We start from the raw sequence: 288,358 nt of genomic DNA, 5'->3' as shown, positions 1-288,358 counted from the left end.
AAGTTATATACCTTCCCTGCCCATGTTTGCTAGACCACGTGTCTGTGGTCAGATGTATCTTGGCACCGACACTGTATGCCAGAGATACATTCACTTGCCGCTGAACATGACCATATAGCTCTGGGATGCCCTTCTGTGAAAAATACTTCCTTCCTGGGACCTTCCATTGTGGTGTTCCAATGGCCACAAATTTTCGAAAAGGCCTCCGAGTCCACCAGTTTATATGGCAGTAGTTGGCGGGTATCAGTTCTGACAAGCCAGCCGTCAACTGTTGGGCAAGAGGGTTATCCGGCGTCATAATTTTTTTACGCTCGAACATTTGGCCCACGGAAACCTGCCTTTTTCCAGAAAAACGTGAGGATGGCATGATGGAAGGTGGAGAGGTGGGCAATTCTGAGGAGAAGGAAAGTAGAAAAGTAGAGGCTGGATGGTGAGAGCCTGGAGTGTGGCTTTGTGGGTTCCGTTGCTCCCACTGGGCTCGGTGATGGCAGCTCATGTGCCTTCTTAAGGCAGTCGTCCCTAGGTGACTGTTGGGCTTACCGCGACTTATGTGTTGACTGCAAAGATTGCAGATGGCAACACTATTTTCAGCAACAGACACATTAAAAAAAGCCAACACTGTGGAGCCATGTGCCGGCGTCCTGGGAGCGCCAGATGTGACCGTACATGGTTGATGCCTCGCTCCTGATACATTAGCAGTCTGCTTTGTCCCTCCTGTGCAATCTAAGTTCCGCCTGCTTCTCCTCCCTATCTGCTGGTCCATATCTCCCTCTGAACTCCCCTTTGTAGTGATATATTATTATTCATATATCGTGGGTAGATGATTAATTTGTTATTATAAGTACTCTTCCGCAGCAACCCAATTCTTCCAGAGAGATGCACTTTATTGACTTCCAATACAGAACAAAGTCTTGCAACAGATGACACAATCCAACAGAGTATAATCTGACAATCCAATATTTTTCCTAGACCTGTGGGGGGGGGGGGGGGTCTGCTAGGTCAACCAAATGTTTCCCATGAATACCTCCCTCCAATCAAATTACCATCAATAAATACTTCTTCTATGGTCCTACATCTTCCTTAAGTTATAAAATGTTCATTTAGCTTAACAGGCCATACCTCACACACCTAGGCATCCTCAGCTGCAGAATAGAGGTCAGGAGTTGGCCAGGGGGTGGGAGGGGGGGAGGTTGGGGGGGGGTGGGGAGGTTTCTTGCAGAGCCAACCAAGGTAATACGTACCACGTTTCACTTCCTACTGGAAAACGATAGATGATAGAAGTAAATTTCTTGTCATACAATGTTAAGGGTCTGAACTCTTTGGCTAAGAGGTATAAATTGTTAAAGGAATTACAGCAGTATAGAGCAGAGGTGGTATTTTTGCAGGAGACCCACTTGTCTCAGGATACAAATATTAAACTATACTCGGTTAATTACCCAAACTGGCTATATGGGGATTCGCCGATAAAGAGGGCTAAGGGAGTGGCAATAGGGTTCGAGAAATGTATAAAGTTCACATTGATGGATAGGAAGACAGACCCTGAAGGCTGATACCTGTTTGTAAAGGGAAAATTAGGGGATAAGATTCTCACCCTAGCAAACGTTTATTGCCCCAACAAAAACCCTATAAGATATCTGAAAACAGTATTGGGGAAGTTAGAGGATTTTAAGGTGGGGGATGTTGTCCTCGCAGGAGACTTCAACTTTTGTATGGAACCATCTTGGGATAGTACGTCCCGGGCTAGGGGGTTGAATATGAATGCACTGAAGATGATTAAACTTTGGATGAAACAACATCAAATGATGGATGTATGGAGGCTGCAGCATCCCCTGTGCATGGGACGTACTTCAGGTTGGATCATATACTGGTTGACCATAGGCTGTTGGATCTAGTGACGGAAACCAAGATAGGAATAGTTACACTGTCAGATCATGCCCCGGTGTCAATGAGGATGAGGATACTCGGAATGCAAAGGCTACCGTTCACGTGGCGCTTGAACGAGAATCTCTTGCAGGACGAGAAAATTGCGGAGGCAGTATTAAAGGAAATCAAATTTTATTTTTCCATTAATGATACAGAGGAAATTTCCGGTGCCACTTTGTGGGAGGCACATAAAGTATATATTAGGGGTATCCTCATCTCCATGGGCACAAGGAAAAAAAAAGAAAGACTAGAAAAAATAGAAAATCTAAAAGAAGAGGTTTATAAACTAGAACAGGCCCATAAAAAATTAAGGGGGCAACAGCAGAAATATCTCCATCTATTGGTGACTAAGAGGGATGAACTTAAAGATATGATGGAACAGGAATCAAAGAGGACATTGGACAGGAGAACTAGAGAGAGATATTACCTGGGAAATAAAATAAGTAGACATCTAGCCAGACAGCTGAAAAGGAAGAGTGGGAATAATTTTATCGATAAAATACAAGACAAGAACGGGAAGATGACCCATACATCCAGGGAGATATCGGAGGTGTTCAAAGCAATATTACGAAGCTCTGTATAACTTAGGACAGAAAGGGGCAAAAGATTTAGGGAAAATAGACAAAATTAAAGAATTCTTGAATAAAGTGAAATTACCGAGTTTAGCTGAGAGCGATAGATGTAACTTAGACAGACCCATTACTGAAGAAGAGATCTATAAGGCTATGAAAGATACCGCCTCCGGTAAAAGCCCGGGACCAGACGGATTTACGATTTCGTATCTGAAAAAATACAAAGAGATCTTAGTCCCCAAGCTTTGCAAGTATATGAATGGCTTAGGTAGAGAATTCGGGATGGGAGGAGAGGCCCTGCGGGCCTCAATTACGGTGTTGCTAAAGGAGGGGAAGGACAGTACGCTTTGCTCTAGTTACAGGCCAATCGCCTTACTAAACGCTGACACCAAATTATTTGCCAAGGTCTTAGCATCTAGGCTGAAGGACAGGATGACCGACCTGGTGCATCCGGACCAGGTCGGATTCATCCCTGAGAGGGAAGGTAGGGACAATGGAGTGCGTTCGTTGCTCCTACTACAGGCCTTAAAAACGAATGGGTCCCCAGGACTACTCCTGTCGATAGATGCAGAGAAAGCATTCGACAGGGTAGACTGGGGACTCATGTTTGAAACACTGAAAGTGCTGGGTCTTGGACCAAGAATGATCCAATGGATCAAAGTGCTATATAATCACCCTCAGGTGTCGGTAAAAGTGAATGGGATGTCTTCCTCCCAATTTCAAATGGAGAACGGCACCAGACAGGGGTGCCCTTTGTCCCCACTTTTGTTTGTCCTGTCCTTGGAACCGTTACTGGCCTCCATCCGAGAGAACCCAGACATAAAAGGGATTAAGGTTGGAGAAGAAGAGCACAAACTCGCAGCATATGCGGATGATGTGTTGTTCTATATCTCCAACCCAAGGATCACGATTCCGAACTTGCTGAGGTTATTGGAAAAATATGGGGAAATCTCGAATTTAAAAATAAACCTCAATAAGTCCGAAGTCCTAAATATTAATATTAAGGGACAGGAAAAGGTAAGACTCCGTGAGGAATTTCGGTTTCCTTGGCGAAAGGAGATCAAATATCTAGGAGTCTACCTCTCCGATACTATCAAGAAAATCTATGTTAACAACTATATTCCATTATTAGAGGAAATTAAGAGAGAAATAAAAAAAATCTCAATAAGTCACCTCTCCTGGTTAGGTCGGATCAATGCGGTCAAAATGGTTTTGACCCCAAAGATTCTATATAAGTTCCAAATGTTACCCATATGTCTCCCCCTAGTTCTCTTCAGGACATTAAAGGGGTTAATCTCAAGGTATATCTGGCAACATAAAAAACCAAGAATTGCTTTCGCGGTACTGAGCAGGGGAAAAAAAAAGGGGGGCCTTGCAATCCCGGATTTAAAAAAATATTATAACACGGTGGTACTTACACGAGTGGTGGAATGGGGAAAAGAGGCAAATAATAAAAGGTGGGTAAATGTGGAAAAGGCAATGAGTCAAGCACAGTTAGGACGAATAATTTGGAACCCTCCTCAGTATAGGTCAGTAGGTTTAAACACACACGAAATAACACGTATCGCACTTAAATTATGGGATCTAACACATGCACAAAATAAATGGAGTTATAATTCACCTTTGATTTTTTTAAAAGACAATGATTTTTTTATTCCGGGGAAACAGGAGGTGGGGGGAAACTGGATAATAAAAAAGAATGCACAAGTAAAAGATATTATTTACAGAGGTAAAATAAACACGTTTCAAGCACTGAGGTTGGACACGGAACTCATGCGGATAGATACCTGGAGGTACCTTCAGTTAAGACACTTTATTACAAAATTGCCCCATCCAATTCGACGAAGATTATAGGCCTTTCGAGCGGCTCTGTCTTAGAGATAAATCAAAAAATAACATAGGTCGAATTTATAAAATTCTATCAGAGGGGGAAGGACGGGATGGCCCGCCCTATATTAAAAAATGGGAAAGAGAGCTGGTGACTCAATGTAGTTTACAGACAATGGAGAAAATAATGAAATTAACGCATAGTGCGATGGTAGACCATAAGATGATTGAGTTAAATTATAAGTGCCTCGCAAGGTGGTATGCGACCCCAGACAAAGTGGGTAGATTTGTAATCGCGCAATCCCCAGAGTGTTGGCGGGGGTGTAAGATAATAGGAACCATGGCTCACATCTGGTGGGATTGCCCGATTATTAAAAAGTATTGGAAGGAGGTGTTGGATCTAATAAAAGTTGTAACAAATAAACACATAGCAGAGGATCCCTGGACTGTATTGTTTCACGGGACCGGAAGCTCTGTGAGGGAATATATGTCCTCTTTAATCCCCATACTGCTCAGTGCCGCTAAAAGTTTAATCCCAAAAAAATGGCGGGAGATGGACAGTCCCAAAATACGGGACTGGATACTCCGGGTAAATGAAATACAGAATATGGAATGCCCAGAGGAAGAGGGGGAAGAATTGGTATCTAGAGAGGGGTTTAGGGATAAATGGGTATCATGGATAGAATTAAAAAAATCATGGAGGTATGTAGAAGAAATGGTAAAATAAAATCGGGTATGATATACATAGTGTTGGCAAGGGTGGATACAACCCCGAACCCATTGCAAGAAGGGGAGGGGGGGGGGGGGTGGAGGAGGGATAGGAAATGTTTGTTCGACTGTAAAAGATATTAAGAAAAGATTGAGTTTGTGATTGAATGTATTTTCTTTTTGTCTTTTTTCTTATTCTATTTGTAAGAGAAAAAAAAACGAAATAAAGAATAAAAAAAAAAAAAGATGATTAATTTGTTATTATAAGTACTCTTCCGCAGCAACCCAATTCTTCCAGAGAGATGCACTTTATTGACTTCCAATACAGAACAAAGTCTTGCAACAGATGACACAATCCAACAGAGTATAATCTGACAATCCAATATTTTTCCTAGACCTGTGGGGGGGGGGGGAGGGGGGGGGGTCTGCTAGGTCAACCAAATGTTTCCCATGAATACCTCCCTCCAATCAAATTACCATCAATAAATACTTCTTCTATGGTCCTACATCTTCCTTAAGTTATAAAATGTTCATTTAGCTTAACGGGCCATACCTCACACACCTAGGCAGACTTGCATAAGATTAACACATCAAAGGGTCTTCAGCTGTCCCTTTGATATGTTAAAATGCAGTTGGCTTGGACAGCTCAACTGAATTTCTGGTCATTATGGTACTTTAATACAATATCCTACATGAATTGGCCAACATATTACAACACCCTCCTCTTCCTCTCTTGTGGGCACCCATGTGACATCACTAGACACGTCATAATCGACGTCACCTTCCCCACCGCTATAATTAGAGATCTCGGAGTAGGCAGCAACACCGGGGACCACCCTCCCTCTTGGGCTGATCTGGGTACTGTCGTCAGACTGCTGAATGGCGGTTGTTGTTACCTCCTCTTCCTGATCCAATGCCAAGAGTGGCTGCGCATCGGCAATGTCTTGTGATGGATCGGAAAATAATTCCTGTGACTCAAGCGGAGGGTATATGGTGGTGGTGTTGGTGGTAGTGTCTTTGGGGGTGCACACAGCAGAGAGTGAAGAAGAGGGTGCAGATCGAGAGGATGAGGAGGGTGCAGAAGAGTAAGCCCCTGTACACACGGTCGGACATTCTGCCAACCAAATCCGTCGGATTTTGTCCGATGGATTGTGTCCGACGGATTGTGTCCGAAACTGTTGCATACACACAGTCGGACCAAGTTGTCGGAAAATCCGATCATTCAGAACGTGATGACGTTATTTAGTTACGATGGGACTACGTTCAGGCTAGTAGCCAATAGCTTTGGTCTAGGAATTTGATCTGAGCATGCGTGGCACTTGGTCCGATCTGAATTCTCTACACATGATCGGAGTATGTCCGATCGGACCAGTTGGTCGGAAAATATTTCCAACATGTTGGAAAATTGGGTCTGACGGATATTCCGACGGAATCAGTCCGATGCATAACACACACAGTAGGATTATCCGACAACACGGTCCGATAGGACACAATCCGACGGATTCTCCGACCGTGTGTACAAGGGCTAAGGCTGAGTGAACCATTCAACCAAGTCTGGTGCTTCCTTTGACGTAATCGCACACACCTTCTGCAATTTGCCACTTTGGCTCAAGCCTGTTGCTCCTGCCCTACCCCTACCACCCCAGTGGACCCTGTGACAAAAGTCTCTAGAGAAGTGCAGTATGTATGTGGAAGAAGGTATATAACACCCCGCTTCAATTAGTCGTTTTGGGGGGCCACTGGTCTATCACACCAGTTATAATACTTTTTTTTTAATTGCATTTGTCACTTTTTGTAGTATCGCTGCAGAACCGCTCAGCAGTCACAATGCTGCACAGTGGAAATGCACTATACTATGCTTTCTATATTTGCAAGTATTTTATATGTGTATTACAACCCTATATACTGCACATCAAATAGTAAACCTATACCAGTCCTTAAAAGGACCTCTGTGGACCTAATAGTAGCTAGCTAGTAGCTAGTGAATTGCAGACTGTCCCTGCTCCAAACATCAAATTGTCCCTCCCTACTCTGAGAAACGACAGCTGCAGACTCGGTCAGCAGCACAGCAGTGCAGTGCACTATAATATGCTTTCTATATTTGAAAGAAAGTATATTATACGTGTACAACTCTATATACTGTACACCTATACCAGTCCTTAAAAGGACCTTTGTGGACCTAGTAGCTAGTGATTTGCAGACTGTCCCTGCTCCAAAACACCAAACTGTCCCTCAGTCCCTACACTGATAAAAGACAGCTGCAGGATCGGTCAGCACTCAGCAGCACAGCAGTCAGCAGTGCACCATAATATCCTTTGTATATTTGAAAGAAAGTATATTATACGTGTAAAACCCTATATACTGTACACCTATACCAGTCCTTAAAAGGACCTTTGTGGACCTAGTAGCTAGTGATTTTCAGATTGTCCCTGATCCAAAACACCAAACTGTCCCTCAGTCCCTACACTGATAAAAGACAGCTGCAGGATCGGTCAGCGCTCAGCAGCACAGCAGTCAGCAGTGCACCATAATATACTTTGTATATTTGAAAGAAAGTATATTATATGTGTAAAACCCTATATACTGTACACCTATACCAGTCCTTAAAAGGACCTTTGTGGACCTAATAGTAATAGCTAATGATTAAACTGACTGTCCCTGCTCCACACAGCGTCCTTTCCCTACACTGATAAAATACAGCTGCAGAATCGGGCAGCACTCAGCACAGCAGTCAGCAGTGCACCATAATATACTTTGTATATTTGAAAGAAAGTATATTATAGGTGTATTACAACCCTATATACTGTACACCTATACCAGTCCTTAAAAGGACTTTTGTGGACCTAATAGTAATAGCTAGTGATTAAACTGACTGTCCCTGCTCCACACAGCGTCCTTTCCCTACACTGAAAAAAGACAGAATGTAAAATGGCCGCCAGATCAGGTCTATTTATAAGGTAGGGGGAATGTACAATTGCCCATGTGCTGAAATGTCTCAATTGGCTGTCCTGTACCCCATGATGGATGATGTGTCAAAGTTCTTCACAATGTAAACGCATATGTCCGCCGCGCGAACAGTGCCAGAAGTCTGCAGGTTTGTCGAATCGCGAACGACCAAAATTTGCCACAAACCGACTGCCGGGCCACTTATTGTGGATTGTCCATTTGCCATGTCACCTGCCACCAATTGCGGATTGTCCACTTGCTACGTCACCTGCCATCCATTGCGTATTGTCCACTTGGCCACCCACCCACCAGCCTCCCAGCTGGCAGTTTCCCCGCCGCCACCGAGTCACACAGCTACGTCTGCTTGTACAGTCAGCGCCGAGTGGACGAGTAGCTCGGCGGCTCACCCGCCGCCTGCTCACGGGGCCCTCCTTGGCTGCGGGCCCCATAATGACTGCACAGGTCGCTATGGCGGCGGGCAGGATTCTCTCCCGTTCTGGGATGACGTCATACTGATTAGTTGCTAGAGGTTACAGCACATGATTTCTGCTTGTTGATTGGTTGCTAGAGGTTACAGCATTTCATCTCCTCACTGCCTGCACACCATGGACTGGGGAGGTGAGGGGACCCATTAATAGACAGAAAACTCCTGGGGATCCTAGGACTCCTGGGATCAGTGGCAGTGCTAGGGGAAGGGGAGGGTTTGATCAATGGAAACGCTGATTTTGTTTTTTTTACCGAAGATTTTCAAAACTGCCCACCAATGTAATAGGGGTTTACACTGACCACTAATTTAATAGAAGCATTCACAGTAACCCCCAATGTAAACAGGGATTTACACTGACCACCAATGTGGGGGGTGCATCAGTGCCATGTCGCCCGGCCACTAGTGTGAATGAAATGATTCTACACCAGCCCCCAATGTAATGTGAAGATTTACACTGACCACCAACGTAACTGAGACATTTAGCCTGCGTTCACATTTGTGTGCGTTGAGAATGCATGCAATATCACTTTCCTGACACCACAGAAACGTGCACTCACCTTCCTTACCTCCATACATCCCCTCCTTGCTCACCTGTGCACCCCAAACTGTAATTCATTCTCTTCCTACCTCTGCACACCCCATACTACCCTCCCCCCACTGATTTGCTTACCTTTGCAGAACAGGCTGATTTTAGGCTTAATGATCACAGTTGCAGGCAGGACTTTCAAACATGCCCCTTTATCTGTCCAGTGGGCAGCATTCAGTATAGGTGATGGTGGATATGACCTCAGGGGAGCATGCTATACATATCAATACTGACTATTTACATATGAATGCTGTCGGTTTGACGCTATATACATATAAATGCAGCCACTATTTACATATCAATACCGGTATTTAGATGTAAACACAGGGTCTGCAGGTAAGTCATCTGTACACAACAAAAGGGCAGAGCTGCGCAGCATTAGTAACTTTACACTGAGATTACAGGACACAGCACAGGACTAAAACATCAAGGGAGAAAATTTAAATTTTGATAGTTGGCAATTATGAGGCTGCTGCTTTGAGCCCCACAACAATGACAGGGCCCAGGGCAACTGTCCCTTTTGCCCTGCCTTAAAGACGGCCCTACTTGGGACACCAACCCCTTGCAACCCCAATCTAGGAAGGAGCCGATGATGGGGCTCTTTACCCATGTAATCAGCTGTGTCCAATCACAGCTGATCACATGTAGACAATGGGCACAAGTAAATGCGTTTATCCGCGCTTCTCGCCTCACAGTTATACAGAGTTATGCCCTGTACACACGGTCGGACATTCCAACAACAAAATCTATTGGATTTTTTCAGACGGATTTTGTGCCAAAGTTGTCTTGCATACACATGGTCAGACAAAGTTGTTGGAAAATCCGATCGTGACGTACAACACGTACGTTGTACGTTGGGACTATAAACGGGCCAGAAGCCAATAGCTATGGTCCCGTAATTTATTCTGAGCATGCGTGCCACTTTGTCCGTCAGAATTGTCTACACACGATCGGAATTTAAACCATTGGATTTTGTTGTCGGAAAATTTAAATCCATATCTCAAACTTTGTGTGTCGGAAATTCCGATGGAAAAAGTCAGATGGAGCCCACATACGATCAGATTTTCCGACAACACGATCCAATCGCACATTTTCTGTCGAAAATTTCAACCATGTGTACAGGGCATAAGAGGAGAGGATCAGAGAAAATCAGCGGCATCTCCTCACAGGGCAAACCTGTACAGATAATCAGTGCCCTGATTATCAGTGCAGCCCCAACAGTGCCCATTGGTGATGCCAATCTGTGCCCATCAGTGATGCCCATTTGTGCCCATCAGTGATGTCAGTCTGTGCCCATCATCAATGCCAGTCAGTGCTGTCTTTCGGTACCTGCTCATCAGTGCCGCCTATCCGTGCCACCTATCATTGCCCATAAGTGCTGCCTATCATTGCTCATCAGTGCTGCATATCAGTGCTGCCTATCAGTGTCGTCTCATTAGTGCCCGCCAGTGCAGTCTATCAGTGCCCATCACTAATGCCTCATCAGTGCACATTAGCAAAAGATAAAAATTACTTATTTACAAAATTTTCTGACAGAAACTAAGAAAAAAAAAATGTTCCCCCATATTTCTCAGTCTTTTTTCATTTATTTTTTTTCACCAAAAGAAAGCTCTATTCGTGTGAAAAAATAAAAATTGTAAATCGCACTGATCTGTGGCTTTGAAGTAGTGCTACTTTAGCGCGATTTCAAAGCTATACCAGTGTGAACCAGGGCTAAAGGGACACGATGATGTGGGGGAAGTGCGTGATTTTACACACATTCCTGACAAGCACAACTTGTAAACCTACCCTGAAGGAACTGACATTCACATTTAAACATTCAGTTTTCTCGAATGTTCATAAACCGCATGAGAACCTTGTGCTGCGTTTGTGGTGCCATTCATTATTAACCACTTCCCGCCCGCATTATAGCTGAAAGACGGATTACAGCATGGGTTTTCTTTGCCAGGAGAGCACCCATGGATGCACACTCCATAAAGAAGGCATAAGGTAGGATGTCACTGATGGCGACGTGGCTGCGACTGACCAGTTTGGTGATCTCATCAAAAAAAAAAAACCCTACCCATTCACCTGGTGAAAAAAAATGTAAAAAAAAACACCACACCCTTCGGGGGTCTTGTCCCCCTCTTTGGTTCTTTTTGCTGGGCCTCCGCTTTCTTCTTCTAGCTCTTTTACTAGAGGTGGCCCGGTGTCCTATCATATAAGGTCCTCCATCCGATAGTGTCCGCTGCGTACTGCGCATGTGCAGTACACAGCAACACAGATTCCGAAAATTGCAGAGGATGAACGGCGCCTGCGCCGTGAGTCCAGGTTCTATCCCCACTATCCAAGTGGACATAGAGTAGGAATTTAAAAGAGCCGAGCCCAAAGCGTGGCGAGCAAAGGTCGCTCCCGCGAGGGGCCCTCTAATATTCACATCCCTATGTCCGCTTGGATGGTGGGGCTACCACCTCCACTCACCGCGCAGGCACCGTTCAGCTTTGGAGATTTTCCGAAGCTTCGTCTGCTCTGTACTGCGCATGCGCAGTACGGGGCGGACACTATATGATGGCCGGACACTATATGGCAGAACACCGGTCTTCTGTCGTCCCAGAGGATGCTGGGACTGTAACATCATAAGAGGCGGGGACATCACCCGGTGACTCCGCCCATTGTCCCTATATAAGTCGCCGCGCAGCGCGTCCCTGTCATTGCGGCCAGAGAGAGCGTCGAGTCAACATCTCAAGGAAGAAGAAGAAAAGATAAAAGAGAAGCCGACGACGTCAGAAGACCGAGCCACCGCTAGTAAAAGAGCTGGAAGAATGAGCGGAGACCCGGCAAGAAGAACTGAAGAGGGGGACAAGACCCCCCAAAGTCGGAAGAAGAGGCGGCGGCGACAGAAGACCGGGCCACCACTAGTAAAAGAGCTGGAAGAAGAAAGCGGAGGCCCGGCAAGAAGAACCGAAGAGGGGGACAAGACCCCCAAAGTCGGAAGAAGACCCCTGGGCAGCGACGAAGAAGAAAGAGGAGGAGCCCATCCGCTAGTAAAAGAGCTAGCAGAAGATAGCGGAGGAGTCCTGCGAGAAGACCCCCAAGACGGAAGAAGACCCCCGGAGCTGTGCAATAAATTATTTTAAACCCTTGTGTGGTGGGGGTTTTTTTTACATTTTTTCACCAGGTGAATGGGTAGGGGTTCATTTGTACCCCATACTCATTGACAGGGTGGGGTGCTTGTATCTGGGGGCCCCCTTATTAAAGGGGGCTCCCGGATTCCGATAAACCCCCGCCCGCAGACCCCGACAACCAACGGCCAGGGTTGTCGGGAAGAGGCCCATGGGGACCCCCCTTCCCCAAAGCACCCACCCATGTTGAGGGCACACGGCCTGGTACCGCTCAGGAGGGGGGGTGCTTGCTCATCCCCACCCCCTTTCCTAACCGGCCGGGGTTGCGTGCTTGGATAAGGGTCTTATATGGACCTGGGGGGGCCCACTCCGTTTTTTCGGGGGGGGGAAAGTCCGCCGGAGCCCACACACGGGCGAATTGTCCTAGTTTGATCGTGTGTACACAGCATTTGTGTGAAAAAATGATAAAAATGTCAAATGAAAATATGCAATGTTGCATGACCGTGCAATTGTAATTCAAAGTGTAACAGTGCTAAAAGCTGAAAATTAGCCTGGGCAGGAAGGGGGTAAAGAGGCCAATAAGTAAGTTGTTAATGAAGTTTTGAAAGCGCTACACCAGCCTGTACAGATTTTTACAAATATTTACTTTTTGTAACAGCTAATGTGTTTCGGGGGCTCAGTACCCCTCCTCAAACTCCCATCATCAGGGCTAAAAACAGGATGATGCAGACACTTGGATTGGAAAGGCCAATCAGAGACTTCAACAAAGTGCTCTTGGGGTCCAGCAAGTCCCCAAAGTACATGCTTTGAGCAGCTTCTAAGACCACAACGGTCCTACATCACAAACATTAATTATTAATGACACACTCTAATGCGGCCAGCGCTTTTCTGCACATGTCCAAATGCTCAACAACCAGAAAGTTGCAGGAGCTACTTTTGTGAGTTTTTCACAAGTATGGCAACCCATTGAAATGAGTAGGCTGCCTTATGCATATAGTGTGAAAAAAAACATGCAAAAAATTTACATTCAGGTAGCACTTATATAAATGCAGCTTTAACTGGAGTGGTTTAGTATGCAGGCAGCTACCTATTTTGGGCTGCAATGACGTGCGGCAGGGGGCAAAGTGTATGCGTTTTACCGCATTACACAGTTCCAGTTTCTTCCTTTTTCTTTTTTGTGGCAACTTTGAAGTTCACAAAGTGACACCTCATTCATGCCACTACACTGCAGAGCATTTTTATCACAGCTGCACCACGCCTCCAGGCCACATTGCTGTATGAATAGGGCATATGGGAAACACTAGTTTTCTAGGTGCCCTTGCCGTAACTTTCATTCTTCCAGTGCAGAAAAATGATGGACACCATCACACTAGCATAACTTCCAACTTTTGAACTTCAGAATGAGGGACACTTGAGGGAGGAAGGGACTTGCAACTTGGGTGTGGCCAAACTCTTAACTGTGGGAGGGGCTTAGGGGGCATGGTAAACTAGCCTACATGGGTGCCCCCATTGCAAGCCACTTGCTGTGGGGGCACTTGGCAGGAGGAAGGTGCCAAGAGCGCCGGTAAGGGGCAACAGAAGAGGAGGATGTGGGCTACTCTGTGCAAAACCACTGCACTGAAAAGGTGAGAATAACATTTGTTATTTAAAAAAGAAAAAAGAATACGGGAAGCCTTTAATATTACTTTTCCTACTCTGTACAGTGGTTTTGCACAGAGCAGCCCCCATCCTCCTCTTCTTCACCCCCCAAATGATACTCCTAACCCACTCCTCCTGCTAAGTGCTAAGTCCTAACAGGTTCTGATCCCGAGCCGCTGTTCTGTTTGTGCAATCACACATAGAGTGTGGCTTGGCCCTGTCCTGCCAATGGCTCCCGCTGCTGTCTTAGCCAATGAGGAGGGAGCTTCTCCGGAGAGCTGCTGCTCTCATGCACATCACTGGATCAAGATGGAGTTCAGGTAAGTATTAGGGGGCGGGGGGGGAGCTGCACACTGAAGGTTTTTTTACCTTCATGCATAAAATCCACGGAGGTAAAAAAAATTGAGTCTTTACAACCACAAGGTCATTCACAGAGAGATTTTTAAGAACCGCCTCCCTATAAATAGTCTATTCTTCGCCCTAGGGTGGTATTGGGTATCATTTCTGCAGCTGCATATAAATCCATGGCATATTAGTGCTTTTCAGCATTGCCTATCTATCATCCTGCAGAGATATGTCTATGGTCCAGGCACACAGTATCAGGCTGCTCTCTGCATATAACAGCATCAAGCCCAATTTGGGACAATTAAAATATTTTACGAACCTAGAAAGAGAGAAGATCAGGCTCTGCGTCTGCCCTGATTTATTATGTAACTGCAACGCCAGCTCTGAGCCACCTGGAGCTCCACCCGAATCCCTAAAACTCATTATTCACTGTTATTCCTGTTATTCCTGTGTAATAGGATTCTGCTGAGCTCTGTAAAACCCAACCTGACTGTGAAGCTGGGACAATAATATTTTGATATTACATAAGATTATTACAGCTTCCTGATTATGATAATGGCATTTGTTGTGGTAATTATGAGTGTCACACCCTTAAACCATAGTGTTCTTTAAAAAAAATTGTAAAGTAATAAAAAAATAAATAACAAACATGATATATTTACCTCTCCTGTGCAATGGATTTCCACAGAGTGGCCCGAACCTCCTCTTCTCATGTCCCCCATGCTCCTGGCTCCACCTCTCCTGCGAGTGCCTCCATAGCAAGCTATTTGATATGGGGGGGGGCACTCATGTGGGCTCTTGCCCGAGTTCATAGACATATACAGCGCAGCTCGGCCCCGCCCCCTCCTCCCTCCTCACTGAATTTGGCTGACAGCAGCAGGAGCCAATGGCTTCCACTGCTGCCTATCAGACCCTGTGTGAAGAGGGGAGGGAAGACTGCAGCCGAGCACAACGCTGAATGAGTGAGGCGTGGGGGGTGAGGGGGCGATTCTGATACCTAAATATTTTTTACCATAATGCAAGGAATGCATTAATGTAAAAAAAAGTTTAGGTTTTAGATACATGGAGGCAGAGAACACCAGCATATTGTGAATTGGGTCAGTGGACCAATATGACCGCAACTCACTCTTTTTGGTTATGCCCACGAGGAGGGATAGGCCCAGGTAGGTCTTAAATTCGGAAACCGTAATTGGTTTCCAATCTCTGGCAAGGGGAAAAAGGAGATGAGTGGCAATGTATTGTTTAGGTTTTGCTGAGAGGTATGGTGAGTATTTTGCAGAGCTCGCTTTTTGTCACAAATTTTTGAAAATTGAAAAAAGAAAAAAAAAATTCTTTACTTTCTTAATTTTCAGAAACAAATGAGAGCTGCAAAATACTCACCATGCTTCTCAGCAAATAGCTTAGAAGTCTACTTTCCAAAACGGGGTCATGGGGGGGGGGGGGGGGGGGGTTGTGCCATTTTGGCATTTTATGGCCTTCAAAACTGATCGGTAGTGAGGAGTGAAATCAAAAATGTATGCCCTTAGAAGTCCTGAAGGCGGTGCTTGGTTTTCGGGGCCCTATATGCAGCTCCCCAAAAGTCCCACACATGTGGTACCCCTGTACTCCGGAGATGCAGCAGAATGTATTTTGGGGTGTAATTCCACATATGCCCATGGCATTTGCGCAATATATCTTTAGTGACGACTTTGTGCAAAAAAAATAAAATAAAAAGTTTGTAATTTTCCCGCAACTTGTGACAAAATATAAAATATTCCATGGACTCAACATGCCACCTTGTGCCACCTTGCATTTTATGGCCTTCAAAACTGTGATAGGCAGTGAGGAATGAAATCAAAAATGTACGCCCTTAGAAATCCTGAAGGCGGTGATTGGTTTTCAGGGGCCCCGTACGTGGCTAGGCTGCCAAAAAGTCCCACACATGTGGTATCCCCGTACTCAGGAGAAGCAGCAAAATGTATTTTGGGTTGCAATTACGCATATAACTATGGCATGTGTGAACAATATATCATTTAGATAACTTTTTGTAAAAATGTCCTTTTTTTTGTCATTATTCAATCACTTGGGACAAAAATATTATATTGGCTCAGCATGCCTCTCAGCAATTTCCTTGGGGTGTCTAGCTGTGTAGATTCCAGAAAATGTACCCTAGTTTATAAACGCTATAACTTTTGCGCAAACCAATAAATATACGCTTATTTACATTTTTTACCAAAGACATGTGGCTGAATACATTTTGGCCTAAATGTATGACTAAAATTGAGTTTTTCAAAAAGTAGAAAATATTTTTTTTTTTTACATTTTTGGTCGTTTTCCATTTATATCGCAAAATTATAAAAATCTCAGAGACAATCAAATACCATCAAAAGAAAGCTCTATTTGTGGGAGAAAAAGGACGCAAATTTCGTTTAGGTACAACATTGCATGACCGCGCAATTACCAGTTAAAACAGCACAGTGCCAAATTGTAAAAAGTAATCCGGTCATTGAGCTGCCAAATCATCCGGGGCTGAAGTGGTTAAATCAATGCTATAGTCATTAATTTAAGCATCACACCTCTCGTACCATAAACTCCCCAGCTGAAAGAGGAGTTACAGCCGTTTCTGTGTTTATTAAAAGTCAGCAGCTACAAACAGTGTACCTGCTGACTTTTAATAAACACACACTCACCTGTCCCATGGTCCAGCGATGCAGCCACCCGAAGTCTCGTATCTCTCCCTTTCCACGGTGCCGACATCATTAGTGTGGGCACCCGGCTGTGACAGCTTGCAGCTTCACAGTCCAATTGCACAATGCGCATGCGAGTCGCGGTGCGCGTCCTGAGTGGCCGAGAAATCTTCTAGGACCTGTGACGCGCCCCAGAAGATTGCCGGGAGGGGGAGAGGAGACCTTCCACTCGGGGGCCTAAATATTAATGCTGTGTCTAATTCAGCTCACATGGCAATATGATAATAATCAAATCCTTCCATATTAGCCCACATGACACGGGCTCAGTATCTTTTGTTTTCAACACTGATGTCTAATGCCGCGTACACACGACCGGACTCACCGGCAGACTAGGTCCGTCGGTCTTCCCGACTGACTTTTGGCAGAGTTTCCAATGGACTTTCCGAACGAACGGACTTGGCCACACACCAAGGGACGAAGTCCGTTCAAAAGTCCGTTCGTTTTGAACGTGATGAAGTAAACAGGACTAAACAAGGAAGTTCAATAGCCAGTAGCCAATAGCTGCCCTTGCGTATTTGGTCCGTCGGACCAGCACACAGATGAATGGTTTTCCCGATTTTTAGTCCGTTGGAATTGAAAAATGATCAGACTAGCCCACACACGATCGGATTGTCTGACGGACTGATCCCATCCGACCTAATCTGCCGCAAAGTCCGGTCATGTGTACGCGGCATAAAAGTGTATTTCTTGTCACTTCTTGCACATTGCAAGAGTATTTTGTTTTGCGAAGCTATGAAAAGATTGACAGCCCATGTCAAAATAGATTTTCATCTGAAGTTCAGATTTTATTAGATCAATGCTGCATCTATTCTTTGTGTCAGACCAGCACATTCCCATCATTCTGAAGACCCTTTCAGCTGCTGCATTTGAGCATTGGATGCTAATGACAAATGAAACCACTTTCAAGATATTTGGCAGTTTTTCAGGTCCAGTCTTCATGAATATTGTCGACCGTTTAAGATCAGTGTTGAGATCATCATCCACTTCAGTGGAGGGAGAGATTGTGCCTTTATTGTGGCCAGGCAGGTCACTTTTTGAAGTCTTGTCCTAACCATCCAGTGAACACCCGAACCTTGAGGTCCTGTCACGGACAGACCTTAGGTGGCGTTGTTTCATCCCCAGTTATCTAGAAGGATAAGTTTTGGTTTTGGTTATCCTTTCTTGGGCTGATTCGTCCATCGAGATGCAGGCCTGTTCATTGATGTTGACTTTGTATCGAAGCACTCGATTCCACTGCAGCTGCGTGACACTCCACTTGCCATTGAGTCTCTTGACGGGAGACCTCTACAGCCTGCCCATGTGACTCATGAGAAGGTTCCGTTGTCATCCACAAATCCTCATCTACTGCTGGTGCTGGTTTCATCTTTGTGAAGAAAAAGAGTGGTAAACTGAGACCTTGTATTGATTACAAGGGACTTAATCGTTTCACGATTAACCACTTCCCGCCCGGCCGGGCGGTGGTTCCGTTACCCTCACTGGGCATCATATGCTGTCCTTCCGGATAACAGCCTGTGGGGGCACACATCCCAGCGAACGGTGGTGCGGTGTGTCAGTCTGGCACCTTCCGACGGAGGCTCTTTACCAAGTGATCAGCCGTGTCCAATCACTGCTGATCACGATGTCAACAGGAAAAGCCATTGATCGGCTTTTCCTCACTCGCATCTGCCGATCGGCGGCTCTCCTGACTAATGCTACACTGGACCACCAGGGAAGCCACCAGGACCACCAGGGAAGCCCCCAACATGTGGATGGCCAGGTACATCCCCCATGGCCATCCACATGTGCCCAGTCTGTGCCTAATCGGTGCCCACAAATGGGCACTGACTGGCACCTCTAAGTAACATAAACACATGATTTGAGTAATGCCAATCAATGCCAATCATCAGTGCCACCCATCAGTGTCCATCAGTGCCACCCATAAGTACCCATCAGTGCCACCTATGAGTGCCCATCAGTGCCGCATACTAGTGCCGCCTATCAGTGCCCATCTGTGCCACCTATTAATGCCCATTGGTGCTGCCTATCAGTCCCCATCATCAGTGCCACCTCATCGGTGCCACCTCATTGGTTGAAGAAAAAAAAGGTAATTCAAATTGCGACAGCACTGAAAGCTAAAAATTGGCTTGGGCGGGAAGGCGTCTAAGTGCCTGGTATTGAAATGGTTAAGAATGCCTATCCGACTCCATTTATTACGGAGTTATTTGACCGCCTCAAGGGAGCAATGGTTTTCACAAAACTTGATTTGAGAAGGGCATACAATCTCATGAGAATTAAGGAGGGTGACGAGTGGAAAACTGCATTTAATACCAGAACAGGCCATTATGAGTACCTGATAATGCCTTTTGGCCTTTGTAACGGTAGTTTTACAGGACTTTATTACCGATGTCCTCCGAGATTTGTTTTGCGGTTATGTGTGGTGGTTTATCTCAATGATCTCCTCATATTTTCAAAGTCCCTGGAGAGCCACCACACAGATGTCTGTCGTGTGCTTAAGAAACTAAGAGAGAACAATTTCTATTATAAACTGGAGAAATACGAGTTCCATTGTGAACAGGTTAAATTCCTGGACTATGTCATTTCCACTGCTGGTTTTTCGATGGACCCAGAGAAACTTTCAGCTGTCCTACAGTGGCTCCCGACCCGTGGGTTTACGTCCTCTGCAGCATTTCCTGGGCTTTGCCAAGTATTATCAGAAGTTTTTTCATAACTTCTCGTCTCTGGTCAAGCCTCTGACTGATATGACCAGAAAGAACAGTAACCCACAGAGTTGGTCTCCGGAGTCCATTAAAGCCTTTGAGAGTCTCAAGGCTGCCTTTGTTTCTGCTCCTGTGTTGGCACATCCTGATCCTACGTTACCTTTTATCCTTTAGGTTGATGCTTCTGAGACTGGTGTTGGTGCACTTCTGTCTCAACATCCTACCTCTGAGAGCGCTATGCATCCTTGTGGCTACTTTTCCAAGAAATTGTCATCTGCGGAGTGCAATTACGAGATTGGTGGCAGAGAGATGTTGTCGATCATTTCAGCCCTGAAAGAATGGAGACATGTCCTCGAAGGTACCACTGTACTGGTTCTCATTCTTACTGACCATAAGAATCTCACATTCTTGTCTGAGGCTAAACACCTTTCTCCCAGAAGGGAGCGATGGGCTATTTTCTTGTCAAGTTTCAATTACATTGTCTCATTCTTACGGTACTAAGAATGTAAGAGCTGATGCCTTGTCACGACAATGTTCTTCCACTTCCAAACTGGAGTCGGTTCCGGTTCCTGTGATTCCTTCTGAAAGTATTCTGGTTATGGTTCGCACCAGTCTCACTTCTCCTTTGGGTGACAAAATTCTTGCTGCTCAGGTTCATGCTCTGCCTGAGAAACCTTGTGACCGCTTCTTTGTCCCAGAGAGTCTCCGTACTGCTGTGCTCCAGAGTTACCATTCTCCCAAGGCTGCTAGCCACCCTGTGAGGAATCAACTTGTTTGGGCCATTTGCGTACAATTCTGGTGGCCTAATCTACGTGCTGATGTAATTGCCTTTGTAGCTGCCTGTTCCGTGTGTGCTCAGAGTAAGACTCCACAACACCTTCCAGTGGGCCTCCTACAACCCATACCCAATGGAGAGAGGCCCTGGATCCACCTGTATATGGATTTCATTGTGAAGTTACCCAACTCCCAGGGCAACACAGTTATCCTTATGGTGGTTGACCGGTTCTCAAAGATGTGTCATTGTATTCCACTAAAGAAGTTGCCCACTTCTAAGGAACTGGCTTCCATTTTTGCTCAGGAGATCTTTCGCTTACATGGGCTACCCAAGGTAATTGTCTTGGACAGGGGTAGTCAGTTTGTGTCCCGGTTCTGACGAGTCTTTTGTGCACAGTTGGGAATTCAGCTTGCTTCCGCCTCTGTGTATCACCGCAGTTTAATGGGTACCGCAGAACGAGCCAATCAGTCCTTGGAGCAATTCCTATGTTGCTATATTTCGACCATCATAACAACTCTTACCATGGGCAGAGTTTGCTCACAACAGTGCCTTGAATTCTGCTTCCCAATTGTCCCCGTTTATGGCGAATTATGGTTTCCAACCTTCCATGTTGCTTGACGCTTGACTCGTTTGTTCTTGCATTAGGGGAGCATCTCCGTGGTCTTCGTTCCACTTGGGAACAACTCAATGCTGACCGCAGACGCCTGCCTGTGCCTTCCTACTAGGTTTGGGACAGGGTCTGGCTGTCATCTCACAACCTCCGACTTTGTGTTCCCTCACTGAAGTTTGCACCTCGGCCTTTCCATATTCTTCGCAGGATTAACCCAGTGGCTTACGCATTAGACCTTCCTTCTAATATGCGTATTTCGAATATATTTCATGTCTCCTTATTAAAGCCTTTGGTCTGCAACCGCTTTACCACCTTGGTGCCGCATCCTCACCCTGTAAATGTTAAGAACCATGAGGAGTATGAAGTACAGTCCATTGTTGATTCCCGTAGGCGCATACAGTACCTGGTGCATTGGAAGGGGTACGGTCCGGAGGAACGCTCTTGGGTCTCATCCTCGCAGTACATGCCCTGTCCTCCTCCATGATTTCCATAGACGTTTTCCCCTCAAGCCTGGTGGTCCTCAGTCGTTGAGGAGGGGGTACTGTCAGGGCTGGGCTCAGCTCTTCCTTCTCTGAGCTGGCCGCTCAGCTGTCGGCTAATTGCCAGCTCCCATCTCTCTCCACAGTTACTCAGCTGTTGTTCATATCCTGCTTGTCAGTCCTGCCTACTTAAGCCGTCCAGTCCAGAGAGTCTCTGCCTTCAACTTGGTCAACATCACAAGAAACATCTTCGGCGTTCCTGTTTAACCACTTCAGCCCCGGACCAATTTTCAGCCTAAAGACCAGAGGTCTTTTTACAATTTTGCACTGCACTGCTTTAACTGGTAATTGCGCGGTCATGCAATGTTGTACCCAAACAAAATTTGCGTCCTTTTCTTCCCACAAATAGAGCTTTCTTTTGATGGTATTTGATTGCCTCTGCGATTTTTATTTTTTGTGATATAAATGGAAAAAGACCAAAAATTTTGAGAAAAAAAGATATTTTCTACTTTTTGTTAAAAGAAAAATCGAATAAACTCAATTTTAGTCATACATTTAGGGCAAAATTTATTCAGCCACATGTCTTTAGTAAAAAAAAAATGTCAATAAGCGTATATTTATTGGTTTGCGCAAAAGTTATAGCGTCTACAAACTAGAGTACATTTTCTGGAATTTACACAGCTTTTAATTTATGACTGCCTATCTCATTTCTTCAGGTGCTAAAATGGCAGGGCAGTACAAACCCCCCCCCCCAAATGACCCCATTTTGGAAAGTAGACCCCCTAAGGAAATTGCTGAGGGGCATGATGAACCCATTGAATCTTTTTTTTTTGTCCCAAGTGATTGAATAATGACACAAAAAAAAAAAGTTTACCAAAAGTTGTCACTAAATGATATATTGCTCACACGTGCCATAGTTATATGTGGAATTGCACCCCAAAATATATTCTGCTGCTTCTCCTGAGTATGGGGATACCACATATGTGGGACTTTTTGGGAGTCTAGCTGCGTACGGCACCCCGAAAATCAATCACTGCCTTCAGGATTTCTAAGGGTGCAAATTTTTAATATCACTCCTCACTACCTATCACAGTTTCGAAGGCCATAAAATGCCAAAATAGCACAAAACCCCCCCAAATGACCCCATTTTGGAAAGTAGACACCCCAAGCTATTTACTGAGAGGCATGTTGAGTCCATGAAATATTTTATATTTTGCCACAAGTTGCAGGAATATTAAAAAAAAATTTTTTTGCACAAAGTTGTCACTAAATGATATATTGGTCACACGTGCTATGGGCATAAGTCAAATTACACCCCAAAATAAATTCTGCTGCTTCTCCCGAGTACGGGGATACCACATGTGGGGGACTTTTTGGGAGCCTAGCCACGTACGGGACCCCGAAAACCAAGCACTGCCTTCCGGATTTAAATATAAAACGCTACCAAAAAAAACTGTTAGCGATCGAAGGGATCAGGCCTGACTCTGCGATCGCTGCAGTTATGTGTTTAGTGTTTTGTAAGTGACAGTGATCGATCGATACTGCACTTGGGTGGGCTGGGCGGAGGGGCAAAACGCAGATGCTAGCAGGTATCTGGGCTGACAATGCGTTTTTTTGGAACCCTAAACTGCTGGGGACGCTAGTATAGATCTGATCAGCTCAGATATTGATCTGTTCAGATTCTATACCACTACGGGAGGTTTATGCTTTGCGCGTGGGTGTTAGCAGTACTGGCACTAACCTAGCGCTGCCTGGGGCGACGCAGACCCTGACCCTAAAACCTAATTGATATCACCCGCCGGGTGATCAGGGGGTTAAACCTTTATTGGGTAATAAATGGTGGGTGCCCTGATGCTATAAAAAGCAAACTAACCACAGTCACCCGTAACACTTATAGGGTGATCACTGGTGAAAGGGTTAACTAGGGGCAATCAGGGGGGTTCAAATTTTTATTAGGTAGTATATGGGGGTCCCTGGCGCTATATGAAAAACCTGACGGGGAACCTAAATAACTAACTGGCTAACCAGCGTCACCAGTGACACTTATACTGTGATCGCTGGTGAAAGGGTTAACTAGAGGCAATGAGGGGGTTAAAACCATTATTGGGTAGTATATCGGGGTACCTAGGCGGTGAACCTAAAAAAATAACTATCTACTTAGCGGCACCAGTGACACTAATGCAGCGATCAGAAAAACGATCACTTAGTGACACTGGCAAAAGGGGTGAAAGGGTTAACTAGGGGCAATCAGGGGGTTAAAACCATTATTGGGTAGTATATCGGGGTACCTAGCGCTATAAAAACCTGGCGGTGAACCTAAAAAAAAACTAGCTACCTAGTGACACTAATGCAGCGATCAGAAAAATGATCGCTTAGTGACACTGGCAAAAGGGGGTGAAAGGGTTAACTAGGGGCAATCAGGGGGTTAAAACCATTATTGGGTAGTATATCAGGGTACCTAGCGATATAAAAACCTGGCGGTGAACCTAAAAAAATAACTAGCTACCTAGCGACACTAATGCAGCGATCAGAAAAACGATTGCATAGTGACACTGGCAAAAGGGGGTGAAAGGGTTAACTCTAGGGGCAATCAGGGGGTTAAACCTTATTGGGGGGTGGTAGGGGGCTACCCTGGACCTATCACTAACTGCCCTGACACTTTTTACTGTCACAACTGACACTGAATGCAGTGATCAGTAAATAAATGATCACTGCAATCAGTGACACTGTGACTGGGAGGGGGCAGGGGGCGATCGGGGGGGGTGATGGGGGGGGGGGGTTTGTGTGCCTATGTGTGCCTACATGTTAGTGTAGTGTTTGGTGCACTTACTTTCAGTGTTCTCCTCGTAGTCCGGTCAAAAAGACCGCCCCGAGGAGAATGACTGAATGAGAATCACTTCCTCCCTGCCTGTGTTTACTATACACAGCGGGAGGAAGCTTCCCATTTGCCAGGAGCGATCGAGAGGGGGTGGCCGGAAACCAACGGCCATCCCCTCATCCCATATCGCTCCTGAAGTGAAACGGACCGCCGCATCCAGTGGGAGGGGGTCCGATCGGACCCCCCACCCGCTGAAAGGCAAGCACGTACATGTACGTGCTTGTGCCTGTACATGCCATTCTGATGACGTACATTGGCATGCGGCGGTCCTTAAGTGGTTAAAGACTGGCTTTGCTGACATCCCTTCTGGCCCCAGATCCTACTTGCTGTTCCACTACTTTGATACCTGACTTTTGGCTTGGCTGACTAGCCGTACCGGTTACTTAACTCTGGCCATGTTTTGACTATGTTTGTTCTTTTTACTTTTATTATTAAACAAGTGAGATTTAACTGTACTTCTGTCTCAGTCTGGTTTCATGGTTTCTGACATATCCTCGGTTCCGACTTGCTGTGAAACATTGAGGAAAATCGGCCAATCGTTTTTCCGATTTTCTCATAGTGTGTACAGGGCTTAATAAGCCAGGACTGTACAAATACCCCCCAAATGACTACTTTTTGGGAAGCAGACATTCCAAGGTATTTAGTAAGAGGCAGGGTGTTTAACTGCCAATTACCTGTACTGACCTGTAGATAAGCAGATAACACATTAGAGCTGCCACGACGCGTCGACGTAATCAACTACGTCGACTAAGAAAATACGTCGACGTGCGTGCAGGGCGTCGATGCGTCACAGTGGGGGCAGTGCTTAGCATTTACTGCTCCCCTCCGTGCCGCCGTCCCCCTCTCTTCTCCCCCTCCGTGCCGCCGTCCCCCTCTCTTCTCCCCCTCCGTGCCGCCGTCCCTAGGGGTGCAACGGATCATCACCGATCCGTGCGCACATGCCGCGATCCGCGGAGCGCTCCGCGGTCTCGGCCTTAGGAGAGGCCGCGGCTTCGGCCTAGCTCCGAAGCGGTGGCCATCTTTCTACACCCAGGCGTTTACAATGTGATCGCTCCGATGGAGCGATCACTTGTAAACAAACCGGCATTTCTCTCTCCCCTCTCTGTACTGATCTGTGCAGTGGAGGGGAGAGGTTGGATGGATGCAGCCATCCCTCCATACCCTGCCAATGCAATACTCTGCCCTGCAATACTATACTATACTCTGCTCTGCCCTGCAATGCTCTGCCCACCAATGCTCTGCCCTGCAATGCCCGCCAATGCCCTGCAATGCAATGCCCGCCAATACTCTGCCCTGCCCTGCAATGCCCGCCAATGCCCTGCAATGCAATGCCCGCCAATGCCCTGCAATGCCCGCCAATACTCTGCCCTGCCCTGCAATGCCCGCCAATGCCCTGCAATGCAATGCCATACAATACTCTGCCCTGCCCTGCAATGCCCGCCAATGCCCTGCAATGCAATGCCATACAATACTCTGCCCTGCCCTGCAATGCCCGCCAATGCCCTGCAATGCAATGCCATACAATACTCTGCCCTGCCTTGCAATGCCCGCCAATGCCCTGCAATGCCATACAATACTCTGCCCTGCCCTGCAATGCCCGCCAATGCCATACAATACTCTGCCCTGCCCTGCAATGCCCGCCAATGCCCTGCAATGCAATGCCATACAATACTCTGCCCTGCCCTGCAATGCCCGCCAATGCCATACAATGCAATGCCATACAATACTCTGCCATACAATACTCTGCCATACAATACTCTGCCATACAATACTCTCAAGGTTATCCAAAGGATTAATTAGCTAATCAAGCTGGTAAGATCTTCTGGAGAGACATACATGAAGAGAGAGAAATCCAGAAGGTGCTCAGTCTTTTATAAAATTGTCATGAGAGAAACACATAGTCTGCCATTGCTGACCTCTCCTCTTGAAAATGTTGTCAGTCTATCATGCTGATCCTCTGGCCTTAATACATTCAGGTACTGACCTGGAACAAGTATGCAACAAATGAAGCAAGCATTTTTATCTGCGTATATGTTTTGTGTCAGTGATTTAGTTTAAGCATCAAGCTTAACATGACAGCCAGGTTACAAGCACTTTCAAAAGGAGGTCAACATTAGCAGGTTTGGTATTTGAATCTGAATTTAAAGCGGAAGTAAACCCATCCATAAAACAGTTTCATATCTGGCACATCCCAGAAATGTAACACTCCCATTGGTTGTGCTCTCAACCAAACTGTCAAACCATCCAATGGCTGGTGCATAACTGATCATGGCAAGTGTAGATTAAACAGAGGCAAACATGGCAGCTTTCTTGGCTGAAAACGATAGGAGGGTTTACTTACACTTTAAATTGACTTGATATAAATCAAATTCACCTTTTAGTGTCCCCAGAGGCTTAGTATCTAGTGAAAATGGCACCTATGGCAAGCACTGAAACTGCGCCCCTGTCAAAATATTTGAAACCCATCTTTCAGATAACCTTAACAAAAAAACACAAGTCAAATTCCTTAATCTTCCAATTAACAAATTATGGATTGGCACTACATAAAAATTACAACTGCACTTCCCTTGCTTTCACTGATGCAAACTGGTCTATGATGGGCTCAAAGTCAATTTTTTCTGTTTCTACACTCAACAGAGCAAGATCAGAGTCTGTCTTGACCCATGGAGGCTCTCAAATACAAAAGTATTCGTTTTAACTTGCTAAATGATCTCTCAAAGCTGGCGATAGAAACTGTGCAATAGTTATCATTATCTGAATAGCAATGCGAAGATTGGAGTAGACAATCTCAAATCCATATCGAACAATATATTCGAAAAGCTCTTTAGGTCTTGATATTTTCATGTTGGTCCAACTTAATAGCAAGATTCTGCAATCCAAAATTTCTTCATATGGCTGTCCATCAACATCAGAGCTGTAGAATTCGCCCAAATGTTCATACTTCTTCTTTAGGTCGTTATTATAGGAGCCGTAACATAGTCCCTCGACATCGAGAAGGAACCCAAACTCTGCGTCAGTGTCATGCAAATGGGAGAACCTTTCATCCATCTCTCTGTGAAGTGTTCCCTTCATGACTCTTTCCATCTCCTCCTTGGCTTATAACCCAGCATCTCTTGAGTTCTCACCAGACATTTGTTTCTTTCTTCTCTGATGTCTTTCAACTTCAATATTCCAGTCTTGACAGAGACTGAATCCTATTTTGAGTGACTTACTGACTTACACTTCTCTGTCATCATCAAAATGATCTCAGAAAGCTTTCAAATCTTCATGGAAGTTCATGCTAGGTATTATAACTCCGATTATTGTGAAGCAATTTATCCCTTGTGAGACCTTTATGCTTGGCCCGTATAAGATATAATCACAGAGGACAGTCCTCATCAGATTTGAACTCACCATTCCATCCACAAAGGTGCTTTTATTCTGAACATCAGGTTACAGCAGATGACAGAATACAAACAGATGAATAGATTGTAGTATTTATGCGGTCAAAAGATGAGATCGTCTGTAGCTTACTATGCAGAATTCATGTGCACTGCTACATGTGGCTTGTAGCTGCATCCATAATACAGGAAGTACAATCACAGGAAGAAGGGTGGAGCATTACATACAAAGGAAGTGTGTCATAACATAAGGGAAAAAGAACATAAGAAACAAGTGCATTACCACAAAACGTCACTAGATGGTAGCATGTGAACTAAATAGGAAAGTCCATAGAAAATGGTTAAGGAACAAGCTATATAAATTCTATGCCCCATTGGAGCAGCACACTCCCCGTCTGGTATGGTAAATGTCACTATATACATCAGAACAGTAGTTATGCAACTGCAAATAACAGTGTAATTTGCTAGATGTCTTTAAGGCCTGAAAGACATAAATGAACATGCATATAATACAATAAGAATAACTCTTAATTCAAGGCTTCAAGTTATGTCAACTAAAGTTCAAGACACTTTCTTCTTGAAGTCACAGGTAGGATCCAGCAGTGTAGGCAACCAAGTTCATTCCCCAAAGGGCAAGAGCAGAATAAGTTCCGTGATAGGTCTGATGAAAGTCTTTACAGTCCCTTGTCTTGAAACCTCCACCTTAAGTACCTTACCATCATCACTAGGAACGCTCTTTACAATAAGTCCCATGGACCATTCGATTCTTTCAGCTTGCTGGTCCTTAAGCAGAACAAGATCTCCAACTTGTATGTTAGGGATCAGCCGTTGCCATTTCCTGCGTCCTTGCAGAATAGAAAGATACTCCATCTTCCAACGATTCCAGAAGCAGTTGGCGAGGTGTTGTACTCGTTTCCACTGGTCATAGCACAGATTTCCTGCTTTAAAGTTTCTAGGTGGAACAGGAACAGACCCAAGTTTCTGGGTAAGAAGATTAGCTGGAGTAAGGATAGTTGGGGTCTTTAGATCCTTGGACACTGGAACAAGTGGTCTTGAATTAATTATGGCAGATGCCTCTGCCAGGAAGGTGGTAAGAATCTCGTGGGTAAGTCTTGTGGAATTAAAGTCCATAAGCATAGAGTCCAATATTTTACGTGTGATGCCTATCATTCTCTCCCATGAGCCACCCATGTGGGAAGAATGAGGAGGATTGAAAATGCATGTATAGCCTTTTTCAGTTAAAAAGTCTTGGATTGGCCTAGAGTTGAGCTGTAACTCTCTACATGCTCCAATGAAATTAGTTCCACAGTCAGATCTTGACTGGTCCTCTGATGGCTAGGAATCATCTCACTGAGCAGGCCGCAGATCACTGCGATATGCCGCTCGTGTCGGCTCCCGTGCGCATGCGCGGGAGTGACGTAATCGCGGCTCCCCCGAATCACAGCGCCGAAACAGCGAGACCCGGAAGTCACTCCGGGATACATGGCAACGGCGAATATGAAGACGGAGGACCACTTCGGGGGCTTCATTCTCAGGTAAGTTATTCATAAAGAACTAGTATGCTATGCATACTAGCTCATTATGCCTTTGCCTTGCAGGTTGCTTTTTTTTTTTTTTATTGCCTTTACTTCCTCTTTAATCTACTAATGGCCAGTCCTTGCTCCGCTCCATCTTGTAAAAACTCCAAGACGGCTGGACTGTCTGCAGCCACCTTTTTTGGTGTCTAGCCATGAACAGAAAACTTTCCAAAATGTAATAAAAATTGCTAGGGTTACTTTATATCTACTGGAAAGAATTGTATTTACCACCCTGTATGAGAGCCCTTTAGACCTCAGGATGCTTTCCTCAGACACCAAGCTGACATTTTCAGGTTATGTATTTTTGGCAAAAGGACTGGGTCCTGGGACAGCAGATCCTTCCTCTCTGGGAGGCTCTTCAGCCCGGTGCAGCAGTGTGGAAAACCGAGGCCTTTTTAGCCAATAAGGGACCACCAGGATCATTGTGGTGCTGTAAGGTAAACAGGACCTCCACCACTAAAAGGCCAGTGCGGATACTTGCTCATGCTCGTACACATTGCACACATGCCTGAAATACCAGTTCATCACGCACGGATATGTGCACGTGTGCACATTGGTGCGCAAACGAGTGTGCATGTGCGCATGTGTGCGTAAGAGCGCGCGTACACACAACAATTAGCACTTGATGCCCAGTGGCCTATTTAAACTGCTCTGTCACTGTAAGCAAGTGCTGGATGATCTTCAGCTCCTTCCTGACGCACCAAGTCCTGATCAGTTGCTCCTGTTTGTCCATGTATGACCCGGCTTGCCTTTGGACTTCCCCTCTGCTTGTTCCTTTACTCTGTTACCTGGTATCCTGACTCCCAGATTGCTTGTAACTCCCTCCAGTTGGCTGATCTTTGGGACTGTGTCTTCTTCCTTCTTGGGCTACTCTTGACCCCAAGTGGGCCCCTAGCCCCAGGAATTGGCATCCACGGTAATATGGGCGGACATCGGAAGAGACCATAGTAGACCCCGCACAAGGTTCTCTTCGTTCCTCCACCACCACAAAGATCTCTGGGTCTTTGGAGATAGGTGGAAGGTTGCGTCCAATTTCTCCTGCACCCCATCAGAGCTGCTCAGGATATTGGCCTGGAATCTCCTGAAATGGGCCCTTGCCCAGGGTACTGCTGGGATTGTTTCTGCAAGAAGGCCTAGACCCGACATGGACGAATGGATGGACACTACCAGATTTTATGAAAAAAGGCTCCCGTTGCCTTTACGTTTTTCACTTTCTCCTTTTTAAGATGGATCCTCTGCATTACCGAGTTCACCAAAAACCCTAGGTATTGCAAAGTCTGGGTGATAGGTTTGATTTCTCCCTGTTTATCAACCACCCCAGATCTTCCAAAAAGGAAATGGCCACTCGCAGATCCCCTTGTAATTGAAGAGCGGACGGTGTAAAAAATAAAAGGCTGTCCACAAGGTCTAGGAGTGTGTCTATGGGAATGTTTGACCATTCTTCCAGAAGCCCATTTGTGAGGTCAGGCATTGATGTTGGACGAGTGTCAGAAACCATGAAACAGACTGAGACAGAAGTACAATCAAATCACACTTGTTTATTAATAAAAATAAAAAGGTAAATAGGAAAAAGCATAGTCAAGCATAGCCAGAGTCCAGTAGCCAGATCGGGTAGTCAGTCAGTCCAAAGTTCATAAACCAGATCGGGTAATCAGCCAGGCTGGAAGTCAGGGATCCAAGGAGAGCAATCGCAAGCAGGATAAGAAGCCAGGAGGGATGTCAGCAAGCCAGTCTTGAAACAAACAGTAGGAGATGGTTCCTAGTGATGTGACCAACACGAAGGCAAAGGAAAAAGTGAGCTGGAAGGCTTTAAATAGGCAGGTCAGATGAGCATCATTGGGAACAGCTGGTAACTTAAAAGTAAAGTAACATTTTTTTTTCTTTTGCTTTTAAAGGTAAAGGAGAGATTTGGAGTCCTTTTGATCCCTGATCTCTCAATAAAGAGGACCCGTCATGCTTATATCTATTACAAGGGACGTTTAAATTCCTTGTAATAGAAATAAAAGTGATAAAAAAAATATATAAATAGTGTAAAAATAAAAAATAACATGTAAAATAAATAAGAAAAAAAATTGAAAGCGCCAGATATGCCTCCAAGCTTGTGCGCAGAAGTGAATGCATACGTAAGTCACACCTGAATATGTGAATGGTGTTCAAATCACACATGGTATCGCCACGATCGTTAGAGTGAGAGCAAAAATTCTAGCATAAGATCTCCTCTGTAACTCTTAACAGGTAACCTGTAAAAAAATTTTAAGCGTCACCTATGGAGATTTTTAAGTACTGAAGTTTATTACCATTCCACGAGCGTGTGCAATTTTAAAGCGTGACATGTTAGGTATCTATTTACTCGGCTTAACATCATTTTTCACATTACACAAAAAAACGGGGGTAACTATTGTGTTTTGTTTTTTCAAATTCATAAAGTGTATTTTTTCCCCCAAAAAAATTGCGTTTGAAAGACCGCTGCGCAAATACTGAGTGTCTCTCTAAGGTCTCTGCTAAAAAATATATATACGATGTAAAGTAATTTTCTAGCAACAAAATACTCATTTAAACTTGTAAACAAAAAGTCCCAGAATAGGCCTGGTCAGCAAGTGATAAGTTTGCTGCACTAGGATCCCATGCGCTCTCTCTCTCTCTCTCTCTATTTTGTCTAAATACAGGTGCGATTTGGACATGAATCGAACTGCATTCCTGCTCAAATCATATGCGATTCTTTGCAGTGCGATTTGAGCCCATTCATTTTGTATAGGCGCAAATCGCACCACAAAGTATCGGTACTCATTATCAGTTTGTACTTGACCGAAAGTATCATTACTCATACTCACCGATAATAAAAGGGTATCGGTGCAGCCCTAGTTTTAGAAGATGTATAAAAATGTGAATGCAGAGCTGCACCTGTGTTTGTTTTTTGGTCTTTAATGTTTGCTGTGATATTGTATAAATAAATACTGTGTGTTTGTTTTAAGATTGTATAAAAAAAAAGATGTTTGTTTTTATATCAGAACCTGGATATTTGAATACACCTAAGGGCTCTAGACGTGCAAAGAAATCTGAGTGCCCATTAAAGCGGAGGTCCACCCTAAAGTGGACCTTCCGCTCATTGGAATCCTCCCCCCCTCCGGCGCCACAATTGGCACCTTTCAGGGGGGAGGGGGGTGCAGGTACCTGTACAGTACAGGTATCTGCACCCACTTCTGGGATAGCTCTCTGCGGAAAGGGGCGTAGATTACGCCCCTTTCCGAAAGTCCCCCGCTGCCTGCTGGGAAACACACAGATCCCAGAGGCAGCAGGTCCATCCTTATTGCGCAGCGCGACTCGCGCATGCACAGTAGGGAACCGGGAAATGAAGCAGAAAGGCTCCACTTCCTGATTCCCATACCCAAGATGGCGGCGGCAGCACTCGAGAGACGATCGAGAGATCGGCTTCGGGTGCCGACATCGCGGGCGCGCTGGACAGGTAAGTGTCACTATTTTAAAAGTCAGCAGCTGCAGTATTTGTAGCTGCTGGCTTTTTAAAAAAAAAAAAAACGCGGACTCCCTCTTTAAGGCAGCTAATGCTTTAACGACGCTTATTTAATAGGGTTTCACTGATGTTTTTGTTGGCGAGTACCGATACTTTGTGTCGTGATTTGTGTCAATACAAAATAAATAGGTGCAATTCGCTCTGCAAAGAATCGCATGCAATTTGAACAGGAATTTGGTGCGATTCCTGTCTGAATTGTTGAAGTCAATTTCCCCCACTGCAACTGTGTGTGTGTATAGAAAGTGAAAAGCGCCATCTAGTGGGCAGTTTATTAAAAATACACTTAAATCTCCAAAAATACAGATTTAGCCGCACTAATCAATTGTCTATATATATAATTATTTTCTGTGCAAAAATAAGGTTTCAACCAGTGTAGTCCATATACCATATAAATGAACGGGAAATCAGTCTAATTAATCAATCTAGTCTGTAAAAACAAGGTAATATATGCAGTTCATATATCTTAATGAGAAGAGATATTATCACAGAAACCACATATAAGAAGAAAGCTCCTTTTCTTTATGAAAAACCAGGAATATAGTGAGACAAAAACACAGAGATGTCACCTCCACGCGTGCAGAAGATATAACCAGGGGGGTATGTGAAAGCCCCCCCCCCCCGGTAATGCTCTTACTGGGATCTTCCAGTTAAACAGGCATATCAGTACTCCAGCTTTGGTGTGAGTCCTCACTGCTTTCTCCACCCATAAACTTGTATCATCTCAGTAAAAACATATAAATACAAACGGTCATAGTGTAATCTCATAAAACACTGATTTATTTAATAATAGTCCTAAAAAAACATCAGGTTATGCACTCACAAAAGATACAAAGAAAGTTCACATATCATCACTTCACTTGTTACCGTCACAGTGCCCGATATGTGCAGACTTCTCCTAATGCTCACTGCAGCTTGTCACGGCTGACTGCAACCAATGGGAGACCCGTACGCCTATCTAGGAACACTGCCGTTGTTCAGCTCGTCGTGTGGCTCCAGCTGACGCGTTTCGTCATTCTGACATCATCTGAGGGTGGGGCCACACGGCGCTCACTCTCCTTTATGTCTCTGGAGTCAACAATTAACATATTAACCCCTTCTTCATGTATGGCTTATGCATCGGTCATTACACCGGCAACATCCAGCCGTAACAATCTGCAGATGCGGCGGCTTATACAAGTAGGGCGCAACATAGCACTCCCATACATTTAGCAATATTAATCGGCCATGAATCGTTTACAGATAAAGTTAACCAGTAATATATATAAAAGAAAATTATTTTACATACACGCATTACTAAAAACACTCTTCTACTTATAATATGTCCATGTTCTAATCTAGCAGCCTTAATTAAACAAATAGTTTATTAATCGATTAATTTCAACTCAGTCAGTCCTATAAAATAAACTATGCATATTACGGGAGCAGAGAGGATCTCTCCGACATTACCGCGCTCACCCGTAGTTTGCTAAAGACTGAGTGTTTGCTATTCCACTGACATAATATCAATCAGAATGATATACAGGAACCTAAACCTCATTAAAAATCCTACACCCGCTATTATTCATGAATAAATACCTATATACATTTCATTATGATTCCTAAAAAAAATTTTTTTTCAAAGTATTTTTAAAATACATTAGAATTCATATCATATAAATACTCAATTAATGGATCAAATCACTATATAGCATAACATTAAATTAATCTCTTTAATTTTAAATAAAAATTAAATACATAAAGATAGATACAAATATATTAATTAGTGTACTCATAATGTTTTTTGTTTAAAACTCGTATCAATTCTACCACTCAACTCATTTCATTAATTATCTATATACTACCCAAATCCATTAGCTGAACATAGCAGCTATCAGGTCAATAAAACAATCCTTTTTTTTTTTTACCATACAGGGTACATTGTATTTCACTGTGCATTATAAGGTATTAGCATAATGAATAAAAAAAAAATAACAAAATTAAAAAATAAAAATTAACCATAACCACCAGCGCCATATGAATACCCCGCTAACTCTGGTGAACTGCTACCAATACTCTAACCACAAAATTAAAGCATCATGTTGATGCTTCAACCAACCTATTATTACTTTTATACCTACACCATATGATTATAGTTTTAATGTAACCGAAATATCCTTCAATAATCACTAATAAAGGAGTTCACGTCCAACTCAACGTTTAACCCACTTGGAGTAAGAGTATTCATTAAATATATCCAGCGAGATTCTCTTTTTGATATCTCGTGCACCATATTTGAACCACACCAATTTGGGTGTATCAAAACCCCAAAATTTCAACAAAGACGGGTCTTGGTCGTGATATTTCTTAAAATGCAATGAAACCCCATGGTCTTTAAAACCAACCTCTATATTGTGGTTATGTTCCGAGATACGTTTCTTTAAAGTCCTTTTAGTTCGTCCCACATACATCAAAATACATGGACATTGTAAAAAATACACTACGTGCGTGGAATTACAGGTAATAAATTCCTTAATTTCAATTCTATTATTATTGCCTTTTGAGACAAACTCAGTAAGGCCTCTGATGGGTTGCTTCACTTTTGCACAGGTTTGACATCTGCATGCAAAGAAAAACCCCTGATCCCAAAAAGTCATTGGTTTCTTTCTGGTGGATCTAAAACTTTTTTTTACCACCATTTTGCCAAAACTCTGGGCCTTTCTGTATATGAATAATGGATTGTTTGGAAGTGATTGACTCAGGCACTTATCCATACGCAATATATGCCAGGGTTGTCTAAAAATGTTCTCCACTTCCTTGTACTGAACATGGAAGTTGGAGATAAAACCCCATTCATGATTAGAATTGGCTTCCCTTGGTTTGTCCTCAAGGCACTTATCTCTCGGAATCTTTCCCACAGATGTAACAATTTTATCTAAAACAACTTCGTTATAACCTTTTTCAAAAAAACATTTCTTTATAACTTCAGATTGAATATGGAAGTCACTGTCTAATGTACAATTTCTTCTAATGCGCATGACCTGACCTTTCGGAATATTGCTCAGCCAATGTGGATGATGTCCACTAGTCAAAGGGAGGTAGCTGTTTCTATCAGTGGGTTTGAAATACACTTTGGTGATCAAACCATCTCCCTGTCTGATGATATCTACATCAAGAAAATGAATCTGATCCTTACTATATTCATAATCTAAGACAATATTATTTCTATAAGAATTTAAAGCGGAGGTCCACCCTAAAATGGACCTCCGCTCATCGGATTCCCCCCCCCCTCCGGCGCCACAATCGGCACCTTTTAGGGGGGAGGGGGGTGCAGTTACCTGGATAATCCAGGTAACTGCACCCACTTCCGGGCTAGCTCTCTGCGGAACGAGCGTAGGTTACGCCCCCGTTCCGCAAGCGCCCGCCCCCTTCAGCAAGTGCCCCGCTGCCTGCTGGGAAACACACAGCTCCCAGAGGCAGCGGGGACCGTCCGGATTGCGCCGCGCGGCTCGCGCATGCGCAGTAGGGAACCGGGAAATGAAGCCGAAAGGCTCCATTTCCTGATTCCCATACCCAAGATGGCGGCGGGACCCGGCAGCCGAGCGAGCGATCGGCTTCGGGTGCCGACATCGCGGGCGCGCTGGACAGGTAAGTGTCACTATTTAAAAGTCAGCAGCTGCAGTATTTGTAGCTGCTGGCTTTTAAAAAAAAAAAAAAAAAACGCGGAGTCCCGGTGGACTCCCGCTTTAATTGTACCATGAACTCCTGCAAAGAGTCCTCAGTGCCCTCCCAAATAAACAGGAGGTCATCAATATACCTTCTGTAAAATAATAAAGGCTTCCTCTGTTGTGCAAAGACTGATTTGTCTTCCCACTCATAAATAAATTTGCTAAACTGGGAGAAAATTTTGCCCCCATAGCAACGTCCCGTTTTTGTGAATAAAACTGGTGATTGTACCAAAAGTAGTTGTGAGACAAGCAAAAATCCAGAGCCTGCCTCAAAAAATACTTTCTGCTCATAAGGTATGTCATCTCTTTGACATAGTGCCCAATTGAGTGCTAACAGTGTGTCGTCATGTTGTATTATACTATACAATGATGACACATTGGCCGTTACCAGGCAAACTTCTGCTTTATCTGTTAAATCTGACTAATAATCTGTAACAAGTTTTTCGTATCTTTTAAGTATGCCTTCATTCTTAAAACACTGGCCTGCAAGAAAGTGTCTAGGTATTGTCCCAATCTTGCGGTAGCTGAACCGATGCTATTTACAATTGGGCATGCTGGAGGAATTACCGGGTTTTTATGTACCTTAGGTAATGTATAAATTGTTGGTATTCTACAATAACTAGGTACCAATATGTAGCCTCCTTCTTATTCAGCACTCTACTTTTTGTTCCTAAAGATACATTAAAAATGTTAGCACTCACATTAAAGTGGACTTCCTCTAAAAAAAAATAAGGACACTCACCTGTCCAGGGAGCCCGGATGTCCTCACCCGAAGCCGACCCGTCCCTCGGCTCCCATGAAGGGGCCGGAATCTTCAGTAAGGGAATCAGGAAATGAAGCCTTGCGGCTTTACAACTTGGTTCCCTACTGCGCATGCGCAAGTCTCGCTGCACATCCTGACTGGTCCCTGCTGTCTTCTGGGACCTGTGTGGGCAGACAGCGTGGGAGGAGGGGTTGGACATGGCGTAGATCGCCACAGATTCTGCGGTGATCTATCGCTGGAAGTGGTTGCAAATGCCTGGATTAGACGGGTATCTGTTCCCCCCTGAAAGGTGCCAAATGTGAAAGGAACTGGATAAGCGGAAGTTCCATTTTTGGGCAGAACACGCTTTAAGACTCCTTTCACACTGGAGGCGTTTTTTTAAATAGCGCCAGTAAATAGTGCCAGTAAAACGCCAGAAAAATGCCTCATCTGCAATCACAGTGTGAAAGGTCGAGTGCCTTCACACTGGGGCGTTGCACTGGCAAGACGTTAAAAAAAGTCCTGCAAGCCGCATCTTTGGGGTGCTTTAGGAGTGCTATATAATCGCTCCTAAATCGCCCCTGCCCATTTATTAAAAGTATTGTGTCCACATACTTCACACACTGCTCTTTGACTGATTAAAGCGGGAGTCCACCGGGACTCCGCGTTTTTTTTTTTTTTTTTTAAAAGCCAGCAGCTACAAATACTGCAGCTGCTGACTTTTAAATAGTGACACTTACCTGTCCAGCGCGCCCGCGATGTCGGCACCCGAAGCCGATCGCTCGCTCGTCTATCGGGTCCTGCCGCCGCCATCTTTGGTATGGGAATCAGGAAATGGAGCCTTTCGGCTCCATTTCCCGGTTCCCTACTGCGCATGCGCGAGCCGCGCGGCGCAATCCGGACGGTCCCCGCTGCCTCTGGGAGCTGTGTGTTTCCCAGCAGGCAGCGGGGCACTTGCTGAAGGGGGCGGGCGCTTGCGGAAAGGGGCGTAACGTACCCCCCTTTCCGCAGAGAGCTAGCCCGGAAGTGGGTGCAGTTACCTGGATTATCCAGGTAACTGCACCCCCCTCCCCCCTGAAAGGTGCCGATTGTGGCGCCGGAGGGGGGGGGGATTCCGATGAGCGGAGGTCCATTTTAGGGTGGACCTCCGCTTTAAATAAAGTGCAACAGTCTTATCTGGAAGGTCTAGTTTACAGGAGGACCACACCCAGGACTGATGACATCATAATGTGTACAGTAGACACCTGTATACTATAGATTAGGTCTGCACACACAGCACATTAGGAGTGTTCATGTATTGCAGAATCCTATAATGATTAACAGCAGAAACAAATTAAATACAACTTAATTAAAGATAAAGTTTAATCTGCTTATAATTGCCTTCCCCAGTTCCTCCTCTCTAGCCTCATCAACATGCTAATTAAAACTTTAACCACTTCACCTCTGGTGAAGTGGTTAAAGTTTTAGATTAGCACGTTGATTTACCCCCCTTCCCCTTACCCCCCTTCCTAACAGGCCATTTTTTGTGATACAGCAATTGTGTGGTCATACAACGATGTACCCAAATATAGCCTTCTGTTGGTGGTATTTGATCACCACTAAGTTTTTATTTTTTATTTTTTGCGCTATAAACAAAACAAAAAATAAAAAATAAAATATTTTTTATTTTATGCTATAAAACATATCCAATAAAAAAATGTAAAACATCTAATTTCTTCATAAATTTAGGCCAATATGTATTCTGCTACATGTTTTTGGTTAAAAAAATCCAAATAAGTGTATATTGATTGGTTTACGCAAACATTATAGCATCTACAAACTACTGTATATATTTATGGATTTTTTTTATGCCAGTAATGGCGGCGATAAACGACTTATAGCAGGACTGCGATATTGCGGATGACATTCTGACACTAACTGACACTTTGTAGGAACCAGTGACACAAATACTGTGATCAGTACTAAATAAAATGCGCTGTCACTATACTAATGATACTGGCTGGGAAGGGGTTAAACATCAGGGGAGATCAATGTGTTAAATGTGTGCCTAGCCAGTGTTTATGTGTACTGTATGTGCTGCTTTTACTAGGGGAAGAGATGGATTCTAGTCCACATAATCCATCCCTTCCCCCTGTCATAATGGAACTCTGCCTTGTTTACATAAGCAGTAGACGTGTGCAATTCGTTTTGTTCCAAATGAATTTTTTGCCAAAATTCGACAAATTTGTTTATTCAGAACTATTAGAATTTAACGAAAACCCGTTTAACTAATTTTCCCGAAAACGAAAATTCGTCAATTCAAAAACTCGTAAATTCGAAAGTTGAAAGTCTGAAAATTTGGAAATTTGAAATTCAAAAATTTGAAATTTAAAATTCGAAAATTTGGAAATTCAAAAACCATAAATTTGAAAACCTGAAAATCCGAAATAATAACTAATAAAAACTATTAATGACTAATACATTATAGGTACTGGAGTTTCCTTTCAAATTTGGCTTCTTTTCAAATTAATAATAATTAATAATAAAAACGTTTTATTTATTATTATTCATTTGTTACGTTCCATTCGTTTAGATGCAGCATTCATTATTTCAGAAAAATTCATAACCTCGGATAAATTCATATTCGTTACGTTCCCTAATGCCGCATATACGCGATCGGAAATTCCGCCAGCAAAAGACCGATAAGAGACTTTTGCTGGTGGAATTCCAGCCAGCAAAAGATTGAGAGCAGGTTCTCAATTTTTCGGTTGGGAAAAGTTCAGATCGGAAATTGCGATTGTCTGTACCAATTCCGACGCATTAAAATTCCTACGCATGCTTGGAAACAATTTGGCGCATGCTCGGAAGCATTGAACTTCATTTTCTCAGCTCATCGTAGTGTTGTGCGCCACCTCGTTCTTGACGGTTGAAAGTTCAGCGAACTTTTGTGTAACCGTGTGTATGCAAGCTAAGCTTGAGCGGAATCATCGATCATAACAGCGCCTAGAGGCGATTCAGTTCGCATTGTGCGCTATATAAGTATTTCATTCATTCATTCATTCATAATGAATGACCCGAAAAAAAGGAAAAAAAAAACGGAATAAAACGAAAACGAACAGATTTTTCTGCAGTGCACATCTAATAAGCAGATATGTGTTATTTACCAAAGAATGGTGGTGCCAGAGGACATTGAGTGCCCGGCAACCGTAGACCGGGTTCTGCTGTGAAGAATCACGCAGGAAGGGGCCCACCGTGCGCCCCCTGCAGGCGGAAGTGTGTGATCACATTTATATACATGATCCTGTGCAGAGCTGCTGCCCTGTAGTGGTAAAACTGCTATAGGGCAGTCAGCAATGATTAAATAAAACCTTCTAGTTTTTATTACATACCTATGTTAGACCCAGTGGCATCATGACTTGGTGTCTGTACTTCTCTATGTAATGCATGCAGATCGGGGCTGCTGAGAGGGGACAGCAGGGTGCTGTACATAGCAAGGCCTGCCACTCATGTGAGCCCTACGAAGCTTGCAGATCCAAGCCGCAGCCGCAGTACACATGATTGTGGTGTGTCCCCACTCACTGCAATAGTTGGCATTTGGCTGGCATCCTGCATTCCAAACAGGACTCATGGAATCATTTTAGCCATGCTGCACCGCGATGGCAGCACGCCACGTGGTAGTTGGAGGCAGCAACACTGCTGCCCAATTGTCTATTATGACCACCTTTTGCGTAATTAAGGCCAAATGCTCCATTCGCATTTTGCGTTTTGTAAATGTGCACAAACTTCGCTCTGCATGTTTGTGTGCGTTTTTTGCACCATACTCGTAGGGCAGCCCTACGCATGACAAATGCGACAACAGCGCATTAAAATTATACATTATTATTATACAGGATTTATATAGTGCATAGAGATGAATGGATAAACTTTGCTTGGTTTTTACCCTAGGCTCACACTTCTTTGTGTGTCTGCAGAAATCGCAGAGATGCCCAAACCTGCAACCACCCGCAGTAAAAACGCACTACTCTGTGTAAACGCACGGGGCTGCCATTCATTCTGATGGACACTGATAAGCAGCAGTGATGGGCACTGATAGGCAGCAGTGATGGGCGCTGATAGACTGCACTGATGGGCACTGATAGACTGCACTGATGCGCAGCAGTGATGGGCACTGATAGGCAACAGTGATGAGCACTGATAGGCAGCACTAATGGGCACTGATAGGCAGCAGTGATGGGCACTGATGGCTCTCTCCTCTCCTCATGCTGTGACAGCGTGGGGAACGGAATGCCGATAACCAGCAAGTGGGTTTACATTGTGATCAGCTGTGATTGGACACAGCTGATTACGTAGTAAAAAGCTGCTATGATTAGCTCCTTACCCCGATCACAGAGTGTGCTGGGTGAACGATCACACCACATGAAGCCCTCCCAGAACTGACGAACGCACTGTAGCCTTCATTTTGCTATAAAAAATAAATAAATAAATCCCGTAGTTTGTAGACACTACAACCTTTGTGTAAATCAATCACTACACACGTATTGGGATTTTTTATTTACCAAAAACATGTAGTAGAATATATATTGGTCTAAATGTATCAAAAAATTAAATTTTTTCATTTTTTTTTAAACTGGATATGTTTTATAGCAGAAAGTAAAAAATAATGTTTTTTTTTCCACAATTGTCGCTCTTTTTTTGTTTATAGCGCAAAAAATAAAAACCGCAGCGGTGATAGAATACCACCAAAAGAAAGCTATATTTGTGGGGAAAAAAAGGACATAAATTGCTTGGGTACAACGTCACACGACCGCGCAATTGTCAGTTATGCAGTACCGTATCGTAAAAAATGCCATGGTAAATCTTCCAGCGTTCAAGTGGTTAAATGGACTGTGGTGCGTTTGTGCAAATCTGCCAAATAGACATGTGCACTGCTGAAAAATGTATTCTTTTTTGTTTCATTCGTTTGTTTGTTTTTTTCAGATTTTTTGGGTCATTCGTTATGATTAGAATTCGATAATATGGAAATTTGAAATCTGAAAATTAAAAAATGCGAAAATTTGAAAATCTAAAATTAAAAAAAATCGGAAAATAGGGAAATTCGAGAATTTGTAAATTCGAAAAATTCTAAATCTGAAAATTTGAAAATCCGAAAATTCTAAAATCCAAAATAATAACTAACGCTGGCCATACACAGTTAGTTTTTTTATTTCTAATAAAGGAATTTTTCAAAAGTGTGTTTGTCTTATTTAACTATTTTTTACACTTTCTTTGTGAAATGGTAGGGGTATTTTTTTACCCCCTTACCATTTCAAACAGGGGGGGGTGCCGGGATCTGGGGGTCCCCTTGTTAAAGGGGGCTTCCAGATTCTGATAAGTCCCCCGCCCGCAGACCCCCACAACCACCGGTCACGGTTGTGGGGATGAGGCCCTTGTCCTCATCAACATGGGGACAAGGTGCTTTGAGGGGTCACAGACCCTCAAAGCATCCTCCCAATGTTGAGGGCATGTGGCCTGGTATGGTTCAGGAGGGAGGGGGGGGCCGCTCTCTCATCCCCCCCTCTTTTCCTGCGGCCTGCCAGGTTGCATGCTTGGATAAAGGGTCTGATATGGATTTTTAGGGGGACCCCCATGTCAATTTTTTTTTACATTTGATGCGGGGTTCCCCTTAATATCCATACCAGAACTGAAGGGTCTGGTATGGATATTTAGGGGGAACCCCACGTCAATTTTTTTTTTTAATTTGACGCAGGGTTCCCCTTAATATCCATACCAGACCTGAAGGGCCTGGTAATTGAATTTGGGGGACTCCCACGCTTTTTATTTTTTATTTTTTTTTATCAATGACTTTTAATGAGTGTTCTCTGTATAACGGAGCTGACAGTTCATAATAGCTGCGAGTGATTTTAAAGGACTTTTTTTCCTGCATAAATGACACTTTGTGCAGGGACAGTTCTAAGCACCAGAAACATGCGCCCCTTCACAGGCACACTATAGACAACCCCCCCCCTACGAAATTTAAAGGAATATTACACTTTTATTGTTTCACTTTAATCATTATTAAAATCACTGCTCCCGAAAAAACAGCCCTTTTTAAAACTTTTTTTGCATTGATACATGTCCCCTGGGGCAGGAGCCGGGTCCCCAAACACTTTTTAGGACAGTAACTTGCAGAATCTTTTCTCTCTGTCAAATCTTTTTTCTCTGTTGAATATTTTCTCTATATAATCTTGGACTAATAGAGGTAAGGTTAGGCACATTCGACCACAGGTTCTATAGACACAGATTGTTATTGTCAGAGTCACATCGAATCTCCTATTCTATATCAAACTGTTGTAACAATGAAAACGAAAATAAAGCATTTATTTATGTCGGATCTTTCATTTTTCGGATTCTGTGCTTTCGTTATCGTTTGTCAAAACGAAAACGAAAATAGCTGAAATTCGGACGAAAATGCATTCGGGCGAAAACGAATGCACATGTCTAATGTCTAGTGGATACAGTGATGGCGTTATTGCATGCACGTTCTACAGATTATTATTTTTTTTATTATTATTTCCGACCGTTTTTGACAAGCCATTTTCTATCCATGTATGGCCAGCATTACTAACTAATAATAACTGACTATTAAATTATAGGTAGTGGAATTTCCTTTCAAATTTGGCTGTTGGTGAAAGTAACCAATGCGAATTTATCCAAAGTTACGAATAATCCAAAATAACAAATGCCGCATCTAAACAAATGGAATGTAACAAATTAATAATAATAATAATAATAATAAAAAGTTTTCATTATTATTTATTATTATTAATTTGTTACATTCCACTCGCTTAGATGCGGTATTCGTTATTTCGGATACATTCGTATTCGCTACGTTCACGGACAGACAAATTTGAAAGGAAATTCCAATACCTAGTTAGTAATAGTTGTTAGTTATTAGTTTGGATTTTCACATTTTCGGTTTTCGAATTTTCACATTTTTGAATTAACGAATTTGTCGAATTTAGAAGAAAACGATTTTGGAATAAAATTAATTGCACGTCTACTGCAAATAGCAGAAAAAGACAGATGTGAACCGAGCCTTGATGTGTAATGTTTTCATACAAGAGAAATGGTAGGAGGAAAACTGCACATGAAACTAATTACGGAAGAACATGCAATGAAAAAAAACTTTGTAATCATGAAAGATTAAGGGGGCGGTTCACACCAGATGCAGTACTGTACAGTGCATTTTTATTCTCCATCAAAAACGCATGGATGGTAGATTATATGAGTTCCAATGGCCTAGTTAACAGCAGTGCAGTCCATACTGTATTTTTTGAATGCACAGAACTGTATTGGGACACGGCAAAATGCATCAAAAATGCACGAGAAAACATCTTAATGCATCAAAAAAAGCATTACAGTAAAAAAAAAAAATGCAGGACACTTTGGGAAAAATGGAGGGGAAATAAAACCACACTGAGAGCCGAATCACACTACAAAAACACACTCTAGATCCGCTCTGGATGTGTTTCTGCATGCGTGTTTCTAACCACTTTTGATGTGTTCCGGTATGTTTTTGTTGCATTTGTGATGCGTTTTCAGATGCATTTTTATGTGTTTTTGTTATGCTTTGCAGGGCATTTTTGATGCGTTTCATTGCGTTCCTGTTCATTCCAGTGCAGGAAAAATGCAACCTGTTCTACTTTTTTTTCTGGAACTGGAACTGACCGGACTGGTGTGAACTATGCCATTGGAAACCATATAACCTACTTTCCATGTGTTTGGATGCAGAAAAATGCAGTATGAACCGGTCCTGAAAAAGCATTGAAAACACACCAGAATGTAGCAAAAACGCATTAAAAACACGCACGCAAAAAGGCATGTGTACTGCATTTCTGCGTTGTGAACCGGCCCTAAGGCTAGGTTCTAACCTATGCGTTTTGCGGTGCATTTTTAGTTTTGCAGAAACATACTACAGCCCTTTTAACATGGTTACCTATTCACAACTGTGCTTTTTCAAGCGGTGCGTTTTCTGGAAAGGGTCAGGGCCTTGGGCTTGGTTCACACCTATGCAGTTTGCTTTTGATCCGTTTCTGCTGTGCTTTTTGCGGTGCATTTTGACACACTTTTTGCATGCTTTTTGATGCATTTTGCATTTTTTATGCTTTTTTTTTTCTTTAGCCAATTTGTTGTTGGGTGGATTAAAAATCCAAAACGTGGCAAAATCGCAACAAAAACGCTCTACTTGCTTTTCTGCAGCTACTCCGTTGAAGCCTATTAAACCAAAAATCCACCTAGTTTCACACTGGTACATGGAAAACACTGCATGTGATTTGCACAGAAATCGCATCTCTTCCTGTGCACAGCGCATGTGATGTTGTGTGGTGCGATTTGAGCCATACAGTTTGTATGACTGAAATTACATCTGCATCAAAATGGTGCAGGACTCTTTTTTTTCCCCCGGCCCTGAATTGCAGCGCAATGCGATTCTGTCAATTGTACTACATTTTGTGATCTGTTTCAGGGCATCGTTAATCTAACATTGACACACATAGAAGATCACATGGATGCCATGCGATTACCAGGCAGTGCCTTACATCAGTGTGAACCAGGGCGGATGCAATGCAGGAAACACACAAGATTCACTGCGTTTCCCCGCATCACTTGGCAATCGCACTGCGTTCCTGTGATCTGCTACGGATGTCAGTGAGCCATACAAAATGTACATTACATGTGATGTGCGCAGGAATGCGGTGCGATTCCTTTGTGAATCACATGAGGTGTTTTCCATGCAACCTGTATGAACCTAGGCTGACCCTTTCCAAAAACGCAGCGGCAAAAAAAAAAAGGCATAGATGTGAACGCGTCCCATATGAGTGCACTGCAGTGCGTTTCTGCATTACAAAACGCATAGGTGTGAACTGAGCCAACAGGTTGTGTTTTGGTTCCATAGACTTCAATGAAAACGCAGCAGAAACACTTTGAGAAATGCATTGCTTGAGTTTTGGATGCATTTTTGCTGTGTTTTTGCTGGTTTCTCCCACGTGACAACAGACACCTCTCCAAAACGCATCAAAAATGTGTGTGAAAGAATAGTAAAACGCATCAACCATACCCTGCGTAGGTGTGAACCTGGCCTTATTGTATCATTGTATGTAAAGTCTTTGAGAATTTTCATACCATTAGCCCCCCGTTCACATTGGAGCGATTTGTCATGCGATGTGACTCCGACTTTGTGGTGTTGTGTTTATTTGAAAAAGTAGTACATGAACTACGATTTGGGGTGCGACGTCAATAGACATCTGTGCATGTGATGTCTTCAAAGTCGCACCCAAAGTTGCACTGAGACGTGGCTTTTGAAATCATGCGATTTAAAGCGAAGTTGCACAATTTCAAAGCTCACACTCAATGTGAACTGGGGCTAAGTAGCATTCTGGGGTTAACAATCGAGGGATAATGAATGATCGTTTGTCTGATTTTCTTATAGTATGTACCAGCCCCCCGTTCACATTGGGCAGGTCAAATCGCATGACAAGTCGCAACCTATTGCTGACAATCACACAGTTCAAACCGATGCGATTTTGCAGTGCCGTACTGATTTGAAAAAATTGTTCCTCCACTACTTTTGGAGATTTCCGGGTGTGACTTGAATAGACATCTGTGCATGAAACCACACAGATGTCTTTAAAGTCGCACCTGTAATCGCACTGCAACGTGGCTTTGAAATCTTGCAATTTCAGGTGACATCTCACGATTTTAAAGCCGCAGTGAATGTGAACGGGGGCTTAGTACCATTCTGAGGTTCAGTGTGGAAAGAACAATGGAGGAAAAATGCACAATTGTTTTTTCTGATTTTCTTATAGTATGTACTAGCTTAAGCCTCTGTTCACATTGGAGCGACTTGACAGGTCAAATCGCATGACAAGTCGCATCCTATTGCCAGCAATCACGTTCAAAATGATGCGACTTTGTGGCGCTGCACCGACTTGAAAAAAATAGTCCCTTCACTACTTCTGCCGATTTCTGGTGCGACTTGAATAGACATCTGTGCATGAACCTGCGAAGATGTCTTGAAAGTCGCACCCGAGATGCGGCTTTGAAATTGTGTGATTTCGGATGAAGTCGCACAATTTCAAAGCCGCAGTCCATGTGAATGGTGAACAGGGGGGTACAACTTTTTTTTTTGTTGGGACGCCCTCCATCTATAGGGAGATTTCCTGGGACTTCCTGTCCTGATTGATGATTGGCTGACATGCGATACATAGCAGAGGTGTGATGATCATTGTTCTGGCAGACAATGGCGCAGTGTGTCAGTCGCAGGGAATTTATTGGCCAGAATGTGAGTGTCGCCGCGGTGACCATTGTTCCCGGCTCTCTGGGTCTATTCTGGTTTCCCCGGTAACCCTTGTTGTTGTTGTTACACAAAGTTCCCAAAGAGTTTGCAGTGAATGAGAGGAGCGGGCAGTGAGTGCGACTGATTCATGGCGGGGATGGGAGATCGCAGCCCACGGGGGGCCCCTTCATTGCTGCCAGATATCCGCCATCCGGTCCTCCTCCTGGGGGATCCCGACACCCTTTCTGTGCGGGGACACTCCCGAGCGGGGGGTAAAGAGGACCTGTCTGCTTCCTCCACCCGGAGGGCGACTCTGCGTGACAACCTGAGAAAGAGTCGGACCGTTCACCTGGACACCTGGAGGAGCCTGGATCACTGGGCCAACGCCGGTAAATGTGCTCTTCATCCCTCATAGACAAATGTCGGATTTTTGGAAGAGCTAGAACCACTGTAAGGTTTTTTTTTCCTGCTGATTGTGACCCCATTGTGGAAATTTCCCTCACTTCCTGTCTTGGTGACACCAACACAAGAAATGGGGAGGAGCTGGGACAGGACGGCACAGACAGAAAATGAAAACTTTATCAGAAGTCCTAGCCTTTCCCCAGTCTACTGACGATGTGTCCCCATTGGAGAGATTTCTCATCACTTCCTGTCTTGAGAAAATCTCATCAATATCACCATGGCAATAAAAATACTTTTTATTAGATGAGGGGTTAAAGGGGGGTGGGGGGGGGGCTTTGTTAGATTTTTATTGGTGTCTGTGACCCCATCCTGGAAATTTTCACTCACTTCTTGTCCTGGTGACACCAGCACAAGAAATGGGGAGGAGCTGGGACAGGAAGGCACCAACAGAAAATTAAAACTTTATCAGAAGTTCTAACCTTTCCCCAGTCTACTGACGATGTGTTTTAGTCTGTGTCCCCATTGGAGCGATTTCTCATCACTTCCTGTCTTGAGGAAATCTCTTTATCAAAATCACCATGGCAACAAAACACTTTTTATTAGATGAGGGGGTTAAGGGGGGGGATTTGTTAGCTTTTTATTGGTGTCTCCTGGTGACACCAGCACAAGAAATGGGAGGAGATGGGACAGGAAGGCACAGACAGAAAATTAAAACTTTATTAGTTCTAGCCTTTCCCCAGTCTAATGATGATGTGTCTGTGTCCCCATTGGAGAGATTTCTCATCATTTCTTTTCCTGACAGGAAGTGAAGAGGGAATATCTTAATCAAAATTATCATGGCAAGAAAAATACTTCTTATTAGATGGGGAAAGGCTGTTAGCTTTTTATGGCTGTCTGTGTCCCCATTCCAAAGTTTTTCACTCACTTCCTGTTCAGGTGACACCAGCACAAAAAATGCAAGGCACAGTTGACATTGGGATGGGAAGGCACAAACTATAAATGCAAACTCCACACTACTAAAGGAGTGTTTCTGTCTGTGGCTCCAATGGTGAGATTTCTCATCACTTCCTGTATTGACAGAAAGTGAAGAGGAAATCACTTTATCAACATCATCATGGCAATCAAACTAGTTTTTATTAGATGGGGAGGATCTGTTCATTTTTTAGAGCTGTCTGTGTCCCCATTCTGGAAATTTTCACTCACTTCCTGTCTTGGTGACACCAGGAGAGGAAATTGGAGAAGCAGTTGTCACTGAGACAGGAAGACACAGACTGAAATTTCCTACTTTTTAGCCTCTCTCCCCAGTCTACTTACGACATGTTTTCGCCGGTGTCCCTATTGGGAAGATTTTTTATCACTTCCTGTCCTGACAGTAAGTGAAGAGGAAATCTCTTTATCAAAATCCTGATGACAGTCAAATGTTTTTATTAGATGGGGAGGGTCTGTTAGATTTTAATGGGGTTAAAGGGCGGGAGGGGGGTGGGGGGTCGGGATGTGTTAGGTTCTTATTGGTGTCTGTGTCCCCATTGTGGAAATTTGCACTCACTTCCTGTCTTGGTGACACCAGCACAAGAAATAGAAAATGCGGATGACACCAGGATAGGAAGGCACAGACAGAGCTTGAAAATGCAAGCTCCTCCCTAAAGGCATGTTTTAGTCTGTGACACCAAGGGAGAGATTTCTCATCACTTCCTGGCCTGATATGAAATAAATTGGAAATTACTTTATCCAGATCATCATGGCAAGCAAAACATTTTTTATTAGATGCAGAGGATCTGTTTTTTCAATCTGTCTGTGTCCCCATTCTGCAAATTTTCACTCACTTCCTGTCTTGGTGACATCAGTGCAAGGAATGGGAGCAGTGGTTGTCACTGAAACAGGAAGACACTGACAGGAAATGAAAACAGAAGTTCCTGTTTCAATCTGTGTACCATTGGAGAGATTTTGGCTTAAGATTTTAAAGCTGAACTTCAGAAAGGTACAAAAGGTTGCAGTCCCTGTACAGCAGAGCTCAGACTGGGCAAGGGAGAAACAGCACAAAGAGTCATTCAGTTAATGTGCTGACAAGGAACATGCTGATTGGAGGAGAGAGCAGAGCGACAGAGAGATGAACACACAACTATGCCTGCTGTGCTGCATCTCCTTTCATTGTCCAATCACAGGCTGAGGGAGGGTCAAGGATGACCTGGGCTCAGGGGAAATGGGTTGAATGATGGCCACCAGACAGAGGACACCACGGAGTAAAAAAAAGTGCTGTGAATCATTGGCCAGCAGCTGTGTCCAGTGGATTTGTTGGATCTGGGTGTGTCTACATGTGGCTCGCATTACACAGCCTGTAATGCCTAGTGTGGAGCAGGCTCACTCCCGAGCTGCTGCTCTGTGTGTCCATTCACACACGGCGCCGCCCCTGCTCTCTTTTCATTGGCTGTGATTGACAGTAGGGGGAACCAATGGCTCCCGCTGCTGTCTCACCAATGAGAAGGAAGGAACCCAGGAGAGCCGCTGCTCTCGTGCACATTGCTGGATCGTGATGGGGCTCAAGTAAGTATTAGGGGGAAGCCTTTACAAGCACTTCAATTATTTTTTTTTGCCCTCATTCACACAGAAGGAGTGTAGGTCCACTTTCACCGGGCACATTGTTGTTTTTTGTAAATAGATCCCAATGTGTATGGTCAGCTTCAGGGGTATAAGGGGACCTATCAGCAGTAGTGATGGAGAGATCTGCCTGGGTTTGATTAGCCAAGGATTCTGGGAATATAGTTCAACATTGGAGGAGCCCAAATGTAGAGGCCAATCCTGTTAAAGTCTATAGAGGGGAGGTGAATCTTGTTCAATTCTGAAAAGGGAGCTGGGCACTGCTGTGCCCGGCATGTATCAATGGAAAAATTGCCATTTAGTGGGGAAGGGTCTTTTCATGCATCTTCCAGGGCAACATTGAAAAGATACAAGTCTTTCAAATAACATGCTTCAGGGATGTCACTTAACCCACCAGTGGCGGATGGTGCTCAAATTTTTTTTTTTGGGGGGGGCTGAGGGGCGCAAACAAACTGAAAGAGAAAACATCAATTGCAGCCACTGTGCCATCAAACACTTCTACTGTCTCCATCAAATGCTGCCACTGGGCCATCAAACGCAGCCACTGTGCCCATCGATTGTCGCCACTGTACCCATCAAACGCAGCCACTGTGACCATCGATTGTCGCCACTGTGCCCATCAAACGCAGCCACTGTGCCATCAAATGCTGCCACTGTGCCATCAAATGCAGCTACTGTGCCTATGAAATGCAGCCACTGTGCCCATGAAACGCAGCCACTGTGCCCATCAAATGCTGTCACTGTGACATCAAACGCAGCTACTTTGCCCATCAAACGCAGCCACTGTGCCCATCAAATGTTGCCACTGTGCCATCAAACAAAGTCACTGTGCCCATCAAACGCAGCCACTGTGCCCATCAACTGCAGCTACTGTACCCATCAATTGCTGCCAGTGTGCCCATCAATTGTCACTGCTGTGCCTCATCAATTGCTTCCAGTGTGCCCATTAATTGCCGCTACTGCCAGTGTGCCCATCAATTGCCGCTACTGTGCCCCATCAAATGCTGCCAGTGTGCATCGCCCGACACCTGTCTTGCTCAATGTCTTCTTCCATCCTCTCTATCAGGCGTCCAATCAGGCAGCCAAATGGGTGACAGGAAACAGACCCGAGCACCTGATTGGCTGAGAGGCGGTTCCTTCGCTTTGCTAACACACAGCTGAGTGAACAGCAAATGCACAGCATTGTGCCCACTGTTCACCTTTTCGGGTGCCTATTAGAGTCTATGGCCCTAATCAGGTGCTTCCAAAAAGCACCCCCACCTCTGTAATTCAGGTGCCCGACACCCGAAAAGGGGTCGGACACCTGAATAGGGGGTGTCAGCGGCGACCATAGATAGATTCATGCAATGCATGAATCTATCTATGGTGATAGAGCGGTGCCAGGAGAGAGGAGGGGGCTTCGCTCCTGCGTCCTTTATGGATGCACCCCCATCATAAAAAACTCGGAATAAATGATGTATTACATGCTGTTCATATTCACTATAAGATTTGTTTTCTGTTTTCTGCAAAAAAACCTGGTTGGTCCTGCAGCTCTCCATCTCCCCCTTCTGTCCATGTCCTCAATTCAGCTAGAGATTTGACAGCTGTGGTGGCAACTCTGCACATGCTCAGTTTTCAGAGAGTTTCTATGCCAAGCATTTCCTCCCTATCACAGCCTGCATGACAATCATGGCTTAATGGAGAAATTAGTATAGGCATGCAAGGACAGGAAGTGTGTTCTTCACAGGTGAAACAAAGCCTGGAAAACGAATGCAGCCACCTCATCTAAAGACTGGTGGGCCACAATATAGCATTTTTTGTTTTTGGGTTCAGATATGCTGCCACCAACATATGGAATATTTTGACAGTGGGGGGAGTCTTCCATCTGACAAGGCAGGTGGAATCAATCAGATGCTGCCCAATTGCTCACCACACCCTTGGTACACTCCTACCCCCCCCCCCCATGTACCTTTTGATGGAGACAAGGGCCCTGGCCGGTGGTTGTGGAGGTATGCGGGCAATGGGCTTATCGGAATCTGGAAGCCCCCTTTAAGAAAGGAGGCCCCCGGAACCCCCCCCCCCCACCCGATGAGTATGGGGTACATTCTAGCCCTATTTATACACCCCCAAAAAACTACAACAACTTTATTAAAAAATTACTAATGTCCCCTGATACTTTGACGGAAAATGCGACTGTGTGTATGCTCCATCGGAATTTTGCTGGCCGAATTTCCGCCAGCAAAAGATTGAGAGCAGGTTCTCAATTTTTATCCGACGGAAAAAGTTTTGATCGGAAATCCCGATCGTCTGTAGCAATTCCGATGCGCAAAATTCCTACACATGCTCGGAAACAATTCGACGCATGCTCGGAAGCATTGAAACTAATTTTCTCGGCTCATCGTAGTGTTGTACGTCACCGCGTTCTTGCCGGTGGAAAGTTCAGCGAACTTTTGTGCGACTGTGTATATGCAAGCCAAGCTTGAGCGGAATTCCAAAAACCATCATAGCTTTTTCCAACGAGAATTCTGATCGTGTGTACGCGGCATAGGGGTTCATTTTTATTTATTTTTTTAAATAAAAAAACATATCATACTTACCTCCACTGTGCAGCTTGTTTTGCACAGACTGGCTCCTATCCTCCTCTTCTGGGGTCCCCCGGCGGCTCTCGCAGCTCCTCCCCACATCATATAACCCCCTAGGAGAAGCAATCTCCCGAGGGGGTTACCTTTGGGCCTACTCCTGAGTCCAGCATTTGGCGGCCATAGCTGCCAAATGTATGACTCGGCTCCGCCCCCCAGCGCTCGCGTCATTGGATTTGATTGACAGCAGTGGAATTCAATGGCTGCGCTGCTATCAATCTATCCAATCAAGAGCTGAGAACCCTGGGCAGAGAGACAGCGTCCCCGCCGGGTCAAGTTCCAGGGTTCAGGTAAGTAAAACGGGGAGGGGGGCTGAGGGGGCCGGTCATTGGCAGGTGTTTTTTCATAGGATACATTAAGGTGAATAAACAGGAAGGTTTACAAGCCCTTTAAATCCACAGAGTTAGACAATAAAGAATACATATAAGGAAGGGGATCCGCTGGGATTTGGTTTATCTAGATCCGCGCCCATGTTGGAGGAATGGACAGATATCGGTTTCAGGGCCCGGCACTGGGTTTCACATCTTATCGTTCCTTTCCGTCATCACCTTCCTCAGAGCGCTCTGTGGATTGTCATTGAAATGGAAATGATTTGGAGAATTCAGACATCCGTTGTCCACCTGATCGAATACGGACTATCTGAAGAATTAATCTGATAGGGCGGCTGTCTCATGTGACCCATCCGGTCTCCCAAAGAGAGGAATTCTTTTATTTTAGCGGAGTAATTCAACGCCAACTATTCAGTCGCATAAACTCTGTGGTAAAATATCTGGGTCACTACATTTGTCTTACAGCTGAACTCCAAGCAAACAGCTGAATGCACAGATAATATACATATATGGGAGCTGATTCGCATGTATTGCTGTACATCCAGTCCTGAGATTTGCACAGCTCTGCCATATAGCATAGCACTGTCTGTCAGTGTGGGAGACCTGATTTTTCTGTGCTGCAGTGACTGCCTGGTCCCCTCCTTGCCCACTGCTTTTAACCTCTTGTCATCAACGTATCGCATATATGCAATGGCAAATTGTCCATGGATGGCAGAGGTTTCTGTGCTGACAGTGTGCTCACTGTGTGCTCCCAGCACAGTGACTGAGCTGTCATAGACAGCTCTTGACCTCTTGACTGGCTCCCGATCATGTGATCACTCAAACGCAGACAGTGTGCACGCACCCGCACGGCTGCGTCTTGACCAACAGATGAGTCCCAATAGAAATCAATGAGACTGCCTGCACGTGGATGCATAAAACACCTGTGTGTGGCAAACGCGGCCCTTTGCTTAACCACTTGCGGACCACGCTATAGCCGAATGATGGCTACAGTGCGTCCGATTAGTTCTGGGAGGCCGTCATATGATGGGCGGCACGCTCTGTAATCAGTGTATGGAGAACACTGCTGATCACAGATTGAGGTAAAGAGCCAATCAGTGGCTCTTTACCACGTGATCAACTGTGTCCAATCACAGCTGATCACATATGTAAATAGAAGCTGGTTATCGGCACTCCTTTCCTCACACTGACAGCATCAGGAGAAGAGAGCCAATAACCGGCTTCTCTAAAAGGGACATGTGCACTGATAATTAGGGCACTGATTATCAATACAGTCCCAACAGTGCTCACCAGTTCTGCCAGTCAATGCCCATCAGTTGCGCCTTTCAGTACCCATCAGTGCCTCCTATCAGTTCCGCCTATCAGTGACCATCAGTGTCACCTACCCTGTTTCCCCTAAAATAAGACCTAGTGTGATTGTCGGAGATAGCTGCAATAAAAGCCCTACCCCCCAAATAAACCCTAGTTAAAGTCCTTGTAAGTCTTTTTTTTGAGGAAACAGAGTAGGGCTTATTTGGGTGGTAGGGCTTATATTACAGCCAACACCGACAATCACGCTAGGTCTTATTTTAGGGGAAACAGGGTACCAATGACCATCAGTGCAGCCTATCGGTGCCCATCAGTGCTGCCTATAAGTGCCCATCAGTGCCGCCTCATCAGCGCACATCAGTGAAGGAGACCTGTCTGTTAAAAACGAGGTACTGCACTTACATTTACAAAGAATATTGCATGCATATAAAAGAAATGGCGGCTGGCACAAACACACGGAGCCCGTCCTCCTAGTACAATCACATGTTGACATCACTACATGCCTTCCTCCAGACACGTTTTGTCATTAGTAGACATTGTCAATGGGGAACGTTCTTCTTAAATGTAAGTGCATTACCTCATTTTCAATAAATATGATTTAGGCAGCATTACACTATGGCTAGTCTTTTTTTCTTTTGGGGCATCCATCTGAGCAAAAACAGACACCATAGTTGGAGAGAGGGAGCGATCTGCGCAATCCAGTCTACCGTTATCAGTGTTGACATCTGCAAAGCTAAAGGCCATGGCTGTGTTATAGTCACCTGCCCTTTATGCTTGCTATCTGGTAAGTAGGTCTAAATTACGGTGGTTGGGCACTCTCCTGTCTGTGTTTACACACTGTGGTGACATCAAGAACTTCAAGTGTTTTATATGGACTTTTTTATATATATAATTTTTTATGTTTCATATAGTTTTGATTGGATATACTGATTGACACTTTTTGGTAGCACAGCTTCTTCATTTCTAGTTATTTCTTGTGTGTATCCCACTGTATGCTGCTTCTAGTTTAGATATAACACTGTGTGCCTAGCTAATGTTTCAGTGTAGTCGGGGAGATACTTTTACTAGGGAAAGGCTGCTTTGTAGGAACACAGGATCCATGCCTTCCCTACAGACAGAACGGTGATCTGCCTTGTTTACAAAGGGAGATCAGTGTTCTGGCTCTCTGCCTAAAGATCAGTAGGTGCCAGTGGACATCGAGTATGTAGTACCCCAGGTAAGCTCCTGCTGATCGCCAGCGGCGTGCATGTGCATCCCAGACCCGGAAGTAGGTGCGTGATCCTGCACAAGCAGAGCCTCCATGCCGCCATATATATGTAAGTTAACCGCTTGCCGACCAGCTGCCTTCATTATACGCTCGCTTGATCGGGATAGCAAATGTGCGTACGTGCTGCCGGAGGCATGCTCACACATGCCCGCTGCCTGCGGGGGTGCTGATGTTCATGGCCGACAGTTGCGATGACCGGCGGGCAACGAGCGGCAGAACAGGGACAGCTGTTTGCGTAAACACACAAATCCCTGTTCTGTGAGGAGAGACAGATTGTGAGTTCCTAATAGCTAGGAACCCTGATCTGTAATTTCCTCTAGTCAGTCCCCTCCCCCTACAGTTAGAAACACACACAGGGAATGCAGTTAACCCCTTAATCGCCCACCTAGTGTTAACCCCTTCACTGCCAGTGACATTTTTACAGTAATCAGTGCGTTTTTATAGCACTGATCGCTGTAGAAATGAGAATGATTCCAAAAATGTTTAAAAATTGTCCAATGTGTCCGCCATAATGTCGCAGTCCCGATAAAAATCGCAGATCACCACCATTACTAGTAAAAATGATAATAATAATGAAAATTCTATAAATCTATCCCCTATTTTGTAGACGCTATAATTTTTGTGCAAACGAATCAATATACGCTTATTGCAATTTTTTTTACCAAGAATTTGTAGAAGAATACACGTCGGCCTAAACTGAGAAAAAAAATTAGCTTTTTTTTAAAAAAATAGGGAAATTTATTATAGCAAAAAGTACACAATATTGCGTTTTTTTCAAAATTGGCGCTCTTTTTTTGTTTGAATCGCAAAAGATAAAAAACGCAGGTGATCAAATACCACCAAAAGAAAGCTCTATTTGTGGGAAAAAAAGGACGTCAGCTTTGTTTGGGTACAATGTCGCATGACCGCGCAATTGTCAGTTAGACCCCTTTCACACTGAGGGCGTTTTGCAGGCGCTATAGTGTTAAAAATAGTGCAAACCGCCCTAAAACAGCTGCTCCATTCAGTCCAGTGTAAAAGCCTGAGGGCTTTCACACTGGAGCGGTGAAGGAGTTGTGAACTCACCGCTCCTCCATGTCTCCTCCATGTCTCCATCCCATTGAAATCAATGGGGCAGCGCCGTCATACCGCTGGCAAAACGCCGATGCGGAGGCAGATTTAACCCCTTTTCGGCCTCTAGCAGACAAATAGCGCCGCTAAAATGACGGTAAAGTGGTGCCTGTGGCAGCACAGTGTGAAAGGGATCTTAAAGCGACGCAGTGCCGAATCGCAAAAAATGGCCCGGTCATTCAGCGGCCAAATCTTCCGGGGTTGAAGTGGTTAAACAGTCAGCAAGAGGCTAATCAGTACAGTTGTTGTTTGAATATGCAATACATGACATCACTTCCAAATTTTTATTCTGTCGTAAGAGAATTTTCGCAACCTTAGTAAGCTCTTCATTTTCGACATGGAGACTAGCAAGCAAAAAAAAAAAACAGACGATCATTCGTATGATAATCTCATCATGTGTACCAGGCATAAGAGTTGCACAACTACTTGCAATCTGAACCCGGGCAGCTCTGCTCATCATGTTAGCAAATAACAATGTCTTTTCTCCCCAGACAGAAAACTCTCCTCGGAGAGGCACCCAAGTGAGAAGAAGGAGGAGATCGGAGCTCATAACAAGTCTCAGCTGGACAGCCAAACAGAAGAGGTAATTAACGGCTCGACTAAAACACCCAACGACTTGTCAGATGACTTAGCTGCCTGAGAAGTAGCGTCCCGTTCTGTACAATGGAACCGTTCTAATAGGAGCGACTCAAGTCGCTCCAACTTAGAAAAAGGTTCCTGTACGACTTTTGGCGACTAGCATTGACTTCTATAAAGAAGTCGTTTTGCAAGTCGCCGCAGCGGCCATGTCCAGGTCGCCTGAGGTAGTAGCGCTGCAAGTCGTGCTGCCTCAGTGTGAACCGGACCTTAGTGCACCCCCCCCTATGATTTATGAGCATTATGTATCAGAAAACATCCCCCCACAAGCATACAAGCATACATTCCCCCTCCTTCCAGTACAAATCCACTTCCCTAAGTCTTGCCCCCCTCCCCCATAAAAAAATAATAATTCACCCTTCCTAGCACAAATTGTCTACCCCTAAAATTTCTCCTCCTAGCATACATCTTATCCCTCCCACTTCAGATTCCCCCTCCTAGCACAAATGTTCTCCTCCCCCATACCCCCCTCCCAAAGTAAAAATTCTCCTAATTCACCACTCCTAGCACAAATGTCCCCCCCCCCCCCTCCCCCACCATCCCCCTCCATCCCCCTCCCAAAATCCCAAAGCAAATCCTCCTAAATCCCCCCTCCTAGTACAAATGTTGGCCTCCCCCCACCCCCCCTCCCAAAACAAATTCCCCTAAGGCTAGGTTTGCACTAGTGCGACTTTTCATGCAATTTGGGACCGAAAAGTCGCATGACAAGTCGTACCCCATGATTTCCAATGAGTACCGTTCATATCTGTGCGACTCCAAGATGCAGCGACTTCAAAGTAGTCTAACTTATTTTTTTATTACAGTGTTCTGTCACCAAGGGGACACAGTGCATGTAGTACTGTGTGCCAACGTCCTGCATGCCGTGGAAGGCTAGCTACATGTTCAGTCCAATAACACAGCTAGCAAGGAGACAGCTGCATCAGTAGCTGCCACTTGTCTCCGGCTCCAAGCACTTTCATAAGACAAGTGGCAGGAAGAGGAGTGTGGTGTGGAAGGGGGTCATCTATCTACATTCCTCTTCCCACCTCTTCCCTTCAGAAAGGGCTTGGAGCCAGAGACTAAACATGTGCGGTCCGTTTTGTTCCGAATCGAAATTCTGACAAATTTTTTGTTATTCGGAAATTCAGATGTATCCGAATTACTGAATTACAATAGTAACTAATTTAAATGAATCCAAAATAATGAACCGAAATTTGGACTAAATTACATTCTAATTCAAAAACAAATTAGAATCTAATGTGTAAATAAATACGGATGGAAATCAAATTAAAAAATATTAGAAATTGATTTTCTAAAAGAATAATACAATAAAATAGAATATAAAATAATAACGCAATAGCATAAAAATGAAAGAATAGAATAGAATTTAATAGAATAGGATCAAATAGAATATCACCATCTTCCTAAATTTGAATAGAATAAATTTGAATTCTAATAGATTAGAATGGAATACAAAACAATGGAATCCAAAATAATAGAAAATAATAGAATAGAAAATAAGAGAATAGAATAGAAACACAATAGAATAAAATATAAAGAATATAACCATCTTCAGAAATTTGAATTTCGAAATAGAATGAATTTGAATAAAAAAGATTAGAATACAAAATAATAGAAAAGAATAGAATATAAAAGAGGATAGAATAGAATTTAATTGAAAACAATGAATATAGAATAGCAAGAACATAACCATAATTTTTTTTTTATTCTATTGATTTTTTATTTTATTCTCTTATTTTCTATTCTAGTCTTTTTTACTATTTTCTATTCAATTCTAATATTTTCTATTCGAATTCTAATTCATTCTATTTGAATTTCAGAAGATGGTTATATATTTTTTCTATTTTGTTCTAATCATCAAACCGTCAAACAGTTCGTATTAATAGCCTACTGCAACAGCTGCATTTAAATGGAAAAAATGTGAATGCGTTTTCAATTTTGAATACTGAATCAATCATTTTTTTTATACATTTTTTCTAATTCGACTACGAAACTAACGAAATGAATTCCGAAAATGAATGAAGCGAATGTCACGAATTTAACAAAACTCATTTATTTAAATAACGAATCAAAAGGAAACAAAAGCAATTTTTTTCTTCCTGCACATGTCCACCAGGGATAAGTGCCAGCTACCGATGCAGCTGTCTCCTTGCTAGCTGTGTTGTTGAACAATCATGCCAACCACCACCAAAACCCTCCTAATTCCTGATTGTGAGATTCATAACAGACATCCAAGGCGTGAGAAAAGCAGCAACTACAGAAGGTCCAGTTGATTTCTATTTGCTAAAGTCAGAGTCACAGGAGTGGCCAACACATTTCAAGGGCTCACCAGTCCCCTTGCACCGGTCTTGTACAATAAAAGACTTGATGGCACACTAGACCTTAATCACTTCCGGACCGCTGCATGCCGATGTACATCCCTAATTTTGGAATGGATATCATTGTTGTGGCAGCAGCTAGTTGCCATAACCCTGGTATCCCTGCGTTCGGCCAGATTCACCACAAGATCACCTTTATCTATGGCGGGAGAGGGCCCCCCCGCCGCGATCCGGTGCCCTCCGCCGCTGAAAGCAGCGGAGGCGATCGCGTCTGTCCCTGGGCTGACATGGAGACGAGTGATTGGAAGATGGCCCCTACCCATCTCCATGACACTGCAGGGCAGAAGCAACGTGATAACGTTGCTTCGGCCGATAGCTCTTAGCCCTTGTACACACGGTCGGACATTCTGATGGACAATGTCCGATAGGACCGTGTTGTCGGATAATCCGACAGTGTGTGGGCTCCATCGGACTGTTTCCGTCTGAGTATCCGACGGACCAAGTTTTCCAGCTGGGCTATAAAATTTTCCGACAACATGATCCGATCGGACTTTGTCCGATCATGTGTATAGAATTCCGATCGTACAAAGTGCCACGCATGCTCAGATCAAATTCCTAGACCAAAGCTATTAGCTACTAGCCTGAACGTAGTCCCGTTCTAACGTCATCACGTTACGTACGATCGGATTTTCTGACAACTTTGTCCGACTGTGTGTATGCAACAGTTTCGGACAAAATCCGACCGTGTGTACAAGGGCTTAAGGCTGGGTTCACACCATAGAGATGCGGGGACGCCACGAATCCGTGGCGTTTTCCCGCATTGCATGCCTCCCGCCGGCAGTTCACACTGCCCTATGCGGACTGCTGGGAGTGTCAATAAAATCTTAATGACACCCCCAGACCAGTCCGCATATCGCAGTGCGATCTGCAAACTCGGACAGGAATCGGATCGCATGGTGTGAACACCCATGCGATCCGATTCTGCTGCGGACCAAAAAAAGGGTCCTGTGTGAGTTTGCGGCGGGTGTGATGCGAATTCAGCCATACTATCTGTATGGCTGAACTCGCATCGCACAGACAGATCGGATGTGATTTGCACTGCAGTGCGGTGCGAATCACATCCGGATCTCTCACCCGCAGCGGTGTGAACCCAGCCTAAAGGGGCATTTTATTTTTTGTATTTTTTTAAATGACAAAATGTTATTTATTGCATTTTAGTGTAAATATGAGATCTGAGATCTTTTTGACCCCAGATCTCATATTTAACAAGTCCTGTCAAGGGACAGATTTTTTAAATTTTTTTAAACAGTGTAAAAATAAAAAGTAAAAGGTAAAATAAATAATAAAAATAATTTTTTTTAACCGTGCCCCATCCCACTGAGCTCCCATGCAGAAGCGAACGCAAACATGAGTAGCGCCCGCATATGAAAACGGTATTCAAACCACACATGTGAGGTATCGCTGTGATCGGTAGAGTGAGATATTAGTGAGCAATAATTCTAGCCCTGGACTTCCTCTGTAGCGCAAGACATGCAACTGGTAGAATTTTTAAAATGTTGCCTATGGAGATTTTTAAGGGTAAAAGTTTGTCGCCATTCCACGAGCGGGCGCAATTTTGACGCGCGACATGTTAGGTATCAATTTACTTTGTGTAACATTATCTTTCACAATATAAAAAAATTGGGCTAACTTTACTGTTTATTTTTTAATTCAAAAAAGTTTATTTTTCAAAAAACTGCGCAAATACGGTGTGACAGAATGTATTGCAACGACCGCCATTTTATTCTCTAGGATGTTAGAAAGAAAACGATGTATAGTATAATGTTTGTGGGTTCTAATTAATTTTCTAGCAAAAAAAATGTTTTCAACTTGTAAGCAACAAATTTAAAAAAGAGGCCCGGTCTTATAGTGGTTAACGACTTCCCGCAAACCATTATACGTCGGCAGAATACCGGGTTTATGGCAGCAGATAGCTGCCATAACCCTGGTATTTTCTTCAACGGCGTGCGGTCCGCTTTCAGATAAAAGTGGTCTCCCTGGTGGATTCACCACAGGATCGCTTTTATTGGTGACGGGAGAGGTGCCCCTCTCCCTCCCAATGCCCTCCGATCGTCTCTGCTGCTTACCAGACCCGTGGGTAGCGGCGGAGGCCATTGGATTCTATCCCTTCAGTAGCATGCAGCCGAGAGAGGAAAAGTTGGCCCCCAATGGTCTTAAAGGGGATTTTTTTTTTTTTAAAGACATTTATTTTATTGCATTTTAGTGTAAATGTGAGATCTGAGGTATTTTGACCCCAGATCTCACATTAAAGAGGTCCTGTCATGCTTTTTTTCTATTACAAGGGATGTTTACATTCCTTGTAATAGAAATAAAAGTGACCCCATTTTTTTTTTTAAAAGGACAGTGTAAAAATTAAAAGTATAAAGTAAAAAAAAAATCTGATTTTTTTTTTTTCTTTTTAAAGAGCCCCGCCCCGTCGTGCTCGCTCGCAGAAGCGAATGCATACGTAAGTCACACCCACATATGAAAACGGTGCTCAAACCACACATGTGAGGTATTGCTGCGATCGTTCTAGCAAAAGAACTCTGTAACTCAAAACTGGTAACCTGTAGAAATTTTTAAATGTTGCTTATGGAGATTTTTAAGGGTCACAGTTTGTCGCCATTCCACGAGTGGGCGCAATTTTGAAGTGTGACATGTGGGGTATCAATTTACTCTCCGTAACATTATCTTTCACAATATAAAAAAAAATTGGGCTAACTTGTCTTTTTTTAATTCAAAAAAGTGTATCTTTTCCAAAATAATTGTGCTTGGAAGACCGCTGCGCAAATACAGTGTAACATAAAGTATTGCAATGACCGCCATTTTAGGGTGTCTGAAAAAAAAAATATCTGAAAAATATATATATAATATTTGGGTGTTCTCAGTCATTTTCTAGCAAAAAAAAATGATTTTAACTTGTAAGTTTGAAAAATAGGCCCGGTCCTTAAGTGGAGAAGAAGTCTTATTTCATGCTGTGAAAGGCTCGATCCGGTTGCTGTGCGTTTTGTAAAGTAGTGCATGCGTTACTTTTGGTGTAATTCAGCTTATTCAAAATGAATGGGCTGAAATGACACTGCATGTGATTCACACAGGAACGCACAGCTCATTCTTGTGCGATTTCTGGTGTAAAGCAGCCCTTCTTATGCTTGAATTTTCAGCCCTCTCTTGGCAGAAAGCTCCAGCGTAGATAGTATTGTATTAGACCCGGGTACATGAAACCAAGCGCTTCTCTGTTTCTTATAAGGCCCCGTTCACATATGGGCGATTTGTAATCACGGGCAGAATTTCTGCAATTCTGCCCCTCATTCCAAATCTTGGCTAAATGCGTGAAGCTTGTTTGGTTGCCATTTATCTTGAATGGCACCTCAAACGTGACAGGATTTTGCCACGATTGTCCAGCAACAAAATGTGTGAGAATCGCGGCAAAACGCAACTGCAAAAATTGCTCCTGGCCAGAAGATGGTTCCTGAGCTTCTTTGGAGCGACGCATAATGCCCTATGCACCAAAACGCAAAATCGTGAGCGGGAATTGCGTGCCCGCTATGCGTAGTGTGAATGAGGCCTTGCAAGATAAGGGGATTGTTATGCGGCTGTTACAGAAACAATTCCGGTCGGAGTTCTTTAATAACTGAACCAGCACAGCCTCTGGCGGCATCGAGTAAATCGAAAAGCTGCAATTAAAAACGAATAAGACCCTGACACAAAGAAAACAATTAGCATTTATGGGCAATCCTGCTGCAGCGCTGACCTAGCAGATCAATAGTGAAGCAGAAGGAGCGAGTGTACCAATCAGTTCAAGAAAGAAGTCCGCTGAGCTCTGATTATCATTGCGGCATCACACCAATAAATAATTCAAATGTGAACGCAATCACTGGCGACTTTTGCAAGGCAATTTGGAGGCGACTTCAGTGTGACTTTGAGCAACTTACAACGCGACCTAAAGTGGCCTCCAGGACAGGCGACTTTGGCTGTGGCCAATCACAGAATAATCAGCCCTGTGGGAGGGAGGGGGTTGCCTGGGTAAATTCCTTTCTTTTTCCTGTAAAGTCGCTTCAACATAGATGGAGATCCGACTTGGAGGCGACTTCCATTGAAATCTATGGGTAAAAGTCGCCTAGAAGTAGTACAGGAACCTTTTCTGAAGTCGGAGCGACTTCAGTAGTGTACATTAAGGCGGCTCTCATTCACTTCTATGGCATTTCTTATGTCCAGCAACTTGGGGCAACTTGAGGACTTACAAGTCGGATCCCAAGTCGCTGTAGTTTGAACCGGCACATAGGGGTGTTGGGGGTGTATTTGTACAAAAAAAATGTTAGGTGTTATTCACCTTGTAAAACTAAATTTACATTTGTTCTGTGTGAATGAGGGCAAAAAAAAAAAGGAAACAGTAACCGCTTCAGCCTCGGAAGATTTTACCCCCTTCCTGACCAGAGCACTTTTAGCAATTCGGCACTGCGTCATTTTTAACTGAAAATTGCACGGTCGTGCGACGTTGCACCCAAACAAAAATGATGTCCTTTTTCCCCACAAATAGAGCTTTCTTTTGGTGGTATCTGATCACCTCTGCGTTTTTTTTTTTTTTTCTCACTATAAACAAAAAAGAGCGATAATTTTGAAAAAAAACAATATTTTTTACTTTTTGCTATAATCAATATCCCCCAAAAATATATAAAAAAAAACTATTTTTTTCCTCAGTTTAATTCGATATGTATTCTTCTACATATTTTTGGTAAAAAATCGCAATAAGCGTATTTTGATTGGTTTGCGCAAAAGTTATAGCGTCTACAAAATAGAGGATAGTTTTTTGTCATTTTTAGTATTAATTTTTTTTTTTTTATTAATGGCGGTGATCTGCGATTTTTATTTAGACATTATGGCGGACACATCGGACACTTTTGACACTATTTTGGGACCATTGTCATTTATACAGTGATCAGTGCTGTAAAAATGCACTGATTACTGTATAAATTACACTGGCAGGGAAGGGGTTAAACACTAGGGGCAATCAAGGGGTTAAGTGTGTCCTAGGGAGTGATTCTAACTGTGGGGGATGGGCTACCACTGACATGACAGCGATCACTGCTTCCAATGACAGGAAGCAGTAATCTGTCATGTCACAAGGCAGAACGGGGAAATGCACTCCCCTGTTCTGCGGCTCTGTGACACGAATGTCCGGACACGGTCATGCTGTACGCGCCACCAAATTAAAGGGAACGCCCATTTGCCCACCGCTGCCATTGTGCCGACATATATCAGCGTGCGGTGATCGGCAAGTGGTTAAGCTATTTTTTGAGCTGGACAAATGTTTTCCATTGATTTTAAACTGTAATAGCGCATTTGACCACTAGATGGTGCTAAGTATTATGGGTAATTTCTATGACACTTAGCGCCATCTAAAGGGCAAATGTATTTTCCATTTTAGATTAACATTCGACCAGCACAGTAAAGAGCTTGATAACTTTTTTTTGCCCTCATTCACACAGAGCAAATATATGTGCAGTTTCACTGAGCAAATTGCTATTTATTTTTTAATAAATAGACCCTAAAGAGTATATTCAGCTTTAGGGATAAAGGCGGGTCTATTAATACTAGTGATGGAGGGAACTGCCTGGGTTTGGTTAGCCAAGGGTTTAGCGAATCCTGTTCTCAGGCTATTTTCACTCCACGTCAAATGTATTCATTCATAGAATTCAGGTAACTAGTCCACTAGATGGAGCTGATGACCATAGGAAATAGACTCTCTATTTGTCCTGGGTAGATAGAGCCTGCCTCATTTCTTGGCTGGAGGATGTCCATCATCATCTAGCTCTATTCTTCCCAACCTTACTGCCCCCGGCCCACACCTTTCATTCGTTGGATTTATTGTCTTTCTGTCATGGCCGTTCAGCATCACATGTGGGTGTCTACATAGGAACGCTCAATATGTTAGAGTAGCCACCAGCCTTCAAGGCATTTTGATATTTGTATAACTCCTCCTAAGAGTCAGCCCACTGCTTGTATCAGGACTGAGGCTGCATTCATACCTGAGTGTAGCGTCTTTGAGCGTTTATATGTGTGACTTTGGCATGTTTTTATGCAGCATTTTTTAGCTTTGGCATTTTATTTATTAGCCAATAGAGAAAACTATCATCTGTTGCATCATTGCTAGGTTTTTCCCCCCCAACAATGTCTGTCCCCCACATCTCCCTTCTCCCCGCATTCACTTTTCAGCTTTTTTAGCTTTTCCATCAGCTTTTATTTATTTTATTATTATTATTATTATTATTATTATTTATTTATTTATTTATTATTATTATTATTCATTCATCTTTTTTTTTTTTTTTTTTGGAGGGGGTACGGGTAAGAGTTAAGGTTAGGGTAATGCCCCGTACACACGAATTTCTGTCTGAAAAATCTTGACTCCACTCAAGCTTGCATACACGCGGTCACACAAAAGGTCTCTGAGCTTTTGACCATCAAGAATGTGGTGACATACAACACTACGACGAGGAGAGAAAATGAAGTTCAATGCTTCCGAGCATGCGTTGAATTGTTTCCGAGCATGCGTAGGAATTTTGCACATCGGAATTGCTACAGATGATCGAAATTTACGATCAGAACTTTTTCCGTCAGAAAAATAGAGAACCTGCTCTCAATCTTTTGCTGGCAGAAAGTCCGATGGAGCATACAAACGGTCGGAATTTCCGACCAAAAGCTCACATCGGACTTTTGCTGGCGGAATTTTCGATCCTGTGTACGGGACATTGGGATATTTTTTTTTTTTTTTTTTTAGGGTTATGGTGTTAATACTACTACTACTAATAATAATAATACATGAATAAATAAATGTAAAATAAATACACAAATCAAAAAAAAAAAATCATAAATAACGAATACATAAATACAATGGGGTTGATTTACTAAAGGCAAATCCACTTTGCACTACAAGTGCACTTGGAAGTGCAGTTGCTGTAGATCTGAGGGGAAGATCTGAAATGAAGGGAAGCTCTGCTGATTTGATCATCCAATCATGTACAAACAAAAATGCTGTTTTTTTTTTCCTTGCATGTCCCCCTCGGATCTACAGTGACTTTACTTCCAAATGGATTTGCCTTTAGTAAATAACCCCCCACCCCATGTAGTATGTAATAATACATAAATAATAAATAACCCCTAATACTTAAAAAAATACATATTAATAATGGTAATAATAATAATAATATCATAATAAATAAATACACACCCTAACACAAAATAAAATGCAGGATGGACTTGGATTTTTTATATAATTGTATTATATTCGACTTTTTAATTAATATCATCAATTTAAATTAACATGAATTTATTGTCAGCCATTACTGGCACCTTTAGCGCAAAACAAATGTATCCCTTTAAATTCTAAAGTCTTCACACTGGTCCGTTGCACTTCCATTTTTTGATAAGTCACATGACCTATGATAAACACAGCATAAGCACAGTAATCATGGTAAAATCAGCCCAAAAAATCGGCGTGAATTCATACTAAAATCAGGGAAAAAACACGGTGCGTTTTCAGTGCCATTATCAGCACCTTTTCTCTTTTTTTTAAGGTTAGGGGTTAATTACTGTTTATTATTACATATTATTAATTTATCGTATTTTTTTTTTTTTTTTTTATAAATATTTTAAATTATTTGTATATTTATTTATATATTATCCTTTTTTTTTTGGGCAGAAAATGGTGGAAAAACACATGGCAAAGCGCACAAATGCACACATGGGGATAAAAGCGCACCAAAAACACTCAGATCTGCTCCAGTTTGAGCTCCAAAAAAAAGCTCCAGAACTTGTTTGAGCTTTGGGCGACTTTGAACGGAGATGTGAACCAACTCCATAGCGAATAATTGATTTTTCTTTTCTCCTCCAGCGTTTTGGAGCTTCAAGCTCCAAAACGCTGAAGGGCGAATGGGGCCTGAGGGCTCTTGAGAGGAGTACTGGGGCCGGGTGCTGCAATGTTTTCAGAATCTATGCATCCGCCTGGCTCCCACAAGCCATGATCTGTCTGCATGGCATAGAGAAGCACAGGGACCCAGTGATGGGTCTACAAAAAGGTATGGAATGAAAATGGGAAGATTTTATTTGAACTTTGAATTTTATTACCATCTTGACTGGGTGGGGGGGGGGGGGGGGACCAGGACAGCAGATTAGACCTCATAAAGGTATGAATAGAATGTTGTTACATTGTTTCCTTGGATCTGCTTCCAGATTGAGTTCCAGCTGCTGGAGAAGATAAACTCAGGAGGGTTTTATGACCTGAAAAGATTGTTCTTGTCCCATGATCCAGAAGGCCGGGGGAGAGTCACCAGGTATTTATAGTCCTTGTATATAAGTCTCGCCATCTGGAAAATCCTGACAACGCAGCACGCTCCCAACCCACATCTGTGACCTATTGTGTCTGTAAGGACAGCGTGATACAAAAGAGGAAATGTGGAAATAAGTGGACAGAAGAGCTTACGATTTACAGCCATTTTCAACCTTCTACAACCTCAAAGGCTTGTTTGGGACACCAACATGTCTATGTAAAAATGCTACTAGATTCAGTTTTCATGTTAACCATTTAAATACCAGATACTTCCACCGCCTTCCTGCCCAGGCCCGATTTCAGCTTTCAGCGCTGTCACACTTTGAATGACAATTGCGTGGCAATGCTGTACCCATATGATATTTTTATCATTTTGTTTTGAGACAGATAGAGTTTTCTTTTGGTATTATTTAATCACCACAGAGTTTTTATTTTTTTTTGCTAAACAAATGAAAAAAGACTGAAAATTTTGAAAAAAATAAAAGTTTTTCTTTGTTTCTGTTATAAAATTTTGTAAATAAGTAATTTATCTCCTTCACTAATGGGAGGCACTGATAGCCAGCACTGATGGGCCCTGATAGGCAGCGCTGATGGGCCCTGATAGGCAGCACTGATGGGCCCTGATAGGCAGCGCTGATGGGCCCTGATAGGCAGCGCTGATGGGCCCTGATAGGCAGCGCTGATGGGCCCTGATAGGCAGCGCTGATGGGCCCTGATAGGCAGCGCTGATGGGCCCTGATAGGCAGCGCTGATGGGCACTGATAGGCAGCGCTGATGGGCCCTGATAGGCAGCGCTGATGGGCCCTGATAGGCAGCGCTGATGGGCCCTGATAGGCAGCGCTGATGGGCCCTGATAGGCAGCGCTGATGGGCCCTGATAGGCAGCGCTGATGGGCCCTGATAGGCAGCGCTGATGGGCACTGATAGGCAGCGCTGATGGGCACTGATAGGCAGCACTGATGGGCCCTGATAGGCAGCACTGATGATCCCTGATAGACAGCACTGATGGGTGCTAATAGGCGGCAATGATGGTCACTGATGGGCAGCCTTTATGGGCACTAATAGGTGGCAATGATGGGCATTGATGTGTACTGATAGATGCCACTGATGGGCACTGATGAGGAGGCACTCATATGCAGCCCGCATCCAATTTGCATAGCAGAAGAATATGACTGCCTCTCTATGGAGCCGGTTCACATGTCTCCAGGGCGGCTGCGGAGCGCACTGCACGTGCGTCTTTGCCTCGGTTTTAGGGCCGAATTCAGGTAAAGATTCTGCCCTGATTCTTCATTGAAACGGAGAACGGGGACAGACTGCGTTGCTGTGCAATCCGCAGCCGGTTTAGGTGTGAACCGAACCTAAATCCTGTGGCCTCCATGGATCGGACTTGTTTTTTCCAGCACATCCCACAGGTGCTCGATTGGCTTAAGATTTGGAGAATGCGAAGGCCAAGCCAACACCTCAAACTCATTGTTGTGTTCCTCAAACCATTTTTGAACCATTTCTGCAGTGTGGCAGGGTGCATTATCCTACTGAAAGAGGCCACTGCCATCAGGGAATACCATTTACATGAAGGGGTGTCAGGATCATGGGCGTCCGCAGAACTTTTTTCAGGGAGGGGCATCATTTTAAGGTTACCCATTCTCTGACCCTTTTTCGACAATGACATTATCACAGTCATAGACTGCAGACGTAGTACAGGTGATGGTTAGAGACTGCGGACATGGCCCAAGAGACTGTCAGAGACTGCAGACATGGCACAAGAAACTGTCAGAGATGGCATACATGGCTTAAGAGACTGTAAGAGACTGCATACATGTGGGGGGTGACAGAGAGAGACAGGGGTGACAGAGAGAGGGGGGGTGACAGAAAGAGACAGAGGGGGTGACAGAGAGGAGTGTGACAGAGAGAGGGGGGGTGAAAAAGACAGAGGGGTGAGAGAGAGAGAGAGGGGGTGACAGAGAGGGGTGATGAGGGTCATCGCTCCTGGTCTGATCCCTGATTCCAGGGGGGGGGCACTTGCCCCCCCCCCCTTGCCCCTACCTGCGGACGCCCATGGTCAGGATCAATGTTTAGATGGTATGTGTCATGTAACATCCACATGAATGGCAGGACCCAAGGTTTCCCAGCAGAATATTGCCCAAAGCATCACACTGCCTCCATCATCTTGCCTACATATTGCATCCTGGTGCCATCTACTCCCCAAGAAAGTGACGCACCCACACCTTGCCATCCACATGATGTAAAATAAAAAGTGATTATTCAGACCAGGCCACCTTCTTCCATCGCTCCTTGGTTCATTTCTGATGCTCACGTGCTTATTGAAGGCATTTTTGGCTGTGGACACGGGTCACCATGGCCAGCCTGGCCAGTCTGAGGCTACGCAGCCCCATACACAACAAACTGCAATGCCCATTTTTTTTCTGCTTTTAACACATCAACTTCAGGGACAACATGCTCACTTGCTGCCCAATATATCCCACCCACTTTCAGATGCTATTGTAACAAGATAATCATTGTTATTCACTGAACCTGTCAGTGGTCATCATGGTATGGCTGATTGGTGTACATCTGATGCTAGGTCTGCTTTAACAAAGTAATTCAAATAGCCCTGATAATGTATAACTGCTGTGTTGGCTATATAGGTTTCTGCACACTTCTTATAACCTTATTATATAAACTGCTTATATCAGTGGTGGGAAGGGTATGACTTTGTCTCTCTCTCTCTAAGGGATGCTCTGCTGGTGATCCTGGCAATATTCCTTGGCCGATTTATTAGTAGAATTCAGTTTCAACATCTCCTAAGCAGGTGAGCATCATAATACGGCAATTTTGTGACAAAAAGTTTTTGTTTAACCCCTCCGGCCTGTAATCTTTATATATATATATTCACCTTTCCAAACTTTGTACCTCTTGGCCCAGATTTAAATAAGTGTCCCTTCACTTAAAAGTGAGAGTATCGCTAATCTGCCACTCCGCCCCCTTCTCTAACATTTTTGAAAGTTATCGACTTGTGTACAACCAGCCTGCCCATACATGGCACGTGCCAGAAATGTAACACTACCATTGGTTGTGCTCTCGATCAAACTGTCAATCCTTCCAATGGCTGGTGTCTAAACTGATCACATGTGCAGCATCATGGCAATTGTAAATTAAACAGAGCAAAGATGGCAGCTTCCTTGGCTGAAAACGATAGCGGGGTTTACTTACACTTTAACTATTTCACATGTTCACAAAGAATCACCCACTTTAAAATAATCACATTTTGTTGCTATGCAGCCTGAAATGAAGATGGACACAGTTTTTGTTTTATCCAACTGTATCTACTCAGTGCAACTTATAATATCCAACCAAAAGATATAACACCAATATGTCAGAAAAAAAATTAAGAAAATTTGAAAACAGAATCACTGGAAAGTTGGAAAAAGGATCCCCCCCTTTATGTCAGTATTTTGTTGAACCACCTTTTGCTTTAATTCCAGCCTTTAGTCTGTTGGGATAAGTCTCTACTAACTTTGCACATCTAGACTTTGCATTATTTGCCCGCTCTTCTTTGCAGAACTGCTCAAGTTCAGTTAAATTTAATGGGGACTGTTTGTGGACTGCAGTCTTCAAGTCATTCCACAGGTTTTCAATGGGTTTTAAAGCTGGATAAACACTATATAATTTTCTGTAGATTTACCAAAATCATGTAATACGAAGTCAAACCTTAGGAGTTTCAATTTCTATGCAATCAGGCATGCCCTTGCACTACATGGTTTTGGTAAATCTGAAGAAAAAAATCTGCAGAAAATTGTATAGTGTGTATGGGGTTTAAGTCTCTCTGACTCGGCCATGCAAGGACATTCACCTTTTTCTCCTTCAACCACTGTGTGGTCAATTTTGCTGTGTGCATTGGGTCGTTGTCATGTTGGAAGGTAAACCTTCTTCCTATTGACAACTTTCTAGCAGAGGGCAGCAGATTTTTCCCAAGAATTTGATGGTATTTTGCCCTATCCATATTTCCTTCTATCCTGACAAGTGCTCCAGTCCCTGCTGCAGAGAAACAACTCCATAACAGGATATTACCACCCCCATGCCTTACTGTAGGAGTGATGTTATTTGGATTGTGAGGTCTCATCTGACCATGTCACATTTTTCCATGTGGCCTCAGAGTCTTCAAGGTGTGTTTTGGCAAAGCTCAGTGGTGACTTCATGTGGCCTTTCTTGAGGAGTGACTTTTTTCTTGCAACCCTCCCACATTTGTGGAGATTTTGTGATATTGTTGTCTCATGCACACAATGACCACTCTGTCATAAATTCCTCCTGCTTCAGAGTTGTAGGCCTCTTGGTATCCTCTCTGTCCAGTTTCCTCCTGGCTCTTTCATCCCGTTTGGAGTGACTTCCTGATTCAGGGAGGGTCTATGTTGTACCAAATACCTTCCACTTCTCAATAATAGATTTCACTGTACTTCTAGGCATTGATAAAGCCTTTGAAATGTTTTTGTATCCATCTCCTGACTTGTGCCTGTCCCCAATTTTAACCCGGAAATCTTTTGACAGTGCCTTAAAGCACATAGTTGATTGCTTGCTATAGTTGCACCTTCAGGAACTGAAATGCTTCAGGAAAGCTCTTTTCATGCTGAGCTAATCAAAATGACCACAGCTGATCACAGTTGAAAGTCAAATGGCTTTGTGTGCCATTGAGAAGATGATAAGCCACACCTGATTGTGTTTACAAGTGATTTTTAGGAGGGGGTGATCCTTTTTCCAACTCAGTGATTCTGTTTTTGAAATTTTTTTTTTTTTTTTCTACCATGTTGGTGTTTTATCATTCAATTGGATGTTATAAGTTGCACTGAGTAAATACAGCTGGTTATAACAAAAACTGTGTCTGTCTTCATTTCAGGATGCAAAGCAGCAAACTGTGATTATTTTAAAGAGGGTGATTCTTTTCTATACTCTCTGTATGTATACCTTAATGTTACACTTTGCTGCTCTGTAAAACGTTGCTCTTTCCTGGGTATGTTTTTCTACAGATTACTTCTGGATGAAAAACCTATCATCACATTTGATGTGTTTTATGATCATTTCAAACTGGAAGAAAATAAAAGCCCTCCAGACTGGCTGGATCCCATGAAGAGGAAACATAAAGCAGCTGCAAAGACCGCCCACGAGGTTCACCTGGAGCTCAAGGACATGGCTAATAACAGGTGAGAAGGAGGATCTCACCTATACATGTAACCAATCAGATTTTTTATTTTTTTTATTTCATCCACACCCTGGTAAGGAGATGCTAAGGTTCGGGCTAAACTGCATCTGCGAAGTTCCCAGCCCCACAACGGCAGGGGACAGAGGGGCAGTGATGCTGGTGACATCACTGGCCTAATATAGCCACATGGCCATATTTGGTTAATTGTCCAAATACAGCCATGCTTGGAGCTCATACGGAGTATTAGCACAAGCCGCAGCTCCCAGTCCCAGTTCACTGGGCCCCATAAGTTCAGCAGGTGGGCACAGGGCAGAAAGGGGACTTTTTTTTTCTTTTTTTTTCTTTTTTTTTTGGGAGCAGGCAAAGTAATATTAACCACTTCCAGTTGGGGCTAATTCTGACATTTATCTCCCACATGTAAAAAACATAATTTTTTTTCTAGAAAACTACTTATAACCCCCAAATATTATATATTTTTTAAGCAGAGGCTCTAGAGAATAAAATGGTGGGTGTTGCATATTTTTAATGTTACACAATATTTGCACAGCTGTTTTTAAAACACAATTTTTTTTGAAAAATTAATTTTAATGCACAAAAACACAATATAATTCCCAATTATTTGGTAAAATATAAACAATGATGTTATGCTGAGGAAATAGGTACAAAACATGTTATGCTTTAAAATCACGTACGACTGTGGAACAGTGCCAAACTACGGTACATAAAAGTCTTCATAAAAAGCATTACAGGTTACCCAATGGGGACAACAAACCATAAGCAGGCATGGTCCACTGCTGTCACCATCAGGAAATCGCCCTGAGAAATATTATGTAGACATTGATGGAGTGCATATAGATGGGAATTGTTTATTACACTCAGTGCTTACAAATGAAATGTTATTTATATAGGGATTTGATCTATTTTAATTTAAATTATTTTATCCAATAAGTTTTGTTTTTTTAAATCATACAAATGATAGAAACAGCAACCTTCCCTGGAGTGTCTGTTCATCTCTCCCGCATCCTTGGATCACATCTGATATGGATAGACTGGAATGGATTAATAAACTCCACTGAGAGGGAGTGATGGCATTATTTTGGCACCCAGCACACAGAGCTCATTATTGTCAGTGAGGGCTCTATGGACAGTTGACTAGAATCTTAATTACCCGCAAGATAAGAGTGAGAGATTTTCAAGGTCTGATTGCTTGCTATTGCTATCTACTGATTCTTGGCAAGCTTTATACCTTTAAAGGGGCCCCGTCACCCCACCATTCATTTCAACCACAATCTTCCCATCACTTTACAGTGTATCTGCATTTATTGCACCTTACGCATATTAGTTATCTGTGAAATCTTCCCTTGTGTAGACATCAGAAGACTACAGGGGGGCTTTGATGACCTTGTTCAGATCCGTATTATTATAAGGTGACAACCCTCTATCCCTGTCTTCCAAATGCGTTCTTACATTTTCATGCAGTGACTTCCAATATAGACTACACATGGCTGTTTTAATACATTAAAAAGACAATTCTTAATGATACACAGGGCACAATTAGGGTTTAAATCTACTTTAAGACATATTAACCCCTTGGAGCCAGCGCCACCTGGCTCTTTAATGGGTTTAGGATGCCGGGAGGCGGGGTAGGGTTTTTGATCATGTGTCCGCCATGATTGGCTGTCACGGCAGTCACATGATAGGAAAGCTTCTGATCACAAGTAGCGATCAGGAGCTTTCTGTCAGCCGCCAGTAACTGTGCTGGGAGCACGCAGGGCCCGCACTCTTGGCACAGCTGTATTTGCACTAATGCATGCAAATATGCGGCTGATTGATGCCAAGGCCCACCCACCGAGAGGTTGCATATTTGCATGCGGCCCGACATGAAGAGGTTAAAGTATATGTTAACCCTCACCTTGTAAAACGACCCATTCCGTTTAAAATAGAAATGAAAGGCAAAACATTTTGTGTGTGTATGCATATGTGCAGGGCTGGACTTACCATTGGACTTGACTGGGCTCAAGCCCATGGGCCCCACCCAATAGGGGGCCCCGCCGAGATAAATAGCCGAGTGTACTCGGCTCGGCTCCACTCGCAGTCACGCCCTATGATGGACATAACACAGGGACTGGGCTCGACTGTAGCTGAGCCGAGTACACTCGGTTACTCTCGGCTCCGCTTGGGACTGCGAGAGGACCCAAGAGCCACCGAGAGGACCCGAGAACCGCCGAGATACACAGGACTCTGTATCTCGGTGCCGCCATTTTTAAACTTCAAGACTGCAATGACAAGGCTGCAGATGGATGGGCAAGGCTGCAGATGGACACTGATAAGGCTGCATTGATGGGCATTTAAATGTAAGTTTTTTTGCTTAAACTTCCCTCCTAAAAGTTTATTTTCCTTAAAATTCCCTCCTAAACTTGGGGTGCGTGTTATATGCCTGACGCCGATAAATACGGTAATGTATAGAAGGTAGGGCCCGAAAGTGACTCAAGCCCAGGGGCCCCCACCAACCCAAGTCCTGCCCTGCATATGTGTATATATATATATATATATGTATATATATATATGTATATATGTATGTATGTGTGTGTTGTGTGTATATATAAGCTCTAACGAGCAGGGCCCTCTGATCCCTCCTGTATTGATTTGTATTGTAAGTGTACTGTCTGCCCTCATGTTGTAAAGCACTGCGCAAACTGTTGGCGCTATATAAATTCTGAATAATAATAATAATTATATATATATATATATATATATATATATATATACTGTGTATATATATATATATATATATATATATATATATATATATATATATATATACACAGTATCTCACAAAAGTGAGTACAACCCTCACATGTTTGTAAATATTTTATTATATCTTTTCATGTGACAACACTGAAGAAATGACACTTTGCTACAATATAAAGTAGTGAGTGTACAGCTTGTAAATTTGCTGTCCCCTCAAAATAACTCAATACACAGCCATTAATGTATAAACTGCTGGCAACAAAAGTGAGTACACCCCTAAGTGAAAATGTCCACATTGGGTCCAAAGTGTCAATAGTTTGTGGGGCCACCATTATTTTCCAGCACTGCCTTAACCCTCTTGGGCATGGAGTTCACCAGAGCTTCACAGGTTGCCACTGGAGTCCTCTTCCACTCATCCATGACGACATCACGGAGCTGGTGGATGTTAGAGACCTTGCGCTCCTCCACCGTCCGTTTGAGGATGCCCCACAGATGCTCAATAGGGTTTAGGTCTGGAGACATGCTTGGCCTGTCCATCACCTTTACTCTCAGCTTCTTTAGCAAGGCAGGAGGTGTGTTTGGGGTCGTTATCATCGTAGAAAAAGATAGGGGGTCATGCTCTGCTTTAGTATGTCACAGTCAGTGTTGGTCATCTTACTTTAAAAAAGTAATTAGTTAAGTTACAAATTACTTCTCCCAAAAAGTAATTGTGTTAGTAACTCAGTTACTACATTGGAAAAGTAATTAGTTACTCAGCAAAGTAACTGTGACTTTTTTTTAAATATTCTAAGGGGCGGGTCTAGTATTACTGTAAGCAAGGGGCGCATTCCCCCTGCACATCTATTTCCCCTCTGTACCCCCCTGCACGTCTGTTCCCCCCCCCACACACATATCTGTTCCCCCTCTGTACCCCGCTACACGTCTTTCATCCCCCCCACAAACATATATCTGTTTGCTCTCTGTACATCTGTCCCCCCCAAACTCACGGATCGGATCGTTCCTCGGATCAGAGTCACGGATCGGATCATTTTTCGGATCAGCAGATAATAATTGAATTTGCAAAAACCTGTGAAAATTCCACAACCATATAGTCCCCACTGTAATATCCACAATCTTCCCACTGTATTATACATCTCCCCCACTGTAATATCCACATCATCTCCCCCACTGTAATATTGGCTGAGTATGGCTGGGTACGTCTGAGCATGGCTGGGTGCGGCTGGGTATCACTGAGTATGGCTGGGTATTACCGAGTATTGCAGAGTATGGCTGGGTATTACTGAGTATTGCAGAGTATGGCAGAGTATGGCTGGGTATTACTGAGTATGGCTGGGTATTACTGAGTATGGCTGGGTATTACTGAGTATGGCAATGTATTGGCTGGGTATGGCAGAGTATTGGCATGGTATGGCAGAGTATTGGCAGAGAATTGCAGAGTATTGGCAGGGTATGGAGGGATGGCTGTGACTGAAATTGTCACAGAGCAGCGCTGTGGGCACTAAAGATCCAGCCCACAGTGCTGCTGCCATCTGATTTCTCCCCTCCACTGTACAGATCTGTACACAGAGGGGAGAGAGGAACTGGCGTCATCATGACGCTGGTTTGTTTACAAGTGATCGCTCCGTCATTTGACGGAGCAATCACATTGTAAACGGCCGACGGGTGCACCAAGATGGCCAACGCTCCAGAGCTAGGCCGAAGCCGTGGCCTTTCCTAAGGCCGGCCGAGGCTGCAGAGCACTCCGAATTGCAGCGCGTGACGATCTATTGCGCCCCCCGTGGTGGTAGATGTAATTGCGGTAACACCGCCCAAGTAATGGAAACTGTGTTACCATGAGGGGAAGAGTAATCAGTTAGATTACTTGTTACCCTCTAAAGTAACGGCGTTAAGTAACGCCATTTACTTTAACTCTGTTACTTACATCACTGGTCACAGTACATGTTGGCATTCATGGCTCCCTCAATGAACTGTAGCACCCCAGTGGCGGCAGCACTCATGCAGCCCCAGACCATGACACTCCCAACCCCATACTTGACTGTAGGTAAGACACACTTTTCTTTGTACTCCTCACCTGGTTTTCACCACATACTCTTGACACCATCTGAACTAAATAAGTTTAATTTGGTCTCATCAGACCATAGGACATGGTTCCACTAATCCATGTCCTTAGTCTGCTTGTCTTCAGCAAACTTTGCGGGCTTTCTTGTGCATCATCTTTAGAAGAGGCTTCCTTCTGGGACGACAGCCATGCAGACCAATTTGATGCAGTGTGCGGCGTATGGTCTGAGCACTGACAGGCTGACCCCCCACCCCTTCAACCTCAGCAATGCTGGCAGCACTCATACGTCTATTTCCCAAAGGCAACCTCTGGATATGATGCTGAGCACGTACACTCATCATCTATGGTCCACCATAGCGAGGCCTGTTCTGAGAGGAACCGGTTCTGTTAAGCCTCTGTATGGTCTTGATCACCGTGCTGCAGCTCTGTTTCAGGGTCTTGGCAATCTTCTTATAGCCTAGGCCATCTTTATGTAGAGCAACAATTCTTTTTTTCAGATCCCCTGAGAGTTTTTTGCCATGAGGTGCCATGTTGAACTTCCAGTGACCAGTATGAGAGAGTGAGAGCGATAACACCAACTCCCCATTCACATCTGAGACCTTGTAACACTAACTAGTCACATGACACTGGGGAGGGAAAATGGATAATTGGGTCCAATTTTCACTTAGGGGTGTACTCACTTTTGTTGCCAGCAGTTTAGACATTAATGGCTGTGTGTTGAGTTATTTTGAGGGGACAGCAAATTTACACTGTTATACAAACTGTACACTCACTACTTTACATACTATGTAGCAAAGTGTAATTTCTTCAGTGTTGTCACATGAAAAGATATAATAAAATATATACAAACATGTGAGGGGTGTACTTGCTATTGTGAGATACTGTGTGTGTGTGTGTGTGTTTATATATATATATATATATATATATATATATATATATATATATATATATATATATATATATATATATATATATACACATATAGACTGTATGTGTGTGTGTATGTGTGTGTGTGTGTGTGTGTGTATGTATATATATATATATATATATATATATTTATATATATATATATATATATATATATATATATATATATATATATATATAAATTGTCTTTTTTTTTTTTTTTACTATATTTGATCATCATTTCTCAAAATGTTGCAGATATTTTGAACTTCTGAAGCTTTTCCCAAAGGATTTCCTGACCTCACCTGAGTTCCACAGCTCCTTGTCCAAGCTGGGTGTAAGGATGACTGAGGAAGAGTTCAAGAAATTGTGGCACCGGTAAGACAACCTGTATACGCACATTCCTGGCTGTGCTTCAGCATTGTCATTTAATAAATATTGGTATTAATTAAAGTGTATTTCTAATCAAATTTGTTGTTCATTTTTTTGTTTTTGTTTTGTATAGAATAGACAAGGATCCAAACCCCTATAAGGCTTTTATTGTTGTCCCTCGAAATAAAAGTTTTATATGCTTACATTTTGTCTTCCCTGGTTCTTCCTTTCCCCTCCTCTTTAACATGCTAAAAAAATTGGAAGACCTTTCCATTTTCATCCCATATCTTATTTTAGATTCAGTGATGTTATTACTAGGTCTCCGTGGCTCTCTATTCAACAAAGGCAGATCATGGCTGGTGGGAGAGGCCAGCAGGGTGCTGCACTTAGCTTTCTGAAAACATCACAGTGCTCTGCCTCTCCAACATCTTCAACCCTCATGCAAGCAGTGGGTTGGCTCTTGGAGGAGTTATGCAAATATTAAAATATCTTGATAGATAGATGTCATTCCCAGGCAAGTTGAGCCTCCGTGATTCACCTTCCCATTTTGTACTGGTAACCATAAAAGTAACAGGGAATTCTCAGTTTTAGTTAGATTTGTTTGTGACGGACCTCCTGGCACCCCACTTGGGTGGTTCTGCCAAGATACAGCTTCCTCCAGTCAAGAACCAGGAACCAGTTATTATAGCTGAATATTCCACCCAAGGACTAGACGACTGTAGCTTAGGTGCAAACTAGAACTGACTTTATTATAAACTCACCCAGAATATATACCACACAAAATCAGGTAAGAGCTCGATCACATTATCCAAAACAATGCAAACTGTAAAACAGTAAGGTCAGTACACCTAATGAACAGCCAACATAAACAGTCATCTAATTAATACTAGTCACCTAGACAAGCCTAAGTGACTCAGGTCAGTGCCCATCCAGACAGTTCGGCACCTATATTCAAGAAGACCCATGGCTGTCCAAATCTCATTAACCAGCTTTCTTTTCACATCCATTGTCTCACTGAGTTTCAAGTTGTCAGAGACCATCATGGCTTCCCTAGACCTTCAGTCATTTTCTCAACTTTCCATCTATTAAATCTTCTGCCCTTGTTGTTTTAACGTTGGATAGTAAAACTTTTTTTTCTGCCAGTAAATACCTTATACAGCCCACTTCCTGTTTCTTGTCTGGTCATTAGCCTAGGCTTATGACATCATGCACAGCTCTCTCTCTCACTCTTGTGAGAGTTTGACAGGAAGGGAGGGGGGGGGGGGTGAGTCATACAAGGGTCAATGAGAGCTGCAGAGCTGGAGGTGTGCCTCTTTGTTTCTGTGTAAATCCAGCAAGTGAACAGGCAGCAGCTTAAGCTGCCCACAGTTAAAATGGTTACAGCCAGACGCAGTGGAGGGAGATTTCTGCAGCATATTTTAGCAAGTGCAGAATCACAGTAAATATAAAATAATAAGCAAAGTGGTTGGAGGGAAGCTTCAGAATGGCAATGTTTTTATTACAAATTATGTGAGCAGAATGCAGTTCCTCTTTAAGTACTAAATCCCCTCCAAAAGCCTCAGTCCAGGTTCAGCCTGTCACGCGGTTTAAGTCCAGAATTATTATCACTGACGAGACTTTATTTCTTTGAAGATATGTCAGAGGAGACAGTGGTACTCTGGGGATTGAGGACCTGCGTTGTCACCTAGGAGCAAAGAGAGCCCAGGATTTATATGAAGAACGCAGCACGCTGCTCTCTGGACTGCAGAAAGTGTCTCAAAGCCACGTAGACCAAAGTAAGAGGAGAAATATATTAAGAATGTATCTGAAAGGGTTCCCATGTGACTAGCTCATGCTATAGCTTGTAGTAGTTGGTACCATTTAACTGGACAGAACACTCTGAAGGTGTAAAATACAGACATGAAAATATGGAACAGCAAATATGTAAAAATCTAAATGTTAAAGCAATGACTTAAAAAAACCTGAAAATACGTTAGTTTCCCTTTAAGTTCTGCTCCACGTGCCCTATATGTCCTGGGGGTAGAAGAATGCCAAACCAAACGCACACTCAAACTAAGGATGGGAACATAGTTGTGTGTACTCTCTTGTTTGTTTGATTGCCAAACTCTTTTAGTCTAATGTTTTAATATGTTCTTAGACCTAGAGTAATCTACACACAATCACCTGCCGACTACATTTTTTAGGGCACATTTTAAATTGAAGAGTAGAATTCTGCCCCGTACACACGATAAGATTTTCCGACAACAAAACCCATGGATATTTTTCCAAAGGATGTTGGCTCAAACTTGTCTTGCATACACACGGTCACACAAATGTCGGAAATTCCGAACGTCAAGAACGCGGTGATGTACAACACGTACGACGAGCCAAGAAAAATTAAGTTCGATAGACAGTGCGGCTCTTCTGCTTGATTCCGAGCATGCGTGGACTTTTGTGCGTCAGAATTGTGTACACACGCTTGGAATTTCCAACAAGTTTTGGTGTCGGAAAATTTGAGGGCCTCCTCTCAAACATTTCAACATATATATCAAACGTGAGTTGCGGTAACTATTTAATTTTTTTACGTTATTTAACAAACCCCACAAAGTGCCGTGCATATATAAACCTCCCTAAAAAATTTTTTTATTAAATCTTACAAAAATGCTATATGTCAATATAAATCAAACATACAAAATATTGGCACCACTGCAGAGCTACCCACTTGGCCCGTGTTGGGGACTCGCCACCCCTGCCGTGGTGTCAAATAATCAAAGTGCAATACTTCACCTCAAACGACAAAAAAATTATATATTATAGGTCAAAACAGTAAAAAAAATATAAATTACAGGGTACTATGAATATCCCAAGTGAGTAATCACTCAAATATTAAACAGTTAATCCAAGTGCACAAGGTATGTTGCATCATCAGCTTCCTGATGACGCAACATACCTTGCGAAACGCGTAGAGGCTTCTGGGATCTCTGTTTACTATTTCTGGTGCACGAGGGAGAAGTCTGGAACGCACTCAATTACCATGGAACGCACATTGCTTTTCAGAGGGAACCGGGAGTACAGGGACAGATTTTAAACCATATCCCCACGAACACGGCTGGACATGCTTGGTGCCGGCTTAGGCACAAGCACATGTGAGTGTAAATCTTGTCATTGTTAAACTTTTACATAAATTTGTTTGATATACTGCACCATGATGGTCCCTTATATATTTTTGTGAGAAAAATTAGCACGAGAGGTTTCTATTTCCTGTTTGGAGAGGCAGTTGGTGGAACCCCTAAAAGGAGTAGTTATCCTAAATGAACTAAGGCCGGGTTCACACTGCTGCGGGGGGAGATCCGGATGTGATTCGCACCGCAAATCACATCCGATCTCCGTAGCGATGCGAGTACAACCATACAGATAGTATGGCTGAATTCGCATCGCTCCCGCAGCAAACTCGCACGGGACCCTTTTTTTGGTCCGCAACAGAATCAGATCGCATGGGGGTTCACACCATGCGATCCGATTCCTGTGCGAGTCGGCAGATCGCACTGCGATATGCGGACGGATCTGGGGGTGTCATTAACATATCATTGACACTCCCAGCCATTCGCATAGGGCAGTGTGAACTGCCGGCGGGAGTCATGCGATGCGGGAAAACGCCGCGGATTCGCGCCGTTCCCGCATCGCAGCGGTGTGAACCCGGCCTAAAGGAGCATACACAGATTTGATCTGGTGAGTGGCCATTTCAACTGGTGGTGGTGGAATCACTTGGTGGTGAATACAAGAAGCACTTTATACATAAGAAGCACTTTAATCTAGGAGGAGTTGAACAGTACTGGCAGTGATTGCACATTTAGAATATGCAGTGTGCACTTGGATTAACTGTTTAATATTTGAGTGATCACGCACTTGGGATATTCATAATACCCTGTAATTTATATTTTTTTGACTGTTTTGACCTATAATATATCATTTTTTGTCGTTTGAGGTGTTGTATTGCACTTTGATTATTTGACACCACGGCAGGGGTGGCGAGTGCCCAACACGGGTCAAGTGGGTAGCTCTGCAGTGGTGCAAATATTTTGTATATGTTTTATTTATTTTGACATATAGCGATATGAGTTTTATATATGCACGGCACTTTGTGGGGTTTGTTAAATAACGTAAAACAGTGTGAAATTGAAATAGTTAGCGCAACTCAGGTTTGATATATATGTTGTAATTAAAATTGTTCACAGAGTGCCATTTTTCTACCAGGTTGCAGCAAACTAACATAGATTGGAATTTCCTTTTTGCACCGGTAGTTCATTTTTTTTTATCCTCTCAAACATTTGTTGGCGGAAATTCCGACAACAAATGTTCTATGGAGCATACACACGGTCGGAATTCCTGACAACAAGCACACATCGAACATTTCCGTCGGAAAATCCGACCGTACGTACGAGGCATTAAAGTAACTCCAGAACACCCTCATTGTCACACACAATGCTTTTTGTATTTCCAGAAATGAGCACAAAGGTTGGATCACGGACAAGAAATGAGAGGAAGTTGTCGCTCAGCATTGAGAAGTGGTTGAAGGAGAGATTCAGAGAGGGGGTTCGAGCCATGATGGCCGAATTCCTGGTGTGTGATCCAGATAGGACACACAAGGTGAGTTGGTGTCTCCTCTTTAATCAGTCATCCAAGCCATGGAGAGACATAAAGAACAATGTTATCAAAATCATGTGAGAGTGCGTTCTTTGCGTTCATTTAAAATAATGCCCAAGACAAGATAGGGCAGCTGTAGGATGCCCAGAGTGTTTGATCTCATTGGTGGCTGGTGAGAACCAAACTCAATTTCTTTTCTTGTCAAAATTATTACTTTTCTGGCTTCTAGGCTAATTACCCTTTGTTATGATTTTCCAAACCAAGTTGAATAGCCAACATTAGAGTCAAACAAGCAAAGTCATGCCATTTTACCAGACATGCCAAGGCTGGGTGCAGAGAGGCTGATGTTGATCTGGTACCCTTGATACCCTAGTACCCTGGTACCAACTACTCACGATCTCCCAACAAGTGCCCCAGCTCTTTTACCAATTTCTCCAGGTCTTCTAATGAGTGTCCCAGGTCTTCTACCAAGTGCCCCAAATCTTCTGATGGGTTCCGTAGGTTTTCTAATGAGTGTTCCCTAGGTCTCCTAATGAGTTCCCTCAGGCCGCGTACACACGGGCGGACTGTTCGCCCAACTTTGTCCGCTGAACAGTGTTTCAGCGGACAGTCCGCTCGTGTGTGGGCTTCAGCGGACTGTTTCAGCGGACAGTCTGAAGAGCAAAGTTTTTCGGAATTTCCGTAAGACTGTCCGCCCAAACTTGGTTTCAGCGGACAGTCCGCTCGTGTGTAGGCTCGTTCGACAGACTAAGTTTCGCGCATGCTCAGAAAGGATTTACACGGCGAAGGTTGCATTGCAGTGTATTGGACGTCGAATTTCTCGTCCCGTCGTACGTGCCGTACACGTCATCGCGCACGCTTTCAGCGGACTGTCTGCTCATCGTGTGTGGTCAAGTCCGTCCATGCAAATTTTAAAGCAGACTGTTTGTCGGATTGTCTGACGAACTAAGTTGGGCGAACAGTCCGCCCGTGTGTACGCGGCCTAAGTCTTCTACCAAGTGCCACAATTCTCCTAATAAATGGGCCAGGTCTTTTGCCAAGTTTTTCAGGTCTCCTACTAAGTGCCTGAGGTCTTTTACTGAGTACCCCATGTCTTTTGCAAGTTGTCCCATGCCTTCTACCAAGTGTTCCAGGTCTTCTATCAGGTTTTTCAGGTACTCAACAAATTCAGCCAGCACTTCTACCAAGTGTCCAAGGTCTTCTACCAAGTGTGTCCCAGGTCTTCTACTAAGTGTCCCAGGACTTCTATTGAATGTAAAGCATAGACTGATACAATCTCCAAACTGCCCAATACCAGATATATCAATGAACCCTATATACAGAATATAAGGCTTTATTGCCCCCCAAACCACCCTTCAGGCCCACATGCACACCTTTGTTATAAAGTAATAAAGTAAAACCTATAAGAAGTAAAGTATAAAGTACTCTGATAGCTAGACTTGTATGCTCTCATATATGCACTCACTCTACCTATTACTTTCATGATCCAAGCCACTCTCTCTTCTCTGGTCGTGTATTCAATTTAATGTCCTTTGGTAATCCAGGAAGCCCTCTGGTGGACAAAGAAAATGGCTTCTCCTCATGCAATATAAAAACAACTTTATTTTTTAAAAGCAAATGTTATATTCACAAAGGATGGCCCAAAACTGCATGGTCAAATGATGGGTCCATGGTCCTTTCTGTGTTTGGAAAGGGGTTCATGATGCACGATTTCACCATCAATCATCCAAAGATAGTACAACAAACCATGCTAGCTTTACAGAAAACTGGTCCTGGTAAGAACACTATATAACATTAGTTCATCATTATTTATTTATTTTTTTTTTAATGAAGACACATTTAACTATCTGGTACAAATTTCCAAATTGCAAATAATTTATGCTGCTCTAAGTCTTCATTTATACTTCTGTATTAAAAATAAATCTCACTTGCTGGATCTTTGGGGCAGCTTCCATCAACGAGCACCTTTTCTTAGGGATGCATGGTAACACATGTAAAACAACCTAAAATGCATCTGAAAATTGCACAATATGGGTTTATTTTTAATATTTATCAATCAATTGTCTTGTTTTCACCACTTTATACTTCATCCACCATTGTGACTACAACTCTCAAGCTCCATGTACTTATCTTATCATAAAGCCTTCACCTATTGTACTAACAACCAAGATCTTGTCTGTATTTTGCATGTTTTTCCTATGACTCTTTATTTCAAAACTGCCATACATTATAGGGCCAAGAGTATGTGGAAACTCTCCAAATGACTGAGATCAGATTTCCAATGGAGAGTATTGTTAATAATACAGCATACAAAAACATTGTAGAGAATTGCACTATTCAACCTTGTGGTAATAATTTTGGTAAAGGCCTTTTCTGTTCCTGGAATGACTGTTGACCTGTTCACAAAACCAGCTCCATAAAGACATGGTTTGACTAGTTTGGTGTGGAGAAAAACCGAGTGTCCTGCACAGAGCCCTTACCTCAACTCTACTGAATACCTTTGGGATGAATTGGAATTCCAGTTGTGGGCCTGGTCTTCTCATCCAACATAGGTACCTGTGCTCGCAAATAGGCACAAGTTCCCACAGACACCCTCCAAAATCCTGTGGAAAGCCTTCCTGGAAGAGTGGAGGATATTATAGCCACAAAGAGTGGCAACTCCATATTAATGGCCATGGTTTTGGAATTGGGTGTCCAGCCAACTCGTATAAGTCTGATGATTAGGCTTCCACAAATTTTTGGCCATATAGGGTATCATGAAGTCAATGAAATCTATTTCTTTCCTTAAGCATTGAGTTTTACCTTGATTCAGTCTCTTGGCATTGGTGTTGGGATAAATAGAGTTTTTCAGCTGAAATAATCTTATTTTCCAACAGGTCTCAAGAGAAGATTTCCTTAAGGTTTTGGATAAGTTTCAGCTTCATCTCACTGGGGACCAGTTGTGCCATTTCCTCGCTCGTTGTGGTTTAAACGAGAATTCTTCAGATGTTGACTATGTGGACTTTCTACAGCGTCTCCAGACAAGAAGGAATAGCGGAAGAGCACACAAGATCCTGAGCAAGGAAAACAGGTGGAGTCACAATTAGTAGAAATATTTCAGTGGTGTGAACGGAGTATTGATGGGATATGTGACGTGGATCTGAATTAAATTGCAAAAGGTTCTGTAGTAGATAGATGGTTTATATCAATATTCAAGGAGTTATCTTCTAACAATATCTGGTTGGTAGAGTCAGCCCCTGGTTTCCTATATGTCTTGGATACTCTAACCGAGTAATTCCAGCCATAATATTCAACACTGTACTTGACCAGCTGGGAGTTTTGAGTGTTCCAGGTCCTCCTGTTACATTCTCTATGGTTTAAATCAGGGGTCTCCAAACATTTTAAACAAAGGGCCAGTTTACTGTCCTTCAGACTTTAGGGGCTCCCGACTGTGGTCAACAGGAGTAGAAACCTTACATAGCACCTGTGTCAGTAAAAGGAGGACCTTTGCCCCATAATGGGTATTAGTGATAGGAATAATGTCTTATTGTTGGTGTCAGTGGGAGGAATAGTGTCCCATTATTGGTGTCAGTGGGAGGAAAAACATGTCACATCATTGGTGTCAGTGGAAGGAATATTGCACCATTATCTGTACTAGTATGAGGAATAGTGCTTCATATCTGTGGGAGGAATCCCCAAGGGCTGGATAAAAGCATTCAAAAGACTGCATCTGGGCCGCAGCCCACAGTGTGAAAGCCACTGGTTTAAAATAAAGATGAATCCAGCAAGGATGGTGGGAGCCACTCATAATGGGCATAGCAGGTGTTCAGGCCAATGAATTAAGTGCAGGGGTGGTGGGAGCCCCTCATAATGTGCCCAGCAGATCTGGGACCACATCACATGGATGGTGGGAACCCCTTATAATGGGCACAGCAGGTGGGCAGACCCAGGAACTAAGTGCAGGACTGTGGGAGCCCCTCATAATGGGGTTAATTTTTTGAAGCAGTTCTTGTCAAATATTTTAGTAAATGGATTTTAAGCTGATTAAACTATTCTGATATACTCAGGTTAGTGCACAGGCGGTCTGTAGACTCCGCGTCCATTACCGGGGCCCTAGAGGAGAAACTCTAGCAGGTGTGCAGAGCCAGGAACACAGCATAGGGATGGTAGGAGCCCCTCATAATGGGCTCAGCAGGTGTGCAGGCCTAGGAACTAAGTGCATGGATGGTGAGAACCCCTCATAATGGGCTCAGCAGATCTGGGACATTGCACAGGGATGATGGGAACCTCTCATAATGAGCACAGCAGGTGTGCAGACCCAGGAACTAAGTGCAGGAATGGTAGGAGCCCCACATAATGGGCCCAGCTGATCTGGGACCACAGCACAGGGCTGGTGGGAACCCCTCATAATGGGCACAGCAGGTGTGCAGACCGAGGAACTAAGTGCAGGAATGGTAGGAACCCCACATAATGGGCCCAGCAGATCTGGGACCACAGCACAGGGATGGTGGGAACCTCTCATAATGAGCACAGCATGTGTGCAGACCCAGGAACTAAGTGCAGGAGTTGTAGGAGCCCCTCATAATGGGCCCAGTAGATCCTGGACCACAGCACAGGGATGGTGGTAACCCCGCATAATGGGCACAGCAGGTGTGCAGACCCAGGAACTAAGTGCAGGAATGGTAGGAGCCCCACATAATGGGCCCAGCTGATCTGGGACCACAGCACAGGGCTGGTGGGAACCCCTCATAATGGGCACAGCAGGTGTGCAGACCCAGGAACTAAGTGCAGGAATGGTAGGAACCCCACATAATGGGCCCAGCAGATCTGGGACCACAGCACAGGGATGGTGGGAACCCCTCATAATGGGCACAGCAGGTGTGCAGACCCAGGAACTAAGTGCAGGAGTGGTAGGGGCCCCTCATAATGGGCCCAGCAGATCTGGGACCACAGCACAGGGATGGTGGTAACCCCTCATAATGGGCACAGCAGGTGTGCAGACCCAGGAACTAAGTGCAGGAATGGTAGGAGCCCCACATAATGGGCCCAGCTGATCTGGGACCACAGCACAGGGATGGTGGGAACCCCTCATAATGGGCACAGCAGGTGTGCAGACCCAGGAACTAAGTGCAGGAGTGGTAGGGGCCCCTCATAATGGGCCCAGCAGATCTGGGACCACAGCACAGGGATGGTGGGAACCCCTCATAATGGGCACAGCAGGTGTGCAGTCCCAGGAACTAAGTGCAGGAGTGGTAGGAGCCCCTTATAATGGGCCCAGCTGATCTGGGACCACAGCATAGGGATGATGGGAACCCCTCATAATGGGCACAGCAGGTGTGCAGACCCAGGAACTAAGTGCAGGGGTGGTGGTTGCCCTTTATAATGGGCCCAGCTGATTTGGGACCACAGCACAGGGATGGTGGGAACCCCTCATAATGGGCACAGCAGGTGTGCAGACCCAGGAACTAAGTGCAGGGGTGGTGGCTGCCCCTCATAATGGGCCCAGCAGAGGGATGGTGGAAGCCAGTTTTTGCATTGAATAAGGGGTAAAGATTTCATTTTTTGAAGCAGTTCTTTTCATTTTCACTCCACAATCAGAATGAAATTATGAAATATTTTAGTAAATGGATTCTAAACTGATGAAGCTGTTCTGATATGCTCAGGTCGGTGCACAGGCGGTCTGTAAACTCGGTATCTACTACCGGGGCCCTAAAGGAGAAACTGCTGCAATATTTCCACGCTGACTTCAGCGCCCTCCTTGAAGAGTTCAGGTGAGTGTGTGAGATGTCCGGCTTCTCAAAAATCTGAATAACAAATGAAAAGACATCTTTATGTAATGGGTGGGTGATATCTGTGTGTTCTTATCAGCCCCTCCTAACATTTATGAACAAGTGAAGCTGAATCATCTCTCTAGTAGGAGTGAGTCTTCTGACATTTAGCACAATGCTCGGTTTTCATGAATACCTGTCCAGTATGAAAGAATCACACATCTCACAAATCACAGTTGTCTAAATTGTTTCTAATTGTTTTCCAATACAGAGCTATGCAAAAATATGCAGAATTAAAAAATTGCTGACTTGGCAATTCTGACTCCATCATCCCTCTTCTCCAATCTCCTGCATTGGATTTGTAAAGCTGAACTCCAGACAGATGTAAAAGACAGATTATTATAGCTCTGTGATCATTAACACGATTGGGAAAGGATCAAATATTTTTTTATATACTTACCTGCTCTGTGAAATAGTTTTGCACAGAGCAGATCCGATCCACCTCCTCTCTGGTCCCACAAAGGTGCTCTGGGCTCCTTCCCCTGACATGTCTCCCCATATCGATATATGGGGGCACTTGTAGAGGCTCACTCCCAAGCCACGCTCTGTGTGTCTATTGACATGCAGAGTGCGGCTTGGCCCCACTCCTCTCTCCCTCCTCACTGGCTGTGATTGACAGCAGTGGGAGCCAATGGCCAATGAGGTGGGAGAGAGCCAAGAGAGCTTCTGCTCTTGGGCACTTCACTGGATCGAGACCGGGCCCAGATAAGTAAAGAGGGGAGGGGGGGGTGTTTACCTAAAAGTGGTTCAAAAAGGTTGAACGTATTTTAAAATGCATAGAATTACAAAAAATGTATGAAGGTAAAAAATCTTCTGTGTGCAGCATCCCCTCAACCCCCCCCCCCCCCCCCATTACTTACATGAGCCCCCTCTTGATCCAGCGATGTGCACAAGAGCATTGGCTCTCCGATTACTCTCACTCCTCATTGGCTGAGAAAGCGGCGGGAGTGAGAACGGTGGGGCCAAATGCAGCCCTGTGTCTGAATGGACATGTAGAGCAGCAGCTTAGGAGCATGCCTGCTTGGGTGCCCCCATTGCAAGCTGCCTGCTGTGGGGCACTCGACAGAAGGGAGGGGCCAGGAGTTCCGGCAGGGGACCCGAGAAGAGGAGGAACAGGGCTGCTCTGTGCAAAAAAAGTATATAACATGTTTGTTTGGGTTTTTTTTTTTGTTTTTGTTTTTTTAATATAATATAATATATAATATAATATAATATAATATAATATCACTTTAAGACATAGAATGCAAAACTTTATCCTTTAGAATAATTTTAACACATCATTACATGTATTTTTAAATACAAGCAGTGTAAGTACCTGAATGTGACCTGGTATCAACCTCTTGTAACCCCTCTACACTGGAGTTGGTGTGTAAGAGGAAGAAGCAGTACAAGCAGCCAGTCGGTTCATGTGCTGACAAGAAGCATGCTGATAGGAGGAGAGAGCTGAGTGACAGAGAGATGAGTTCATCACCGTCCAGTCATGGGCTGGGGGACAGTCAAGGATGACCCGGGCTCAGAGGACGTAGGTTGAATGATGTTGGCTATCAGTCTGAGGACACCTAGTAGCAGAAAATGAGTACTGCAGGAACATCTCTGCATTGAAGATGAATATTGTAACCAAAGCTGCATTGTTATTTCATCTTTCAAGAATTCAATTATTTTGAAATTTCATTTTTTACTTTTTTTGTTGTTTTTGGCTGGTGTTCTGCTTGAGGCTGGGTTTACACTATCGCCACGTGTGGCTCACAGCAGGGGTCCAGTGCATCCCTGTTCAAGTACGATTTCAGACAGAATGTTTTGCTGAATTTGGACCTGAAACAGACCAAAAGACGCACAGGACTCCTGTGCAAGTTCGTACCAGAGTGGCAGCAGAGAAATATGAACCGTCTCCATAGAGACCCTGTCAAAATCTCCCGCTATTGCGAATTGGATGCGGTAAATCCCCATCCAGTTCGCATAGGTGTGAACCCAGCCTCAAATTAAATGTAAACCCTAACTGTACAGTTCTACCTAAATAAATAAATAAATGCAATATGTAAAAAATATATATATATATACAATGTGTTAAGTGAACACCTCCATATACGAAATCATAATGCAAAAATAAATCAATGAATAAATTATGCCAAATCAACTGTGTCCGCTACAATGTGGATTCCCTTGAGAAAGTCACGTGTCCTGTGACGCAACGCGTTGGGAGGAGGAGCCAGTGACGTCACCCCAGGGTTTGGAACGGCATGGAGATGAAGTGAGGAGGAGTAAGCCTGTGAGCCTACGCGCCTGACTGTTAACATACGCTTGGTTGAAGCTGGGTACATATAAGTGGATCAATTGAGCTTACATAACAGTTTGTTTTATTCAGTGTTGCGCAATGAGTTTTGTTCCCTTTCTTCTCTTTTGAGATTGGTATCCTTGGCAATAGTACCAGCTACTAGATACTGAGGAGAGAGAAAAGACACCTTAGAATTTGAAAGCGGTGTGTTTTTTTACCACTTTTTCCACTGATTGAAGTAAATTGATCGGTATGTGTATGTGAACTTTATAGAGATTTCTTGTGCCGAGTTTCTTTGGAAGTGTCTATCAAGATCAAAGGAATGTTTCCTTATTCATTGATTTATTTATATATAGAGGTGTTCACTTAACACATTGTATTTATTTTTTTACATATTGTACTCATTTATTTATTTAGGTAGAACTGTGCATTTAATTAAGGTTGATAGTAGCGCACTAATTGTTCACAATTAATTATTTACATTGATCACTTATTTTACAGTGTGAGAGCACTTGTACATTAGTTGCAGCTGTCATCATTTATGTATCTTTTTTTAAGTGTATTTGTCCAGAGTTTAAATCATATTAGCACTTTAGTATTAATTATTTTAAACCCTAACTGAATGACATTTAATGTGCATGGGATTTCCAGAGCGGATTTCCTGATGGTGACAACAGAGGACCATGCCGGAGTAATATACCTTGAAATGACCATATGTAGTCTCTGGACATTCATGTGACGCGGTGACAATGCCAGAGCCCAATTGGAAGATCATGTGTTGCCATTGCCATGCATTGCATTGTCTTAGTGTGTTAGGAAGCCATTCAGAATGATGGCTATAATGGTGTTTTCCTGACTAGGCCAGGCTGATACAATTGACCCAATTGTGTTCACTGTTAGAAGATTGATCTCTCAATGCAATGTGTTTTGCTTTCCCTAGGAAGGCCGATACCAACAAAATGAATGTAATCAGTCAGCAAGACCTCAGAGGAATCCTGGAGAGGAGGTAATGTATATGGTGAAATGTATTTATATCAAATTATAGTTATATTAAGCCTTCAGTAGTTTAAACACTTTCAGCAGCAAAGTGATTTAAAAGGCTTCCTTTAAAAAACAAAATAACAAACATGTTAAACTTACCTGCTCTGTGTAATTTTTTTGCACAGAGCAGCCCCGATCCTCCTCGTCTTGGGTCCCTTGCCGGCACTCTTGGCCCCTCCCTCATGCCCCCAGAGCAAGCAGCTTGCAATGGGGGCACCCAAGCAGGCTCACTCCCGAGCCACGACTCTGAGTGTCCTTTCACACAGAGTTCCCAGGGAGACACAAGCACCCATGAGGATATCGCACACCTGTTGGGTGTATGGCAGAAGGGCTCCAGGCGATCTTTCGCCACTTTGTTTTGAACTTCTTCCCCTTTGTTTTCTCTGTGGATTGTTTATACATCTTTTGCTCTAATTGGAGATACTATTCCCTATTGCTGAGAAATACTCTTGAACCCTTGCCTCTGTACTCTGTATGGATGAAGTTTAACTTGGGTGTTCCCTGGAGTGGTTGCCCAGCCTATTTCATCTTGATAGTTTGATGTTTCTATCTCTGGGTTTTTCCTATACAGTATGTCTTCCTGTAGCCCAAACGGATATGATGGGCTCATAAGGTACTTGATCATATGATGAGAAATGAAAGCCTTGAAGAAGCGCCTGTGACTGCGAAACACGTTGGAAAACGCTACAAATAATCTGACTGTTATATTGGAGTTTCTATAATGTCTATTTGACCTTTGTGTATTAAAGATTTCACATTTTAACCACTTCATCCCCGGCGTATTGTCAAATGATGTCCGCAGATGGGATCTCCCATCCTGGACGGGCATCATACGACATCCTCCGCTTCCCGCCGGTATAAGGAGTGCGCACGTTACTGAGGAGCTTATACGAGTTCCCGGCGGCCGCGATGTCTGCCGGGCACCTGCGATCGTTCCTGACAGTGCAAGAATGTGGATCTGTGTGTGTAAACACACAATCCACGTTCTGTCAAGTGAGAGGAGACAGATCGTGTGTTCCTAGTATATAGGAATACCGATCGGTCTCCTTCCCCAGTCAGCCCCACAGTTAGAACATACAGTGAGGGAACACATTTAACCCCTTGATCGCTCCCTAGTGTTAACTCCTTCCCTGCCAGTGACATTTATACAGTAACCAGTGACTATTTATAGCACTGATCGCTGTATAAATTTCAATGGTTTTAAAAAAGTATCGATCTGTCTGCCGCAATGTCGCAGTTCCGATAAAAATCGCAGAACGCTGCCAATACTAGTAAGAAAAGAAAGGGGGGGGGGGAATTGCCCAGTATTGAAGTGGTTAAATGACTTGTAAATTCAATGTAATTTGATATATCAAAAGGCCTTTGTTCAATGCTCAATTCCTTCTTGCCCCCTTTTTGTTTTGACTACTTTGTCTGGGTTGATGAACTCTTAATATAAAGCTTAGTTTAGTTGTTTTAGAACACAACCCTCTCTTTACATACTATTCCACCATTTATGTTATAATTAATTAATAATTAATTAATAACATTTTGTTGTGCTCCCAATGTGATAAGCTAAAAATTGCAGAGGGTTAATACTACTTTAAGGGAACCTGCCATATAATGGCAATGTTAGACTTCCAATTGATGATGTGTGCCCAATAATTAAAAATAAAATAATCAATACAACTAATTAACCTTAATTATTTAAATATAATTATAGTATATTATTATAATATATTAATAATTTTATCATTTAAATTGCTAAATAAATTATAATTATTATAGTGATTATTTTTTATAAGTATAATGAGTTCATTCATAAAGAAATAATACAAATCATAATAATAATATATACACATTATTATACTTTATGTTATTATATTATTATTTTATTATAATTATTTAATTAAAAATAATTAATAATAAAAATGTATGTCCAATACTTATTTAGATAAAACATTACTCATTGCCATTGCTGCCTATATGAACAAGCCAACAGAGCTTAGTGGTAAAACAAGACCTCTGACTATGTGGATTCGTTTACACCTAGTGCATCAACCTGCTATGATCTGCATTGATTAATGCAGGCAAAATGCATGGACACAGTAAATACTATTGCTATCTAAGTGTTGGGCATTGCATTCAAAGCGCCAATAAAAAAAATGTAGGTGCACTGCAGTTTATTGCAACAAACACAAATGCTTTAGTACTGGTTCACACTACAGCAACTTGGGATCCGACTTGTCAGACCTCAAGTCGCCCTAAGTCGCTGGACATAAGAAATTCCATTGAAGTGAATGAGAGCTGTCTTAATGTACACTACTGAAGTCGCTCCGACTTCAGAAAAGGTTTCTGTACTACTTCAAGGCCACTTCTAGCCGAAATGTACCCATAGATTTCAATGGAAGTTGCCTTCAAGTTGGATCCTTATATTAATTGATGTGATTTGGATCCAACATTACAGGAAGATTACCCAGGAATTCCCTGAAGTTGCTTCAAAGTTGCCTTGAAGTTGCCTTGAAGTTGCCTCCAAGTTGCTTCCAAGTTGCCTGTCAAAGTGTGCCGACTTGTGAACCGGCACTTAGAATGCGCATTGAAAGCACTACAATGTGTTACATTGCACCCTGGCATGTATGTTTTGCTACTTAGTATACCCACATTTTTCCAAAGTCTTTAGGCTGGTCACATGAACAACGTGGTCCTCTTCCTCCTTGGCCTTCTTCTGGCCCCATGAGGTCCTCAATTACAGAGAAAGCTGAGCTGATGCATGTAGTGTGGAAGGGTTAGAACCCCTGTCAGAGATTACTGTCTGTGCCCAACCTTCACTTTCAGTCCCAATAAGAAACAGTAAAGAAAAAAAGTGATGGAAACTCTTTCCAAATAGGTAACAGTGAAAAGGGGACCATGGCTCTACTCCTTCCCAGCTGTGGCTAGAGTTCCACTTTAAGCACTGCTGTTACTTGGAGAATGTATACCTCTAGGACAAGTTCACTTCAGGCAGATCACAGCTCTAATCCAGAAGACCTCATGCTCTGCGTCTTCATCCCCCAGGTTCTGTATCAAGGTGACAGATGAAGAATTTTCCTACTTACTGGAGAGAATTCCGGTCGATCATCATGGAGCCATCAGATACCTGGACTTCATGGCCAAGTTCGATAGCGGGTAAAGAATGACATGGCAAACCATCTCTGAGAGATAAGAGATCACTGTCAGCAGATGAGGCTTTTGATTGGCGGGTGAAAAATATTTTATCTACAGGATTTATATTTATGGAGATTGATACAAAGCATCTATTACAGTATTGTGTGTTTAGGCGCTAGAGAATGGTGAGACACTGCCCTCCCCTGGTCATATTCAAGCATGACAGTCCATTTTTTACTGTGTAGAATTTCAAAAGACCCATTTCTGAAATACTGATCTGACTGTCTGCAATAGACAACTTCAGGGCTGTCATCTTCATCCCAGCTTCACTACTCACTGAATCTCTGACCAAGATAAAGCGCACATACTTTTCACTGGTTGCATCATCATGCTTTGTGCCATAACACTATATAGAAAACACAGGATCTGTATCGCAGCCCCACAGCCTAGGCCTTTAAATTAGATGTAAAGATTACAAAATTCTCAGGTAAGCTTCAACACCTTAAAGTGTTACTAAACCCACAACAGTAAAAACTGTCTGTATATGCAGTACAGCATTCTTGTTATACTCACTGTGGAACCTGAGGGGTTAATCCTCTGCATTGTGTAAAAAAAGCTGTTTGATCCTGTCTTCTCTGATCCTCCCCTTCTTCTACAGTCCCCAATCCATCTCCTGATAGAACAGAGCCTTGGGGGCACTCTCATAGCTCCCAACTGTCCCTGATTTCGAGGGACTGTCCCTCATTTGGAGCAATGCCCTTCTTTCCCCCTCATTTGTCCCTCATTTTGGTCTGATCCATATAGTTGTACATAAAATGCACTTTTTATCTTTTAAAAAGTGTTTCCCAGTGCTAAACCTTTCATCCAATTTCTAAATTGCTCAATTTGTACATTTTAAAAGCCAATATAAAGGAATAGTAGTGGTAAAAAAAGCCCTTCTGGATTTTCTGTGGTGTGACAGGGGGTGTGTCCTATGCCTATATACGTTTGTTAGTAGGTGTCCCTCATTCCCATCTCAAAATGTTGGGAGGTATGCACTCTGTACATGCTCAGATTGGAGTGTATTGCTAAAGATTTTTTATTTTTTTGCTAGAGAGTGTATGTGATCAGCACAGGGCCAATCAGCACTGTGCAGACAGAGGGTCAGGAGTCATGTAGCCTCAAAGGATAATCAGGGGAGAATTAAAACTCTTCCTACAAGCTTTAACCAGACACTGAGGCCGAGTTCACACTAAGAGCGCATGCGACTCACAGCAGGGGTCCGGTGTGTCCCTGTTCTCTGTTTCAGGGACAAATCTGGCCCAAATTTTTGCCTCAATTCGGACCTGAAACAGAGCCAAAGACGCACATGACTTTGCTACAATCTGCTCCGCAGCCGCAACTGAGCTGCGTGAAGTGGCTCCATAGAGAGATGGTCACAGTCTCCTGTGATGCGGAGAAATACGCATCCAATTCCCACTATTGTGAACCCAGCCTCATAGAAATCATAAGACTGCTATATACTGCTGATGAGAAAAGGTATTTAGCAGTTTATATTTACTAAAATAATTGCATTTCCATGTCCTGTGTACTGTGAGAGACCAGATATAGTGAATGCAGGGTCCTGGGTTTAGTAACAATTTAATGTAAATTTGAAAAGTCATTTCCAAACCCGCTTGGAAGGTATACATGGCCAGGGGCGGACTGACAACTCATGGGGCCCCCGGGCAATAGGAGAAGATTATGGGGCCCCCGGGCAATAGGAGATTATGGGGCCCCCAGGCAATAGGAGATTATGGTGCCCCCAGGCAATAGGAGATCATGGGGCCCCCAGGCAATAGATTATGGGGCCACACAGTGTACACACACACATACAGTATACACACACAGACACACAATATATATATACACACAGTATACACACATAAAATACAGATACACACACTGAAAAGTAGCTATAATCTTGGGATTTTTTTTTTTTTAAAACACAGATTTTTACATACTGTCCCCAGTTTTATTAAGGCTGGCAACCCTGATGGGGTCCCTCAGTAGCATGGGGCCCTCGGGCAGTGCCCGAGTGCCCAAATGGTCAGTCCGCCCCTGTACATGGCTGTCCTGCCATTTCAGTGGTTATACTGGGATGATGTCTGCACCCACAGGCATCAACCTGGTATTCTTCTTTTCAGCTTGCGATTTTCTGCACCGTAAAAACAATCATATCGGCAGTTCAGCCGCTTGATTGTTCTTACAGGCAGCTGGAGGGGACACCCCACCCCACCCTCCGGGGTTTCTACTGACTCGCCCGTGCTATCAGCGAGCCGGAGAATTTACCTGCGCCAGAAGTTGACCATAGAGATTTCCAAGGAACAGATGGTCCCTGGTCATCTCTATGACTCTCGGAGGCCCGGGAGTGATGTAATGACATCACAAAAGTTGTAAATACTGCTGTGTACTCAGCTGAAAAGCCACGATGGTTCTGTTTTTTATTTTTTTTATTTCAGGCTTTCCAGCCTGGAGGAAAGATGTGGGGTCATATTGATTAAGTAGAGAATCATTTATGTGTGATCAGAAAATGTGTCTGCATTCAAACACAGAAATAACCACAAACAGAAATAAAGTAACTTTTCCGTAAATACAGGGATGAGAATTTGAGTGTGTGGAGTGGAAACAAAACAATTCTGACCAACTGCAGCCAAAAACCCCAAAAAATCAATAAAGTCAGCGATAAAGGGAAGAGCGACAAACCGCAAGGGAAGAGTGTGGAGCAGGTAAATAAAGATGATAACTATTTTTATGTAAAGTATATATGGAGAAAAAATATATGTATACACACACACACAATGGGTAAAATAAGTAACAACCCATGCAATCCATACATACAAAGAAACCAAAGCAAATAAGTTCAGAAATGAAGTTATGCGTAATAAATTGGAATGGCACAGGGAAAAGTATTGAACACGCTAACTGAAATGTATTTAATACTTCGTACAAAATCCTTTGTTGGTAATGACAGCTTCAAGACACCTCCTGTATGGAGAAACTAGTCTCATGCATTGCTCAGGTGGGATCTCGGCCCATTCTTCCACACAAACTGTCTTCAAATCTTGAAAGTTTTGTGGGCCTCTTCTATGAACTCTGATCTGATCTTCAGCTCGGCAGGTGCCCCTTTGAACTGATAGGGCCCAGGCCTGGTGCAGGAGGACCAGCTGTACTGCCTTATCAGCGGCCCTGACTGTCCTTATAAGGTGGCACTTTATTCCCTTATTAGAATATACTTTTCCTTACTAGCAAAGTCTGTGTCATTGGGAGGCCATAGGGTGCAATACCTCCCCAAAATTCATAACCTGCCCCTCTTTGTGTCATACATGGGACACCATACAGAATCCTATTATTTCTTCCATGGTAAATGTTCCTACCAAAAGAAGGACTTTCAGCTGGAACGTAGGAGAACGCAGTTCCGGCACCTCCAGCACTGGCAAGGGGTGCTGAGGTGTGCTGGAGGGCGTATTTATGCTGGCTGCTGGGGGATCTATTGTTGCTGGAGGGGTTCTAGCTTTACGTGGGGGTCTAATGTTGCTTGGAGGTCAATTGTTGCTGGAAGAGATCTACTGTTGAGGGAGGGGGTCTATTTTTACTAGCTGCTGAAGAGTCTATTGATGCTGGCTGCTGGGAGATCTTTTGTTGCTGCCTAAGGTAGTATTTTGTTGTGGGGGTCCATTGTTGCTGGGTGGTCTAATGTTTTGGGCAAATCTATTGTTGCTGGCTGTGGCGGATCTACTTTATTACTTTTCTTGTTATTAACAAGTTTCATACAAATTATTTAGCCCCACAAATAGATACTTGGCTCTGTATTCTCTAAAAGGGGCGCTGCTGGGTGGTGGATAGGGGGTGGAACCAAGGAACGGCGCTCGGAGGTGGGTAGGGGATGGAGACAAGAAGTGACTCAGAAGGGGGAAGTCCCTGCATCTATTCCTCTCAAGACCTTCTACTTTTTAGCTCCCTCGTCACCTCCTCCCATGCTCACCTCCAGGACTTTTCCAAAGCCTCTCCAATCCTATGGAATGCCCTACCCCAATCTGTCCACTTATCTCCTACTCTATTAGCGTTTAGACGATCCCTGAAAACCCTTCTCTTCAGAGAAGCCTACCCTACCCACACCTAACAACTGTATTTTCATTTTCTCCATCAGCTCACCCCCCCAGAGTTATTACCTTTTGTTCCAACTGACCCTCCTTTCTAGATTGTAAACTCTAACGAGCAGCGCCCTCTGATCCCTCCTGTACTGATTTGTATTGTAAGCGTATTGTCTGCCCTCATGTTTTAAAGCACTGCGCAAACTTTGGTGCTATATAAATCCTGTATAATAATAATAATAATAATATTAATAATGTTTGGTGTCAATTGTTCTTACTACATCAATAACATCACAGGGAGTGGAGAGTCTTGATCAATGCTGCCCCTGCCGATAAGAGGAAAAACACGCATTTAATAGTTTTTTGCATTCAAACCTGAAAAGCATGGCAACCGTGATCAGAGGATTGGGGGTACAAGTCACAGGCTCCTGAAGGCTCATCCTCCAGCCCTAGGTTTGTACGGAGGAACAAACCTTCAGTTATGGAGTTTCAGGAGGTATCAATGGACTACAAGTACAGTGGCATCATGGTACTTGCGCTCCGTTAAGAACTACAGTGTCAGATAGGACTTGTAGTCTCTCCATTAACCAATCTCTATTAATAGATGACATGGCTATGTTGTGAAAAGTGGACTGTGCCTTTAAGTAGGATCTCCATTGAATCCTATACCTGACCAGACATAACATAAGAGGGAGAACCCAGAATTCACTATAGGGGACCTCTGAAACTACCAGTTCATCTATAAACTGGTGGAGCGAATAATAGACTCCACTCTGTCCGATCACCAGTGGGATAGATTATCCTTTCCTCGCTCAGTTCTTTTGTTGTGTAGCCATGGTAAAAAATCATCATTGTAGAAATGGCACAACTCAAAAATTTTGAAGATCGAACAAATTATAACAGTAAAGTTGCAACTTCAGCATAAAACATTATCATTTTTCAGCTTACTGGAGTCATCAAACATCTCGTTAAGAATAATTATGAATTTCTGGAAAGGAATTTCAATGAGATGGATCCCATGAATACCAGAAGGATGACAGCAGAGAGCCTGTACCAGCTGCTGAAAAGGTAAATCCACCATGCAGTCAGTATCCAGTAGAAATTCTTATGGTGATACAGATTGCCTGTCGATCCTTCTAGTAGATCCCTTATTTTTCCACTTCTTGTAAGAGGCCACTCTGTCCAGGAATAGCGAGAGTTGCTTGGAATGATTTGAAGCATAAAATGCTGCCGGGGTGCTTACAATGGTTATCTTCTATTCATATGGTTTGAACTTTTTTTTCCAAAAGAATAAATAAAATGTTGCTGTAACTCAGGGGTGCCCTACCTTTTGAAGAGCGAGGGCCACCTAAGCGACTTGGTAAACGGTCGCGGGCCACAATAAGCATGGCAGTACACTATAGAGCCCACTCTACTTCTTTTTTTTTTTGCGGATCAGAATGGAGGTAGGTGTTTGTAAACGGACACAAGTCCCTTTACATCTGCTACTTTTTGGAAGTGAATGGAGGGTCCAACCGGGTCGGACTGACCATGTGAAAGGGGCCTATGACTCTGTACAGGTAACCCTCAGGTACACTGCTCTGCACCTGCGGATCAGTTTGAAAGCAGCCCAGTAAACATTGCAGAACAGATATGTCCATATATACACTGTGATTGTAGTAATAAACTTACTATTAATAACAGTATTCTATTCTATTCCATCACAAAGCATAAGGTCGCGGGCCACATCAGAGGGCTCCGCGGGCCACATGTGGCCCCCGGGCCACTGGTTGGGCACCCCTGCTGTAACTGTTTAAAAATCTTACCTGACGTTGGGCTTTAATTTGTATGCCTTTTACTTAAAGTTCATTAAAAATGTTGTGCCTATATAATACTAATAAGACTGTCCTGTCCATAGTGACAAAGGAGATGACTGGATTCACTGCTCTGTGAGGGACATGGTATTAAAAAATACCTGCCATGGGGATAGTAGTACAGACATATACTTGCCATGGCTGGGGGACATAGTATTAAAAAATGCCAGCCATGAGGGACATGTTATTTAAAAAATACCTTCCCAAGGGATCATGGTATTTAAAAATACCTACCGTGGTGTACATGGTATTAAAATATCTGCCATGGGTAACATGTTATTAAAAAATACCAGCCCTGGGGATCAAGGCAATAAAAAATACCTACCAAGGGGATATAAGGCAATAAAAAATACCTACCAAAGGGATCAAGGTAATAAAAAATACCTACCAAGGAGATCAAGGTAATAAAAGATACATACCATAAAAGGGATCATGGTATTAACAAATATCTGCCATGAGGATCGCTGTATAAAAAAATACATGCTAAGGGAATAACAGCGTGAAAAAATATTTGCCCTCAGGATCACTGTATGAAAAAAAATACCTGGCATGGGAATCACTGGATTAAGAAATCCCTGCCCTCAGTATCCTGGTATTAAAAAATATTTTTCATATATACAGAAAGTGTTCAGACCCCCTTAAATGTTTCACTCTTTGTTATATTGCAGCCATTTGCTAAAATCATTTAGGCTCCTTTCACACTGGGGCGGTGCTGGCGTCGGCCGTAAAGCAGCGCTATTTTTAGTGCCGCTTTACCGCCATTTTTAAAACCGCCTTGCTAGTGGCCGAAAAAGGGTTAAAACCACCCGCTAAGCGCCACTGCAGCGACACTTTGCCGGCGGTATATCCAAACTGCCCCATTGAATACACCGCTCCTTCACCGCTCCAAAGATGTGGCTAGCGGGACTTTTTTCACCGTCCTGCCAGCGCACCGCTCCAGCATGAAAGCCCTCCGGCTTTCACACTGGAGTGAAAGGGGCCATTTTATTTCAAGAGCTACACAGAAGCTTTTTTTAGCGCTGTATCTCCTGAAAACCATCTCGGTGTGAAAGGGGCCTTAAGTTCATTTTTTTCCGTTTTGGGATGACCAGAACCCTTCCTAGAGCTGGCCGCCTGGCCAAACTGAGCTAGTATCGGGGGAGAAGAGCCTTGGTGAGAGAAGTAAAGAAGAACCCAAATATCACTGTAGCTGAGCTCCAGAGATGCACTCGGGAGATGGGAGAAAGTTGTAGAAAGTCGACCATCACTGCAGCCCTCCACCAGTCGGGGCTTTATGGCAGAGTGGCCCAACGGAAGCCTCTCCTCAGTGTAAGACACATGAAAGCCCACATGGAGTTTGCTAAAAAACACCTGAAGGACTCCAAGATGGTGACAAATAAGATTCTCTGGTCTGATGAGACCAAAATAGAACTTTTTGGCCTTAATTCTAAGCGGTATGTGTGGAGAAAACCAGGCACTGCTCATCACCTGTCCAATACAGTCCCAACAGTGAAGCATGGTGGCGGCAGCATCATGCTGTGGGGGTGTTTGTCAGCTTCAGGGACAGGACGACTGGTTGTAATCGAGGGAAAGACGAATACGGCCAAGTACAGGGATATCCTGGATGAAAACCTTCTCCAAAGTGCTCAGGACCTCAGACTGGGCTGAAGCTTTACCTTTCAACAAGACAATGACCATAAGCACACAGCTAAAATAATGGAGTGGCTTCACAACAATCCTGTGACTGTTCTTGAATGGCCCAGTCAGAGCCCTGACTTAAACCCAATTGAGCATCTCTGGAGAGACCTAAAAATGGCTGTCCACCAATGTTTACCATCCAACCGGACAGAACTGGAGAGGATCTGCAGGGAGGAATGGCAGAGGATCCCCAAATCCAGGTGTGAAAAACTTGTTGCATCTTTCCCAAAAAGACTCATAGCTGTATTAGATCAAAAGGGTGCTTCTACTAAATACTGAGCAAAGGGTCTGAATACTTAGGACCGTATGATATTTCAGTTTTTCTTTTTAAATAAATCTGCAAAAATGTCAACAATTCTGTGTTTTTCTGTCAATATGGGGTGCTGTGTGTACATTAATGAGGAAAAAATTAACTTAAATGATTTTAGCAAATGGCTGCAATATAACAAAGAGTGAAAAATTTAAGGGGATCTGAATACTTTCCATTCCCACTGTATAACATGGTAATTAAAAATACTTGCCATGATGGGGATCATGGTATTAAAAAATACCTGCCATGGGGATGATGGTATGAAAAAACAACATATAACATATAAGCAGCACAGTGAGAAAACTTGTCCTAATGTCGCATGCATCATGGAAGATGCATAGCCTGGTCAGGGCTGACGTAGTGGCACTGATTCCCCCCCACCTATTTATTTCTTGTGAGGTATGAAAAAAAATACCTGCCCTCGAGCATCAGGAATGGATATTAAAAAATGCTAGCCACAGGGGACCTGGTATTCAAAAATATACTTCAGTGGGGAAAGGGTCTTTTTATGTGGCTTAGGCTCGATTCACATCTATGCATGTTGCTTTTGAGCATTTTTGCAGTGCTTGCTGCGTTTTGGACACGCGTTTTTACCACGGTTTTGCGTTTTTTTTCTTGTTTTTTTTACACGGTGGTTGCTTAGCAACCAGCTATATACAGTAAAAAAATGAAGAAAAAAAACGCAAAACGCAAATCGCTGCAAAATTGGTACTTGCATTTTTGATGCAGGTCCATTGACTTCTATTACATGCAAAACGCTGCATTTTGCATGAAAAAAAGTCCCTGACCCTTTTCAAAAACGCAGAGGCACAAAAATGCATTGATGTGAACATCTTCCCTAGGAACCCATGTTAAAAAATGTCCTTGCATTTCTGGAAAATGCATCAAAAAACGCGCTAGTGTGAATCGAGCCTTACAGGGAACATTGAAACTACATAAATCCTTTGACTTGCTTTAGGCATGGCCTAAAGCTACCTGGGATGTGTCAGGGAAGTACGATGTAGTCCTTCAAAAAAAAATTTAGAGGGTCCAAACTGCCACGTTAATTTGAAGGCTCTGCAAACCAAGAAAGTTCTGGGTTTATTTCAAACCCACGTCTGACCCAAAATAAAATCTTATCCCCATTAACTAGCTGGTACCAAGATTATACGACAAAACACCTGTATGTAATTCCCGTTCTAGATGTGGTATTCACCCAGAAATGTCCAGAGAAGAGGTTGGAAAAGTCTGGAAAACTTTGATGCAAAACCAGGACCAGACGGTGGATTACTTCCAGTTCGTCAGACACTTTGGCTTTTCCATTAAGTCCTCCTGTTTTCCCAATGCTAAAATATCTCCACCAGTCAGAGGTGACTGTGATTGCCTAATCCGCTCTCTGAAACTGAATTCCGACACCAAGATCATCGCCAATTTCCTGCAGACCAAGGTAGGAGAAGCAAGCCCAGCATCCGCGCTCTCAGCACAATTGTTTCTGGACTTTCTGTTGAACACTTACCACTGAACCATGGCCACTGTGTTCAGTCAGTGGTAAGTGTTCATGTTTTATCCCCCATGTTTTCCAGGGGTGATCCAATATTCTTAAGTATGTATTGTTTGATTTGTGATTTTGATCATTTTAACTTTACCTTACAGACACCCTGTGAGCAACACCAAACTCCTGACGACGAACCAGAAAAAACAAAAAATAAGCAGATTAAACTTCAGCTGTTTTAAAAGAATTTCACTTAATTTAAAAGTTTTCCTCTAACTTCCTGTTGCATCTCTGGGCCAAGAAGTGAAGGGAAATCTCTACAATTACAGTGGCACCTCGGATTGCGAGTAACATGTTTTACTAGCGTTTCGCAATACAAGCTTTTTTTTTTTTTTCAAAATTCCAACTCGCATTTGGCCAGAGGTGTGGGGGCGCTGGTGACACTAGGAGCCGCTGGGAGACACTCGGAAACACTCCGTTCCCGAGTGTCTCCGGGCGTCTCCAAGTGTTTCCGAGTGTCTCCAGCACTCCCGCACCTTTGGCCACATGCGGAACTGCATAGACAAGCAGTGGCTGTGGAACAGATTATCTGAGTTTCCATTATTTCCTATGGGGAAACTCACTTTGATATACGAGTGCTTTGGATTACAAGCATTCTTCTGGAACAAATTATGCTCGTAATTCAAGGTTTTACTGTAAACGTATATAGCAAAAAATATTTTTATTACTTCCCTACTCCATTTAAAATGAACAAAAAGTTTTGGCAATACGTACACTTTAATTTTGTGTCCTGTACAGATGCTTATTTCCAGTCATCTAATCCATTGGTCACCAAACTGCGGCTTCTCCCCATATGCTTATGTTTCCTTTTTAATTTTTTGTGCCTGGGCTGTATCCTCTTTTCAGAGAGAATAGTGAATGAAGAGACTACAGCCATCACATCTAAGAATTGGTAAGCTGCAATATTAGAAATGTTTTTAAAAATCATCTTACCTAGGGGAATGCAGCATCTGCCCCCCCCCCCCCCCAGCTCTAAGACTGAGAACCAAGCGATCAAACACTGCTGATTGTTCAGTTCTCAGAGCTCCCTGAACAGAGAGCTGCAGGCTGTCAGTCACAGCTCTCTGCTCTCCCCCCCTTCCGTGCTCACTGGAGCGCTGGGCTGTGGAGGGGGCGGGAGCAGCTGGCTCAGCCTCTCAGTGGCTCTCTGAGAGGCTAAGCTGGGTACTGGTCCAGGCATGTGGGCAGCTCCTGACTATTTGGTCGCAATCTTTCCCGAGCCTAGACCGGCTCTGTGCAGAAAACAAGTCACAGGAGTGCTGTTCATTCAGCTGTACTTCGCCTTTAATATAAATGCCTTTACCAGCAGTGGATCTAAATCAGGTTCCCTGTCTGTACTTGTGACAGAGCTGTATAAATCACAAGACTGCATGGACAAAAATATAAATCTTTGGAGCTCAGATTTAAAAGTCAGTTTCAATGTATTTCTCTGCAATATCGCTAACCATAAATTCCACATTTATTGAGAAATAAATCCTCCAGCTCTCCGTTCTTTTTTCCCCGAGCACTAAATCAGTCCTATGTAAGGCAAATATACAATATTACCTGTCCTTGTCCATAGACTGCCAGCGTTCCCAAGATAAAGGGACAGCCCATCCATAAATTGATAGAAACATTGTATCTTCCGAGACACTGTTCCCATTTCATCCACAATTAGTCTGCTCCAAAGAAAGAGGACATAGGAGGACAATGGGCCCAGTGTGCGAGGAAGACATTGACGGGCCGGCTAATGGAGCGGAGAATAAAGAGCCCCGATCCTAATCGGGGAGAGCTTTTATTTGTCTGTACGGGTTAAGGTGGGAAATCGGAGAAGGAGATGTTATAGACCCCAATGTTATATAATGAGCGTCAGGACTCAATGGAGCGGACTGCGGGGCTAATCATGTTTGTAAGTGGGCCGCTGCGGCGCTTTTGTCCTGTAAATGCGGGATCGCTGAGAGATATGTTAACTCTCAAACTCCCAGTCACTTCCAATATAATTGTTTAGACTTGAAATCCGCTGGAACTTACATCCAAAATTTTGAGAGCTAAAAATATATAAAGCTGACATTTAATCTGCTTATATTTTGACTTCTCTGGTTCCTCCTCCTCATCAACATGCTAATGAAATGTTTAAATAAAACTTTTCCATTTCATTGATACCTTATGTTTTGTTCATTGATGTCATCACTGGCTCTCTGTGCTTCTCTATGTAATGCAGATCACGGCTAGTGGGCGGGTGCTGTACATAGCTTTCTGAAAACATCACAGCATCCTGCCTTAGTACTCCTCTTAAGAGCCTCAGCTCTGAAGCAGTGGGTGGCCACTTGTATCTGTGGTGCGCTATGTCCGGCGCGCAGGGTTCAGGATTACGCTACATACAGAGTTAAGTGCGTTATGAACAGAGTGCAGAGTTCAGGAGTGTGCTACCTACAGACCGCAGGGTTCAGGATTACAGAGTGCATAGTTCAGGAGTGTGCCATGTACAGAGTGCAGGGTTCAGGATTATACTATGTACAGAGTGCAGGGTTCAGGATTATGCTATGTACAGAGTGCAGGGTTTAGGAGTGGACTATCTACACAGTGCAGCGTTCAGGAGTGTGCTGCATACAGAGTGCAGGGTTCAGGATTACGCTATGTACAGAGTCCAGGAGTATGCTACATATAGAATGCAGAAGTGTGTTATGTACAGAGTGCAGGGTTCAGGATTACGCTACGTACAGAGTGTAGGGTTAAGGGGTGCCCTATGCACATACTGCAGAGTTCAGGAGTACACTGTGTATAGAGCACAGAGTTCAGGAGTATTCAACATGCAGAGCTCAGGAGTGCGTTATGTACAGAGTGCAGGGCTCAGGGGTGCCTTATGCGCAGAGTGCAGGGTAAAGGAGTGTGCTACATACAGAGTGCGGATTTTAGGGGTACGCTATGTGTGCTATAAAAGGCTTCTGTGTTTGCAAATGATAGCGGGGAACGGGAGTGGAGTGTGAGAGCCGGAGGTGGTAGACTAGAATTCCTCCATGTTCCTCTGGCTCCAAAACCAGGTGGGAGGGCCACATGACAAGGCCTGGTGGGTTGCATTTGGCCCATGGGCCTTGTGTTTGACATATGTGGACTAGATAACGCTTGATGTCCTCCAACCAGAAAATTAGTTAGGCTTTACCTGACTGCACACTGGCGAGATTCACCCTCTTTATTCGTCCTGGTGACAATAGAAAGTGATTAGAGCGCAATTTTGCAAAAGGGTCAGGGACTTTCTTGCGCATAGGGTAGTAAATGAACACAAATGGGCTACCCTATACATTATTTGAAGGAATTCCCAGGGGTTTTCTCTCACTCCCTGTTTTGGCTATTGGAAAGGAAGTGGAGGGAAATCTCTCCAATGTGACACAGATGGTAAAAAACTTGAGTTGTTATAACTCTCCCTTACTCTATCCAAAATGAAAAAAACATGTTGCTTATAGTTCTGCTTTCAGTGTCTGGTGTGCTTAATAAGCATTTTTAATGTCTTCTTATTCCCAGCTCTGGCTGGAAATCATAAAATATCTATATATGTCTATATATAGATATATATCTTTATATATGTTCTAAAATACAGGTTACTGTCCTGCTTCCTCACCAGGGAGGTACAGCGGGTACTAACGGCATAGGACGTCTGAATTTATTTCTGTGTTTTAGGTCAAGCTCCTCCTGCCTGACCTCAGTCGACAGTTTCGGGAATTGGACCCCCAGAATTTGGGATGTGTCACCAAAGAAGAATTTCTTGACATCTTGCAGGAGCTGAGCCCAGACCTCACTAAGCACCAGTGTGACACCCTAGCTACCAAATTCGGACACGGGCCAGACAAGTAAGCAGACACTGTCATGTGATTGGTGGTATATTGACTCAATCATCTACAAATTCTTCATTCTGTCACTGTAGAATTTCCTATGTGAAGTTCCTTCAGCCCTACCAGACCGAAACCTCCACAATCAGACAGAATGGAGTAAAAGTCAAACCGGTGACCCCTATGAGAGGGCCGTTGGATCACAGTCTAAATGTCATCTCCACCAAACTACGACAGAAGGTAACAAATACGTTTCTGAATGATAGGATATAATAGGTTAAAATGATATAATAAATTCCAACATATAATAGTGCTATAATATAAAATGTATACAGTATCTCACAAAAGTGAGTACACCCCTCACATTTTTGTAAATATTTTATTATATCCTTTCATGTGATAACACTGGAGAAATGACACTTTGCTACAATGTAAAGTAGTGAGTGTACAGCTTGTATAACAGTGTAAATTTGCTGTTCCCTCAAAATAACTCAACACACAGCCATTAATGTCTAAACTGCTGGCAACAAAAGTGAGTACACCCCTAAGTGAAAATGTCCAAATTGGGCCAAAAGTGTCAATATTTTGTGTGGCCGCCATTATTTTCTAACACTGCCTTAACCCTCTTGGGCATGGAGTTCACCAGAGCTTTACAGATTGTCACTGGAGTCCTCTTCCACTCCTCCATGACGACATCACAGAGCTGGTGGATGTTAGAGACCTTGTGCTACTCCACCTCCCGTTTTAGGATGCCCCACAGATGCTCAATAGGGTTTAGATCTGGAGACATGCTTGGCCAGTCCATCACCTTTGCCCTCAGCTTCTTTAGCAAGGCAGTGGGTGACTTGCAGGTGTGTTTGGGGTCGTTATGTTGGAATACTGCCCTGGGGGGATCATGCTCTGCTTCAGTATGTCACAGCACATGTTAGCATTCATGGTTCCCTCAATGAACTGTAGCTCCCCAGTTCCGGCAGCGCTCATGCAGCCCCAGACCATGACACTCCCACCACCATGCTTGACTGTAGGCAAGACACACCTGTCTTTGTACTCCTCACCTGGTTGCCACCACACACGCTTGACACCATCTGAACCAAATAAGTTTATCTTGGTCTCATCAGACCACAGGACATGGTTCTAGTAATCCATGTCCTTAGTCTGCTTATCTTCAGAAAACTGTTTCCAGGCTTTCTTGTGCATCATCTTTAGAAGAGGCTTCCTTCTGGGACGACAGCCATGTAGACCAATTTGATGCAGTGTGTAGTGTATGGTCTGAGCACTGACAGGCTGACCCCCCACCCCTTTAACCTCTGCAGCAATGCTGGTAGCACTCATACATCTATTTCCTAAAGACAACCTCTGGATATGACGCTAAGCACGTACACTAAACTTCTTTGTTCAACTATGGTGAGGCCTGTTCTGAGTGGAACCTGTTCTGTTAAACCGCTGTATGGTCTTGGTCACCATGCTGCAGCTCAGTTTCAGGGCCTTGGCAATCTTCTTATAGCCTAGGCCATCTTTATGTAGAGAAACAATTTTTTTTTCAGATCCTCAGAGAACTGAGGATGAGAACTGTGCCATGAGGTTACAACTTGAACTTCCAGTGACCAGTATGAGAGAGTGAAAGCGATAACACCACATTTAACACACCTGCTCTCCATTCACACCCGAGACCTTGTAACACTAACGAGTCACATAACACTGGGGAGGAAAAATGGCTAATTTGGCACAATTTGGACATTTTCACTTAGGGGTGTACTCACTTTTGTTGCCAGCGGTTTAGACATTAATGGCTGTGTGTTGAGTTATTTTGAGGGAACAGCAAACTTACACTGTTATACAAGCTGTACACTCACTACTTTATATTGTAGCAAAGTGTCATTTCTTCAGTGTTGTCACATGAAAAGATATAATAAAAAAAATTACAAAAATGTGAAGGATGTACTCACTTTTGTGAGATACTGTAGGATTATATAGAATATAATATTTGTAGGATATCATAGTGTTATAATAATATAATTATTAGATATAATATGGTGTGTATATATATATATATATATAGGATATAATAATATCACATATATAGGATATAATAATAAAATGTAACCACTTGCCTCCCACCATATAGCAGAATGACGGCGGCAAAGTGGTTTCAAAATCCTGACCGGGCGTCATATGACGTCCTCAGGATATTGAGCCGCTGCACGCCTCTGGGGGCGCGCATAGCGGCGATCGTTGTTGCGGTATGTCAGTCTGACACCCCGCAAGTACGATCTCGGTAAAGAGTCTCCGACGGAGACTCGTTACCACGTGATCAGCCGTGTCCAATCACTGCTGATCACAGTGTAAATAGGAAGAGCCATTGATCGGCTTTTCCTCACTCGCGTCTGTCAGACGCGAGTAGAGGAGAGCCGATCAGCTGCTCCTCTGACAGGGGGGGTCTGTGCTCTTTGATTATCAGTGCAGCCCCCCCGAGGATGCCCACACTGGACCACCAGGGACACCACCATACCACCAGGGATGCACAGCACCAGGTATGCCACCCTAGACCACCAGGGATGCCAATCAGTGCCCACAATGGATGCCAATCATTGCCCACAATGGGCATCACTGGCATGCATTATTGTTTGGCACTGATTGGCATCCATTAGTACAATACAATACAATGCCGCCTATCAGTGCCACCTATCAGTGCCCATCCGTGCCGCCTCTAGCAATGCCCATACATGCCCATCCATGCCATCTATACATGCCCATCTGTGCCACCTAGCCATGCCCATCCATGCCGCCTATCCATGCCAATCCATGCCACCCCACCTATTAGTGCCAATTTGTGCCACCTATCAGTGCCAATCCGTGTCGCCCATAAGTGCCGCCTATCAGTGCCCATCAATGCCACCTCATCAGTGCCACTTCATTGGTGCCACCTCATCGGTCCCCATCAGTGCTGCCTTATCAGTGCCCGTCAGTGCAGCCCGATCAGTGCGCATCAGTGAAGGAGAAAACGTACTTATTAACAAAGTTTTAAAACTGAAAAAAAAAACTTTTTCAAAATTTTCGGTCTTTTTTTTATTTGTTTAGCAAAAAATTTAAAAACGTAGAGGTGATCAAATACCACCAAAAGAAAGCTCTATTTCTGGGAACAAAATGATAAAAATTTAGTTTGGGTACAGTGTAGCATGACTGCACAATTGTCATTCAAAGTGCTACAGCGCTGAAAGCTGAAAATTGGTCTGGCCAGGAAGGTGTTCAAGTGCCCTGTATTGAAGTGGTTAACAATGTCATAATAATAGGATATCATAGTGTTATCATAATTACAGGATATAATAGGTTATAATATAATAATACTAGGATATCACGGTGTTATAATAATATCACAACTATGTGATAAAATAGGATTTATAATATTATAATAATAGGATATAATGATGTTAAAATAATATAACTACAGGGTACCATAGATTATTCTAATTATAGGATTATTATGAGATATAATAAAAAAATAAAATAATAATTATACAATATAATAATATAATGGTTATAAGATATAATAGTGTTACAATGTAATAATTATAGGATTATAATATTATAATATTATAATGGTTATATGCTATAATAATTAATTATAAGCTATAATATAATAATTATAGGATATAATAATATAATAATTATATGATATAATAGCATATAATAATATAATTATAGGATATACTGGATACAATAATATAATAATTATAAGTTATAATATTGTAACATGTCAAAGAATGTCAAAAAATCAACAAATGTTAGTGGTCAATATTCACATGTTAAAATGGTAAAGTATAACAGTATATCTGCTGTACAGGCTTAGGCTGCATTCACACCTGAGCATTTTCAGCTCGTAAAACGCTCATAAAATGCCAGAAAACGCCCAACAAGCAAAATCCCATTAATTTCAATGGCACCTATTCACATCTGAGCATTTTGTCACCTGAAGCAAAACGCCTGAAGCTCATAAAAAGTACATGAGCTTCTTTTTATGTAGATTACAGGCGTTTTTCTGCTTTTTAAATTGGTGAGCTTTTGACCTGTACAAAATCTCGGCAAAAATCGTGGTAAAAACGTGCATCTTTCTGCCTGAAAAAAATACGCTCGGGTGTAAATGCAGCCTTATTGCGGACTCTTGTGGATTCCACTGCAGCACTGCTGGCTTCTTCTCCTCCCCTTTGTGTTTACTATACTTCAGTTAGTGAATGAACAGGGCACTTCCTATTCACATTCAGTACAGCTAAGGCCGCGTACACACGGGCGGACTGTTCGCTCAACTTTGTTCGTCAAACAGTTTGACAAACAGTCCGCTCAAAATTAGCATGAGCGGACTTGACCACACACGATGAACGAACAGTCCGCTGAAACCGTGCGCGATGACGTGAACGGCACGTACGACGGGACTAGAAAAACTACGTCCTATACACTGCAATGCAACCTTCGGCGTGTAAATTTTTTCTGAGCATGCACGAGACTTAGTTTGACGAACAAGCCTACACACGAGCGGACTGTCCGCTCAAACCAAGTTTCAGCGGACAGTTTTACGGAAATTCCGAAAAACTTTGTTCGTCAGACTGTCCGCTGAAACTGTCCGCTGAAGCCCACACACGAGCGGACTGTCCGCTGAAACACTGTTCAGCGGACAAAGTTGAGCGAACAGTCCGCCCGTGTGTACGCGGCCTAAGGCTGCAGGGAAAGGGACTGATGAATCTGTGTCCTCAGTCATTTTCTTAGTCTCAAATGTGAGGAGGTAGGGTCTGATATTTCAACAAAGCCCCCAACAGGACAGTTAATAATGTAAAAAAAAAAATGGAGGTATAATATTTCTGCCATGGCTGTGAAGCACAGCATCGTGGCTGTGGCATTTTAGCGAAAATATATAATTTGATATTTTCGGAGTGGAGGCCTGTCAGGTAGGCTGTATGGGGCCCAGTAATTTATAACAGCAACCCTGATGCCCATTATGAGGAGTTCCCACCATGTTTGTGCTGCATTGCTGGGTCTGCACACCTGCTGTGCCCATTATCAGGGTTTCCCACCATCTCCATGCTGGTTGTCCAGTCTATAAATCTGCTGTGCCCATTATGAGGATTTCCCACCATCTCCATGCTGGATTATCTAGTCTACAAACCTGCTGTGCCCAATATGAGAGGTTTAACACTTTCTTGTGCGAATTACAAGGGGTTGTGATTATCTCTGTGCTGAGTTCCCGGGTGTGCACACCTGTAGTGCCCATTACAAAGGTCTCCCACCATCTTTGTGCTGAGAGGCTTAACCTACAACTATAATACCACATTTAGATGGACTGATCCTGTAATGTTGATCTTCTATAATCAATATTCTATTTGATGATCATGAAGATGGTTAGCAATCACAGGTTATCTTTTTCCTGTTCCCTCCAGCTGTCCTCGGTAGATTGGAGGAACCTTCTACAAACTTGCCAGAAACTGGACTCAAACAGTTGGGGTTATCTCCTACTCCCAGAGTTCCGATCGGTGGTGAAGCTCTGCAACATCATCCTGGATGAGGATGACATTTATCATATCATGTCTCACTATGATAAGGATCTAGCAGGGAAGATCGACTACTCCAGACTCGTTTCCGATCACAAGAGGAGGGAAGGATAAAAGAAAAAAAACACTGCAGGCGATATTAAAGCAATATGAAACACTGCTAGAAAAAAAATTATTAATAAATGTATCTGTGCACCTGATGTCACCATTGTTTCCTCTTCCCAGTCTTGTGCAGTATTTACAGCATTACCAGCCTTTGATAGTTTCCATCTACAGGGTGTCTCCTTTGTTTCCCTGGCGGCACCCTGATCTGCATGCTCCCACCTCACGCACAGTAGGGGCACTGCCTTTCAGTGCCCCGGTACTGTGCCGTAATGGCAGCTGGCATTGTCTGCCCAGTGCATGCGCAGCAGGGACCCCTGTCTTTCTGAAATCTGGTGTTGTGCCTGGGCAGTATATGCCCAGTAGCAGCAACATGTGCTGTCTTGCTAGTGCATGTGCAGTAGGAGGCTCCTGTCTTTCTGAGATATGGTGCTGTATCTGGCTAGTGCATGCGCTGACTGGACATAGCATTAAACGGTCCTTATTGTGCATTCTGCATGCCAGGCACAGTGCAAGAGTTCAAAAACAAGCCCCTACTGAACATGAGCTGGCCAGACAGCAGCAGTGGCCTTGATTGTGCATAAATTGGACAGGCAAAGAACCAGCTACCTTAATGCTGCACACAGGGTGTGCAGTGCGTTGCTTGATTTCATAGCGTAGTACTGCACATTCACCAGCCAGGCATATCAATAAAGTAAGAAATTATTCTCCTTCCACACTCCACTGTTGTTAGCGCTGGATCAATTCTATATTGCAGTGGTCATCAACCCTGTCCTCAGGGGCCACTAACAGGCCAGGTTTTGTGTATTACCTTGGGTAGAGAAAGACTAGAATACTGTAATCACTGAGCAGCAAATGACATCACCTGTGATGTATATCAGTTATCTTGCTAACCTGGCCTGTTGGTGGGCCCTGAGGATGGGGTTGATGGCCACTGCTATATTGATTAATAAAGGTACCCTTTGAGGACCAAGTAACCTACTTACAGATGGTCTCAGCTGAGACCTTAGATCAGTGGTTGGTGGAAGGGCTGTGTCCATTTTTTAGGTGGAAAGCCGAACTTACCTTTTAGTAGGAAATGGAGTAGCAGTCTAGCAGCAGACTACTTTGTCCAGAAACAAAATGTCAATGAGGAGTAGAAAGCCAACTCATGGAGCTCAGATGTATCTAGCAGACATGGTTGCTACAAGGAAGACTGCTTTAAGAATCAGGTTCAATAAACAACAGACCTGAGCTGGAGGAAAAGGTGCTGACGATAGGACTGATGGAACTAATGATAGGCCCCATTGTGGAAAGGCTGGTTTCCTGGGAGGATGCATCTTCAAACACACCCTGAGAAACTGAACTACAAAGGAATTTTTGGACCAGCTAGTGCCAGTTATGGCAGATGTGGTAAAGACAAGAAATTCCAGCATGTTCCAAATTAGTCCTTTTTTTTCAGACCCCCAGCACATTATTTATGTTCAGGAGGGGTCGAATGACCTTAAAAAAGGTTGATTCCACAAATGTTTCCATGCCTTGTTGGTAGAGTGTTTTCTTGCCTTCATTAAGGTACGGTAGATATCACAGTCTGGGAGTAGCCTCCAGCTCCACCTCCATGTCATTAGGTTGAGTTTACTCAGAGATGGATGTAGATATGAACCATGGCTCAGAAGGTCTGGCCATGTTGGGAGTTTCAATGGAGGTTCTTAATTTAGGTGAAAAAGTGTGGGGACCCATGGCCTTTGTAGCCAACCCAGAATTCTTGCAATCACCATGCCCTGAGAGCATGCCACTCTCTGTAGCACCCTTGAAATTGGAGGCTGCGGGGTCCAAAAAATGTTGATATCTTGCCATGGCAAGGACAGAAAAATACCCATGGGGGGAGAGAGAAGCAAACTTATAGATATCTTGATCTATGAGCTAGGGGGCTGTAGCATTAACCCGCTGCATGCTGCCATGATTTCCCAGGGAAAATAGATATGTAGCCAGGTGTTGGGCTACAGTAATACAGAGAAGGAGACATTGCCTTTGATACTTCTCTCCCTCTACTGATGTTATTCTGCACTATTCTCCAGCCAGCAGGGGGAGATCTAAAGCCAAGCAAGCCCATAGATTCTGATAAAGAGCACAGAGAATCCTGGGAGTCGTAGTTTGAGATTGCAGCCATATAATGGGACAAATGTATTCCTTACACCACAAATCCCAATAGCACTGTGTAGTCAGAGGAGTGGAGAGATGATGTTTATTAAACTGCTCAGGAAAGCTCTTCCTCTTGGTACTGAGGGAGTTAAAAAGAGAGCACCTCTGTCTGGATATTCTTCTGCCAGCAAAATACCATACCAGTGGAGACCCAGGCCTGAGACTGGGAGTGAAGTCACCCGGGTACACAGCAGCACTGTCCACATCACAGCACCTGTACCGCTGCCACAGGGAGACTGGAGCATCCATTCACCCTCTGCTTCCCATCACTGATCACCGGAGGCTTTTGGGAAGAGATGAAGAGGCCCCCTTCTACTGCAAGAGGTCACTGCAGCATCCCATGGACCGGTGAGAGGGCCGATTGCCCTTTACTACTTGGTTTGGGCCTGTTTTCTTTGATATATCACTTATGTTGGGAATTAAGTATTACTTTCAGTTATTTCCTGTGATATTGTATGTTTGTACACTCAACCTAGTGTGTCAGAGGGGCTGAGTGTCACACTTACCCCTAACATAGGTGACCAGACACTATAGCTGGCTACTGTGCCCTTTACCTATAGCAGCCCCCTTTCCCATAGGGCAAGCAGGCCTACTGGTACTTAGTTGCTCCCAGGACTTACACACAATGCTTTAGTGCCTGGCTACCACACCAGGCCAGGTGCAAACTGAGCAATGCAAACAGGTACTTGTGGTTGGCTGACAGAGTGGTTTAATGACAGTCCAGGTAAAAAGCAGGCAAGGTTCAGAGAACCGATATCTGATAAGAGGTCATACACAGGGAAACCCAATCTAGCAGAGCAGGGCAGACAAAGAGGCAGCTTGATCAAGTATTTACACACACTATCAAAAGCATGAGACAGCAGGTTTGGCTAGATTAAAAGAGAAGTAAAGAATTTTTTTTTCAGGTTCATACCTACCCGAGAGGCTGAGCTGGGTGTCAGTCCAGGCACTTGGTGGATCCAGACTTTATTGTTGTGATAATGCGGTGCTTGGACTAAAATCTGTGACGTCAGCAGAGAGCAGAATTCAGCCTGCTCTCTGCTGCAAATGAGTCACAGGAGTGCAAAACAAATTGCACTCCTGTGACCCTTAGGAGAAGTACAGCCTGACAAGCTTTGGCTGGACTTATCTTTTAACTCAGATTTGGTCTCCACCCAGAGACTGGCTACAATCAATCACCTTGCAGGTGGACAGACAAGGAGAATGCCACAGCCAAAACCAGGATTTTGGAACCAGCAGCTACGATGGAGCACACGCTCCTGACACTGAGGTTCTTGAAGAAGGTTGAGTCAAAGAAGACAGGACCCATCCTATCCAGCAGCTCCCACGGGGGTAGCACGATAGATAGATAGATAGATAGATAGATAGATAGATATATGTGCACAATTGTATCCCTCATCCATTCCTTCTGTGGTTGGAAGTGGCTGTCTGATTACTGATCTTAAGGCGACTTGGAGTGGAGATGTGAACCATCTCCATTAAGAATAATGTATTTTTTCCCCTCCAGCGTTTTGTAGCTTCAGGTGTCAAGCTACAAAACGCTCAGGTGTGAATGGGGTCTTAAGATCAAAGATACAACTATGTTGTTGTCCCTTGTCAATTTTACAATGTATTTTTTAAACTGCCTACTCCCAAACTGTCATTAGAAGTAAAACACATAGCCAAGTATTATTCTACACAATTTTTTTTATTGTTCATTAAAAAAAGGAAACAAATAAAATTAGACATGCTACCTGCCAGTAGAACTTAACCAAAACATGCATTCTATGCATCCAAAAATATATAAAATATACCAAATCAAATCATTATTCAACCAAACAAATGTTAAAGCAATAACTCCAAGGCCAATAATAAATAACATGTTACGTCCGTCGATGCCGCAATATGTCTGGTTGACGAACAGCTGTTCAGAAACGAACTGAAAAGCACGAAATGAAAAACGAGAACTGAAGAGTGTGAAATGAAAAGCACTAAATGAAAAGCGTGAATCAACACTCACCAAACGTCTACTAACACGAAATTAGCAGAAGGAGCCCAAAGGGTGGCGCTAAAGAGCTGAAAAAACACGTAGTACGTCTAGTACGTCACTACGTTCGTAATTGTTGGCCAACAATTGTGTGGCTGTGTGTATGCAAGACAAGTTTGGGCCAACGCCTTTAGGACAAAATTCCACGGTTTTGTTGGCGAACAATCCGATCATGTGTACGAGACATAAGAGTATTGATGATACCATCACTGAAACGTGCAGATCTTCTTCCATTTTTTGCTAAGTCATGTTGGATCTTTCACATCTTGTGCTATATCTTTGTGAAGAGTTTCTGAGAATCTTTTCTAAGCCCCATATCACAACTCTACTGAGTTCAAACTTGTCATCACCACTGGAGCCCTACTCATTTATAATTGATTCCAGGAGGCAGGAACTGTCCAAAACTTCACAGGCTGCATTGTTATTGCTGCTGGTGTTGTTGTCTGTCATCACTTTAGTCTTTGTCAGTGTCAGACACGATCCATTTCCATCACTTTTTTTTTGCTTTTGGCAGTAGGGAAATCAATTCTTCTTTATTGGTACACATGACTCCAATAAGTATGGAATCTTATTTGTTTTGAAGGTAACATTTGGAAGTTGGGCTCTGCAGACTGAGTTAGGTTTAATACATTTTACACAGTATTTTACACCATTCTGGTTTTCATCCAATTGTTGCTTTTGAGCTGGTAAAATTACAACTAAAATTATGATTGAATCAGTAAATAATCATAAACTCAGTACTATTGTCCCAGCTGCATCCAGCTCTGTCTACTCTACAGAAGATTTCAGAATTAAAGTGAATCTATTACTATCTTATAAGTCCACATATATAAATTCTGGACATGTCATAATACACAACAGTACCATTTTTCATAAAAGCTCCATATTTTGTCATTAAAAAAAATTCTTGCGTTCCAGTCACTGACTTTGCCTTTGCCAAGTTGATGCCAGTGAGACCAGACCGGAACAGGAGCTTTTGGAGGGGACTGCAGAGTAGCCTATTGACTATGGGCCCTGGCTTTTGACAGGGCTCTATTCTTTGTAAGGGGTGTGCCTGGGGGTCCTTTGGAGTGGTTTTGCCTTGAATTCAGGTCAATGTCTCCCAGAAATACAGACTCTGGGAACCTAGGACCTGGATACAGTCTTTGGGTCCTTGTGCCCAAACCAGCAATAACTGCTCCCCCCCCCCCGCCCCCGACTCAGAGACTCAGAATAGATGTTAATATAATCAGCTTAAAACAACCGGATGCTGGGGTCTCCTACTATAATCTGTTTCTTAGGATGTCTTTCTCTCGTGTGAATTCCCATTGTTAACCACTTGCCGACCAGCTGCCATCAATATACTGCAGCCGGTTGGCACAATCCTGCGACACGTCGTAGCTGTACATCATCCCTTTAAGTGGCACCCCTGCTGTGCAGCAATGACCGCCGGCCACGAGTGATCGCGGGCACAAGGGACAGAACAGGGACGTGTGTGTGAACACAAATTCCTGTTCTGTTTGCTGAGCAGAGAGATAGCATGAGTTCCTATGAGCTGTCAATCGACCCAAATATGTGTCAAAAGTGTCCGATGCGTCCACCATAATGTCGCAGTCTCAATAAAAATTGCAGATCGCCGCCATTACTAGTAAAAAAAATATAATAATAAAAATGTCATAAATCTATCCCCTATTTTGTAGATGCTATAACTTTTGCGCAAACCAATCAATATGTACTTTTTGTGATTTTTATTACCGAAAATATGTAGAAGAATACATTTCGGCCTAAACTGAGGAAAAAAATAGCTTTTTTTAAAAATAAGTGGGGCTATTCATTACAGCAAAAAGTACAATATATCGTGTTTTTTTCAAAATTGACGCTCTTTTTTTTGTTTATAGCTCAAAAAATAAAAACCGCAGAGATGATCAAATACCACCAAAAGAAAGCTCTATTGGTAGGAAAAAATGGACATAGATTTTGTTTGGGTACAGTATCTCACGACCGTGCAACTGTCAGTTAAAACAGCACAGTGCCATATCTTAAAAAATGGCCTGATCATTGAACAGCCACTTCTTGCGGGGCTAACGTGGTTAATTGCGTCACCTATTGTTTCTGTCTGTCTGCTAGTATTGTTTCCACTTCACCTCATTACTAAACTATTGTGGCATGTTATATGTGTTAATTAGATTACTGTTATGTTAACTGTTCTTTAGATGTATTGATATTACTGTTTACACGTTCCTGGCCCAATCCCTGGCATTCATGGAGTACCCACTTTCCCAGCACAAATTTGGCACCCTATTGCCGGAACAAGCAACCCTATCCCTGGCACATGTCTAATGCCCACATTACTCGCACACCTCCATCCCTGGGCTAAAAAAAAAAAAAAAAGATTTTTTTCTCCTCTTCTGGCTAATTTCTATCAAATTGTCAGATATAGTTGTATAAAAATTGGCCAGTGACAGGACACTTTTTTTTCTTTATTGTCCCCTAGTGATTTTGCCAATAAAACATTTGCTGTTTTAAAATGAGAACATTCACCCTCTGTAATGTATTTAAGGAGGAGAAGCATTGTCATCCTAGGACTGACCTATAGAAGGTATATATTGACCAGAGCAACTTCATAAAGAGGCAAAACTGTTGGAAAAACTGTTGGAATCAATATTTTTGTAGGGAGTGCAACAAGACAGAAATGTAAATGGTTAAAGCATACCTAATCCAAAGAACAAAAATGTAATATGTTGAAGCTTGCCAGTTATTAGTTGTGGCAGCTGCATTTGCTTTCTTTTTTCCCAGGTTTTTTTTTAGCTTTATTATCACCTAGTGATCCTGACAGTACTACTGGTCCTGGCAGCACTACAGAACAACTCCCCCTCTCCTCTTCCGGCTAATTCCTATGAAATTGTCAGAAATTGGTGTGTAAAAACTGACCAGTGGCAGGACATTTTATTTTTCACCTTGTGATCCTGACAGTACATAGATATGGAGGAGCAGTGTCACCCTAGAGCAGGACTAAAGAACACCTCCCTCTCTTTTCTTCTGGCTAATTTCTATTAAATTGTCAGATGTTGGTGTGTAAAAACTGGCCAGTGGTAGGACAGTTTTTTTTTCATCTCGTGATCCTCACAATACATATATATGGAGAAGCACTGGTGTCGCCTTAGAGCAGGACCAAAGAACACCTCACCTTCTCCTCTTTTGGCTAATTTCTATCAAATTGTCAGATATAGGTCAGATATAGGTGTATAAAAACTGCCCAGTGGCAGGGCACTTTTTTTTGTTTACTGTCACCTGGTGATTCTGCCAATGAAACATTTCCTGTTCTAGGATGACAACACTCACTGAAATGTAGGCACCTGAAAAATCCCCCCCCAAAAAAAACATCTCTGTATCTACTCACTGTAATGTATTTATGTAGGAGAAACATCGTCACCCTAGGACATACCTACAGAACACCCTCCTTCTCTTCTCAATAACATAGAGAGTAGAGGTTCTGTAGTCCTCAGAAATAAATAACAACAATGTAACTGACAAAGAACGCAGCACAGGAATGTATTAGCTCACGTGATTTCTGGCAGGATCAACAGATTTTTTTTTCAGTAATTAAACTATTTATATATTTAAAAAAAAAAAACCTAAAGGTAGCAAATAACAGAAGTTCATTGTTAGAGTTTACATACACTTTAATTAATTGTCTGTACAATGGCTGGATTTAGCATGTGAGACACACAGCGCTGTTATCAGGGCCAGTATCTCTCACTGTTGTGACTGAGTTGATTCTATTCGTCCGTAATTCTGATGCAGATTACACATATAGACAGACAGCTGTGTAATATAAACTGCTGTCCGCTCCCCGGAATGCTGCCACTGCCCTGATTAGGCTGCGCCTTTTGTGCGTGCGCTTTGAATAGCAAGATCAGCTTTCGGGCCACAGTGAGACGCTGAATCTTTCAATGAGATCATCTCAGGAGATTGCACATATTTACTCCATACAAACATCCAGGTTTCTTCTAGCCAGGAGCTTTACGTCTTTTCAAGTGATGCATATTGGGCAATTAAAATGTTAAAGGGGAAGAGCTGGTTATATCATGTTTCTACGTACAACACAAGTATTCTGGCTTGTGTTGTTATCTGCAGCCGTGGAAGCCAACATAGCCAGCTCTACTCCCCTTGACCCACTCTATACAAATTAGATGATTGACTGCAGGGGTGTCAAAATAATTTTCATTGCAGGCTGCATCAGCATTATGGTTGCCCTTAATGGGCTGGTTGTATCTGTAAGATTATAGGTGTAGCACGCTGATGTCTAGGCAGGGTTGCTCCTAAATACACCTGCCAGGTATCGTTGCCTTGGCCAATTGTAAGGGATCAATTGAGTTCACCCTAAGTATGGAATTTTTGCACTTCTCTCTTCTGTCACTAGATGGCCTGGTATCTGGTGACATTAGATAAGACCAGGGCATTACAAGGACAGATTAGGAATAGAAAGGGTATCTCAGCCAATGGACAGGGATCTTCTTGGATCCCTTGGTCTGCTGGGAGAGCCTATTTATTTGGGTGAGGTCAGGTGATCGGGGTTCTGTGCCACCTGGACGGCTGTCTGGGTGAACGTGTGTTGTTTTGTTGTGCGCACTGTTAGGCTGGAGTTTGGGCCTATCCCGGGCACATCTGGCTTCTAGGCTGTCTGAGAGCCTATCCAGAAGCAAGAGAGCAGCATAGGGTTGGGATTGCAGCTTGCAGTCCAACCAGAAGTGACGTTTCTGTCGGCCAGAGAACCTGTCCTGGTCAGAGGTAGAGGGGCAGCTGTCACCACTAAGGGACCAATCACCTTGTTACCAGGGACCACCGTGAGTAGCTGAAGCAAGTACTGGAGCAGTATTCTCACCAACCGGGGACGATGAAGAATCAGGAAACTTCAGCAGGTTCCAAGCCAGGGATCCAGCCAGTGGAGTGACGCTTGAGGAGTATCTGGAGTGCCAAGTCAGGGACCCAGCAGGGAGGGGGGGGGGGGGGGGGTAATTCTTGAGGAAGATACTAAAGTAAGAAGATTAGAAGAGCTCACAGGATTTAGTGGCAGTGAATCAGCAAGTCTAGTGAGAGAGACTGGGAGCTCAGTGGGCTGAGAATCTACAAGAAGTGACTGTATAAAAGTAAAGGATTTTATTACAATTTGTGTTAGGAACTGTTCTAAGACTGTTGTCATAGAAGACACTGCTCCTACACATGCAGATGTGGTGTCTTGCTGGATGTCTTTCCCTGCATGGCTGTCTACCTGTAGAAGTCTAGGAGTCTGCTAATTGACATTGCAACTACCTAAGGGTGCCCTGGCCCTAAACCCTCTCTCCCACTGTTCTGTTCAAGAGAAAATAAATCCCTTTGCATTCAAGAAGTGTCTGGTGTCCATGAATCTACCTTACATTACACTCACTATGCCTTGCAACCCACTCCATACAGAAGGTTTTCAGCTGTCTCTGGCTCTGGAGATTCTCATTAGACCAATAGAGGCCTGGGACCTTGCTACATTTGGTGTCCAACGTGGGGCAAAGTTCTTATCCTCGCAGCAGTCGCTCATAGCAAGAGGCTACAGCTCCATCTGGATTTCGTCTGGCTCTGTGGAAAGGTGGCAAGTACCATCTGTACTTCTCATAGACTGTGTTATTGTGCGTTCTAACAATGTGGAGGAGAACCAGCAAGTCAGAGCTGTGGGGGTTAAAACAGACTCCATTACAGACTCCATTACAGTTTTGGCACACTGCAGCATGAAAAAGGCAGGTGTGAAAGTTTCCAGAAAGTATCTGCACCAATCTGTTGGCAGGGAGAGGAACTCTCACTCTGCAGAGGAGGATAAGGAAGTGCTACCACATGTGTCTGGTTGTGGGTTGAAGAGAAAGATGGTGCAGTTTGGAAGTGAGATGGCGGATTGGAGAAAGTATGCTCCGGGTGTTGGTTTTGGCCTCAGTGAGTCTAAACCTGTTCTAACTGACACCAGAGTGCCGTACATACCGAAGGGTAATCTTGCCCTGTAAACGGCTGGAGGCTATGAGGCCTTGGGACTGATCTGCAGGAAGCATCCAGTCTGGCCACGCATCTGAGGCCTTGGATCGTCTGTGGATGTTGCAGTAAACACCTACTCGAGGTAGTCGCACCAGCCCAACCTCTGCAGATACTACAGGCCGATTGGAACAAAAATGTCACTATCCCGACTGGGAGTGATATCACAAACCCACCTGCCATCACCCGAGTCATGCAGAAGGCTGCTCCCCCTGTCTCGGCGGCTGCCCCAGGACCCAGTATTCCGGTTGCTCCTCAAGGCTGCAGTTGGGCCCACCTGCTCGCTTTAATCGCTGAGCCACCGGGAAAAGAGTACCGGAGTTGGGTAAGCCTGCAATGGGTGAAAACAGTGCCTGTAAGGGGAGGTGATGCCTGTGGCCATTATGGGGGATAACACAGTTGTACCAGTTAAAGCAAGTTCCAAGTGCAACTATATCCCGGCCGAAGAGTGCTCCACCATAACCAATTCATACATCCCATTTGATGGATTATCTGAACTGTTCTTGGACACTCTATCTTGGACAGGGAAGTGGAGGGAGTGATGAGGAGCAGATGTGTGAAGTAGAGGAGGATGAAGTTCCCATTGCTACGGCCACTAGTGTGAAAATTGAGCTGTCTGCTAATACAGCCCCGCTGATAAATTACCAAATCTTTGAGGAGGATCGTTGGGTTTGATGGGTCCCCAAAGTTCGCCCTACCAAGCCAATGCCTGTAACCAAGCCTGGCTATAAGCCAGATGTTTTTGCTGGGTGCTCTGTTCAGCGTGCTCCAGACGTACAGGTTCTGCTCGGTTACGGAAACCCTAGAATTCTGCCATTTATACTATTTCATTACTGTGTATATATTTATATATATATATTAAGTAGTTAGGATGTAAGGCTATTGTTTATATTTACTTTTAATTATCTAAATGGTATGCTGCATTTGAAATTGTCTGCTAATTGACATTGCAACTACCTAAGGGTGTCCTGGCCCTAAACCCTCTCTCCCACCATTCTGTTCAAGAGAAAATAAATCTCTTTGCATTCAAGAAGTGTCTGGCACCCATGAATCTATCTTACATTACACCCACTATACCTTGCAACCAGTAATGTAAGTAACTCAGTTAAAATAAATGGAGTTACTTAACGCAGTTACTTTAGAGGGTAACGAGTAATCTAACTGATTACTCTTCCCCTCATGCTAACACCGTTCCCATTACTTGGGCGGCGTTACCGCAATTATATTCTGTGTGGACCTTCTGAAATGAACAGACTTGCCCACACACAGAGTAAAGTCCGTTCATTTTGAACGTGACTCCAGGTAGACGGGACTAACGAAGGAAGTGAATGTCGCCGCCTCCATCCACGTGTTGTACGGCGACTAATATAGGCATAAGGGGTGGGGTCACAGGGTGACCCCACCCTTTGTGATGTCACAGTCCCAGCATCCCCCAGGACTGTGACATCATAGGGGGTGGGGCCACCATGTGACATCACCCGGAGACCCCACCCCTTGTGCCTATATAAGTTGCCACGCAACGTGTCCCTGCCATTATGGCCGGAGAGAGCGTTGTGTCAACATCAGAAGGAAGAAGAAGAAAAGAAGAAGAGGGAGAAGAAGGCGGCGGCGACAAAAAAAGAAAAAATACTGGGCCAGCGCTAGTAAAAGAGCTGTAAGAAGATAGCGGAGGCCCGGCAGAAGAAGTGAAAAGTAGGACACAACCCCGAATTCGGAAGAAGACCCCGAAGTCGGAATAAGACCCCCGGACAGCGGCGGCGATGAAGGAGAAAGCCGGGCTCCTCCGCTAGTAAAAGATCTAGCGGTAAAAGAGCAGAAGATAGCAGAGGAGCCTGGCGAGAAGACCCCCGAAGTCGGAAGAAGACCCCGGAGCTGTCTAAAAAAGTAATTTAAAAACTTGTGTTGTGTTTTTTTTTATTAACACTTTTCCCCAGGTGAATGGGTAGGGGTACATGGTACCCCATACTCATTCACATAGGGTAGGGGGCTGGAATCTGGGGGCCCCCTTATTAAATACATTTTTAAAGTAAGATGACCAACACTGCTTGCAACCCACCCTACAGAAGGATGTCAGCTGTCCCCGGCTCTGGAGGTTCTCATTAGAATAAAGGAGGCCTGGGACCTTGCTACATATAAATGCAACTTCTTTTCATCATATTAAATAATTACCGCTGCATTCGATTATTACTGGTAGACAACTTAAGACAAGCTGTGAAGGGCGGGTGCAGACCAGCGAAGAGCCCACTCACACTCCTGTAGCAGATGATGCAAATCTGAAAAGGAGGGTCGCACACCGCTGGTATCCTCAAGAAACTTTATTGGAGACTGCTCAGGCAGAACATGGTTCTGCCATGGTGTTCCGTCTGAGCAGCCCCCAGTAAAGTTTCTTGTGGATGATACCAGCGGTGCGTGACCCTCATTTTTAGACTTGCATCATCTGCTTCAGGAGTGTGAGTGGGAGAGTTTCAGCAGCACCATTAGTTCTGCCAATCAGTGCCGGGACAAGATCATCTAGAGCTGGGGAGGAACATGCTAAATTGCGCACCCACCCAGATGTATGAGCATTACGTGTCAGCAAAAATCCCCCCACCCCCAAAAAATTGAGCACTAATGTTCATGCTTACCCCCTAAGCATATATTCACCATCAGTGCAGCCTATCAGCGCACATCAGTGAACATCAGTGAAGGTGAAAAATGACCTGTTTGCAAAATTTTATAACAAGCTATGAAAATGTTTTTTTTTTTTAAATGTTTGTTCTTTTTTTATTTATTAGGCAAAAAATAAAAACCTCATTGGATATTAAATACTAATAAAAGAAAGCTCTATCTGTTAGAAAAAAAATTATAATTTCATATGGGTACAGTCAGTGTTGCATGACCACGCAATTGTCATTTAAATTGTGACAGCTCTGAAAGCTGAAAATTGGCCTGGGCCAGAAGGGGGTACAAGTGCCCGGTAGGCAAGCGGTTGACTGCTTGTTAAGAATTATGTAAATATTTGAACATTCAAAGCTCTACACTAAAAGCCTATGGGCTAGTTTAGATCAAATTGAGCCCAAACCGTGGTCATTTCCTTTTAAGCACATACATTCATACATGAAACCAGCGGACAATATTTCCAATGTGAATGCTCATTATGTAAATGTATTGCCGAGCCACAGACAGCTCCTGAGCATTGCCAGGTCATGGAGAATGTCTTCAGTGTCAGACTGAACACTGCTCCTCTATTGGCAGCTGACACTTATCTCTGGATCACTACTCTTTAGCCTCTAGACTATAAAAGGGAAGATACCTGTATGGTACAACTCAGATGGTTCACACTGGGGGAAAAAATACTTATATACACACATATAAGACTGACAAGTCATGACTGTCCAAATTGCCAAACCTTGAATATAGCAGGTAAGCGGAAGTTACTTTTTATCTTAAAAAAAAATAAATACACAATTATTTTACTATATATATTATATATATTTACTGTAAATTTATTATGCAATAGTAATTGCATTAGACATTATTGGGAGCACACAGTTTTAGATTTTCTAACTGAAATATTTATTACATCCATTTCATAATGTTACTCTTTATTTTATTTTTAACCAGTAGAACTTGTGCAGTTTCAGTGTGATGTATTTTACATGCTTCACAATTCATGGGTAGTGTGCTTTGAAGGAAACTGCACCAAAGATGCAACAAACATTTTTTTTTTTTTTTTTACATTTTACAAATGTTTTAAAAAAATAAATAAAAGGAAGGGTAACAATGACACAATGGAGCAGACACATTAAATTAAAGAAATATATAAATTGTAACTATGTGATAAAAGAATAATAAATTATAGACCCTCAGAAAATAAAATAATGGCAAACAATATATATATATATATATATATATATATATATATATATATATATATATATAAATGAGGAAAACAAATGTAGGGGATTTGTTTACACACCCAACATTTAGCATGCAGGACTTTTCTTTAATGCTTCATAACATGGTAAACTGTTATCATTAAAATAATAGCTTTCCTTGTCAATCCATTTTCCTTGGAAAATATAGAACAATGTATTCAAATTGAATGATCTCTAATATATATAAGATTGGATGCTTAAAAAATAATTAACTTATTTAATTTATATATTTTTTTATTTTTTGATAAATTGTAACATATTTTAATGCTTAGTTTTGTCCACTTATATTTGCTATATGAGTAATGAATAAATAATGTATATTTAAATAAGTAAATATAAATTATAAATATTTTGGCAACTGCAAGTGTTTCTACAGATGATTTATAATGTCCAGTATGAATGTATGTTTAAATATTAGTAATATTTGTGATTTTGAAGATCAATATTTAACACAGAAATAATAATGCACATTTTTTATTCTTTATTATTCATTTTTCTAGGCACAGAACATGGAGGCAATGAAGGTGACAATCCTGGATCTCTGAGACGTTGGGCTTTTCTAGATATTGAGTGGTGATTGCTTTACTGAATTTTTTTTATGTTTTAGTTTGCTTTGAAGAAATGGTGCTTTTTACCTTCATTGTGCTCATTGTTTTGATAGCAAGCACTGCAGGAAAGTGTATCCCAAATAAACAAGGTGAGGAATACAGACAAAAATAAATTTTATTCTTGTGTGCATCTCTTATAACTATAAGTATTTCCACAGTTTGCAACTGATGCAACAGATTAAAATGCAGCTTGTGATAAACAGATAGAAAGATTCAAATAATTTTTGGATGCAGCAAAAACGTTGCTCAGATTAAACAAAAAAACTCCATATATATATATTTATTTATATATAAATATACAATAATAATAATAATACAGTTGTGCTCATAAGTTTACATACCCTGGCAGAATTTATTATTTCTTGGCCATTTTTCAGAGAATAAGATTAATAACACAAAAACATTTCTTTCACTCATGGTTAGTGTTTGGCTGAAGCCATGTATTATTAATCAACTGTGTTTACGGTACTCTTTTTAAATCATAATGGCAACAGAAACTACCCAAATGACCCTGATCAAAAGTTTACATATCCCAGTTCTTAATACCATGTATTGCCCCCTTTAACATCAATGACAGCTTGCAGTCTTTTGTGGTATTTGTGGATGAGGCTCTTTATCTTCTCAGATGGTAAAGCTGCCTATTCCTTTTGGCAAAAAGCCTCCAGATCCTGTCATTTCTTGGGCTGTTTTGCATGAACTGCACGTTTGAGATCTCCCCAGAGTGGCTCAATGATATTGAGGTCAGGAGACTGAGATGGCCACTCCAGAACCTTCACTTTATTCTGCTGCAGCCAATGACAGGTCGACTTGGCCTTGTGTTTTGGATCATTGTCATGTTGGAATGTCCAAGTACGTCCCATGCACAGCTTCCTGGATGATGAATGCAAATGTTCCTCTAATATTTTTTGATAACATGTTGCATACATCTTTCCATCAATTTTGACCAAATTTCCTGTGTAGATCACACATCCCCAAAACATCAGCAATCCACCTCCGTGTTTCACAGTAGAAATGATGTACTTTTCATCATAGGCCTTGTTGACTCCTCTCCAAATGTAGCTTTTATGGTTGGGGCCAAAAAGCTAAATTTTGGTCTCATCACTCCAAATTACTTTGTACCAGAAGGTTTGAGGCTTGTCTCTGTGCTGTTTGGCGTATTGTAAGAGGGTGGCATTTGCGTAGTAATGGCTTTCTTCTGGCGACTCAACCACACAGCCCATCTTTCTTCAAGTGCTTCCGTATTGAGCATCTGGAAACAGCCACACCACATGTTTTCAGATAGTCCTGTATTTCACCTGAAGTTATTTGTGGGTTTTTCTTTGTATCCTTAACTATTTTCCTGGCAGTTGCGGCTGAAATTTTAGTTGGTCTACCTGACCGTGGTTTGGTTTCAACAGAACCCCTCATTTTCCACTTCTTGATTAGAGTTTGAACACTGCTGATTGGCATTCTAAATTCCTTGGATATCTTTTTATATCCCTTTCATGTTTTATACAGTTCACCTACCTTTTCCCGCAGATCCTTTGACAATTCTTTTCCTTTCCCCATGACTCTGAATCCAGAAACGTCAGCGCAGCACTGGATGAAACATGCAAGGGTCTGTTAGGAGTCCAGAAACTCATTGAACTTTTATACACACACACTAATTACTTGCAAACAGATCACAGGTGAGGATGGTTACCTTTAATAGCCATTCAAACCCCTTTGTGTCAACTGGTGTGCATGTTATAAGGTCAAAATCACCAGGGTATGTAAACTTTTGATCAGGGTCATTTGTGTAGTTTCTGTTGTCATTATGATTTAAAAAGAGTAAACACAGTTGATTGATAATAAATGGCTTCAGCCAAACACTAACCATGAGTGAAAGAAATGTTTTTGTGTCATCATTCATAGTCTCTGAAAAATGGCCAAGAAATTATAACTTCTGCCAGGGTATGTAAACTTATGAGCACAATTATAAAAACAAAATATATATATATAAATTATATATATAAATTATATATATATATATATATATATATATATATATATATATATATATATATATAAATAATTTTTTTATTTGTTTTCATGATGGAATGATTTGATACAGTCTGGGAAAAAAGACAAATCATGTCATTGCAGTGCAAGCAGTCACAGCCTTGATTGGCATCCTGGGAATCAAAACTGGCCATAAATCTGAATTTGTGGGTTACAAAATCTCTACCTGTTTATGACCCCAGAAAAATGTATCCTTTCAAGGAAAATATGGTGCATATCATCTATTTTTTGTAAAAACAATACTAAAGATAACTAAAAAAAAAAAAAAAAAGTTGCAGCTAAGGTTAAACGTTATGCCTTTTTCATGATGTGGCTGACGGTACCTATTAATATCCTTTGACATAGTGCCATCATGCGGGGGGGGAGTACCTACAAATCAAGGGACCCATATCACTATATTGATGGGACTCCCCCCCCCCCCCCTTGACTCAGCTAACACTGTCTGTAGCAGTGGGCACTGTGACAATACACATCATTGATCATGACATAGTACACCTAAATCAAGCACAGACAGCATGGGAGCTGTCGTCATCATAGTTAGTACACTACATAGGAGCAGTGCTTTGGATAAATGTTATATTGGTAGTAGCAATAGTAATAGTCATGGGGGCGTAGCATCAGGGGTTGCAATTGTGACCCCCACCCCTAGCTCCAGGGGGCCTTCAGCTCTGCTCCCTGCTGTCATTGTCCTATTACATTTGATTTCCTCCACAAAATCCCAGAGCTGGATTCCAGCTCTGATCCACCTAGTATCCCCCAGGGCCCAAGCCAAGTTTTATAATCCAGTAATCCGCTTCCAGTTGTTTGCCTTCTCCCTAGTCCATACACTTCCTCTGCTCTCATTGGCTGGGGTCATGTCATTACTAGTATGGGGGGTGGAGATGAGGCCATGTCATTACTAGGATGGGGGAGGGAGGTGAGGTCATGTCATTAATGGGATAGAGGGCGAGGAAGGGACAAGGTCATGTCATTACTAGGATGGGGGGGCGAGGTCATGTCATTACTAGAATGGGGGAAGGGGGTGAGGTCATGTCATTACTAGGATGGGGGGCGAGGTCATGTCATTACTAGGATGGGGGGGGGCGAAGTCATGTCATTACTAGAATGGGGGAAGGGGGTGAGGTCATGTCATTACTGTGATGGGGGACGAGGTCATGTCATTACTAGGATGGGGGACGAGGTCATGTCATTACTGTGATGGGGGACAAGGTCATGTCATTACTAGAATGGGGGAAGGGGGCGAGGTCATGTCATTACTAGGATGGTTTCTACAAAATATTTAGAATTACCCTCTCAATATGTAAATAAATCTCTGAAACAACTCTTAAGCCACTTGTAGTATCTTGGTGCATAATGGGAGTATCTTGGTGTGAAGTGGAAGGGGCAGGTAGTAGTGAGGGGCCCCAGGACAACTTTTGCATTGGGACCCACAAACTTCTCGTTCAAATTTTTTTATTTTATGTTAAAATAAATTACATGTACAGAATATAAGACAAATTATGTGATACCAGAAATAAAAAGTAGACATATTGAAGTACGAATGATACAAAGCAAAGAAGAATTTCAAGATATTCTCGTGGGAATGACAATAAATGGCCTTATATATTTTAGAATTTGAAAACATTCTTATAGCTGAGTTTCAAACATTTTAATCCCAAGAAAATATAAATATGTCTAAAAGAAAATATATGATTTTAAAGTTTTGATCATAACTTCTAAAGTATGTTTATAGTAAGTATTATATAGTAAGGGAAGAACATAAAAGGTATATAGGAGGGGAAGGGGAGGGAATAATTCTCCGGAGGAGGTTTTATATATCATCTAATGTTGTAATTCTTTAAAAAAATCTTAATCACCATAACAATAAAACTCGGTTGTCAAAATTATCTGACGTATAATATTTAATCCAGGGTTTCCACATGATATCAAACTTTGTCATCTGGTTTTTATCTATAGCGTCCATTTTAGCATGGATGAAAGATTGATTCATTCTATGTTTGGTTTCTGCAATATTCACCACATCTGTTTTCCACGCATTGGCTATAGTCTGCTTTGCGGCTATCAGGAGTGTAAGAACTAATTTGAATTGTTTCTGATTCAGAAAGGCTGGTTTTAAATTAAGGAGAGCTATAATTGGGTCTGGAAAAATTGGACGATCAAAAAATTTTGTAATTATCAGAAAGATCTTTTTCCAAAATGATTGTACAATTGAGCAATGCCACCAGGTATGTATATAGGTACCTTTTTCTGGACAGCCACGAAAGCAGAGGCCAGTGTTGTCTGTTGAGAATTTGGCGATTCTCGCAGGAACCAAATACCAGCGTGTGAGAACTTTATATGATGATTCAGACGCCAATATATTTATAGAGGAAGATTTTGCGAAAGACCATATGTTGGACCAAGACCTAGAATCGATCATACAATCCAAATATTTTTCCCACTTGGCCATATATTTAGGTATAACAGTATAAGAATTAGATATCAGTTGTGTATACAATGATGTAATACGACCTTTAGCATGTGGTTCCTTGAGACAAAATCTTTCAAATTGAGAAATATTATGTAAGTTTACATTTAAATTGAGAAGAGGAGTATAAAAATCTTTGATTTGGAGATATCTGAATATTTCTGATTGTGGAAGCTTATATAATTCACATAGATCTGTAAAAGATTTTATTGATGTAGTTGAAGTTAAATTATATAGACAAGTGATACCAGCCTTAGACCAAGCTTTAAAGGTTTTGGGATATTTCCAGGCTGGGTAAAAAGTCGGATTCTTGTGGAAAGATAATAGCGGATTTTGTGGAGATTGCAGACCATGTGAATTTCTATACCTATCCCATATAGATAGAGAGTGCTTAGAAATGGGGTTATTTATAGACTTACGATCCGCAGGTTGTAACCATAATATATTGTTTATAGGAAGAGGATCACAGACTACAGCTTCAATGAGGACCCATAAAGGAATCTCTGTAGAAGAGTGATATTTTGTTAATTGAGATACCGTATTTGCCGGTGTATAAGGCGACCCGGCATATAAGACGACCCCCTAATCTTACAGGACAAAAATGCTTTTAAATCTGTACTTACCGTATGAGACGACCCGGCTTTCGAGGCTTCATATTTCTTCCTTCTTCCTGCATTTGCTGGAGCCAATCACGGCGAGCGATGTATTCTATTAATGAATACAAAGCCTGCTTGGATTGGCAGAGGCTGTAACATCATCAGCCCGCGCCGCTCTGACTCTCCAAGCCAATCAGAGCAGGCTACAGAGTAGCCTGCTCGGATTGGCAGAGGTCGTTACTCCAATCCGAGCAGGCTTTGTATTCATTTGAATACACCGCTCACCAGGATTGGCTCAGCGGTATATACTGTATGTAGCCGAAGCTACATACAGTATTACCGAACACCCAGCCGGCATCCGAGGAGCTGACCCGGCGTATAAGACGACCCCTGCTTTTTGGCCAATTTTTTTACGTGTAAAAGGTCGTCTTATACGCCGGAAAATACGGTAATTGAGCTGCCTTATAATATATGTTAAAGTCTGGGAATCCCAAACCACCCAAAGCTTTGGGGAGAACAAGTGTTTTTTTGTGAAGTCTGCGTTTTATTTTCCCCCAAGTAAATTTTGTTACTTTTTGTTGAATCAGCCTAAGAAAATATGCAGGAATATGAATCGGGAGAGTTCTGAATAAATATAAAAATTTCGGAAGAACAGACATTTTTATGATATTGATTTTCCCAAACCATGATATCGGCATTGATGACCAATTAGATAACGACCTTGTAATATTTTTTAATAGAGCTGGGTAATTAGCTGCAAATAAATCGGAGGGCTTAGGAGTAAACTGCACACCCAGATATGGGAGGCTATGATCTACCCACTTAAAGGGTAGTGAATTTTGGGGACTCACAAACTTCAAGCTACGCCTCTGGTAATAATAATGATGATTGTAATGATAATAAACATAATGATAGTTTATATTATAACAAATAATAATGCTCTTGCACACATTTGTGGCAACGTGCACTAAAATGCACATATTAATGCAAAATGCTACAAGACATGGTAATGCACCTGTTCTATGTGGGGTGCCTTGCATTTCCTCCCATTGTCAATGGCACCTCAACATATTGTACAGTATAGTATAACACACTGCAGCACACCATAACAAATATACCATCTGTTGTGGTGCTCTGTGTTGTTGGAAAAGGGTCATGTACTTTTTTCATGCATTAAATGGGATCTTACAATTTGATCCTTTTCTATTTACTGTCATAGAACTTAGTTCCATTGAGTCTCCGCTGGAAAAAGGGGGGTTGAACCTCCGTATATGGAAAGACTTCTTTTCAGTCAGAGTTGTGAAAATGTTGACCAGACTTCCACAGGAGCTAGTTCTAACTAACTCTGTAGACTGTTTAAAAATAAAGGAAAAAGGCTGGATATGTTTTTTTAATGCAAAAAAAAAATTCTTTAAAACAACTAACTTTATAGAAAAATTATTATACATGCAAAAATTATACTAATTCATAATTAGTATGAATTAGTACTAACATGGTAGGCTGTTGACCCCCAAATTGATCAAGAAGGATTTTTTTCCCTTTTGGAGCAAATTGGACCATGCTTTACAATGACTTTTGCCTACCTTTGGATCAACTGCCTGCTTACGGTTCTGAGGAAGCAGGTTTTCAGTGTATTTATTTTTCTATTGATGTACTCGGTGGAGGTGTGTTGTTTTACAGCCAATGTACCAGTTTTAAATATGTCTGATTGTTCCATATATTTTATATCATATTTTTTTTAAGTCTGAAAGATAAAACCAACATCTGGAACCATGAACCAGCTTTAAATAATCAAAATATGTTCTTTTGCACAATATTTTAGGCTTCCAACAGATTTCTCTGTTAAGTCACAGTTGTTTTCCTATTGTCCTTGGGTAGGACTTTGCTGTGTTCTATCATCTCCACGTCTCTACTCTACTTTATTCTCCTCTACTCCATTCCACTCCACCCTACTCTGCTCTACATGACTCTGATATACTCCAATCCACTCTACTCCATACTACTCAACTATAATCTAATCCACGCCACTCCATTCTTATCCACTCTGCTCCATTCTACTCTACCCTGCTCTACTCTAATATACTGCAATCCACTCTACTCCACTCCATTTAACTCTAATCTACTCCACGCCACTCCATTCTTATCCAATCTACTATAATCTACTCCATTTCACTCCACTCTATACTACACTGCTCCATTCCACTCTACTCCATTCCACTATTCTCTACTCCATTCTACTCTAATCTGCTCCACTCTCCTCTCCTCTACTCCACTCTATTCTAGTCCACTCCACTCTACTCCATTTTACTCTATTCTAGTCCACTCCACTATACTCTACTTCATTCTATTCTAATATGGGCCACTCCTCTCTAATCTTCTCTATTCCACTCTTCTCTACTCTACTCCATTCCACATTTCTGTACTCTACTCCACTCTTCTCTACTCTCTCCACTCTCCAGTCCACTCCACTCAAGTCTACACCACTCCATTCTACTCTCCTCTATGACACTGTTCTCCAACCCTATTCTACTCTATTGCACTCTACTGTACTCTTCTCTTTGCTACTACATTCCACTCTACTCTTCGCCACTCCAGCCTACTCTAATCTACTCCACTCTGCTCTCTTTACTCTCCAGTCCAGTTCACTCTACTCTACTCCATTCTACTTTGATGTACAGCACTATACTCTATTCTCCTCTACTCTGCCCCACTCTTGTCCATTTCACTCTACCCTACTTAATTGTATTCCAATCTACTCCACTCCACTCTACTCTACTGCATTCTTCTTTACTATACTCTTTTTCACTCTTATCCACTCTACTCTTCTCTTTGCCACTCCAGTCTATTCTAATTGACTCCCCTCCACTCTACTGTCTCCTCTCTTTTTTTAATTCATTCTACTCCACCACACCTAACCCTACTCAAATCTACCCCTTCCACTCTACTCTACTCTGCACTACTCTACTCCACTCTCCTCTATTCTACTCTACTTTATTCTACTCCACTCTGCTCCAATGTACTTCAATCGTTCCTGCTCTACTCCATTCGACTCGACTCCAGTTCACTCCTCTCTACTCTACCCTATAGTATTACACTGTACCCAGAGAGAGCTAACGGGTTTGATTTACTAAAGGCAAAAAAGACTGTGCACTTTGCAAAGTGCAGTTGCATTCTTCAAGTGCAGCACTTAGTAAATGAGCAGAAGCTCTGCTGACTTCCATCATCCAATCATGCACAAGCAAAAATTATTTTTTTATTTTTTTTCCTTGCATGTGATTAGGTACTCTTTACAAAATGAAGCTTTACCTTATTTACCAAGCTCTGGAGCAACTGCACTTGCAGAGGGTTAGGGCCGGTTCACACTGCGAGCCGCGGCGAGGCGTCTCCGACTTCCTCGCCGCGACTTGCAGGGGGGGTCAGCGGCGACTTGCAGAGGACTTCTGCATAGAAGTCAATGCAAGTCGCCCCCGAAGTCGCCCCGAAGTAGTACAGGAACCTTTTTTCTGAGTCGGAGCGACTCAAGTCGCTCCTCTCAGAATGGTTCCATAGCACTGTATGGGGGCGACTTGCGGGAGCGAGGCGAGCCGTGTCGCCTCGCCTCGCGTCGCAGTGTGAACCGGCCCTAACTGTACTTTGCTAAGTGCACAGTCTATTTGCCTTTAGTAAATAAACCCCTGTGTCATATCCTCTAAATATAGACTTACTCTCTTCTGGAGGTTAGAAAGACTTGTTTGAAAAGCACATGAAACAGGAAAAAATATTTTGACTTGATATGCTAAAACTGGAACACAGAAACCATTGCTCTTTTGCATTAATTTGTTAGGTTGAGGGGAGTTAGTTGAGGCTATGTAAGTGTCAATGTATTTTCAATAGTTTTGTTCCATTGCAGAAAACTGATATTTTTCTATTTTTGTGTTTTGTTTTTCCAGATGTGATCATAGTACATTGCTATCCTAAGTCAATTGTGGCTAAAATTCCAGAGTGCCCCTACGGATGGGAGATTACCCAGCTGGCCCTGGGTGGAGTGTGTTATAACGGCATTATTGAGTCTGGTTACTATCAGTTTTCCATTCCCGATCTGTCACCCAGAAATAAGTCATACTGTGGAACACAGTCTGATGTAAGTATGGCACCTGTGACACCTTTAATGTCCTACTACAGGGATTATCGCACATCATTCTGAACTAGATCATGCAGGTTCAGGTTGCTGTACCATGTGTGGGCAGATATTGGTGAAAAAAAATGTGTCATTGGCACACCTAAGAGCTTGTTGCAAAACTCAAACTTTTATTGAAAAACCATATAAGCACGCTAGCATCATTATGTGACCCTGCAATAAGACCATGGGGTTTTCAACAAGCTTCTAGGTGTGCTGGGGACATATTTTATTCCTTCTGGAGCTGTCCACTGTAGTAATTATTTCTACCATTAGATATCCTCAGACTTTATGGTAACACTAAGGCCCCTTTCACACTGGGGAGGTTTTTTCAGGCGCTACACAGGCGCTATTTTTAGAGCTGCAGCGCCTGAAAAAACCGGCCCCTTTCACTCCAGTGTGAAAGCCGGAGGGCTTTCACACTCGAGCGGTGCGCTAGCAGGATGGTGAAAAAAGTCCTGCTAGCCGCATCTTTGGAGCGGTGAAGGAGCAGTGTATTCACCGCTCCTAAACCGCTCCACCCATTGAAATCAATGGGGCAGCGCGGCTATACCACCGGCAAGGCGGTGCTTTGCGGGCAGTTTTAACCCCTTTTCGGCCACTAGCGGGGGTTAAAACCGTCCCGCTAGCAGCCACAGACCGCCGCTAAATATAGTGGTGCTTTACCGCCGATGCCTGCACCGCCCCAGTGTGAAAGGGGCCTAAGGGGCAGATTTATAAAGCAAATTACTTTCACCAAAGTAAATGTTTGGTGAACATCAGTTTCAGCGTTTAAAAAAATATGCCCCAGGCGTTGAGGTTGACAGAGAGTCATGGGTGATAGACACTGTATTATTCTCGGGGGGCTCATAGGAAGAGAATTAGAAATGCAATGAGAAAGATAGAATCGTGCGATGCTGTAGCCAAACAAAATTGACATCCTTTTTCCCCACAAATAGAGATTTCTTTTGGTAGTATTTGATCACCTCTACGGTTTTTATTTTTTGCACTATAAACAAAAAAAGAGTGACTTTTTTATTTTTGAAAAATCTATATTTTATACTTTTTGCTAAAAATAAAAATGTAAAAAATAAATTTCTTCATCAGTTTAGGCCTGATATGTATTCTTCTACATATTTTTGGTAAAGAAAATTGCAATAAGCATATATTGATTGGTTTGTGCAAAAGTTATAGCGTCTACAATATAGAGAATATATTTATGGCATTTATATATTATTATTATTTTTTGTACTAGTAATGGCAGTGATCAGTGATTTTAAGCGGTACTACAACAGTGCAGCAGACAGATTTTTGAAACATTTTTGGGACCATTGACCGTTATACAGTGATCAGTACTATAAAAATGCACGGATTACTGTGTAAATGTCACTGGTAGGGAAGGGCTTCACACTAGGGGGCGATCAAGGGGTTAAATGTGTTCCCTAGGTGTGTTTCTTACTGTGGGGGGAAAGTTGTGACTAGAGGAGGAGACATATCGCTGTTCCTACTTAGTAGGAGCAGACGATCTGTCTCTCCTCTCCTGACAGAACAGAGATTTGTGTGTTTACACTCACAAATCCCCATTCTGGCTCTCATGCCCACAAACACGCGTGGAGCAACGGGTCTCCCACCGTGTAATGGGCGGGAGCATGCACACGCACATGTGCCTGCTATAGCTGTTTAAAGGGCAGACATACAGCTACGGAGATTTGTGGGAGAGTCAACCTGCCGCAGTATAATGAGGGCGGCTGGTCAACTAGTGGTTAAGGACACCTGGGTTGCAGTACAATACTGTCAAAATTCATAGATTTATAAAAATCCATGCCAATATGTACAGTGCCTTGCGAAAGTATTCGGCCCCCTTGAACTTTTCAACCTTTTGCCACATTTCAGGCTTCAAACATAAAGATATAACATTTTTATTTTTTGTGAAGAATCACCAACAAGTGGGACACAATTGTGAAGTGGAATGAAATCTATTGGATTTTTGAAACTTTTTTAACTAATAAAAAAATGAAAAGTGGGGCGTGCACAATTATTCGGCCCCCTTGCGTTAATACTTTGTAGAGCCACCTTTTGCTGCGATTACAGCTGCAAGTCGCTTGGGGTATGTCTCTATCAGTTTTGCACATCGAGAGACTGAAATTCTTGCCCATTCTTCCTTGCAAAACAGCTCGAGCTCAGTGAGGTTGGATGGAGAGCAGGGGCGGACTGACAACTCATGGGGCCCCCGGGCAGTAGGGGATCATGGGGCCCCCTTTGTCCCCACCCAAACACAAGCCACACCCTCACAAAGCACCACGTATATATTGCACTGGTGCATCATATGCATTGGTGACAGAATTTCTCTACTGTATGTTCAAAATAAAGGTTTAAAGAGTTAGGAAAATAAAGAAAAATAAACTCACATTAACCACGTACATTTACTGCAGGGCTGCGTCTCCTGTGAGCAGAATCACATACAGGTACTTGATTCTGCACTTGCGGGTCTGCGCGCTGTTTGATTGGACACACCGAGAGCTAATCAGTGGGTCCGGCGGGCCCCGACGATTGTTTCCAACAAAGGCAGAACGGGGGTCTTCCGATGTAAACAAGTCCCCAGAGAGCCTCCCTCACTTACATCAGGGTCCTCAGAGATCCCCCCATACATCAAGGTCCCCAGAGAGCCCCCTCCATACATCAGGGTCCCCAGAGAGCCCCCTCCATACATCAGGGTCCCCAGAGAGCCCCCTCCATACATCAGGGTCCCCAGAGAGCCCCCTCCATACATCAGGGTCCCCAGAGAGCCCCCTCCATACATCAGGGTCCTCAGAGAGCCCCCTCCATACATCAGGGTCCTCAGAGAGCCCCCTCCATACTTCAGGGTCCTCAGAAAGCCCCCTCCATACTTCAGGGTCCTCAGAAAGCCCCCTCCATACTTCAGGGTCCCCAGAGAGCCTCCCCCTTACATCAGGGTCCCCAGAGAGCACCCTCCATACAGCAGGGTCCCCAGAGAGCCCCCTCCTTACTTCAGGGTCCCCAGGGAACCTCCCCCTTACATGAGGGTCCCCAGAGAGCCCCCTCCATACAGCAGGGTCCCCAGAGAGCCCCCCTCCATCACGGTCCCCAGAGAGCCCCCCTCCATCAGGGTCCCCAAAGAGCCCCCCTCCCCAGAGAGCCCCCCTCCATCAGGGTCCCCAGAGAGCCCCCTCCATCAGGGTCCCCAGAGAGCCCCCTCCATCAGGGTCCCCAAAGAGCCCCCTCCATCAGGGTCCCCAGAGAGCCCCCTCCATACATCAGGGTCCCCAGAGAGCCCCCTCCATACATCAGGGTCCCCAGAGAGCCCCCCTCCATACATCAGGGTCCCCAGAGAGCCCCCCTCCATACTGCAGGGTCCCCAGAGAGACCCCCTCCATCAGGGTCCCCAGAGAGCCCCCCATACATCAGAGTCCTCATAGAGCCCCCTCCATAATTCAGGGTCCCCAGAGAGCCCCCCTCCATCAGGGTCCCCAGAGAGCCCCCCTCCATCAGGGTCCCCAGAGAGCCCCCCTCCATACTGCAGGGTCCCCAGAGAGCCCCCCTCCATCAGGGTCCCCAGAGAGCCCCCCTCCATCAGGGTCCCCAGAGAGCACCCTCCATATGTCAGGGTCCCCAGAGAGCCCCCCTCCATCAGGGTCCCCAGAGAGCCCCCCTCCATCAGGGTCCTCAGAGAGCCCCCCTCCATCAGGGTCCTCAGAGAGCCCCCCTCCATCAGGGTCCCCAGAGAGACCCCCTCCATCAGGGTCCCCAGAGAGCCCCCCATACATCAGGGTCCTCAGAGAGCCCCCTCCATATTTCAGGGTCCCCAGAGAGCACCCTCCATATGTCAGGGTCCGCAGAGAGCCCCCCTCCATATGCCAGGGTCCCCAGAGAGCCCCCCTCCATCAGGGTCCCCAGACAGCCCCCCTCCATCAGGGTCCCCAAAGAGCCCCCCTCCATCAGGGTCCCCAGACTGCCCCCCTCCATCAGGGTCCCCAGACTGCCCCCCTCCATCAGGGTCCCCAGAGAGCCCCCTCCATACTGCAGGGTCCCCAGAGAGACCCCCTCCATCAGGGTCCCCAGAGAGACCCCCTCCATCAGGGTCCCCAGAGAGCCCCCCATACATCAGGGTCCTCAGAGAGCCCCCTCCATATTTCAGGGTCCCCAGAGAGCACCCTCCATATGTCAGGGTCCTCAGAGAGCCCCCCTCCATATGTCAGGGTCCTCAGAGAGCCCCCCTCCATATGTCAGGGTCCCCAGAGAGCCCCCCTCCATCAGGGTCCCCAGAGAGCCCCCTCCATACATCAGGGTCCCCAGAGAGCCCCCTCCATACATCAGGGTCCTCAGAGAGCCCCCTCCATACATCAGGGTCCTCAGAGAGCCCCCTCCATACATCAGGGTACTCAGAGAGCCCCCTCCATACTTCAGGGTCCTCAGAAAGCCCCCTCCATACTTCAGGGTCCCCAGAGAGCCTCCCCCTTACATCAGGGTCCACAGAGAGCACCCTCCATACAGCAGGGTCCCCAGAGAGCCCCCTCCTTACTTCAGGGTCCCCAGGGAACCTCCCCCTTACATGAGGGTCCCCAGAGAGCCCCCTCCATACAGCAGAGTCCCCAGAGAGCCCCCCTCCATCACGGTCCCAAGAGAGCCCCCCTCCATCAGGGTCCCCAGAGAGCCCCCCTCCCCAGAGAGCCCCCCTCCATCAGGGTCCCCAGAGAGCCCCCTCCATCAGGGTCCCCAGAGAGCCCCCTCCATCAGGGTCCCCAGAGAGCTCCCTCCATCAGGGTCCCCAGAGAGCCCCCTCCATACATCAGGGTCCCCAGAGAGCCCCCTCCATACATCAGGGTCCCCAGAGAGCCCCCCTCCATACTGCAGGGTCCCCAGAGAGCCCCCCTCCATCAGGGTCCCCAGAGAGACCCCCTCCATCAGGGTCCCCAGAGAGCCCCCCATACATCAGAGTCCTCATAGAGCCCCCTCCATAATTCAGGGTCCCCAGAGAACCCCCCTCCATCAGGGTCCCCAGAGAGCCCCCCTCCATCAGGGTCCCCAGAGAGCCCCCCTCCATACTGCAGGGTCCCCAGAGAGCCCCCCTCCATCAGGGTCCCCAGAGAGCCCCCCTCCATCAGGGTCCCCAGAGAGCACCCTCCATATGTCAGGGTCCCCAGAGAGCCCCCCTCCATCAGGGTCCCCAGAGAGCCCCCCTCCATCAGGGTCCCCAGAGAGCCCCCCTCCATCAGGGTCCCCAGAGAGCCCCCCATACATCAGGGTCCTCAGAGAGTTACATCAGGGTCCTCAGAGAGCCCCCTCCATATTTCAGGGTCCCCAGAGAGCACCCTCCATATGTCAGGGTCCGCAGAGAGCCCCCCTCCATATGTCAGGGTCCCCAGAGAGCCCCCCTCCATCAGGGTCCCCAGAGAGCCCCCCTCCATCAGGGTCCCCAGACAGCCCCTCTCCATCAGGGTCCCCAAAGAGCCCCCCTCCATCAGGGTCCCCAGACTGCCCCCCTCCATCAGGGTCCCCAGACTGCCCCCCTCCATCAGGGTCCCCAGAGAGCCCCCCTCCATCAGGGTCCCCAGAGAGCCCCCTCCATACTGCAGGGTCCCCAGAGAGACCCCCTCCATCAGGGTCCCCAGAGAGACCCCCTCCATCAGGGTCCCCAGAGAGCCCCCCATACATCAGGGTCCTCAGAGAGCCCCCTCCATATTTCAGGGTCCCCAGAGAGCACCCTCCATATGTCAGGGTCCTCAGAGAGCCCCCCTCCATATGTCAGGGTCCTCAGAGAGCCCCCCTCCATATGTCAGGGTCCCCAGAGAGCCCCCCTCCATCAGGGTCCCCAGAGAGCCCCCCTCCATCAGGGTCCCCAGACTGCCCCCCTCCATCAGGGTCCCCAGAGAGCCCCCCTCTATCAGGGTCCCCAGAGAGCCCCCTCCATACTGCAGGGTCCCCAGAGAGACCCCCTCCATCAGGGTCCCCAGAGAGCCCCCCATACATCAGGGTCCCCAGAGAGCCCCCTCCATATTTCAGGGTCCCCAGAGAGCACCCTCCATATGTCAGGGTCCTCAGAGAGCCCCCCTCCATATGTCAGGGTCCTCAGAGAGCCCCCTCCATATTTCAGGGTCCGCAGAGAGCCCCCCTCCATATGTCAGGGTCCCCAGAGAGCCCCCTCCATCAGGGTACCCAGAGAGCCCCCCTCCATCAGGGTCCTCAGAGAGCCCCCCATACATCAGGGTCCCCAGAGAGCCCCCTCCATATGTCAGGGTCCCCAGACTTAAACCCCCCCCCCAGGTTCCCCTGTACCTGGCTGTGCACATCCAATCCCCAGCTTGGGGAGGTGGGAGGGGCGATCGGCAGCTCTATGGTGCCTGTGGACCGCGGGATCTCCCTGGGGTTTGCATTTCTCCTTCACAATGTATAGAGTGGAGAGGGGAGGAGCCTCTGACCCGGGCAGCAGTCGGCAACAGTATACAAGCCGAGCAACTCACTGAAGAGTGAAACTTATAGCTGCCCGGGTCAGAGGCCCCTCCCCTCTCCACTCTATACACTGTAATGGAGAAATACAAGCCCGAGGGAGATGCCGCTGCAACAACATATTCGATCGCCGCCTCCCATCTCCCGGGCCCCTACTGGACTGAAAGCTAGAGGTGCAGGGGAGATGCTGTGTCTTTGCCGCCCCCCTTCCCCCCCGCAGCGGCAGAACGGCTCCACGGTCCACCGCAGCACTGCCAGCAGCATAGGAGCTTCTCACGAGCCCCCTACTGGCCACGGGCCCTCGGACGGCGTCCGAATGCCCGAATGGTCAGTCCGCCCCTGATGGAGAGCGTTTGTGAACAGCAGTTTTCAGCTCTTTCCACAGATTCTCGATTGGATTCAGGTCTGGACTTTGACTTGGCCATTCTAACACCTGGATACGTTTATTTGTGAACCATTCCTTTGTAGATTTTGCTGTATGTTTGGGATCATTGTCTTGTTGGAAGATAAATCTCCGTCCCAGTTTCAGGTTTTTTGCAGACTTCAACAGGTTTTCATCCAGAATGGTCCTGTATTTGGCTGCATCCATCTTCCCCTCAATTTTAACCATCTTCCCTGTCCCTGCTGAAGAAAAGCAGGCCCAAACCATGATGCTGCCACCACCATGTTTGACAGTGGGGATGGTGTGTTGAGGGTGATGAGCTGTGTTGCTTTTACGCCAAACATATAGTTTTGCATTGTGGGCAAAAAGTTGGATTTTGGTTTCATCTGACCAGAGCACCTTCTTCCACATGTTTGGTGTGTCCCCCAGGTGGCTTGTGGCAAACTTTAGACAAGACTTTTTATGGATATCTTTCAGAAATAGCTTTCTTCTTGCCACTCTTCCATAAAGGGCAGATTTGTGCAGTGTACGACTGATTGTTGTCCTATGGACAGACTCTCCCACTTCAGCTGTAGTTCTCTGCAGTTCATCCAGAGTGATCATGGGCCTCTTGGCTGCATCTCTGATCAGTCTTCTCCTTGTCTGAGCTGAAAGTTTAGAGGGACGGCCAGGTCTTGGTAGATTTGCAGTGGTCTGATACTCCTTCCATTTCAAAATGATCGCTTGCACAGTGCTCCTTGGGATGTTTAAAGCTTGAGAAATCATTTTGTATCCAAATCCGGCTTTAAACTTCTCCACAACAGTATTACGGACCTGCCTGGTGTGTTCCTTGGTGTTCATGATGCTCTCTGCGCTTTCAACACAACCCTGAGACTATCACAGAGCAGGTGCATTTATACAGAGACTTGATTACACACAGGTGGATTCTATTTATCACCATCAGTCATTTAGGACAACATTGGATCATTCAGAGATCCTCGCTGAACTTCTGGAGTGAGTTTGCTGCACTGAAAGTAAAGGGGCCGAATAATTTTGCACGCACCACTTTTCAGTTTTTTATTTGCTAAAAAAGTTTAAAATATCCAATAGATTTCGTTCCACTTCACAATTGTGTCCCACTTGTTGGTGATTCTTCACAAAAAATTAAAATTTTATATCTTTATGTTTGAAGCCTGAAATGTGGCAAAAGGTTGAAAAGTTCAAGGGGGCTGAATACTTTCGCAAGGCACTGTATATATGCTTTCACCAGTGCCGGGACAAGATCATCTAGAGCCCAGGGCGAGCATGCCAAATTGCGCGCCTCTCCCAAGATGTTTGAGTATTATATGTCAGCAAAAATCCCACACCCCCACTGCATTCTTAGCCCTTAAGCATATATTCCCCCTCCTCCCAGTACAAATCCACCCCCTACTGAAATTCCCTCATTTCCAGCACAAATCTTACCCCCCCCCAGCTCAAATCCTCTCTCCCCATATGCCACAGCACAATGCCCACCCTCAAAAAAAGAAAAATTCCCCCTCCTAGCACAAATCCTTTACCCCTCAAATGTCCTCTTCAAGCACAAATCCTCTCCCTTCCCACTCTAAATCCCCCCTCCCAGCACAAACTCCCCAACCCCAATTCCCCATCCTAGCACAAATACCCTCCCCTCAAAAACATTTCTCCCTCCTAGCACAAATCATCTACCCTCAAGTGTCCTCCCCCCCCCCCACACACTCCAAAGCCCCCCTGCACAAATCCCCCTCCCCAATTTCCCTTCCTAGCACAAATCCTTCCCCCACCAAGTTCCCCTCCTACCACAAATACCCCTCCCCCATCATCAGTAATAGCACAACTCCCCCCCCCCCAAAAACAAATTCCCTCCCAGCACAAATTCATTCCCCCCTCTACCACCTCACCTTTTCTAGCACAAACCCACCCAAATCCCCTCCTAGCACAAATCCTGTTCTGTCCTCCCAACAAAAATACCCCAGATTCACCAATCCTAGCACACCTCCCCAAATATCCCCTCCTTGAACTATTCTTAACCCCTGCTGTCCCCCAAGTCCCTCCTCCCAACACAAATCATCACCCCCCAAACTCTTTGTGGTGCCCCATCACCTCACATGATAACAGAGCGCCCAGGGCAGTGCCCACTCCTTGCCCTTTCCCTGGCTTTTACCCCTGAAACATTTAAAGCTTATTAACCTTCCTGGGACAAAACTTAGATTGCCAAAACAAGTTTTGCAGCGTTGGAATGCCTCAGTTAACTTGACTTAACTGAGAACTAGGAACACCCACAGTTGCACATTCCTAGTTCTTTGCTGTAAGGTTGAAGCGGAGTTCCACTGAAAAAAATTAATTTAAAGTCAGCAGCTACAAAAATTGTAGCTGCTGACATTTAATAATCAAACACTCACCTGTCCCATGGTCCAGCAATGTGGGTGTATGAAGTCCCGCTCCTCTCCATGGCGCCGGCATTCTTAATGTGGGCGCCCAGCTGTGGCTTCACAGCCGGGCACGCACTACACATGAGTGAGCCTTGCTGCATGCTATAAATGGCCAGGCAATCTTCTGGGACCTGTCATGTGTCCCAGACGATTGCAGTAAGGGAGGAGGCAGAAGTTTCATTTTTGGGTGGAAATCAGCTTTAATTAACATTCTCATGGTAAGGGGCTTTTGGACGTAAAAAAAAAATCATGAGAACCACTTTGATTTCTCACTGACTGCAATGCATTTTGCTGAAATGGCAAAAATTGTGCAAAAAGTCCAGAATTGACCCAAAATTAGGACAAAGCAAAATCCCCCAATTTGTTTTTTTCATTTGTAATGAATGTGATTTCTACTCAAAATGCAACTTTGGCAGGGGATTGGATAAGCGTAAGATTTGTCTGCTACATAGGATCAGTACTCTCTAAAATCACAAATCTAATACAAATGGAACCTACCTACCATCAATGATCATTCATGACATTTCCATAACTACTTATATATTGAGACTCAACATTGTACACTAATTTTCTGTGTAGAAAATGGCAACAGTAGGTAAAGTCTTAAAATATTCAGCTAATTTTGGCTTTAATTCGAAAAAGAGTTACAATGTATCACTTTGAACTTGCTTCCCAGTTCAAGAACCCGATCTACCATTTCTACAACTCAATAGTGTCCAACGACAGCACCCTGATTGTGAAAAACCAGCCTGTGAACTACTCCTTCACCTGCACCTACCAGTCCAACTATTTGGTCAGCCATGCAGCTTTTGACCAAAGGTAAGTCTTCCCCCTAGAGCACAACTCATTTCGAGTCAGAACTAGCCAGACGCATCTCACTCATGTATGTTTTAGTCTTACATATTTTTTTCCTACTTCTAGAGTAGCCACAGTTCATGTGAAAAACGGGAGCTCAGGATCCTTTGAAACCCAACTGTCTCTCAATTTCTACGCTGTGAGTCTTTTCAAAATTTCCTCTCCTTCTGATCTTCATTTTGGCCTTGAGGGCAAATCGAGCAAGGTCCTTCCAGTTGGCTCTTTGGCCAATCAGAAGGATCACTTTGAGTGACTTTTGGGTATATTGCTATGTTTAAAAAGAGGGTCAGGCAAAGATTTATATGTAGGCCACCCTTGGGCAGCAACTTTTTCTGCAGGTGTCAAAATAGCTATTCCTCATTGCTTCAGTTCATATGCTTCAAAATGGAGGAAACTACCCCAAATCTTTTGTAATGCTTCACCACACAAAAGCCACAGGCAAATTCCATGAGCTCAGATACTTTTATCTTTTCCTGTAGCCCCTCTGTCAGCCATAGGTAGATGGGATAGGCTTTCTATTGCACAATAGGTCTAATCATGGCATGGCCGTTTAAACATGGCACAAGTTAACGTGACTGTAAGGATAATGTTTAGTTGGAGTCCAACAACTAGTAGAAAATGCAGGGCCGTCTTTAACGCAGGGCAAAAGGGGCAGCTGCCCCGAGCCCTGTCATGGCTGGGGGGCCCGCCAAAGTAGCTGCCCCTTGAGCCCACTCTGCGTGCAAATTAGGGTCCCCGGTCCTTTGGTAACCCCGCCGGAGCCGAGCACAGAAAAACTTTGCTGTATTGCCTGGCCAGCAGGGCGGGGGCGGGGCTGGGAGCTCCACGGAAGCTCTGACCCCGCCCCATGCAACCTCTATGCTCAGGGCTGAGATCGGAGTAAGAGTGCTGAGAGCCCCGTCTCCGAACCTCTCCGAGTCCCGCCCCCAGACCTTTGCGAACCCGCCTCCGAACCTCTGCGAGTCCCGCCCCCAGACCTTTGCGAGCCCTGCCTCCGGACTCCTGAGGGCCCCAAACCTTGATGTCTGAGGGCCCCGAACCTGGACCCTCAAGGCCCTGAATGTCTGAGGGCCCCACACCTGGACCCCTGAAGGCCCTGAACCTGGACCTCTGAGAGCACCATCCATCAATCAATGAGAGCGGGTGGTGAGTCTGGCTGGCTAGGTAGGTCTTTCTCCCCATAGGCTGCTTGTTGAATGTTATCCTAGCCCTGACCTGTTAATGAACAATATAGTTGTACACTGCTGATAGGTAAAATTTTAAAATGGTTAATTAGTTGATCCCCTCCTTTACTCTTGGTCATCTTCTGTATTAGATTCGCAGTCTCTGGTCATCTCCTGTATTAGATCCGCAGTCTCTGGTCATCTCCTTTATTAGATCCGCAGTCTCTGGTCATCTCCTGTATTAGATCCGCAGTCTCTGGTCATCTCCTGTATTAAATCCGCAGTCTTTGGTCATCTCCTGTATTAAATCCGCAGTCTCTGGTCATCTCCTGTATTAGATCCGCAGTCTCTGGTCATCTCCTGTATTAGATCCGCAGTCTCTGGCCATCTCCTGTATTAGATCCGCAGTCTCTGGTCATCTCCTGTATTAGATCCGCAGTCTCTGGTCGTCTCCTGTATTAGATCCACAGTCTCTGGTCATCTCCTGTATTAGATCCGCAGTCTCTGGTCATCTCCTGTATTAGATCCGCAGTCTCTGGTCATCTCCTGTATTAAATCCGCAGTCTCTGGTCATCTCCTGTATTAGATCCGCAGTCTCTGGTCATCTCCTGTATTAGATCCGCAGTCTCTGGTCATCTCCTGTATTAGATCCGCAGTCTCTGGTCATCTCCTGTATTAGATCCGCAGTCTCTGGTCATCTCCTGTATTAGATTTGCAGTCTCTGGTCATCTCCTGTATTAGATCCGCAGTCTCTGGTCATCTCCTGTATTAGATCCGCAGTCTCTGGTCATCTCCTGTATTAGATCCGCAGTCTCTGGTCATCTCCTGTATTAGATCCGCAGTCTCTGGTCATCTCCTGTATTAGATCTGCAGTCTCTGGTCATCTCCGGTATTAGATCCGCAGTCTCTGGTCATCTCCGGTATTAGATCCGCAGTCTCTGGTCATCTCCTGTATTAGATCCGCAGTCTCTGGTCATCTCCTTTATCAGATCCGCAGTCTCTGGTCATCTCCTGTACTAGATTTGCAGTCTCTGGTCATCTCCTGTATTAGATCCGCAGTCTCTGGTCATCTCCTGTATTAGATCCGCAGTCTCTGGTTATCTCCTGTACTAGATTTGCAGTCTCTGGTCATCTCCTGTACTAGATTTGCAGTCTCTGGTCATCTCCTGTATTAGATTTGCAGTCTCTGGTCATCTCCTGTATTAGATTTGCAGTCTCTGGTCATCTCCTGTATTCGATTTGCAGTCTCTGGTCATCTCCTGTGCTAGATCCGCAGTCTCTGGTCATCCCCTGTATTAGATTTGCAGTCTCTGGTCATCTCCTGTGCTAGATCCGCAGTCTCTGGTTAACTCCTGTATTAGATTTGCAGTCACTGGTCATCTCCTGTATTAGATTTACAGTCTCTGGTCATCACCTGTATTAGATCCGCAGTCTCTGGTCATCTCCTGTATGAGATTTGCAGACTCTGGTCATCTCCTGTATTAGATCCACAGTCTCTGGTTATCTCCTGTATTAGATCCGCAGTCTCTGGTTATCTGCTGTATTAGATCCGCAGTCTCTAGTTATCTCCTGTATTAGATCCGCAGTTTCTGGTCATCTCCTTTATTAGATCCGCAGTCTCTGGTCATCTCCTGTACTAGATTTGCAGTCTCTGGTCATCTCCTGTATTAGATTTGCAGTCTCTGGTCATCTCCTGTACTAGATTTGCAGTCTCTGGTCATCTCCTGTATTAGATTTGCAGTCTCTGGTCATCTCCTGTATTCGATTTGCAGTCTCTGGTCATCTCCTGTATTCAATTTGCAGTCTCTGGTCATCTCCTGTGCTAGATCCGCAGTCTCTGGTCAACTCCTGTATTAGATTTGCAGTCTCTGGTCATCTCCTGTTTTCGATTTACAGTCTCTGGTTATCACCTGTATTAGATACGCAGTCTCTGGTCATCTCCTGTATTAGATTTGCAGTCTCTGGTCATCTCCTGTATTAGATTTGCAGTCTCTGGTCATCCCCTGTATTAGATTTGCAGTCTCTGGTCATCCCCTGTATTAGATTTGCAGTCTCTGGTCATCTCCTGTGCTAGATCCGCAGTCTCTGGTCAACTCCTGTATTAGATTTGCAGTCTCTGGTCATCTCCTGTATTAGATTTACAGTCTCTGGTCATCACCTGTATTAGATCCGCAGTCTCTGGTCATCTCCTGTATTAGATTTGCAGTCTCTGGTCATCTCCTGTATTAGATCCACAGTCTCTGGTTATCTCCTGTATTAGATCTGCAGTCTCTGGTTATCTCCCGTATTAGATCTGCAGTCTCTAGTTATCTCCTGTATTAGATCCGCAGTTTCTGGTCATCTCCTGTACTAGATTTGCAGTTTCTGGTCATCTCTTGTATTAGATCCGCAGTCTCTGGTTATCTCCTGTACTAGATTTGCAGTCTCGGGTCATCTCCTGTACTAGATTTGCAGTCTCTGGTCATCTCCTGTATTAGATTTGCAGTCTCTGGTCATCTCCTGTATTAGATTTGCAGTCTCTGGTCATCTCCTGTTTTCGATTTACAGTCTCTGGTCATCACCTGTATTAGATCCGCAGTCTCTGGTCATCTCCTGTATTAGATTTGCAGTCTCTGGTCATCTCCTGTATTAGATCCGCAGTCTCTGGTCATCTCCTGTATTAGATCAGCAGTCTCTGGTTATCTCCTGTATTAGATCCGCAGTCTCTGGTTATCTCCTGTATTAGATCCCGCAGTCTCTGGTCATCTCCTTTATTAGATCCGCAGTCTCTGGTCATCTCCTGTACTAGGTTTGCAGTCTCTGGTCATCTCCTGTATTAGATCTGCAGTCTCTGGTTATCTCCTGTACTAGATTTGCAGTCTCTGGTCATCTCCTGTACTAGATTTGCAGTCTCTGGTCATCTCCTGTATTAGATCCGCAGTCTCTGGTCATCTCCTGTATTAGGTCCGCAGTCTCTGGTCATCTCCTGTATTAGATTTGCAGTCTCTGGTCATCTCCTGTGCTAGATCCGCAGTCTCTGGTCAACTCCTGTATTAAATTTGCAGTCTCTGGTCATCTCCTGTATTAGATCCGCAGTCTCTGGTCATCTCCTGTATTAGATTTGCAGTCTCTGGTCATCTCCTGTATTAGATTTGCAGTCTCTGGTCATCTCCTGTGCTAGATCCGCAGTCTCTGGTCAACTCCTGTGCTAGATCCGCAGTCTCTGGTCATCTCCTGTATTAGATTTACAGTCTCTGGTCATCACCTGTATGAGATCCGCAGTCTCTGGTCATCTCCTGTATTAGATTTGCAGTCTCTGGTCATCTCCTGTATTAGATTTTCAGTCTCTGGTCATCTCCTGTAGTATGTCTCTCTGTGAGCAGTAATGATGTGCAGTAACATCTAGCAATGAATGAGGAAGCAGAAATGATGTGTTGCAACCTCTAACAACCAGTCAGTGATCAGTAATAATATGGTTTATCCTCTGGCAACCAATTGCAATTGCTGCCTGATCTGCTGCAGTAAACATATTTTGTGTTTTACCGCTATTTGGTATATGTCTAAGAGCGGTTGTGGGGGGGGGGGGCCCTAAGAAAATGTTTGCCCAGGGCCCAATCAACATTAAAGACGGCCCTGAGAAAATGTCTTATTTTACAGACAAATACAAAATATTAAAAGGCACTAGATAGTATTATCCAAACTAGCTCAACCAATATGCATTAAAGATCATTAAGGAAACCAGTACTTTAACGGCAGCCTAAACCAAAATTCTTGATGTTTGAGAGTGCAAAGTGCTCCATTAAGGCCTTCTTTGGCTTATAGTAATTAGTCCACTGGCTATACTAGCACAATTAAAATTGCAGCCAAAATGTTTTTTTTTTTTTTGTATATGTAGCACTATCTCCCGAAGGAGCTGCTGGTTATTTTTGGGCTTACCATTACCTTCCGCTTCTCCTTGTTGCACGTCTAGGGGATGTCCCGTGGTAGATGACCCAGTAACTTGAGACTGACAATAGATCCAATTGAATGGATTTTATTTGCAAACTTCAACCATTGAATAGTCTTTAACTTGGGATCAGAGGGTTGGAAAGGAATTCAGGTACTTTCAATGTCAAAGTCTATAAACGTTAAGGAACTTGCTTACTTTGACTGCATCCAGAGAAAAGCCATTCGCAGCTGGATGAACACTCAGGTTGGACAGTCCCTCTCTCACAAGGCTTAGCAGTCAACAAGGTGCTTATTCAGGAACAAAGTCTTTGTCACCGACGTTGTTGCAGAACACTAGGAAACTAAGCTGTAGAACACTTGCAGGATACCTGGATCTTTTAGCCTACTTGGCAATATCCACAAGACTGGATTCTCTCGGTTACTTCAGCCCTTCCAGGCTCTTGTTAAGAAAACCAAACTCACACGTGGTGTTCTTCTAAAGAGTCCTTCCCTGGAATGCTCGAAGTTCAATGGGTCTCTCCCGGACCGGAGACGGCCCCCATCCACCTCAGAATCCTCCTCTAGTTTCCATGCCTTTGGCTAGCCAGCCCCGAGGCATCAAAGTCGGTTGGAACTGCACACCAGGCCATAGCCTTCCTGAGGGATGGTCAGGAGGACCAGGACCAAGTAATCAGCACATCATACTGGACCGGAACCCCCCGAACCACGTGATGTCCGTATCTTAAATACCCTCTCCCAGAGGGTACAGCGAGAGGGCCACTCCCACTGACCTGACTCTGAGAAAGAGTAACTTAAGCACCTGACCAGACCATAGTTCCATGCCTGCCACCAGAGACAGTGCCCCCTGTGGCCAGGCTGAACATCTCACAGTCCAGTCAGACAGACACAGAAGTAAAATTTAGACAAATAGACCCAAACCAAACTGTAGATTGGGTAAAGTTTTAACTTTGAAAAACATAGCGCGTGCTCTTCAGGAGCGCGGCGCTACATATAGTTTCAGTTGAAGTGGGGATTGGCAAGAATCTTTGTTGGGTATTAAGTGTTGTCTAATTCCAAGCTTCACCGTGTCTTGATATTAGATATAGTGATTGACATTATACAGCATTGACGCTGGGAGAAAAAGGAGGGATCCAACAGTTGAGGGAATGTGGAAAACTGATATAGTTAAAACTGGGGTTTCTCCTCCCTTAATATAGATTTTCACTCCTACAATGACTTTGAGACAGGAAACAAATTTGCCCAAAGAGAACACAGCAACAGCCTAATAAAAAGTCTAATCCTTTAATGCTAGGAACCAGTATTTCTCAACTAGGGTCCATGGAACCTTAGCCCTTGTACACACAGTCGGACATTCTGACAACCAAATCCGTTGGATTTTGTCCGAAACTGTTGCATACACACAGTCGGACAAAGTTGTCAGAAAATCCGATCGTACTTAACGTGATGACGTTATTTCGTTAGGACGGGACTACGTTCAGGCTAGTAGCCAATAGCTTTGGTCTAGGAATTTGATCTGAGCATGCGTGGCACTTTGTATGATCGGAATTCTCTACACATGATCGGACAAAGTCCGATCGGATCATGTTGTCGGAAAATTTTATAGCCCAGCTGTAAAGCTTGGTCCGTCGGATACTCCAACGGAAACAGTCCGATGGAGCCCACATACTGTCGGATTATCGGAAAAAACGCGGTCCTATCGGACATTGTCCATCGAAATGTCCGACTGTGTGTACAAGGGCTTAGGGTTTCCTTGAGCAACAAGCAGCTTTTCCCTCTCAGATAAGTAACCACTGACACCCATCATCTTTTTAGCTGAGAAGCAATCGTTCATAAGGCATAAGAATAATCTCTTACCAGGGGCCGGACCCTTATCAAGTATAATATAAATATGATCTTATTATCAGTATCCCTCAGTTGGTATGTTGTTGCCCTGTGTTAAATATCCAAACCAAACTGATATCATTTCAGAAGCCTATACAAAGGACTTGTACATTTACGATACATTATTGTTTTGGTATAATGTTAAACTTTATTGCATGTGTTTGGTTGCTTTTATTTTCCTGGAAAGAATGCCAAGTTTTCCACCCAAAAAGAAGCTCCATTTATTGTGGACACATCAGACATTGGTGCCGATGTCTACGCTGGAGTCGAAGCCAAAGGAATCAGCAGCAGGTACAGCAAACCACTGTTGCCTTTTTGGGAATAGGAAATGTATACTATGTAAAAAACATAAGCTTGACTGAAACTGTTGTCACTTTACTGATAATTCAGCTGTGTGATTAACTTTAATTACAGTATCTCACAAAAGTGAGTACACCCCTCACATTTTTGTAAATATTTTCATATATCTTTTCATGTGACAACACTGGAGAAATGACACTTTGCTACAATGTAGTAGTGAGTGTACAGCTTGTATAACAGTGTAAATTTGCTGTCCCCTCAAAATAACTCAACACACAGCCATTAATGTCTAAACCACTGACAACAAAAGTGAGTACACCCATAAGTGAAAATGTCCAAATTGGGCCAAATTACTGTAGCTATTTTCCCTCTCCGGTTTAATGTGACTCGTTAGTGTTAAAAGAACTCAGGTGTGAATGGGGAGCAGGGGTGTTAAATTTGGTGTTATCACTCTCACTCTCGCATACCGGTCACTGGAAGTTCAACATGGCACCTCATGGCAAAGAACTCATTGAGAATCTCAAAAAAAAGAATTGTTGCTCTACCTAAAGATGGCCTAGGCTATAAGAAGATTGCCAAGACCCTGAAATTGAGCTGCAGCACGTGGCCAAGACCATACAGTGGTTTAACAGGACAGGTTCCACTCAGAACAGGCCTCACCATGGTAGACCAAGGAAGTTGAGTGCACGTGCTCAGTCTTAAAGCTGATCTTTGGGCAGTAATAAAATCATCAAATATGATGTCGGATCTGTTGTTCATTTCGAGGATGATATACAGTAATACTTGGCCTGGTCATCTTTTTTCCAGTGCCAGAATATGGGCAAGTACTCCTACATCATTATGCGAAATGCAGGACCTTTGTCCACGTCACCAGGATGGGCCTTTGCCACTGGTCTTGCATTGTACATGATTATATCAGCAAGAGGGATGCTTACAAGACCAGTCAGGGACCAACAAATAGAACAGATTGGGGGGTAATTGTCACAGCTAGAATTGGCTACAAGGAAGACATTAGAGCTGTGGATTAGGATAAGTAATATTAATTTTTTTCTTATCGCCCCATAAAAATAGACACATTATCAGGTGAGGAGGAACATATGTCATGATTTTAATACTGCTCTGAGTTAAGCTTTAAAATTTATAATGTAAATACATTAAAAAAACATGTTATGTTCCATTTAAAGCTTCCATTCTCAAGCTTTCTAACAGCTCTCAAGAATAGTCCATGTAATTTGCCCAATATGTTTTATTTCCTATAAAAGTCATCTCCATCTAGTGGCTATAATGTGGCATTTTCATTTATTGAGGTATTTGAGGAAAATGCCAATTTATGGCCACTAGTTTGAGTTGACCATCATAGAAAATAAACATATTAGGCAAATTACAGGGATTATTTGTGACGGCTGTGTGAATGCTTGAGACATTCGTACAGTAAATTGCATGTAAAGCCCCCTCCCCCCCCCCCCCCCATGTATTATGAATTTTTGTTCTTGAATTCTTGTATCTAAATCTAAACAAATTATAAAAAAAAAATATATATATATATATATATATATATATATATATATATATATATATATATATACTGTATCCTATTCTCTGTGTATTTTGCAGGTTCAAGGTGGTCCTGAATTATTGCTGGGCCACTCCGTCTCTGGACTACGCCTTCCATATTCAGTGGCAGCTCATTAGTAAAGGGTAAATCTCTTCAATGTAAACCACAGAATGGGCCTCATTCATGGCATTGCCCACACAGCCAATCAGTCTCTCCTACTCATGCATTATATCACAGTGTGCAGCTCTTCCTGTCTGGGTGTGTTATACACTTGTTTTATTAATGACTTTCTCTGGTACCAGGTGCCCCTCAGATGACTCCATTATTGTGCATGAAAACGGGAAGAACAGCCGGGCCACATTTCAGTTTAACGCATTCCGCTTCCAGAATGTCCCCAAACTATCCAAGGTCTGGCTGCACTGCGAGACCTTCCTGTGTGACAGCGAAAAGTTTTCCTGCCCAGTGGTAAGTTTTATTCTCTGTAAATTACACTTAGGGGTGTATTTAAAAAATAAAATTGCATTCACATAATTGTGAAGTGGAAGGAAAATGATAAATGGTTTTCAAAATTTTTCAAAAATAAATATCTGAAAAGTGTGGCGTATTGCATTCATTCGCCTTTACTCTGCTACCCCTACTAACTAAAATCCAGTGGAACCAATTGCCTTCAGAAGTACCCTAATTAGTAAATAGAGTGCACCTGTGTGTAATTTAATCTCAGTATAAATACAGCTGTTCTGTGAAGCCCTCGGAGGTTTGTGAGCGAGCCTTAGTAAACAAACAGGCCAAAGAACACACCAGACAGGTCAGGGATAATGTTGTGGGGAAGTTTAAAGCAGAGTTAGGTTATAAAAAATATCCCAAGCTTTGAACATCTCATGGAGCACTGTTCAATCCATCATCTGAAAATGGAAAGAGTATGGCACAACTGAAAACCTACCAAGACATGGCCGTCCACCTAAACTGACAGGCCAGGCAAGGAGAGCATTCATCAGAGAAGCAGCCAAGAGGCCCATGGTAACTCTGGAGGAGCTGTAGAGATCCACAGCTCAGGTGGGAGAATCTGTCCACAGGACAACTATTAGTCGTGCACTCCACAAATCTGACCTTTATGGAAGTGTGGCAAGAAGAAAGCCATTAAAGAAAACCATAAGAAGTCCCGTTTGCAGTTTGGGAGAAGCCATGTGGAGGACACAGCAAACATGTGGAAGAAAATGCTCTGGTCAGATTTTTTTTATTTTTTACTTAAAATCAAAACGCTATGTGTGGTGGAAAACTAACACTGCACATCAACCTGAACACAATATACCCATAGTGAAACATGGTGGTGGCAGCATCATGTTGTGGGGATGCTTTTCTTCAACAGGGACAGGGAAGCTGGTCAGAGTTTATGGGAAAATGGATGGAGCCAAATACAGGGCAATCTTAGAAGAAAACCTGTTATAGTCTGCAAAAGACTTGAGACTGGTGTGAAGATTCACCTTCCAGCAGGACAAGTTGGACAACGACCCTAAACCTGCAGCCAGAGCTACAATGGAATGGTTTAGATCAAAGCATATTCATGTGTTAGAATGGCCCAGTCAAAGTCCAGAACTAAATTCAATTGAGAATCTGTGGCAAGACTTGAAAATTGCTGTTCACAGACGGACTCTATCCAATATGACATAGCTTCAGCTATTTTGCAAAGAAGAATGGGCAAAAATTTCATTCTAGATGTGTAAAGCTGGTAGAGACATTCCCAAAAAGACTTGCAGCTGTAATTGCAGTGAAAGGTGGTAGTTCTACATATCAGAACAGATTGACTCATCCATACAGAATAGAGAGACTTCAAAAATTTAGCTATTATGGCCACTAGATGGAGCTAGGATAGTAAGTACGATTGATAAAAAAATCTTAATAATAATAAGATCTTAAAGCGGGATTCCACCCTAAAGTGGAACCTCCACTGATCGGATCCCTCCCCCCCTCCGGTGTCACAATTGACACCTTTCAGGGGGGAGGGGGGGTGGAGATACCTGTCAAAGACAGGTATTTTCACCCACTTCCGGGCATAGACTCCCGTGGGAGTCTACGCCATTTCCTGCCCTGCCGCGCTGTCTGCTGGGACACACGGGTCCCAGTGACAGCGCAGAGATTTCCTATTGCGCGGCGCGGCTCGCGCATGCGCAGTAGGGAACCGGGAAGTGAAGCCGATTCGCTTCCTGATTCCCTCACCTAGAATGGTGACTGCAGCAGCCGAGAGCCGAGCGATCGATCGGCCTCGGCTTCCGGCATCGCTGGAACCCGGGACAGGTGAGTGTCCATTTATTAAAAGTCAGCAGCTGTAGTATTTATAGCTGCTGGCTTTTAATATTTTTTTTTTGGTGGAATCCCTCTTTAAGAAACAAATAAAATGTATTATGATCTTCAGCTCCATCTAGTGGTCATAGTGCAGTATTTTCTTGAATCACTCGTTTCTGTATAACTTATAGTGGTTGTAAACCCTTATAAACCACTCTGACCTATAGGTAAGCCTAGATTAAGGCTTACCTGTAGGTCCAAGAAAGACAGGCGCCCCTGTCTACGGCACATGCACCGCAGACAGCGGTGCGCAGGTGCACTGAGTATGTTGCTGCTAAAGATGATATGCTGTTAGTGGTGGCTCCCGTGCGCATGCGCGGGAGTGACATCATCGCTGCTCCGGCGCTGTGAGTGGCCAGAGCAGCAATACCCGGAAGAAAGTGGACGCTCCGTGCTACAGGAGACAGTGGTGACATCGCTGGCTCTTGTGTCAGGTAAGTGACACATAATGGGCTACTATGCAATGCATAGTAGCCCATTATGCTTTACCTTTGCAGGGAGATAAATGGGTTTACTTCCTCTTTAAAGCAGAACTTAATTCAAAAGGGGAAGTATGGCTTGTTCCCACCCCTTACTCCTGCATTTGGCACTTTTTGGAGGGGAGGGGAGTTTTAACAGGTACCCGCTCCTACTTCAAGTCAGATGCCCCGTGGTAATTTCAGCCGAAAGTTTGGCCCTCCCTCCTTTCCTCACAGCCTTCTGTACCACATCACAGGTCCCAGAAGACTACGGAACCATTCACACAGTGCAGCGCAACTTTCGCATGCACAGTAGGAAATCGGCTGTGAAGCCACAAAGCATCACTGCTGGTTTTCTTATGTATGATGCTGGTGCCTGCACCCAAAGTTGATTGAATAATCGTCTCAGGTGAGGACATCGCTGGATCCCTGGACAGGTAAGTGTCCTATTTGTAGCTGCTGACTTTACATTTTTTGGGGGGAGCCTCTTTAAGAACTTTGGATCTGGAGGAAAATACTCTAAAGAATGTGTGTTTTTGCCTCCATTCACACAAAACCAATTTACATGCAGTTTTAAAGGCTGAATAGCTCAGCAAATATTTTAAAATACACCCTTTATGTTTCTGTGTGTCATTACTGGTGTTAAAGTGGTTGTAAACCCTCCCCACAACTTTGTCCCATGTAAATCAGCATAAAAAACCCTAATGAACACTGCTTGTAGATATCTCCTTACTTGCTTAGTATTGTTGTAATCCTTTTTTGTTCTTTAGAAAAACGTCACTGAGCATGCCCAGATCTCCCCTGATTTACGGCACACTCTCTATGTCTTATCTATCTGTTATCAGGATTTCCTACCACACACCACTGATATCCCAGCAGGCTGCTAATCACTCAGAGCTTCCTTCTACACACCATGTGACATGACATACAGTGTAAACCAGGGAATGGGACAGCAGTACTGCAGTCTTATCAGCTGAAGCTGGTAGGATTCATACAGGCAAACATTAGGTAATCAGCACACATAAATACTATGAAATAAAACAAGTCAACTATGAACAGGGAAGCAGGGTTGCCATAGAAACGTTGGATTGAGAAGGAGGCTTGGTTAACAGTACAGGAAGTGCTCAATGTAAGGGCGGAAATACACTCCACTGTGGACTCAGAAAACAATACTTAAGATGGTGCTGCCTAACCCCTGGAAACAAGTTTTTTAAAGTTCCTTTAAACAGTGTTTAATATGCGATTTGGGCTGGATTACAGTGGCTATACTTTGATAATTACTTATTATAATGGACTAAATGAAAAGAAGCATCAGAGTGGGAGAGTTTACTTCCTCTTTAAATGTGAATTTCTATTTAACCCAGAAAATAAATACTTTATGAAAAACAAGGCTACAAGCTATTACCTTCTTTAGTCATCCCAACAAATACTGCTGAGAAACTGCTGAAAGCTTCTAGGCTTGAACATAATAAACTGTGAATATCTCCTTTTTATCACTGTCAGACTTGCAACAAGCGGCGGCAACAGAAGGAGCAGACAGGAGGGGTCCTGGTGGCTGAATTTGTCCTGCGGAGTAAGTATTCCCTCTATGACTACATAGCCTGTAGTGAGCTGTCTGGCGGCGGGGGGGGGGGGGGCATCTGAATCACAAGACTAGCTGAACAGAATTTCACATGGTTTTGCAGGTAAAATGGTTGACAAATATAAACTTCATCTGTGTTTTTAGCTGGATTGCTGCAGTTTATCCTTGCATGTGCTATTTAAAATAAACACTAAACAATTCAATTTTTTTTCGCATTTATATCTTTGTGTATCTAAGGGAGCAGACATATTAGTCTGAAAATAAAAATAGAAAAAAATGGTGACACCCCAATTACATAGCTCCCAACTAGGGCCATCTTAATGCAAGGGCACTCCTGGGCATTGCCCAGGGTCCCCAGGTACGTGAGGGGCCCCACAATAAACTTGCATTACATCATACTTAAAATAATTAATACCTTGTGCCAAAAAATTCTAAACTAAAATGATATAGAATAATATATAAAGCTGCAGACCCCCGAACTAGATATAAAAAATTCTAGTGAAATTGGAAACCAGTGTGATGGGGGGCGCTATATCACTAGTTACTACTTACAAAAATAGATAGTGAATATGCATATCCATAAGTGAATGAAATATGACAGTGCCACTAAACCACATTAAAAACACAACCTGTGTACACCTCTATAATGTACACGTGTACAAATGGTGCCTGTTTCAAATTATAATATTTTTCAACCATATATTCATAACATGTGCTGAAAATTGAAAAACCACAAACAGAAAGTCCAACAGAAAGTGAAAAAGTGACATAAATGCTTCTTCCACTGTAAAGATGAACCGCTTTCATAGACTATGTTGTATACCCAAAGTGCTCTATATGTGGATGTCTGCTTACCAGATGTTGTTGACCTTATTAATTAAAAGAAGGTCAGATGTGGCCTTAGCAAGATATTGCTTGCTGCAATTAGATGGAAGAGCCATGTGGGAAACCTTTCCTCTCCCCCGGTTTGGATACCAGGAAATATATATAGGCTTCCATGAGGCGTGCCTGGTTACGCAATCTATCTCATACTTCCGGTCCCTCTGGTTGTCGGTAGCCGGCAGTGGAACGCACGCCACACACCGCGCACAGTACAGAACTTGCAGACAAGCTGAACAGCCTTAGTGCCGGGTGAAGGCACTTTTAAATGCAAGCAGCCACTTGGCTTTTTTGTTTTTACTAATATTTTTAATAAATGGGATTACACTATAGTGGTAGAGCCCCCCTATCACACTTGTTTCCAATTACATCATACTTGCCAACTGTCCCGGATTTGCTGGGACAGTCATGCTGTTTACTAAACTGTCCCGATATGGTCGTGACTGGAGAAGCGTCCCAGAACCTATACTGTGCCCTCCTGATCCCAGTATTGTGCCCCCTGACCCCCCCCCCCCGTACTGTGCCCTTCTGCATTCCCCCCCGTACTGTGCTCTTTGTGTTAACTAGTCTTTGATTTATGGAATGTTTTCCTTTTGTAAAATAGATTTTATTGAAAGTACTAATGAATATATGTTTAAGCACTTGACAACTGGGCACTTAAACCCCCTTCCTAACCAGACCAATTTTCAGCTTTTGGTGCTCTCACATTTTGAATGACAATTACTCAGTCATGCAACACTGTACCCAGCGGTTACGGATGTTTGCGGGAGAGCGCCCCAGGGGGCACGCAAGAGCAACCTTCTTTTGGCTATGGCCCGGTCGGCAAGTGGTTAATTCTATCAACTATTTATACTTTATTTCTTGAAAGTAGGTATATAAATTGGGGCAAGCTGGTAGGGGCCCCAATGCATTACTTTGCCCAGGGGCCCATGATGCTATTAAGATGGTCCCTGCTCCCAATTGTCCCTGATTTCAAAGGACTGTCCCTGATTTGGAGCAATGTCCCTCTTTCCCCCTCATTTGTCCCTCATTTTGGTCTGATCTGTATAGTTGTATATAAAATGCACTTTTTATCTTTCAAAAAGTTTTTCCCAGTGCTAAACCTTTCACCCAGTTTCTAAATTGCTGCAAAAGCCAATATAAAGGAATACTAGTGGTAAAAAAAAGCCCTTGTGGATTTAATTCATCTTTTTTTTGGGGTTAATTCTCCTTTAAGAGGGTGTGGCAGGGGGCATGTCCTATGCCTACATACGTTTGCTAGTAGGTGTCCCTCGTTCCCATCTCAAAATGTACAGCACTATATAGGGTGCTAAAGGGTAGAAAATGCTATTAAATGTTTAGATATATATGAAAAATATAGCAGCAACAACCATAGAAGAAGTGTATGTGTATATATATATATATATATAAAATATATATTTATTTTTAATTACCATTATATAGTGTATATATATATATATATATATATATATATATATATATATATATATATATATATATATATAGTTATACTGTATTCATTCATAAATTGTTGACATGCTAATGTTAAAGAAATAAAAAAAGAAACACACTTTATACAAAACGGGTACAAATTGGACGATGTCTTCTTGTCTCTAGGTGCTGCGTCCTTACTTAACACCGGACTTGCAGGTAATGTAGACATTCTTATTCCATACAAACTCTGAGGGACAGTTATCAAGCAAATAGACAACATTAGATACAAATCAGGTTGCAAAGTATGTGATGTGTGTATTCTGTATATTTGCAACCCCTGTACCTGCAGTCCTGGGCAGCCAACTGAGATATATTTGCAAAGCTCTGCAACAGAATTACCCCTGGAGATGAGACACATTTTCATCAAGATGAGACAGATTTTCAAACAGATGTCCAATTCGAGTGAAACTGAACTAAAAAAAGTGAAGATTTGCGATCTTATAGGGAGCACCTGGAAATGTCAATTGTGCCTGAGCAGTATCCTGAAAAATGGGACTCTTGTCTGGAATTCCTGATAGCTGTATCTCTATAGTTCCCAACTGCCCCTGATTTTGAGGGACTGTCCCTCATTCAGAACAAGGTCCCTCCACCCCTCTTCCCTACTCATGTGTCCCTCGTTTTGGTCTGATCTATACAATATATATAAAATGCACTTTTTTTCTATCAAAAAGTGTTTCCCAGTACTAAACCTTTCATCCAAATTCTAAATTGCTGCATTTGTAAGTTTCAAAAGCCAGTATAAAGGAATAGTAGTGGTAAAAATGTACTTATGGGTTCAACCAATCTTTTTTTTTTTGTACAATTCTCCTTTAAGGGGGTGTGTCCTATGCCTATATACTTTTGCTAATAGGTGTCCCTCATTCCCAACTCAGACTTGGGAGGTACAGGTTCCTGCTACATAAGGGTGGGGGATAGATTGCTTAGTATGGCTGTGAGCTGTTTTACTATCTAAATCAGGGGTCTCCAAATTTTGTCAGTGGAGTGGGAGGAATAGAGCCCCATCATTGGTGCCAGTGTAAGGAATAGTGCCCCATGGTTGGTGTCAGTGGGAGGATAAATTCCCCATCTTTGGTGTCAGTGGGAGGAATATAAAGTAGATATTTGCCAGCACATCATGTATCGACACAAAGTAGCATCCAAATGGATTATTTATTGTATGATCACAACACAAGGAGCGTGCAACATTTCAGAGTCACACAGGACCCCTTCATCAGGCATGTGGGAGGAATATGCCCCATCATAGGTGTCAATGAGAGGAATAGTGCCCCATCATAGGTGTCAGTGGGAGGATTCGTGCCTCATCATTGATGTCCTTGGAAGGAATATTGCCGCATTGTTGGTGTCAGGAGCATGAATTTTGCTGACACCAACAGATAAAGGCCCTTTGCAGACCTCTGATCTAAATGAATTATATGTCTCTGCTCACTTACATTTCTAAAGAACAAGGAAGTTATTGCCAATAGATTTTATTTTCACATGACTTCAATCTTAATGCTCATGGATCTTAATGCTATTTCCTTTAATATGTTAATCTGCAGTTTATACAGTGCCTTGAAAAAGTATTCATACCCCTTGAAATGTTCCACATTTTGTCATGTTACAACCGAAAACATAAACGTATTTTATTGGGATTTTATGTGATAGACCAACACAAAGTGGCACATAATTGTGAAGTGGAAGGAAAATGATAAATGGTTTTCAACATTTTTACAAATAAATATGTGAAAAGTGTGGCGTGCATTTGTATTCAGCCCCCTTTACTCTGACATCCCTAACTAAAATCTATTGGAACCAATTACCTTCAGAGGTCACCTAATTGGTAAATAGAGACCATCTGTGTGCAATTTAATCTCAGTATAAATACAGATGTTCTGTGAAACCCTCAGAGTTGTTTTTTAGAGAACTTTAATGAACAAACCGCATCATGAAGGCCAAGGAACACACCAGACGGGTCTGGGATAAAGTTGTTGAGAAGTTTAAAGCAGGGTTAGGTTATAAAAAAATACCCCAAGCTTTGAACATCTCACGAAGCACTGTTTAATCCACCAATGGAAAGAGTATGCCACAACTGCAAACTTATCAAGACATAACCGTCCACCTAAACTGACAGGCCGGGTAAGGAAAGCATTAATCAGAGAAGCAGCCAAGAGGTCCATAGTAACTCTGGAGGAGCTGCAGAGATCCACAGCTTAGGTGGGAGAATCTGTCCGCAGGGCAACTATTAGTCATGGACTACACAAATCTGGCCTTTATGGAAGAGTGGCAAGAAGAAAGCCATTGTTGAAAGAAAGCCATAAGAAGTCCCGTTTTCAGTTTGCGAGAAGCCATGTGGAAGAAGGTGCTCTGGTCAGAGGAGACCAAAATTGAAAGTTTTGTCCTAAAAGCAAAATGCTATGTGTGGCGGAAAACCACCACTGCACATCACCCTAAAAACACAATCCCCACTGTGAAACAGGGTGGTGGCATCATCATGTTGTGGGGATGCTTTTCTATAGCAGGGATAGGGAAGCTGGTCAGTGTTGATGGGAAGATAGACTGAGCCAAATACAGCGCAATCTTAGAAGAAAAACTGTTAGTCTGCAAAAGGCTAGAGACTGGGGTATAGGATCACCTTCCAGCAGGACAACGACCCTAAACATACAGCCAGAGCTACAACGGAATGGTTTAGATCAAAGCATATTCATGTATTAGAATGGTCCAGTCAAAGTCCAGACCTAAATCCAATTGAGAATTTGTGGCAAGACATTGAAAATTGCTGTTCACGGACGCTCTACATCCAATCTGACAGAGCTTGAGCTATTTTGCAAAGAAGAATGGGCAAAATGGCACTCTCTAAATGTGCAAAGCTGGTAGAGACATCCCCAAAAAGACTTGCAGCTGTAATTGAAGTGAAAGGTGGTTCTACAAAGTATTGAGGGGGCTAAATACAAATGTACACCACACTTTTCACATATTTATTTGTAAAACATTTTGAAAACCTGCTGATTTTTTTCCATCCAATCATGTGCAAGCTAAAATGCTGTCTTTAATTTTCATTGCATATCCCCCTCAGATCTACAGTGACTGCACTTCCAAGTGCACTAGTAGTGCAAAGTGAATTTGCCTTTAGTAAATAAACCCCTATGGCTGATGTATGAAAAGCACTGGCATTATCTGTCTCAGTATCTACAGAACAAAAGCAGGTGAAGGTCTGCAATAGTGCTTGCTAAAAAAAAAACATTGTGTGTGTATAAATAGACTGGAGGGGATTATTTTCCTCTCAACAAAACTGGAGTTTCAAGTTAAATAAATTCTATGTAGCTTATGCAGTCTAATGAGAAAACTGTGGACCAGGGGTCTCCAAACTATGACTTATGGGGCAAATCTGGCCTCATGTTAATATTTTGTCCGGCCTTCTGATGTAAGGTGGGACCCTGACGGGGACGCTGATGTAAGGCGGGAGTCTGAAAACGTGGCTTTTGATGGGGACCCTGGCATAAGCGTGCCTTTTGATGCAACCCTGGTGTAATGGGGGACTCTAACGGGGAGTCTGATGTAAGAGGAAAGATTCGGATGGGGACCCCAATGTAAGGTAAACTCTGATGGGGACCCTGAGGTGAGGGGGAACTCAGATGTAAGGGAGAACTTTGAAGTAAGGGGGGCTTTGATGGGGACTGATCTAAATGGGCCTTGATGTATGTGGGGGCTCTGATGGGCTCAAAATTATTTGTTGTCCTCAATCATTTGCTGCTCATAAGAAAAAAACTCCAAGTAAAACATATTCATTCATTTAAAGTGGTATTTAACACTAAAACCAAAAATGTTATGTGTTGAAACTTAACAATCAGTAGATGTGGTGACTGTATTCGTTTTCTTTTCTTAGGCTTTTTTTCCCTTTTTTCACCTGGTGATCTGGCCAGTAACACTGCTACTGTATTAGAGTGCCCCCCCCCCCCGGATGAAGGAGAACAGGGGGCACCTTTGGACTGAAGAATTGTCAGTCTTGGGGAGAGTTAGATGTACTAGCAGATTTATATACACTAACAAATTGAAGCCAAACTCCAGCTCACACTTTGTAAGCAGTTACAGCAACAGTTTTGTTCCTTTTAGACTAAACGTTTACATAAATAAGTAAAAGCTGGCCATTGTAAGCACTTCAGTCAGTGGTAAATGTTTTGTCTCAAACCCTCTAACTGCTACATTTGCAGGACAGTTTGTTCTGTTGAAAAATTACAAACAGGATCACCAGGTGAAATATAAGAAAGAAAGCCTAAAAAGGAAAACTGATGCACCCATCACATTCTAAAATTAGAAAGCTGTAATATAATGCATGTTTATTTTTGGGTTCAATACTGCTTTAAATTAGATTTGTTCATATATAAAACTTTTTTTATTAGCCCGTGAATATTTGTAAAATATACAATGTGACCCCCTGTATGGAAAAGTTTGGAGACCCCTGCTGTAGACATACTGTACGTGGTTGTGAATATAATGTCTTCATTGCCCTTAAACACTTTTATTGATCTTTATTTCTTTAGTGATCCTGCACCATCTCCTGCTTACTGTGGGGATCTGTAGAATCCTGTCCTAATCCTGGACCACCTCAATGCATTTTTTTCACACCTGCAAACAAGATTGAGTCTGCCACCCAGATTCACAAGCGTGGCCTCAGGAACATGGCTGTCCAGCTGCATAGCAGAATGCATGAGTCTGTGACAATTGCCCGACCTTTACAAGGTCTGGGAGCGGACAAAATTCTAGACTATATATTAGCTAAATTAACTACGGGGCTGGAGTCTGAATTCCTGGATGTATGCTAAACTATTTTAATACATGCTTCACAATGGTGCATTAAACCTGTAAATAAAAGTGTTTTTTTCCAGTTTTGCGATGCTTGGGTTTATTTTCATGGACAAAGGAAAAAACTGTTTGTAGCCATTAGAGCATATCCATTTTCAAAAATGTTCTCCTTCTATATAAAAATAACTACATGTCTCATGGCCCTACTGTAAAGTTTCTTTGCTCTCTCTTTCAGTGACCTCCTGCCATTATATCACATTCTGTGCATTGGTGACCAGTGGCCTATGCCACATCCAGTAGTAGTATGCTATCTACATATATCGGCCCTTTGTAGTCCTATTATTGTTCCTTATGAACCAGTTGCCTGTGGGGGAGTCCCTAATGGTTTTCTTTACCTGCCCATGTATCCCAGATTATTTCCTGGGGGATTGGTATTTCACCCAGAGGTGGCTTCAGGGGAGATTTGTATTCCACCCGAAGGTGGCTTCGCAGGAGATTGGTATTCCACTTTCATCCAAAAGGTGGCTTCGGAGGAGATTGATATTCCACCCAAAGGTGGCTTCAGAGGAGATTGGTATTTCACCCGAAGATGGCTTCAAAGGATATAGGTATTCTACCTGAAGGTGGCTTTGGAGGAGATAGCCACTCCACCTGAAGGTGGCTCCAGAGGAGATTGGTATTCCTCCTAAAGGTGACTTGGGAAGAGATTGGTAGTTCACCCAAAGGTAGCTCAGAGGAAATTGGCATTCCACCCAAAGGTGGCTACATTTAATAATAGCCCTGACACTGACAGAACCAATGACAAGACTAGCAAATAAGCATTTCCCTTTACTCCTCAATCAAGTAAGAAACCATTGGCCACTATTATAAGGGAGCACTTCTCCCCCCAAGGACTATCAATGCAAGGGGACATTCCCCCTGCCATGACACAGATGTTCCCATTGACCACCAATGTAAAGGGCATTAAATCTCCAAATCACCTCCAGTGTAATGGAGGTGTAATAGGTTTTTCTTCCACCCTAATCACCAGTGTAAGGGGATCGACTTTCACTGACCATCAATGTAAAGGGGTGCATTCTTCCTTCCACTGGCTACCAAGGTAAGGGGCATTCTTCTTTCCACCCACCACCAATGCAAAGGTGCACACTTCCCCCCACTGACCACCAAGGCAAGGGGGCATTCTTTCTCCTACTAACCGCTATTTTAAAGGAGCATTCTTCCTCTCACTGAACAAACAATGTAAGAGGTCTTTCTTACTTCCACTGACCACCAATATAAAAGGACATTCTTCCTCCCACCGACTATCAACTTTCTCAATAACCATTAGTGTGAGGGACCTTCTTTTCCCCACTAACCACGAATGTAAGGAGGCATTCATTCTTCCACTCATCCACTTGCCGACCACCGCACGACGATGTACGTCGACAGAATGGCACGGGCAGGCATATGGGCGTACATATACGTCCCTGCCTTCCCGCGGGTGGGGGGCCCGATCGGGCCCCCCCCAGTGCCAGCGGCGGTCGGTATCCGTTCAGGAGCGATCCGGGATGAGGGGGCGGCCATTCGTTCATGGCCACCCCCTCGCGATCGCTCCTGACGAATGGAAGTGAAGCATGACATCACTTCCTCTCCTGTAATGTAAACACAGTCAGAGGAAGTGATGTAATCTCTCCTCCGTGTCGGTATTTTTCGTTCCGGCACCGAGGAGAGAGGATCGGTGAGTTGCACCAACACTACACTACACAGTAGAACATGCCAGGCACACCCTCACCCCCCCTTCACCCCCCGATCACCCCCCTAATCACCCCTGCCCCCCCAGTCACAGTGACACCAATTGCATTTTTTTTTTTTTTGCATTGGTGTCATTTGTGACTGTAATAACTGTTAGGACAGTTAGGGTTAGCCCCCTTTAGTTCTAAGGTACCCCCCTAACCCCCCCAATAAAGGTTTAACCCCGTGATCACCCCCCGTCGCCAGTGTCACTAAGGCTGGGTTCACATTGCAGCGGTTTATGAGAACGGATGTGATTCGCACCGCACTGCAGTGCAAATCACATCCGATCTCTGTGCGATTCAAGTTCAGCCATACAGATAGTATGGCTGAATTCGCGTCGCACCCGCCGCAAACTCGCACGGGACCCTTTTTTTGGTCCGCAGCAGAATCGGATCGCATGGGTGTTCACACCATGCGATCCGAGTTTTCAGATCGCACTGCGATATGCGAACTGATCTGGGGGTGTCATTAACATTTCACTGACACTCCCAGCAGTTCGCATAGGGCAGTGTGAACTGCCGCCGGGAGGCATGCGATGCGGGAACCCGCCACGGATTTGTGGCGTTCCCGCATCGCTCCAGTGTGAACCCAGCCTAATAAGCAATCGTTTTTCTGATCGCTGTATTAGTGTCACAGGTGACGCTAGTTAGGCAGGTAGGTATTTAGGTTCGCCGCAGCTTTTTATAGCGCCAGGGACCCCCATATACTACCGCATAAAGCCCCCTGATTGCCCCCTAGTTAACCCTTTCACCAGTGATCACCATATAACTGTTACAGGTGACGCTGGTTGGTTAGTTATTTTTTTATAGTTTCAGGGCACCCGCCATTTATTACCTAAAAAAGGTTTAACCCCCTGATCACCCGGCGGGTGATATAAGTTTGAGGGTCAGATAAGGTCTGCGTCGCCCCAGGCAGCGTCAGGTTAGTGCCAGTACCGCTAACACCCACGCGCAAAGCATACACCTCCCTTAGTAATATCGTATCTGATCAGATCTATATTAGCGTCGCCAGCAGTTTAGGTTTCCCAAAACGCATTGTTACCAGGATCAGCCCAGATACCTGCTAGCACCTGCGTTTAGCCCCTCCGCCAAGCCCAGACCAGCCCACCCAAGTGCAGTATCGATCGATCACTGTCACTTACAAAACACAACACACATAACTGCAGCGTTTGCAGAGTCAGGCCTGATCCCTGCGATCGCTAACAGTTTTTTTTGTAGCGTTTTGATACAATCGCTGACAGCCTAGGTGCTTTTTTACCTGCGAGTCTCACTAGTGTACCCCTAAATTTAGGGGTGTCTACTTTCCAAAATGGGGTCATTTGGGGGGGGGGTTTGTGCCATCTTGGCATTTTATGAAAAAAAAAAAGTTTGTAATATTCCCGCAACTTGTGGCAAAATATAAAATATTCCATGGACTCAACATGCCTCTCAGCAAATAGCTTGGGGTGTCTACTTTCTAAAATGGGGTCATTTGTGGGGGTTTTGTGCCATCTTGGCATTTTATGGCCTTCAAAACTGTAATAGGTAGTGAGGAGTGAAGTCAAAAATTTACGCCCTTAGAAAGCCTGAAGGCGGTTCTTGGCTTTCGGGGCACCGTACACGGCTAGGCTCCCAAAAAATCCCACACATGTGGTATCCCCGTACTCAGGAGAAGCAGCAAAATTTATTTTGGGGTGTCATTTCACATATGCCCATAGCATGTGTGAGCAATATATCATTTAGTGACAACTTTGTGAAAAAAAAAAAAAAGTTTGTAATTTTCCCGCAACTTGTGCCAAATATAAAATATTCCATGGACTCAACATGCCTCTCAGCAAATAGCTTGGGGTGTCTACTTTCTAAAATGGGGTCATTTGTGGGTGTTTTGTGCCATCTTGGCATTTTATGGCCTTCAAAACTGTGATAGGTAGTGAGGAGTGAAATTACAAATGTATGCCCTTAGAAATCCTGAAGGCGGTGCTTGGCTTTCGGGGCCCCGAACGCGGCTAGGCTTCCAAAAAGTCGACCACATGTGGTATCCCCGTACTCAGGAGAAGCAGCAGAATGTATTTTGGGGTACAATTCCACATATAACCATGGCATGTGTGAGCAATATATCATTTAGTGACAACTTTGTGTAAAAAAAATATATATATTTTTTTGTCATTATTCAATCGCTTGAGGCAAAAAAATAAAATATTCAATGGGCTCAACATGCCTCTTCTCAATTTCCTTAGGGTGTCTACTTTCCAAAATAGGGTCATTTGGGGGGGTTTTGTACTGCCCTGCCATTTTAGCACCTCAAGAAATGAGATAGGCAGTCATAAACTAAAAGCTGCGTAAATTCCAGAAAACGTACCTTAGTTTGTAGATGTGACAACTTTTGCGCAAACCAATAAATATACAGTTATTGACTTTTTTTTTACCAAAGACATGTGGCTGAATACATTTTGGCCTAAATGTATGACTAAAATTGAGTTTATTGGATTTTTCTAATAACAAAAAGTAGAAAATATCATTTTTAAAAATTTGCGGTCTTTTTACGTTTATATCGCAAAAAATAAAAAATCGCAGAGTCAGTCAAATACCTTTAAAAGAAAGCTCTATTTGTGGGAAAAAAAAGGACGCAAATTTTGTTTGGGTACAACATTGCATGACCGCGCAATTACCAGTTAAACAGCGCAGTGCCAAATTGTAAAAAGACCTCTGGTCATTGACCAGCAAAATTGTCCGGTCTGAAAGTGGTTAAAGAGGGCATTCTTCCATCCACTGCCCACCAATGCAAGAGGGTATTCTTTTTTCCCAGTGACCACCGGGGAACTTTCTTCCCCCATCTTTTTGACTGATAAAGTTTGACGGAAAACAATAAACTCTTTTTGGTGGAGACTTTATCTTGGAAATTGTTAATTAGGGACAGAGTGATTGCATTGAAATACAGATTAATCTAAAGGAAGATAACACAAACCTGCCCTTTGTACCATAATGGAAAGTATGTAAAAGTGTGTAAAACATCCAAACAGTAATTCGCTGAAAATATATTACCTATTACCTTTCCTAATTTCTGCATTTTGTTAGCCTAATTTGTATGTTGAAGATCAGAAATGATAAGGCAGTAGGGAAACGGGAACTGTTCTGCTTTCCAAGACAATGTTCCACGTGCTACCAACTAGTGATGGACGAACGTTTCGCCCGGCGGTCGTTTCGCGGCGAATTTCCGACATTCGCGGTCCGCACGTTCGAACGCCTTTTTCCGTCGTTCGCCGCGGCGGACTTACGTGTTTAATGTATACAAGAACTTTAACCTTTGGTGACACGTTTATCATGTGATACAGGACAGCCAATTGAGACATGACAGCACATGGACACTTGTACATTCCCCCTAACCTATAAATACACCCGATCCGGTGGCCATTTTACATTCTTTCTTCTGTTACGATAGGGACAGGTTCCTGTGTGGAGTAGGGAGAGATAAACCACTAGCTATTTGGTACACAAAAGTTCTTTTCAGGACTGGTATAGGTGTTAGGTGTTGATAGGTTTGCTGTGCTGCTGATTCTTGCAGCAGCCTGAGTGTCTTTTGTTAGTTTAGAGAAAGGGAAAGGACGGTGTATGCTACAGGGACAGCCAGATTAGTCTTTCATCATCATCATCATCATCATCATCATTAGCTGTTACTATCAAGGTCCACAAAAGAGCTGTTCCAGTAACCACTAATCGTTCTCTTTTTTTGCCAATTTGTATAGGGACAGGAAGGAAGCAGTGTTGTCAGGCAGTGAGGGTAATTTTAAAGACTTGCTGTTATTATTAGTTCCACAAAGGTTCTTTTCAGGACTGGTATCAGTGGTACAGTAATAGGCTTGTACATGTATAATATTCTTTCTTCCAAATATAGAAAGGATATTATACTTGACTGCTGCCCTTCTGCTGCAGTCTGCTAAACATTCACAACTCACTTGTTCCACAAAAGTTCTTATAAGGACTGGTAACTTGGTATAGGGTGCTACGGTACATAGGCTTGAGTGCGGTACAGTCTGCTGTTCTGTAAGGACCGCTATCGGTCCACAATAGATAGGGTTGACGTGCACCACTGCTGACCGCTGCCCTATACTGCAGCAGTCCTTCAGCGGTATAGGGACTGACGTACAGTCTGCTAATCACTAACACACAACCTGCTTGTTCCACAAAAGTTCTTATAAGGACTGGTAACTTGGTATAGGGTGCTACGGTACATAGGCTTGAGTGCGGTACAGTCTGCTGTTCTGTAAGGACCGCTATCGGTCCACAATAGATAGGGTTGACGTGCACCACTGCTGACCGCTGCCCTATACTGCAGCAGTCCTTCAGCGGTATAGGGACTGACGTACAGTCTGCTAAACACTAATACACAACCTGCTTGGTCCACAAAAGTTCTTATAAGGACTGGTAACTTGGTATAGGGTGCTACGGTACATAGGCTTGAGTGCGGTACAGTCTGCTGTTCTGTAAGGACCGCTATCGGTCCACAATAGATAGGGTTGACGTGCACCACTGCTGACCGCTGCCCTATACTGCAGCAGTCCTTCAGCGGTATAGGGACTGACGTACAGTCTGCTAAACACTAATACACAACCTGCTTGTTCCACAAAAGTTCTTATAAGGACTGGTAACTTGGTATAGGGTGCTACGGTACATAGGCTTGAGTGCGGTACAGTCTGCTGTTCTGTAAGGACCGCTATCGGTCCACAATAGATAGGGTTGACGTGCACCACTGCTGACCGCTGCCCTATACTGCAGCAGTCCTTCAGCGGTATAGGGACTGACGTACAGTCTGCTAAACACTAATACACAACCTGCTTGGTCCACAAAAGTTCTTATAAGGACTGGTAACTTGGTATAGGGTGCTACGGTACATAGGCTTGAGTGCGGTACAGTCTGCTGTTCTGTAAGGACCGCTATCGGTCCACAATAGATAGGGTTGACGTGCACCACTGCTGACCGCTCACCTATACTGCAGCAGTCCTTCAGCGGTATAGGGACTGACGTACAGTCTGCTAATCACTAACACACAACCTGCTTGTTCCACAAAAGTTCTTATAAGGACTGGTAACTTGGTATAGGGTGCTACGGTACATAGGCTTGAGTGCGGTACAGTCTGCTGTTCTGTAAGGACCGCTATCGGTCCACAATAGATAGGGTTGACGTGCACCACTGCTGACCGCTGCCCTATACTGCAGCAGTCCTTCAGCGGTATAGGGACTGACGTACAGTCTGCTAAACACTAATACACAACCTGCTTGGTCCACAAAAGTTCTTATAAGGACTGGTAACTTGGTATAGGGTGCTACGGTACATAGGCTTGAGTGCGGTACAGTCTGCTGTTCTGTAAGGACCGCTATAGGTCCACAATAGATAGGGTTGACGTGCACCACTGCTGACCGCTCACCTATACTGCAGCAGTCCTTCAGCGGTATAGGGACTAAGAGTTTTGTCACAGGGTCATTTAAAAAATGACAGGCAGAGGAAGAGGCAGGCCCTTCCGCAGGGGTGGTAGGGGTAGGGCAGGAGCAACAGGCTTGAGCCAAAGTGGGAAGTTGCAGAAGGTGCGTTCAATTACTTTAAAGGATGCACCAGACTTGGTTGAGTGGCTCGCTCAGCCTTACTCTTCTGCACCCTCCTCATCCTCTCGATCTGCACCCTCTTCTTCACTCTCTGCTATGTGCACCCCCAAAGACACTACCACCAACAACACGACCACCACCACCACCACCACATACCTTCCGCTTGAGTCACTGGAATTATTTTCCGATCCATATCAAGAGGACATTTCTGATGCGCAGCCACTCTTGGTATTGGATCAGGAAGAGGAGGTAGCAACAAGCGCTACTCAGCAGTCTGACGCCAGTACCCAGATCAGCCCAAGGAGGAGGTTGGTCCCCGGTGTTGCTGCCTACTCCGAGATCTCTACTTATAGCGGTGGGGAAGGTGACGTTGATGATGACGTGTCTAGTGATGTCACGTGGGTGCCCACAAGAGAGGAAGAGGAGGGGAGTTCAGAGGGAGATATGGACCAGCAGATAGGGAGGAGAAGCAGCAATGACTTACATTGCACAGCAGGGACAAAGCAGACTGCAAATGTATCAGGAGCGAGTCATCGACCATGTACGGTCACATCTGGCGCTCCCAGGACACCGGCACATGGCTCCGCAGTGTGGGCTTTTTTTAACGTGTCCGCTGCTGACAATAGCGTTGCCATCTGCAATCTTTGCAGTCAACGCGTTAGTCGCGGTAAGCCCAATACTCACCTAGGGACGACCGCCTTAAGAAGGCACATGAGCAGCCATCACCGAGCCCAGTGGGAGCAACGGAACACACAAAGCCACACTGCAGGCTCTCACCGTCCAGCCTCGTCTTCTACTTCTCCTTCTCCTCTCTCCTCACAATTGTCCTCCACTCCACCTTCCATCACGCCAAGCTCACATTTTTCTGCAAAAAGGCAGGCTTCCGTGGGCCTAATGTTTGAGCGTAAAAAAATGATGATGCCGGATAACCCTCTTGCCCAACGGTTGGCGGCTGGCTTGTCAGAACTCATAGCCCGCCAACTACTGCCATATAAACTGGTGGACTCGGAGGCCTTTCGCAAATTTGTGGCCATTGGAACACCACAATGGAAGGTCCCAGGAAGGAAGTATTTCTCAGAGAAGGGCATCCCAGAGCTATATGGCCATGTTCAGCGGCAAGTGAATGTATCTCTGGCACACAGTGTCGGTGCCAAGATACATCTGACCACAGACACGTGGTCTAGCAAACACGGGCAGGGAAGGTATATCAGTTTTACTGCCCACTGGGTGAACCTTCTGACGGCCGTCAAGCATGTAACCCGTGGCACCCGTGTAGATTTGGTTTTACCGCCACGGATTGCATGCAGGCCTGACTCTTCTTCTCCTCCTCCTACTCCATCCTCCTCCCTCTCCTCCTCAGCTGCCTCCTCCTTTTCCGCTGCTAGCGTCTCTTCCACTGCACCGCCCAAGCTCCCCAGAACCTATTCCACATGCCAGGTGAGACGTTGCCATGCCGTGCTGCGTCTGTTGTGCCTGGAAGCAAAGAGCCACACTGGCCCGGCACTCCTTTCAGCTTTGCGTTCACAGGCAGATGAGTGGCTAACACCGCTCAATTTGACAGTTGGTAAAGTGGTGTGTGACAACGGTGCCAATCTGCTTAGCGCATTGAAACAGGGCAAAATCACGCACGTGCCGTGCATGGCACACGTCTTAAACTTGGTCGTGCAGCGATTCCTTGTCAAATACCCTGGGGTCCAGGACATCTTGCGGCAGGCAAGGAAAATCTCGGCCCATTTCAGAAGATCTTACACGGCCATGGCTCGCCTTGCTGACATTCAGCGGCGACACCATCTGCCGGTCAGACGTCTTATTTGCGATTGCCCGACGCGATGGAACTCAACCTTCTATATGCTTGATAGGCTGCTCCAGCAGAAACGTGCAGTTAACGTCTACCTGTATGAACTCTGCGAAAGAAACGGTTCTGGGGAGCTGGGTTTTTTTTCACCGCGCCAGTGGCTGCTCATGCGCGACACATGCAGACTTCTGCGGCCATTTGAGGAGATCACCAAACTGGTCAGTCGCAGCCATGGCGCCATCAGTGACATGGTACCTTATGCCTTCTTTCTGGAGCGTGCATTGCGTCGTGTCATTGATCAGGCTGTGGAGGAGCAGGAGCGGGAAGATGAGGAAGTCGCAATGCTGGATGAATTCCCAGGGGGGGCTACTCTATCTGAGACAAGTCAACAACAGGAGTCTGATGAGGAGTCAGAGGAGGATGGTGCCGGGGCGGATGAGCAGGAGCAAGAAGAGCATGCTTTAAACCTTTCTGGGATCCCTGTTGTGCGAGGATGGGGAGAGGAGAATGAAGAGGACGACATTATCCTGGATGATGAGCAGGAGCCAGGCCACCACACCGCTTCCACTTTAGTGCAAATGGGGGCCTTCATGCTCCAGTGTTTTAATAGGGACCCCCGTATAAAAAGCATGAGGGTCAAGGACCAGTACTGGGTGGCAACGTACTTAGACCCCCGGTACAAACACAAAATGGCGGAAATGTTACCGCCGTCGCAGAGGGCTGTCAGAATGCAGCACTTCCAGGCCTTGCTTCGAGAAATGCTGCATTCTGCTTTTGCGTGCGCTGGCAGAGGAGCAATTCCCACTCCCAGAGAAGGATTTGCGGGTACCAATCCAACAGCGCCTGCAAGAAGAGGCCGGTTTGAAGATGTGTTGGTGACTTCGGATATGAGGTCATTCTTTCAGCCGACCCATCGACAGGTGTCATCCGGATCCAGCATCAGGGAACGCCTAGACCGTCAGGTGTCCGACTACATTGGGTTAACGGCCGATGTGGACGCTCTGAGGAGTGATGAACCCCTAGACTACTGGGTGGGCAGGCTTGACCTCTGGCCAGAGCTTGCCCAATTTGCAATCGAACTGTTGGCTTGCCCCTCATCCAGTGTCCTGTCCGAAAGGACGTTCAGCGCAGCAGGGGGGATTGTGACCGATAAGCGTACTCGCCTAGCTCACCACAGTGTTAACTACCTCACATTTCTAAAAATGAATGAGGCATGGATCTCGGAGGAATTCAACACATGTGACCAGTAGACCATGTATATGTCTATAAACTATTTTTTTAATCAAGCACACAGACCTTCTTAATTCATTTGGCTCACTTCCTTGACCCAAAAAAGCACACCGTACTATATGCCCCTACCCTCCTCTTTGAAGAGGTTGAGCGGTGTCATATTTCTACTGGGGCTGCTTATGATATCCCTGTGCTGTGCTGACTTCCTCCTGGGGGTTCTTATTATGAAGGGATCACACTATCCCTGTGCTGTGCTGACTTCCTCCTGGGGGTTCTTATTATGAGGGGATCACACCATCCCTGTGCTGTGCTGACTTCCTCCTGGGGCTGCTTACGGTGCTGCTGTCAGTGCTGTATGTCACGGTGCTGCTGTCAGCGCTGTATGTCACGGTGCTGCTGTCAGCGCTGTATGTCACGGTGCTGCTGTCAGCGCTGTATGTCACGGTGCTGCTGTCAGCGCTGTATGTCACGGTGCTGCTGTCAGCGCTGTATGTCACGGTGCTGCTGTCAGCGCTGTATGTCACGGTGCTGCTGTCAGCGCTGTATGTCACGGTGCTGCTGTCAGCGCTGTATGTCACGGTGCTGCTGTCAGCGCTGTATGTCACGGTGCTGCTGTCAGTGCTCTGTATTACGGTGCTGCTGTCAGATGCCTCTATCACGGTGCATGTGTCATTCCGGTATGTCACGCTGCTGGTGATCATCTCCTGCACCCTCTTCTTTGCCTACCCTGGTCCCTGACCTTCCCTCTCCTCCATTGCCTTCATTAGCTCCATAGTCCTGAATTGTTAGAACAATTTCCCAAATAAAATAAAAATGCTTGTAGTTATCGATCCCAAATTCACCTCATACATGTATTATGTCATTGTCCAGATGGTGGGACTACGTTTTACCCCCTAATAATTACCACGTGGCCGCAAATTCGACATGAAGGTTTGCAAAGTTCGCCTCCCATTGAAGTCAATGGGGCCCGCGGCGAACGTTCGGTTTCGCGAACGTTTGGGTCCGTTCGCATTTCGCGTTCGCGAAACGTCCCGTCGGAAGTTCGTCCATCACTACTACCAACACAGCTGGAAAACTTGTTTGCATAAACCACCTAAACTATATATGTACAATGTTGTGTACAATACAGCTCAGTCCTCATTAGTACAGTTCTCAGAATCCCTAATGGGAGACAATTCAGTTGCCTCGACGTGGAGTCTCAGTTTGATTTGGGGCCAGTTGGGTAACTAACCAGTTCTCATTTTGCAGCTCTAGGTCCTGGGTTCAGTTTCTAACACCAACTCTGCATAGTTACCGCATTCTCCCTTTCTCTATTTTAGAAAGTGTTAGATAGCATTGGACCCCAATATACTGTAGATGTCTCAGGTTAATTCATTTTTGAAACAGAGGCAGCTCTGTAGACACCAAGAACCCTCGGGACACCAGCGATATGTGTAGTCAAGAGAAGTCAGTGCCATGAGAGTAGTTAAAAGTTCCATTCATTTTATTAGTTAAATTGGTATCAATCAATGGGCAATTCATTTTTGGTTTTGGTCCCCCTTGAGTAGGGCTTATAAAGATACGATATGTTGCCCCTTTATTTTTGCCCGTTTAAATAGCTTCCATTCACCCTGTCCACGCTGTGTGTGTGTGTGGGGGCATTCAAATGTAAGCTCCTGTGATGCAGAAAATTACATCAGTGGTTCAATATTCTCTACAAAGTGCTGCAACAAAAATGTTAGAGTAAATTAAAACAAATAAGCCATTGTGTTAATAAAGGATAAAAAAATAAAAAATATATTATTTTTACTAATATTCAGCAACAGGTCCTCTCATCAGTGCACGGTGACCAGTTCCCCCTATAATAAAAAAATAAAAACATTGGGTAGATTAGTAACGTATACTTAAATTCTCACCCTGATTACTGACAACATATCTAAAAAGCAAGACTCTGCCCACGTTGCCTATTTTATAATATTGCACTGAACTGTAAGCTACTCTGATCTTTTTAAATTTACATTGTAGATGGGATAGTCTGATGATAAAGCTGGTTCACTGCTAATGGAAATCTAATTTTACTAATTAGCCACCTAATCGGCCTCATTCTCAAATGTTTTAATTTAAAATAAGTGTTTGCAGTTCCAGCTCAGAGACAGCACTGTCACCGACAGCTGCAGATCTCGGGCTAAGCACCAATCGGTGTGATTTCCGATCATGTGATCCCCATAATAGCCAATCATGCTTATCATTTACAGCCCAGGAGGTTTGTTTACAAAAAAAAAACTCTGCAACCCGCAAAGGCTGCTGTGCCTCTCTCTTTGTGCACTGCAGTGCTCAAAGATAAATGTATGAAGTACAATGTTAGATAATAATTTGCTTTAGTTTACACTATTGCGATGAGGGAACCAGCACGATCCACTGTCGGTTCCCGCATCGCATCTCCCTTGCAGACTGCACACTGCCCTCTGCAAACCGCTGGGTGTGTCAATACAAAGTTAATGACACCCCCAGATTGGTTCGCAGATCGCAGTGTGAACTGTGAATTTGGACAGAAATCGGATCGCATGGGTGTTCACACCCATGTGATCGTATTCCAGTGCGGGAATAAAAAGGTTCCTGCAGCATTTTCGTTCAAATCCAACGTGAGTTCAGCCATACAAACTGTATGGCTTAATTTGCATTGCACAGACATCGCATATGATCTGTACAGCAATGCAGTACAGATCACATGCACTGTCTGTGTTCGCAATAATTTGAACCCAGGCTTATGAATGCAAAACGTCTGAATGAAAACTGATCTTTGTAAAACCATCAAACAAATGTCAACTTCACACTCACAATCACGAAAAGGTTTTTGTAAAGTAAATGCTGTAATCTACTTTAATAGTGAGAAATTAACATCCTGCACTCTCATGTCTCAGATCACTGTAACCCCCTGCTCATCTGCCCCACCAATGTACCCCCTTTTACATCTGTCCCACCAATGTACCCCCTATCTCATCTGCTTTACCACTGTAACCCCCTGTACATCTGACACACCTCTGTACCTCCCTGCTCATCTCCCCCACCAATGTCCCCCCATTCTCATCTGCCCCACCACTGTAACCCCCTGCACATATGCCTCACCACTGTAACCCCCTGCACATCTGCCACACCTCTGTACCCCCCTGCTCATCTGCCCCACCAATGTTCCCCCATTCTCATCTGCTCCACGACTGTAACCCCCTGCACATATGCCTCACCACTGTAACCCCCTGCACATATGCCTCACCACTGTAACCCCCTGCACATCTGCCACACCTCTGTACCCCCCTGCTCATCTGCCCCACCAATGTCCCCCCATTCTCATCTGCCTCACCACTGTACCTCGCTGCACATTTGCTCCACCACCGTACCCTCATGCTCTTCTGTCCCACAACTGAATCACCTTCTCATCAGTCCTAGCACTAAACTTATCTGCTCATCTGCCACACCACTGTAACCCCCTTTCTCATCTGCCTTACCAATGTACCTCCTGCACATCTGTCTCTCCTCTGTTCCCCCTGCTCATCTGTCCCACCAATACACCTCCTTTCACATCTGCCCACTGCTCTATCCCCCTGCTTTTCTGTACCACCACTGAACCTCCTTCTCCTCTGCCCCAACACTAAACCCCCTGCTCATCGCTTCCACCACTGTACCTCCCTGCACATCTGCTCCACCGCTGAACCACTCCTGCTTATTATCCCAAGCACCGCAGCAAAATTGGGTGTGATTTTCATTGCACTGAATACTGGCTGTGGCTTTAAGGGACACAGAGTGCAGGGGTTCAGTAGTAAGTGACGCAAAGGTTCAGGTTTCTCAATCACAGTGAAATCCCTTCTTTCTGAGATCAGTAGTGGCAACCAAGTGAGTCATCTTCCTCCAGATGGTGGACGGGGCCAACAAGACTGTGATTGGCTTTAGCAGTGGCCAATGACAGTCCTCCTCCTCCTGGAAACAGGGACCACCTAGCAGAGCTGCACCCAAACTCTTCCTCATCACAAAAGCTGACGATTGCAACTACAGCAAAGTTAGATAACCAATCAGGGGCGGACTGACCATTCAGCCACTCAGGCACTGCCCAAGGGCCCCGGGCCACTAGGGGGCCCCATCAGGGTTGCCAGCCTCAGTAAAACCAGGGACAGTATGTAAAAATCTGTTTTTTTTACATCTGTCTCTGAAATATCCCTTACCGATATCCTTTTGGTCTAAAAATCCTGAGATTATAGCTGCCCCACCTCTCCAGTACCTTCTCAGCCAATAGAAACATGTCTGTGTATACTGTGTGATTGTATACTGTGTGTGTGTGTATACTGTGTGGCCCCATAATCTCCTATTGCCCCAGGGCCCCATAATCTCCTATTGCCTGGGGACCCCATGAGTTGTCAGTCCGCCCCTGTAACCAATCAATGTTTCCCATCTTTTACAATGTGTGGGGGCACAGTGCCTCCCCCTCAGTGCAGGTGCGGCATGACAAATTCTGAAATTGGAATGCATTAGTGTCTCACTGACACTTCTCTCCACTGCTCTGCTGGTGGGGAGGGAGTCAAGTACCGGCAAAAGAGGCTTTGTGTGCTGGGTGTTGCCTATCCCTGCTCTATAGTATTCATATTCTTTTATCTAATGACATCTAGTGGTAGTACAGAGCCACAGCAATTTATTTATTTGTATTTTTAGTATTTTCCTGGTTCCCCTCTTGTTTTATGCTAGTTAGTGCAGTTCTAGCGGGACCCTCCCTGTTTTTCTCATATTCTCTTCAGTTTCTTTGCAGAGGTAAGGTTTAGAAAGTCACTGAGGTTGATTTACCAAAACTGGAGAATGCAAAATCTGGTGCAGCTCTGCATAGTATCCAATCACATAGCTCCCAACTGTCCCTGATTTTGAGGGACTGTCTCTGATTTGGAACAAAGTCCCTCTGTTCCTCTTTCCTCCTCATTTGTCCCTCATTCTGGTCTGATCTATATATATTTGTATATAAAATGCACTTTTAATCTTTCAAAAAGTGTTTCCCAGTGCTAAACCTTTCATCCATATTTTAAATTGCTGCATTTTTAAATTTCAAAAGCCAGTATAAAGGAATATTAATGGTAAAGAAAAAGCACTCTTTTTTTTTTTAAATATAATTCTCCTTTAAGGGGGTGTGTCCTGTCCTGATTTCAGTGCAAGTCCGTGACTGCACTGTCCAGTATATTTAGATAATGTCCTATTAATACTGAAAATATGCTGGAAAGCTCTGGGCTACCTACCTCCGATAAGAGAGGATCCTTCAAATCTTCTGGGAAGTCTGGCAGAGGCATCCAGAACCCGGCCTTACTCTTCAGCCAATAAGTCTTCTGCTTCCCTTTACCCTAGGATGTAATCAGGATCTCAGTGTTTTTCCTTTTAAAGTATTTCAGCTCATCTTAAGCTGATACTTTGATGTACATACAGTATGTGAATAGGAAGCAAGAACATATTTTTTTTTTTGTTTTGAATAAAGTGTGGAAGGATGAGAACTAAGGATGAGCTTTGGTTTGTTCCAAACCCAGGTATGGCTGAGCCTTAAATAAATTATCATTCCCCACCCTGCAGCTGCACGTATGGAAGGAGACATCACCTGTGACATCATTAGCCTAATATGGCCATATGGTTTTGCCCTTTTTGCTCGTTCCCGTGCGTTTGACCGCCTATTGAAATTAATGGAATGTCGAAAACGTGCCATGCACGTTCTGGTGTGAACCATGCCTGAAACTGAAAGTTCAGCTGGGCTTCAGGAAAATATTTTATTTTAATTATATCTTTAGTCCCGCCCACAATAAATAAAGAAAACATTATTTACCTAATTACGGCTGAGCTGTGTGCTTTGCAAGGACAGCATGAGGTAGACCAGGGGTCTCCAAACTTAAAAGGCCAGTTTACTGTCCATCACATTTTAGGGGGGAGGACTGTGGTCAGTGGTAGTAGAAAATGTCCCAGCGTCAGTGAGAATAAATAATGCCCATCGTTTGCTTCAGTGGGAGTAATTGTGCCCAATCGTTGGTGTCATTGGATGGAATTGTGCCCCTGTTACTGGTGTCAGTTGGAAGAATTGTGTTCCTCATTGGTGTCATTGGGCCCAATTGTTGGTGTCATTGGGAGGCATTGCACCCCATCATTGGTGTCAGTGGGAGGATTTGTGCCCCATCATTGATGTCATTGGGCCCCATTGTTGGTGTCATTGGATGAAACTGTAGCCAATCATTGGTGTCAGTGGAAGGTATTGTGCCCCACCATTGGTGTCATTGGGCCCCATTGTTGGTGTCATTCTGAAAAATTGCGTCCAGTCGTTGGTGTCATTGGGAGGAATTGTGCCTCATTGTCAGTGTCATTTGGAGGAATTACGCCCCATCATTGGTGTCAGTGGGAGGAGTTGTGGCACCTCATTGATGCCATTGGGTCCCATCGTTGGTGTCACCGGGAGGAATTGTGCCCCATCGTTGGTGTCATTGGGAGGAATTGTGCCCCATCGTTGGTGTCATTGGGAGGAATTGTGCGCCATCGTTGGTGTCATTGGGAGGAATTGTGCCCCATCGCTGGTGTCATTGGGAGGAATTGTGCCCCATCGTTGGTGTCATTGGGAGGAATTGTGCCCCATCGTTGGTGTCAGTGGGGGGGGGGGGCGTTCTGCCCCATCATTGGTGTCAGTAGGGGGGAATGTGCCCGATCGTTGGTGTCAATGGGGGAAATTATACTTCACTGTTGGTATCAGAGCATGAAATAATGCCACAAGGGCTGGATAAAAGCAAGCAAAAGGCTTGCCCCCAGGCCACAGTTTGGAGACCACTGAAGTAGACAAGTGCAGTGCATGCAGAAGAGAAGTCAGTATTAGGGATAGGCTTGGCTCTTACCTTTACCTGGACAAATCCCCTTTCCTTTATTTCATAGCCCCCAATGTCTCTCAGAGCGCTGGCTGTGGTTTCAGAGATGTGAATCCGCAGAGCTGTTGGGATAAATAGATATAGGAATAGAACCTGGACATATGAATCAGTCTGTGTATAGGATTGGATGTTTGCAAGGGCCAAGCCACCCAAAACTGATGTTACCTTGTTTTGTGGATGATAGAGTTAAATCCCCTGGAGCTATTTTCTGTCTCTCTAGGACTTTATTGGAAGGCTTTCCCAGATCTATACACCTACTGTGCCTATTGTGCAGGGTTCCCACTGTCCCTGAGTTCCTGGTTCTAGTATGGATTTTAAAGTGTCTGGATCCCGCCCCCCCCCCCCCCCCCCCCATGTGAATGAGTACATTATACCCTTACCCATTCACCAAAAAAAAAAAGTTCTTTATTAAAAGTGAAGAATATCCTCTTCATTGTAGCTCCAATGTGTCTTTCTTCGGTTCCAACACCGCTGTCTTCTTCCTCCGGTCTTCTCCATCCGCTGATGTCTTCTGCCTCTTCTGATCCGCAAATGTATTTTTTTTTAAACGATCTTCCTCCGATGCTGGCTCCCTCCGTTGCCTATATAGCTTTGGGTCGTGGCCACCCGGGGACATCATCCAGAGACCACGCCCCCTTGTGCCATCACTGTGATCGTACATGGAGGGCAGGGCCTTTGGATGGCGTCACCAGATGGCCACGACCCATAGCTATATAAGAACCAACAGACAATGGAGCTGACACAAGAGAGGGAGCCAGCGTCAGAGGAAGATTTATTTTTTATTTTTTTGGCAGGTCAACCAGAAAAAGACAGCAGTGGCGGAACCAGAGAAAGAAGACACATTGGAGCTACAACGGGGGACATTCTTTATTCTTAATACAGGGCTTGCCAAAAACCTCCTCTTGTTTTTTGTAACACTACACTTCTTTATTTATTTTTTTGGGTGAATGGGTAGGGGTACAATGTACCCCATATTCCTTCACATAGGGGAGGGGGCGGGATCTGGGGATCCCCTTGTTAAAGGGGGCTTCCAGATTTCGATAAGCCCCCCGCCTGCAGACCCCAACAACCCCCCCCCAAGGTTGTCGGGAAAAGGCCCTTGTCCCCATCAACATGAGGACAAGGTGCTTCAGGGTGGGGGGTACAGAGCCCCCCTGCCCCAAGGCATCCTCCCCCCCATGTTGAGGTCTTGTGGCCTAGTATAGTCCAGGAGGGGGTGCACTTGCTCACCCCTCCCCCCTTCCCTGACCTGCCAGGAATGCTCAGATAAGGGTCTTGTATGGATTTTGGAAGAGACACCACACATTTTTTTTTTTTAATGCCGTGAGGTTTCTTCTCAAAATCTATACCAGCCCGTCTTGGGGGGGGGGGGGGGCACAGCGTTTTTGTGTGGTTTTTTTGGTGGGGTTCCCCCTCAAGAGCCACAGCAGATCTCAAAGGGGCTGGTATGTATCTGGGGGGGGGGGGGGGGGGGGTCACACCATTTTTGTTTTTTTAATATTTGACGTGAGGTTTTCCCCATACCAGAAGCAAAGGAATTGTTTTGATTGGTCAAAAGACAAGTCGCAATCATCTCAAAGTTGGGTCCCCGTCATTGAAGTTGCATGGAAATCGGACATGAAATCGCAGGGCAAAGTCTGATCTGAAGTAGTCCGACTTCCATGCCAGAGCAGTGTGAACCTGGCCTATGCAATTTCAGTAGAGGAGAGGAACTGGTACAACTGTGCAAGACTGAAAGGGATGCTGGAGGTCAGCTTTAAGCTGGTAGGGATGACACAAACTAGTAAAATGCACCAAGTTTACCTACGTAGACTGTTGCTTTCCATTCTTGATGCCATGTTAACCGTGTCTCCAAACAGGCAGTACCTGGGCATGGTCACCCCTACCACACCAGCAACCACGGGACCTATAATAGGCAGGGGCAAAGGGGAGCATGTTAGAGAATACAGGACACAAAATGCATCTAAAAATTGACTTGTCATCAGATATACTGTGTGTTCCATGTTGGGTGCAGCATACTACAGGTTATGTGTTATTATAACAGCACCAGGTATTTAATACACAGATAAGTACTCCCCCTGACAATTTTTTTTAACTGGTTTTCTCTCCAAAAGGACAGTGTCATCTTTGTTCAGGCATCATTAAGGGTCACCATTTGCTTCCTGAACTGAGATGCCGCCTCAGAGATGAAGGCGCTGACTACAATGAACTTGTAAGTAATAAATTCCAGCCACTTCATAATATAAAAGCAACATTATGGGTTCCATTTACAGTGCCTTCAAAAAGTATTTAAAATTTTCCACATTTTGTCATGTTACAATGTGAATGTATTTTATTGGGATTTTTTGATAGACCAACAGCAAGTGGCACATATTTGTGAAGCGGAAGGAAAATGATAAATGGTTTTCAACATTGGTGATGAATAAATATGTGAAAAGTGTGGCGTGCATTTATATTCGGCCCCCTTTACTCTGATACCCCTAACACTGCTTTCACACCGCACCACCTAGGGCGTCAGTGATAAAGCGGCGATATTTTTAGCACAGCTTTACCGTCGTTTTAGTGGCGCTATACGACTGCTAGAGGGGCGGTTTTAACCCCCCACTAGTGGCCGAAAAGGGGTTAAATCCACACGCAAAACATCACCGGAGCAGTGTTTTGGCGGCGGTATCGCAGTGCAGCCCCATTGATTTCAATGGGGAGCAGCGGTGAGTTCACTGCTCCTTTACCGCTCCAAAAAAGCTGCTGGCAGGATTTTTTGTGACACCCTGCCAGCGCACCGTTCCAACGTGAAAGCCCGCGGGCTTTCACATTGGAGTGAATTGAGCCGCTTTTTTCAGGTGCTATGCATGCGCTATTTTTAGTGCAGTGGCACCTGAAAAAATGCCAGCAGTGTGAAAGGGGTCTAACTAAAATCTAGTGGAATCAATTGCCTTCAAAGGGCACCTAATTAGTAAATAGAGTCCACCTGTGTGTAATTTAATCTCAGTATAAATACAGCTGTTCTGTGAAGCCCTCAGAGGTTTATAAAGAACCTTAGTGAGCAAACAGTGTCATAAAGGCCAAGTAACACACCAGACAGGTCAGGGCCATAAAGGTAAGATTTGTGGAGTGCACAACTAATGCCACGTACACACGACCAGACTTTCCGGCAGACTAGGTCCGAGGGAATCAGTCTGTCGGACAATACGATCACGTGTGGGCTAATCCTGTCTTACGTCATCACGTTCAAAACGAACGGACTTTCGAACGGACTTAGTACGTTCGTGTGTGGCCAAGTCTGTTCGTATGGAAAGTCAGTCGGAACTCTGCTGAAAGTCTGTCGAGAAGACCGCCGGACCTAGTTTGCCGTAATGTGCGGGCGTGTGTACGCGGAATAATAGTTGTCCTGTGGACAGATTCTCCCACCTGAGATGTGAATCTCTGCAACTCCACCAGAGTTACCACCTTTTGGCTGCTTCTCTGATTAATGCTCTCCTTGCCCAGCCTGTCAATTTAGGTGGCTGGCCACGTCTTGGTAGGTTTGCAGTTGTGCCATACTCTTTCCATTTTCCAATGATGGATTGAACAATGCTCCATGAGATGTTCAAAGCTTGTGATATTTTTTTTATAACCCAACCCTGCGTTACACTTCTCTATAACTGTATCCTTGACCTGTCTGGTGTGTTCGGCCTTCATGATACTGCTTGTTCACTTACAAAGCTCTGAGGGCTTCACAGCTGCATTTATACTGGGATTAAATTACACACAGGTGGACTCTATTTACTAATTAGGTGACTTCTGAAGGCAATTGGCTTTACTAGATTTTAGTTATGGGTATCAGACTAAGACCCTTTTCACACCGAGGAGCTTTGCAGGCGCTATAGCGTTAAAAATAGCGCCTGCAAAGCGCCCTGAAACAGCGGCTCCATTCACTCCAGTGTGAAAGCCTGAGGCGTTTTGTGTGCGATTTAACCACTTTTCGGCCACTAGCGGGGGTTAAAACTGCTAGCGGCTGAATAGCGACGCTAAACCGTCTGTAAAGTGGCGCCAACAATAGTGCCACTTTACTGCTGACGCCCAGGGTGGCTCAGTGTGAAAGGGGTCTAAAGGGAGGTGAATAAAATGCACATCACACTTTTCGCATATTTATTTGTAAAAAAAAAATGTAAAACCATTTATCATTTTCCTTCCACTTCACAATTATGTGCCACTTTGTGTTGATCTATCACATAAAATCCCAATAAAATACATTTAAGTTTTTGGTTGTAACATGACAAAATGTGGATACATTTCAAGTGGTATGAATACTTTTTCAAAGCATTATGTTAGGGAACATTGCATAGCAATTTGCCTGTGAAAGCGCAAGTGCATGTACATTCATTCCATGGAAAGTGTGACAGAAAACAAATGTTATTAGCCTTTTTGTTGGTCAAATGTTTCCCACTGACTTAGAATGAAAAATACCAAAGTTGGCCAATAGATGGGACTAAGTATCATGGCAAATATCTATGACATATATTGCCATCTAGGGACCAAATGTGGTATATTCTATTTTAAATTAACGGAAAACATTCGATCAGCACAGCAAATAGCCTATTAACAAGTGTTTTTTTTTTGTCCTCATTTACACTAAATTAATTTACAAGCAGACTTTCATTCATTGCCATGTGTATTTTTTTTCTATAAATAGAACTCAACATTTTCAGCAAAGCTCCAATTTTTATCAATAAAAAGATATCCTTGCATTCCAGCCCAGTGACTTTGCCTAGACTGAGATTATGTCATCAGTCTGCTGCAGGCAGGAGGATACATTTACCCAGTCTCCCTTCCCCCAGTGAACAGACTACATTGTAACTTTGTACCGTGATCAGGGGCTGATCTGCATCAGACATTTGTGTTATCCAGTTCCCAGCTGGCGCACGCCGATGTACGTCGGCAGAATGGCACGGCTGGGCAAATGGGCGTACAGATAAGTCCCTTTAAATTTTCCGCCTTGCCATCGCGAGCACGGCGCCAGGGGCGCTCTCTGGCCAGGACCTCCGTGAGTCGGGTCGCGGGTTCCGTGGGCTCGATCGCCGTGGGGATGAAGAATGGGGAGATGCTAATGTAAACAAGCATCTCCCCGTTCTGCCTAGTGACAGTGTCACTGATCTCTGCTCCCTGTGATCGGGAGCAGTGATCAGTGATGTCTCACATGTAGCCATGCCCCCCCACAGTTAGAAACATGCCCCAGGACACACTTAACCCTTACTCTGCCCCTAGTGGTTAGCCTCTTCACTGCCAGTGTCATCTACACAAGAATCAGTGCATTTGTATAGCACTGATTGCTGTATAAATGACAATGGTCGCAAAAATGTGTCAAAAATATCCGATGTGTCTGCCATGCCATAATTTTGCAGTCACAATAAAAATTGCAGATTGCTAGTAAAAAAAAAAAATTTTTTATGAAAATGGCATAAAACTATCCTCTATATTGTAAATGCTATAACTTTTGCGCAAACCAATCAAACGCTTATTGCGATTTTTTCTTTACCTAAAATATGTAGAAGAATACATATTGGCTTAAACTGAGGAATATATATTTGGTGGATATTTATTATAGCAAAATGTAAAAAATAATGTGTTTTTTTAAAAATTGTCGCTCTTTTTTGTTTATAGCGCAAAAAATAAAAAAAATCGCAGAGGTGGTCAAATATCACCAAAAGAAAGCTCTATTTGTGGGGAAAAAAGGACGCCAAGTTGGTCCCATGACCGCGCAATTGCCAGTTAAAGTGACGCAGTGCCGAATCCCAAAAAGTGCTCTGGTCAGGAAGGGGGTAAAATCTTCCGCGGCTGAAGTGGTTAAAGAACAAATTCTAGAAACAGCATATGGAAATATTGCCATGCTTGATTGCCAAAGTGGATTTAGTGTACTATAGATCTGTTCATGTACTGAGGAGCTGAAGACACACAAAATTCCCTTAGGAAATAAAGGCATACCTGTGTTCAGTCCGATCCGCAGCTTCAGCTTCTCATCAGGTACGTGCCGTATGCGGAAGGACATCATGGCGCTGAGAAAATGGAGAGACATGGTAGAGATCTCTGCCACGTGCTGCATACCATTTCGGAGTGGAAGACCGCTGGCGACCATATATGCATCCCCGATTGTTTCCACCTGTAGTTAAAGTGCGTGTTACCCTTAAAATTTAGTTTTTCCTTTATGTTTGTGTTTGCATATGTGGATTTTATAAATCATAGTCTCTATTGTTTCATGTCCTTCTTCTATCTGAAGTACCTGGGTGATTCTGCCAGTCACCTTTCTTTCTATGTTGGTGCAGTCGGTGTTCGTCCTTTCACATTCAGAGGTACAGGACACTGTGCAGACACACAACATGACTGTATAGGGTGTTTTTTTCATCCACCACATCCATTGGCCAATCACACCTTGCCTTTGCCACACCCCCCTCCCAATCATGGCCTGTCTCTGGCACACACTCCATCCCAGTCACAGCCTGCCTCTTCCGCATACTCCCTACCAATCACGGGCTGCCTTTGCCACACACCCCCTTCCAATCACGGACTTCCTTTGTCGCACACCCCCTCCCAATCACAGCCTGCCTCTTCAACACACCCCTTGACCAGTCACAGCCTGCCTTTGCCTCATCCCCCTTCCAATTAATGCCTGCCTCTTGAACACACCCTCTTCCAATCACAGCCTGCCTCGTGAACACACCTCCTCCCAATCACAGTCTGCCTCTTGAACACACCTCCTCCCAATCACAGCCTGCCTCTTGAACACTGTGCCTGACCAGTCACAGCCTGCCTTTGCCACATACCCCCTCCCAATCACAGCCTGTCTTTGCCACACACCCCCTTCCAATCACAGCCAGCCTCTAAAACACACCCCCTATTGTCACTAGATAGAACTTTTTGCCAAAACATGCACATTTTTTTTAACCTTTTTCCTAGACCAATTTGCAAGCTTTTGGTAAGAAAGGGGTCATGGGTAGCTGGACCCTGACATGGAGGTCATGTACCAATGCAAAAAAAAATAAAAATGAAAAAATGCCCAAAGCATTAAAAAAACATTTATATACAGTTTTTTTTCTTTGCTTTACTGCAATAATTAGGACTCATGAACACTGGTGGAGCACTCTGAAGAGTGATCCGCATTCGGATTGTTCTTCAGAGAGCATTTAACAGGCAGTGAGGAAGCACAGTATCACCTCCTCACCATCGGCTTTAACCCCTAGATCCCTGCACTGGCACACCACAACTGCATGCATTGCACACGGCTTCGGGTCCCTTGCCGAGCAGCCCCATTCACATGCATGGTCCATCTGCAGCAGGCTCTATGCCTGCTGATAGCGGCAGGTAGTATAATTCCTGCCGTGGCCATAACATGTGTACACCCCAGCCGCTGCCTCTGCAGCTAAAGGTGGTAGTGATTGGGTGTGGTAAAGGTGCGGCTCAACAGCGGGATTTTATACCCCCCCTCAACCTCAGGTATGAATGAGCTCTAAGAAAAATAGCAATAAATACCAAAAATCATACTCATACTCTACTTCCAATGGAAGGTAAATATAAAATACATGACATCATTATGCTATTGATCCATTTTTTCACTTTATTACCAATACTCTCAGTATCATTACGGATGTACCGATACCATTTTTTTAAGACCAAGTACAAGTACCGATACTTTTTCTCAAGTACTCGCTGATACAGATTACCGATATCTATTTTCAATGTCATGTGACAGTTTTTTTTACACCAATGAAAAATTATTACTTGGGCCTCGGTTCACACTGCGGTGCGAATTCCATACGTTTTTGAGTGCGATTTATGTGAGAATTCACAGCACCACTCCTGTTTGTGAGGTGCGTTTCCAATGCGAACGTTAAACAGCTGTGCCCAAGCCAGTTGTTAAGGAGCGGGGCCGCCACATCCTTAACAACCGATGACTTATCAGCTGTCAGCGGGATTCCACGTTGACAGCTGAAACGTAAACAAAAGAATGGCGGCAGTTCAAAATTCAAAAAATAAAAATAAAAAATAGCATGGGGATGGGATACTGCCCAATCAATACCAGGCCCTTTGGGTCTAGTATGGAATTTAAGAGGAACCCCACCCCAATTCTATATCGCTATCAGTGCAAGGCTAAGTATCATATTACTAAAACAAAAAAATTTGAGTCTACAATATATTGGTATATCTGTAGCACTACAGATATACTGACCTATTACACTGAAACTAAGAAATATCTCTTTAAATACTATTGTGACTTATTATCTCTGTGAGATGGAACCAGTTATCTTTAAAACCAGTAATAATTTTGCCAATTGTAGACCTAAATTTGTTATGAGCTAGGTTTATCCCGTATCTTCCATTGGCCTCATGAACTTTGCTATCTATGCTTGGATTTGGAGGAGGATGGGGTTTGGGTCATTTTATTTTTTTTGTATCATAAAAGTTGTAAAACCCAATAAAAATGTATCTAATAAAAAGGAAAAAAAAATCTCTATCTGACTTCTTTGTACCTTGTATACATCATACGTTTTGATGATCTCATCGAATAGGCTGTACAGGTCATTGAGCAGATCGACCACCTGCAGAGGAGTGCTGGAAGAGCAGAGCGTCGTAAAGCCCACAATGTCTGAGAAGAAGATGGTGACTGAGCTGAAACTCTCCGGCTCCACCGATTTACCGGCCATCAGCTGCTCTGAGATAAAGCTGAACACACAGAGTTATATACTCAAAGTGGACCTGTCAAATATATTCTACTTTCATGTTAAGTGCATGCATGCTAAGTAAAGTGTAAAACAATCAAAAGTATTTATTACCTCCCACAGAGGTCACAGCACTTCCCCTGACAATGTTATCATCTGCTTTTCTCTCTAGAAGGACAGCGCCATCTTTATTCAGCCATCATACAGGGTCACCATTTACTGAGCTGCCGGCTCAGAGGTGACACAGTCATGTAAACCCTGGTGCCCGGTGATCTTGGCTATGTTCACAAATGTCCTTTTGACTTGTTACAAAATACAATGTTGCGGTATAATCAGTGGGGGAGAGGAGTCTGAGGAAATGCTTCCTCCTGCCTGCAGCAGACTGATGACATCATCTCAGCCTAGACAAAGTCACTAAACTGAAACTCAAGGACAAATTTTTGATTATTTTTTAAAAATAATATTGTTGCTGTATATTGTGACTTGTGAGATTTCTTAATGCAGCTGTAACGTTACTAAAAGTGCCACTTTGAAAGAAATAAAGATACACTGATATCAAGTCCATTACAAATCCCAGCAGTATTGGTATAGAGGAGGGCAAAACACAACTTCAGTGGCAACCTCTGACCATATCCTACAACATCAGTCTCTACAGATTATTGCCAAAAGAGGTCCTAGGGGCCACACCATAAGGGCCAAAGGGCAGCGGGTTGGATTACCAAACATGTTTTCTTTATACTCTAAAAAGAAATGATTGATAAAAAGTTATAAAGATTACAAGGATTGGACGCAAATTATTGCAAACAGTTGTGTTGCAATGCTGCCATCTTGTGGTAAAATAGGAGTTGACAGCGAGTTGGATCAAAAACTGTTTCTTTGTCGGCAAACCCCATGCAATCTTAGGCTCCATTCACGCGAATGCGTTTTTTCATGCTTTTTGCAGAAACACAGGACAACATTTTTAACATTGGTCCCTATGGAACATGTTCACATCAATGCATTTTTGAGCCTCTGTGTTTTTGTAAAGGATCAGGGACTTTTTTTCCCACAACATGCAGCATTTTGCATGTAATAGACTTCAGTGAACCCGCATCCCAAAGCAAGTACTGCGTTCTTACCATGTTTTTACCACAATTTTGCCACAGTTTGTGTTTCTATATTTTTGGCTATACATTCACTGTATATAGATGGTTGCTAAGGAGTGGGCCGGGTAGCCAGACGCCGTGTCCTTAACAACCGATGAGTCATCAGCTTTTTTTTTTTTAAATGGCGTAGGTTCCCCCTGAAAAATCATACCAGAACCCAGCTGATATCAGTTGTTAAGGAAGCGGCAGCTGACTTCCCAGGCCATTTCTTAGCAATTGGCTATATACAGTGAATGTAAAAAAAGAAGAAAAATGCAAATTTGCCACAAAATCACAGTAAAATCGTGGTAAAAATTTGATTAAAAAATGTAGAAAGCACAGCAAAAAGCTAAAAAGCAAAATGCATAGATGTGAATTGAGCCTTAGGGTCAGATGTGTTAATGCTTACACATACTGCAATACTGACTTCCCCTGCCCCTCTACACATTACATTTTTTGGGCAATAGGCCATTCAGACTGGAGTTCTGCATCCTGGGAGGAGGTCACATACATGGAAGCAATATTTCACAACAACTTAGGTGGAGTAACACAACAGTGGTGGTTGGGAGTGCACTGCTCCAAAGTTATCACCTCTCCTAAGAACAGCTGTCTCCATAATCAGGCAATGTGCTGTCTGGGTTTGCAATAGAGATAATGGAAGAAATAGAACGCTGGATAGCCGCACTCCAAAAAAGCTACACTTTATTAAAAAATGTATCAAAGCATCACAGGGCAATACAGACTAACTGCACAGCTGATGACGGTTGCACACCAAATATAGTGCTTAGTCATAGCTGTGGTGGGGGTTGCAAACAAAAATTCAGTATTAGCAGGTGGAGGTTGCTCTTTCAAGAGAACCTGTTACTGTACCCTTAATGGCACAAGGGGTTAAATCCGCTCAGTCCTAACTGTAATGCTCTAATCAAGGCAATATGACAAATGAAATGTCCAAAAGAAACCGTATATAAATGTTGGACAGTCCAGAGTTGTATGCGATATCAGAGACACTTGAGGCAGCTCATCCAGGAGATATAAGCCATCTCTATAATGGCAAGAAGGTAAAGAGGGGGTGCTAACTAAGTGTGGCAATAAAAGGTATCTAAAAAAGATATCCATTTATTTAAAATGCCAATTACCTTTTTAAATAAATGCATATCTTTTAATGCTACACTTGGCACCCCCTCTTTACCATCTTACAAATGTGGCCTGGTATCTCTTTGTTCTTTATCTGTCTAGCTGCTTTCTGGGACCTTCAGTCTGTTGCACGATTCTGCCTGAGCAGCTAAAGCCCAGACCTCTGCAGCTTTACGAATGATGCTCTTCCATAAAAATGTGATGCCTGGCTTTGATTGTTTGTGAGCTGTCACTGGTGGAATAAAGCTAAAAATTGCAACCCAGAAGATTGTTCATAATTTTGTTTTGGAAGTTGATGAGCTGAAGGTTGTGAATTACTAAGCTGTTTTGTTGTGAAGAAAAGACAACCTACCACTCCCCTGAAGCTGTCACCCTAGACCCTGGGGTTGCCAAACTTTTCAGTATGAGGACCACATTCTGTATTTTACAAATATTCATGGGTCAAAAAAAAAAAAATTCCTCCTGACACGAGTTTCCCTCCTTTTACCTCAGGCTCCTTATCACAGTACTTCTTTACATCACAGTCCCCATTAGAGGTTTCTTTACATCAGAGTTATGTCTTATTCCAGGATCCCTATTAGAGTCCCCCTTACATCACAGTCCCCATCAGGGTCCCTCTTTATGTCAGGTTCTCATCAGATTCCCCTTCTACATCAGCATCCCCCCTTACTTCAGGGTTCCCATCATAGTTCCCATTACATCAGGGTCCCCCCTTAAGTCTGAGTCCCAATTTAGAGTCCTCTCTTAAATTAAGGTCCTCATCAGAGTCCCTTTCTACATCAGAGCTGCCCCTTACTTCAGGGTCCCCATCAAAGTCCCCCATAAAATCAGGGTTCCCCCCCCCCCCTTACATCGGGGTCCCCATCTGAGTCCTCCCTTATATTAAAGTGGAACTACAGCATCTGAGCACCATAAACCAAAAACACCATTTAATTCATTTTTAATATTCAAAGCAAACTCCTCCATCTATCCATGCCATGTCTCCATGCTTTATTTTGCACAGAAATCACTTTGAAAAACACCTCCCTAGCATTTCTGTCTGTGACCATCTTGAGTAAGGGCAATTGATCCATGTAGCAATTACTTCCTAGAATTCATTTGTCCTTAACTCAGGCATGCAAGTGGGGGTGCTTAGCTAAGAAAGCCCCTCCTCCTCTCCTGAAGACTCCTGGGATGTATTTGCCTATGTATGGAAACCAGGACGTAACTTAAGAAATGCAGAAAAAGTTTAATATTAAAAAAAGGAAATATAGTACACTTTTCTATCTATTTACTAATACTAACAGCATAAGGATTACAAATAGTCAATGTTGATTGAGAAAGTGAAGTTCCACTTTATTAATACCCCATCAGCATCCCATTGTATATCATAGCCCCATAGGGCACACCCTAATGACTATGGGCAGTGCCGATTCACCCTACTGCCCGAACTTTCTCTCCCCCCCAGCTGCTGCGGGGGATGTTCCAGCATGGAGAGTGGGGGGCAGGGCTAGTAAATATGTAATTTACCAGTGCCTTCTTTTTCTAAATGAACACACTCACTCACTGGGGGTTATTTACTAAAACTGGAGAGTGCAAAACCTGGTGCAGCTCTGTATAGAAATCAATAAGTGTCCAGGTTTTATTGTCAAAGCTTAATTGAACAAGCTGAAGTTAGAAGCTGATTGGCTACCATGGACAGCTGCACCAGATTTTAGGTGCTCCAGTTTTAGTAAATCTCCCCCCAATGTGTTCATTCATAACTGAAACGCAGTAAACTGAGTTTACTATGCTTCAGTTTGTGAATGAACAGCAAGCCGCTCATCACAGAGCACTTCCCAATCATTCACTGTTCCGAGCAGCTGTGGTTGCAGAGAAAGGCATGTGTGTTTGAGCTTTGGGGTGCATACCCCAATGCAACAGGCTGTGCATACCTATGATAGTCCCCTTTATATCAGGGTCCCCATCAGAGTCCCTCCTTACAGAGTCCAGGTGTGGGTTGTAGGGGGAGGTTGAAGCAGAGACCCTAGGCAGCCCCTGCTGACCTTAATCCTAAATCTGTGCACAATGGGTGCTGTATACGCCACTGGCCCTAGCTATGGGCCAGATGAAATATTGTAGCCAGCCACATGTGGCCCATGGGATGCAGTTTGGAGACCCCTGCCCTAAACCAAGGGCCTAAATCATGTCTAAACAGCTCATCATCCTACCTCGGCAGCATCGTTGACAGTAACTTGTCAGTTTTCTTCTTCTCGGCTATCAGCTGCACGGTGCGCTCCTCCACCACATCCTCCAAGTGATTGGCATATTTTTCTAGCTTATTCACCATGTTGTCTAGAATGCTGACATGTCTGCAGAGATACATCAGATAAATAATATGAGATTACTTTACACAGGAAACGCTTGATGGCCGAGCATCAAATTTTGAATGGTGGATTCCTAGAATGGGGTATGATTCTCACCCTTCAGGGCTGGCTCCTCGCAGGCTCCTCTTTATGGAGGTGAAGGATGGCCGCCGATCTGGGTTCTCATCCCAGCACATCTTCAGCATGGTGATAATGCGCTCATTACATTTCTCTACTGATATGGACGGTCTCATCGGAACCACGGCATTTGGGTCTTTTATTTTCTGAATGATGTCTGAATTAAAAATAAGAATTAAGTGTTTAAGTTTAAAGCTGACCTCCACATTTAATGTCCCTTTAAATAGTTTGTTTGGGCCAGTTTGGGCGGAACGAACTCTTGATATTAAATGTGGAGATCAGCTTTTTAACGCAGCTTCATCTGTCTGGTTTACCCACCATAAATTTAGTGTTAACTCAGTCTGTCATAGTCAAATGGTATTATTAATATTAAAGTCTACCTTTAGCAACAACATTTTTTTTTACTTATATAGAGTAGGGGATGGGTATAACTTCTGGCCTGAGGCTATAGTTTGTATGTAGGAGAAGTACAAGTTATTTTTTCTTCTTTGTAGTGCTACACAATAGTTGTGCTTTCCTGCTCCTCCTCATTGCACTGAACCAAAGAGAACTCTATCTAGTGGCAAATCTACAAATTTCTTTATTTAAAGTTCAAGTCTGATCTGCCGCAGCTGGCTCTGCCAAGTCATACAATATGTACAATGCATAAAAGGGTTATAGTGTAGCCATTCTCAACTAGGGTTCCTCTAGAGGTTCTTGCAGCTACCATCGGATGGGATTCAACCATCCACAGCTCAGGGAAGCCCTGAGAACCTCTCGAGGAACTGCAGGGTTCAACTGAACCCTGGCTGCTCTGTAACCTTTGTAATCTGATAGACATTTTACCTTCTGGATCCATGTTGAGGTCCTGGAAAGGTCCGTCATCACTGTTATGAATGAGCTCTCTCATAATTATGGCAAAGCTGTACACGTCCCCTTTCTGTGTGCCCTGAAAGAGGAATCTCCCCATCCGTAACAGCTCCGGAGCAGTCCAATAAAGTTCTATAAAACAGAGAGAGAGAGAAGACACTGAGGAATACAGTATCTTGTTTGTTCTGAAGACTACACATGAAACACACATAACGGAGCTGTTTAACTAACCAAAGGATTTGCATTTTCTATCAATCCAGTCCCAATATTTACACAGCTCTGCTGTACAGCAAAGCCTTAGTCCTGAATTTGATTCATCAATGAACGTGAGGGAAAGATGAGCTCAATGTTTGAAGAAGTTCAAACAAATCCATTCGTGGTCCAATGTCTCTGGTATGGCTTCTCCAAAAGACAAATAGGTTACCCCTTAAAGCAGACCCTCACTTGTTCCCATCTCCCAACCAAATTTTGAAAAGCACCAGCCCCCCCCCCCCCCATTCTTGCCTAGGCTGCTGCTCTTGGACAAAGCCTAAATCAACCATCAGCATCACACCATACCAATGTTTGAGTTTGGTTGTCCCCTTCCTTTAGTGTTTTATGTTATTTTACAAAGGATATGTGTGTCGTACCGGAGTAGATGACATTTTTAACAGTGATGTCTCGATGTGTCGTTCCATATTTGAATTCCCATAAGCCAAAGCCGGAGAGCTTGACCTGCATGCGGCTGTCTACCAAGCAGTTGGTGGGCTTCAGATTTCCGTGGGAGATCAGAGGGCTGCTGTGGAGAAAGCCCATCCCCTAAGGAGACATATACAGGTATATTCAGTAACGTCGGTCAAAAAATAGATATATGGTGTAAATACACTTTAAAGGACGTGTGGCAGAGCGTCCCAGAGGGAGCCTGGGATAGTCCTGCTCGGGGTTTATATATCTCCCAAGGTCCTCTTATATAGGTTTAGGGATCTCAGATCGGCGGTCCAGCACAGGGTTTAGACTGGGTTCACATTGCAGCGGTTATGAGAACCGGATGTGATTCGCACTGCAGTGCAAATCAGCCATACAGTTCAGCCATACAGATAGTATGGCTGAATTTGCATCGCACCTGGCCCAAACTCGCACAGGACCCTTTTTTTGGTCCACAGCAGAATCGGATCGCATGGGTGTTCACACCATGCGATCCGATTCCTGTCCGAGTTTGCAGATCGCACTGGGATATGCGAACTGATCTGGGGGCGTCATTAACGTTTCACTGACACTCCCAGCAGTTCGCATAGGGCAGTGTGAACTGCCGCCGGGAGGTATGCGATGCAGGAACCCGCAGCGGATTTGCGGTGTTCCCGCATTGCTGCAATGTGAACCTAGCCTTAATCCTCTCCCCTCTCCTAATTTAATCTCACCTGAGACAGCCAGCCAGGGCTCTCAGCCTGGGGAACCAAACAAGTTCTGTTTTGGAGAGCTGCTGAGGATACAAACTGTGCATGTGGAAGCTGGCAAGTGGTACGCTTGCTCAGTTGGGTGTATATAGCACCCATGAACACTGCACGGTTTGATTTTACTCCTTGGATCTGGTGTCTGTTCCTAGAAGTGTGCCAAACCTAGGAAACTTTTGGACTCGCTACCTACACCCCCCCCCCCCCCACACAATACAAGCCCTTACTACCCTACTGAGCAAACCTATCACATGTCAGCTTCCACATGCACAATTTGTTTCCTCTGCAGCTCTCCCAGACAGGACTTAGTTCCCCAGGCCAAGAGCCTGGCTGTCTGTCTCAGGTGAGATTAAATTAGCAGAGGGGAGAGGAGTAAACCCTGTGCTGGATCGTGGTTCCGAGATCCATAAACCTACATGAAAGGACCTTGGGAGATACACTATATTGTCAAAAGTATTGGGACCTCTGCCTTTACACGCATTTGAACTTTAATGGCATCTCAGTCTTAGTTCATAGGGTTCAATATTAAGTTGTCCCACCCTTTGCAGCTATAACAGCTTCAACTCTTCTGGGAAAGCTCTCCACAAAGTTTAGGAGTGTGTCCAAGGGAATGTTTGACCATTCTTCCAGAAGTGTATTTGTGAGGTCAGGCACTGATATTGGACAAGAAGGCCTCGCTCACAGTCTCTACTGTAATTCATCCCAAAGATGTTCTATCGGGTTGAGGTCAGGACTCTGTGCAGGGCAGTCAAGTTCCCCCACCCCAAACTCGCTCATCTATGTCTTTATGGACCTTGCTTTGTGTTGTGGTCCAAACCATTTGGTGGAGGGGGGATTATGGTTTTGGGGTTGTTTTACAGGGGTTGGGCTTGGTCCCTTAGTTCCAGTGAAGGGAACTCTCAAGGCATCAGCATACCAAAACATTTTGGACAACTTCATGCTCCCAAATTTGTGGGAACAGTTTGGTGATGGCCCTTTCCTATTCCAACATGACTGCTCACCAGTGCAAAAAGTAAGGATCATAAAATACATGGATGCGCAAGTTTGGGGTGGAGGAACTAGACTGACCACAACCTGATAGAACATCAGTGTCTGACCTCACAAATGCGCTTCTGGAAGAATGGTCAAACGTTCCCATAAACACACTCCTAAACCTTGTTGTCAGAGTTGAAGCTGTTATAGCTGCAAAGAGTGGGTAAACTCAATATTGAACCCTACGGACTAAGGCCATTAAAGTTCATGTGCGTGTAAAGGCAGGCATCCCAATACTTTGGGTAATATAGTGTAGGTGTGTGCAACTTATTGCATTAGGGTGTGCACCCCAAAGCTCAAAACACACACACCTTTCTCTGCAGTCTCAACTGCAAGGGACAGTGAATGAATGGGAAGTACTCTGCCCTGCGTGGCTTCCTGTTCATTCACAATCTAAAGCATAGTAAACACAGTTTACTATACTTCAGTTAGGAATGGACACAGTGAGCAAGTGTGTTTACGGTGTTCATTTAGAAAAGGAAGAGGTTGGTAAATTACATATTTACTAGCCCCTTCCCCTGCTCTCCATCCTGAAACATACCCTACAGCAGACAGGGGGAGAGGAGAGGGGAGCCAGCAGCATTGCAGGGTGGGGGGGCCAACGGGGGGGGGGGGCTGGGCAGTAGAGGGAGTCGGCATTGCACATAGTGATTAAGGTGTGCCCAGGCACATCTAGCACGCCCTCTGCACCGGTCTATGCCCACTGAATCTATGGAGGTATGTCAACGCATAAAGTGGCATTTGAAACAGAATATGTCCCCTCAAATCTTATACACAACTTTTGAGGAAGTCTTGAGTTTCTATTTTTCCCTAAAATGGCCAAATCTCCTTTATTTTTAGTAAGCCACACAGATGGGAGGGGGTAGGGGGGATGTGAGGAAAGCAGTGTTGCCAATTTCTGTACAGAATACAGCATACACCTGGTTATGCCTGGTAGTTACTATTGCATAGCTCCCAACTGTCCCTGATTTTGAGGCACTGTCCCTGATTTGGAACAATACTCCTGTATTGATTTGTATTGTAAGTGTACTGTCTGCCCTCATATTGTAAAGCGCTGTGCAAACTGTTGGCGCTATATAAATCCTGTATAATAATAATATCCCTCTTTCCTCCTCATTTGTCCCTCATTTTGGTCTGATCAATAAAGTTGTACATAAAATGCACTTTTTATCTTTCAAAAAATGTTTCCCAGTGCTAAACCTTTCATTCAATTTCTAAATTGCTGCATTAGTAAATTGCAGAAGCCAATATAAATTAATAGTAATGGGGGGAAAAAGGACTTGTGGGTTTAACTAATCATTTATTTGCAATAATTCTCCTTTAAGAAGGTGTGTCCAATGCCTACATATTTTTGCTTATAGGTGTCCCTCCTTCCCATCTCAAAAAGTTGGGAGGTATGCTATTGGTTCCTCTGCCCTTTTGAGCCTGTGGACAGTTAGGGACCCCTTTGTGACCACTATAAGTACAGATAAAGGAGACTCACGTTAACAATGTCATATGCAAAGGAGAGCTTGAAGACCCAATCCAGCTCAATGTCAATATTGTGCAAAACATCCTAAAATTCAGAAAATATAGGCAGTTATCTACAAATGTCTACTATAAACAGAAGCTCCAAATACACACTCAAAAACAAAAATACTTTCCAATACACACAGACCCAATCTCTGGGGACTCTCAGTTCTGGCTATGGGCTACCCAATCTGAAAGACGGTTTTATTTGAATGTATTTCTATTTCGTTAATACCGGGCACTTTCACCCCCTTCCTGCCCAGGCCAACTTTCAGCTTTCAGCGCTGTTGAATGACAATTGCACAATTATTCAACACCTATATGAAGATTTTATCATTTTGTTTACACAAATAGAGCTTTCTTTTGGTGGGATTTAATCACTACTGGGTTTTTTACTTTTTGCTAAACTAAATTTCAGGAAAAAAACACTTCTTTTTAGCTTCGGTTATAAAATTTAGCAAATAAAAAATCTTTCTTTGTAAATTAAGTCCAAAATGTATTCTGATACATTTCTTTGATGAAAATAACCCCAAAATAACCCAAATCAGTGTATATTTATTCTGTATGAGAGTTATAGAGTCTACAAACCATGATATATAGTTCAGATATGATATCTGAAAATTTTTCAATCCTGATGTTCTGACAGCCTTTCTCATTTCTGAGGCCCAAAAATGTCAGAATAGTACAGATACCCTCTAAATTACCCCTTTTTGGAAAGTAGACAGTCCAAGTTATTTGAATGAAAATTAAGAAATTACATTATTAATAATATTATATTTTACATACTGTCACCAGTGCAGTACAGCGTCATCGTATACCGGGTGTGATCAGGGACACTTACTGGTGACAGTACGAAAAAAAAAAACCTATATATATATATATATATATATATATATATATATATATATATATATATATATATATATATATATATATATATATATATATATATATATATATATATATATATATATATTCTTTTTGTTATGATTTTTTGTCACATTTTGACCAGAGCAATATAATGTTACCATAGTAACACTGTACTACTCTTGGGAAGTGATCAGTTCTTTTTTTTCTTTTTTTTACACATTATGTTTGCATATATATTGATTCAGTTTCTTTTGTTTTGATTAGCTGTGATTGGTCAGACCTAATCACATGGTACAGATGGGCTGCGATTGACCCAGTCTGTACTATGTGATCACACTGACCAATCACAGCTAGCAACACAATTGTATACAATGGATGGCTTGAAAGGAAGCCATCCATTGTGTACAACTGTCATGTGACCTTCTGTGATTGGTTACAGTGGTCACATGGTACCGTCAGCGGGCTAGTACAGTGATCAGGCATCGTCTCATATGACGTCTGTCCGGGTCAACAAGAGGTTCCTGCTGGCGTCATTATGGTATATGCCAGGCAGGAACCGGTTAAAGCCTCGTACACACAGGTGAAATGACGCCCGTGTCAGCCCGTGCACACTGCAGCCGGTCCGAAGGGGCATGACCGAAAAAGGTCTGCAGATCGGCTCCCAATCAGCACTCTTAGCCCATGGCTGAGATTGCTGACCAGAGTGTTCTGGTGGGGGGGGGGGGGGGGACATGGCCTTGTCAAAACACAATAGAACAGCAGGGGTGATAGCTGTACTAACATTGCATAGTTAGTACAGCAGCTCTCACTGAGCTGTCAGTTTTTTAACATTCCGACCTGCCCCTTGTAGTGCGTACCAGTAGGGATGAGCCGAACACCCCCCGGTTCGGTTCGCAACAGAACTTTCGAACGGACCCCAAATTCGAACGAACTTTAGAACCCCATTGAAGTCTATGGGACTTGAACGTGGGAAATTAAAAGTGCTCATTTTAACGGCTAATATGCAAGATACTATCCTAAAAACGGTTTGGGGACCTGGCTCCTGCCCCAGGGGACATGGGTCAATGCCTAAAATGTTTTTAAAAATGGCCGTTTTGGCGGGAGCACTGATTTTAATGACGATTAAAGTGAAAAATAAAAGTGAAATATTCCTTTAAATATCATGCCTGGGGGGTGTCTGTAGTATGCCTGTGAAGTGCCACGTGTTTCCCGTATTTAGAACAGTCCCTGCACAAAATGACATTAAACGGAAATAACACCATTTAAAACTGCTTGCGGTTTTAATGTTATATCTGGTTCCTGCAATATGGTTGAAAATCATTGAGAAAAATGGCATGGGTAGCCCTCCCTGCCCATTACCAGCCTATTTGGGTCTTGTACGCATATTAAGGGGAACCCTGTACCCATATTAAAAAAAGGAAATGTGTGTGGCCCCCAGGCCCTATATACTCAGAACAGCAGTATACAGGCGGTGCAAACAAGACAGGGACTGTGTAGGTTTGTTGTGTTAAGTTGAATCTGTTTGTAATTTTCAACTGGTACATTTTTAAAGTGTAGCTCCAGTCAAAAAAACTATTTTTAAGCTTTTTGGAAAACATAGGGAAGGGTTATCACCCCTGTATAATTTGTTTTATCGTCCATCTTTTTTCATCTCACTTGCTGTTGTCTCCTTCCGTTTGCAAGTAGGAGATGTTTGTAAATTGGATGTTTGAAAGTAGGGGCCTGCCCTATATGCTCTGCAGAAATGGCGGAACAAGGTGTTGGTTTTGCCACAACATTGTAAGCCCTCAAAGTGACTCTTGGTGGGCGCTGGAGCGCCCTGCTGTGAACGATTATATCAAGAATTGTAATTACATGCCATTGTTGAACAGTGGTAGAAAAATTGACCTTTGGTGGTTGTGGTGCTGGTGCCACAACACTATAAGTCCTCACCGTTACTCTGGGTGGGCACAGGAAGGGGCCCTCCTGTGAAATATTATATCAAGAATTGTAATTACATGTCCCTGTTAAACAGGGGCAGAAAAATTTGGCCTTAGGTACTGCTGCTGGTGCCACCACACTGCAACCTCTCCCATATACTCTAGTTTTATTGCAGGAATTAGCCCTGCTGCAAAGCATTGCATCAAAAATTGTACTTAAACGCCCCTGTTAAACAGGGGCAGAAAAATTGGGCCTTAGGCACTGGTGCTGGTGCCACCACACTGCAACCTCTGCCATATACTCTAGTTTTATTGCAGGAATTAGCCCTGCTGCAAAGCATTGCATCAAAAATTGTAATTAAACGCCCCTGTTAAACAGGGGCAGAAAAATTGGGCCTTAGGCACTGGTGCTGGTGCCACCACACTGCAACCTCTCCCATATACTCTTGTTTGATTGCAGGAATTAGCCCTGCTGCAAAGCATTGCATCAAAAATTGTACTTAAACGCCCCTGTTAAACAGGGGCAGAAAAATTGGGCTGATGGCATCAACCAGAACCAGAAATGTTCTTCCAACATATCAGCGGAGGAGGAAGAGGATAGACAATCAACATAACAGGACAGTCACTCAGCATCAGCATAGGCAGTCTTGAAGGGATGTAATATTTAAAAAAAAATTATTCTGTTACATCAGCTTCAGGTGCTTGGTAGCTGTGGGTGATCCAAGACTGATTCATCTTGATGAAGGTCAGTCGATCAACTGATTCGGTGGACAGGCGCACCCTGTGATTGGTAACAAAGCCACCAGCAGCACTGAAGGTGCGTTCCGAAAGAACGCTGGATGCAGGACAGGCCAGTAGCTCAATTGCATACTGTGCAAGCTCTGGCCAGTGATCCATCCTCAAGACCCAGTAAGCCAGAGGATTTTCGGTGGGAAAGGTGTCCAAGTCTGACCTTGCCCCTAGGTATTCCTGCACCATGTAAATCAGACGCTGGTGATGGGTGCTGGAACCGATCATACCTTGGGGCTGCGGACTAAAAAATTGTCTGAAAGCATCAGCCAGACGGCCACCTTCTCCACCGCTCCTTCTGACCGATGCCTCAGCAACACGTTGTCCAGGACCAGGAGTTTGGAACCTCCCAGTCTCTGGGAACGCGTTGCACAGACCTTTCTGCAAGGCCTCCCGGAGATGTCTCATCCTCTGCTCCCTCTGCGATGGCAAGATAAGGTCGGCAACCTTACCCTTGTACCGTGGATCAAGGAGAGTGGCCAGCCAGTAATGGTCCCTCTCCTTGATCCGAAGAATACGAGGATCCTTCCGCAGGCTTTGCAGGATCAGGGAGGCCATGCAGCGTAGGTTAGCTGAGGCATTCGGTCCGGAGTCCTCTGGGTCACTAAGGGCAACATGATCCGCAGCTACCTCCTCCCAGCCACGTACAAGTCCACGTGTTTCTTGGGACTGTAAATCATCCCTACAAGACTGCTGCTGATGCTGAGTGCCAGCCTCCACCTCCATGCTGACACAATCATCCTCCTCCTCCTCTTCCTCCTCCTCATCCTCTTCCTGTGTGATGGGTGGCACAGCAGGAACACTGTCTGGATAAAGGGGGCCTTGAGAGTCCTCCTCTTCCTGCCTCTGTTCTGCCTCAAGTGCCCTGTCCATTATTCCACGCAGCGTATGCTCCAAGAGGTGGACAAGAGGTACAGTGTCACTGATGCATGCACTGTCACTGCTCACCATCCTTGTGGCCTCCTCAAACGGTGACAGGACAGTGCATGCATCCCTGATCATGCCCCACTGGCGTGGTGAGAAAAAACTGAGCTCCCCTGACCCTGTCCTGGTGCCGTAGTCGCACAGGTACTCATTGATGGCCCTCTGCTGCGTGTGCAGCCGCTGCAGCATGGCCAACGTTGAGTTCCATCTGGTGGGCATGTCACATATAAGGCGGTTCTTGGGCAGGTTCAACTCCTTTTGGAGCTCAGCCAGCCGAGCACAGGCATTAAATGATCAGCGGAAATGCACACAGACTTTCCTGGCCTGCTTCAGGACATCCTGTAAGCCGGAGTACCTGCCCAAGAACCACTCACCACCAGGTTAAGGACGTGAGCTACACAGGGCACATGGGTCAGTTGTCCCTGTCGGAGGGCGGAGAGGAGGTTGGTGCCATTGTCACAAACCACCATTCCTGGCTTAAGCTGGCGTGGCGTCAACCACCTCTCGGCCTGCCCCTGCAGAGCTGACAAAAAATTCGCCCCAGTGTGGCTCCTGTCCCCCAAACAAACCAGCGCAAGCACGGCATGGCATCATTTTGCCTGCGTACTTGCGTAGCCCCTGGAACGCCTACGAAGCACCGCTGGTTCTGAGGACAGAGCACTGGAAGAGGCCATGGAGGAAGAAGAAGAGGAGGGGGTGGAGGAGAGAGGTGTGTCACAACCAATAGTAGCATTTTGGAGGCGTGGTGGCGGAACAACCTCCAACACTACTGCACCTTGTCCTGCATCCTTCCCAGCTGCCAGAAGAGTGACCCAATGGGCCGTGAAAGACAGGTAACGTCCCTGTCCATGCCTGCTGGACCAAGAGTCAGCGGTAATATGCACCTTACCGCTGACCGCCCTGTCCAGCGAGGCAAGGACATTGCCTTCCACATGCCGGTAGAGAGCCGGAATCGCCTTCCGTCAGAAAAAGTGGCGTTTGGGGACCTGCCACTGAGGAACCGCACATTGTACAAACTCACGGAAGGGGGCCGAGTCTACCAACTGAAAAGGCAGCAGTTGAAGTGCTAGCAATTTAGCCAAGCTAGCATTCAACCGCTGGGCATGTGGATGGCTGGGAGTGAACTTCTTTCGCCGGTCCAGCAGCTGAGGCAGGGACATTTGCCTGCTATAATCGGACGTGGGTGTACCGCTAGCAGAGTTCCCGGAAGCACTTGGCTGTGACACACCTAATTCTACACCTTCATTCCTCTCAGAGCAGGTTTCAGAGAGGACTGAAGGTCTAGTGGGGTTGGAGATGCCAGCTGATGAGGAGCAAGGAGAGGTCCGCTTTGTTCTTTGGTGTGGGTCTTTGAGGTACGCTTGCCAACGAGCTGCATGGCAGGTCAACATATGTCTGGTCAAGCATGTGGTGCCCAAGCGGCTGATGTTTTGGCCACGCGAAATACGCTTGAGACATATGTTGCAAATAGCAGCGGTGCGATCTGATGCACTCGTCTCAAAAAAGGCCCACACCAAAGAACTTTTAGAATAACGCGCAGAGGCAGCGCCCTGCACAGGCGGAGCTCTGCGGTGTGATTCAGTCGGTGTGCTGACCCTAAGCTGGCCCCCGGAGGGCATCCTGCCTCGTTGGACATGTGCCTCCTCCTCCTCCTCTCTCCTTCCAGGCACCCATGTGGAGTCAGTGCCCTCATCATCCCCTCCCTCTTCATCGCTGTAGCAAACCTGGCAGTATGCTGCAGCTTGTGGAACATGACTGCCAGATTGCTGTCCTTCTTGAGCATCCCCTCTCTCTGCGCTCACGCTACTGCCTTCCTCTAGCTGAGTGTCATCATCACAGCCCACAAAACACTGGGCATCCTCCTGGAGCATGTACCCAACACTGTGCTCAAAGAGTTCAGGAGACTCCTCAGGAGGACCTGGTGGGTCTAGGGAAGGAGTCACTGATGATGACATTGAGAGGAGGCAAGACGATGCGTTGGCAGCTGCTTTGCTAGTACCCTGAGACTGGGTGAGAGAGGATGAGGAGGATGAAGAGGGCTTGGTCATCCACTCTACCAAGTCGTTGGCATGTTGCGGCTCAACATGTCCAGCTGCCGAAAAGAAGGACAAGCGTGTCCCATGGTCACGTGCTGATGACAATGCACCGCTTCCACGACCAGCACTGTTGTCTCTAGACACAGAGCCTATTTGCCCTCTTTTATCGGCTCGCGCCTGTCTGCCTCTCCTTGCTGGCCTTCCAGACATGGTAATGGCCTGAAGGGAGTTGGGTAAAAAAGCAGTTGGGTAGTGTATATTGTGCTAGAGGCACACAACACCCACTAACTCCTGCAGATGCCTTTATTATAGAACACCAGAGATAAAGGGGTATATACAGATGTATACTGTGCTGTGCAGGAGGCACACACAACTTCCAATAACTCCTGCAGATGGCAAGTGGGCTCAAATAGAGAACAGCTATGTAGGTGGATATAGCGGTATGTACTGGGTACAGAGCATGCAGACAGCACGCACAAGCTCCTAACACTACTGACTGCAAGCTCTATTATAAAAGATAGATCACTAGCTATATAGGTGAATATAGCGGTGTATACTGTGGTCAGGGCACACAGACAACAACCACTACACAACAGCAAGATCGAAAATCGTCCGAAAACGATCGGTGTGTACTGTGTTGAAGGTACACAGAACACCCACTGCTTCAAACGCCAACACACTACACAAGGCCGCCGCGCTGGCGGCATTATATAGTGTGGGGCGTGCACTACACAGCCTGAGCTATGATTGGCCACAGGCATCCTGCCTGTGGCCAATCATGGCTCTCCTCGCTGATGGCGCTGCAATTGGCCAAGCATGCGGGGTCACAGTGCATGCTTGGCCAATCATGAGCCAGCAATGCACTGCGCCATCGCAGTGCATTGTGGGCCGTGAGCGCCACACGAATTTGGCGCGAACGGACCAAAATGTTTGGACTTCGCCGAACGGACGAACAGCCGATGTTCGAGTCGAACGTATGTTCGACTCCAACACGAAGCTCATCCCTACGTACCAGGCTTTACTGCTTATAATTTGCTTGCCTAGTTCCATCATTCCTTCCTCAGTAATACACTAGCCCCAGTCCTTTTCTTACACTTTTTGTTTACATGCAACAAGGTAAGGTTGAATAAAGACAATTGTCCATCCAGTTCAACCTGTGTAGGTGTCAGTGTCTATTTATTTCCCAAAATTCCTGTATGTCGTGTTCCTTAAGATACACACGAGCGGAATGTCCAAAAAAGTCAGACGGAAGCTTTTCATCGTATATTCCGATCGTGTGTATGCCTCATCAGACTTTTTTTTTTTATTATTCTGACAGACCTAGAAATAGAACATGTTCTAAATATTTCTGACGGAACCAATTCCTATCGGGAAAAATGCTCGTCTGTATGCTTTTCCGATGGACCAAAAACAACGCATGCACTGAAGCAAGTATGAGACAGAAGCTATTGGCTATTGGCCATTGAACTTCCTTTTTCTAGTCCCATCGAACATGTTGTATGTCACCACGTTCTTGACGATCGGACTTTGGTGTGATTGTGTGTAGGCAAGACAGTTTCAATGGATTGCGTCAGAAATCCGTCAGAAAAACCTTCAGACTTTATTCCGACGGGAAAACCGGGCGTGTGTACAGGGCATAAGAGTCTCTTAAAACTATCAATACTCCCCACAGTCACCACCACTTGTGGAAGAGAGTTCACCATTGTGATTGCCCTGACAGGCAAACCCCCTGCACAGTTTAACCACTTGCCACCCGCCCTATAACAAAAGCACGGCAGCATAGTGGTTTAAAAATCCTGACCGGACGTCATATGACATGATCAGGATTTTGAGCCCCGGGGGCGCGCATCGCGGCGATCGTTGTTGCGGGGTGTCAGTCTGACACCCTGCAACTACGATCTCAGTAAAGAGTCTCCGACGGAGACTCTTTACCACGTGATCAGCCGTGTCCAATCATGGCTGATCACAGTGTAAATAGGAAGAGCCGATGATCGGTTTTTCCTCACTCGCGTCTGTCAGACGCGAGTAGAGGAGAGCCGATCGGCTGCTCCTCTGACAGGGGGGGTCTGTGCTGATCGATTATCAGCACAGCCCCCCGAAGATGCCCACACTGGACCACCAGGGATGCCACCAGACCACCAGGGATGGCCAGCACCAGGTATGCCACCCTAGACCACCAGGGATGCCAGTCAGTGCCCACAATGGATGCCAATCAGTGCCCACAATGGATGCCAATCAGTGCCCACAATGGGCATCACTGATTGGCATGCATTATTGTTTGGCACTGACTGGCATCCATTAGTACAGTATAAAACAATACAATGCCGCCTATCAGTGCCCATCTGTGCCGCCTATCAGTGCCCATCCGTGCCGCCTATCAGTGCCCATCCATGCCCATCTGTGCCGCCTATCCATGCCCATCTGTTCCACCTATCCATGCCCATCTGTACCGCCTATCCATGCCCATCCGTACCGCCTATCCATGCCCATCCGTGCCAGCTATCAGTGCCAATTTGTGCTACCTATCAGTGCCCATCCGTGCCGCCTATCAGTGCCGCCCATCAGTGCCGCCCATCAGTGCCGTCCATCAGTGCCGTCCATCAGTGCCACATATCAGTGTCCATCAATGCCACCTCATCAGTGCCACTTCATTGGTGCCACCTCATCGGTGCCCATCAGTGTAGCCCCATCAGTGCCCATCAGTGAAGGAGAAAACTTACTTATTTAAAAAGTTTTGAAACTGAAACAAAATTTTTTTATTTTTTTCAAAATTTTCGATATTTTTTTATTTGTTTAGCAAAAAATAAAAACCGCAGAGGTGATCAAATACCACCAAAAGAAAGCTCTATTTGTGGGAAAAAAATGCTAAAAATTTAATTTGAGTACAGTGTAGCATGACCGCGCAATTGTCATTCAAAGTGCGACAGCGATGAAAGCTGAAAATTGGTCTGGGCAGGAAGGTGTTTAAGTGCCCGGTATTGAAGTGGTTAAGGTTAAACTTCTTCTCCAATGTTGTTTTGTGGCACCATGTCCTCTTACACTCCTTGAGACTGAATAGTATTTTCCTATGTTGGGATCGCCATTTAGGTGATTTGTAAATCACTATCATATCTCCTCTCAATCGTCTTTTCTCCAGTGAGAATAAATCTAGCGATCGCAGTCTTTCCTCATAATTTAGGTCCTCCAGTCCCCTTATTAGTTTTGTTGATCTTCTTTGGACTCTCTCCAGTTCCAGCACATCCCTTCTGAGAACTGGTGACCAGAACTGGACAGAATACTACAGATGTGGTCTAACCAGAGTTTTATAAAGTTTATAAAGGTAGGATTATTGATCTGTCTCTGGAGTATATCTCTTTTTTTATGCATGCTAATATTCTGCCGGCTTTGGAAGCTGCAGCTTGGCATTGTATGCTATTGCTCAGTCTGTCTTCTACCAGGACCCCCAGATCTTATTCCATCCTTGATCCCCCAGAGGTTCTCCCCCTAGTGAGTAGTTTGTATTTGTTTTTAGCCCTTAATTGCATTACTTTACATTTCTCCACATTAAACCTCATTTGCCACGTAGTTGCCCACTCCATTAATTTGTACAGGTCTTGCTGTAACATTTCTATATCTTGATGTGAAGTTATTGCCCTGCTTCATTTTGTGTCATCTGCAAAAACTGAGATTGAGCTATTTATCCCATCCTCTATATCATTTACAGATAGATTGAATAGAATTGGTCCCAAGACAGAACCCCGAGTCTGAGTACACATTACTCATCACCACCCTTTGGACACGCCCCTGAAACCAGTTTCTAACCCAAGAACAAATCTTATTGTCCATGCCTGCAGACCTCAGCTTGTAGATTAAGGGGCTGTATCGAATGCCTTTGCAAAATCCGGGTAGACTAAATCCACGGGCATTCCCCTGTCTAGATGGAAGCTCACTCCCTTGTAGAATGTTAACAGATTGGTCTGGCAAGAAGGACCTTTCGTAAACCCATGCTGGGAACTACTTATTTTTTCCACAGTAAATTATTGGATATAGTCCCTTATCATCGCCTCCAATAATTTATCAACAATTTATGTTAGGCTGACTGGCCTGTAATTCCCAGGGGTTTGTCTCTGTCCTTTTTTGAATAATGGTACCACATTGGCTTTTCTCCAATCAGCTGGTACAATTCCTGTCAGTATGCTGTCCAAAAAGATTAGGAACAGTGGTCCTGACTGAGTTCTTTGAGGACTCTAGGGTGTAAGCCATCTGATCCTGGTGACTTATTTGCATTAACTTTATCTAGTCTTTCCTTCACTCCGGCCTCTGTTAGTCACAAGGGTACGTCCTGTGATTTGTCACCAACAGTACTTCCGTGGTTGGTATACCCCTCCTCTTCCTGCATAAACACTGATGAAGAGAAGGCATTTTAGATAGAAAATTTCTTAGAACCCCCTAAAAGTTATATATTTTTTTAAAGCAGAGGCCCTAGAGAATAAATTGGTGGGTGTTGCAACTTTTTATGTCACACAGTATTTGAGCAGCTGTTTTTCAAATGCAATTTTTTGTGAAAAAAATACACAATGCAAAAACACAATACATAACCCTTTTTTTTAATGTAAAATATAAAAGATGATGTTACGCCGAGTAAAAAGCTACCAAACATATCCAAAAGCTGGAGTGGCACTCACGGGTCTTGAAAGGTGATTGCACAGAGTAGGTTTCATTTTGACGTTTTGACTAGGTACAAGATCGTCTTCCACAGGACAACAAACAAGTGAAGCACGTTTGCTGTTCTGAGAAGACAAGCTTGTGCCTCCTCAAAACATCAAAAGAAAACCATTACTGTGCATTCACCTTTTGAGAAGTGTAAGTGCTCTTTCTAATTATATGTACTACAGCCTTTGCTGTGCACTCGGCCCATTTTTTATCTCTGATATGTGTGCAGTGGCAACCATTGCATATTATTACATTTTACTATCCATAGGCGACATTTTAAAAGCTTTTACAGGTTATCACTTTAGATTTAAACATGCAGTCTGGTGCTAGAATTACTGCCCATGATCTGACGTTCACGATGATACCTCACATGTGTATGCATTCATTACATTTTTTTTATTGTCATTTTTATTTTTATTATTTTTAAAATGGTCACTTTCTTTTTTTTTTTATCACATCTATTGCTGTCACAAGGAATGTAAACATTCCTTGTGACAGCAATAGGCATGTGACAGGTACTCTTTATAGAGAGATCTGGGGTCTATAAGACCCCAGATCCCTCTTCTGCGCTTAAAAATCATTTGATCCCACCAAAATCAGTGAGATCAGATGCTTTTTTATTTTTGAAAATGGCACCATTTACTTCCAGGGAAACTGGAAGTGATGTAACGCCATTGCTTCTGGGTTCCTATATCATAAAGGCGATCAAAGCCATCCCGAGCAGAAGAGCCGGCTGCTCGATCGGGACACCTGGTGGGAAGTACTTATGTACTGGGTAAAATAAAGTTATTATTCACTTGGGTGGATGGAGTCTTATGGATGACAGGGGCGTTCAACTCCTCCCCTACCTGTTCCCTCATTTACTGTTTATTTCCCTATTTAATTCTCCACACTTTGCCAACTAAACAGTAACCTAAAGAGGAATCCCTGTGACACATTGATGTAGATGTCTCCTGTCAGAAATGTGAGATCCTCCTTATTTTTTTTTTTTTGGCACCAGCAGCTTCTGATCAGCCCCAGCAGCAGGGTTTTTCCCATAGCCTTTGGATCCCCTTGGCTGGCTTCTGCCAGGCTGTGATGTCACTTCTGGGCACCAGACACAGTCCAAGCGGCCGCTAGATCCTGGCCCCCATGGCTACAGTTTCGGCTCCCCCTGGCATCTGACCCCTGGCCCTACGGCTCCCCCTGGCATCTGACCCCTGGCCCTATGGTTCTGGTCGGGCCCCTTGCCAAGGGCACTCCTGCACCTCCTGCTCCAAGGCTCAGCTCCCTGTGACATACATGTGGCTGAATGAATGAATGAAATATTTGTATAGCGCACAACGCAAACTGAATCGCCTCAAGGCGCTGTGACGAGCTTTGATCATCAGCTAGAAGAGGAAGGTTTTCAGTTATTTCCTAAAAGCCAGGTGGTTTTCTTCCAGGCGGATGTTGATTGGTAGAGCATTCCATAGCCGAGGTCCTTGGACAGCTAATCTCCGATCCCCCTTAGATTTGTACCTAGTTTTGGGCATGAGGAGGAGGTTTTTGTTGGCTGATCAAAGACTGGTGTGTAATGATTAATTTTCTCAGCTAAGTATTGAGGAGCTTCTCTATGCACGCATTTGTGGGTGAGGCAGAGGGTCTTGAATGTGATCCGATTTTTTACGGCTAGCCAATGTAGGCTCCTCAAGAAAGGAGAGATGGTTCCCAGGGTTTTTTTCCTGTTATCAGCCTTGCCGCTGTGTTTTGGATCAGTTGTAATCGCGCAAGTTGATATTGTGGTAATCTTATGTAAAGCGAGTTTGCGTAGTCCAGTAGTGAATTAATGATTGTTCCAACTACCACTGCTTTATCATTCTTTGGGATAAAAGGGATGAGTCTGAGTAGTAGGCATAGCAGATGGTGAGATCCACTGACTACTGCTCCTATTTGTGCATCCATTGATATTTGTGAGTCTAAAATAACCCCGAGACTCTTGGCCTTGGTCTTAGGGGAGATGGTCTGCCCAAAGACGGTGGGAGGAGTCCAGGAGATTTTGGTTGCGGAATTATGATTTGGGTGTAGGATAAAAAGCTCTGTCTTTGATTCATTGAGTTTGAGGGAGTTGGTGGTCATCCAGTCTTCTACTGAATTGAGGCAGTTTTCTAGTTGTTGGTGGTGATCTTTTTGTCCAGTGATGCGGAAATAAAGTTGCGTGTCGTCAGCGTACGAGTGGTAGCAAAGGTCTGAACATCTGATGATTTGGAGGAGTGGGTGGATGTAAATGTTGAAGAGAACTGGTGACAAAGGTGATCCTTGAGGGACTCCGCAGGTGACTGCCCAGGATTCAGAGAAGAATCCAGGTACTGCAGACTTCAGGTACTGCCAGCTCCTTATCCAAGTCTCTGTATGACCATTCACAGACTGCTGCATGCTTTGGTAATTACCTTCACATTCCATATAATAAAGCATCATTGCTTTGTACCTCAGTCTGTCGTTCCACGCTATTCTTTCCCCTGATTGTAAGAATTGTTGAGTGTGACCCATGACCTGACCTGTGTTCTCCTATTCTGTATTTGGCCTGGCTTGTCTCCTGAATCCAGATCTCCTGCTGCTGATCTTGGCTTGTGTCCCACCTCACCTTCTGCCTGCTGCCCATCAGTTATTGACCTTGGCCTGAAAATCAACTGTTTGGCACTACTACAGAGAGCTTACACAGTGGTTACTCAGGTATGAGATAAGTACACTAGAGGCTTTTTTTCAGCAGGAACATGGTGGTATGCAGCTCCGGCACCTCCAGCACTGAATGTATGTATTGGCAGTGGGTGTTAGGGTATGCTGAAGGGTCAACGGATCCTGACTGCTGGGGAATCTATTATCATTGCGGGATGTAGTGTTGCTGGGGTGGTCTATTGTAGCTGGTGAGGGTTCTATTATAAAAACAAAAATCCAGGTGCACAGACCAGAGGCCAAATGAAAAGTCAAAAAGAAAAATGAAATGTAGCTGTGGCCACTGCTGTCCAAAACCCATAGACAAATGAGGACAGAAGATATAATCCAAGGGGTGAACTGCGCTTATCAGCAGACATAAATAGGACCCTTAGGCCGCGTACACACGGGCGGACTGTTCGCCCAACTTTGTCCGCTGAACAGTGTTTGGGCGGACAGTCCGCTCGTGTGTGGGCTTTCAGCGGACAGTTTCAGCGGACAGTTTGACGAACAAGGTTTTTCGGAAATTCCGTAAAACTGTCCGCTGAAACCTTGTTTCAGCGAACAGTCCGCTCGTGTGTAGGCTTGTTCGTCAAACAAAGTTGCGCGCATGCTCAGAAAGGATTTTCACGCCGAAAGTTATAATGCAGTGTATAGGACGTCGTATTTTTCGTCCCGTCGTACGTGCCGTTCACGTCATCGCGCACGGTTTCAGCAAACTGTTCGTTCGTCGTGTGTGGCCATGTCCGTCCATGCTAATTTTGAGCGGACTGTTTGCCGAAACTGTTTGACGGACAAAGTTGGGCGAACAGTCCGCCCGTGTGTACGCGGCCTTAGAGGCAAAGTAAAAATGTTTTATTATTGTTAAAAAATAATAAAGTGTTCACCAAGGCATACAGCAGTCAATTGATGGTCATGCAGAGACTTGGATTAAAAGACTGGCAGTACCTGGAGTAAGGATGAGCCGAACACCCCCCGGTTCGGTTCGCACCAGGACCTGCGAACAGACCTAAACTTCGTGTGAACTTTAGAACCCTATTAAAGTCTATGGGACTCAAACGTTCAAAATCAAAAGTGCCAATTTTAACGGCTAATATGCAAGTTATTGTCCTAAAAAGTGTTTGTGGACCCAGCCTCCTGCCCCAGGGCACATGTATCAATGCAAAAAAAAAGTTTTAAAAACAGCCGTTTTTTCGAGAGCAGTGATTTTAATAATACTTAAAGTAAAACAATAAAAGTGCAATATCCCTTTAAATTTTGTACCTGGGGGGTGTGTAAAGTATGCCTGTAAAGGGGCACATGTTTCCTGTTCTTAGAACTGTCCATGCACAAAGTGTCATTTCTGCAGGGAAAAAAAAGTAATTTAAAGCCGCGTACACACGGGCGGACTGTATGGCCTACTTAGTCCGTCGAAACACATTTCAGCGGACAGTCCGCTCGTGTGTGGGCTTCAGCTGACTTTTTCAGCGTGCAGTCTGGCGTACTAAGTATTTCGGAATTTCCGTAATACTGTCCGTGATACTTTGGTTTCAGCGGACAATCCGCTCGTGAGTAGGCTAGTTCGACGGACTAAGAATGGCACATGCTCAGAAAGGATTTACACGGCGGAACGTCGTACGTGCTGTACACGTCATCGCGCAAGCTTTCGACGGACTGTTTGTGCATCCGTGTGTGGTCAAGTCCGTTCATTCGAAAGTATGACGGACTGTCCGTCGGATTGTATGACGGACTAAGTAGGCCATACAATCCGCCCGTGTGTACGCGGCTTAAGAGCACTCGTGGCTATAATGAATTGTCGCCCCCCCCCGTAATACAGATAACAGTCATTGAAAGTCATTGATTAAAAAAAAAAAAGCGTGGGGTTCCCCCAAATTCAATTACTAGGCCCTTCAGGTCTGGTATGGTTATTAAGGGGATCCCCGCGTCAAATTAAAAAAAAAATGACGCAGGGTTCCCCCCTAAACATCTATACCAGACCCTTCAGGTCTGGTGTGGATTTTAAGGGGAAATCCACGCCAAATTTTAAAAAAATGGCGTGGAGTTCCCCCCAAAAATCCATACCAGACACTTTCTCCGAGCACGCAACCTGGCAGGCCGCAAGGAAAAGAGGGGGTCAACGAGAGAGTGCCCCCCTCTCCTGAACCGTACCAGGCAACATGCCCTCAACATTGGGAGGATGCTTTGGGGGTCTGTGACCCCGAAAAGCACCATGTCCCCATGTTGATGGGGACAAGGCCTCATCCCCACAACTCTGGCCGGTGGTTGTGGGGGTCTGCGGGCGGGGGGCTTATCAGAATCTGGAAGCCCCCTTTAACAAGGGGACCCCCAGATCCCGGCCCCCCCTGTTTGAAATGGTAAGGGGGTACAAAACTACCCCTACCATTTCACAAAGAAAGTGTAAAAAAATGTTAAAAAACACACACTCACCATTGATAAAAGTCCTTTATTAAAAATAAAAAAAAATATTTCAGTGGTAGTAATCCACTCTTGCTATACAGCGATGGATGATCATCTCTCCGGGGTCCAGCGATGGGTGATCTGATCCAGCAATGGGCGATCTGATCCAGCAATGGGTGATCTGATCCAGCAATGGGTGATCTGATCCAGCAATGGGTGATCTGATCCAGCAATGGGTGATCTGATCCAGCAATGGGTGATCTCTCCCTCCAGCGCAGCGCATCCATTCTGTCTCCACCGGAGACACTGAAGGAATCCCGGCAGCCTGACAATTCTTAGCTGAGGAGGGCGGGGCCACCCGTCACCTGACCCCACCCCCTCTGACACAAGGGGAAAGCCGAGCTTCCCCAGTGACGTACGGGTGACCCTGTCCCCTCTGATGTAATGCAGGTTTTCACTTTAAGCATTATTAAAATCACTACTCCCCAAAAAACTGCAGTTTTTAAAACTTTTTTTTGCATTGATACATGTCCCCTGGGGCAGGACCCAGGTCCCCAAACACTTTTTATGAAAATAACTTGCATATAAGCCTTTAAAATTAGCACTTTAGATTTCTCCCATAGACTTGTACAGGGTGTTCCGTGGCTTTTCGAATTTGCCGCGAACACCCCAAATTGTTCGCTGTTCGGTGAACAGGCGGACAGGCAATGTTCGAGTCGAACATGAGTTAGACTCGAACTTGAAGCTCATCCCTAACCTGGAGGCTGGAGCTGCATGAATGACACAGGGGCTTAGGGAAACCCAGCACAAAGCCATTGGACAAAGAACACAGGAGCACCGTTGATGGGGGGCCCGTCCAGGACCGTAAGGCCAGGGGTCCGATGAAGGGGGAACCAAACTGCAGGCACAGGAACTGTTGGGGTCAGTATACAGCAGCCGCTCGCACTGTGTACGAAGCCCGGAAGTAATGTCACACCCTGGCAGAAGTCAGCCAACGGAATCTGAAGAGTATGGGCAAACTCTGCTGCTGGAGCCAATTAGGAACTGCCGATGCCAAGGGAGCAAAGAGAATAACACATCACCGACATGTTTCGGGGACATGCCCCTTCTTCAGGTTATCTGATTAGTCAGCTGAGTGTGAAGATTAAATAGGGAAAATGACCCGGAAGCTGCCATCACCCTCTTTGGAAGAAGAACATTCCAAAAGGGCAGTTCCTGAGGTTACGTAGGAATTGCACGAAGGATACCGATTACATTACTCCAGGTACTGTTAGTCTTTTAATCCAAGTCTCTGCATGACCATCAATTGACTGCTGTATGCCTTGATGAACATTTTATTATTTTTTAACAATAATAAAAAGTTTTTACCTTGCCTCTATGTCTGCTGATCAGCGCTGTTCACCCCTTTGAGGGATCTATTGTTGCTGGATGGGCCAATTGTTGCTGGGGTGACCAACTGTTGCTGGGGGGATGCTATAGTTGCTGGCTCTTAGGGGATCTATTGTTGCTCATGGGGACCTATTGTGCTAGGGGGAGTGTATTGTTGTTTGGGTGATCTATGTTGTGGGGGGAGGGTCTTTTGTTGCTGGCTGCTGGAGGGATCTATTGTTGCTGTGAGAGTTTGTGGGCAGGTGCTGTCTACATTCTCCATGACAGGTGCACTGATGATGGAGAGGAAGTATAGAGGAACATGGTTCCTCTAAGGTGTCCTGGGTCATTGGAGGAGCTATCCGATTGAATGCTTCCACCCCATGTGATTCTGGTGGCCATCTTGGGTCAGGCACAGCCTATTTAAGGCCCTGGCTACCAGTTTTGGCACGCAATTGCGAGTGAGCAGTGTAGGGAAAGGTACCCCACCTTATAGGGACAGTAATAGCAGTAGGGAAAAGTCCCTGCGAGGAAGAAAAGCGTAGGATCTGCTATTCCTCTGGACATCTTCCTGATTGGGCATGAGATGGCCAGGCTGCACTCTGCCCTCTTTACAGGCGCTGTCAGCCCATCTGTGCATCGTTCCTCTCTTTTTGCTGAAAACCGTGAGTGCACCTAATTGGTGGTTCTCCCTCGGATGGGCTTTGTTGCGGACTGTAAATGCATTACTGCAATACAAATTCTCTATTGCCCCTTACTGTATGAATTATTGCCACGCACCACGCTGCACACCACCTACATGTTGTTGCTGGGGGGGGGGGGGTGTTGATGGAAAGGATCTATGGTTGCTGAGGTTTCTTTTGTTGCTGCTAAAGTGGTCTATTGTTGCTAGGGAGGATCTATGGTTGCTGGGGTGGCCTATTTTTGTAGGGGGGGGTCTATTGATGAGGTCTGGTAGTGGATCTATTTTACTGCCTTTTTCAATTTTTTCCATATATATCACTTAGCACCACAAAGTAATACTTAGCTCTGTACTCTCTAAAAGGGGTGGTAGTAGGAGGTGGGTTGAGGTGTAGACAGGGCACAGTGCTCAGAGGTGGGTAGGTGGGTAGGAGCAGAAACATGGGTTGACTAGAGGGGTGAAAGTACCTGCAGCTATTCTCTGAGAAAAAAAAAAAAACTGTGCATACCAATATAAGTAAGTGATTATGATCATATCTGGATTCCAGCTATAACGAAACTAACCTTGAATTGAACCAGCCAATTAAAACTTGCACCAGAACAGTCTTAGTTTAAAAAAAAATATTAATTTAGATTATTTATTTATATTCTTTTATATATCATGCACTTCATGACAACCACAAAATTACTTTGCCAGCTTTCACCTGGTGATAAGTGTATGACCAACATCTGTAAAAATGGCTAATAATTATTCGATTGCATGAAGAGGCAATAAGCCCCGTACCTTCAGACTGCCCTTCTTGCAGTACTGGCTCAGAATGCAGACATTGGGGGGCTCAATGCAGACGCCATAAATAGTGATGAGATTCTCATGTTTCAACTCTCGAATCTGAAGAAGGAAAGTAAAGGCTTTAGAGAACACACTTTACAATTCTACTTATATAAGAACTCTATTAGTTTTACGTTCATATCAGAAACATATTTAAAGAGGACCTGTACTATGGAAGCTGCAGCTCAAAAGGATTTGTGATAAAAATTGCCAATAGGCTTCCAATAGGCTTTCCGACAACTGACTTATCATACTTTGTGGATGTAGTCATATTTGTCAGAGCTGCCACTCTATCAACTTTAGCGCTCACCCCTGTTTGAGGTCCCTGGGTCTCCTCCTGTAGTTTTACCCACAGCTAGAAACAGAATCACAATCACCCCTCTGACTAAATGAACAGTCTGGGGGTATGATTTTCTGATGCTTTATTGGAAAACTTGAATTTGTATAGGAGTAGTGAAACTGCGGGATACTCCAGTAACTCTAGTAGCAACATGGGGACACTAATCTTCCTCCTATTCTTGTGATCAGAGTCCTTGCACAAGCAGATAGTGGACTGTGCTATAACAGGACACCAGGCACAATGTCCTCTCTGAGCAACGCTGACTCTAGCACTACGAGGCATAGCAGCAGCACACAGTCTCCAGGATCTCTCTCTCCAGTCTGTACTCACTAATGTCCTTGGATAGTTGGATACCTCCTTCCAATATTTTCCAGACACCTTTTTTTCCCAGTGATACCAGACCAGATCCCAGATGAAAGTCTGCCAGTCAGCTTTGGCAACTTTCAACAAAATTGTCCTCCAGCTAGCCAACTGGGACCTCAATAAACAGCAGACATAAGGCAAGCCTGCACAGGAGCTCAGCTGCCCTCCAGGCTGGGATTTCCTCCTCTGGAAGAAGAACCCCTTGGCTTCAGGTCTCAGAGCATTTATCTTCTCAGCCACCACCTGGGCACCTCTCCCCAGGGCTGCATAAATATTCAGGTGCTGGTTTGACTCTCCCAGCCCACTATCTTCCAGAATCTTTCCAGACAGAGGGAAGCAGTCAACTGTGCAGCCAGTGAAACAGACCAAAACAATCGCAGACAGTTCAACTGATTACAATGAGACAGTTACTACATTTACCTAACCTAACCTAGAACCTAGAATCTAGATGGGTGCTATATCCAATCCCCCCCCCCCCCAACTTTTACTGTTGCTTTGATGTGCGGTGGGGTTGTAGGCAGGTGCAGTTAGTCTCCAACCTGTAGGTGGCTTTGTGCCAATGCTGGTGCATGGGAAGAGAGGTCCCGTAAGTGAATTGGTTCCTTAGGGATTTCTTCAAGTACTTGGGTGAGGGAACCTTTTAAATAAGGGAACCCATTTTACTTTGGCACACTTTGGGCAAGTGGTTGGACATGGACAGAAACCCTCTTGTTTCTGGGACAGTACTTAGCATAGGGAGAGGTTACAGTCGAGTAAGGAAAGCTTAGGGAAGGTTCCTTCAACACTGCATTCACTCTGGTGATCAGTTCTGAAACATTTGGCCAGTGCAGTTTGCTAAGGTATTCTGTCATGGAACAAATGAAGCTGTCCCCCGGGAAACACATGAAATGCTGATTGTTGTATTAATTGCCAGACTGTTGTACTAAGAAGCCTGCTCAAGATCAATTTAAAATACCTCAGTGCCATATACTGTGTGTGAGTGACTCCTTCCAAAAGAGTACCTAATTTAGGCCCCACTTACAGAGTAAAGTACAGCTTCCCCTCCAGCAAAGAGAATATTGAGCAACGCAAAATGACATAACCAAATCTCTCTCTGTTTCTGGAGAGTCTAGCAGTAAGAAGCAGCAGTGCCTTAGGTGATCGAACATTGCTTAAATACAGTTACAGGCTACAGAAAAGGAGTGCACAGGATGTACACTGCTATTTTTCTAGAGGTATTCAACACAAAAGGTAGAATTTTTTTTACAGCCGTTATTAACATGTGGAGGTTTTTCCTCATGAAAGTTTTCCTCTATGTTTTGGACATACTCACTATGCGAAATTCCTTTAGCACAGATGGCTTCTTCACTCGCAAAGACGCCATTTGGTCATTGAGACTCTTAAGGGCCACATTGCTACCCTAAAAAAAAAGAAAAAAAAAAGCATTATTATAGTAGAACAAAAAAAAATACCTTAATCACTACAAAGATACCCGCATTATATGATGGGGTATGATTCTCAAACATTAAAAAACCATATACCCCCAAAAAATGTAAAGAAGAAGGAACCCATGCTCACAATTATCCTAGAAAACAAATCCTTTATTAATTTAAATCCTTAAAGTGATTGTAGATCACCTTCCTTCCCAGGCCAATTTTTAGCTTTCAATGCGGTCGCACTTTGAATAATGGTCATGCAACACTGTACCCATATGAAATTTGTAAAAAAAAATTGAGACAGATAGACCTTTCTTTTGGTGGTATTTAATCGCCATTGGGTTTTTTATTTTTTTCTAAACAAATGAAAAAAGACCGAAAATGTTGAAAGTTTTTCTTAGCATCTGTCATAAAATTTTGTACATAAGTAATTTTCTCCTTCCCTGATGTGCACTGATGGGGCTGCACTAATGGGGCTTGCACTAATGGGGCAGTCCTGATGAGGCACTGATGAGGCTTTACTGATAGGCACTGATAGGAGGCAATTGGGGATGGGCGAACGGCATGATAATGTCCTCAAATTGGTGGTGCAGTATTTCTTAAATAGGTACCCAGGGTTGGAAGATCTGCTAAAGTAGGCCAGAAGAGTCTGTAGCCATTTCAGGCGGTCATATACAGCCAGTGCTTGGTTGGCTGAAATTCAGCGGGAATTCTACCTCGCCATAAATCGCTTGATTTGTGATATGCCCACCAGGTGGAACTCGACTTTGCCAATGCTGCAGCGGGCCGTCAACGAGCACCTGTGTGATTATGGATCAATGACAGGCTCAGGCCGGTTCTGCTTTTTTACCCTATGCCAATGGCTGCTCATAAAGGATGCATGCACTGTACTGTCACCATTTCAGGAGGCCACAAGGATGGTGAGCCATGACAATGCATGCATCCAGTGACACAATCCCTGTTGTGTTCCTGCTGGAGCAAACTCTGTATGGCATTAGGGACAGGGAACTCAAGGCACAGCAGCGGGAGGAAAAGGAGGACTTCCTTTCTTCTCAAGGCCCACTTTATGCAGACACCATTGTTTCTGCACCACAGAACACACAAGAGGAGAGGGAGGAGGAGGAGGAGGATTATGGCAGGATTATGGGGATTCCATCCCCAGAACCCTTTGGGAGTAGTACGTGGCTGGGAGGAAGCAGTTCCAGATACTGTAATCATTAGTGACCCAAAGGAGTCTGCTTCTTATGCCTCCGCAAATTTTCAGTGCATGGGCTCCTGCTTCAAAGCCTGTGAAAGGACCCAAGAATACACGGCGTAAAGGAGAAGGATCATTATTGGTTGGCAACCCTCCTTGACCACTGTTACAAGAGGAAAGTCTCAGAACTCATCCAGAACTCATCAGAAAATGCAGAAGATGAAATCTCTTGAGGACCCTTTAACCACTTAACAACCGGCCCATAGCCGAATGACGGCTACAGGGCGGTTGTTTAACTCTGGGAGGCCGTCATATTATGTCCTCCCAGAATTCCGCTCTCGTGCGCGCCCCCCTGGGGCGCGCACTCGAGAGCATCCGTGACCGCATCACGGATCTCGGTAAACGGCTGCTCATCCCGGCCGCTTACCACGTGATCGCTCCGTCAAATGACGGAGTGATCACTTGTAAACAAACCGGCGTCATGTTATGACGCCGGTTCCTCCCTCCCCCTCTCTGTACCGATCGGTACAGCGGAGGGGGAAGAGATCTGTGTCAGCAGCACTGTGGGCTGCATCTGCAGTGCCCACATCGCTGCTCACCGAAATTTAACCCCTCAATTCCCTGCCATTACTCTGCAATACCCTGCAACACTCTGCAATGCTCTGCAACACCCGCCAATACCCTGCAACACTCTGCAATGCTCTGCAACACCCGCCAATACCCTGCAACGCTCTGCAACACCCGCCAATACCCTGCAACACTCTGCAATGCTCTGCAACACCCGCCAATACCCTGCAACACCCTGCAATGCTCTGCAACACCCGCCAATACCTTGCAACACTCTGCAATGCTCTGCAACACCCGCCAATACCCTGCAATGCTCTGCAACACAATACTCTGCAACGCCATACTCTGAGATACCCAGCCATACTCTGAGATACCCAACCATAGTCGGTGATACCCTGCAATACCCAGCCATAGACATCCCCCCCTCCCGTGCTTCTAGCGACTCGCCAATACGATCAAAGCCAGAATCTTTTTTTTCAGGCTTCCCAGCTTAGAGGTGAGATGTGGGGTCTTATTGACCCCATATCTCACTGTAAAGAGGACCTGTCATGCCATATTCCTATTACAAGGGATGTTTACATTCCTTGTAATAGGAATAAAAGTGATCAAAAAATGTATTTTTGGGGAAAAAATGTCAAACTAAAATAAATAAAGTAAAATGAACAATAAAAAAACATTTTTTTTTAAAGCGCCCCTGTCCCCATGTGCTCGCATGCAGAAGTGAACGCATAAGTAAGTCCCGCCCACATATGAAAACGGTGTTCAAACCACACATGTGAGGTATCGCTGCGAACGTTAGAGCGAGAGCAATAATTCTAGCCCTAGACCTCCTCTGTAACTCAAAACATATAACCAGTAAAAAAAAATTAAATCGTCGCCTATGGGGATTTTTAAGTAGCGACGTTTGGCGCCATTCCACGAGCGTGTGCAATTTTGAAGAGTGACATGTTAGGTATCTATTTACTCAGCGTAACCTCATCTTTCACATTATGCAAAAATTGGGCTAACTTTACTGTGTTTTTTTGTTTTGTTTTTTAAGCACAAAATTGTTTTTTTTCCAAAAAAAAGCATTCGAAAAATTGCTGCGCAAATACCGTGCGAGATATAAAGTTGCAATGACCACCATTGTATTCTCCAGGGTGTTTGCTAAAAAAACATATATAATGTTTTGGGATTCTATGTAATTTTCTAGCAAATAAATGATGATTTTTACATGTAGGAGAGAAATGTCAGAATTGTCCTGGGTGCTCCAGAACGCTTGATGGCACTCCCTGCATGTTGGGCCTCTGTATGTGGCCACACTGTGTAAAGGTCTCACACATGTGGTATCGCCATACTCGGGAGTAATAGCAGAATGTGTTTTGGGGTGTAATTTGTGGTATGCATATACTGTGTGTGAGAAATAAACTGATAATATGACAATTTTGTGGAAAAAAAAAAGTAAAAAAAATCTTGATTTTGCAAAGAATTGTGGGAAAAAATGACAACTTCAAAAAACTCATCATGCCTCTTACTAAATACCTTGGAATGTCTTCTTTCCAAAAAGGGGTCATTTGGGGGGTATTTGTACTTTTCTGGTATGTTAGGGTCTCAAGAATTGAAATAGGCCGTCAGTACTTCAGGTGTGATCAATTTTCAGATATTGGCACCATAGCTTGTGGACTCTTATAACTTTCACAAAGACCAAATAATATCCACCAATTTGTACTTATTTTTACCAAAGATATGTAGAAGTATAAATTTTGCCCAAAATTTATGAAGAAAAAATTACTAATCTGCTAAATTTTATAACAGAAACAAAGAAAAATTCATTTTTTTTACAGAATTTGCTGTATTTTTTCTTTTATAGTACAAAAAAAAAAAAACCGAGCAGTGATTAAATACCACCAAAAGAAAGCTCCATTTGTGTGAAAAAAAGGACAAAAATTTCATATAGGTCCAGTGTTGCATGACTGAGTAATTGTCATTCAAAATGTGAGAGCACCGAAAGCTGAAAATTGGTCTGGTTATTAAGGGTGTTTAAGTTCCCAGTGGTCAAGTGGTTAAAGAGGAGTTTACCTAATGCTTTTCCCAACTTTAAGCTTCTGTTGGTCAAGAGAGAAGCAGTGGAGAAAGCAGCCGCCTAAGTGATGTATTTAAAAAAAAAAAAAGTATTCCTCGCCGCCCAGGGCTGTCAGCTTTCACATCCCATCGGCAGCATCTGCATCACATGGTGGACGATTAACTAGTAGCGAAAACAGAGATGGAGAGCTTTCCAGTCGACAATCCACTGGCTTTCTGGGTCATGAGAATAAACCACTGGCCAGAACTTGCCCAGTATGCAATTGAGCTGCTGGGCTGCACAGCATCCAGTGTGCTTTCCGAACGGGCATTCAGTGCTGCTGGAGATTTTGTTACTGATAAGAGAACGCACCTGTTCACAGACTCCTTAAACTGTCTGACATTTTTCAAAATGAACAGTGTTGATTTCATCTAGAAGAATGTTTTTGGTGTAGGTTTCATGGGCACATTAACACCCAAAGACCAATTTTTCCACACCTGTTTGACAGGTGCATATAATTGCACATTTTGACAGGAAGGCCAATTCTTGCTTTCATCAAGAGTACATTTGAGCCCTTGTACACACGGTCGGACATTTCAACGGAAAATGTCCAATCGGACAGCGTTGTCGGATAATCCGACCGTGTGTGGGCTTCATCAGACTGTTTCCGTCAGAATATCCGACCGACAAAGTTTTAGAGCTGGGCTATAAAATTTTCCGACAACATGATCCGATCGGACTTTGTCCGATCGTTTGTAGAGAATTCCAATCGGACAAAGTGCCACACATGCTCAGATCAAATTTCTAGACCAAAGCTATTGGCTACTAGCCTGAACGTAGTCCCGTCGTAACAAAATAACGTCATCAACTTTGTCCGACCGTGTGTATGCAACACCAGTTTTGGACAAAATCCGTCTGACAAAATCCGACGGATTTTGTTGTCGGAATGTCCGACCGAGAGTTACAGTGTGAAGGCGCCACAGATGCCCAAAAACCAAATTTTCCGCAACCGTTACTTCTATCCAAATTCTGTGGAAAAGACATTAGAATTTATCCAAAAAATCTCTAATCTTGTTCCCAGTGCACTACGTTGTGGCCTCATCATACAGACTGGCTACCCAAGCCGTTGCTTACAAAATAAAGAAAGCTTGCAGGGAAAATATCATTTTTTTGGCTTTATAAATGCAATTATTGCCGCTGCTTCTATACACAGTACAGATGTGCCACTTTACAGGTAGACTAAGGGGATCGCCCAGGCACTATATTGAAAGGAATTTTTTATTTTTATGCGTTCACTTTAAGCATCAATATATCCCTGCTCATTTAAATATGACATTTTTTACAAACTTTTTTTCATTGATACATGTTCCCCAGGGTAGTACCTGGGCCCATATAACCATTGTATGCCCAATTACTTGCATATAAGACTTCAAAATGGGCACTATTGATTTTTCTAGTTCAGGTCCCATAGACTTCAATGGGGTTCGTTATTCGGTTCCAGACGTTCGCGATGTTCAAAAGTTCTGGTGCGAACCATACAGGGGGTTCAGCCCATCCCTAGAGGTAATGATAGGCGGCACTGATAGGCATCACTGATGGGCACTGTTGGGGCTACATTAATAATCAGTACGCTGATGATCAGTGCACTGATTATCAGTGTAGATCCCGCCTGTGTGGATTGCTGCTTAACGGCTCTCCTATCCTCACGAGCTGTCAGCGTGAAGAGAAGATTGCCGATAAACGGAAAATCCTGTTTACATTGTGATTAGCTGTGATTGGACACATTCAGTGTCTGGAGAACACAGCAATTACAGAACCCTGCCGCACTCACTAGAGGATGTCATATGATACTAGGGTTGCCAGATTTTCTTCAAATCAAACCCTTACACAGTGCACAGCTATTTTTTTTTAATAGTATAAACTATACATATATTTAGCTATTAACCACTTAAAGTGGTGTTCCAGCTGTTTTTTTTAAAGTCAGTAACTACAAACACTGTAGCTGCTGACTTTTAATAAGGGCACTTATCTGTCCAGCGAGCCTGATAAGTCGGCCCCCCAAGGCCGATCCGTCCATCGGACCAGGTGCCGACGCCGCCATCCTGCCCGTTTCCTACTGTGCAATCGCGAGTTGTGCGGTGCTTTGTGAATGGCCCTGTCGTTTTCTGGGACACACACATTTCCCAGAAGACAACGTGGCAGCTCGCCGAAGAGGGAAAGTGACAGAACAGTGGCGCAGAATAGTAAGAGCAGATTAGGAAGACTGCCTAGCAACAGGGGTTTCTGGTAAGTAAATTTTTTTTTATATATTTTTTAATGTCATTTAATGTAAATTTTTTTGTTTTGTGGGCCTCTGCTTTAAGGACCAAGCCTCTTTCTGAGATTTGTTGTTTTCACGTTAAAAACATATTTTTTTTGCTAGAAAATTACTTAGAACCCCCAAACATTATACTTTTTTTTCTTTCTAACACCCTAGAGAATAAAATGGCGGTCGTTGCAATACATTCTGTCACACCGTATTTGCGCAGCAGTCTTACAAGCACACTTTTTTTGGGAAAATTTTTTTTTTAATAAAAAATAAAACAGTAAAGTTAGCCCAATTTTTTTATATTGTGAAAGATAATGTTATGCCGAGTAAATTGATACCCAACATGTCACGCTTCAAAATTGCGCCCGGTCGTGGAATGCCAACAATCTTTTACCCTTACAAATCTCCATATGCGACGTTTAAAAAATTCCACAGGTTTCATATTTTAAGTTACAGAGGAGCTCCAGGGCTCGAATTATTGCTCTCACTCTAATGCCACGTACACACGGTCGAACTGTATGACGTACTTAGTCCGTTGAAACACATTTCAGCGGACAATCCGCTCGTGTGTGGGCTTCAGCGGACTTTTTCAGCGTGCAGTCCGGAGTACTAAGAATTTTGGTTTTTCCAAACATCATTCCGTCGTACTTTGTTTTCAGCGGACAATACGGTCGTCAGTATGCTAGTCCGACGGACTAAGAATGGCGCATGCCCAGAAAGGATTTACAGGGCTTTGCTGTGTCTTGGACTTCCTATTTCTAGTCCCGTCGTACGTGCTGTACGTCATCGCGCAAGCTTTCGTCGGACTGTTTGTGTATCCGTGTGTGGTCAAGTCCGTTCAGTGGAAAGTACGCCGGATTGTCCGTCGGATTGTATGACGGACTAAGTCCGTCATACAGTTCGACCGTGTGTATGCGGCATAACGGTCGCGATGATACATCACATGTGTGGTTTGGACAACGTTTTCATATGCAAGTGCTACTCAGGTATGCGTTCGCTTCTGCACGCGAGCTCATCAGGACGGGGGGAGTTTAAAAATTCTTTTTTTTTTCTTATTTATTTTACCTTTTATTTTTATTTTTTACACTCTTTAAAAAAAAAAAATTGTGTCAGTTTTATTCCTATTACAAGGAATGTAAACATCCCTTGTAATAGAAAAAAACCATGACAGGACCTCTTAAATATGAGATCTGGGGTCAAAAAGACCTCATATCTCATATTTACACTAAAATGCAATAAAAAATAAAGCGAAAAAAAAATTTTGTCATTTAAAAAAATGACCCTTTAAAGAGGAAGTAAACCCTGATGGGTTTACTTCCTCTTTCATTCCCTGCAAAGGTAAAGCATAATGGACTACTATGCATCGCATAGTAGTCCATTATGTGTCACTTACCTGACACAGGAGCCAGCGAAGTCACCGCTGTCCCCTGTAGTACGGCGCATCCATCTTCTCGGTGGGTCTCGCCGCTCCGCCGCTGTCATTCGGCGAAGCCGCAATGACGTCACTCCCGCGCATGCGCACGGGAGCCGCCACTCACGGCATATCGCCGTTGGCCGCGGCACGCTCAGTGCGCCTGCGCGCTGCTGTCTATGCCGTGTGCCGTAGACAGCGGTGCCTGTCTTTCAGCAAATATCTCCTAAACCATGTAGGTTTAGGAGATATTTCTTGGACCAACAGGTAAGCCTTAATCTAGGCTTACCTGTAGGTCAAAGTTGGTTGTAAGGGTTTACATCGCTTCCACCCTAAAATGATACGGAGACTGGTGGCCATCTTCCTCTACCTCATCTCCATGTCAGGCCACAAGAAAGATCCGATCAACTCCACCGCTGCCGGTGGCCCCGGTAAGCAGCGGAGGGCACCGGAGCACGGCGGGAAGGGGGAGGGCCCTCTCCCGGAGCTGAAAAAGTGATCTTGCGGCGCTCACTGAAGAAGAAGATGCCGTGGTTATGGCAGCTAGCTGCTGTCATAGCAACGATATTCCTCTTCAAACAGCCGATGTATAACAACGGTGGGTGGTCTGGAAGTGGTATAACATTTCTAATCACATGACATTAATAACAAGAGTCCCCTTTACATCAGAGTCCACAGAGGTCCCCTTTTACATCTGAACTCACAGAGTTCCCTTTTACTGTAAGGGGGGACTCTCTAGACTCTTATGTAAGGGAGAACTCTGGGGACCCTGATTTAAGGGGGGGAACACTGAGCACTCTGATGTACTAAGAGGACTCTGCTGTAAGGGGAAACACTGTAGCCTCTGGTGTGAAGGGGAACTCTGATGTAAGGGGTGCTCTGAGAACCCCGATTTACCTTAGTTTACTCCTCAGAGGCAGGAGAGAGAAGGGGGAAGACTTCAGTCACAGACAGGGATGGATGGTGAGCTCACTCACCCCTTGGCAGTCAGCACTTCTCATCCAGATGTATCTGAGGCTGCTAGACTTCCAATTTCCAACCCCAATATCACTTTTCTGAGGCACAAAACCAGGGATTGGAGTGTGGGCAGACACAGAGGGGTAGGGACGGGAGAGAGGTGCAGATCAAGCCCTCTCTCCTCTCACATCTGTGTGTTTTTGTTGGGGGAGGGGGTGTGTTAGTGCTGGCTTTGGGCAGTATGAAAGAGTGTAACAGACACTCTCAGCTTAGCCAACTGCAATCAGCATCCCTGCTGGGAAGCCATAGTCTAGACTGAATAATATGTCCGGGTTTTAGGCAGTCTGAAACCCGGACACATGATTCCAAACCCGAACTGGTAAATCCTGGACACGTGACAACCCTATATGACGTCCCCCCAGCAATGTACGACCGCAGAGATAGCACAGTTGTGAATACATCACCATGGTTACTTGCATCTTTAAGAGGGACACGCAGAGCCCTTGCTCTCTCCACCTGTCCAGCCTATCACCGCTACCTCACTCCCACTAACAGTAGGGGGTCCTGCCGTGCACCTTGCGCTGACTCAATACATTTACTTCACTTATCTCCTCCTCTTCTATACTTGTGTACAGGCTGGGGCCCTCTGTGGTGGTGATCTGCTTTTGTTGCTATGGGAGATGAACCTGCTCAAGGATAGAGAGTACTGACAACAACTCCACCTGTCACATGTACACGCTTATGACAGGCTGCTAGAGAAAGCTTTGTGACCCTTGGCAATCACTTGCTTGTACTTCACACTGTATTAACTCCCACACTGATGTCTTCATACCCTAATGTGCTTAGTGACAAGAGCTGTAGACTATGTGTGCTGGTTGCTTGCATTAAACCCTTTGAACAACTTCAGGCCAAGCAAGGGCAACATTTCCAACTCAGAATGAGGACAGACACAGGTAACAGTTCAACATAAAGTTAAGGCTTTCCCTAACATCCCTAGTCCCTAAAGTCAGGACTGTGGCTGCCCCAGTATACCTGCATAGGATGAGTCTACAAATGGCAGAGTCCACAGGAGGTTTCTTACAATTTTGGCATTAGACTGTCAATCCAGACTCCACAAATGGCGACAAGCAAAATATCTCTCTAGCTCCGAGCCCCGGGCCTTTGGGTGCGGACCCCTGTTCCTTTTATATCACACAGAACCGGTGGGTCAGACCCAGCAAAGCCCACCAAAATGAAAACCTGGGAACATAATTGACCATACCCTTCCCAACCAGGGGCAGTGTTAACCTCTACCTGCCTACACGCTCCCGAGCCACGCTCTGTGTCCCCTGGCTTCCTCTTCACTGGCTGTGATTGACAGCAGCAGGAGCCACTGGTTCCCACTGCTGTCTCTGAACCTATGAGCAAGGAGCGAGCTGAGAGAACTGCTGCTCTCGGGCACAGCGCTGGATTGAGATTGGGCTCAGGTAAGTATAAGGGGAAACTGGGGTGGGGGAGCAACATACTAAAAGGCTTTTCACCTTAATGCAGAGAATGCCTTCAGCCTTTAGAATCAGATCAAATAAACCACGGTTAAAACCAACAATTGTCATGTGTTTGCTTGGGAGACATCTCAGTCGTTAATCTTAAATATTAAAATTTATAATCCAAACCACTGAATAAAATATTGGCCTAGATGTAACCTGTGACACACAAAAAAGAAATACGTATGTCACACATTAATGTTAGGTCACTTCCAGCTCCGGACACAGACAGTTTTGTGAGCAGCCTGGTCACACGGAGACCTTTGAGGCTATAATACCAGCCCTATGAAAGGGTGCAAGTGATGATCCAGGAGATGAATACTTTAACGCAGGAGATACAGGGGTTGATTTACTAAAGGCAAAGTTGCTCCAGAGCTTAGTAAATGAGCAGAAGCTCTGCTGACTTCCATCATCCAATTGTGTGCAAGTAAAAATGCTGTTTTTTTAAATTTCCTTGCATGTGATTGGGTATTCTTTCAAAGTTAACTTTTATGATACAATCTTATTAATTTGCTTCACATCATTTTGTAAAAGCAAAATACATATACACTGGTCTTTTGTGTACTGACGCATTGTCAGGGAACTCACCATGTGAATGTCCGTCCCTGTGTAGCAGCGGTTCACTTTCGTTCCAGGCACCATGCGCGGTGTCCCCATCAGAGGCGTACAAGTTCCGGAATCTCACCCTATATAAACAGGATCCTGACCTGATACCAGTGCTGGATCGTCTTCAGCTGTCCCTGAGATACCTGATCGTTGTTTGTACCTGTGGCCTTGTTCCTGATTACCCGACTTGCTCGACTATTCTTTTGGATCATCCCTGCTTACTATTTCCTGGACTATTACTGACCTTGGCTTAGACTTCCTACTTCGACTTGCTTCCTGATTTTGTAACTCATTGCCAGCACGTTGCCAGACCCCTGCTAGTCCTTGACTACACACCTGCTTTTTGTTCCTGTACCTCGTTGCCAGCCAGTTGCCGACCTTGCTTGTTCCTGACGTGCAGTGTTTTCCTCACACTTGCTTGGCTTCCACTGTATCCCTCCGGTGACCGGCCTACGCCTCTTCCTCTGTGAGGACCCAGCATCTTCAGGCCTTCATCTTCAATCTGCAGGCACCTGCACACTTTCGCTGCCTCCACACTCCCTGTTCCCACCTCCAGGGGTGTTGAGACCGGAACCGTGCAAGAGGCCACCCCCAGCAGTCTGACTCCGCTGTAAGGTACGTGACACGCATTTCATGGATAACTCCACTTCTTCAGGAGCTGCCAGGCTAGTATTGTATCAAAATTGATCTTCAGATGAATTTTGATACAATACTAGCCTGGCAGCTCCTGAAAAAGTTGTGTATTCCATGAAATGCGTCAGTAGCCGCCAGTCTAGTATTGTATCAAAATTGATCTGAAATTAAATTCTGATACAATACTAGACTGACCACTCCTGAAGAAGTGGAGTATTCCATAAAACGTGTCGGACCACAAAGGACCAGCATATATATATATATGTATATCACTTTTACACAATGATTTGGTAAAACCAATAAATATGACTGTATAATAGATCTATTTATGGAATATTGTATGGTATAGTAGTATGTTTTTATACTTAATTGAATAAAGAAAGTATATTTTTTAATATTTGTGCCTCAAAAATCCCATCTTTCACAATACGCTACTAGAAATGTACAATACAGGGGTGTGGCACTTTACAATTTAGGATTACGCACTCAGAAGGTAACCTAGTGACTAACAAAGCCTTTCTCTTCTTCCTTCTCCTGGGCTCAGAGTAGCCTGTTGATGGCAACTGTTTCTAATGCACCCTCTTCTTCCTGCTCCTTCTATTCTGAAAAGCTCACCATAGCCCTGCAAATTGGCATTAAGCAGTTGGCAGAATGATTGAATCACTTTGTAAGCAAGCACCTAAAATGTCACAGGGCTCGGTGGGAGCTGCAACTCAATGATCCAAGTTGACAGCAAAAAGCCCACTTTCATTCTCCTATCCCCATCCACGACATTCTCCTTCTGCAACATCCACTGCAATATCCGAAGCCTCTAGTTTCAGGAAGGGGTGTCTCACAAATGCTTTCAGGTGATTAGGATACCCCAGGGGAGAATTACTAAAAGTGGTGCAGAATAAAATCTGGTGCAGCTGTGCATAGTAATCAATAATCATCTTCTAACTTCAGCTTGTTCAATTAAGCTTTGAGAATAAAACCTGGAAGTTGATTGGCTTCTGTGCACAAATTCACCAGATTCTGTGTGCACCAGTTTTAATAAATCTCCCCCACCATGTCAAGTAGGAAAGAGACATTGAGGTGGGTCAGCCGAATTCTTGAACCTCAGCAGAATTCTCCTACTCACATCCACTCTGCAGTCTCCAGCAGTACAAAAATGTTTCCAATCAATCCTATGAACAGTATCTACATCCGAGCTTGGCAAAGCTGCTGGCTATGCAGTTGTTCCCATTCCAGCTCACTGAATCAGCTCCCTTCACAGTGGCAGGTATCCGGTCAATAAATATTTTGCCCAGAAGGCCACACCCACCACCAGCATATGGAATGCAATGTGTAGTAGTGGTGTATCTCTGGACCATGTTGTTAGCACCAGGGTAAACATGGACGGGGAAACACAACATGTTTCTTTTATAGAGCACTAGGTCAGTGAGAAGAATACTGTACAGGACAGGGCGCACTGCTAGAGCTGGTGGTGGCAGACACCAAGGGGGAATTTATCAAAAGTGGAGTATCTGTGCATGACAACCAATCAGCCTCTATCTTCAGCTTGTTGTGTTAAGCATTGAAAGAGAAAGAGATAAGCTAATTGGTTGCCATGCACAACTGCTCCAGATTCTGATTGCTCCAGTTCTTATAACTTCCCCTGCAAGTGTCTTGTCCGGTGATGATAGAAATATCACCTGTACCCCTCCCCCTTACTGGCCGTATTCTGCGATTCTTCAGAACCAGCAGTTTTCTCCAAGTACCCCAGAGCATATATATAACATTCCAAGATAAATGCTGTTTTACCTGCGTAAAAACCTCATCATTGTGATCCTCAAAGAGAAGGCCCACTATTGGGTGGCCACATCATTAGATCTCTGATACAAGGGTAAAATAGCCCATCTACCCATCAAATACTGTCTGAAAAGCAATCCACTGCGTATCACTCTTTAGAAGTCAACGCTAGTGTAAATAAGCCATATTGGCGCCACTTAATGTTTCTGCATCTGGGCCTCAGCTGACAAACTTCTAATGTTTTCTACAGGGTAACTCCTACATTGCACCTCGAAGTTTGCAGTATATTCCAGTGTTCCAGCACTATAAAGTCACTACACATAATGTTTTTGCAGCTGGACCTCAGCTGTCAATGTTGTAATGTTTGCTACAGGTAAAATCTTGCATTGCACCTCAACATTTGCAGCCTATTCTGGTGCTCCAACGCTCAAAAGTATTTGTGGATATTGTCTTTCAGATAATACACTCTAATTTTTATTGCAAGATAAAACCTGCGTACATACTAGCCAACCACTGATCAATATTTGTGGCTATTATCCCTCAGATAATATTCTCTAATTTTTATTGCAAGATAAAACCTCCCTCGTCATTTTCTCTCCCTCTCTTATATCACAGCCTATCCAAGCTGCTTACATGCTGTTCAGCCACAAAACATTTTGGCTTTTGTCTATCTGATCATACACAGAAAAGTTTATTTAAATATAAAACCAGCCTCGTCTCTCCCTCTTATATTGCAGCCTACTCAGTTTGCTAACATACTGGCCAGACATTGAACAATATTTGTGAATATTGACACCACAATAATACACTGTAATGTTTATTCAAGATAAAACCTGCATTGTCTCTCCATCTTATATTGTGTCCTAAGCAAACTGCTTATCTACTGTTCAGTTACTGTATTATATGCATGGCTATGGTTTCTCAGCTAATACATTTAAAATTGCAAGACAAAACCTGCCACCTTGCCTACCTGCCTTGCCATGCTGGCAATTCAAGTGCACTTGTATTTTCCTGATGATTTTCAATGTCTTTCAAACAAATACAATATTTAGGGAATAATTGGGGATGGGAAGGCATTTAAGGAATGTGAGGTTGTGATTTTTAAGTTTTTTTGCACTCTGATGTTACATTTTATTAAACTTACTCGGCAATGCAGTGTGGTACAGTAAAAAAAATAAAAACATTAAATTAAATTGCGGGCTTTAATGTTCTTTTTCAGGAGTAAACGTATCTATAGCTTTTACATCTGTTGTGAGTGACTGCTACTTCCACCAGTCAATTTAAGCCTATTACCACAGAAAATGCTACCTAAAAATTATAATTTTTTTCAATATGAGATAAATTATATTGGGATGCCACTACTGCATTTAAGCCAAGCTAAGTATAAAAAATATAAAAAATCAATTACAAATCCAAAATGTGATGCCAGAGCCAGAATCGCTGATGCTGTCCTCAAAAATCATGCTGCCATAAACAGCTTAAAGGCATATCCCAAGCATATGCAGCTATTTCAATATTTGGTGCTTTTTCCATGTTTTTAAAAAAAATCTATATTTTTTCCCCCCCCAATGGCAGTGCCCAGCTCCCTGTGACCTTGACAATAGCTTGTCTATAAGCTGTGACAGTGCGAGGCGCTGCCACTGTGTAAAAGTCGTAAAAAGGGACAGAGAGTCCACACGAATGCAGAGTGTGGGGCTCCAGAATATCGATTTAGAGCACAAAAAAGAAAGTTGGAGAGTTCAATGAATTTGGGGGGGGGGAGGAGTCGCCATACTACTGTCCAGTTATTGCAGGACATTGGAAGGCTGCGTGTGCAATTGTGCACAGCCTTTATAAGGAAAGGCTTGGAGATAGCTCAGTGCTCTGGTTAGGAGACAGGTGTTCTCTGTTTAGGAGACAGTACTCCATGAAAGGAGGTTCCGTGTCCGGAGGGATGAGAAAATTGAGAGGGCTAAGCGGGTCTGGAGGACTGAGAGATCAGAGACAACTAAGCAAGTCCAGAAGACTGAGGAAACCTAGAGGTCTCTGAGAATGGAGAAAGGCTAGGGTGTCAGGAATTCCCCTATCAAGAGGCAAGGGGCATGAGCCCGTGCAGCAGATAGCTGCAAATCAACAGGCTGAGAGAGCCAGGAGAGCTGGGTGAGCTGAGAGAGGGGTACACAGAGGTACTGTGTCAGATGGTCTGAGAGATTATCCATACTCCAAAGGCCAAGGTTTAAGGCCTACATAGTGCTGTTGCTGAAGAGAGGAAGTCAGGTGGCTTGGTATTAGTTTTACAGTTCCTGTTTTGACAGTGAAAAACCCTGTGTGGAATAATCGGGGGGGGGGGGGGGGCAGCGGGTCAATTGTAGCAGGCAAGTGACAATCTGTAACATGTGGCAGGTGACGTGGCAAGTGAAAATCCGCAACTTGTGACAGGCAACGTGGCAAGTGACAATCCGCAACGTGTGGCCAGCAGGGGCTGATACAGAAGGGGCAACGGGACAATTGCCTCCCCCGAGAAATTAGTTGTGTGTGAATGAGCAGGCGGGCAGCTTGGCGGACAAGTGGGTGAGCAGGCGGCTGGCCAATCAGCGGACCTGCTCTGCATCCCTGCAGTTCCTCCCTCACTCTGCAGGCAGCCACGGGCAGCAGAGGGATTACATCATCTCTCTGCTGCTTGACTTCACTCTGGGACACAGGAAGTGATAATCCCACTTTAGGAGGAAAGTGACACAGCAAGTGACAATTGTAGCAGTCAAGTGACAATCTGCAACGTGTGGAAGGTAAAGGGAAGCCCGGAAACGCAGGCTGGACGGAGGTGCAGGGCTGGCATGACTGATGCTAGGTAGCCCCTATAGGGTTAATCCTAGTGAGAAGATAGAGGGAGGGGTGGAGCTGCAGGAAGGGAAGAGGAGAGGGCGGAGTGTTATAAAAGTAAGGGGAGGAGTCACGGCAGGAAGCGTGGGGTCACAAGGAAGAAGTTGGCCAGCAGTGAGGACGCACAGGACGAGCTCCGGCGGCACGGCGGTATCGCGGGCGGGACGGGTGGGTTTTGGCACACGGGGGGGCTTTTGCTGGACAGTACTTACCATGGGGGACGTAGCGGAGCTTTTGGAGCGGCTCCGGGCGGCAGCGGGAACACGTGGGGCGGACTGGTTACAGGAACAGGTGGCGGCCATAACACGTGCAGCGGCGGGGGGGCCAGTAGAGGGGGGGGATGGCACACCACGCGCTCGGCGGTCCAGGCCACCGGAGCGCTTCTCACCTGGCCCCTCCACCAGAGTCCAGCGCCCTACCAGGAGCCCGATAGCGGACCCGCCGGCCCCCCCCGCGAAACGGTCTTCAGCGGGGGCTCGGGGGGGGTCCGGGCGGAATCCTATTCGTGGGCGGGACTCGGGGAGCGGGGGCTTGGAGTCAGCAGTCACCCCCTCCCCACCGGCGCGGTCAGGGGATGGACGGAGCACGGTCCCCCTTGCGGCCGCGGTGCAGCCGCCGCGGGGGGAGACCCGGCGGAGGAGATCCAGCGACACACCTGCGCGTCCGCTACCAGACGCGGCGGGCAGGTCGGAGCGGAGCGGAAGTGGAGCCCGGAGGGTGGACGGGGACAGGCCTACGGGGCCCGCACGGGGACGCAGTGCGGGCGCCTTGCTCGGCAGGAGGGTCGGTCGGGCCTGCTGCGACGACAGAGCATCTACTAGCACAGCTGCTGCACCCCCGGGCTGCTCCACGGCCGGAGGGTCTGCTACGCCTATGCCGTCCGAGGCAGATGCGCTGTCGGGTTCCGAAGAGGACGTCCTGGGTCGAGTGGCGGCGGCTGGAGTTTCCGGAGGGACGGCTGACGGGAGGGGACCCACGCAGCCAGGTAAGGGGCTTCAGTTTCCTTCTCACATTTTACCTGATGCTTTGGGGTGTCTGTCGGGGGGAGGAGTTGGGGGCGCGGCATGGGCATGGCAGTTTTTTCAGGGGGGGGCCGGGGGAACCCCCGCCTCGGGACTTCCGGCCGGGAAAAAAATGGGCGTCTGCTGGCAGTTTAACGAGGGGGCCTGCAAGTTCGGGGGGTCCTGTCGATTTAAACATGAGTGTTCCGGTTGCGGTGGCTCGCACTCCCTCTCCCGTTGTTTTAAAAAGGGCAAGCGCGCCGGGGAACCTGCGTTCAAGGGGAGCAACCCCGGTGAGGGTGGAAAGGATGCGTCCTTTTCTAAATAGGTACCCGGACAAAAGGGCTGCGCGGGTGCTGGGGGAGGGGTTTGCGGTGGGGTTTCGGATTCCGTGTTCGTTAGAAGTTGTTCCGCCGTTGGCTAGGAACTTGAGGTCCGCCCTGCAGCATCCGGGGGTGGTTAGCGAAAAATTGGCTAAGGAGGTTGCCTTGGGTAGGATGAGTGGCCCGTTCGTGGAACAGCCGTTGCCGGTTTTGGTGGTGTCGCCGTTGGGGGTGGTGCCTAAGAAGGAGCCTAACAAGTTCCGGCTTATCCATCATCTGTCCTTCCCAAAAGGGGGTTCCGTGAACGATGCCATCGATCCCGAGGCCTGCACGGTGTCTTACACGTCGTTTGACGCGGCGGTGGGCTGGGTGCGGCGTTACGGTAAGGGGGCCCTTATGGCGAAGTCTGACATTGAAGCGGCTTTTAGGCTGTTGCCGGTGCACCCGGAGAGCTTTTGGCTCTTGGGGTGTTCTTGGCAGGACCGGTTTTACGTGGATCAGTGCTTGCCCATGGGCTGTTCCGTCTCCTGTGCCTTGTTTGAACTGTTTAGTTCATTCTTGGAATGGGTGGTGCGCGACGTGTCGGGCTGGGCGTCGGTGATTCACTACCTGGACGACTTTCTCGTCGTGGGCCCCCCGTCCTCCAATGTGTGTGCGATCCTGTTGGCCACGTTGCAGCACATTGCGGATCGTTTTGGGGTGCCGTTAGCGGCCGACAAAACAGAGGGGCCGGCCACGGTCTTGAGTTTTTTGGCCATTGAAATAGACACCGAGGTGATGGAGTGCCGCTTACCGGAGGACAAAGTCGAGGGACTGAAGCAGGAGCTGAGGGAGTTGGTCGGCGTGCGGAAAGTGCAGCTGCGGAAGCTGCAGTCGGTCCTGGGTAAGTTGAATTTTGCTTGCCGGATCATTCCGATGGGGCGGATATTTTGCCGACGGCTGTCGGGGGCTACGGCGGGTGTTCTGGTTCCGACCCACTTCATTCGTTTGACAAGGGACCTTAGGGAGGATTTGAGGATTTGGCAGACTTTTTTGGAGGGCTTCAACGGACGGTCGGTGTGGATGAAGGGCCCGGTGAGTAATTTTGACGTGGAGTTGGTGACAGATGCGGCAGGGTCAGCGGGCTATGGGGCCTTTTTTCAGGGGCAATGGAGCGCAGAGGCGTGGCCCCGGTCGTGGGTGGAGGCGGGGTATGCGAAGAACCTGGTGCTGCTGGAATTGTTTCCGGTGGTGCTGGCTATGGAATTGTGGGGGGAGTCGTGCCGGGATCTGAAGATCAGGTTGCACTGTGACAACATGGGCGTGGTGCAGGTGATCAATCGGATGTCGGCGTCTTCGCAGCCGGTCATCCGGCTGCTGCGCCACCTGGTGCTGAGGTGTTTGCAAGCGAACATATTTTTGTATGCGGTTCACGTACCAGGGGTGGACAATAACGTGGCTGATGCCTTGTCTCGATTCCAGTGGGAGCGGTTTCGGGCGTTGGCTCCGGAGGCGGCGAGCGAGGGGATCCCCTGCCCGGGGTGGCTCTGGGAGGTTGCGTTGGAATCGCCACGGACTGGATCAGGAGGTCGGTGAGCGGTGCGACATGGGCGGCATACAGTAAGGTGTGGAAGGAATGGATGGACTTTACACGGCTAGCGGACGCTGAGCTGGGTGGGGGTGGCGATCAGGGGCTGTGGGTGTTGTGCTTTGTAGCTAAGATCATGGAACGCTTGGGGTCGGTGTCATTGCTTGAGCGTAAGCTTGCGGCGCTGGCCTTTTGGTTTAAGCTGCGGGGGGAGATTCATCACACAAAAAGTTTTTGGGTCAAGCAGGCGGTTAAGGGGTACAAGAAGGGCAATCCGCGAAGGGATATGAGGAGGCCGGTGACCTTCCAGGTCTTGCAGGTTATCTGCGAGCGGTTGGGGGAACAGTGCACTTCGGATTATGAGGTGCGGTTGTTCCGAGCGGCTTTTTCGTTGGCGTTTTTTGGGGCTTTTCGGGTGGGGGAGTTGGTCAGTCCGGCAAAGACTGTTGGGGGGGGTCTGTTGGGTCAAGATGTGACCCTGGGAGCTGATAGGGTGCGTTTGCGGCTGCGTAGGTCTAAGACGGATCAGACAGGGAATGGGGTGGACATATGGTTGTTTGCGCTGCCGGGGTCGGGAGTATGCCCGGTGAGGGTGGTTTCGGAGTTCCTGGGGGTTCGGCCGCAAGGGGTGGGCCCGTTGCTGGTGCATCAAGATGGCACCTTTTTATCTCGTTTTCAGTTTGTGGCTGTGTTTAGGAGGTGTCTGCGGGCCGGGGGTTTGGATTGCTCTCAATTTGCCTCCCACTCCTTCCGCATTGGGGCAGCCACTGAGGCGGCCAGGTGCGGGTTGGACGAGGCTGTGGTCAAGAGGATTGGGCGCTGGGAATCACGGAGGTTTCGGTCGTACGTGCGGCCACACCTGATGTGAGCGGAGTTCGGGGTTTGGTTCATGTTGTACAGGTGGTGGGGGGGGGCTGTATGTGTTAAGGGGTCGTGGTCGGGTTTGGCATAGTTGCTTTAGTATTTTGTTTTTTCCTTTCAGATGGAGGTCGCGAACGCCTCGTCTGGATTTTGGGGCACTCCTATGTTTTTTGGGGTGCCAGGAGAGCAGATGTCAGGCCGGAAGGAAGGCAGCTGGGGATTTCCCGGGGGGAGGCAAGCATACGGTGGTTGGGGATCCCCGGGCTTAAATGGGAAAGGGTGGTGCCGGAGTTTCATAGGTACGCCAGACTGGATAGGCCCCCGGATGTGTTGGTGTTGCATGTGGGGGGGAACGACTTGGGGGTCCGGTCCACCAGGGACATCGTTTCGGATGTAAAGAGGGATTTTCTCATGCTCCGGAGGGATTTTCCGAGTATGGTGGTGATCTGGTCGGACATTTTTGCGCGGACCGCATGGCGTATGGCTCGCTCGGTGGTTCGACTCAACAAGGCTAGGATTAAGGTTAATAAGGCCCTGGGGAGGTTTGTGTCCCGGAATGGGGGATTGGTGATACGGCACACGGAGTTGGAGGTGAATGTGGGCATGTACCTCAGGGGGGATGGAGTACACCTCACGGCAGTAGGAACTGACCTTTGGACCCTGGGGGTGCAGGGGGGTATTGAGAGGGCTCTGCGGGTGTGGAGGGGCCCTTAAGGCTAAGGGGGTCAGCCTTGCGGGCGGTGGCGGTGTCTTTGGTCTTTGACGGGGTAAAGGAAATTAGGTGATGGAACGGTGTGGGGGGCTCATAGGTGGTATGTCCCCCTTTTTTGGTGTATCCCAGTGGAAGGGTAGGCTGGGATACGGGTTTGGTGACACTGCGGGAAGGTGGGGGTTGTCTCCGGGCTGTTAAACGGCCGGAGGCCTTGTATGGTACAAAATTTGGTCCCGCAGTGGGTGTGGAAAAGGGTAACGTTAAAATGGAACCGAGGTACCGTCAAAGACCAAACGACTGGGAGTTGTAATTGCTGCTGCAAGATATATATATATATAAGTATGTTCTATTTAACATTAAAGTTATTTATTTTATTTTGGTTAAAGGTTTTGGTTAAAATAAAAGGCTGCTATGGCCAATTTATACTCCAAACTCCGGTGTGGTCTATTTATTGGGAATGGGGGAGGAAAAATGGAACGGTACAGGTATGAGTAGTAAAAGGGAATATTTACGGAAGGGGTAATTACCGAATGCATAGGTCATGTAGCAAGTGGTAATCCGCAAGGTGTGGCAGGTGACGTGGGAGGTGACAATCTGCATCTGGTGACAGGCAATGTGGTTAGTTACAATCCACAACTTGTGGCAGCTGACGTGGAAAATGACAATCTGCAACTTGTGGCAGGTGACGTGGCAAGTGACAATCTGCAACGTGTGGCAGATGACAATCCGCAATGTGTGGCAGGTGACAATCCACAACGTGTGGCAGGTGATGGGACATGTGACAATCTGCAATGTGTGGCAGATGACAATCTGCAACGTGTGGCAGGTGATGTGGCAAGTGACAATCCGCAACTTGTGGCAAGTGACAATCCGCATCTGGTGACAGGCGAAGTGGCAAGTGACAATCTGCAACTTGTGGAAGGGGATGTGGCAAGTGACAATCCACAAAATGTGGAGAGTGACAATGTGCAACTTCTGGCAGGTGAAGTGGGAAGTGAAAATCCGCATCTGGTGGCAGGCAACTGTGGCAAGTGACACGCCCAAGGCTCCCACTGATTCTGCATTATAGTGAGTTAAACTATTTAATTTTATAAATTAATAATAGAAATAATGCGCTTCAATCATCCTGACACCATAAGAACCATGGTGCCTGGATGATTGAAGCGCCAACACCAGCCATTTCCCCTGATAAATTGCACGCAAAAATTTTTTATTTTCTGGCAGTGCCCCTCCCGAAACTAGACTCTGGAGCCGAGAAGCCCTAAAACACAGATCTTGCTGAAAAAGCTACTACCAATGAGTCACATTGTGTGATATTCACAGCCTTGAAAATTGAATTTTGTATCAACATATGCCCCATCCTAGATATCAATAGAATTTGTTGTTAAATTTTTCAGGTTTCAAAAAGGTTTGATGGAACCCACCAGAATCCAACCCAGGTAGGGATTGGCATCCCTGCCAATTATATGGCATATACACAGTATATGATGTATTTCACAGTTGAGGAGGTTAAAAAAACATTTGCATGGCCTTTCCTGCTGAAAAAACTATTAGCTAATTGTATGCTGCTTTGGGTTCAGCCCCATGTGTGACTTAAGGCAATGGATGATTCTTGCCTGGGGCGTCCAGATTCAGATTATATGAGCTGTCATGTCACTTGGAAACCACATATCTCTTTGGGCATTAAATATTGGGACACCATTGAAAGTGCAAACAGTATGACAGTGACTTTAACCACTTGACCTCCAGAAGATTTGACCCCCCCCCCCATGATCACGCCATTTTTTTCAATTTTTTCCCACAAATAGAGCTTTCTTTTGGTGGTATTTAATCACCTCTGCGTTTTTTTATATTTTCGCTATAAACAAAAAAAGGCCGACAATTGTGAAAAAAATACATTTTTTACCCAACAAGCGTGTATTGATTGGTTATAGCATCTACAAACTATGGGATATTTTAATTTTTTTGTTGTTTTTTTAAACTAGTAATGGCGGTGATCAGCACCGTATATCTAAGTTATACGGTTGGCAAGTGGTTAAGACGGCCCTGAGTAGAAGTAAAGGCAAAACGTTTTTGTTTTTTTATTCCAGATAGAGCATGAGAGTGTTAAAACCCATACTTTTTTTTTTTTTGTTATTTATGTTTGACTGGGGTGATTTTTCTTCACGTCCTGTCCCGTAGCCAAATCAGAAAGTGAGAGGAAATCCCTCCAAAATAAGGGAATACTGGGATCACCAGAACTAGTATCTACACTGGAAGATTTTTTCCTTTGTTATTGTTTTGGTATCAATATAAAATTTGGGATTACTACAGAAAGGAGGAGAATCAGCACAGTGGACACATCACACTAACAGTAAGTTATGCCCCTTGTGGCTACTTGTGTTTTTGGCTGCAATTAGGCTTTAACTGTGGCTGAGTAGAGCGAGTAATACAGCTTGGAATTTCTAGGAATTTAAAATATTAAAGGATTTGTTTTTCTATATTATTGTCTTTCTTTACATTTTGTTGCACACAATAATATACCACAAACCTCAACAAAAATGTCCTGTCACTCACTATATCTACTGCACATATTCAACATTATAACAAAGGCATATGTATAAAATATGTACTGTATAAAAGGCTGCAACTGATTTTGTCATGTTTTTCATATAAAATATCAATTACAACAGCTTAAAGTGGGTGTATAGTCTATTTTTTTTTACTTTCACCTACAGGTAAGCCTATAAAAAGGCTTACCTGTAGATAAGGAGTGACGATATTGCTGCTCCATCCACTCACAGCGCCGGAGCCGCGATATCTGGAAGACACGCCAAGGGAACATGTCAGCTCCCTCGGCCTGTATCGGGCGAGATGTCAGGGCCTCGTTCTAAGGTAAGTATTTCATAATGAGCTAGTATGCGGTGCATACTAGCTCATTATGCTTTTTCCCTTACAGTAGCTTTTACCTACAGGTAAGCCTATAAAAAGGCTTACCTGTAGATAAGAAAAATATCTCCTAAACCTGTATGGTTTAGGAGATATTCCCCTGGCAATGAGCCGCTGACTGCATGCGCACAGGGGTTTCTATGTTGGAAGCCCGGCAGACGCTGGACTCTTCCGGAAAGAAATCTCCCGCGTGCATACGCAGGAGTGACGATATTGCTGCTCCATCCACTCACTGCGCCGGAGCCGCGATATCCGGAAGACCCGCCGAGGGAACATGTCAGCTCCCTCGGCCTGTATCGGGCGAGATGTCAGGGCCTCGTTCTAAGGTAAGTATTTCATAATGAGCTAGTATGCGGTGCATACTAGCTCATTATGCTTTTTCCCTTACAGGTATGAAAAAAAAAATTCAGCGGGTTTACTACCGCTTTAACCTCTATAAAACTGCTCTGTAGAATTATGCCCACAAACACACAAAAACAATCCTGTTTTAAATAGATTTGAAAGGATGGGAACCTGGCACCTGGTAAACACCAACGGTTGTATATACAATCTCTTTTCCATGCTTGTCGGTAAAGCCATAACTCTGATTGCTGGAAATGACAGCACTAGATCCAAAACTCCCGAACCGATTTGATGCTGTTGGCGTACTGGAGGCCGATTCCCTATGATTGGCCTAAGAAAAAGAATCATAGCATATATGATTTGCTTATGTCAGCTGTTGTATGGGAAACATGTTCACTATGAGTTCAGGTCATTCTCTAACAATCTATTAAATGTTTCATATAAGAAGAAAAGAAGTTGAAGGAGTCTGCACTGCTGGAGAACTCTGCTCCTTCCTCTAGCTAACTCTCCTCTCCTGAAATACTCTGCATGGCACTTTTCAAACGCAATTGGGTCGCTTTTTTTAAGATCACATTGAAAAAAAAAGAAAAAAAAAAAAAGACGTTTTTAATAGCGCTTTTAGGGGTTTCAATGGGCAGAAGTGTTTTTAAAGAGCTTTTTACAGCGCTCCAAACATGCCACAAAGATGCTGCTTGCAGGACTTTTAGCTTGTGAAAGCACACTGGGTGGTGCGCTTGCAGGACAGTAGAAAAAAAGTCCTGCAAGCAGCATCTTTGGGGCATGTTTGGAGCTTTTTAAAAAGCGCTGCCAAAGCACCACAATAACGACTGGTGCTTTAACGGCTAATTTAGCAGCACTTCAGTGTGAAGGGGGTCTAACTCTCCCCTTCTGAAATACTCTGCACTGCTGGACGACTCTGCTCCTTCCTCTATCCAACTCTCCTCTCCTAAACTACTCTGCGCTGCTGCAGGACTCTGCTTCTTCCTCTAACTCTCCTGTCCTGAAATACTCTGTACTGCTGGAGAACTCTGCACCTTCCTCTATGTAAGTCTCCTCTCCTGAAACACTCTGTCCTGCTAGATGACTGCACCTTCCGCTATCTAACTCGTCTCTCCTAAAATACTCTGCTCTGCTGGAGGACTCTGCTTCTTCCTCTATATAATGCTCATCTCCTGAAATACTCAGCACTGCTGGAGGACTCTGCTCCTTTCTCTATCTAATGCTCCTCTCCTGAAATACTCTGCACTGCTGGAGGTCTCTGCTCCTTCCTCTATCTAATGCTCCTCTCCTGAAATAATCTGCACTGCTGGGGGACTCTGCTCCTTCCTCTATCTAATGATTCTCTCCTGAAATACTCTGCGCTGCTGTAGGACACTGCTCCTTGCTCTATCTAACTCTCCTCTCCTGAAATACTCTGCACTACTGGAGGACATCATACCTTGTTGGCCTTCAAAAATGTGATGTCTTCGTATTTAATCTGCCACCAGGTGTCGTCATCAAACTGCTTTCTAAGTTTTCCTTTCTGAACCAAGAGGAATATGGCAAACAAAGCTCCTCCCACAGCAGTCACTACGAGGGTACCAATCAGAGCGATCATAGGGGTGTCTGCCAAAAAGTTAAATTATGTAACATTACTTTTAAAATAGTATAATTATTATTATCATTATTACAGGGCTGCTGTACAACACATATAAAAGCAACTTGTGGAATGTGTGTAATACATCATGTGGAATAATGCATGTGGAATGTGTGTAATACATCATTTACAACAAATGGAAAGAGAAACTAGATCTACTAGAGACCTTTCCTGCAGAATATAGTATTTCAGGGGAGCAGAGTTAGATAGACTGAGGAAGGAGAAGAGTCCTCCAGCAGAGCAGAGTTTTTCAAGAAAAGAGAATTAGATAGTGGAAGGGACAGAGTTCTCTAACAGTGCAGAGTATTTATGGAGAGAATTAGAGGATTAGAGAATTAGAGGAAAGAGAAGAGTCCCCCAGCAAAGCAGAGTATTTCAGGATAGGGGAGTTGGCTAGAGGAAAGATCAGCGTCTTACAGCAGAGCAGAGTATTTTAAGAGAAGACAATTAGATAGAGGGAGGGCCAGAGTCCTCCAGCAGTGCAGAGTATTTCCAGAGAGAAGAGTTAGATAGTGGAAGGAGCAGAGTCCTCCAGCAATGCAGAGTATTTCAGGAGAGGAGAGTTAGATAGGAGAGCCCAGGGGCGGACTGACCATTCAGCCACTCGGGCCACTAGGGGGCCCCATCAGCGTTGCCAGCCTCAGTAAAACCAGGGACAGTATGTAAAAATCTGTGTTTTTTCTACATCTGTCTCTGAAATGTCCCTTACTGACATCCATTTGGTCTAAAAATCCAGAGATTATAGCTGTCCCGCCTCTCCAATACCTTCTCAGCCAATAGAAACATGTCTGTGTATACTGTGTGATTGTATACTGTGTGTGTGCGTTTGTGTATACTGTGTGGTCCCATAATCTCTGATTGCCTGGGGGCCCCATAATCTCCTATTGCCCAGGGGCCCCATGAGTTGTCAGTCCACCCCTGGTAGAGCCTACAATCAAATAGAGTATAAGAAAGGATACTGAAGGTGGAAGAGCTTACAATCCAATAGGGCAGCCATTCCCAACCTATTTAATATGGAGGAACCATTGAAATAGTGTTCTGGTTTCATGTAACCCTTGCTAAAAAATTAATTTCTCTACATCTCACTGTACATTGGTGTGATGGTGAAGGAGAAGATTGCTCCTTATATTTGTAGTCCATGGGAATAATTACACACTGACACAGATAGCTAAAATGATCTTTGGTTTAAGTGGCAGCTTATCTCAGTGGCAGCAATTGCTCAGGGAACCCATAGCAAGCTCTGGAGGAATCCTAGTTAAGAAAGCCATGTTAGGCTAGGGAAAATAAAATGTAGAAAAGCCTACAATCTTTTAGGTTATAAGGGAAAATATAGTAGGTGGAGGAACTTACACACTATTAGAGTATAAGGGAAAATACAGAAAGTAGAAGAGCTTACAACCTTTAGGGTATAAGGGGGAAATACAGAAGTTAGACGAGCTTACAGTCTATGAGGGTATGAGGTTAACTACAGAAGGTAGAAGAGCCTACACTCTTTTGGAGTATAGGGGAAAATTCAGAAGGTGGAGGAACTTACAACTTATTAGGGCATAAGGTGAAATACAGAAGGTATAAGAGCTTACAATCTATTAGGGTATAAGTAGGGTGGACCATACTGTAAGTATATCAAAAATATTAGTGTGTAAAATTTCCAGCACACTTACCAATTATCGTTACCTTGCACAGCTCATTGGAGAAGCCGCAGTCTGGACGGTCTTTAGGGCGATTAGGTCCAGGCCAGCTGATGTATTGGAAGGCATCTGTAGGACTAGCACATCAAACAATTGATATAGAACCAGAGTCTGCAAACACCCACCTCCTCTCCAGCAAGCAACATTCGCTAGTGCTGACATGTTCTTCTTGGCTTCTTCAGGGTGTGAGGTCTTCAGCTATCTTCACTAGCCAGCATGAGATGACCTAACTCCTGCACATGCACACGGGAGTTAAAGCATTCCAGCACCTGGTAGATTCCAGAATTGTACATCGAGCTGCGGACGCAGCCCAATTAGCGTATTTTCCCTGGACACCAGGCAGTCCCCAAAGCTGTCTAGTAGAGTCCCTAAACTGTTCCCAAAGCTACGCCTATTTTTTTACATACAAACGGGTATCTGTCCCTACCTATCCACACACTGTGGGTACACCAAAATGGCACAACAGGGGCTATACTGTATATACTTAGGAAAACAACTGTGCTTAATGCTAAAATTAAATGAAATAAATTATACCAGGGTAATTAAGAAAATAAATAAATGTCACAAATAATCTATACAGATACTATTGTGCTGGGTATAAATATCAGTGTTAACCAATCTTCAACCAATGAAATCATCAGACCCCTCCAATTTATCAGAATATCAAAAATATGAAAAATAGGAAAGTAATAAACTAAATAACACCACATGTGAATCATTCATGATAAGTTAGTTGATAGTGGACTGATGGATGTATCATGAACAGGTCACAGGTCAAAAATTGAGCATGAATCTGCATGCTTACCCTCTAAGTATAAATTCCCTCTACTCCCAGTGCAAATCTACCCTCCTATAGCCCCTAAGCTCAAATCATCTTTCTCTCCAAATCCCCCCCCCCCCCAAAAATCACCCCTCCTAGACCAAATCCTTTACCCCAGGGATAGACAATTAGTGGACCTCCAGCTGTTGCAAAACTACAAGTCCCATCATGCCTCTGCCTCTGGGTGTCATGCTTGTGGCTGTCAGAGTCTTGCTATGCCTCATGGGACTTGTAGTTCTGCAACAGCTGGAGGTCCGCTAATTGCATATCCCTGCTCTACCCCCACAAATTTCCCCTCTAAGCACAAATCCTCTACCCCCACTCTGAACCCCCCCAGCACAAATTCTCCCCCCCCAATCCATCCATCCTAGCAGAACCCCCCAAATTTCCCCCCTAGTATAAATACCCCCCAATCACCCCTACTAGCACAGATCCCCTCCCCCACTAATCTGCATTCTTACCCCCTAAGCATAAACTCCCTTTCCTTTCAGTACAAATCTGCCCCCCATCCTCCAGCCTCCCCTCCAAGCCCAAATCCTCTTTCTTTCCAAATTCCACCTCCCCCCCCCCGCCCAACAAATAAATTAACCCTCCTAGCACATATTCTCTACCCCTCAAATTTCCCCTCCAAGCACAAATCCCCCCCCACTCCAAATCCCCTCTCTCAGCATAAATTCCCCTCAATCCCCCCTCCTAGCAGAACCCCCCCCCCCCAAAAAGTCCCCTCCTAACATAAATACCCCCCAATTATTTCCACCAGCACAAACTCCCCCTCCCAAAACAAAATTCCATCCCCCCTCTACCATATCACCTCTTTTAGCACAATCTCCCGCCTAGCACAACTCCTCTTCCCCAATTTCCCCTCCTAGTATAAATAACCCTCAATCATCCCTACTAGCACAACCCACCCGAAAAAATAAATTTCCCCTCCTAGCAAAAATTCCCTGACCGCTCTGCCATATCACCTCTTCTAGCAAGACACCTCCCAATTCCCCCCTACGAGAAAAAAATCTTCCTCAATCCAGCCCCCCAAAAACAAATCCCGCCAAATCAACATTCCTAGCACACACTCTTAATTTCCGCTCCTATAAAAAATTTTATCCCCTGCTACCCTCCAAATTCCTCAACCCAACAAAAATCCCCCACCTCCCTAATCTCCTTGAGGTGCCTCCCACCTCACATGATACCACAATGCCCAGGGCAGCTGCGCCTTTTGCCCACCATTTGTCCCAGCCCTGGGTTCATATGTGGTGTTATTTACTTTATTATTTTCCTATTTTTCATATATTCTGATAAGCTGGATGGGTCTGATGAGTAAATTGGTTGAAGATTGGTTAACACTTTATACATGGGGCTACATATAAACTCTCTGTCTCAAATCTCAGTTCTGTATCCTATTATGCAACTATGTTTCAAAAAAGGTAGAACAGGGTGGGACTTTAATTGTGCCTCAGAGGAGTATGACAAAAATAGGATACAGATACTTTGATTATAGAAAAATCTATACATTTTATTAAACTGCTATATTCAATTAGACACAGGCTCTCCCAAGATGGCCACCAGAGTCCATCACTGACGGCATATTGATGCTATGCCTGGCCCCCATCCCCAGACAGAACAAAAGAAAAGATATTGCCTTTTCAATTAAGGAACTAAAGACGGGTGGTGAAAAGTGAGAACTACATGCCTAACACTTACCTGATCACTTTGCGGTAACTGTCATACTGCAGAACCGGGACAAATTGAGACATATTGCCAACCGACTGCAGGTCATATACGGAGTAATCAATGAAACGCTGTCCCTTTTCATCAATGCTCAGCAGCCCAGTGACTCCTGTGGAGCAGAATTACTAACATAAATGCCATGTAAGTATAGTATAACAAGGGGCATGGTCTGACGCAGCATGGAGTAGGACGTGTATGATCTGAGCGCCGTCCATTACTCCTTTACTAATTACTCCTGCACTCTGCAATCTCCTTCATCCGCCTGGGAAATCCCCATGAAGACCCTGCACATACCTTGCCACAACTCCACAATCTTCTGACTGAACGGCGGCCTGAATGGAGAGGCACTCTGCTATGCGGGCTGCCACATCTAGGCTTCTGCCTACTCCCGGAGGTTCATGGCCATCTTGTTCCTCCCAGCCTTTCAGCCAGCACTGCATCCCGGCCTTGCTGCCTTCTGGATCGCTCCTCGCCAGGTACTGTGAGACACCCTATTCGCTCTCCCCTCCATTCAGCCTAAGCAGTGCCACTATTGAGTGCCGGCCTGCAGATGATCCCCAGCCCCCAACATGTGAGCGGTGGCCATCTTGCTACACCCCAGCGAGCCTCACTATGACTTCTCAGCCAGATTCCGGCCCCGCATTGCTACCGGAGCACCCAGCCTGTCAGAGCACTATTCCTGGCTCAGTGTCCAGAGAGCATCCAGCTCTGCCAGAGGCGAGTAGCTGTTGTGGCCTTATCCCTGGTGCCATATACGGTGGCCATTTTTCTACACCCTCTTTCAGCTCACCCCCTATACTAACACCAGCATCACCCAGCCTGTTACACCTGCTTCCTCTTAATACCAGCCATGGCTCAGACGAAACCTAAGTCAGATGCGGCTGCCAAACTGGACAAATATCACAGAAATGAGAAAGACAACCTGGAGGATGATGGCGGAACCGTGTCGGAGGGGAGAGAGATGGCAGGAGCAGATACGGAAAAGGTATTGGAGGTCATATCTGCGCTACAAGCCACCCTTATGACTAAAATTGAGGAGATGAAGGTGGATATCTCCCTGGTCCGACAGGACCTTCATAAGCTCAAGGAATGGCTAAGACCTCGAAGACCAGATTGGGGAGGTAGAGGACGCGATCCCACCATTATAGAATTCACCCGAACGCGTGCAGTACCATATCAATGAACTCTTTGCAAAACAAGACGACATGGAGAACAGGCTCTGTAGGTGCAACCTTCGCTTTATTGGTCTGCCAGAAGGGTCTGAGGGGAAAGACCCAACTACATTCCTAGAACAACTGCTGATCACAACGTATGGCAGAGAGGCCTTTTCAGCCACATTTGCTGTTAAAAGAGAGCACCACATGCCAGCCAGACAGCCGCCACAGGGTGCCCCTCCATGCACATTTATTGCTAAACTGCTGAATTACAAAGATCATGATGCAGCACTACACATGGCACGAGTGAAAGGCAACATACCCATTGGCAATGTCAAGGTGTCCATTTTCCCAGATTTTTTCCACTGAAGTAAAAAAACGCAGACAAAGTTTTACTGAAGCCAAAAGGCGCCTACTCTTCAAAAACCTTAAAGATTCAATGCTGTTCCCTGCATGCTTTCGCGTAGAAGATGATGACTGTGCCAGTTTCTTTGAAACTCCTAAAGACACCAACGCCTGGCTAGAAAGCCAAGAAACCAACAGGAAAGCACATGATTAACCTACAATATACAGCACACGGTTGTACAATGTAAACAGGGACCACAAGCCTCTTTCGCTCTGCACTTTTTTCAGCTACTGTAGACTTCCTACCGGGCCTCCATTTAAGTTTTTCCAGTTTGCCGTCCCCACTATTCCCCCCCCCCATCATCATCCACTGTTGAGATGAAAAGGTCTTATTTTTTATATCCATCACCTGAAACAATACATTATTCAGAGACCAACCCACCTAACCATTAAGGACATTCTAAACCAAAGCTACCTTGTCCGTGTACTCGCAAGTGTACCCAAAAAGCTATGGCCGGACTACACAAAATACTTAGGCTGAGGCTGCAAAAAGATTAAACATTCCCCTTTGAAAATGGAGAACTACTACTAGGAGTCACAGAAGTCTTGCAATATGCAAGACTTACTCGGTGAAGTTTCGCCCCCATTGCACTGCCAGAGAGACCTGGACCGTGGGTATAGATTCACCTTGAAATCTGCTTCCCCCCGATACCACACAAGCCTTACCACATTATGCCTTGCTAAGTTTGATTCCAGAGCAGTATTACTGCATCAACCTTTTTCACTCAGGGCCCAGATCCAGGTTTTCTTTATGTTACTGTTTTACTTGAATGAAGTGTTTGACCCACTTCATGTGCAATTTAATGTTTTGTTATGGGAACATGCCTACACCAGTTGGGGTCGGTGTTGGGCTGGGCGGGAGGGAAGGGGGATTGTTATATCAAAATCCGATGCAACCAATACAAATGCTATCATCATTTACAGAATGCGATGTTCAGTATATTTCTACATGCTTTACTATCTGGATGGCTTGCTTGCATATATATAGGGTGACGACCTCCTCGTGTACGACATTATGGTACTATATGACCATACTCCTCTGTTATTTACATCACACTATACCATGGGTTCTCTGAAATTCTTAACTTGTATGGTTAGAGGATTACGAGACAAGGTTAAACGCACAGCAGTCCTATCCTACATTAAAAAACAAAGGGCAGATATTATAGTCCTTGTTGAGATGCATATAGATGGCCACCTACAGTTTACCCTTAAACGCCCCTGGATTGGCTGGGCATATCATTCAGTCTATACCACACATGCAAGAGGGGTGTCATTGCTCATAACCAATTCCCTGCACTCTGAATTGTGTGACCTGGGCTCAAACCCACAAGGTTGCTATGTTTTTATTCATGCTAAAATATATGGTGAACAGTTTCTACTAATGGCTTATTATACACCACCTCCATTTTGCATGACAGTCTTGACGGAGGGACTCGACTTTATGGCACAGCATCCGACGATCCCAGCCATTTGGCTGGGAGACTTCAATGCCACCCTAAACCCCAACCTGGACAGAGTACAACAGCCTGCCTTAACTCCTAGGTCTTGTACATTCACCAGATTTCCAGATTGATATCATCCTTCAATCTGGCTGACTCGTGGAGGACCAAACACTTAAACATCAGAGTATGCTCATGCTTCTCTTCCACCAACAACAACACCATGTCCCGCGTAGACTTTATCCTCCTGTCACAGATACTAGTGCCTCACCTACTAGACACAGACTTTTGCCATAGACTCTTGTCGGATCATAGTCTGTACTGGATAACACTAGCTGTCACTATAGTTAAACCATCTAGGACATGGAGATTGAACTCTTTCTGGCTCTCATTATTACCAGATGATGGTCTGATGGACGATGAATGGAAAAGATTCTTTCAGGAAACCGCTCACTCTACGTCATTTGCTAATATATGGGACTCATTCAAACTCCATTTAAGGGCCACTCTGATATCTCAAATTAATAGACTTAAAACAACCACAGCTGAAAAGGCAGATAAGGTACTGGAGGAGCTTTCCCTCACAAAATGTCAGTATGAGACTGACCCAACTCCTGATAAAGCCTCCCACCTTTAACTGCACTCTAGAGTAGTTAACTAGCTGCAATATGAGATGTCTAGAAGAAATCTTTTCTTCTCTAAACAGAAACTCTTTAAACACGAGAGAGCGGGAAAGCTTTTAGCGTACATGGCTCACAGCAAGGACAGACCCCCCCAGTAATGATCTCCCTGTGGAACCTGTCAGGTGAGATGGTAACTGAACCTACAGCAGTAACCGCTATATTTCACAAGTTTTTTAGCTCCTTCCACACCACCACTACATCCAATGATCTAAAACCCATTGATTGCTTCTTAGAAGAACTCACCTTCCCACGACTGACCTCAACTCAGAGAGAAGCACTTGAGGCACCACTAACAACCAAGGAGATAGCAACAGCAATCGCCAGCTTCGCTAGATCCAAATCACCTGGGTCTGATGGACCACCTATCAAAATTCCATTCACAATACAGTCAGACTCTCCTACCTCAGCTGCTTACCCTTTACAATCACCTATTTGAGACTTTTACCTTACCATGATGGAGGCTGTTATAATGCTCTTCCCCAAACCGGGCAAGGATTTGGGTCTCCCTGAGTCTTACAGGCCCATCTCCCTGCTCCAGGTGGACATCAAAATATTGGCAAATATTTTGGCACTGCGCCTCAGTCTGGTCATACTAACCCTAGTGTATGAAGACCAAGCCGTGTTCATGCTGGGCAGGAGCACCTCATTCTGTCTTAGAAAATTAAACATGCAAGCCCATCACAATAATGTTGGAGAGAGGGTAGTGGCAACGCTTGACACAGCCAAGGTGTTCGACTTGGTAGAGTGGAACTACTTGTGGAAATGCCTGCCACAATATGGCTTTGGCCCTAAATTTCTTAGATGGATCCGCTTACTATACCAGGCCCGAGTACCCAGAATAACAGCTAACGGATGGCAGTTAGATACCTTTGAATTATCCAGAGGCACCAGACAGGGCTGCCCTCTATCTATCCCCCCTACTATATGCCTTGGCCACAGAACCTCTAGCAATATCTATCAGATGCAGCCCATACAGGGCTTACGCATAGACGATCTAGAAGAAAAAATAAGCATGTATGCCGATGACACACTACACCTAGCAAATTCAGGTCCCTCTCTAGCTGAAGACCTACGAACAATTGAACACTTTGGCTCATTTTCCGGACTCAGGATCAACTGGGAGAAGTCACAAATTCCCCCACTTGATCTTGCTCCCCAAACTGAACTACAGACCCAACTACCCCTACCCTAGAGTACATTTTCTGGAATTTACACAGCTTTTAATTTATGACTGCCTATCTCATTTCTTGAGGTGCTAAAATGGCAGGGAAGTACAAACCCCCCCCCCCCAAATGACCCCATTTTGGAAAGTAGACACCCCAAGGAAATTGCTGAGGAGCATGTTGAGCCCATTGAATATTTTTTTTTGTCCCAAGTGATTGAATAATGACAACAAAAAAAAAGTTTACAAAAAGTTTTCACTAAATGATACATTGCTCACACATGCCATCGTTATATGTGGAATTGCACCCCAAAATATATTCTGCTGCTTCTCCTGAGTACGGAAATATGTGGGACTTTTTGGGAGCCTAGCCACGTATGGGGCCCCGAAAACCAATCACTGCCTTCAGGATTTCTAAGGGTGCAAATTTTTGATTTCACTCCTCACAGTTTCGAAGGCCATAAAATGCCAAAATAGCACAAAACCCCCCCAAATGACCCCATTTTGGAAAGTAGACACCCCAAGCTATTTACTGAGAGGCATGTTGAGTCCATGGAATATTTTATATTTTGCCACAAGTTGCGGAAATATTACAAACTTTTTTTTTTTTTGCACAAATTTGTCACTAAATGATATATTGCTCACACATGCTATGAGCATATGTGAAATTACACCCCAAAATAAATTCTGCTGCTTCTCCTGAGTATGGGGATACCACATGTGGGGGCCTTTTTGGGAGCCTAGCCACGTACAGGACCCCAAAAACCAAGCACCGCCTTCAGGATTTAAATATAAAATGCTACCAAAAAAAAAAACTGTTAGCGATCGCAGGGATCAGGCCTGACTCTGCGAACGCTGCAGTTATGTGTTTAGTGTTTTGTAAGTGACAGTGATCCATCGATACTGCACTTGGGTGGGCTGGGCAGAGGGGCAAAACGCAGGTGCCAGCAGGTATCTGGGCTGATCCCGCTAACAATGCATTTTTTTGGAACCCTAAACTGCTGGGGACGCTAGTATAGATCTGATCAGATCAGATATTGATCTGTTCAGATACTATACCACTACGGGAGGTGCATGATTTGTGCGTGGGTGTTAGCGGTACTGGCACTAACCTAGCGCTGCCTGTGGCGACGCAGACCCTATCTGACCCTAAAACCTAATTGATATCACCCGCCGGGTGATCAGGGGGTTAAACCTTTATTGGGTAATAAATGGTGGGTGCCCTGATGCTATAAAAAGCAAACTAACTAAACAGTCACCCGTTACACTTATCCGGTGATCACTGGTGAAAGGGTTAACTAGGGGCAATCAGGGGGTTAAAACCTTTATTAGGTAGTATATGGGGGTCCCTGACGCTATATAAAAACCTGACGGGGAACCTAAATAACTAACTGGCTAACCAGCGTCACCAGTGACACTTATACGGTGATCGCTGGTGAAAGGGTTAACTCTAGGGGCAATCAGGGAGTTAAAACCTTTATTAGGTAGTATATGAGGGTACCTAACACTATAAAAACCTGGCGGTGAGCCTAAAAAAATAACTAGCTACCTAGCGACACCAGTGACACTAATGCAGCGATCAGAAAAACGATTGCTTAGTGACACTGGCAAAAAGGGGTGAAATGGTTACCTATGGGCAATCAGGGGGTTAAACCTTTATTAGGTAGTATATGGGGGTCCCTGACGCTATCTAAAAACCTGACGGGGAACATAAATAACTAACTGGCTAACCAGCGTCACCAGTGACACTTATACGGTGATCGCTGGTGAAAGGGTTAACCCTAGGGGCAATCAGGGGGTTAAAACCTTTATTAGGTAATATATGGGGGTACCTAACGCTATAAAAACCTGGCGGTTAACCTAAAAAATAACTAGCTAGCTAGTGGCACCAGTGACACTAATGCAGCCATCAGAAAAACGATTGCTTAGTGACACTGGCAAAAGGGAGTGAAAGGGTTAACTCCAGGGGCAATCAGGGGGTTAAACCTTTATTAGGGGGGGTAGGGGGCTACCCTGGACCTAACACTAACTGCCCTGACAGTTTTTACAGTCACAACTGACACTAAATGCAGTGATCAGTAAATAAATGATCACTGCAATCAGTGACACTGTGACTGGGAGGGGGGTGATCGGGGGGGTGATCAGGGGGTGACAGTGTGCCTATGTGTACCTACATGTCAGTGTAGTGTTGGTGCACTTACTATGTCTTCACTCCTCGCCGTCCGGTCAAAAAAACCGCCCCGAGGAGAGTGACATCACTTCCTCCTGCCTGTGTTTACACTACACAGGCAGGGGAAGATTTTCATTCACCAGGAACGATCGAGAGGGGATGGCCAGAAACCAACGGCCATCCCCTCATCCCGGATCGCTCCTGAAGCGAAAACGGGCCGCCGCAGCCAGCCGGAGGGGGTCCGAAAATTAAGTTACATTTTTGGGTGAAACACATCATGAGGGGGAGACTTCATGTCTGCTTATCAGGAAAAATAAAGTTACACCTGCATTGAACTTTAACCACTTGACCCCCGGAAGATTTACCCCCTTCATGACCAGGCCATTTTTTGCGATACAGTACTACGTTACTTTAACTGACAATTGCGCGGTCGTTGTACCCAAAAAGAATTGGCACATTTTTTTCCCACAAATTAAAGTTTTTAATTTTTGCACTATAAACAAAAAAAATCATCATTTAAAAAAAAAAAAAACGATTTTTTACATTCTGCAATGAGACACATCCAATAAAAAAATATAAAAATTTAAATTTCTTTAAATTTAGGCAAATATGTATTCTGCTACATATTTTTGGTAAAAGCAAAAAAAATAAAAAATCACAATAAGCGTATTGATTGGTTTACGCAAACGTTTTTGCATTTGCAAACTATGGTATATATACTGAGATTTTTATTTATTATTTTTTTATACTAGTAATGGCGACGATCAGTGACTTATAGCAGGTCTACAATATTGCGGCAAATAATCAGACACTAACTGACACTTCTGACACTTTGTGGGAACCAGTGACACTATTACAGTGATCAGTGCTAAAAATATGCACTTTCACTTTACTAATGATACTGTCTCAAAAGGTGTTAAAACGTTTAAGGCAAGAGATGGATTTTGTTCCCATACAGTAAAATCCATCCCTCCCCCCTGTCAGAAGTGAGATCTTCTTTGTTTACATAGGCAGATTTCAGTTTTGTGTGTATAACCAACAATCAGCGGGTGCCGGAGGACATTAAAGAGGAAGTAAACCCTGATGAGTTTACTTCCTCTTTCATTCCCTGCAAAGGCAAAGCATAATGGACTACTATGCACGATGTCACCGCTGTCCCCTGTAGTGCGGCGCATCCATCTTTTCGGTGGGGTCTCACAGCTCCGCCGCTGTCATTCGGCAGAGCCGCGATGACGTCACTCCCGCGCATGCGCACGGGAGCCGACACGCGCGGCAGCTCCGTTGTTGAAAATGCCGCGCTCAGTGCGCCTGCGCGCCGCTGTCTACGGCGCATGCGCCGTAGACAGTGGTGCCTGTCTTCGGCCAAATATCTCCTAAACCGTATAGGTTTAGGAGATATTTCTTGGACCTACAGGTAAGCCTTAATCTAGGCTTACCTGTAGGTCAAAGTGGTTTGTAAGGGTTTACAACCACTTTAAGTGCCTGGTACCCGCAGATCAGCATTCTGCTGTGAATGCTCACAGCAGAAGTGGCCTGCCGGCCTGTTCACACGCGCCCCTCTAGGCGGAAGGGCAGAATCACATATACAGTATATACGTGATTTTGCACAGTAAAAATGCTATGGGGCAGGCAGCATGTGGATGATGGTGTGCCACAGGCTTTTGCTCTGCTGCTTATACTTTTTATAAATAGACGTGTTTCACCCAAAAAACTGGGCTTATTTGTAGAGAAGAATCTCCTAGGTTACTTTGCATCAGCATGTCTGAAACAATAAAGTTACACCTGTATTAAATTATAATGGCATGCCGCTGGCTATTTCGCCTTTGAATTTACTGGTGGTTGGGCACTTGCTCGAATTCTGGCACACATTCTTTCAAGTGATTGACCCGATGTCATGGGTTTGTGAGCCGTCACTGTTCTCACCATAGAGCTGAGTGTGGTTGTATCCTCTCAGACTTTCCACCATTGACCTTCCATCCGTCATATCCCTCCCTTGCTTCAGATTTAGCTTCAATCCCAGCATATACATTAAGACCGAGTCATGAAGGTAAGCGGCATAGGGGCTCACCTACAAAGGGAGAACACATCAGATATGATCTTGTCAATGAAGATGAACAAAAAATGTATTTTTACATTTACCCCAAATTCTAGTGAAAAATAATGGATTTCAGTAAAATATGCCATTTTGGGCAATGCATTGGAGTTATTTTTTTTTTTATGTTTTTAAGATTACAATGGTGTTTTAACTGGCTACAGAAGTTCCTTTCATCTATCCTGGACCTGTTCTTGTGTCAAAAATGTCTCCTCATTAGCCTCATTATTATTATTGTTATTATTTTAAACAAACAGCAAACAACAATATTATTTGCTATATTTACAGTCACAAAAGTGAGTACACCCCTCACATTTTTGTAAATATTTTATTATATCTTTTCATGTGACAATACTGAAGAAATTACAGGATGACCCACCTCCCCCCCACCCCTTCAACCTCTGCAACAATGCTGGCAGCACGCATATGTCTATTTCCCAAAGACAACCTCTGTATATGACGCTGAGCACGTGCACTCAACTTCTTTGGTCGACCATGGCGAGGCCTGTTCTGAGTGGAACCTGTCCTGATAAACCGCTGTATGGTCTTGGCCACCGTGTTGCAGCTCAGTTTTAGGGTCTTAGCAATCTTCTTATAGCCTATGCCATCTTTATGTAGAGTAGAAATTCTTTTTTTCAGATCCTTAAAGAGTTCTTTGCCATGAGGTTCCAAGTTGAACTTCCAGTGACCAGTATGAGAGAGTGAGAGCGATAACTTCAATTTGAACGCACCTGCTCCCAATTCACACCTCAGACCTTGTAACATTAACGAGTCACATGACACCGGGGAGGGAAAATGGCTAATTGGGCCCAATTTGGACATTTTCACTTAGGGGTGTACTGACTTTTGTTGCCAGCAGTTTAGACATTAATGGCTGTGTGTTGAGTTATTTTGAGGGGACAGCAAATTTCCACTTATACAAGATGTACACTCACTACTTTACATTGTAGCAAAGTGTCATTTCTTCAGTGTTGTCACATGAAAAGATATAATAAAATATTTACAAAAATGTGAGGGGTGTACTTGTGAGATACTGTATATATTTTTAGTTATTACATTACAACGATTGTAAAGGTTCATTTTTTTTATTTTTTTAAATAACAAACATGTTATACTCACCTGCTCTGTGCAAGGGTCCTCTTCTGGGGTGCCCCGGCAGCGCTCCTGGCTCCTCCTCCACATTCCATGGGGACACTCATGTGGGCACGCTCCCAAGTCCTGCTGCTGCATCCATTGACACAGACAGCAGCAGACGGCCCCGCCCCGACTCCCGTGTCACTGGATTTGATTGGCAGCCAATGGTTCCTGCTGCTATCATCAATCTGTCCAGTGAGGGCCGGAGACAGCAGCTGAGCTACTGAGCTTATTCTCGTAGCTGGAAAGATCAGGTTCATGTAAGAAAAAGGGGACTCTGGGGGGGAGGGGGGGGCAGCTGCACCACAGAAGGTTTTTCACCTTTTGTGTGACCGTGGGTATGCAAGCTAAGCTTGAGCGGAATTTCTTTAGAAAAACCATCCAAGTTTTTTTAGACGTAAAATACGCTAGTGTGCATTAGTTTAAGGGTGTGCACACTTATACAACCATATTATTTTAGTTATTTAGGTGGAAGGTGGAAAAAGTTTGTAAATGATTTATCTGTCTCATTTTTTTACATTACAGAAACCTGACGTTTTAACAGGGGTGTGTAGACCTTTTATATCCACTGCATATATACAATTAATTTAAAAGTGACAGTACACAAATAACAATAACAAAAAAAATAACTGAAATTAACATTTAATTAAACTACATAACCTCACCACAAAAATAAAAAATAAAAACAATGTACATTTAAAAAAATAAAAAGTAAAATTTCATTTTGGTGACATCAGCAAAATCCATAATTTATAGGAAAGATTATTCTGCATAAACACCAATGACTCTCTACCAAGAGATATGTGGGCAAAAATCTCACCCTGCAATTCTGGATCATATCGATATAATACATGTATTGTGAGAGATCATTTCATTGTTGTAAGATAGAAATATAGGCAAGGGCAAAGATCATTCATTCGATAGAGAATAGATTAAAAGTTTCTCTGCAGCATATCAGTTTTTCTGCTTTCAGGATTGCTTTTGTAACATTTTTTACAATGCAGACAAAATGTAAAAAAATATATAATTTAGTGAGGAATAAAGGATGCAGGTTCTGCCTCCTGCTTTACTGTGCTACGCAATGGTTGTGCCTTACTTACTGTTTCTTCTAACAATACAAGTCTGCGAGTCACTCAGTCAGCCAACCCATTAAAACAAATGCATTTCTTCTGTGAGTGATATTCTATCTTAACAGCCAATGAATTAGACAAAATAATTCTGCTAAGCCACAGCGCTGAGAGCGCCCTCTAGTGCTGCGATTCTCAACTAGGGTTCCATCAAACCATGGGGTTCCTCCAGAGGTTAAGTATAAAAGAGAATATTCCTGCGCCTAATCAAAGAGTAATCTAATTGTTGCACCGCTGCACACACTGAAATGGGGTACTTGAACCCCAATTGGAGAAGACAAAAGGTAAAAAGGTAGTGGTGCGCGGTACTATGGTGAAGAATCTAGTTAAAACAGGTTTAATATATTCAATAGGTACTCAAAAGATTAGAAGATAAATGTAATATCGTCTCCACTACAGGTAATAAATGGAGCGTAGAAAAAGAAAAGACAATATATGTATATAAAAAATATATATATATGTATATATAGTGAGGGACCCTCACTCCTATGCGTAGTAGTATTTTGAGTGGTAGACAAATGGATAAGAAAAACAATTAATGATAAATAAGACTGGTGGTCCCAATGCGATTTTTTAGGTAGCAGAGATTTGAGTTGCATAAAGTGGCAGTGCTGAATATAAAGAAGGTCCGTGAAAATAACTACTACTGTATTTGTTTCAGTGACTAAAGTACTATACATAAAATAGTGGACGAAATAAAAAATATATAAAGTGAATCACCATGCGATTTGTTAAAAATGACGAAAAACGCATACAAAGTGCTAGTGCTGAACAATAAATAGATCTGAAAAGAAAATCTGCTAAGTCAAAGTATATGTGTAACAGTGTACAAAAGTAATCATTAGCTAGATAAGGCAAAAGATGTAAGTAATGCTTGCCTTGTGACTAAAGAAATCGCATATGGTGTTAAAGCCAAGGGAGGGTTAAGCAAAGTGACTCTGTGCGGGTGTCTTTATACCATAGACTTAAATATCGGTGCAGTGCACTAAATTGAATCATACAATCAAAGAAAATAAATCAAATTGTTAAATCAAAACAAAAACGCATAAACGATCCAAGTGTTGGTGAGAGGGAAACAACCCTCTGGGAATAATCCAAAACAGAAGGAAAAAAGGTGCACAGTGTTTGAAGCTATAAAAAATATAAAAAAAACAACAATGGAACAGTAATCCTAGTTAAAATTGTCCATTCAGCTGGTGCAACAACAAGTGGCGATTAGCCCAAAATCGCATGTAACAAGACAGTCGCCTGCGAAGCTGGTGCTTAAAATATATGTGCACTATAAGGTAGAGATTTAAACAGTGATAATGGTGATGGTGGATATCTCCCACGTGGTCCTGTGTAATCAGAATATGGGTGTCCCCTTACCTTACAGCTGTAAGGTAACAGCATATGGTATATGTATCCTCAGGGTTCCTGGTGGTCCTTATCCCTCGAGGTCCTATTCACGTGTCCCCGGGTCCTGGCGTCTCCTGCCTACTGTGCCGTATTGGGCTCTGTAAGTGGTCCCTCAGCGGTACTTCAGCGTGGGGGGGGGAATTGGTGGTATACCTCGGCGGTTTTATGCAAGGGGTTTAAACAGATAAGGAGGAAGGGAGCCCCATAGTATAGTATTTTTCAACAGTATTGAAATTTATTTATAAAAACAGCTTTGGTACTCACAAACAGACAGAGTTTTTGTATGGTGTATAAACGAGCCTCGAGCCGGAGGCACTACCGGAAGTGACGCAATCGAGCTTGAGGCTCGTTTATACACCATACAAAAACTCTGTCTGTTTGTGAGTACCAAAGCTGTTTTTATAAATAAATTTCAATACTGTTGAAAAATACTATACTATGGGGCTCTCTTCCTCCTTATCTGTTTAAACCCCTTGCATAAAACCGCCGAGGTATACCACCAATTCCCCCCCCCCACGCTGAAGTACCGCTGAGGGACCACTTACAGAGCCCAATACGGCACAGTAGGCAGGAGACGCCAGGACCCGGGGACACGTGAATAGGACCTCGAGGGATAAGGACCACCAGGAACCCTGAGGATACATATACCATATGCTGTTACCTTACAGCTGTAAGGTAAGGGGACACCCATATTCTGATTACACAGGACCACGTGGGAGATATCCACCATCACCATTATCACTGTTTAAATCTCTACCTTATAGTGCACATATATTTTAAGCACCAGCATTGCAGGCGACTGTCTTGTTACATGCGATTTTGGGCTAATCGCCACTTGTTGTTGCACCAGCTGAATGGACAATTTTAACTAGGATTACTGTTCCATTGTTGTTTTTTTTATATTTTTTATAGCTTCAAACACTGTGCACCTTTTTTCCTTCTGTTTTGGATTATTCCCAGAGGGTTGTTTCCCTCTCACCAACACTTGGATCGTTTATGCGTTTTTGTTTTGATTTAACAATTTGATTTATTTTCTTTGATTGTATGATTCAATTTAGTGCACTGCACCGATATTTAAGTCTATGGTATAAAGACACCCGCACAGAGTCACTTTGCTTAACCCTCCCTTGGCTTTAACACCATATGCGATTTCTTTAGTCACAAGGCAAGCATTACTTACATCTTTTGCCTTATCTAGCTAATGATTACTTTTGCACACTGTTACACATATACTTTGACTTAGCAGATTTTCTTTTCAGATCTATTTATTGTTCAGCACTAGCACTTTGTATGCGTTTTTCGTCATTTTTAACAAATCGCATGGTGATTCACTTTATATATTTTTTATTTCGTCCACTATTTTATGTATAGTACTTTAGTCACTGAAACAAACACAGTAGTAGTTATTTTCACGGACCTTCTTTATATTCAGCACTGCCACTTTATGCAACTCTGCTACCTAAAAAATCGCATTGGGACCACCAGTCTTATTTATCATTAATTGTTTTTCTTATCTATTTGTCTACCGCTCAAAATACTACTACGCATAGGAGTGAGGGTCCCTCACTATATATACATATATATATATTTTTTATATACATATATTGTCTTTTCTTTTTCTACGCTCCATTTATTACCTGTAGTGGAGACGATATTACATTTATCTTCTAATCTTTTGAGTACCTATTGAATATATTAAACCTGTTTTAACTAGATTCTTCACCATAGTACCGCGCACCACTACCTTTTTACCTTTTGTTTCCTCCAGAGGTTGCTAGGGGTTCCTTAACAATTTATGCATCTAAGGTCAGTTGCCACTAATTCTAGTGATCTTTTCAGTTATCGTTCTGACCACCTGTGGCGGCTGGAGTTCAACATTTTTGGGGGGGCGCAGACAAACTGAAAAATTCAGAAAAAAATCATCAATTGTAGCCTCACTGTGCCATCAAACGCAACCACTGTGCCCCATCAAACACAGACACTGTGCCCCATCAATTTCAGCCACTGTGCCATCAAACGCAGAGTCTGTACCATCAAACGCAGCCACTGTGGTCATCAGTTGCAGCCACTGTGCCCATCAAACGCAGCCACTGTGCCCATCATATGCAGCCTGTGTACACATCATATGCAGCCTGTGTACCCATCATATGTAGCCTGTGTGCCCATCAAATGCAGCCACTGTGCCAATCAAACACAGCCACTGTGCCAATCAAACACAGCCACTGTGCCCATCATATGCAGCCTGTGTACCCATCATATGCAGCCTGTGTACCCATCAATTGCAGCACCTGTGCCCATCAATTGCAGCACCTGTGTGCCCATCATATGCAGCTTGTGCCCATCATATGTAACCTCTGTGACCCATCATATGTAGCCTCTGTGACCCATCATATGTAGCCTGTGTGACCCATCATATGCAGCCTCCGTGACGCCCCACCCTGGCACCCACTTACCCCATCCTGGTGGCGTGTGATGGCAGCGAGCTGTGGGACATGCAGCAGGTAATGGCGGCGAGCCTGTGCCTTCAGCCAACCAGGTGACAGGTATTAGATCCGCTCCTTCTGATTGGCTGAGAGGCGGTTCAGTGTTAGCAAAGCAAACATTGATGCTTTGTGCTCGCAGTTCACCTTTTTTGAAGCCTGTTAGCTATGGCTCTAATCAGGTGCATCAAACCCCCCCGCCGCTATAATTCAGGCGCCCAGTGACCGAAAAGGGGTCGGATGTCTGAATGGAGGTGGCTACAGCAGCCATGGATAGATTCATGCAATGCATGAATCTATTCATTAAATACAGAGGGGGTGGCTGGAGAGAGGGGGCGGCATCCGTACGCCCCTATTGATGCACCGCCACTGCTGACCACCAATGTAAGGAGCATTCTTCCCACTGATCACCAATGTGAGGGGCATTCTTCCCACTGATCACCAATGTAAGGGGCATTCTTCCCACTGATCACCAATGTAAGGGCATTCTTCCCACTGATCACTGATGTAAGGTGCATTCTTCCTGTAAGGGGCATTCTTCCCACTGATCACCAATGTGAGGGGCATTCTTCCCACTGATCACCAATGTAAGGGGCATTCTTCCCACTGATCACCAATGTAAGGGGCATTCTTCCCACTGATCACTGATGTAATAGGCATTCTTTCCACTGATCACCAGTGTGCTAGAGCCCTCCACTGGTCATCAATTTTAGACCGTTCGTAAGATCTTCAAACACATAATAAACTAATTATCATCACGCTAAGACAAATTCCCAATACACAATGACCAGGAGCAGGTGACCAATTCCTAATGAGTATCAGAGTAAGTCATGCCATCAAGCATTGGAAGAACATGGGTGAGGGATTTTTCAGCTCCAAGAAATTCAATGGGGAAGAAAACTGAAATAGCTGATAAGGAAAGGAAGCGCAGACCATAGCACAGGTAAATCCTTTTAATTAATAGTTTGTGCTTAATACAATAATAATGCATTGACATTTAAATTATATTAACAGGCACTTCAATGTAATGGCATAAACTCAGAGAACACTCCAGCTTCTCTCCCTGCAGGCACATTCTAAAAAGGATATATGAATGGACCCAGCAACAAAGGGTTAACCACTGTGTTGTGTGGGTAACCCTTTGTTGCTGGGTCCATCCATCCATCCATTTTAGAGTGTGCCTGCAGGGAGTGAAGCTGGAGTGTTTTCAGAGTTTATGCCATTACATTGAAGTGCCTGTTTATATCCTTTACATGTGAGTGTAATATTATTGTATTAAAGAGGAAGTAAACCCTTCCAAACAACTTGGACCTATAGGTAAGCCTAGATTAAGGCTTACCTGTAGGTCCAAGCAATATCTCCTAAACCTATATGGTTTAGGAGATATTTGCCCGAAAATGGGCACCGCTGTCTACGGCGCATGCGCCGTAGACAGCGGCGCGCAGGCGCACTAAATGCGGCAAATCCAAGAATGGATTTGCCTAATTTGTCGACTCCCGTGCGCATGCGCGGGAGTGACGTCATCGCGGCTTCGCCGTATGGCAGTGGCGGAGCTGCGAGACACGACTCCCGTGCGCATGCGCGGGAGTGACGTCATCGCGGCTGCGCCGCTGTGATTCGTCGGAGCTGCGAGACGCCACCAGCAACATGGATGCGGCGGACTACAGGGGACAGCGGAGACTTCGCTGGCTCCTGTGTCAGGTAAGTGACACATAATGAGCTACTATGCGATGCATAGTAGTCCATTATGCTTTACCTTTGCAGGGAAAAAAAGAGGAAGTAAACCCATCAGGGTTTACTTCCTCTTTAAGCACAAACTACAGTATTAAAAGGATTTACCTGTGCTAGCTTTTTATTCTCAAGAGCTGGCTGGGGGTTCCTTGAGCTGTGGCTTATTGACCTCCCATGTGATGGTGCTTGCATCGCTCCAGGGACAACACCACTTGTCAGAGCCAGCTGCATGATACTAATTACCTTTTTAGCTGTCTGTAATGTAGGCTACACACTATAAGAAAATAGGGCAAACGATCGTCCGATTTTCCTCGCTGTTTCACATCAAATCGGAACCAATGAACGAAAATTCTCATAAGACAAAGGTTTTTTTTTTTTCTTTATTGTTTCTGATCATGTCTTTCTTACCTGATTTTCCTTGTACAAAAATCGTATGAAAACTGTAAACATTACATGAAAATCGTTTGTTCTGTTCCCATACGAGAACAATTTTGTAGTTTGACCCTTCAGGAATTTTTATACGAAAATTTGGAATTGGCTGTCAAAAGTTGTGTAAACACTATATGTACAAAAGTTCTTTGGACGAAAATTCTCACCTGATTTTCTTATAGTGTGTACAAGCCTTTAGGGTGGGATTCTGAACATCACTATAAGGGGGCGGGCACGGTTACCACTGACTCCCAGTAAATGGGCTCTAACAGCAGTTCCTAGAGACCTGAAAAAAAGTTAAGGGTTTATCTGGGCTAAAAAGGTTAAGAAAGGCTGCTCTGGTGGCCAATCTACCAATATCGATACTTAAAGGGGTTGTAAACCTTCATGTTTTTTCACCTTAATGCATCTTAGGCATTAAGGTGAAAAAACACCTGGCAGTGACCAGCCTTACCTGAGCTCTGGAACTTGACCTGGCAGGGATGTGCTGTTTCTCTGCCTGGGGTTCTTAGCTTTTGATTGGATAGATTGATAGCAGCGCAGCCATTGGCTCCCACTGCTGTCAATCAAATCCAATGTTGCGGGCGCCGGGGGGCAGGGCCGAGTCATACATTCAGCGGCTATGGACGCTGAATGCTGGACTGGGGAGAGTGCCCACAAGGTGACCCCCTCGAGAGCGCTTCTTCTAGGGGGTTACCTGATGTGGGGAGGAGCCGCAAGAGCCACCAGGGGACCCCAGAAGAGGAGGTTTCAGGGCCAGTCTATGCAAAACAAGCTGCACAGTGGAGGTAAGTATGATATGTTTGTTATTTAAAAAAAAAAAATGAACCCTTACAATCACTTTAAAGTGAAAACAAATTTTTGTTTTAAATAACAAACATGTTATACGTACCTGTTCTGTGCAGTGGTTTTGCACAGTACAGCCCCAATTCTCCTCTTCTCTGATCCCCTGCCGGAGCTCCTGGCTTTTCCCCCTCCCGAGCCCCGCTCTGTGTGTCCATTGACACACAGAACCAGTCTTAGCCTCACTCTCCCTCCCTCATCACTTGCCAGTGGCTCCAGCTGCTGTGTCTGAACCAATGACGGGGGAGAGAGTGGAGAGAGAGCAGAGAGAGCTTCTGCTCTCGTGCACATCGTTGGATCGAGATTGGGCACAAATAAGTATAAAGGGGGGCTGCACATAGAAGGTTTTTTACCTTTATGCTTGGAATGCATGAAGGTAAAAACAAAATCCTTCAGGCTTTAGGACCACTTTAAGCTTGGAGCAATTTAACTATGCATATACCATACTTATGGGATCCCTCTAGAACATCGGTGTCAAACTGGCAGCCCTACAGCTGTTGCAGAACTACAAGTTCCTTGAGCATTGCAAGGCTGACAGTCATAAGCATGACTCCCAAAGGCAGAGGCATAATGGGACTTGTAATTCCACAACAGCTGCAGGGCTGCCAGTTTGACACCCCTGCTCTAGAAGCTGAAAATCTCCATAGCAGGCTCCGCTACTCCAGTGATCTCCACTAGATTCCGTGTCCCGTGTCGAGCAGCTGCCCAGCTGCTTTGCAAACACAAAAGGTTGCCCACTGGGCACTGGCACCATTCAAAGAATGCTTTGTATTTTATAAAGTTATGCAAAGCATTCTTTGATTGGAGGAGGTGGAGATTATGACATCACTGCCTGGTCTCTCTACTGTGTCCAATCAGAGAAGGTTTGCACTGCAATGCAGAAAAATAGTGCCCATGCTGAACAGCTGACATCCTGTTAATAAAGTCCTGCATTAGATGTGCTGAATTTTATTATATTATCTTTGAATTACATTAATTCGCTGAATTATATTAATTCGCTATTGTCACACCACTGCCTATGGGTACCATAAATATCTCTTTAACTTGCACCGTTTAGGAGATATTTACTGTATACTGTGCCGATGACGTCACCGTGACGTTTCTTCAGAGCCCTGTGCCACGACTGGCGGCTCCCGTGCCGTGATGGCAGCGGCTCTGGGCAGTCACACAGCCAGAGTCCTCGGACCCAGAAGAAAAACGGGCGAAGATGGATGGGGGCGACGAGGGCAGGTAAATTTCACATAATGTCTTTACTTTGCAGGTCACCAAAAAAAAAAAAAGGCAGTATTTACTTCCTCTTTAAACCCCTGTTCACATTGAATGCGGCTTTGAAATTGTGTGACTTCATCTGAAATCACACAAAATTTCAAAGCTGCGTGTCAGTGTGGCTTCAGGTGCGACTTGAAAAACATCTATGAGGCTTCATCCAAGTCGCAACCAAAATCACCAAAAGTAGTGCAGGAACCACTTTTTCAAATCGATGTGGCACCACAAAGTTAGCGATGCCCCGAATTGAACAGTGCCATTGCCGACAATAGGGTGCAACTTGTCATGCGATTTGACCTGTCAGATAGGTAGTGTAAGTACATGAATCTGACCTGATATCAGCCTCTTGTAGTCCCTATGCAGTACAGCTCGGAGAGAAACAACACAAGCAGCCAATCAGTTTGCTGTTTGTGTTAAGAAGGAACATGCTGATAAGAGGAGAGAGCAGAGAGCTGAGCTCATCAGTCTGCTGCTTCCTTTCTTTTCACTGTCCAATCACAGGCTAGGGGAGGGACAAGCCCTTTAAATACTGCCTAACTTCAGCAGAGAAAAATCCAGTCTCTGTCCTGACAGGGCTGTGTAAAGCTCAGGACTGGATAGAAAGAAATACAAATCCTTTGGAAGGTATGTGTTGAGCTGTTTGCTCAGAATTCCACTTTAAGAACACAATAAATCACCTGGCTCTCAGAAGTGATTTTGCTGTAGTACGGAGGTCCTTTCAGTTTCTCATAGACCTGCTTCATGAAGGACGTGTAGCTGTAACTGGAATTCAGGGCGATCATGAGCACCGGGTCATAAGCCTTAAATTTACCTTGGGTGCTTTCGCTGACTAATGTGTCCTTCCAAAACTGTTCCTGAAAAAAGAAAAAGAACACTTTAGATCAGGAAAATAAATTGCATTTAATTTTGCTACACATTGTTACAAAGTTTATGAAAGTTCTAAATAGAAAGACGCAGAAAAGAAAACGAACAATGATAAAAAGTAAACAAACTGGTAAAAAAAAAAAAAAAGGGCAAAAACAAAAAGAGGGTAAAAACACTTTAACCACTTGCCTACTGGGCACTTTTACCCCCTTCCTGCCCAGGCCAAATTTCAGCTTTCAGCGCTGTCACACTTTGAATGACAATTGCACATTCATACAACACTGTACCAGAACACTTTTTTTTATAATTTTTTTTCACACTTTTGGTGGCATCTCTTTTTTTTTTTTATTCTTTGCTAAATAAACTAAAAGACAAGCAGTTTCATGTGACATGTCTCCAGTTTATGACTCCTGAATAAGGATGCACTCAGGCGTGTACACAAGTCTATGCTGACACTCTGCACCGCTAATCACAGGTAGTGAGACATTTTTCGATCTGTGCAGCCACGAATCAGGAAATGTCTCACTGCCTGTGATTAGGGCTGCAGAGTGCCAGCTTCCTGGTGGGTGCGGGCACATGGACTTGCGTAAACGCCTGAGCTCATCCTTACTCCTGAATGGCCCCAGTCTCCAGCAACTCCTATAACATCCTTGGTCATCCATGATCTTGGACCATCTCTTAAAGAGGAAGTAAACCCTTCCAAACAACTTGGACCTATAGGCAAGCCTAGATTAAGGCTTACCTGTAGGTCCAAGCAATATCTCCTAAACCTATATGGTTTAGGAGATATTTGCCCGAAAATGGGCACCGCTGTCTACGGCGCATGCGCCGTAGACAGCGGCGCGCAGGCGCACTAAATGCGGCAAATCCAAGAATGGATTTGCCAAATTTGTCGACTCCCGTGCGCATGCGCGGGAGTGACGTCATCGCGGCTTCGCCGTATGACAGCGGCGGAGCTGCGAGGCGCGACTCCCGTGCGCATGCGCGGGAGTGACGTCATCGCGGTTGCGTCGCTGTGATTCGTCGGAGCTGCGAGACGCCACAAGCAACATGGATGCGGCGGACTACAGGGGACAGCGGTGACTTCGCTGGCTCCTGTGTCAGGTAAGTGACACATAATGAGCTACTATGCGATGCATAGTAGTCCATTATGCTTTACCTTTGCAGGGAAAAAAAGAGGAAGTAAACCCATCAGGGTTTACTTCCTCTTTAATGCAGTGTTCCTCAACTCCAGTCCTCAAGGCGCCCCAACAGGTCATGTTTTCAGGCTTTCCATTTTTTTGCACAGGTGATTTGATTAGTTTCACTGCCTTATGGCACGTACACACGATGCTGCCAATCAGTGCAAATCAATGCTGCTAATCAATGCCAATCAATACTGCCTATCAGTGCCAATCAATGCTGTCTATCAGTGCCAATCAATGCTGTCTATCAGTGCTACCTATCAGTGCCAATCGATGCTACCAATCAGTGCCAATCAATGCTGCCAATCAGTACCCATTAGTGCTGCCAATCATTGCCCATCAGTGCTGCCTATCAGTGGCAATCAGTGCCCATCAGTGCTACATATCTGTGCCCATAAGTGTTGCCAATCAGAGCCCATCAGTGCTGTCTATCAGTGAGAATCAGTGGCCATGAGTGCTGCTAATCAAAGCCCATAAGTGCCACCTATCAGTGCTGAAATCAGTGGTCATCAGTGCCAATCAGTGCTGCTAATCAATGCCAATCAATGCTGCCCATCAATGCCAATCAATGCTGCCCATCAATGCCAATCAATGCTGCTTATCAGTGCCAATCAATGCTGCCAATCAGTACCCAGTGTTGCCAATCAGTGCCCATCAGTGCTGCCTATCAGTGCCCATAAGTGTTGCCAATCAGAGCCCATCAGTACTACCTATCAGTGCTGACAATCAGTGCCCATCAGTGCTAATCAGTGTTACCTATCAGTGCTGCCAGTCAGTGCCGCCTATCAGTGCCTATCAGTGCTACTAATTAGTGCCCATCAACACAGTCAATCAGTGCTGCCAATCAGTGCAGCCTATTAGTGCCCAACAGTGCCCATTATTGCTGCCAATCAGTGCCACCTATCAGTGCCCAACAGTGCAGCCTATCAGTGCCACAAATCAGCGCCCATCATTGCTGCCAATCAGTGGCAATCATTACTGCCTAACTGTGCCACCAATTAGTGCCTATCAGTGCTGCCACTCAGTGTCAGTCAGTGCTAACAATCTGTAGTGGACATTGGTGCTGCCTATCAGTGCTGCCAATCAGTGCCACCTATCAGTGCCAATCAGTGCTGCCAATCAGTGCTGCTAATCAGTGCACAGAGTGCACAAATGGGAAGATGAAGAAGCCAGGCACATTGTCCATGTGGGGGGGGGGGGGGGCAGGGGGCCTGGTGGGGCAAAACTGAAATCTGTTGATGCTTATTAATGCCACATGCTGATCTTTCGTATAATAGGTAATCACCACACTACTATTTACAATAAACTACTGGAGGTAAAATAAAAAAGTGTCAGTGAAATGCCTGCCACTAAGCACTGTTATGTATCCCACACCACAAAAAACAAAGTGCAGCGCTAACTTACTGATTAATAACTTATAACAATAATGGTGGAATCCTCTAATGTATGGAAATCTCAACAAACTTCAATATTACCACAATACCGGTCTCTGTGATATGTAAAGTCACATATAATACACATCACACTGAAAACAAGACATAACAAATAAAACTTAGCAGGGATGGTGGAAACCCCTCTACAGATAATCGCAATACCAACCAACTTCAAATCCAACAACTTTTTACTTGGGAAGTGCACTTTGGAATTTACATTTTTTAGATTGTTACACTTCATTTTATATGTTTTAGTTACTGTCATAATGTGAATTATTGAGGACAGTCAAGTTCCTCCACCCCAAACTCGCTCATCCATGTCTTTATGGACTTTGCTTTGTGCACCGGTGAGCAGTCATGTTGGAACAGGAAGGGGCCATCACCAAACTGTTCCCACAAAGATGGGACCATGAAAATGTCCAACATGTCTTGGTATGCTGATGTCTTAAGAGTTCTCTTCACTGGAACTAAGGGGTCAAGCCCAACCCCCGAAAAACAACCCCACACTATAATCCCCCCTCCACCAAATGATTTGGTCCAGTGCACAAAGCAAAGTCCATAGAGACATGGATGAGCGAGTTTGGGGTGGAGGAACTTGACTGGCCTGCACAGAGTCCTGACCTCAACCCAATAGAACACCTTTGGGGTGAATTTGTGTGAAGACTGTGAGCCAGGCCTTCTTGTCCAACATCAGTGCCCAACCTCACAAATGCGCTTCTGGATGAATGGTCAAACATTCCCATAGACACACTCCTAAACCTTGTGGACCGCCTTCCCAGAAGAGTTGAAGCTGTTATATCTGCAAAGGGTGGGCCAACCCAATATTGAACCCTACAGAGTAAGACTGGTTTAAACTGTAAAGGTGTCTCAAAACTTTTGACACTAAAATATGTGTATATATATTTATGTACATATTCACCTATGTGTGTTTGAGCTTTGGGGTGCACACCCTAATGCAATAGGCTGTGCATGACTATGATCCGTTCTGCTGCTTCTCCTGAGTACGAGGATACCACATGTGTGAAACTATTTGGCAGTCTAACCACGTAAAGGACCCCGAAAACCAATCACCTCCTTCAGGATTTCTAAGGGCATAAAATGGTGATTTTACTCCTCACTACCTATCACAGTTTTGGAGGCCATGAAATGTCCAGATAGCACAAAAAAAAACAAATGCCCCCTTCTTGGAAAGTAGACACCCCAAGCTATTTGCTAAGAGACATGGTGAGTATTTTGCAGCTCTCATTTGTTTTGGAAAAAGAAGACAGAAATGTTTTTTTTTACCATTTTCAAAACTTTGTGACAAAAAGCGAGATCTGCAAAATACTCAACATGCCTCTCAGCAAATAGCTTGGGGTGTCTACTTTCCAAAATGGGGTCATTTGGGGGGGGGGGGGGTTGTGTGTTTCATGGCCTCCAAAATTGTGATAGGTAGTGAGGAGTGAAATCAACAATTTACTAATTTACTCCCTAAATGCCCGTACACACGATAAGGAAATCTGATAATGGAGGAATTTGTACGACGAGCTTTCTGATGATTTTCGGATCGTTAATACGGTGCTTTCGACAGCTGATTTTGCTTTTTCGTCAGACAAAAGCTGGATGTGCATACTAAAATTTTTGTCAGATGTGAAATCAACATCCGATTTTCATTCCATTAGTACAGTTTTCATACGAAAAAAAAATCGTAAGTGTGTTCCTCCCGCCCCTACAACTCTGTGTCTGCCCACACGCCAGCGGCCTCAGCTACATCGGGATAAGAAGTGCTGACTGCCAAGGGGTGAGTGAGCTCACCCTCCATCCCTGTCTGTGACTGAACCCTTACATCAGAGTCCTCTCCGTACATCAGAGTTCTCAGTGTTCCCCCTTGGATCAGGGTTTTCAGAGTCCCCAGCGCTCTCCCTTCATCAGAGTCTGCAGAGTCATATGCCCGGTACACAAGGTCGGACTTTCCGACAGAAAATGTGCGATCGGATTGTGTGAAATTTCGATCGTGTGTGGGCTCCATATGACTTTTTCTGTTGGAATTTCCCATGCTTGCATAGGTGGTGTTTTAATGAACTCCTGTTTCAGTTGAATTGTGTTACAATTCTGTTGGAATTTCTGACAACACAAAGTTTGAGATGTGGATCTAAAATTTTCCGACAACAAAATCCAATTGTTTAAATTCCGATTGTGTGTAGACAATTCCGACGCACAAAGTGCCACGCATGCTCAGAATAAATTACGAGACAAAAGCTATTGGCTAGTGGCTGTCGTATGTGTTTTACATCACTTCGTTCTGAATGATCGGATTTTCCGACAACTTTGTGCGACCGTGTGTATGCAAGATAAGTTTGGGCCAAAATCCATCGGCAAAAATCTGATGGATTTTGTCGTCGGAATGTCCGACCTTGTGTACAGGGCATTACATTGAAAGGGAACTCTGCATGTTCAGATGTAAAAGGGGAACTCTGTGGACTCTGATGTAAAGGGAGATTTGTGATTAATTTAATTTGATTATGTTATGTAATTGCAAAATATATGTATAGTTTTATACTATATAAAAAGATTGCTGTGCGCCGCTAAAGTGTTAGGGTTTGACTTGAAGAAAAGGTGGCAACCCTAGTGTAAGAGAAATAATTCAAACAATTTACAGTGTAAACTGGAATTCTGTCCAAAGATTTGTTCTCCTTCACTGGCTTGACCAAGCACCTACTGTAGGTAAGGAAAGCTGCCACTGCTGTCTGCAGAGGCCTGGATGACAGCATATTTAGAGCCAAAGGGCCATATGTGGCCCCTGGGCCACAGGTTGTGTATCAGGGCTCTGTAGTTTTCACTTTGCTACTCACCAGGAATCCGCTGACTTCGAACTGCTGCAACATAATAAAGACGTAGCGTCCATCTGTTAATCCTTGTTTCTCAGCCTCCTGTAAAACGACTTTGGCATCTGCTGAGCTGGTCACTAAAATGATCACTGGAATAAAAAATAAATATATTTTAACTAATCAACTGCAGAAAATATATTTAACCACTTCAGCCCTGGAACAATTTACCCCCTTAATGACCAGGCCATTTTTTATGATACGGCACTGTGTTATTTTAACTGACAACTGCGTAGTAGGGCGATGCTGTACCCAAATAAAATCGATGTCCTTTTTTCCCCCACAAATAGAGCTTTCTTTTTGTGGTATTTTATCACATCTGCCGTTTTTTATCTTTTGCGCTATAAACAAAAAAAGTATCGGAGGAAAAAAAACAATATTTTTACTTTATGCTATAATACATAGCCAAAAATATATATAAAAATAGCACATTTTTTTCATCAATTTAGGCCAATATGTATTCCTCTATGTATTTTTATTTTTAAAAATCGCAATAAGCGTATATTGATTGGTTTATGCAAAAGTTACAATGTCTATAATATTGGGGATAGATTTATGGAACTTTAATTTTTTTAATCGTTTTTACTGGTAATAGCGTGATCTGAGACATTGCGGTGGACAAACCTGACCCTAAGTGACACTTTTTCAGGACCAAAGTCACCAATACAATGATCAGTACTAAAAAAAAATGCACTGATTACTGTAAAAATTACACTGGCAGGGAAGGGGTTAACTACAGGGGCGATCAAAGGGTTAACTGTGTTCCCTCAGTGTGTTTCTAACTGTGTGGGGGAAGTGCTGACAGGAACAACACAGAGATCGCTGTTCCTGATCACTAGGAACAGCAGATTTCCGTGTTGTCCCCTCTCAAAACGTGGATCTGCCTTGTTTACATAGGCAGATCACCATTCTGCCTCTCTGTACTGCGATCGCGGTTGGCCAGCAAACATTAAGTCCATCGGGCACGTGCATCGACTCTTCCGCGTGCACTCACACTATCTATTGCATGAAGCGACGTACAGGTGCGTCGTTTCGTGCAATAGAGCCTGCAGTATATATGCGGTGGGCGGTCTTTAAGTGGTTAAATACACTATATTGTCATAAGGGACGCTTGCCATGCACATGAACATTATTGGCATCCCAGTCTTACTCTGTAGGATTCAATATTGAATTGGCCCACCCTTTGCAGCTATAACAGCTTCAACTCTTCTGGAAGGGTGTCCACAAGGTTTAGGAGTGTGTCTATGGGAATGTTTGACCATTTTTCCAGAAGCGCATTTGTGAAGTCAGGTACTGATGTTGGACGAGAAGGCCTGGCTTGCAGTCTCCCTCTAATTCATCTAATTCATCCCAAAGGTGGTCTATCAGACGTCAGGACTCTGTGCAGTCCAGTCAAGTTCCTCATCGCTCACCCATGTCTTTATGGACCTTGCTTTGTGCACTGGTCCAAATCATTTGGTAGAAGGGGGATTATGGTGTGGGGTTGTTTCTCTCCTCCATGCCTACTAACAAGCTAAACACAATGGGGACTTCCCTCTTATTCTAAAACACAGGCTGGAAGGACGTGACACAACGCGACTGGCAGGGATCCCCCACACTTTGATTTTTCCACAAAATAATAAAAGATTTGATTTCAAATATATATTTGTATGACAATTTAAAACAAATAATTATTGATATTAATTATTTTTTTTCACTCTGTATTCCAATGGCTTGGAAAGGAAAAGGAAAGAAATGTAGACTTTAGATACACTTTGTGTGCCAAGCAAAGAAAGCAAGAAAATGATAATCACACATCCTAATAGATGCAGTTTAAAAAAAAAAAAAATTACCTCGTGCAGCTGAAGCAACTAGGAGAAGATTTTCCCGAAGGTTGTCCAGGTTCCCCATGTCAAATTTGATCTTGGCTGTGATGGTGAAGTTGGCAACCAGTTGGTTTTCCAAGGACAACCAGAGTTCGTCAATTTTCTCCCAGGTTGAGCCCCCTGAAGCCCCTCCGAAGAGGGCGATATACCGCCATTGAAAATAATTTAAGGTCTTCTCGCAGGCTTCAGACATTCTCTGGAGGGGTGACACCATTTTGACGTAAGTGTCATAAACGACAGTGTTATCCATTTTTGCAGTCTGACTCACAAAACCGAACATTGGAATATTCCAAGAGGAGGCAAGCAAGCCTGTGACCTGGATGGAGAAGGAACAGAGAAAAGTCACAAAACAATTCCTTTGACTGCTGTAGGGTCTCTAACCTAAAAGTGGAGTTTTAACCCTTCAACACTCCAACATGGGGTGGGCAATGGAAAATGAGGTTCAATGTAGAAAAATGTAAAATAATGCATTTGGGTGGTAAAAATATGAATGCAATCTATACACTGTGGGGAGAACTTGTGGGGGAATCTAGGATGGAAAAGGACCTGGGGGGTCCTAGTAGATGACAGGCTCAGCAATGGCATGCAATGCCAAGCTGCTGCTAACAAAGCAAACAGAATATTGGCATGCATTAAAAAGGGGATCAACTCCAGAGATAAAACGATAATTCTCCCGCTCTACAAGATTCTGGTCTGGCCTCACCTGGAGTATATTATCCAGTTCTGGAAAGCAGTCCTCAGGAAGGATGTACTGGAAATGGAGCACAAAGAAGGGCAACTAAGCTAATAAAGGGTCTGGAGGTTACTAGTTAAAAGGAAAGGTTGTGAGCACTGAACTTATTCTCTCTGGAGAAGAGACACTTGAGAGGGGATATGATTTCAATATACAAATACCGTACTGGTGACCCCACAATAGGCATAAAACTTTTTCACGGGAAGGGAGTTTAACAAGACACGTGGCCACTCATTAAAATGAGAAGAAAAGAGTTTTAACCTTAAACTACGTAGAGGGTTCTTTACTGTAAGAGTGGCAAGGATGTGGAATTCCCTTCTACAGGCGGCGGTCTCAGCGGGGAGCATCGATAGTTTCAAGAAACTATTAGATAAGCACCTGAACGAACGCAACATACAGGGATATACAATGTAATACTGACATATAATCACACACATAGGTTGGACTTGATGGACTTGTGTCTTTTTCCGACCTCACCTACTATGTAACTATGTAAGCACTAAACCCAGGAGCATGCATTCACTATATCTGGTCACTCACAGTACACACAGAACATGGAAATGCAATTATCGGTATTTTAGTAAATATAAACTGCTAAAAACCTTATCACATCAGCAGTCTTGTAACTTTTATCAGTGTCTTGTAGGAGGATTTTTCATTCCCCCCTGACTGTCCTGAGGTTGCATGACCCCTGCCCCCCTGTCTGGACAGTGCTGATTGGCCCTGGGATGATCACATGTATTCTCCCAAGAAAAAAAAAAAAAAAACCTTTCTAGCAATACACACCAAACTGAGCATGTGCAGAATGGCCCCAAGGCTCTGTACTATCAGGTGATGGAGACAGCATTTTTAAACAATGCAGAGAATTGACCCCTTAGGTTACACAATGAGTATAACAAACATGCTTTACTGCATATACAGACTATTTCACTGTTGTAGGTTTAGTAACACTTTAACACTGAAAGGTGATTAAAGAGGAAGTAAACCCTGATGAGTTTACTTCCTCTTTTTTTCCCTGCAAAGGTAAAGCATAATGGACTACTATGCATCGCATTAGTAGCCCATTATGTGTCACTTACCTGACACAGGAGCCAGCGAAGTCGCGCTGTCCCCTGTAGTCCGCCGCATCCATCTTGCTTGTGGCGTCTCGCAGCTCAGCCGCTGTCATTCGGCGAAGCCGCGATGACGTCACTCCCGCGCATGCGCACGGGAGTCGACAAATGCGGCAGCTCCATTTTTGGAACTGCCGCGTTCAGTGCGCCTGTGCGCCGCTGTCTACGGCGCATGCGCCGTAGACAGCGGTGCCTGTCTTCAGGCAAATATCTCCTAAACCGTATAGGTTTAGGAGATATTGCTTGGACCTACAGGTAAGCCTTAATCTAGGCTTACCTGTAGGTCAAAGTGGTTTGTAAGGGTTTACAACCACTTTAAAATGATCAGCTTTTTATTTATTTATGTAAAACCAAAAGAAAAAAAAAACAGTTTGCTATAACTGATTATAAAGTGTGAGCTGGAGTTTGGCTTCAATGTGTTAGTGTATCTAGATCTGCTACACAGTTTAGGAGATATTTGCAAAAAGACAGGCACCGCTGTCTACGGCGCTTGTGCACTGAGCATGCCACTGCTAACAGCGATATGCCGTTAGTGGCGGCTCCCGTGCGCATGCGCGGGAGTGACGTCATCGCGGCTCTGGCCAATCACAGCACCGAAACCACGATACCCGGAAAGAAGATGGACGCTCCATACTACAGGGGACAGCGGTGACATTGCTGGCTCCTGTGTCAGGTAAGTGACACATAATGGGTTTACTTCCTCTTTAATACCGCTTTAAGGAGTTGATTTACTAAAGGAAAATAGGCTGTGCACTTTGCAAAGTGCATTTGCTCCAGAGCTTAGTAAATGAGGTAAAGCTTCACTTTGCAAAGAATACCCAATGAGGTGTAAGGAAAATAAAAAAAACAGCATTTTTACTTGCGCATGATTGGATGATGAAAGTCAGCAGAGCTTCTGATCATTTACGAAGCTCTGGAGTAACAAGTTGCTCTTGCGGAGTCCAGAGTCTTACTGCCTTTAGCAAAACAACTCCACAGTTACATAGAAGTTAGTAGGTGCATGTTACCAGTCCTAGAGAATGTCACACCTACCTCAGCTGCTTCTGGACAAACTGGCCCAAAAATTGCAGCAATTTGGTGATTCTTGAACTGGTCGATGAATGCAGGGAGGGAGGTTTTTGCGCTGCAGCCGCAATCGGCATACACGACCTCCCAGGTCTTGTTCCCCAACTGCTCCATGTTCCACTCTTTGTAAATCTTATCGATGGCCAGTTCAATCGCAGAGCCCAGGCGCTGGGCACTGAACGGGTATGAGAAATTCCATGGGGCCTGGAAGCCCAGAAATATTTTTGACCCCAGTCCTTCTGTGTCATTGACCGCGCTGATCACCTGAGTCTCTGCAACGAGAAAACACATACAAAGGGCACAGAGGATGAACAGCATTGTGGAGGAAGAGCAGAAGGTTCAAGTAACAAGGGATGACTTTTTTTTTTTTCCCTACCCAAGACACGAAGACCGCAGTGGTGTTCGATCCGAGCTACTTATACCTGATATCTGTAGAATTCTCCTGTGTCTTCTACATGTCCCTTATGAAACAACCCTCATTAGCAGAGTCGCACAGCCTCCAGTGACAGCTGAGGTCCTCATTGGCCCTTAATTCTGTAACCCTTTGAGGGCCACCTCTGTAAATAGCCATTTTATATAAAATATTTCACCCTTCATTCCTTCCAGAACACTAAGATAATGTTTGCTGTGAGTGTAAATTGTTACAATGTATTTTTATAAGTAAATAATTGAATTTTATAAATCTCAAAGTTGATATGTTGCTTTATTTTTGTACTTCAGGCTGCTTTCACACTGCTCTGTTGAAAAAAACACATCAAAAACTGTGTTTTGAAGCTTTTCCAGAATGTTTAAGCCCTGGTACACACTGAATGCGACTTCACTTCACTTGAGGTAGCACGATTCCAAAGCCACAGGTCAGTGTGATTTCAGGTGCGACTTGTCAGGCATCTGGGTGACTTTATGCAAAGATGTCTTCTATGCAAGTCACACCTGATATATAAAAAAAAAAAAATAGTGCAGGAACCTTTTTTAAAAATTGGTGCGGCAGTTAGAATAGCACTGATTTGAAGAGGGAAAAATAACAAAGTAAAATTTATTTTACAGATACCTTTACAAATGTATGAATATGGCGGGGGGTGGGGGGATCTGGGAAATCAATCAAGGAGGAATCTTGGGGACCCATAAATATAATTTTCACACTTTTTTTTTCCATTCCTTCTTCCATCTCAGGATTGGAACAGATCCCTGATAGTGACAATGATGTATCTTGCTTTTTCCATAGACATAGATAAAGAGATAGCTAGATACTCTATACAGAGAAAGAAAGTAGAAATAGATACTGTATGAAAGAAAGAAAGAAAGAAAGAAAGAAAAAATACTGTACATATAGAAGAAAGGAAGAGAGAAAAGAAAGATAGAAAGAGAGAGAAAAAGTAGAAATAGATACTGGACTTATATACATTGCCTTGAAAAAGTATTCACACCCCTTGAAAC

General features: G+C 44.3%; 3 protein-coding genes across 4 annotated transcripts; 2 read left to right on the top strand and 1 right to left on the bottom strand.

The window, feature by feature from the left end:
- The first annotated feature begins 47,596 nt into the window (after positions 1-47,596).
- Positions 47,597-115,632, top strand: LOC143930581 (EF-hand calcium-binding domain-containing protein 6-like). The gene is made up of 18 exons (XM_077455048.1): positions 47,597-47,909; positions 57,641-57,732; positions 68,369-68,469; positions 71,196-71,273; positions 73,483-73,656; positions 79,630-79,749; positions 81,376-81,518; positions 84,224-84,369; positions 87,243-87,436; positions 90,009-90,116; positions 93,386-93,451; positions 96,520-96,630; positions 99,227-99,356; positions 101,665-101,789; positions 105,744-105,987; positions 109,747-109,916; positions 109,991-110,135; positions 115,322-115,632. Exons 1-18 carry the CDS (start codon positions 47,669-47,671, stop codon positions 115,544-115,546), a joined length of 2,613 nt encoding a protein of 870 aa, XP_077311174.1. The 5' UTR covers positions 47,597-47,668; the 3' UTR covers positions 115,547-115,632.
- Positions 115,633-129,043: 13,411 nt separating this feature from the next.
- TECTB (tectorin beta) lies at positions 129,044-170,105 on the top strand. 2 transcript variants are annotated; one of them, XM_077455046.1, is made up of 11 exons: positions 129,044-129,173; positions 130,189-130,385; positions 139,329-139,519; positions 149,487-149,629; positions 149,732-149,804; positions 156,824-156,927; positions 158,551-158,634; positions 158,794-158,956; positions 162,793-162,862; positions 165,368-165,400; positions 169,762-170,105. In XM_077455046.1, the coding sequence occupies exons 2-11, from the start codon at positions 130,310-130,312 to the stop codon at positions 169,812-169,814; spliced, it is 990 nt and encodes a 329-aa protein (XP_077311172.1). In that variant the 5' UTR covers positions 129,044-129,173; positions 130,189-130,309; the 3' UTR covers positions 169,815-170,105. The 2 variants fall into 2 exon arrangements, with proteins under 2 accessions (XP_077311172.1, XP_077311171.1); XM_077455045.1 differs by having other exon boundaries at positions 149,705-149,804.
- Positions 170,106-181,997: 11,892 nt separating this feature from the next.
- LOC143930579 (guanylate cyclase 2G-like) lies at positions 181,998-287,283 on the bottom strand. Its single transcript, XM_077455044.1, has 22 exons — positions 286,892-287,283; positions 283,982-284,330; positions 282,117-282,241; positions 276,482-276,658; positions 265,228-265,372; positions 256,262-256,397; positions 253,717-253,820; positions 251,858-252,024; positions 250,598-250,750; positions 226,713-226,799; positions 224,653-224,757; positions 205,497-205,568; positions 202,181-202,349; positions 201,528-201,683; positions 200,682-200,859; positions 200,430-200,570; positions 195,794-195,986; positions 193,254-193,428; positions 189,100-189,198; positions 187,263-187,354; positions 185,643-185,744; positions 181,998-182,234 (listed from the first exon to the last, which is right to left on the bottom strand). Exons 1-22 carry the CDS (start codon positions 287,240-287,242, stop codon positions 182,211-182,213), a joined length of 3,300 nt encoding a protein of 1,099 aa, XP_077311170.1. The 5' UTR covers positions 287,243-287,283; the 3' UTR covers positions 181,998-182,210.
- Positions 287,284-288,358: the final 1,075 nt, after the last annotated feature.

Source organism: Lithobates pipiens, unplaced genomic scaffold (genome assembly GCF_037356315.1).
Source record: "Lithobates pipiens isolate NorthernLeopardFrog02 unplaced genomic scaffold, aLitPip1_a1.2 Scaffold_25, whole genome shotgun sequence".
NCBI lineage: Eukaryota > Metazoa > Chordata > Amphibia > Anura > Ranidae > Lithobates > Lithobates pipiens.
The sequence above is the reverse complement of the archived record's forward strand: the minus strand, read 5'-3'. Positions and strand labels throughout refer to the sequence as shown.

Coding starts and splice junctions, on each gene's coding strand:
- LOC143930581 (XM_077455048.1), top strand. CDS start 47,669: ATGGCGGGGATGGGAGATCGCAGCCCACGGGGGGCCCCTTCATTGCTG. Junction 81,519..84,223: donor TCAAAGCCACGTAGACCAAA/GTAAGAGGAGAA, acceptor TTGTATTTCCAG/AAATGAGCACAAAGGTTGGA. Junction 84,370..87,242: donor ATCCAGATAGGACACACAAG/GTGAGTTGGTGT, acceptor ATTTTCCAACAG/GTCTCAAGAGAAGATTTCCT.
- LOC143930579 (XM_077455044.1), bottom strand. CDS start 287,242: ATGCTGTTCATCCTCTGTGCCCTTTGTATGTGTTTTCTCGTTGCAGAG. Junction 265,373..276,481: donor AAATCACTTCTGAGAGCCAG/GTGATTTATTGT, acceptor CTCCCTTTGTAG/GTGAGCCCCTATGCCGCTTA. Junction 200,860..201,527: donor CCTCAACATGGATCCAGAAG/GTAAAATGTCTA, acceptor TTTTTAATTCAG/ACATCATTCAGAAAATAAAA.
- TECTB (XM_077455045.1), top strand. CDS start 130,310: ATGGTGCTTTTTACCTTCATTGTGCTCATTGTTTTGATAGCAAGCACT. Junction 139,520..149,486: donor ACTGTGGAACACAGTCTGAT/GTAAGTATGGCA, acceptor CTTGCTTCCCAG/TTCAAGAACCCGATCTACCA. Junction 149,630..149,704: donor CATGCAGCTTTTGACCAAAG/GTAAGTCTTCCC, acceptor TGTATGTTTTAG/TCTTACATATTTTTTTCCTA.